At 37.0% G+C, this 236,500-nt stretch overlaps 11 protein-coding genes across 25 annotated transcripts; 6 read left to right on the top strand and 5 right to left on the bottom strand.

The window, feature by feature from the left end:
- Nucleotides 1-9,448: 9,448 nt before the first annotated feature.
- LOC26529330 lies at nt 9,449-14,621 on the bottom strand. Of its 5 annotated transcripts, XM_023181863.2 has the most exons (11): nt 13,532-14,621; nt 12,818-13,470; nt 11,975-12,172; nt 11,654-11,906; nt 11,394-11,599; nt 10,819-11,331; nt 10,592-10,753; nt 10,400-10,531; nt 10,035-10,199; nt 9,804-9,965; nt 9,449-9,742 (listed from the first exon to the last, which is right to left on the bottom strand). In XM_023181863.2, the coding sequence occupies exons 1-11, from the start codon at nt 14,384-14,386 to the stop codon at nt 9,628-9,630; spliced, it is 3,414 nt and encodes a 1,137-aa protein (XP_023037631.2). In that variant the 5' UTR covers nt 14,387-14,621; the 3' UTR covers nt 9,449-9,627. The 5 variants fall into 5 exon arrangements, with proteins under 5 accessions (XP_023037631.2, XP_023037630.2, XP_023037632.2 ...); XM_023181862.2 differs by having other exon boundaries at nt 11,394-11,906; XM_023181864.2 differs by lacking the exons at nt 10,400-10,531; nt 10,592-10,753 and having other exon boundaries at nt 10,035-10,169; nt 10,954-11,331; nt 11,394-11,906.
- A 38,205-nt stretch (nt 14,622-52,826) lies between these two features.
- On the top strand, nt 52,827-54,942 carry LOC6639897 (myosin-2 heavy chain). The gene is made up of 3 exons (XM_002062688.3): nt 52,827-53,075; nt 53,129-54,735; nt 54,795-54,942. Exon 2 carries the CDS (start codon nt 53,335-53,337, stop codon nt 54,679-54,681), a length of 1,347 nt encoding a protein of 448 aa, XP_002062724.2. The 5' UTR covers nt 52,827-53,075; nt 53,129-53,334; the 3' UTR covers nt 54,682-54,735; nt 54,795-54,942.
- Nucleotides 54,943-70,117: 15,175 nt separating this feature from the next.
- On the top strand, nt 70,118-72,487 carry LOC6639865. Its single transcript, XM_002062689.4, has 3 exons — nt 70,118-70,455; nt 71,164-71,321; nt 71,375-72,487. Exons 1-3 carry the CDS (start codon nt 70,321-70,323, stop codon nt 72,396-72,398), a joined length of 1,317 nt encoding a protein of 438 aa, XP_002062725.1. The 5' UTR covers nt 70,118-70,320; the 3' UTR covers nt 72,399-72,487.
- Nucleotides 72,488-72,620: 133 nt separating this feature from the next.
- LOC6639864 (PRADC1-like protein) lies at nt 72,621-73,671 on the bottom strand. Its single transcript, XM_002062690.3, has 2 exons — nt 73,300-73,671; nt 72,621-73,212 (listed from the first exon to the last, which is right to left on the bottom strand). The coding sequence occupies exons 1-2, from the start codon at nt 73,611-73,613 to the stop codon at nt 72,918-72,920; spliced, it is 609 nt and encodes a 202-aa protein (XP_002062726.1). The 5' UTR covers nt 73,614-73,671; the 3' UTR covers nt 72,621-72,917.
- Nucleotides 73,672-74,212: 541 nt separating this feature from the next.
- LOC26529428 (CCHC-type zinc finger nucleic acid binding protein) lies at nt 74,213-75,800 on the top strand. Its single transcript, XM_015179007.3, has one exon. The coding sequence runs from the start codon at nt 74,450-74,452 to the stop codon at nt 74,915-74,917; it is 468 nt and encodes a 155-aa protein (XP_015034493.1). The 5' UTR covers nt 74,213-74,449; the 3' UTR covers nt 74,918-75,800.
- A 2,880-nt stretch (nt 75,801-78,680) lies between these two features.
- LOC6639671 (receptor expression-enhancing protein 2) lies at nt 78,681-87,916 on the bottom strand. 6 transcript variants are annotated; one of them, XM_047010017.1, is made up of 9 exons: nt 87,446-87,915; nt 87,247-87,328; nt 83,858-83,930; nt 83,584-83,781; nt 83,406-83,519; nt 80,386-80,669; nt 80,200-80,326; nt 79,318-80,128; nt 78,875-78,955 (listed from the first exon to the last, which is right to left on the bottom strand). In XM_047010017.1, exons 2-9 carry the CDS (start codon nt 87,276-87,278, stop codon nt 78,936-78,938), a joined length of 1,659 nt encoding a protein of 552 aa, XP_046865973.1. In that variant the 5' UTR covers nt 87,279-87,328; nt 87,446-87,915; the 3' UTR covers nt 78,875-78,935. The 6 variants fall into 6 exon arrangements, with proteins under 6 accessions (XP_023037606.1, XP_046865973.1, XP_015034454.1 ...); XM_015178968.3 differs by having other exon boundaries at nt 78,888-78,955; nt 79,201-80,128; nt 87,446-87,916; XM_023181838.2 differs by lacking the exon at nt 79,318-80,128 and having other exon boundaries at nt 78,681-78,955; nt 87,446-87,910.
- A 127-nt stretch (nt 87,917-88,043) lies between these two features.
- LOC6639672 (nuclear pore complex protein Nup214) lies at nt 88,044-93,716 on the top strand. Its single transcript, XM_002062693.3, has 7 exons — nt 88,044-88,163; nt 88,220-88,358; nt 88,419-90,148; nt 90,208-90,389; nt 90,446-90,787; nt 90,848-93,517; nt 93,582-93,716. The coding sequence occupies exons 1-7, from the start codon at nt 88,128-88,130 to the stop codon at nt 93,604-93,606; spliced, it is 5,124 nt and encodes a 1,707-aa protein (XP_002062729.1). The 5' UTR covers nt 88,044-88,127; the 3' UTR covers nt 93,607-93,716.
- A 3,515-nt stretch (nt 93,717-97,231) lies between these two features.
- Nucleotides 97,232-160,285, bottom strand: LOC6639686 (protein slit). Of its 4 annotated transcripts, none has more exons than XM_047010014.1 (21): nt 160,107-160,285; nt 120,955-121,891; nt 114,259-114,330; nt 113,427-113,498; nt 112,932-113,003; nt 112,567-112,710; nt 111,373-111,608; nt 109,753-109,894; nt 109,534-109,677; nt 108,685-108,900; nt 107,532-107,689; nt 107,279-107,432; nt 106,980-107,198; nt 106,816-106,887; nt 103,379-103,747; nt 103,233-103,304; nt 101,982-102,125; nt 100,386-101,910; nt 100,200-100,326; nt 98,882-99,024; nt 97,232-98,809 (listed from the first exon to the last, which is right to left on the bottom strand). In XM_047010014.1, exons 2-21 carry the CDS (start codon nt 121,296-121,298, stop codon nt 98,723-98,725), a joined length of 4,512 nt encoding a protein of 1,503 aa, XP_046865970.1. In that variant the 5' UTR covers nt 121,299-121,891; nt 160,107-160,285; the 3' UTR covers nt 97,232-98,722. The 4 variants fall into 4 exon arrangements, with proteins under 4 accessions (XP_046865970.1, XP_002062731.3, XP_046865971.1 ...); XM_002062695.4 differs by having other exon boundaries at nt 100,167-100,326; nt 160,107-160,284; XM_047010015.1 differs by lacking the exon at nt 112,932-113,003 and having other exon boundaries at nt 100,167-100,326; nt 160,107-160,284.
- A 1,979-nt stretch (nt 160,286-162,264) lies between these two features.
- On the bottom strand, nt 162,265-175,233 carry LOC6639687 (sodium-dependent transporter bedraggled). 3 transcript variants are annotated; one of them, XM_023181808.2, is made up of 8 exons: nt 175,044-175,233; nt 166,057-167,042; nt 164,813-165,999; nt 164,580-164,747; nt 164,237-164,516; nt 163,393-164,177; nt 163,094-163,329; nt 162,265-163,027 (listed from the first exon to the last, which is right to left on the bottom strand). In XM_023181808.2, the coding sequence occupies exons 2-8, from the start codon at nt 166,883-166,885 to the stop codon at nt 162,463-162,465; spliced, it is 4,050 nt and encodes a 1,349-aa protein (XP_023037576.1). In that variant the 5' UTR covers nt 166,886-167,042; nt 175,044-175,233; the 3' UTR covers nt 162,265-162,462. The 3 variants fall into 3 exon arrangements, with proteins under 3 accessions (XP_023037576.1, XP_023037578.1, XP_023037577.1); XM_023181810.2 differs by having other exon boundaries at nt 164,580-164,744; XM_023181809.2 differs by lacking the exon at nt 175,044-175,233 and adding an exon at nt 174,926-174,944.
- Nucleotides 175,234-176,507: 1,274 nt separating this feature from the next.
- LOC6639690 (facilitated trehalose transporter Tret1) lies at nt 176,508-181,494 on the top strand. The gene is made up of 4 exons (XM_002062697.4): nt 176,508-176,603; nt 179,386-179,878; nt 179,936-180,244; nt 180,515-181,494. Exons 2-4 carry the CDS (start codon nt 179,401-179,403, stop codon nt 181,303-181,305), a joined length of 1,578 nt encoding a protein of 525 aa, XP_002062733.1. The 5' UTR covers nt 176,508-176,603; nt 179,386-179,400; the 3' UTR covers nt 181,306-181,494.
- Nucleotides 181,495-198,809: 17,315 nt separating this feature from the next.
- On the top strand, nt 198,810-205,387 carry LOC6639656 (paired box pox-neuro protein). Its single transcript, XM_047009947.1, has 4 exons — nt 198,810-198,822; nt 200,214-200,354; nt 200,421-200,500; nt 204,169-205,387. The coding sequence occupies exons 1-4, from the start codon at nt 198,810-198,812 to the stop codon at nt 205,378-205,380; spliced, it is 1,446 nt and encodes a 481-aa protein (XP_046865903.1). The 3' UTR covers nt 205,381-205,387.
- Nucleotides 205,388-236,500: the final 31,113 nt, after the last annotated feature.

Genomic DNA, 236,500 nt, shown 5'->3' with positions numbered 1-236,500 from the left:
TCGTCTTTTAACCAACATTTTGTGCTGATTGTTGCAAAATTGCAATTATTGCATATTAAGCAGGCATTAGCATGCGAGCGGAGGGGAATGTATGTTTGTTTAAAGAGGGGCAAGAGGGTCCAAAAGTTCAACAGTCAGTCTCCTGTTTCTGTCTTTGTTGTTGCTCCTCGTGTGCTTAAAATGCCATTTTTGCTGCATATCCCCAGGCGCTGTTAGAACATACTCACCCACTCTCACACCCACACACACTTACACACACACAGAAGCCGACTAAACCAAGAGAGAGAGAGAAAAAAGAGTGTTGAAAACTATCATGATGGCAGCTAAAAACAAGTCATGAAGTGTTGTAGGCGGCACTTTGCCTCTGTTTTTTCTCCTCTCTTTTCCCTTTCTCCTCTTTTTTTTCCTGTTGTTTTTTTTTGTTGGCTTTTGTGTGCGTCTTTTGTGGCTTGCCTAGGCGGCGCGTTTTTAATTGCACTGAAAACAGAAGTCTAAACACTTGTTGGCTGTTTCCACTGTTGCCCGGCTGCCTTCCAGCTAGTTTTATGCCGCATGGTGAGGTGTCAAACTACTACAAAAGTTGTCAGCAAAATTGCAATTGCAATTGCTGTTGCCGTTGCAGTTGCCGCTTTGATTGTGTGTGCCATAACTAAAGGCTGTTTTTCAATTGTACTCGAGCAAGTGTCTAAAGTTTCGCTTTGATCAGTTTTGCGACAGTTTTAGCTAAAGTCTATACAATTTATAGCAATTAAGCTAAAACATGAATTCAATTTAGCTGAACAGCAATTTCCATGACCCACTTTAAACAGCCACATTATGGAAATTATTATCATTATCTTGAGCTTTATGTTAAAAAGCCTTATTGATTGGTGAGAAAACTCTTGAATCTATCTACAAGACTTATACATAATTTATAAGATATCTGAATAAGTTCATCATTTTAAGTGGTTATCAAAAAGTTAGATTAAATGTTGCGTTTTGTATCCATAACGTAACTTTATTAATAGAAATCTGAAAACTAAAACCTTGACAACATAAAGTTCAGCTTTTTCCTAAATCTCAAATGTGTAAAAACAATATAACAATTGTTAATAACTAAAGTCATTATGCCAAGTTATTAAATCAAAAAATATGAAGAAATTTAGTTCACTTTAGTTTTATTCTAAAAATCTACTTAGGTGTTTTGTTTTGGTTTACTATTCAAGCACTTTCACTGAGGTTAAAGCAACAAGTAGCGCAATAAATCAAGGAAAATTGCTTGCTTAATTCCCTCAGTCCTTTCTCATCCATCCCACAAATGTTTTAACTTTTTTTCCATTATAGGTTATTTGAATCGCGGTAGGGCATATCTGAATTGATTAAGACTTTAAAATATTGTTTATATTATTACTATTACACATAATTTACTGGGGAAAAGGGATTGCTTTTGGTATTTCTTAAGATATAATGCCAATGCTTATATAAGTCCCTCAAAGTCTCTAGCAGGAATCTGATAACAAAGAAGAAGTTTAGCGATAAATTCAAGGATTTATTTTCAAACCAACTGAATCCAAAAAAGACTCATTAAACATTTGTTAAAACGTTTTATTCAAGTCCTGATCCTAAGAAGTTATCTAACTCATATCGTCATAATAGTAATCGAAAAGCCATTCGCCATTAAATTTCAAAGTTCGATTCATTATATACTTCTTGCTCACTTAATTTGTCGTACATGTTTAATTAATGCACACACACACACACACACACACGACTCATCCATTGCCTTACACACAATAGCAGTAGCAATAACAACAACAACACTTTGTCATAGCCAAAAATTTCTGACTCTCTGGTGACATTTGAAAAGTTTCAAATAATATAATTTTCAACGCGCTATGGCAAACTAACAAGTTCGACTTCGGTTTTGGGTCGCTTCTCGTCTTGGTAACTTTTTGGCCAAGCCGAAAAGTTTTTCAGCTGCACTGTTGCAATGCACTGAGACACCTACACACACAAATACACACACACCTACACCCATTCCAGGCCATATCTAGCCGCATTGTAAAATATAAAGAAAGTTTTCTTTAGCTCTGGCTTGAAAATGCTGCGTTTTGGCATCGTTCGCTGTCTTTGGGGAAATTAAACATTTTCTATTTGGGAAAACTTTCGGCTCGTGTGTCTGGGCAAAGAAAAGCAACAGTTGACTGTAAAGTTTTTCTACCCTCTGCCCCGCGCTTCTTGCATGCTGGTTACATTAGTTGCCTTTTGTTCGACCAAACAATTGCGGAAGTCATAATTTTTTCTAATTTTTTCCCTTCGACTTTTTGGTTCGTTTTTCTTTTCTTCTTCTTTGACAAATTTTCCAGCAAATTGCTTACAGATTCGCTGCTGCTCTCTAAGCTCTCCTTCGTCACTCCACCCAACTGCACAAAGATGGGAAGAGGTGATAACTTATTTTTTAGGAGTCAGATGGTTGAGCTTATCCTTTGCTATCGTTGTCATAGGTGTTGCATATTTAATGCGCCGACGCCAATGGCAAACAAACAGATTTCAAACCAAGTGCACCCAAAAGTGCATGCAAATATTTTTCAGTTGTTTTCTGTGTCCCTCGCCCCCGCCCCCGTCGCCATGTGCAGCAATTGTAACTGTAAACATGGCTCGGGGATCAGGAACTAGGAAACTAGGGACTAGGGAAACGGGATTCGGCATCGTTTTGGCAGTTTGTTTGCCGTCCGTTGAGTAATTGCCAACATTGTGAAAATCGGCAACGTTGAAAGCGGCCAACTGAAAGCGAACTGAGCGAGTTGGCATTATGAAATAACAATGAAATAGCAGAAGATTTTCGTTTTAGATGCACAATTCATCTGTCACCTGAAAGTGGTGACAATCTGTTGACAAATATCTCGAGAATATCCAATACAATCCATCAAAGTCGCAAAAGTACAAAAGAAATCGAAGATATAGTACAAAGTTTGAAATGAAACTTAACATGAGAACAAGCTAAATGTGTCATTTTAGTTTTGGAATGAAGTCTTTTCCATTGAAATTTTAGGAAATTTTATCTCCTGACAGAAACTTTATCTAAACATTTAGACCTCGGATTCCGATTGGTACGATATTTCATAAACCTCTCGGTCCTAATTTTGTAATTTTATGTGGGGGTCGCTTTTCAATTTGGGCCAAAATATGATTGATCCATTATAGAAAACGATAAAACCCAAAACAATTGAAAAAAATGTCGGACATGTAAACTCTCTACTTTTTAAAGTAATTAATCCCTTGGGATTGTCTTTATATTTCCGGATTTTATTTCTGAATTTATTAATTGCACATGCGGTCTTATTGACTATATTCAAGAGAGTGTGCCCGTACCCCGCCTTAGCGTATTATACCCTTTTAGTGTGCCCAAATTCGGTTATCGGGGAAATTCACTGAGACGAGGAGCGGGTTTATTTAAAATATTCCTAATGTTTACATTCGGCCAATCCTGACATTTGATCGACCTCGATCATACAATTCAACAAACATACAACATACAATATACATATATACAATACATACAATATACATATAAATACTGCTTATCAAATACATATTACAAACAGAAACTCACAGTTTTATCACACGCATGCATCCACGGCTTGAGTCGGGCTGATTCTAAGATACCTTTGTAGGGCAATTGAGTAAGTTGACAATCGTCAATATCAGTGACTTCGTAACGGTCATTTGGAAGAACTCGATTTATCTTATAAGGACCACGGTATTTAGGAGCGAACTTTTTGCACGACCCGGGAGTGACATCTACATTGCGAATGGCAACAAAATCATTGACTCTATAGGATAATGGTGCCCTATGCCTTAAGGCGTACCGCTTTTCATTGCGCTCCTGCGATAATTGAATTTTCGCACTTGCCTCTTGCCTAGTGGCCTCAAGGTTACAGGGGTTTTCTGAACTAAATTTCTCGTCAAGATACTCGGTTAATTCGTCTACTAAGGGGCCTCGCTGATCGCAACCAAACAACAACATTGACGGAGTTTTACCGGTACTACACTGCACTGAGTTATTAATAGCGAACTCGACACGATTAACTAATTTATACCAATCGGCTTGGGCTAAAGGTTCTGACAGCTTTCCCAACATTGGGGTCAACACACGGTTCACACGTTCGACCTGTCCATTGGCTTGAGGGGCAGCAGTCGCTACTTTAATGTGGTCAATATTTCGATTTTCTACAAACTCAGCAAACTCAAACGACGTAAAACACGTACCTCTGTCGGATATAACTCTTCTTGGTCGGCTATAATAATCAAAATATTTTTCTAACGCGGCGGTTACTTCTTTGGTACTAGTGGAATTTACGGGATACAACTTGACAAACTTTGTAAATGCGTCAATCACTGCCAAAAGGTGCTTTCTTTTTGATGTAACACTCGGTAAGGGACCTAAGTGGTCAACATGGATAGTATCAAATGGAATCGGACTTTTCGGAATACTATGCAAGGTTCTATTATGTATAGTTCTTGGAACACTATGTAGAATACACGGCAGACAATCTTTTATAAACGACTCAACCTTTGGATTCATTAATGGGAACCAGTACTTTTCTTTCAAATTGTTTACACATTTCTCAACGCCTAAGTGACCTAGTTTCTCGTGACACCTTCTTATTAATTCCCCTTGCATGCGAGCCGGTGCATACAAACACAGTCTTTCCTTAGCATTTCTTTTGTACACTATACCATCTATTAACTCAAATCCAACATCATTGCCTTTTTCTAAATTTTCTCTTAGTTTACGGATATCCGGATCTCTTATTTGTTCTGACTGCAATAATAAATCAACATCTTGCGGAGACGCACCCACTACACCAACCAGGTTTGCCGACTCATTTCGATCGAGCTGGTCACTTCTTTCGATTTGGTTACTCAATCTCGGATCAACAGAACTTTCATTTAAAGAAACGCAAGGTTTATTCTTAACCAGTTTTAACCGGCTTCTTTCTAAACATAGCTCACACGGTCTGAAACAACTCTTCGCTAAATGAACACACGGGTTTGTCCCAAACGGTCCTAAATAATTCTTCCCTAAAGGAGCACATGGTTCTATTTTACACGGGTTTATCTCACACGGGTCTATCTTACACGGGTTTTTCTCACACAGGTCTATCTCACACGGTTTTGTCTCAAACGGTTTTATCTCACACGGTTTTATCTCACACGGGTCTATCTTACACGGGTTTTTCTCACACAGGTCTATCTCACACGGTTTTGTCTCAAACGGTTTTATCTCACAAGGGTCTGTCTCACACGGTTTTGTCTCAAACGGTTTTATCTCACAAGGGTCTGTCTCACACGGTTTTGTCTCAAACGGTTTTATCTCACAAGGTTTTATCTCACACGGTTCGGAACAACTCTGTTCTAAAACGGCATACGGCCTAATCGAATCTCTACTAAACTCATTTTTCTCTGAGGGGACACACGGTTCTATAAAATCGCTTTCAAACTCAGGCGGTTTAACTAACTCACACGATTCAACGCAACTATCATCTTGAATAGCACACAGCTTGGTCAAATCTCTACCAGACTCACACGGTTTAACGCAACTTTCCTCAAAAGTAATATGCGGTTCACAAGGTTCAATTGGGGCATTCTGGTCTCTCTTCACTAATAAATCGCAAGGATCAAAATCACCTTCTACAATATTCTCTAACAACTCGGTTTGCCGACTTAATGCGTCTACATGGCCCATGTTTGAACCGGGTCTGTGAGCAATGGTATAATCAAAGTTTTCCAATTCCAACGACCACCGCGCAATGCGGGGATTTATTGATTTTTTACTCAAGGTTTGGACCAATGAATTACAATCGGTAACGATCAAAAATGGTCTGTGTTCTAAATAAACGCGAAATCGGCGCACGGCATATATTATGGCCAAAGTTTCAAGCTCAAAACTGTGATAACGGGACTCGGCGGCTGTCGCCTTTCGGGAATAATAAGAGACTGGATGCATTTTGCCATCAGTCTGTCTTTGCATCAAAGAGGCACCAAAGCCATTTGAACTGGCGTCAGTATGCAACTCAGTTTCGTAGTTAGGGTTAAAGATAGCTAATACGGGCGGACTGGATAAGGCGGATCTTAATGTAAGAAATACATTTTTCGCGGTTTTGTTCATCGGAAATGGACCACCTTGTTTAAGCAGCTCAGTTAACGGTTTAGCTATGCGGGAGAAATTCGGAACAAATTTGCGAAAATAAAAGAATAAGCCTAAGCACGAGTGTAACGCTTTGCTGTTAAGTGGTTCTGGGTATTCTTGAATAGCTTTTAAATGTGTATTATTTGGTAAAATTCCCTTTTCACTGACTTCATATCCTAAATAATCTATGCTCTTCTGTAGGAAAATGCTTTTCTTCAAATTGAGCTCTAAATTGTACTGAATAAAACGATCTAACAGTTTTGCTAACAACTTAAGATGCTGATCTACGGTGCGGGTGGCAAGAATAATGTCGTCCATATATACTACAAGTTCTCGATCTCTAATCATATCACTAAGTATGTTCGATATAAATCTCTGAAATACAGCTGGTCCGTTCTTTAGGCCAAAAGGCATTCTCAGATATTCGAACTGCCCATCGGGTGTAACGAATGCTGTGTATTTAATTGAATCCTCTTCCATGCCTACATGGTAAAAGCCACTTTTCAAATCTATGACGGAGAAAACGGTCTTGCTCTCCAGGTATTCTAGGCAATCTTCTATCAAAGGCAATGGAAAATTATCCCTCACAGTCTTCTTATTTAAACCTCGATAATCAACGCACATTCGTATATTGCCATCCTTTTTTCGCACTAGGACGATGGCGGACGCATAGGGAGAGTTGCTTGGTCGGATTACATTATTGGCTAACAACTCACTAACCGTTTTAGAAACGATTTCTCTTTCATAATACGATAACCTTCTAGGACTACTATGAAATGGTGTTGTATCTGTCAGACATATTCTCATCATATATTTAGGCAACCCGTAATTAATTGAAAATCGGTCAATGTAATGCTCATGCACAATGTCTCGGCACTCACGCATCGCGCCTAATCCAAATTCACTGCCAACAGTAGTATTCCCGGTATCTGACAGCGTTGCACAAACAGTTTGCAACTCTGTTAGCCATTCTCGAAACGGGGATGCATTCGTGTTTATATTAGGGTTATTACAATTATTATATAGATCAGTGGTGTTATTACTAATGGTATTATGCTTAGGATATTTAGTAAACAGGGATGCACAGAAGGATTTGTAAACAAAAGCAATGGTACTCTTTAATGATGCGGAATTCTTTTCATACTTTCTTATATTTTCAATCAATGAGAACTTAAGACCTATTTTATTCAAGGCGTCTCTACCAAGAAGTAGTTGCGTCGGCATAATATTATCGGGAATAACTAAAAATTGAATTTCATAATATTTTTTGCAAAACAGAACTAAACATTTGACTGTTCCAAAAGTCAGAATAGAGCCACCGCTCAGTCCATGAAAAGAACTTTTAACTAATTTATCGCAATCTAAATGCGGCATCAACGCTCTACTGGCAAAACTTACTGGGCTTCCGGAATCTAATAGGGCAAAAATATTATTAACATCAGTGCATCCCCCTTTACAAGATATTCTTAAACTTACTAATTGAATAAATGACTTATCATCAATTGTGTCCGGGTCTTCACTAGAGCTCATGGCGGCGATCTGGGTTCGCATTGGACAATTCCGGTACTGATGGCCCACTTTGAAGCACCGATAGCAACTTCCTTTTGGTCTCTCCGGGCGTGGACAGTCAAACATTAAGTGACCAATCTGGCGGCAATTGAAACATCTCTTATCCTTTGCAGCAGGCGTAATGGCCTGCGCACGGTCTGAAGGACGAGCCTGAGGAACGTAGTTTTTGGCTGGTGGCTGAACTGTTTGAAAACGCATCATCTTCTCTCGCAATTCGTTCAGAGAAGTACAATAATACAAAGGAGCTGACAATCCGGTTCGATCTTGTAGTCCGTCAACAATGTATTTGACCACATCGGTGTCTTCAAAATTGCCCTGCTGAGCAATATTTCGCATAATGATGAAATACTGCAAGAGTGACTCTCCTTTGCCAATTGAGCGCTTCCTCATCTGGTTAGCAATCTCGTAGTTTGTCATTTGTAGGCCAAATACCTTCACAAGGGCATCCTTCAGCTCGCTCCAGGTTGTAGTCTTTTCATATGTCATGTATGCTTTAGCAGATCCATCCAGCAGTCGGTTGCCCAACGAGCAACATTGGGCATCACTCAGTACATACACTCTTGCTGCTTTCTCCAGCTCACGAATCCATACGTGAATGGACAGATCACCATCACCAGAGAATTTAGGTACAGTAGTTTCGACATCTTTCAAGTTCATGCGGCAATTATATTCCGGTCCGCTTAAGTTCTCCTCCAGCTCCATAACACGTGTTTTTAGCTCCGCCAGGTTTTTACGTGCTGTATACAATTCGATGCTACTAAGAATCGAAGCCAATTCGTCGGTTTCGCTCGCTTGTGCGCCTTCACGAACATGCACGTTCGTGTCTGGCCCTACAGGGGTCCCACGAGACATCGTCGGCAACCGGTTAGCACCCACTTGATCCGCACTTGGCTGCTCAATGAGAGGCTCCGGACCAACATCCACAAGTTGTCCGGCAAGCACATTTGCAGACACTGCTGGGCTGACTGCCTGCTCTTCGGGTACATCACTCTCTCCAGACTGATTCTGTGCCATGACTGCTTTTACCAATGCTCGCAATTGGTAAATTGACGCTTCTCTGTCGCAAGGTACTTCCTTGGCCGCTAGCAACTCAAACAATGCTGTTTTGTTTAATTTAATGATCTCGGTGTATTTCATGAAAATACGTTCTTTAGGGCAAACTCCACACCTGATTTGTAAACTCTCTACTTTTTAAAGTAATTAATCCCTTGGGATTGTCTTTATATTTCCGGATTTTATTTCTGAATTTATTAATTGCACATGCGGTCTTATTGACTATATTCAAGAGAGTGTGCCCGTACCCCGCCTTAGCGTATTATACCCTTTTAGTGTGCCCAAATTCGGTTATCGGGGAAATTCACTGAGACGAGGAGCGGGTTTATTTAAAATATTCCTAATGTTTACAGACACATATTTTCCCCTACATCAATGCAAATTTTAAACTGTCTACTTTAGATGTTCTTATATTTCAACTAAATTGATAACTAAATTAATGTATTTTATACCCTTATAGAAGGTATGAACACGCAGATTAAATTTGGAAATATGTTTTTAATTTTATGGATTTTTAATCAAAAAGATTATTTTAAACACAACTTTGAACATAAATTTAAATACGAACTTTTTCTCGCTCATAAGTAACCTTAGAACATGCCATAAGCATTTCAGGTCAATTCCATTTTGATTGATGTAATATGTTTTTCGCCGTAATTTTCTGAATCCTTTTTTAATAATTGTTGTTGGTTAATGATACAATCGAATTTACACTCTAATAGAAAAACATAAAAAAGTTGTCTCGTCGACTTTGACTACAATGCTCTAGGAATAAAAATATTTAAGACAAAAGTGAATAAAATTAATTAATATTAACTAACAACGTTGTATGGCTAAGAACAAAAATATATTGCCATATTTTGTGAACTTTTCACATCCGACAGTGGTAATACAATTGTTGAATCTAACAAGTCCTTCAAATTGTCCGCTGTGCCTTGATGATCCTCACTTAAAAAAGATGGTGAAAGTTATTAATAAATTTGGATTGTTAATTCTAAGATTCACTCACCCAAGAACCAAAATTGTCTTCTGAGTTGAAGCCAATTTATGTGATCTTTCCATATTTTCTATGCCAACAATTTTATAATTTTTCATTTTTTTCTCACGCAAATATTCATGCAACGACTCAGGTTCTCCTAGCCGTATTCCTAGTTCACCTGCAGCTCTGATTCTGTAATATTTTTAACAAAATGTTTATTATAAATATGTATGTATAATGAAAAATATGGTAAAGACTCACTCTAAATTTGTCACCTTGCTCAATACCAAAGTTCGAACGCCAAACGCATTGCACGTTTCCTTTAAGTCATCTAAGCTGGCTTCATTATGATTGCGAGTGGATAATACAATAAGTTCGCCATCAGATTGAGATGAACTTGTTCCACGGACTAAAGGAACATCAGAACTGCAGGTAGATTATTTATCACATATTAACCAAATTGGGTAACAACTTTAGTCGTTAGGTAGATTATTTATCTTAATATCAATTATCAATTTGGTTAATATGTGATAAATAATCTACCTGCAGTTCTGATTCTGTAATATTTTATAACGAATAATTGACAATTTGTAAAAGTAAAAATTCACATAGGAAAATCTTTTTACCACATTTCAGGACCTGGCTGAGAACACAAATATATTGCCATATTTTGTAAATTTTTCACATCAGTCAGTGGTAATACAATTGTTGAATCTAACAAGTCCTTCAAATTGTCCGCTGTGCCTTGTTGATCCTCACTTAAAAAGATGCTAAAAGTTATTAATAAATTCGGATTGTTAAATCTAAGATTCACTCACCCAAGAACCAAAATAGTCTTCTGAGATGAAGCCAATTTATATGATCTTTCCATATTTTCTATGCCAACAATTTTATAATTTTTCATTTTTTTCTCACGCAAATATTCATGCAACGACTCAGGTTCTTTTAGCCATATTGTTAGTTCACCTGCAGCTCTGATTCTGTAATATTTGTAAAGAAATGTTAATTACAAATATGCATAACGAAGTAAATGGAAAAGACTAACCCTAAATTTGTCAACTTGTTCAATACCAAAGTTCGAACGCCAAACGCATTGCACGTTTCCATCAAGTCATTTAAGCTGGCTTCATTATGATTGCGAGTGGATAATACAATAAGTTCGCCATCAGATTGAGATGAACTTGTTCCACGGACTAAGGGAACAACTCCTGGCTCGGATGCAGCCGATGTATTCCAGCAGGTTAGATTGGACTTGGGATATGTATCGTTAATTTGTTTAATGCTTGGCATATCTTCATTCACTGGTGGAACTCCACCAGGATGGATGGATGTTGATTTGAAAGCTTTTCGGAATTCATGCACTATTTTTTCGTTTTCTTTATTATTATATCTTACTACACGATTTTCCATAGTAAAAGCAAACCAAAAGTTATGTTTTGTCCAGTGATTTCCAATCCATTTAGGTAACAGGAGACGAACTTTCACATGAGGTAAAACCGATTCATTTGCTATTTGATCCTTTAAAATTTTCTGTATAGATTCATTTAAATGCCCATTTCTAAAAATAAATTTAAAATATAATAAATTTATTTTCTTTAACACGAATTATTTTAAGCTTACCCCGAGCTTATATATTCTGTAAACAATTTTTGTATAATCAGTGTTGTGAATTGACGAACTTCTAAGTTTTCTGCTTCCGTAAGAGGCACCAAGCATTGTAAGAATTCATCAATGTGGTCGTTCCAATTTTCAGAATTATTATTTAATAACCAATGTGTAACGGAAAGTAAGGACATTTGTTGATTTGGCTGTAAAGTAGCTATAGACTGCAAGCGCTCAATAAGGATTTGTGGATATTCTAAATGTTTTGCTACTAATACTTCATAAAGGCATGTAATATTTAACTGCTCATGGGGTGAAAGTAATGCTGTCCATAACAAATCTAAACATTCATATTTTCCGTCGATGGACATCAAAGCAGAGGCAATGCAAAATTTAAGTGTGTGCTCCTTGGAGTTGGCTAGATAACGTGGATGGCTCTCGGATAATTCATTGTTAAACTGCATAAATTCAGAAATGATTTTGTTTCGATTCTTCACTGTGTAATAAAAATCAACTATAGCTTCAAAAATCCTGTAAATGCAATGAAGGATATTTTGATATAATATTATTATTTGTCAATTCACTTAATTTACTCTCACCATCCATCTTCAATTATTTCTAAATGAAGGATAAGTTCCTCTAGGATTTTATTGATGGAAAATTGTACATCCGATTTTAATAATTCAGTAACAACATTTCTATTGCTACGAATATGATACGAAATAATCTTCGAGGAAATGCGATTTTGTTCTTCAGGTGTCAAATGTTTCGATGCATATTTTCCAATACACTCAGCTCTACAAAATATAGAAAGAGAAGAAAATAAAGTGGACCCATTTACACAGAATATAAATAAATACTTTTCGAATGCACCAAGTGATAAACAATTTCAGATTGGGACAAATATTTCTAAGGCACTTCGTCAAGGTATTAAAAAGACATAATTAGCAAAATTTCGTCATCGGATCGGATTTTAAATGGCTTTTCCGGTATTGACTTCCCTATGATCTTCGATTAGGGCGATTTGATTTTGATTCGAAAATGTCTGCGACCGGTAAAGAAAAGTACCTGGCAAAAACAAACTTAGACTTGTGGGAGACCGTTTAGAGACTGTGTCCAGAGTTCCATTGACAGATGCGTAACCTTCAAATGTTGCAAGCTGACAGGATGAATCAGTATTGTTCCTGGGAACATGTTTAAAGTTACAGTGGCAAGTTCGACAACGTCTCAAATAAATCGGAGGAGAGGACTCAAAGTTGGTCGAAATGGACAACCGCCGCCAAAATTCCCGAAACCCCGAGTCATACAGTTTTTTGCGAAGTGTTTACCAACGTGCCGAAAAATATCAATTTAGAAGGTCCTCTTAGTTTTGGAATGCTCTTCGTATATACAAAAAATAGGTATTCATAAAAACAGATACATTATCTAAGTGAATTAATTACATTTGAGGAAATGGAAACTTTTTCAGTAAAGACACAAAAGTCGATAACACATTCGCGTCCTCCAATCGTTCATCAACTTCTTCCAAAAGATTTCCCAAGTATTGAAATGTTCGCTTTCCTCCCATTTGAAGTAGTTCCTGTGGTTTGAAGCCAAAAGATTTTATGTCCTTCCACTTTTTTATCTGATATAAAACAAACAAGTCTACAGAAGTTTTCAGCAAAATAGATTTCTCCTCTTCAGTTTGCCACATGAGCTTATCGAGCAAATGTTTTTGTATTTGCTTCAGATCTCCGTCTAGAATTAAAGAAATGTTCACTTCGTATTTGGTGGCGCAAAAATCCCTAATCTTTCCAGAGTCCGTGATCCAAACCATTATGTAATAAGGTAACAGTCCACGTTGAGCTTTTGGTACTGTTTTTAGTTTTTCAATTAGAGTAGCAATTAAAGCATTTGCCAACTGTGAGTAATATTGAGTGAGGAATATTACATCCAAGCTTATTTTGTTGAAGAAGACGATTTCCGCTCCAAAATTGTCACAATTCTTTATTTTGTCCAACAAACTATCATGGTCCCAATATTTAACCATCAAGTTTTTGTACATCGTCTCAATAAAGAACAAGTAATCCCTTAAGGACAATTTGTCAATTGTAACCTATAAGTCATAAGATAAAAGAGAATGAAGGGCACAAAATTGAAGTGAAGAAGTGACTTACGCAAAAGCGATCCATAACGAAAGATAAACTGTCTTCCAGCACTATTACGTTTGTCATTTCTTGGAATCGAAAAGCAAATTTAAGCAATATTTCCTTACTAATGCATGGCGATTGTCCTTTCTTCTCTTTCGGTATACATCTGAGCCAATTCCATAGTGAAACATTGTTCCATTTCCATGGAACGTTTACCAGGGCTTCAACAATCGATTCAACTCCACTTGAAAATACGAAGTTTTTGAAGACTTCAATATCATCATGAAAAATCGTTCCATTGGTGGCTGCTAGAAACTCATCTATCAAATTCCAATCAGTCAAATGAGATATTGTCAAATTGTTGGCTATATATTTGACTGTTTCATAAAGAACTAATTCATTCTCGGAATGGAAGAGTTTGAGGTATAAAATACGCGTCCATGGGGAAATGTCGGTGGTGGATTTCAGCTTGTCCAACAAACTGACTAAGTTATTGGGCATCTGTTGCTCCTCCAAATGTTCCAATGCAGAAATGTAATTGGGATCGACATACTCCTTCAATTTTCGCATAAGAGAGTAGCCTGTTTTACGATCCGTCTTCTCCTTTGATTGGACTAAGTGTTGAATCACTTTCTGCATTTCTGGCGAACTTCCAACTCGGTGAGCCAAATCATCAGAAAACGTGAAGATTATCTGTCCAGCGAGAGGATGCACCTGATCGCCACTCAGACAGAGTGACCACAGCTTATTCAGCAAAAGATTGGTATCCGTACTTGGGAATTTCCTTATTTGAAGCTGAAGAATGGCCAACACATTAGCGACAAACTGAAGATGTTCCATAGAGGAAGCAGCAGCCTTTTTTCCTTCAAAGGCAGACATCATTACTGAGATTAGCTTTTCAAATACATTTGGAGACAAGTTCACATTTTGAATCAGGATCAGGTTAAAAATAAATTCCAGAATTCGTTTTGTGGGCGGTTGAGTAACTTCATACTGTTTTATATCAACCACCGCTATCAATCAATTGAGGTTGAGTTTCACAATTCATTTTTATATAGTGGTTTAACTTGTTCGAAAATGGACAACCGTATTAGTCAACGGAATGACTAATTATTTACTAGTATTTCAGATAAGCTACAATTTTTGCACTCATTTTTTAAAGATAAAATAGATATTCTATGTCCTATGTTCTATGTCACGACAAATTGAGTTTTTTACAAGGAGATACTATAAACAAGTTCTTGTTTCATATATCCATATCCGTCCGTTCTTTTGAACGATTTATGTATATATCCGTTAAACTGGATCGATCAACTATGAACTTTAAACGATTAAGCTAAAAAATTATTCCTTTGTTCCATGAAATATTATCAGATAACGCTTTATCAGTTACTTATAAATGTAAGTGTTTAGAAATGATATGGCCAATTTTCCGCCGAGTCGAAATACTATCATGTGCCGTGTTGTAAATTGTACTGAAGTGAGAAACGAAATGCTAGCAGGTTTAAAAATGTTCGATTCCTACTTGAAAGGCATTCGATTACATTAAATGCCGATAATATTTGTTGCAGATAATAGCAGATAATTATACCCTTGCAAAAAGGGTATTTTAATTTTGGTCAGAATGTGCAACGCATAGAAGGAAGCAATTCCGACCATATAAAGTATATATATTCTTGATCAGCACGACGAGACGAGTTCAAATAGCCATGTCCGTCCGTCCGTCCGTCCGTTTGGATCAACGCAAACTCCTCCTAGACCGTTAAAGCTACAGAATTGAAATTTTGCATGTAGGCTTGTATATACTGCAGGGGTTGTATATCTCGGACTCAGCCCGGACTTCTCGTTTCTTTTGTTTGTTACCAATGTTGGACTTTACTCATAAGACATTCGTGGGACTTATAATTTAGACAACACTTCGGTGGTTCTGCAAAGACAAGATATAGATTTTAAGTATAAAGTTGTTCTTAGTCATAACAGTTGTGAGGTATTTCGATGCCTGAGCCAAGCATAATAAATAATTTATTGGCCTAAGTTTTTTTACTTCGTCTTCTAAATCCCACTTTACTGAGTTCAAAATGCTGACTTTCGCCATACATTTTGATTGACCCAATAAAAACTTCGATACTGCCCAATGCCAGGGCATTATCAAATAATTCAGTTGTAATCTATTTTAATCTGCCAGCGTTGCCAGATGACTGGCCCCTTTTTTTGGCTAACAAAATGTTTTGCCAAAACGGTGGACAATTTTAACCATCTCGTTCCTTATTCCACGGACTAAAGGAAGAAAGGTTAGATTGGACTTGGGATATGAATCGTTAATTGGTTTGGTGCTTGGCATCTCTTCATCCACTGGTGGATTTTGGATGGATGTTGATTTCAAAGCTCTTCGTAATTCATTCATTATTTCTTCCATATTTACTGCACAAAAATAAATAATAAAAATAAAATAACTTCGTTATTTTCCGAGCTATTATCGTGAATATATAATATTGGTAAGTTTTTTACACATATAAACGACTATCTCAAGTTTGATCAAGATCGGGTGACTATATCATATAGCTCTGATAGGAACGATCGGTGGAAAACAGTGACTTTGATTAATATCTCAGTTTTTTCATATGTTACGATTGTAGGCCGTTCTTTCGCAAACATTAGCCTTTGATGGCCATATGTAAGGAAATAGTTACCAAAAAAGGTGCAAGGGTATACAAACTTTGACGCGGTCGAAGTTATCCCCGGCCCTCTGGTTTTTATATTATTAAATCTAAATAATTTGTTGGCCTAAGTTTTTTTTTAGTCTTCTAGATCCAACTTCACTGAGTTGGAAATGCTGTCTCTGGCCATACATTTTGGCAACTTTAACATGCCATTCCAATCTTTGTTTGTTACAGTATGAAGCGCATTAATAACTTTTGATTGACCCAAAATAAACTTGAATACTGCCCAACGTTTTGAGAACTCTTTAAAAAATATACATTTTTTGCATTGATTTGTCGCCATTCCCTCATTTTCATTCGTTATTTATATTATTTTATTGTTTTTTGCTCTTTTTTAACAGAAAATTGTCAACAACAATGAAAGAGAAAATCCATTTGAAAGCGGCAAATTGCAGCGGCATCGTCGACATGGTCGATGCCAAAAATAAATCGAAAATAATTTTGCACATTGATGAGAATGAAATGCGACAACATTTTGCATTCTGTTGTTCCAATGCCAGGGCATTATCAAATAATTCAGTTGTAATCTATTTTAATCTGCCAGCGTTGCCAGATGGCTGGCCCCTTTTTTTGGCTAACAAAATGTTTTGCCAAAACGGTGGACAATTTTAACCACCTTGCCCCTCTTCGTAAAGTAAATTTTTTTCTCTCCTGCTAAACACCAAACAGATTTAAATCCTCGATACGTTATGCATATAGTATCAGTCTATATAATAATGAAAATCGAACTATCAAAAAGTGCATCCCATTTTTTTTGTTAGCATTCTTTTGCCCTCTCCTATTACGATATGTGTGAATTGATTTAATCGGCTTAGTGTAATGGACAAATCTAAATGAAACAACAATTGCAAAAAAATTACACAAAAAAATGGCAAACACACATAGAATCGGAATTTTTGCGGTGGCTTTAATTATTAAGGTTAATTTGGCAATGCACATTCAGCTGTAAATGGACAAACGACTTCAGTGAAAACTATCTTCCTATATTTAAAGAACCAAATTAAAGCACATTGAAGTGCTTGATAAGATCAGTAAAGCAACTCTCTCTCTTAATTAAACATTCGAATAATTAAAAGTTATTTGCATTACACAGACCGGTTTTGTTGAGTTCAAGTGTGAAATTTATTAAATAATACTGCTTGACAATAAGTTTTTAATGAAGGTTATTCACTTTATCAGCTTTCGGTTGACCGCAGAGGCCTTCAGAGACGATGGCAGCATTTTCAGAAATTTTCTTAAATACTAATGTTAAAATTTAACAGTAGTTTAACAGTTAAATACATCAGGAATTTCTTCATTCTATTTTGTGTACTTAAATTTTCTTAATTTATTGACAAGTGTGACAATTCGTCAGATCTGAATATAATAGATGCCATCGATCTAAAAGCTAACTTTATTGAGAAATGTGTCAGTAGAAATATAGAATAATCCTGTTGGTGTAATTTCATGGAAGGATTTTTTATCAGATAGAAAAATCTTGTGATATGATAAGCGAAACTTGTTCAAGAAAATTAATGAAAGAATTAAAGATTTTAAAATGGCTCGCACTAAATGGGGATATGAACATTAGAGTAGCCAAAATTAAATTCATTCGAATCCTAAGAAATTAACGAATACTCAAAGAAATTTTTAATATATTGTACTTTTCATAAAAAAAATATAGTTGATAATTTTCCAGAGTCTTTAAGTCCGTTTGAAAATAACAATATTTTAACTACTTCTTGGGTAAGTCTGGGCCTGAGGAGACTTCTTTGAACTTAGTAAATAATTTTTAGCTTTGTTAAAGAAATCTTTTTCTTATGGAAAGGGTAATCTTTCTGTCCATGGTTTGAAATCTCTCTTATCTATCCAAATGAAATTGATGAAAGACTTAAATGGACAAAAGCGTAAGGAGCGTAGCAGAAAAAGGATTCCTCCTGATCAAATTCCAAAGAGTTTGTGACGTTTTCCTGCAAGAAGGATCTCATCAGCTAAGCCACAACTTTCAAACAAAATGTATTAACGATGTGATGTAATATTGATCTATTTATAGAATTGCGATTGTCATATATGTACTTCAGTTGCGATATTATTATACGTAACTTATCAATACTAAATAAAATTGCCCAATCTCTTTTGTCTATCTAATCTATCTACAGTAAGTATGCTAGTAAATAATCTTATTTGATAGGTGAGAATTTGTATTAATTTGGTAGAAACCTTAAGTGTAATTGGAATAAAGTAATTACTAAGTTGCAAGATCGAAATGTATTAAAGATTTGTGTAAAAAGAATTTTGTAAAAATTTCCATTTAGCTATGATAACTACTCCAACAATGTTCTGACTGTTGTCCGTGATTTAAAGGGAAATTCATACGATGTTCTATTGCATTATCACTTCAAATAGGCAGGAATTGACTTATAAGTTTAATTGAAATTTCAACACTTAACTCGAAAAAAAGTAACTTAAAAATATTACCTTTTACATAACTTTTAACTTAAAAGCCACTAAAACTAAAATGCAAAATTTCAGAGGCTATCAAATATTAGTAAAAAAAAAACACTTGATATTTCTTCCCCACTATGGCTTCTCGTTCTTTCTCCCACTCAGTTTCTCTTTCTGAGAGTGTCAGCTTAAGTAAATGTGTTTGTTTTTGGGTCCTAGCTAAAATCACAAGCCTCTGGCTCAATGCAAACTCCCAGCATTTAAGCAAAAGAAGAAGAGGAACAAAAAGAAAGGGAAATACAAACGACAGAAAAATGCAATGCAAATGTGTCCACAATTTTCCTGGTCATGGAAGGACGCCCCTAGTCACACTTGCATTATTCATCCAACGAGAGACCAAAGGAAAAAAAAGCAAAAAAGCAGCAGCAAAAAACAGACACACATTTTGGCAGCTCGTTCGATCAAATCCCTTTGGGTCATGTACTTAACTTAATTAAAGTATATATGTATGTGTTTTTTTTTGTTGCTCTCGGCCAGAAAGACAAATCACAAAACCGCAGCTGAAAATGAAAAGCATACTCATCATGGGCAGAGGAAAACAGAGGAAGAAGGTTGATATAGAGCTGGTTGAAGGTAAGACCATTTATAAGAGAAAACCGCGACAGGTAATGAAGACACTAGGATGAGAAGTCGAGGATTTTTCCCCTTGGAAAGATGGGATTTACTTTCCAACCGAAAGCTAGCCAAACTAAAAACAAAGAAAAAAACGAAATACAGAAAGACTCTTTGCACAAATTGAAAAGTTCTGTTTTCTGTTGTTGGCACTTTCTTAGACAAATATGGGCAGCTGGTCACAGGGAGACAAAGAGACATCGACACGAGAGCCGTTTGGGCCATTTATCAGAGTGTTATTGGCCAAAAAAAAAAAGAAGGAAACCAAAACCAGAAGCCAAAGAGAGAACCAACAGCAGGACGAGGACAAGGACGAGTGCAATAAAATGCAATGTTTCTATTATAGCGATTTACGTTACATGTATGTGTGTGTGTGGGAGAGAGTGTGCAAGTGTGTGTTTTTGGGTGTTGTCCTTCATTGCCCCAACATCCTTCTCTCTCCTGATTTTAAGTTAGCCGCGTGAGCAACATTTTTATTGCTACTTTTCGATTGAAAGCAAAAATTTTTAGCAAAGTTTCATGGGTTGTTGTCCTCGCTAAATACAAGTCGTAAGATAAGCAGCCTTTTGGCTTTGTTGTTGTTGCTGCTGTTGGCCAATTGCATTTATTGCCATCTCTTTGTGTTTTTTTTTCTGTGCCAATTTTAATTGCAGTTGAACAACAATAATGACACTAGCAACAACAAAAACAATGTCTGGTCATATATTTGATTTAACTTGTTGGTTGTTTTCCAACCAACACATTTTTTTTTCCTTTTTGGGGGGTTTTTGTGTATTCTTTTTCATGTTTGTTTTTGTCGTCGCAAACAAAAATAAATTTTCGTTGCCCTTTTTAAAAACTATTGCGGGAATTTAGAGATTTGTGGCATGAGCATTGTTTTGGTCATATATTTAACAAGTTTATAAGAATTTATTGCATTGCAATACAAATCAATACGCTGAATAGGAATAGGAATGGTAAGAGACGAGGTAAATGTTTCCATTTTCATTTAGTTTTATTTTTATTAAGATCATAAGCATTTAAATATAAATTTGTATTAAAAGAGATTGGTCATAGATAGAACTATAACATAGTAGTGAAAGATTTAGACAGCTTCTATGGGGCTATTTAGATATTTCCTTGATTGTTGTCTAATCTAAGCTAATCTGCTTACCTCTTTATTTTGCCATTTTTACCATACACCCATAGGGTGAAATGGTATATTAAAGCCGCCAAAATGTATGTGAAGACAACTACATATCTTAGCTTACCACAGGACAACTGAGATGTCCTTTGCACCGGAGATAGACCTTGATGGTTGGGGTCGTTGCGATCCTTCACAGGACTCGCGAGATATTTGCCATTTTTCGTCAAACAGAAAAGTCCTTTTATCTCAGTTTCCTGAAGGACTTTCCAGGATCTGTTGTTGTTGTTGTACTGATTGTACTGATTATTGACGATAAAATATATGTGGGACTAGTTTCCGATTCCGTAGAAATAAAATAGTCCCGTGTGATTTATATTTAGTTATATGGTAATAGGTATTATTTTAGATTATAATTAGGTTTTAGTAGCTATAAAAATGGTTGAATTGAATGGTAATTGTTTCGTCTTTAGGTTTTTAATGAGAGCGTCGTTTCTCATTCGTCTTTATACGTCTTTAGTCTTTAACACTTCTTTAATACACGTCTTCTTGTCGTTGGCTAGTCTTAAAAAGATCTTCTTCGTCGTCTCGTAGCAGCATTGCCACATCGTCGTTTAACAGCTGTTCTGGGGTGGTCTGGCCATTCGGCGTTACCAACCCAACCCTCCATATATAAAATTTAATTTAAGTTTATTTTGCCCAAAAAATAAACTTGTTTTTGGATTACAAAATGGTAATGATTACACTAGAGTATAATGAGAAAATAGTAAAATTCAAAATAGTCGTAATCAAAATCAAATCCAGATAACTGATATCGGGATGGTATTTTGAGACCTTATTGTTCCCTTTCAAATCTTTTTGTTTTCGAAAAATAGGTTCATGAAACACACATATTTTATACTTTTATTGGGATTGTGCGGATTGTTTATAAATGAGTTGTAGAATGTGTAATTATATATGTAGAGTTATGGGTAGAATTCACTTATGAATTGAAGTTTTTAATCGACTAACAAATTTCAAGAACTTGGTATGTTTTAGAGCACTTGTTCAGCAAGCTTTCTAAACATCAAATGTACATAAACAATTTTAGATAAACAATTTTTAAAAATAGTTATTTGCTTTTTGAATCTGTTCATAATTTCGTTCTATTTATCTAATATATAACAAAGAGGTTATTCAAAAAGCCAAGATCATTTTTCCATTTCCATTCTTGGTAACTTTTTCTTTGTCTTTATTGTGGTAAATCTTTTTTACTTGAAATCGACTTGAAATATATTTTCTATACATTTCTTTCATGGTTAACTAAATATGAATGAAAGACAACAAAATTCAGATGATCCTCTATATGCATTAAACGTAGAGCAATTATAATTTAATCGAATTAACACAATTAACTTTAATTTTCGACATAATTAAGTTTGAAGAACTCTTTGTGTGGCAATCATATGCTAATTAAATCTGTTATGTAATTTAGACAATTTCATCAAATTTTTGTGCTAAATGTTCGTTTATTCATTGAGAGATACCACAAGCAATTATCTATTATAGGTACAAATGTACATATACATATAAATTATACCAACATATTATACTAACCGGAAAATTTAAATTTTTGCAATTATATTTAATATGTTTTTAATACACGCACTTTGCTATTTAATTGAATTTGTTATGCAAAACAATTCGCTGCTCATTCTATATTTTTTTTGAAGTTAAATATTTTTGCGCTAATTTCTTGCATAACAATTAAATATTGTATATTTTGGTTCAGTTTTAAATGGCCAGTTACCTATGTAGGTCTAAAATGGCCAACAACGAATGGCAAATGGCGAATGAAAGAGCCAAACAGAAAGCACAATGCGAACGAGTACATACATTTAAATTAGGATTAGTTGACTATGCGAATGCGCATTTAAATCAAAAAAAGCAACAAAAAAAAAAAAAAACATATGCAAAATGCAAATAGAATGCCAAAAATATGGAAAATATTATGGAGCGCGAAATGGTTGAAAAGGGATAGAAGAGTGATGGGGGGCAGTTATATTTCTTTACGCAACGGGCATATTGATTTGGCACTAACAGAAATTGCAATTGCAACTGGCATCTGGCTAAAGGGTTCTGAAACAGGGTCTGGGTCTGGGACAGGGTCACATAAATTAATCGCTAACGACATTTGTTATGGAGAGCATCAGCAGCGTATGTTCGATCCTGCCCCGAGTGAGTGCAACATGCAACATGGTGAGGCACGTCATCTCGTGCGTCCAATATGAGCGCGAATTTTAAAATTATATTATTTTGAATGGCTTTTTAGAAATTAATAATTACATATGACAGCCATGTGCGTGTCCTGTATAAGTATGTGTGTACACACATACAAACATAGATATTTGAGTGTGCCTGTGTGTGGGTGTGTGTGTACATGTGTACGTGGCATTTAATTCATATATTATGCAACTGTCAGCATGTATCTGTATCTCCCTTTTGCCCTGAAGCTTTAATGGCCATTCAAATATTTTCCGCCATCCAGCTAAATGGCCAACGAAAATTAAAGCCAAATTTTATACAGTGGCTTAAATTAAGTATTAAATTGTTCAATATACAATTTTTAGAAATGATTTTTAACAATATTTATAAGAAAACGTTCAATAAAGCTAACTTTGGCTACATTAAAATTTAGAGACCAAATTGAAAACCATCTATGTACATAAAAGCTCTTTATCTTTTCACACCTATCTTACTTACATCTAAAATAAACCATATTAATAAATTAATAATACATTATTATAACAAAACAAATGTTCGTATTCTGATGGACGCAAATCCCCACATAGATTTATATAGAATTTATCATACCTTCTTCAACACTTTAAACATCCATCTTAATTGTTAAATTGAATATCATATTGGTTTTAAATATTATGAAATTTATTTAAAATAATCTAATCCTTTGTTTATAATTTTTAAATATTTAAAAATAAATTTCTGACTAATTTACACCAAAAAACATAAAATGGGATATTTCTTTTCTAAGTTGAGAACAAAGGTTAAATAAATAAAAATTGAAACTAAATTTGATGTCTATTAGGTTTCATTGTTCAGTTTGTAGAATTCTCCCATTTCTGGTTTGGCTGTATCTTTAACCACTGTTAAATGTCAAATGTAATATGTTTGCTTGATGATAATACATGGAATGAGATTCTAAACACTCAAATAACTATATTTTGGTATTAAAATATCTGCTAAAAAGTATACTAATATTCAAGTTTCTTTTGTTAGTTTGTTTCTGTAATTGCTTTTGTGTGAGTCAAAAACTTTTTGTTTAAAAATATTTGTAAAGTCTGATTAAATATTGCTATACAAGATAGAATAGAAGTAGAATTTAAATTGAAGCATAGACTTACTGAAGATATTTATCAAGATTTGAGAACACTTTTAATTTGTAGTGATATTGCTGGAGAAGAATAGAATTTCTATATATATATATATATATTTTGCTTTGCCCTAATGAACTTTAAGAGTCTGTGACTCTGCGACCCCTTTAAGACAGGTTGCAGCTGTATTTTTGCGTCTAGCCACTTGGCATTTAACAATGTCTTCTTCGCCTTGCCATAAATTTTTCTGCCTTTGCGGCCCATATCACATTTGTATTTTTTTCTGAACTCTTTTTTTTATACTTGGTCCCTATACGCAGGCCGCCAAAAACTGAAACCTAAACGAAACCTTTCGTACTAGATTTCATTCTATACTGTTCTTTTATTTTGGGTTCCCATTATTAATTGCCAACGTGCGCTGATTTCTTTGCTAGACGTTTTTTCTTGCCATTATTTAGTTGGCTGTTAGCTGATGTTGTTGTTGGAGTTGAAAATGTTATTTGTTACTGTTTGGCCGGGCCATGTTCGAATGCCGGCTTGTTCGTTCGCTCATTCGTTTTATTTGGTTTGGTTGTCTTGTCCATTTTGTTCGGTGACATTCATGCACTGGCGCCCAAGCAGAAGAAGAAGCAGCAGCAGCAGCAGCAGGAGGAGGGAAATTCAGAGTCCTCCGGAAAAGGGTAAGGACAGAAGAAGAAAGTCCAGCCTCACTTGGGGCAATAAATCAATGCAAAACGGCGCAAGACTCTTTTGCTGCCTGTTTTTAAAGCGAGCATTCTGGCAATTTAATGCACTCTTCCGCCTGATGGTATGCAACACTATTTTTGGAGTTTTTTTTTGCTTTGCTCTCTCTTCGGTTAGTTTCAACATGTAATTACTAAAGCATGTCGTCCTGTTGGCTGTTTGCTGCGATAATGTTTGTTGCAAACAAGCTAACTAATGGGTGTTGTTAGTTGAGGTTGACTTTTGCCTTCCCTCGGGCTATTTACAATCTAATTAGGTAAAAATTTTACACTGAATTTAACGCTCTGTGTGTGGTTTTTGACATGCGAATTTCCAACTTGATTGAATGAACAAATGATTCTGTTTTATAGCTCACACTAAATACATATATATGTATATAAAACTTTTAATCAAATAACCAAGAGCTTTAATTGTGTTCACTTCGCTCTCTTTCTCTCTCTCTCTGTCTATGTCTCTTTCGCTTTCGTTCTTATTGGTTGAAATTGTAGAATTTCGGAATATTTAAAATATAAAAACCGCCAACAAAATTGTAAAATTGTTATTGAAACAGACCAGGCAACGGATACCCCCATACAAAAAATGTATACGCAAAGGAACAAAAAATGGAATCAGAGGCGGACTGCAACTTAGTTACTTACAGCGGTTTTAACGCCGCCAAAGGCATCAAAAAAGGACCAAAAGACAAAGACAAATTCTATAATAACAGGTTGGACTGATGTATACCCTGTAGGAGATAATGACTTCTTTGGAAGCAGAAGAATCAATAACTTAGGTGGGAAATGAAACCTTTTGATCTGTTTAGCTAGAGCTATTCCTGTTTGGAAGTTTTTATTTAAGTTTATAATCTATTTCACATAAAATTCCATTTCAGCTTACCCATTTCAGCCCTGGTCTAAAGGGTAACCAGCAAAGGTCCAGTCCAGATAGTCCAGAGCCAAGGCCAACAATGGGCAATCTCCGAAATATATTGAAAAACTGAAAGGCAAACACACGCACAAATAAACAAGAGCGTTGCGGGATGAGGAGATACAGGGGGAGAGCGGGACGTAGTGAAGAGACAGACAACTGTTTTCCTGCTGCAATAAATCTGCAGCATGCGGAGGACATCGAAGGGGGATAGGACATTGTCGGCCAAGCTGAAACGGAATGAAGGGTTAGTGCTAAAGGGGAGAGGAAAAATTCGTGTAGCTTACAAGTTGCCATGACATTGTCATGCATATGAAGTGTCCTGGCGGGTGTGTGTGTGTGCGTGTGTGGCAGTGTGTGAGTGTCCCTCTCACAGGCAGTCGGCCTTTTAATTGCTGTTGCTCAGTTGCCTACCTCCTCTTTTGTTTACAAGCTCCGCCAATTTCGCGCTGCTATTAAATATATTTGCAATATCCAAGCAAATAAGCCGCCCATGCCCCGCTGCGAAACCCTCCTCTGTGTTACTCCCTCTCTCTCTCAGCATGGCTTTTGGTTGCACAATTTCAGCCTTGATTGTTGTGCCTGTTAGTTAGTTAGTTACTCATTTTAATTTAATTTCTATTTAAATTCATGTCGTCATCTATGCAGCGACAAAACTTTCTCTCTTACATTTTTCTTTCGTTTTTTTTTCGTTTTAATATATTTCATTTTAGCGGAGAAATTTTACGGGCAACTCTCAGCGCTTAATTACCCTTTTGCTTATCAAAATATCTACAAGGCTCTCAGTATCTCCATCTCTCTCTCTCTCCCTCTCTGTGTATTTCTCCTAGATGGAACTTGGAAGATGTTGGATGATGAAGACGCCAACAACACCAACGACGTCCATGAAGAGGAGTAAAATGTAGAAGCTCTCACCAAAAGTTGCCTTAATGAATTATTTAATCTCCGCCTGCATCTTTAGCGTTATGTTAACGGTGAGAAGGTAACCATGGAATGGGGTGACGGGTGATGGGGGGGAGCAATGAAAATTTTTGCTCGGCTAACCGACATTTTTTTCGCTCGACTTGTCAACCCTATCATGAAATTGTATGAAAGAGCGGGCCGGGGAAAATGAAATGTTATCCAAGATGTTGAGAAGGAAAAAGTTGATTAAACGAACTTCAAGATACTCTATAATGAGCCACAAGAAGGATTAGAAAAGAAATGTGGATTAAGCTGTCTTGGTATGAGACTCTTTCTCTCTCATTTAATATATTTCACAGTCAAATTTTGACTAGACGTTCTCTATTCTGTAAATCAAGCGTTTTTTCGCTTATTTTTTATAATTCTCAACTTGTTTTTACATGTAGTTTAACGATAAAGGCTTCTTATGTTTTTTAAGACAGAATCCTCCAATAACCGAATTTGATGGATTTTTAGAATGACTATTAAGACTAACTACTCAAGAGCTACCGAAGGTTAAATTTGAGTCATTTATTTCAGTCTAAATTTTGTTTTATTTCTTTCAGCTTGGATTTTTATTGGAACACAATTTCTGGCTGTCTGGAAAAATTCATTTCATTTAAAGATTGCTTTCTAATCAAAAATAATGAAAATCCTTGAACTGCAAACCAGAAACCATTTCGTGTCCAATATTTACATAAAATATCACATTCGACGAGTACGCAACAATAATTTCTTCTGTAGTAACACATTCGTTACAAGTAAAAACTTCTATAGTTTTTTTTCTGCATACCTTTAGGCGCTGCCTTGATACCTCGCCCATGGTTTAATTACTTCTTAATCAAAATATAATAATAATGTCAACTTGCTCATTAAAATGTTGTGCTGGCATTAAGAGAGTATAGAGTATTTGCTCAACGGCAGCAACAACAAGCTAATGCAAATAGGCCAACAAAGTTGGCCAGGCTAATAAGTTAAACGACACCGTGACACAGTTACGAGGGGCATATATTAATGCCAAGGCGGCGTGCTGCCCGCCAGACAGACAAACAGACAGACAGACAGGCTGACTGACTGACAGACAAGCAAATGGGGGTGAAGAACTTTCCGCGAGTCGAACCTGAGAGCCTGAGGAATGAATGAAGATGCAAAGATGCCAAGACACTCGGCACTCGGTGCGAGAGGGTGAGCGAGTATTTGTTCACCTATTTACCACGCAAATGAAGTTGAAAATAACTGTGAAATGAAGATGAAGTGTTTTAGTCAACAGGCAACAGACTAGGGGGGAGGGGGTGAGCCAAGCGGCTGCTGTGGCGCCTAAATGGAATGTAAATATTTTATTTGAGCAGTGCCAAAAGAGTGAGGGAGGGACGCGTTACGGTTACAGGGTTACGGTTACGTTAAGTTCGGTTACGGTTCTGTGGCCACGTCGAATGCCGACTTGTTGGCAACTTAAGTGTTTGTCTGAATATGTGTGTTTGTGTGTGTGTGTGGGAGAATGTATTTAACTTGGCAAGTCGTATGTTTATTTTAGCACATGCCCCAAAAAGGCCTTAAGCGTCAAAACAATGGACAGCTCTAGCCCAAAAGTGTAAGGAATGACTGCGAAAGCGTTGAAGGAGCGGCAAATGGCAGATGAACTCAGACGTGCTTTCTGGTGTTGAAAATTAAAGGCAATTAAAAGGCCAAAGTGAGGCAGTTGGCCAAAACAAAAAATGCTTAAAAGCCGTCTACAAAACATTGCCAACAAGCATAAATCACAAGAACTCAGTCGTGTTGAAGTGCCAACCGCATGAGAAAATTATGCCATTTGTTGAAGAATGTGTGTGGATGTGGGTGTGTGTGGAAGTGTGTGTGTCTGAATAACTTAAAGTCAAGGCCAAAAGACTGACTACTTGTCTTGCATTTCTCTGACTAAATCAAAACAAAATGAAAGATGTTATGTAAAGAAGAAGAAGCTTTAAGTGCTTAAAATGTTTAATTGGATTCCAGTTTCAACATAAATGCATAAAAGAATTGCAAACCCCCTCTTTTTTCACCCCCCTCTCCACTCTTCCTTTACTCCCCTCTCCACTCTTCTTTAAATTTGAATAATAGCACTAAGTATTCAATGTTACATACATTCTACAGAGATATGGCATTTCAAACGTAACCAAAAACAGAAAGAAATATTTATCAGACTAGACAGAAAGAGATATAATTTCATTAAAAAGATATTCTCTCTCACTCTCTCAACATGAGTGGGTTTTTGTCTGTATCGGTGTGTGAGTTTGTGCCAGAGTGGAAAAATCAAAAGTTGGCTAACAACTTAAAGAATAAACGAAAATAAGTTTCAACCTTGTGCACTGTGGCACGAATCGGCAAATCTTTTGGTAATATATAATAATTTTTTCATTAATTTCATAAGAAATGTAACTAAAATTGTCAACCTCTTAGTTAAATTATGAAACAAGTACTTAAATAAAAATAGAAATGTATCAAAGGGATATAATCACTGAAGCCGGAAACGTATGATTTTCTGCCTGATTTGTTAAGAAAAGACTAAAACTCATTTGTCGGTTTGGAATTCCCTTAAAGACTACGTCGATTTTTGAACTTTCACCTGAAAGAAAATATATTTAAAAGATTATGTGTTAGAGGAAGCGCTAAGGAAGTTAGAGCTGAAATTCTTGATTATCTTTTTTCCTTGCCTACGAAATCTTACATTAAGTTTCCCAGGAATGGGATTTATTTAAGATTCCCTGGTACAGCATAGCAATTCAAATCATTGTCCTTAAATAGAAACAAACAAAATTTTGCCTGTTATCCACAGTCGTGCCTGGTCCATATAGTTCAATTCTATTTCATGTTCAGAAGCTCGTTAAATGGCTAACGAACTTTTTGGTCCTATTAAAGCATTTAAAGCATTATTTAGCTTGAACTGAATTTTAAATAACTCAAAGCAAATGAAACGTTTAGCTCAGTCTAATTGAATTTTAAAGATTTCCAAAGTCATAATCGTCTTAACAAAATAAATATGCGGAATATTATTCAACAGAAATAAAATCGCACGCTGCCTACAAGTATGCAACATATTTTTGTATATGGCAAACAATAAAATGATTTTCCCTCTCTACTGTGTTTGAGTGTGTTTGTGAGTGTGCTTTGTGTGTGTGCTTTGTTTGTGTGTATTTTTGGGCTAATACTTGGCCAACATTTAACGTCAATTGTTTTATGAGCGAAAGAGCTAAACAAAAAGCAATGCAACTAAGCCAGACAACAAAAGGCATAGAAAATTTGCAGAGAGAAACAACAGAAAAAAATGATTTATTCAGCAGTGGGAAAAAATGAAAAAGAAAACACACACACACATCAACACACCAACACGGTGAAAATTTGCTAAAGTTGCGTTTTCTTTTAGCTGTCGGTCTTCTCTTTTTTTTCTTCTTTTTTCTGTTGGGGGAGTTTATCTTGCGGTTACCTGGTAGGTGCAAGAGGAGAGCAAATGGTTGGGAGCACTGCGGCCTGTGGTCACGCTTTTCTAAGCGTTTTCTTATCAACTGCACAAGTTATAAAGCGAAGGCAACGTGACCGCATGCCGCTTTTTGAGATTGCACTAAAAGATTCACCATTTCGCCTTTTTGGTTTGGTTTCAGTTTTTCCACCTTTTGTTTTCGTTTTGCCAGCCTGCCTGCCTGCCTGCCTTTTGTGCATTTTATAGTTAAAACATTTTCTGCCTAATGGCCAACTGTGGCTTAGCCTTCTCTTAAAGATGAAGGTCTCTTTACCTACATATACATATACATGCATATATATTTTAGTTTCTTTTATACATTTCTCGTAATTAATAACACTCAATGCCTGGCCGCACATTTGCATAATTAAAAAGGACCCTGAATAAAGACCTACAGGATATCTTTAAGAACCAAACCGACTTCCATCAATTGCAATGGAACAAAGAAAATCCTTGCATTCTTGCTCGTAAAATGAATTTAATTTCATGCAACTCGAAAGTGGCAATAAACGAAGGATTGAATGCCAACACGAAGGGCCACATAACAGCCAGATGAAGGTGTACATGATGAAGCTGGAGAAGCCGACGACGACAACGGCCATCACAAAAGTCATCAAAAACGAAATCCAGGAGCGTAGTTAAAAAACTTTGTACGAAATATGTTCAATTTTTCAGTCAACAAACGGCGCCCATGTCTCGATCTCTCTCACTCTAAATGTGGCTCAAATGTAGGCAAATATTTTCCCAAATTCCCCTTTAAGCAATAGCAAAAATCTTTCAATTTGCCTTTTGCACCAAGGATAATGTTCTAAAAGCTCAAAATGAAGAGAGAAAAAAACCTAAACGAGTAATGTATATAAAGTGTCAAGTGGCAGAAGACAAAAAAGAAAAAAAAACGAAAATAAATACTCAGCGAAAGACAAAATCAAACGAGAGAGAAGAGTGGAACAAAAAGTGGATACAACTAGCCAGCTGTCAAGGAAGCAGCTCAATTGCAGGACAATCAACACAATTGATTTCCCCAAAGTGACTGAAGCCAGTCCCTTGGTCTGGCCATGGTTCTACTCTCGCCTCTCCACCTCCCCTCCAATCCCTTTCCCCTTAGCATTAAAAGGATTTAATGCCATTTAAGCCAAACAATGTGAAGATAGCAAACGTCAAAGAGTCCACGCGAAGTCGTGGAGGCGAAATAGTCGTCTTCGCCCTCATCTTTCTGCCCGCCACTCGAGCAAAAAGTTTATCAATAAAATAACTTGTCGACGGCGGCAAGAGCTGCAAGAGAACCTCGACAAGTACTCGCCAAGTCAAGTCGAAAATTGCAGCAAGTTTTTTGCTGTCTGTCAGCATCTATACATATATATGTATGTATATGTATCTTTGTGTCCTGGCATTCTCCACAATCCAGCCTTGCCAGCCTTCTTTTAACAAAGGACATTGAGTGCGGCAATCTTGAGCTGCCAGCGGAACTTCAATTGCACTCATGACTCTCGCCACACACTCACACACACATACACACAAAGAGTTATTGCACGCATATGACGCATACGCCATGTATGACAATGCACAACTCCAGTCAAACCAACCAAATTCAATCCAAGACAACTGCAGATAACTTTTCGGCATATCCTCAATTAGTGTAGCTTGTTAAAAGATGAGACACAGGTGTACACGGACACACACACACACACACCACACACACACTCACAGAGGTGAACAGCAAACGCTAGATTATCCAATGCAAATGTTTTCCACTCCAAAGGAGAATCATGTAAATTTTTATTCAATTTAAATTGAATCGAACATTTTCTCAAAGGTTATTTAAATTTAAAATTTCAATTCAAAGAATTATTGAATATTGAATGGTTAAAGTTAAATACATATAGTGGGTAAATTGAGTGTTAAAGCATTTAATACAAGCAAGTAATTACAACTATAATGTTTTAAAATGAAAGTAATAAACCCTCTTTATACCCTTTCATAAATTGCGTGTTAACTTATCTTCAAGTCTCCTAGCATTGAATTATAAATCCTTTTTTTATCTCAAATTTCTTTTCATTTTATTCTGAGCAACTTTTAAAACAGATCCATTAGTTTATAGATATTTCCACTTAATAATTTAGTCATTTTTTTTTTTTTAATTTTCAGAGAGTAAAGTTCTCTTTAACTGTAGCATACTTTTTTGGGGTAAGCCGCGCGTCAAGATCTATAAAATAGTTATTCAAGAGAACATTCAATAAAATTTTAAATATTTTGCTTGGTACTACTTGACCCCTATGAATGTAAACATTTTAAATATTTTCCCATACAGTTGACCCTTTAAATATTCTAGATTGACAAATAGATTTAAAATGTAATGTATCTTTCTCATGTTTATAAATGAATAAATAACCAAAATTAGCACAATTTATCATTCACCTTCTGAAAGCCCTTAAGGATTAAGCAATATTAAGTTGACCTTTTTGGGTCCTTAATATATAATTGTTCTCTTGTAATTTCGAAGAAATGCTCCATTTCTCTATTTTCTTGACAATCAAATTTCGTATTCACTTGTCTTGAGATGCAGTTGTTTTTTTTTATTATGTTGTTGTTTTCATTGACCTTTACTTTGCCCACTTAAATGTGTTGTGCCAAGCTGTAGAGAGCTGTCAAGGTGAGAACTCTGTCAATGCTAATGGGCAATTGAGTCAGTCGAGTCGCACGTCCAGTTGGCTGTTTGTTCCAGTTGGCCACTCGGCAAGGACTCGTTAGTCTTGACATTGTCTTTTATGAGAGACAACTCTCGAGTTGCATTTTGTATTTTAGTTCAGTTCTGTTTAGCTGTTTGTTTTCTTTACTCTCTACAAGTCGCCTTAGCCAACTTATGCAGGCCTAATTTGCAGCCTTGAACTAGACAATGGTGGAGTATGGCGGATGGAGGGAATATATGGCACTTGAGCACATAGAGCCATGTGCTTTTTGCCCAATTTGCATGTGAAATTGTTTTACTAGTGGCAATAAAATGGCTGACAAAGAGAGACAGAGAGCACGAAGCAGAGCAAAAGTAGAAGCAGAGTAAGGCAGCCAGACAGACAGACTGACAGTTGGACGGATAAATGGCTTTTGGTTGCCAGCCAGCAAGCCAGGCTGGGGGAACGGAAAGTTCTCTGACTTAAACAAATGACTTTGGGTAACGTCCTTTTGCTTGTTTATGCATAAATTCTAAATAATCCTGAAAAGTGAAATGCGCCAAAATGCGCTACATTTCCGTAATGTTTGCCGGATTAGAAGAAACCGCTCTCTCTCTCTCTCTCTCTCTCTCTCTCTGTTCGACTTCAAAAATAAAGAGGAGAGCCACACCCACTTTCTACATATGCGTAATAATGCTGCGTTATCAATTTACATTTTGGCAAGCAATTCTACTCCTTTTACTTTTGGGGTTTTGCGAATATTTGGCACAGCCTTTTATCGATGAAATTCACTTGCAAATTGAAATTACGTCAAAATATCATGTGAACCGCAATTTTCATACCATAGCCATTATCCTAAATGTTGTTTTTTTTTTTTTTTGTTTCCCCAATCTACCAGCTCATCCCTCTTGTTTTCTGTGTTTTGATGGCAGGCGGCAAGCGGCAGGCAGCTCTCTGCAAATTTTCAATCAATTGCTACTCTTTCAATTTCATGCATGAGAGCTGCCTAAAAGGTAAAATGCTAAAGTTGACCTGACACTGAATCCCATATACCCGCCCATCTCTAACTCTTGGTTTGTGCTTTTGGCAATAATGCCACCTCCACCTCCGCCGCCTACTCCTACTCCTATACCTTGTCGTGTTGCATGCAACAGCAGCGGCAACACTGGGTCAGACATCCACCCATCCATCCATCCATCCATCCATCCATTGTTGAGGCCACAATTGAGGTATTCACACAAGTTTGGACCGTCGATTTGGCATCATCATCATCATCATCATTCCAGCCAAAGTCGAAGCTGAGTTTTGAGTTTTGGTGAATCGTTTATTGTTTTAATTTTGCTCTCACTCTCTATCTCTCTCTCTTTCTCTTTTCAGCTCATTCTTTGGCAACATTTGCACATCGTTTACCATTTTGGCATTTGGCTTAGTGAGAGTTACTCACAAACACACACACACACACAATAGCCACAGCCCCCTTATAAAGGCCACAATGCGAAGGGGAGCCATAAATGAAATTGAGTGACGCCTGTATGTATGCAACACATTCAAAACTGTGTGTACTACAATGCGAAAATGCCTACAAATCCTTTTTATCTTGCTTCTGACCCATTCTTAAGGCATTGTTGTTTGGTCTCGTTTAAGAGAAATCAGATTTTGCTCAAGCCGGAAAGCTATGCAATGCATAATACAAGCCAAGTCTTAAATTAAGTACCTACTAATATCTAATACTTATTCAGAATGAATTATTAAGCATATTTAGATATGAAAATTATCTAAGGAGCATAAGCTTAGAAATAAACAAAGGCATGGCCAATCGATTTAAATCAATTTAAAATATTAATTCGTATCCTTTTGATTTTGAAAATGAGCAAACATACAAAATTTCGATCTCAAGATCTTTGTCTTTTGATTCTGACTTAGCTTACAAATTAGAATTATAAATGTTCCCATTTTGAGAAAGTTGAACATATTATAAATTTAGAAGGATTTTGAAGTTGATATCTACCTTGCCTCTGAATAGTCTTTGGTGGAATACATGAATTAGTTAATTTTCATTATGATCTTTGCATTCATCACAAAACTGCTCGATATTGTTCTGGTTAGAAAACATTTCAAATATGTAAAGGCCGCAATTCACCAGAATTTACAGAAATTGCTCTTAAAGTCTATGAAATTAAATTTATAAACTTTACTTTCTGATATTTTACTGAATTGTTATTTACTCGTTTCTGTAAAATGGAAAGTGAATTCGTGCAAATATGGAGTTCCTTATAATGAATTGTTGTGCTTTTCATTTTAATATTGCAAAAGGTGGGCGATGGTTGGGGTTTTGGCTTCTCCATTAGCAACGTTTCACCTGCAATTATATAGCAATTCAAGGTGCTGCATTTTAAAGCAATTCGGGGCAACAATGGCCGCTTGTTAAATGGACCTTGGCTGAATGTTGCCACTGCTGCCATTTGCCTTTCCCTCTCGCCCTCTCTCTCTCTCTCTCTGCCTTTCTTTGCTGTTTGGTTGAACTACAATGAAAGGCAGTTGCTTTATTTTAGAAAATTTAGTAGCTACTGCTGTTGGTTGTTTGCCACATTTACCGCCATGCCTCTCTCTCCTCGTCTGTCTCTCTCTCACTCTCTCTCTCTCTCTCTCTCTCTCTCTCTCTTAGGACTCGCCACTGATCTCACTCTATGCAACTCTTTCTCTAGCTGCAACAACAAAAAGTTGTTAATTTTTACGTAATGGGAAAAGTTTTTAATCTGAGCTTTTTGCCATGATATACACATATACACCACACACACACTCGCAAGCACACACACTTGCACACAATAAAAACAGGCTTTATGGCAACTCTGCAACAGCAAATAAAATGCTAAACCTCAAAAAACACTAAAACCAAATTCAAATACAGTTGCCACCAGCAGTTACAAAGTGCAACAGGAATACCAGAATACCAAAAAAAAATAACCAGCAACAACAATAACAATAACAACTTTAACTATTTTTCAATAATAAATATATATATATATTTAGATTAGATATGTATATATTCGATTTTTGCGGCCATTTCGGCATTTACAATTAACTCAAAGCCTCGAAACTAATTTAGTTGCAAATTGCGAACCTCATAATTTGTTATGCGCCGAAATTCGATTGACCAAACCGTAGAGAGCGAGCGAGAGGGAGTGAGTGGGATAGAGATAGAGAGAACCATTCAGGCCAGACCAGAGACCATAAATTGTGCAGATTGTGCGTAACGGCCGCATATTGTCATCAATAAGTGATCAACTTTAGACAAATTTGTCAAAATTAACTGTCACTACGTTTGCCATTTTGCGGTTGCATCGGATGGCCCACATGTTGCTAGATAAGCAGGCTTCAACTTATTGGCAACATGTTGCCAAGCAAATCAACATGTTGCTGACCAAACAAATGGGGCAAATGATGAAAATTAAACAAGAATCATTAATGATGACCTCTTTGAGGCTTTATTAATGCGGCAAAAATTAATGTGTACATAAGTGGATTGTTAATTTGATTTTATGCACTCTTTTACCTCATGAAATTTAAGCTTTTACACTTTAAAAAGAAGTAAGCATATCAAATGGGTTGAATTTGGATTCCATTTATATATATTTCATTAAAGTTGTAACTCGAGGTCACATCATTGGTAAACAAACATAAAAAAAGGTTTGTTTTCAAATAAATTTCAAGTTAGCATATTCGACGGGAAATTATATTTCGATGTCGAGCTACCAAAAGGTGACAATATTAAGAAATTATTCGAAAGATGTCTAAATTTTCTGTTTGTTTAAATATTTACCTACTAAGGTATTAGTTTTATTTCATTGCTCCAAAATTATTGAATTGCAATCAAAGGAAACAGAATTGAAAACAAGAAGAGATCTTAAGTAAGTTCAAATTGACTATTTTTTAATTTAGAATTTTCCATCATTACACATAAGTACTAAGTGGGTTGCCAGCCGTTCCCACACCTCCCTCTTCTATTAAAAATATGAAAAAAAAGGCAGCCACAAAAACTAATCAGTTCAGTTCAGTTTCAGCTTACTTCAAGTTTGAGTTTCAGTTTGAGTTTGAGTTTGAGTTTCAGTTTTCTGTTTATGACCATTTTGGTTGCTCCTGTTGTTGTTGTTGTTATTATTGTTGGCTTTAAAACTTCTCCAGAGCATAAATTTCAATCCCGCGAGATCTACGCAGAGTTACAAAGTTCAGGACATTTTATGTCGCCTGAAATTAAGCAATGACATGGGCCAATGTGGCCAAAAAAACTGACTCCAACTTTTGCTCTTCCTTTCTGTGGCCTGTCTAGAGTCATTGCCTTGGCCACTTGTTACCGCTTCGGCTTCGGCCCCGTTGCGGGCAACGAAAGTATTAAAAGTGTCCAAATGATGATTGTTTCTTGGCCAAGCACAACAAAAACACCAGCAAAAAAACCAAAGCAAAACCAGAAAGCTCGACAAGGACTTAGGAAACTGACTGGTGTAAAGCGCCATGGGAATTTTCGCGGCGTTGCTCTGACAAATGTGTCCTGTCTGCTGATGCCTTACAATCCATTTCCTTTACTTTACTCGGGGATTTATATCAATTTTCGCCTGCTGGCAAAAACTTTTTGCTTTTTTGATTGTTTAAAGCCAATGGAAAAAAAAAAGAAAGAACTGAAATACTTCATGCTTATTGTAATTATGTTTCTATATTGATTTTACATCCAGGAAGTCACAACTTAATTGCCAAAGAGTCCTGCTCGTGTTGATCCTTGTTAAGCATGCGCTATGCGGCAATAACAACATAAAAGGCGTTAATATTGTAGCTGGAGAGGGTCGTTCAAGCGGTTCTTCAATCGACAGAGGGAATCAATCAATGGAAAGCTAGCTTTGGAACTGCATTTGAAAAAAAATTATCAAGAGATATTTGCTAATCTCTTTGATTCTCGTAGTGTGCCTTTCATTCTGGTAAAGTAGAAAAGAACTGAATCAAGCTATTAGTCATGAGAAAAAGTAATTGGTTCCTAAATGATAAATACAATTATGCATATGCCCTATGTATGTACATAAGCCTCTGCTATTTCAGATATTCTTCAGTAAATCTAAATGCAACCCACGCTATGAATTGCCTGCCAGAAAATGTGCGAAAAAATAACCCACAAAAAGCAATTATGCTTAAAATTAAAACTCATTCATTTGTGCTGGAAATGTTGAAATTCATATGAGACGTTCGCTGTGTCTGGCCAAACAGCAGTCGTTTGTTATATGAACGAATACATCTATATAATATACATTTACATATATACATATATATATTTATGACTGTGTGCGTGTGTAAGAGAGAGAGAGAGAGAGAGAGAGAGAGACTCCTTCTTCTCTATGAAATGAAATGAAAATTCAATGCCAACCCAAATAAGTGAAAAATTTATGCAATTCGTTTATTTTTTTTTCGTTCATTTTTTTCGGATTCTTTGTTGTATTGTTTTGCGGTTGCTTTAATTTTTTCAAATACCTGGCATAACCCGAGAAACCGAGAATTCTCAATTCCAAATGTATTTAAATTTTGTGAGCTGAATGCTTGAACGATTTGCATGGCGTATGCTTGATTTGTCACACATTACGCATACGCAATGACTTCAATTCAACTGAAGGCGCAGCCAATTAGCCAAGTTTCTATTTCTTCATCATCTCGCTCTCTCCCCCAACTCTCTAAAAACATGTATCATACACAGAATTTTGATTTTCTTTCCTTTTTTTTTTGTATATTTTCCTTTCTATTTTTTTTTTTTTTTTTCTGTTAGCCTTCATTTTCTTTCAGCTTCTTTTGCTTTGGCTTTGGCTTTGCTTTGTGTTGCGTTGCGTTTCGTTTCTTTATTATGCAGTAAACTTTCGTAGCTCAAAAAAAAAAGTTTTTCTTTCGACAACACAAAAAAAAAAAAGAAGAAATAATTTGTGAAAAAAAGTTTTCGGCGACCATATCTGGGTGTACGTGCCGGGTACCTTACTCTAAATTCAATTTCATTGTCCTATTTCACAGTGAGACCTGTTTAAGAGGGGAGTAGAGTCTGGGGATTGGGGTATGTTACTCTTGGTTACGTGAGTTTAATACTGGCCAACAATTGTTTGGTATTGTTATATATTCTCTGGCATTCAGCTTTTTGATGGCAATGGATCAGTTAGGGCTAATGAATTCATGAAGAACTTCTCTGACCTGATCTTGAAGAAGAGTTTTTCTATGCATCTCTATATATTTATATGACCCTTTTATATTAATGTCGACAAGGACAGACAAATGTCTTTCGCTCTCTCTCTCTCTCTCTCTTGACATTTGACACTTATCACTTTCTTAACGGTCACATTATGTCTACCTTGTGATAACATAACTCAGCCAGTGCCCTGTATTCCAACTCAACTACCTTCAGCCTTAGTCTCTAGGCTGCACTTTATGAGCATTTTTTTAGTGTTTTATGGCATCAAGCATCAACCAGAACGGCAGTCAGAAGAGGCAGCGAGGCGGGGCAGGGCAGTTCCACTGTCAGAGAACTGTTTGTTGTTGTAACTGAACTATTTAATAATGTTGCAAAGCAACCACGTTATGCACTTCACGAAGGCGCGAGCATCATTTGCAAGTTGCAAGTAGCAAGTGGCAAGAGTTGGTGCAGGTAACACGAAAAAAGGCTGCACTGGGCGAGTGGCAGCAAGTTCATTTGCAAGTGTCGTTCGTTTGCCGCTTGCCATTTCTTGTTTTCCCGCTAACTCTAGGCAATAGAGGGTATGCGAAGGGTATATAAGAACACATTACTTACAAGAAGAATTTGGCAAAGACATTTTATAGCATTTTTTCCAAATAACATTTCAGACGCTGGTCAGAATATAAATAATTTTATATGTTATAAGTCTATTCTTAAAAAATTGTATTTAATGAATAGTTAAGATATAACTAGAAGCGCGTCTTTTAAATTAGTTTGCTTTAAAATAAGTTTTGCGTCTAAAACTAAAAATCTTTATTTACAGACATAATTATAAACATAAATGACAATCGAAACTATAAAACTTCGAGAATGAATTACATAAAAAACAAACATTTTCCATCTTCAGGCAATCGTTCTTATATATTTCTAGTCCTTAAATCGGAGTTAAAATATAATTTATTGATATGCATATATTTGTATGGGCAGGAAGAAAGTAAAAAGCAAATAAAAACAACTGAAAACATTTAAGCAACCTTTAAACCAATGATTTAATCCGGATATTCGAGATATGAAAAAAGTTAAAACTTTCTATTATTTCCGATCCTCCATAACCGGAATTTGGCCTGTCAAAGGAAGGGAAAATTGTTTATGTTTAATGTTTATAGACAATATCTTACAATTAGACCAAAAGTTCGGTATATCTCTAAAAATTCATAATATTTTCCCTAAAGTATGCTAAGACCCCTGACTTTACTGATCGGAAATAATACCTAGTAGTATCACATATGGACTCTAAAATCATCTTCTCAACTCTGCATCTTTATGCATTTTCTTTTCTTTTCATTGAATATCATAAATGGCTTACGAAATTGGAGAATTTATCTCCAAATGGTAAGGAAAACAAGTTTAATTTGTGCTCGTTTCTTTCAGTTGTTATCGATAAACTGTTCCTGATCTTGACTGCCAGGATCGATAAAGCCCAAAAAATCAAAGTTTATTAATCTTTCTTTTTACCAAAAGTACAAAGAATTTTCTGAATCTTTCTTGTGAAATTGTTAACTTAGACTTTAGTACTTAAATCTTTCCCAATTGAACGGTATCACGTCCTTCGCATTATTGTTAAAACGTTTACATTTTTCTGTATTTTATAGTTTGTTGTTAGCTTTCACTTCTAGCACTGGGAGCAGGCAAGAAGGCAGACGGCAAGCTAGGACTGCAATCCACTTTTGCACTTAGCTGGGGATAACGTGCGGCTTTTTGTCAAACCAACAAAAGCAGCAACTAGAAAAACAAAAGAAAAAAGGACAACACGGAAACAAGGACTATCACAGGTTGCAGCCAAATATCACACCAACTTGTCATGTCCAAACAGTTTATGGCGCCATGTCGGGCTTTTCCATGCATTGTGTCTGGCCATTGTCTGGTGAAAATTATGCAGTAAGTTGTGAGAATGTGAAATTGAATGCGAATTTCGATTGGAGCGATGGAGTTTGGGATTTGATTATTGGTTATTACTGGCATCCAGCAGCAACAGCAGCAGCATCATCATTGTCGACGGGATCGGCATCAACATTAAGTAAATTTCAATGATTTCTGTGATAGCTCGGCTCATATCACACATTTAGCTTTTGGCCATTTGCCAGTCACTTTTGGCCCTCCCTCATCCTCGCTCTCTCTCTCTCCTCTCCCTCTCCCTTTAGCCATTCTCAGGCACTAACAAGCGCTGCTAATTGCGCACACACATACATACATAGACACATACGCACATACACACACACACACACACACACATAATGAGCCGTGGCCACAAAGCAAAGCCAGCGAAACGTAGCGTGTCCTGGGAGTCCTGTGAGCTCCTGTAGCCCAGGACTAATGGCTCTTAGCTTCCGCCGCATCAGTGCAATGCACAGCACAAAAATTTCGTTCCAGCTTCTTTTGGCGTTGGCAAAAATTTAATTTAGAGCCAAAAACGTAACGCAGCCAACTTCTCCTGCTGCTGCTCCTACTCCTGGTCATCCCAGCTCCTTGCTGCACCAAGGATCAGCAATGGGTCCCAGACTAGTAGTAGCCATTGCTACTACAACTTGCTTCTCTTGCTCTCTTTGCCGACAACGTAATTTATGGCATTCCAGGGCGGCCTTTGGACACTGTAACCGCATTTCTTCTTGCTGCCACGATTTCTGCCCATACTTTTACAGCATCTCCACCACCAGCTCCTTCTCTATGACTTGGACCACTGCCCTGTTTAGAGTTGTCCTGGCCGCACCGGTCGCCCAGGTTCCACCAGTTGCCCCCATTCCCCTGCCAAAATGCATTGCCCACGATGAAATGCTGTGAAATTAAAAAAGAAAAAATTAACGAAAATGGGCTGAAGATATTTTCCGCCTAGCCTTCTCTCTCGCATTTCTCTTTCGTCGTCCCCAAGAGTGAAAATTGCTCGCAAATGAAAATTGATATTAAAGTTCTTTCGATAAGACACATTTACGTTAACTACATTTAGATGAACCAGAAATAAATTTCATTGCAAAATGATAGCAGTGAGTAAGCATTTAATATACAAATAGAAATTCATTCAAATCCTATGAAAATGGGAAAAATTTAATTGGGGAAATGTAAATTAGCTTATTTTCACTCAATTCAATTGGACATGATCGACCAATTGTTTACCCAATAAATCATTCTATATAGAGGCAATAAACAGCTGAGAAATGTAATTCTATGTAACCTTTTTTTTTGCATTCCATTTACGGATAAAGTAAAGCTTTGAAAACTTTTTCAATAATCTGACTTCGAAGCTTAAAAAATATGTTTTTCGGATAGTATTAAAGCTTAGCCCGTACCACTAAAAAAAAGAAATATTTATCGAAAATATTTCTATACTCTTCATTTATATGTCTTTTATAGTACGAAAAATATTTGACTAAATTTAAGATTATTGTTGAACCTGTTAATGAATCGACTAAACAGAAAATTAACATGTTTAAGTTGAAAGTCAATTTAACAATGAATGGAAAGTTTATGAAAACATTTGTCAATTCAAATAAATAATTTGACAAAATTATATATTGTAGAGCTCCAATTATTTGAATTCCTTTGCTTCTTCTTGGGGAAGAAGTCATTTAAAAATTGGATTCATTTTGAATTACTTCCAATTTCAATTCATTTCAAATGCAGTTTATTTCTCACATTTTTCAATTGAGTTAAATTTTTTGTTATTTCTTCTTTAGTTTCATAAGCGCAAACGTTTAAAAACTTAGAAAACATTATATAATCTAAAAGTTAGAGATGTATTTAGAAACTTATAACTTATGATTTCTAATGCGATTTTCCTATTAGGTAATTAGCAAGAGTTGTTTAAACATAAACCAAAAAAAAAGGGGAGAAAATTCCCAACAAATCCAATTTATACTTATATTTAAAATGAGTTGAAACAAATCAAAAAGTAACTTTAATTGCCACAATGCAACTTGGGAATGAACTAGACATACATATCTAAAAACCAAAAGCCCCAGAAATAGCACAAACAATTCCAATTTTCAAAATTCTCTCAAAGCAACCACTGGAAAAAACAACAACAAGAACAGCAGCAGCAAGAGATGAAGTCTGGCCAAGAGGAAGTTGGTTTTTAGGAGTTGGCCAGAATGTGAATGGAGAACGGTGGAGCGGGGGAATAAAGGGGTGAGGTAAGAGTGTAGCAATTGTATTTTGCACCTTCAAGTTCAGTTCAGTTCATAATTATGTGTTAGAGCAAATGAAAGTTTCATAACTAACTGGCAAAAATGAACAAAGGAACTTTGTGGGGCAATCATAGTAGAGGACAAATGGGCACAAAATGTTTTTGTTTCCAATTCGCTGAGTTTTTTTTCTTCTCTTCACCCATTTGTTGTGCATTTGAATGAATACATTTTGTGTGGTTTAATTTTTTGGACAGAAACTAATTTGAAAGTCAATTAGAATGAAGCCAAATGGAGATCAAAAGCAATGTTCCCTCTAGGCTAAGCTACCAAACTGACAATGAGACAGGAACACAGGTGGACCTCAAGTGAGAGGAAGAGGGGAGACACTGTTAGTAGAGTTTAGTTGGAGCTTATTTCATATTTATGTTTTCTATATCTAATGTTTATATCAACATGTGCTTCAGTCATTTCCTGCTTTTATTGTCGATTTCTTTTGCTTATTTTCCGCACCTTCCGCATCATTTCTTTATATATTTTTCTTCTATATGTATGTATGTATGTGTTTTTTTCTTCTCCTACTTCTTTTTACGATTTATGATCCAGGAGCGCATTCCCAGCCGGCAATTGCAACGGATATAAACATTTTTTGAACTCATTTCAACTTCACAATATCTCTAACATCTTTTTTTTAGCGGATGATGGGGGGATGAGTAGATGAGATGGGGTTGAAGATTGCGTTTATACCGCTGCCTTATGAAATGGCACGTGTCGTTCTATGGATTACTCATGATACCCTTGCCAAAGGGTATATTCTGTCAGCCCATGTTCTTACAACTACAGTTTCAAATTCTATTCCTACAATAAATTAGAGCAATATATCTCTATGAGTTTCTTGAGCTGATATTGAAGATGAGATATAAAAGGGCTACTTAAAAATATAAAACTAAAATTCGAACTTTTAAGGCTTTTCATTTATTTTAAGTGACCTCATGCAAACTCTCAATTATTGTTACTAAATTTCTTATAAAATGTTTCAAACTTAAAAATATTCTACTTTCTTTACAATTAACTTGCTTGTAAAGTCTAGCGGGACATTGTATTATTATCTTTTTTCAATTCTAAAACTTCCTGCTGAGCTTGAAATAGGATGAAGCAAAAGCCAAACCTAACTATTGTTTGAATTTTATGTTTCAAAGATTTGTCACTTGGCAATAAATGGTGGATTCAATTGGTTTGTTCTTTTGATGGAAATTGTGAAGCTATTAGCTATTAGTTAAATGAGTGAAATTTGAATTCAACTTGAAGGGCTTCTAGCTTAAAACGAGGAACTTCTAAGAGAAACTTGAAGGGTATGGCAATTTCAGCATAAAACTAAGTTACCCCATACCAATGGTTGTTGTTTTTTGTTTCTATATATTTTTTTCACTGCAATCCAGCATGCTTATGTTTCACTTTTCACAACATAAATCCCAACAGAAGCTAAAGCAAAAGCCACACAGCATAGGTATATGGGTTAGTCCATGTATGTATGAGTAGATACGTAGATATGGCGAGGAGGGCGATCAAGGGGACGCACTTCTTTGAGGGGGAAGAGGCAGACAAACTTCTGGTAAGAAAGAAAAAGAAACTGAAATTTACTGCTCAGCTATTTATTTAGATATCCGCGTACAGCTCACTGCTCTGCCCTGGCACTTTGAGTGAGTTTTTGAGAGGCATTGGCAAAGGCAAAGTCAATGGAAAAGGATAGAGGGAAGGGAAAAAAAAGGGGGGAGGGGTTTTTGAAGGCAACTGTAAAGAAACCTGAGCCATGCATTATGCTTATTATTTGCTTCTCGTCTGACAGGTAAAGGCTTAAGTCCTGCTGAGCTTTCAGATAAATATGAGAAGCTGTAGAAGATGACAAAATCGCAAGTTTTAAATTCTCTTTTCCTGCTGAGCTAGGCAAACAACAAAATGTAATACATATAATTTAATTTTTTTTGTTTTTGGTTTTTTGTTTTTTTCTCAGTTTTTCAATTTTTCATTTCTCTTATTTTCTTGCCAAAGTAATGGCCAAGCGGTCATATTAAAAATATATACATATTTAAGTGCAGGCCAGACAAGGCGGGAATAAATTCAAAGAGAGGGCGGTAAGGTTGTTGCCGCCGCGTCAGAACTTTGAAAATTATTACTTTGCTTTGTTTCTGTTGCCGACTCTCTCTCATTCTGACCAAGTCAAGTGAAATGCTAGGCCATGGCTAATTCTTGTAGCACCTACAGAACTTCGCTAAAAAAAATATAAACTAAACATTCGAATTGACACCAATTTATTAAAGTCTAACTCATTTATCGATTTTTATAATAAACTTTTTTTTTTTAAATCTTAAAAAATTAGAAGCTTGTTGAGATCTTAAAAGATTCTTAAAGAAATATTATTTAAAAACAGAAATATTGTCATAGTAAAAACGTTGACATTTTAAACTTCTATTCTTTAAAAATTTATACGAACTTAAATATAATTTATTTAGTAGTTTTCAAACTAAAGTTGATAACCTTCTTATACACAATTACATACATTTCTGTATATAAAATATGATTATTGCAAATTTATGAAATCTTCTTTATAACATAAGATAATCGTGATATACTTTAAGAACCTTTGACATTAAATATTTTATTGAATGTTGCATTAGGTTTAAAAAAAATAGCTTATTAAATGAAACACCAAATCTTGAGCCAGTAAAGACAATAATCCATTTTTAAGCTTAGATTTTAAGTGATGAGTGACTTGAAAAATTTTCATCCCACTTTAAAATACGTTTCAAAAATTGTATATAACATAAATACCTAAGCTTAGATTTCTCTCCTATTTTGGTAGTGTATCTCTAGTCATCTATTTGCTTTTCATTTATTTATCTATTTTAACTTTCTTTCACTCACACACAAATACAGATTCACTTGCTTTTGCTTTGCCTTGCCTTTTGCTCTATCTATCTATCCCTTGCCATCCCATCGCATCGTTGCCCGCTATGTTGCCGCCTTTCTGTGGCCTGCATTTCTACTTTTGCTCATTAATAACGTAAACTGAGTGGAAAAGAGGAAAATAAACAAGTTGCAAGCAGCAGCAAAACTACAACTTGGAACCGTTGACTGGCCACAAAAACTTCTACGAAAAACCAAGTCAAAATTGAATTATGAATATTTAAAATGCGTTTAAACATTGCGGCTTCTGATGAAATCACTTTTCCCACACACACACACACACTTTCTCCACCTCTCTCTCTCTCTCTCTCTCTGTCTTTCTCATTCTCTGGGCAATCTTGGGACCATCTTTGTTTTGGTAAGTGGTTATGAATATCCAAAGTACAGAGATATATAACAAATTTCTATATATAATTCAGTATATCCAAGAACAGGCAGCAATTAATAGTAAATGCGCAAAAAAGTATGCTATGGAAAAACGTATCAACAGTTTTTTCCTCTAGTCGAGGCCTTGCCTCTCCAAGTAAATGTCAAGTTGGCATAAATAATTCACCATTGCAACAGCATCCCCAGCGACTGTGGCAACATCATCAACATGTATACACACACAGACACACACGCACACATTTGCATTGTCCTTGCATCAGTATGCCTCATAAATTTCAACAAATGCAACCAACCCAGCCAGTCAGTCATTCAGTCACTCAGCCAGCCAGCTCGACGTCGTCACTCGGTGAGTCAGTAAGTCAGTCAGTCAGTCAGTCAGTCAGTGACTAAAACCGCTCGAGGTGAAAATCTTTGCACTAATGGCGCTGTTTTACATAATTGCCAGGACATTGTACAAATTTATTCAACTGCATGCGGACCCAGTATCCGGACCCAGGTGAGCCATATGTGTGACCTCGAAAAAAAAACACATACAACATGGTCCACAGCCACAAAACAACCAAAGATAGATGAAAATCGACAATTTTGATATCCTACAAAGTGATACAATATATTGGACAATAACACATCTTAGCTATAACTTTATAAAAGGCTTAAACTTGGGATATATATAAATGCCTACTTCATTTTATTACCTGGAGAAGTCTTTGAATGGTTGTTTTTTTTAATACCTAATTAATATTTTTAAACAAATTCTTAAATACAATATTTTGAGAAGTTTCTAAAGAAAATTTAACTAGTACAAAGTGAACTTTTAAGATGAATTGACAAATTTTAAGGATATCTGCTAAATGTCTTCCTGCATTTCATCCAAAACATGAAACTTTATAAGAAGGAAAATATATAGAAGAAAAGTATTTTAATTTAAAATTAGGTTAAGATAAGATTAGACACATTTTAAAATTGAACTAACAATTTTTAGAAGGATTCGAATTTGAATGGTTGTTAGTGTATATCAACACTTACTAGTTATAGATTTAAACAATTTTATGGCAATTAAAGAAGATATTTTTCTATATTCTCGTTAACTTTAGGACATCTTCATCTAACACTTTTTAAATTTTAAGTCTTATTAAAAGACTTTTGTGCAAAACACAATCGCAAAGTCAATAATCAATTCGTAATCTCAACTTAGCAGCTCAGTTCTTTTATTTTCCAATTTCAAGTATAAAAACTATATCAATTTTGGTCTTGTATTTGAATTATTTAAAAAAAAAATAAAACATTAAAAAATAGTATAAATAAATGAGATTGTAAATTGAAAAACTTTATAATAACCAAATGCTTTGGTCAACTCTTTGCCAATAGCTTTGGTAATCCCAAGATGCCCTCAAATTTACACAGCGACATGGGTACATCACACTGACTTAGACTAAGCGGGGCTGCGTGAGAAGGCGAGGGCGACAAAGGGTGGTGGCTGGTTAGTAAACAACCGAGTGACTGTATCAAAAATGAATAGCTTAGCTTGGGCTGTGCTCTGTGCCATTGTCCAACAATGAAAAGACAGCTGGCAAGCGTTTTGTTCTTACTAAAATATAATAAGGCAACACAAAAACAACAACAACAACAAGAAGGGCAAACAAACAAGTTGCACAAATACCCATACAAACAAAACCTTCTTCTTACCCTCTGCCCAAAAAACATCTTCATCTCTTCCGCCTCATCCCTCGCTACTTCTCCTTCGTGTTCATCATTGTCACCTTGAGCTTTGGGTTATTGGGTTTTTGCACACTCGTCCAAGCGTGCGCCTTGCACTTCAACTCTTGGCTTTTGAAGAGGCAAGACCCATAGATGGCAATGCCACTGACAAGGATATAGGGGCACAAAATAAGGACAACGTGAAAGTAAATTGCATTCTAAGTACGGCCAGAGTGACGCTGGTAATCTGCTACCAAGATGTTTATGCTTGAGATGAAATAGTTTAGTTTTCCTTTTTAAATAATTGCAAGTGATTAGTTGAAGCGAAAAGCATTATTTTCAAGGTAATTGAAGAAACTATTTGGAAAGATTTTGCAATTTGATTTTTAATTATATTTAAACTATATATAATGCTCATCGATCGCTTCTTTAGGAAGTTGTTTAGCTTGTTTTTACTTTAAAATTTCTTTTTAAGCAATTGAGGACAGCCCTTCTTTTTCCTTTGCCAACCTCTGCCCCCTTCTCTGGCTCTACTCGTCTTTCAGTCTGCTCTATTGACCCCAAAGTCACTTTGTGCTTTATCGCATGCTTAAGGTCAGAAGTCCAGAAAGTTGATAAATATTTGCTTTGTCAAAATATTTGTGCATACTTTTAGGAACAACACTTTCACGCCTCAGTATTCTCTGTTAGTTTATCACCTCCCTCATCTCCCTCACCACACCTCACTTAGTCTTCTTCTCCTTTTTGTTTTGTTTTAATTGTGCCAATGAGTAAGCTAGATAGATATACAGAGTCCTAACTTACCCTGTGGCTTATGGCTTGTCAAAGTTTTGGTATTTTTTTTTTATATTTTAAACTGACCCAACTCCCTCTCGTTTAACGCTTCTCTCTCTGTTTGGCTCTCTCTCGCTCTCTTTCATTCTGCATTGCCATAAGCCAACTCATGTTTGTTATTAATGTGCAACTGTGTGCGTGCCATGCAACCTGATCTGAACCCCGAACCTCCAGCACCATCAAACCAAATTGCAGTTTTTAGTAGAAACTACTTGACCATGCCATTTGACAGTAACCAATGGGTGCAAGTGCAGTTTCCGCCCATTTTGCGCGTATTTATTGTGCATGGCACCATGCGGAGTTTCCCATGTAACATTTTATGTTTTGGCCCGACTTATGTATGTATGTGTGTATGGAAGAGTATTTGTGTGACTATGGCTATTTATGTTTCTTAATGTACTGCAAGAAATTAGGAATTAACGCAAATAATTAAAAATATAAAGTTTAAACGTTTTCCAATGCATTTTTTTGACCTTTCTCGTAGCAAAATAGCTACAAACTTCAATATATGTATTTTTATAGCATACTTATTGGGGCACCATTGGGTTCCTTTCACTTCACTTTGCCTATTATTTTGGGAAATTTAGACACCATCTAGAAAAAAGGTTTAAGGATCTTAACTGCAACATTCGAAGCTTTTATTAAAGAATTAATTCGATAAGGCTTCTTACTTTTATAGATTCAAAAAATTCTTAACTGAATGCAGTTCAAATTCTCTGAAATTTGATTATCTTTGGTCTATAACTCACAACAATACAATAGCCATAAAGCCCTTAACCTTAATAGTTGTTATAATATACAGAATTCTTTAAGAATGAGAGTTAAGATAAGTTAAGATAAGAGAATGAAATAAATTTGAATTAAGTATTAGCCACACATTAACCAATGGGTCCATAACCCAATTAAAAGTTCAATTTTAACTAAAGAAAACAGAATTTTAATATCATTTTTAGTTAGTTTAAACAAACTTTATGCATTTTTTGAAGCTTTACTTGCTTATCGCTTGGATCTGCTGAGGAAAAAAACTTCGTTTACTTTCAGTTAAACCCATTTAATCCAATGCAGATACAATCTATGATATTTTCTCACAGTGCTGCTTCTCAGACTCGTTCACATGTGTGTGAATATGTGTGTGTGTGTGTGTGATTGTGGCTCTCTGTTTAGTTTTCGGCCACGTGCCGCGCATATTAAGTGTTAGAAGGCGCCACCACCGCCGCATACCAACCAAATGCCGCACAACTCGAACTGAAAACTGAAAGCTTAGACTCCTGCGGCTTCTTTAGGCGAACCGTTTGCCGTAGCTGCTGCAGGTTAAAAGCGCATTACAGTTGAACTTCATAAATTGCAGCCACAAGCAATGCTCTGCCTTCATCTCCGTCTCAATCTCTCGCTCTATTTCTATACATACATACATACATACAATCCTCTTAAACCCCTTGCAAATGTGAGGCTAAATGCAAATTTTTTAGCTTACAGAGAAAGCGCAAAGGATTCACAAAAGGTTCTGTAAGGGATAAGGGCTTATGTCAAAGCAAATGCCAGAAAAAGAAAGAGGCAAAGCTCATTAGCGACTAGAAAACCAAGTCAAGCGTTGAGAATAAAGGGAAAGAAATCACTGTATAATGCATTCGCTAAAGGAAAGCAAATAAAACGAAAGATAAGCATCCTAAATGATGTCAAACTAAACTTAAATTATAAAGCAGTAAACGCAAATTATATTGACTTGTATACAAAAAATATTCTATAATTTGACAAAAAAAGAAGTTTACAACAAGATGCACTTGATGTCCAAAGTAAAACCATTTTTATAGCACACTTATTTGGGCAAAATAGGTTTTTAGACTTGCTTAACTTGTAGAATAACTCACAAATGATCGTAACGTATTACCATTAAAAATTTATTAAATAAGTTCACTGAGAGTGCATTCTTAGTATACTTATTTGCCAAAGCTTTAACTTAAAAAGTAAATGATAAATGGCATAAATTAACAAAAACTAGCCAGCTTGATATTACCCAAACTAAGTTAAAAATTTGTCTTTATGTAAGCTACAATTATCTGGTTATTTTTTTACATTTATTTTAAAACTTTTTATTCTTTATTTTCTATTATCTCATTTCTTTTTCTTCTTTTATTTAAATATTTAAATTTTCTCTAAGATTAAAATAAGGTATTTTAATTTGATACCCATTTTGAGAGTCTCTTCCAAAGTGTCAAAATGTGGAATGTTATGGAAAAGTGAATAAAGTGAAATAAAATTAAGTGATTTTCAAAATTTGTATCAAACCTACAAACTTAATATATTTACTTGATATTCTTAGAGAAGATCTAAGTTTAGAAGTTTCATATTGGCTAAATGAATTAACCTATTGAACTTTACCTCTCATAGCTTTTGTTAAGGTATAAAAAGTCGGTTTAGATTAATTTTTCTCTTTCTTAGTCTATAAATTTTTGTCTGTTGACCAAAAGAAATAAATAAAAACAAAATTTGCCATAGTTGCATAAAAATGTTGTAAGCAAAAATGCAACTAACTAAACTAAATGCATTTTGCATACGTTTGCTACCAAATATTTTACATATTTTGAGAGCCCGAAAAAATTGAAACAAATATTATTTATGGGCAAAACGCATTGCTGCATTTTCTGCCAACGGGGCACAAAAGGATAACTTATTGTTGTTGTTTTTTGCTTTTTGTGTTTATTTTTTCTGCCATTTCTAGTCCTACATGACAGGGCATAATTTGAGGCATAATTTTTAAAACCAACAGGCTGGCATTTAAGCCTATAGAAGGGCGGGGCGAGTGGATGGATGGTTGGCTTAGACCACTCAACCCGTTTTTGTTTATGTTTTTCTGTTTTTTGTTTGTTAGGTATTTGTTTCTTGTTTTTGCCCATGGAAAACATGTTGAGCGTGAGAAAAAAACGCGTCGAGGTTTTTTAGTTGTCAACAAAAATATCTCTTGTTTGCAATGGAAAAAATCTGAACTAGACACAGTGGTTGGGGATGGGTGGGGGGCCTGAATTGTCAGTCAGTCAGTTAGTTACCCTACCCGTTGATAAAGCGAAACAAAGCTTGACGGCAAAAATAGCAAACGCCTGCGGAATTGAGCAATTTTTATGAATAGCGAACCAAAATGGAGGCATCTACTTCAACCCAACTGAAATGTGAGGGGGGTGAAGAGGGGCACATACATACATGTATATGGTTGTTAGTTGCGTAACCCGGCCTTTAGTTCATCTGTCAAGCGTTTTGGCTTGGGGGTGCTTGACAGTTTGACGCCCCGTAATTCATGGCATGATGAACGCCAATTCTAGCTCAAAAAAAAGAAAAAAAGAAAACAAGAAGAGAGAAAAAAGCAAACCCAACTCGCAGGTCCATTTATTGTTCGTTGAAACAGATGTTTGGCATTTAGCATGACTTCTATTTTTTGTAGTATCGTCTATTTAACATATTGCATTTAACCCCTGTCTGTCTGTCCATCATCAAATTAAGCATATTTAACAAATTTGTTTGCCTAATTTGATTTGCTGTCGCTTCGCGCAACAACATAAAATTCAATTTTCATTTTTAGCTGCAAAAAGGGTTTTGCATGGCCTTCTCATAATTTATTACCTGCAGTTGGCCAACTTAATTATCCCTTTTTTTAATGCAATTACATAGAGAGAGAGAGAGAGAGAGAGAGATAGAGAAAGCGAAAAATCGAAGCACAATTTTGTGTGCGACCAGCAAAAATGCCAAAAGCAGAATATGAGAAAAATATTAAATAAAAATGAACAAAAATAGGAAAAGAAAAAAAAAAGAATAAAGAATATCCAATTCCAGTCAAGGTAGGCGCCGTCGTTGCCGCTGCCGCATTGCAAAATTTGCTGGCCATTCATAAAAGAGCTGATAATTGAGTCTGATGGCAAAATCGACGTCGCTGTTGACGTTGACCGCAAAGCACCATTGATACCCTGCTAAAATTTCAACACAAATATGGCATATAACCCAATCATTATCCAATCATCATTTGAAAAGTCACTCAGTTTTGAGAAAATATAAAAAACACCTAAAACTTGCTCTTACTTTGATTTTTCCCCCACAAAATGGAAGAACCACGCATCCATATGGACTTGGAGAGTCGTGTTGTTGTATTCACTCAACCAAAGGACGAGAAAGTCACAAAACAAGAAGACCAAATAAGCATTTCTAATATAGAAAAGGGAAAAGCAACAACTGAAGAATTGAACAACGATTCTACTGCCATTAATGAAAGTACTTTGGTAATAAGAACCTAAACTTATTTTAAAGTCACTTTCTCATTTTAATTCCTTAGTTCTTTTCTTTGTTTCAAAACCAAAATGCGGCTGATTAATTACCGAATCCGGTTTTCAAATAGTTGAATTTTTTGTAGTTGAGAATTCCTAGCATCAATAAACTTTGTCAAACATGTCAGTCACCACATGCCAATAGCATTTACAACTAGTTTAGAACTACTTCAGATATTGAAAACAGAAAAATAAAAATAAATAATTATACAAAATGAAGAAAGTAAATATTTTTAAGGTTTTAAGAAGTCGTACTGTATTTGAATCAGGGTCAATGCAGAACAAGGTTTCTAGCGGAACTGCCTCTGGGAAAAGCACTGCCGAGAAGGTCGACCTGGACGCAATGGAAAAGAGTAACACACAGCAGATAGATACCAAGAAGAAGAAAAAAGACTTGGAGAACGATATGACCAAGGGATGTAATGCTAAAAAAAATAATACTGCGAAATACGACTCTATACAGAATGTTCTCATGGAACTTAATTCTAAGACAAGCGATGCAAAGAAAAAGGAACCCAAGAAAGTCAATCATAAAAAAATCGATGCTAAGAAAAACGATCTCAAAAAAACAGATACTGAAGAAGACCTCAGCAAGGAAAGTGAAATTGATCCGATAGAGCACTTTTATATGACAGACAACCAAAGCGTCTGTAACATTGCAAAGAAAACTCCCAAGAAAAAGGATTCTAAGAAGCTCGAGACAAAGAACAACTCCGAGATGAACAACTCCGAGATGAACAACTCCGAGATGAACAACTCCGAGATGAACAACTCAAAGATGAACAACTCAAAGATGAACAACTCAATAATGAACAACTCCAAGTTAAACGATGCTCCTAAAAAGAACGCAATAAAGAAAAGTGAATCTAAGAAAAATATACAAAAGGAATACGATTCAAAAGAGAATGAGCCCGAAAAATTAAACTCTAAGCAGAATGATCCCAAACAAAAGGGTTCTAGGATAAACGATGCTAAAAACGATCTCAAAAAAACAGATACTGAAGAAGACCTCAGCAAGGAAAGTGAAATTGATCCGATAGAACACTTTTATATGACAGACAACCAAAGCTTCTGTAACATTGCAAAGAAAACTCCCAAGAAAAAGAATTCTAAGAAGGTCGAGACAAAGAACAACTCCGAGATGAACGACGCACCTAAAAAGAACGCAATAAAGAAAAGTGAATCTAAGAAAAATATACAAAAAGAATACGATTCAAAAGAGAATGAGCCCGAAAAATTAAACTCTAAGCGGAATGATCCCAAAGAAAAGGGTTCTAAGATAAACGATGCTAAAAACAATCTAAAGGAGCTGAAAACCAAAATTAAGGACACCAAAAAGAAGGATGTCGTTAGTGATCCTAAGCAAAGCAATCCCAAAGAGATCCTATCTGAGAAAAATAAAACTAAGAACAGTCCCAACAAGAAAACCACCAAAGAGATGGATCTCAAAATAAAGGTTACCAAGAAGAACGAAAAGAAAGGGGAAGCTGAAAAGGACATTCAAAATGAAAATGATGCCAAGCAAATTAAGAAAAAACAAAGCAGAAAATCTTCTGCTTAATGCAAACCACGTCAAATGATGATTCAAATAACGATTCTGATGAACATTGAGAAGGTAACTCATAACCTTCTAGATTTGATTAATAAATTTATTAATTCCTTTCGTTTCAATAGATTCCCACAGATTAACTTATACCCCTAAATATTATTTGCATTGTGTTTCGTTAAGTTCATCTTACAAAATTTATAACTCAACTTTATAAATTTTGTATTGTATTTTGAACTTCTGTTTTATTGATTAAATTTATTGCAAAATGTTAAATGTATGATTTTAAATATTTAAAAAGGGTTTTTGGGTCGCATTTTCTGCTTAGTTTCATTGCAAAAAAAATGTTTACTTAAGGTTTTTTCCAGGATATGCCAATTGTCTACTTTGCTCACTTTTAAATAGCTGACTTGTTAGCTTGGACAAAGCCTTTTCGATTCGTAGTCCCTGAGTTCTCAGTGCCCAGTGCCAATTCCGATTGCCCAATCCGGATGATAACTACAGCAGCAAGTTGAACTAATTTAATTAATTGAATTCATTTGGCGCCAAAACTCGCCAACGCCAACTCGTGTGAATGTCCCCTCAGTCTCTCTGCGTATGTGTGTGTGTGCGACACCAAATTAACGGTGCAATTGCCGACTACCACATGCCATCACCTGCCCCTATCCATCCGCTGCCTCGTGTCCATTGCTCCTACCTACCGATTCATCAGTTCGAAAGAGTGAAAGAGTGCATTTTGGGTTTCGGTTTTTGAGGTTTTCCCCAGGACATTTTTGCCAATGACCAGGGTTGCCAAGTGCCATGTACAATGCTCATTAAGTAAGAAAAGTCTGAAATACCTTATATAATTTCTGTTAATTACAACACTTAAATGAACTACTAATTGCAATGCCCATGAGAATATTAAGTTAATGGCCCCAGCCCTGGGGCTTCTCATTGACCCTCACTTTTCTCACTCAATTTACCTGTTTTGCCTATTGACCAAAATTGAAAATAATTGCAATCAATGGCCAACAGCTCCCAGACACAGTTGCCCAGACAGTGGAAATGCGTTGCCTTTTGCGGCATTTGAAATTAGCGCATCGTTCAGCAATTGTAAATTGTAAATGGGTAGGGGTCGATCTATATCTTGCAGTTACATAGTTCGAATCAGCCCACAAAAAATGTTGCTTTTCAATTTTAAATGATGTCTATTGAAACGTAAAATGCATCTTGCACAAACAAATGTTGAAAATGTTTTTGTTTCTCTCGAACTAGAGGAGAGTATCGCATTTTAATTATCATATTCAAGCTGTCATCAGGTTGCCTCCCATATCATCATAGTCGATGTGTAGTATGTATAGTATATCACCTGCCAAAGTCAACTTGATTAAAATTCAATGGGAAAACCGTTTTGACATTGTTCTAAACATTGATGAGGATACGGCATGACGGCAATGAATAGAGAGGATAGAGAGAGGATGCAGGATGCAACGCGTCATCTCTCATTCACCGCAGGCGGCTCAATTTCAGCTGAAATCATTTCAGTAACAAAAGCCATTGGCGGAAATGTTGTCAATTATGCTTTTGGAACTGTCATATGGATGCCAGCATACACCCACACACTCACACACGCACACACACTTACCAACATATTTCTATGTAGCTGAAGCCACACCCACATCCCATTCACGCAGATTCAGTCAGTTCAATTGAGACTGCCGAAATGAAGGTGCAAAAGTCCGCCAAATTGAGCACATTGAAAAACTAATCACGTAGTACTAAAAGATAACATCGGCCTAAATACGCATTAAATCTGTAAAAAACTGGGAATAATGCAATCAATTTTGTGAACAAGTTTTTCCCCATTAAGCAAGGAATAATAATCTAATTTGAAAGATTAACTATCTACAATTTGTTGGTTTTGATTTTATTTATTCACTTAAGAGTGTATTGAAGTTAGCTCTTAATTTGTTATTAATTTTAACGAATATCCTAAACCTTTTAATTTATTTTATGCATAGATTCTTTTGTTGTGCCTGTAAAATTTGAAATATGGAGCTCAATTTTTTCAATTGGAAAGTAAGGTTCATTTACTGTTGAAATCATATTACCCATAGCCAAATATCTAAAAGAAATTGAAACAAACATATATTATGGGACTTCTTTTTATACCCTTGCAAAAGGTTATATCTATGCTTCTTGGGTAGAAAATTGGGTATATTAATTTTGGTCAAAAGTGTGCAACGCATAGAAGGAAGCATCTCCGACCATATAAAGTATATATATTCTTGATCAGCATGACGAGACGAGTTCAAATAGCCATGTCCGTCCGTCCGTCCGTCCATCCGTCCGTCTGGATCAACGCAAATTCCTCCTAGACCGTAAGAGCTACGGAGCTGAAATTTTGCATGTAGGCTTGTATATACTGCAGGCGTTGTATATCTCGGATTCAGCCGGATCGGATCACTATATCATATAGCTCCCATACAAATGACAAAGTCACGAACAGTGACTTTTCTCAATAACTTCGTTATTTTCTGAGCTATTGTCGTGAAATTTAATATTGGTGAGTTAATTACATATATAAATGACTATGCCAAATTTAATCAAGATCGGGTGACTATATCATATAGCTCCCATAGGAACGATCTTTCGAAAACAGTGACTTTTGTCAATAACTTCGTTACTTTTGGCGCGATGGCTTTCAAACTAAACATTTGTTAATTTAATGTATCTGTAAATGACTGTGCCAAATTTGATCAAGATCGGGTAACTATATCATATAGCTCCCATTGAAACGTTTGGTGGAAAACAGTGACTTTGATCAATACCTTCGTTTTTTCCTATGCTTTTTCGATAAAACGTTTTTCCACTTTGATGGCTATAGGTAAGGAAAGAGTTACCAAAAATGTTGCAAGGGTATACAAACTTTGACGCGGTCGAAGTTAGCCCCGGCCCTCTGGTTTTTCTTTGAACCTCACAAGTAAAAAAAAACATTTCTACATTTACTCATTTTAAGCTCAGAAGTAAATTGTTTTATAGAAAATGATATTAAAAATGTTTATTTTTTAATTATTTTGAATAATAACAATGAAATACTGAAGAAATCTTTAAGAAGTGCTCCTAGAAATTCGCTCAGTAACATATTTAAAGTGAACTGAAGGAAAAGGGAACTCTGAATGTTTTAATTTTATTTTACAAATTGGTCTTTGAAATTACAAAATTAAATTGTTTAATCAACTTAATTGAGTAGATAGTCTTATTATATTTAGTTGCTTACTTTTACCTGATTTAATTTTTGTATGAAATTTTAATCTCTGCCATCTCAGCAGTAAGAATATTTTCACCTTTCTTTTTAACATTTCCGTTTGATTCTTTTTTGGTAAGCAACAAGTTTATGCAACTGCACGCAAGTTGACATTTGCCGTGGCTTGTGATCTCATAAATTAAACTAAGTAGCTTTCAACCCGAAAAAAAAGACCGAAAAGCAGCCAAGTGCCACAGCAGCCGCAAACGAACAGTTTACACCGAAAAAAAAAAAGGAAAAGATAGCTGGGGTGCGTGTGTGTGAATGGGGGAGGGAGGAAGAGGTCCTGGGCACCAAAGGCAGCAGCAGCTAAGCACGTGTCAAGTGTGGCCCAAGTTTTAATTTGCACGACACATCGTGCCAAGCCCTCGTCCGGCTCTCTCCCCTCCACACCCTTTTGGCCAGAGTGGTCGTCGAAACGAGTGGCATCAGGAGGAGCAGCAGGATCTAGAGCCCAGAAGCTTTGACTGACGCTGAGTAACTGTCAGGCTTGTTAGTCCTTTTATAGCTGGGGCGCTTTGCTGTCTGACAATGTCATCAGTTGCAGCTGACGCAGCAGCACCAACAGCAGAGGAGAAGCTCAGCCAGTTGTTGTTGCTGTTGCTGTTGCTGTTGCTGTTGGTGTTGCTGTTGCTTTTGGTGTAGCAGTTGCAGTTTGCAGTTGACCGCGTCTCTCTCTTTTTTGAGTTGAGTTTTTAAATCCTTCTGTTTGATAAGAGGTAATATATGGGCATATTGATTCAGAGATCAATTGGAAATGGCCAACTGAGAAAATTATTATTTTAAAATTTTCCTTTTTTGATAATCAGTATAATGATCATTTAATATTTAGTCAAATATGGGAAGATAAAGGAGATTTAAATTTTTATAGACTGATTCATTTTATACTCTTTTGGAATATACAAATAGAATTAAGTTTCTCTATTATAGTCGATATATACTCATAGGCGGGTTATCGATTAATCGACTACATAAATTAAATATTACAAACCTTTCATCGAAGCAGTTAATATACGAGAAATAATAGTAGAAAAAGGACGAACCTTATGCCAGATTGCATCTACCACTAGTTTACACTATATTCTATACGATGTTGTTAAATATACTAAATATTAATATTATTTATCGACTAGTGGATTATACAAATTTAAAATGAAAACCTTTTTGGTTACTTTTCATGGATATATTGCCTATCTATGCCTTTTTTACAGGAGGAGCCTATTTCAGCAAACCGGATGAGGGATCACAGAGGGTGTCTATGACAAGTGGACAAGTGACCATATGTGTGTGTGTGTGTGTGTGGTGTGTTTGTGTGCGTGTGGAGAAGGCTCTCTGAGGAGGCCAGATAAAGTGAGCCTCGCTTGACTTGAACGCTGTCAGTTAGCCAACTGGCCCCTCAGTCAGCCATTCCGTCACTCAGTTGGGTCCTTTTCTCGGTCTTCCCCCCTTTCCCCCATCACTTTTTCTCTACAGTTGCTCCATCATCATGGTTCATGCGTCATTTGCGAATACTTGTCCTCCTCCTTCCTACTTCCACTTGGTGTTAAATTGTGCTCTGACTTTTGTTTTGTGATTTCCTCTTTTTTTGTTGTTGACTTTTTTGCTTTTTTTGGTTGTTGTTCTTTTTGATGATTGCCGGCACGCCTCAATGACATTTCATTTATTAAGTGGGCGTGCAGCGCTTTCTCGTCTCCATTTCAGCGAATATTCTTCTGTTTGTGCAACTCAGCGTGCCGCCAATTAACTATGCAACATGCTGACGTCATCCGCTATAGTCGCCCCCCCCTCCTGCTCTTAGTCTCCTTCCCCTCGATACACTACTCGATCAAAAATTGCGGTATCATGTTCTGGGCCTTTGATTTGTTTTGCAAGTGTTTTCTTATATCCGCTACAAAAGGCATTTGCATTTCAAATGGAATTACAAAAGAGCTATGGAAAAACAAGACCCCCCTTCATCCTCCCCTCTCTCTCTCTCTCTCTCTCTCTCTCTCTCTCTCTTTCTCTCTGGCTGTTGAAATATAAATGTTAATCCTGGCCAGCGTCAATGGCAAAAACGTTCAACGTTGTTGACAGCCATTCAGCAGAAGCAGAAACACGACCCAGGCCAAGCCAGGCCAAACCAAGCCTAGCCAACCCGGCCAGGACTTCTCTTTCTGGCCGAAAGCCTGGGCCAGTGTGTCAACGGGTTTTTAATTGATTTTCATGGCTGCAGTTTTTGATTGTGCTGATTGACGCATCAAATGAAGTGACTCCAGACCAGTATGGGGGCTAGTACGTAAACTGCCTGCTGTTGAAGCTCCTGCTGTGAGTATGAGAATGTGGCGAGGGAAGGACCATATCACTGACGAAACAAACAACAACAACAGCAGGAGGAGGAGAAGGAAGACCCAATTCTGGCATTGAGTCAGGAACCAGCAGTAATTAAATTTGTCAGCCAGACAAAACGTTTCGTCCTTTTTTCTCCATCTCCAACATCCCCCCCTCGCCAAAAAATGGAAGTGGCAAAGTGAACAACATGGCGTATGCTTGATGCAATAAGGTAAAGGACAGGGATCACATGTGTCTGATGGAGAGGAGTCGAAACCAACGAATTGTAAGTGAAGTCGAAGCTGTGAATGTGAATAATGGACAAATTATTCAATCCTGTTTTTTAATTTATTTAAACAAAAAATTTAAAATAAAAATTGCCTCCAGGAAAAGTGTTAAGAAAGTGGAATATTTAGATACAATTTCCTTTCCCCTCATCCTTAGCGAAATGCCCGAGTAAATGGCTAAAATATATAATTTATAATAGCATCTGATCTTAATTTACGTAAGGCCTGTGATTAGATAACAAATAAATTCAAATGTCTTTAGATGGTTAAAGTTGAATGGGTCTATGACTAGATTAGATTACTAGATTTTAGATTACTATTATTAAGATGTTGATTAACCCTCACGAAGCAAATGGCGATCAGAGTCGTATCTAAGTATTAATCAATAACAGTGATAACGATAAGTATTAAGTGCTAAACTTTTAAAATTATGAATAGTTTAGGATACGTTCTTTAGAAGGGATTTATTTTACCTTCGGAAGCTTTCAAAGCCTTGTTTTATCAGATGCTTGGATTAACATGGTTAAATGAACACATTTTCAGAATCAAATGGTTTATCAGCATAATGATTCAGTTTGATATCTGCTATAATCGAATGTCTACTATATCTGGTCATTCATTCCATCATATGGCTTACGATATTTCTGATAGAATCACGTTCACTTCTCTAAATGCTCAACAACAATTGCAGAATTTTTATTTTTCTTTATTTATTGTTTGCATATTGTAGTTTAATTACGAACATTCGTTTAAATATTTTGTTCATATTCATGCATTCGTTTCGTGGAATGAATGAAGTATATATATTTGTGTGCTTAAATATTGATAGTGGGCGACGCTAATGAGAGGCTTTCTTTATATTATTTCCCTTCATGACGTCACATTTGATTGTTGAAGTAAACCACACAAAAGAAAGAAACAAATAAAGAAAAAAAAGAAAAACCAAAGGAGAAAATATTTATACACTACCCCCAGGAAAATTCCTTACCCTTGCCTCTCCTCCTATCCACCCTCTCCCGCTCTGTGTGTGTGTGTGTGTGTGTGTATATTTCTCTCTATGAGATCTGTGAAATCTGAGACGCAATTTAAAAATCATTATGAAAACACATTAAGCGTAAAAATTAATGAGCAAGTTGCGTCAACAAGCCAAGAAGGAGCAAAAAGATAGGAAAAATGGAAGCGCGGAGAACCAAGGGGAATCAGCTTCTAGCAGGATATATGTATGTATATCTATATCTACCTTTGCATGAAGCATCATTTATATACATATACTCGTAGTGTGTGTGTGTGTGTGTGTCTAAGGTGCAGCTCTCTCTAGGCTGCAATGTTGTCTGAGGCCAAGTCGGCTTCTGTTTCATTACGGCGAAACAAGGAGCAAGCAAAAAAAAAAACACCTTAGAAAATAAAAAGAAAACGGAAAGCAAATTTCTAATAAACGGCAGCAGCATGGAAAATATAAAGGCAGCCAAAGGAATTGGAGGAACGCTAAGGCATTGGATTTCGTCTACCAAAACGTTAATCGGCATTAAGACAACAGAAGGACCCAACACAGTGGCGTAGCAGGGCAACCTCAAAAGGGGAGAGTTTGAAAAATTTGTTATAAAAATATACATATTGAACTTGCATCGAGAGGTTCTTTTAATTTCAATTTATCTCTAAGATAAACCTTTCAATTACACAGGCCGACATGATTTTTGGTGACGTTAACCTGAGAAGTGTTTTTAACTAATTCGAGTACGATGATTCTGACTGCATACTCAGTTTTTGTTCATCACGTCCAGATTTTGTGAAATTAGGGGATCTAGGGTTGGAAAATAGGCACCCAAAAGTATACTATATAAAGTTAACAATTGTTTTTCTACATTTTTAACGAATTGTAGAATTTCTTGTTTAAGAAAAATAGATGTTGTTTGCCAACATTACTTATAAACAATTTGTTAGATGCATAAAAATAGAATAATTCTTTAAAATTAACAAGTTGCAAATTCTTTGAATCCCTATAGCATACTTTTTGGTTCGAACTTTACTCATTTTTGGAATGATAAAAAAGATCCGCCACTTTGATTTTGTGTTAATTGGATTTAAATCATACCTAATATATTAATAGGTTCAAATAATAACGTCTTGAGTATAATAACTTGTTTATATTATACAAGAAAATATTGAAAATGAGGCCATTTTGAATAATTTCAACGCATTTTTTTCGAAATCCTGACGTGATGGGCAAAAACTAAGTACAGGGCCGTGATCTGCACCCCCAAATTACTATAAAAGACCTATTGAACTTAGAACACTTTTTCATGACCTCGAAAAATGTCGGCCTGTGTTATTAATCAATTATTCCTTAATTTCTTAATTAAGAAAAAGGAATATGCAAAAATATGTATAAAAGAATTCACAAATAACCAGTCTTAGACACTTTATAATACTATTAAATTAAAATTCATACCATTTTTCTGTTTCTTAAATACTTTTCTTCTACAAACTTTTCTGAATTGGTATATAAGGACCATAAAATGATTTGCAAGCTATGCATTTCGTTTTTCACGTCTTCCAGTTACAATTTGCAACTTGTTTAAGTTTGGAATATTTTTTTATTTAAATGCAATTTAATTATCTTACTTCTCCTAAAAATAATATTTCATTTGCTACTTCGCCCCTTCAATAAGGGGCTAGCTACACCCATGTCCCACAGACGGCGACCAATGTAGACAAAAGCCGACCGTTCGTTTACTTTGCCTAACAATATTTAGTTTGGCAACAAAAGTCGGACATCACGGCACGCCCACTTTGGCCACCAGCCACCCCCATGTTTACTCCCCTCTTTCTTTCTCTCTTTCTCTCTGTCATCTTCTATTCACGACAAGCAACAGTGTTTGGGTGAATGAATGAGAATGTCCTCAAATGCTGAAATTCCCCCCTCCCAGGGCCTTTTGGGAACAAGTCATTTGGCACTCATGAGTAGGTCAGGCCATTGTTAATGCGACATATCCTTGAAAATCCTTGCTAACGTTTAAATTGTTCCCAGCTTGCCTGTTGATTTCGTATGCTTGTCACGTTGTGCCGGGCGTTGGCAAGGGGAAAGGGGAGATGGCAAGAAGGAGGAAAACCTTTAGAAGTTTTCCTGCTCTGCGCTGCGTTGTGTTGCGTGCCCCGGCCAGGATGTGCGTCTTTTGTTGTAATTATCCTCTAGAAGAAATGATGCGCAAATCCTGATTGGAGCACCGAATCCTACAGGTGTGTGTATGCTCCTTCCGCGTGCTATCTCTCTTTCTCTCTCGTCCGTCATTCTCTATATCCTGCTAATTGCCGTTAAGTGCCATCCTGAAAATCTTTTGCTCAACGTTTTTCGGGGTTTATTTTGCCAACATAAATTATATAGCCAGTGAATCGAAAGAGGTGGTCACACAGTAGGAGGGGGGGTTGATGGATTTTGGTGACAAGCGTTGGGGAGGGGGCGGCGGGGAAAGCCTTTAAGTTTGACCATTCTGGCCTGGTCAAAGTGCTTTTGGTCAGGGCCAGTGGAACCACTTAAGTACAGCGGCTTTTGCATTGTGCCATGTCAACACCCCGCATTTCCTTGTTTTAGGGGTCCTTCTCTCGTTCTCTCTCAATGGATGAGTGTGTGTGTGTGTGTGTGTGTGGATTTTTTTTGTACATTCTGTGTGTGTGTGTGTGTTTGTGTGTGTTGGGGCTAGCACGTGCAAGGTGCATCAACTGGTTTTCGGACCTGGGACTAGCTGAAATGCAGCTAACGAACCGCAATTGCGGTCACATTTCATGAGAGCGCGTGCACGAACATGGCGAAGAGGACAACGATGAGGACCAGGATGTGGACCAGAATGAGGATGGGGACAACACTAGCCTTGGGGGCCAACACACACACACACACACACATACACACAAACCGACTGATTCAATTTGCAGCTAGCGACAGGCTTTTAGTGCAGTTCCCAGCACAAAACCCCCCACACAAAGGAGGAGAGAGGAAGTAAGGAAGGAGGGATATCACTCCACCACCAATGGATTGGGGCGGTTGAAAGGAAGGTTGGAAGACAGGTGCCCTTTTGCTACCCTCAAAACGGACACCCCCCTGTGGGTATCAACAAAAATTAGCCCGTTTGAATGCCAAAACATTTTCGGATGTTGCCACTCAGTCAAGAGCTTCCCCATCAAGCTGGTTTACTTGCATATAGAAATAAATATCTACATACTTATATGTTTGTATGTGTGTACCTCTCCTTAAAATGGCAAATAACTTCCCCTTTCCCATATACAAAATATATCAACAGGTATATGACCAATTAGCTTCGTGAGTGTCCCAACTAAAATCAATGAACAGTGACCACAAAAATGCAAAGAACCGAAAGGGTAATTTAAAGTGCACAAAATTATTTCACATTTTTATAAACTTATAAAATAAAATGCAATTTTTTAAAATTTCTCTTGGAATTTTGTAAATTATCTGTAGCATTTGATATCCTAAGTATTCTTATCACAAGCTGTTTTAGATTAATTTGATATTATCAAATGGGGCGGAGTTGACATGAACCTTAGCCTGAATCACGTCGGGGTCACCAACTTTTATCTGGATGTTATTTGATCACTATAAGCTAAATATTTTGGATTGAAAAATTTTTTTCTTTTCTTTTTGAAAGGGTATAAATCTGAATTAGTTAATCCATCAAGACTTAAGCTGAAAACGAAAAGTGCCCGACGTCATCGTCAAAAATTCGGAAAAATGTAAGAAGCGTTTATGATGAATATGTTTAGTTATTTTTAATAATGAGGTAAATAGTAAATAATATGATGATAATTTGATGAAAGATCTAAAAATAAGAGAAAGGATATAAGTTGTCAAATTTATAAGTCTATATTAAATGCATACATTCATTAATTTTCATCATTTTGTGTCAATGTAGAAGACCTCGTCCCACACTTTTTTTCCTCCCGTTTGTTGTCAATTTGTCTGATTTTTTTTGTAATAACCTCATTTTAGAAAATGTAATGTGCAATTTGGCCAAATGGACAACAAAAATAAATTTGCAACAAAAAACTAGTTGAATCTACATACATACATATATAGTTGCTTTATTAAACAGGCAAGACAGACACAGAGAGCGAGAGAGAGAGAGAGAGGGAGAGGATGTCCAAATAATTATGCAAATTTTGCTTGTATTATTTTGGCAGGTTAAGCCAAGACACGAACCAGCCAGCCGTGACACCTTTAGACAGGACATTGCCGAATGGCTAAAACGGCAATGGCAATTTTGCAGACGGTGTCTGTTACGTGCGAAAGGAGATGGAAGGTGGTGACCCCGTTCACCGTTACCCACCCCCTCTTTCCCAAACACCTGCATCCCCAAGAAACGTAAGCGCATTTTAATGATCTCATTTATGCTAATCTCCAAACGGTTAAATCTGTGCACGAACACACCCAAACACCCAGCACACACACACACCCAGCACACACACACATACACACACGCACAACCACAAGGTGACTAACCAAATTGCCAACGGCTGCTAATGCTAATGAAGTCTAATTGAATTTCGGACACTTGACACGTTCCACAATCTCTGATCTTTTTGGTCAAAAGTGCGAGCGAGAGAGAGAGAGAGTGAAAAAATAGGACCTAAACCAGAATTTGAAATAGTTTGCTAGACTTTAAAGTGAAATTTAATTAGCCCGACTCACTAATAAAGTCCTTTTTTGCATAGAGTTTACTCAACTGTTAGACAACTTTAAAACCAAACATCAATCTAACCAATCCCATGCACAATTCCCAGCTCTCTCCTGTCCAATGGTTACATTGGCCAGAACCTCAGCCGAGCCGAGCTGGAGTCAACATTTGCGTTTTTGTGGTTGCGGCCTGGCATAAAATTTCCTATGCATTTAACCACATTGAAAATTTTCTCGTAATATTTGATTTGATTTTTAAACATGGCAAAAAAAGGGGAAAAAACACAACGAGAACGAGAACGAGGACGAGCAAGACGACAACTGTCCACATTGACCAATGTGGAGGAGTGATGTGGAATGAACTAGGTTCACATTCTGTTTTATTAGCATGCCAGGCGAGTGAGCCAACAACAAATCAGCATTTTATTTGACAACGCAGCTAATTTGCATGAGTGGAGAGGAGGGCCAACGGTCCAAGAGCATGGACAGATGAGTTGCTGCTGCTGCTGCTGCTGAGGAGGGGCTGAGGAGGGTAAAGATTCCGCCTGCCCGGACAAGGGCATATCATCGCATGTCATCGTCACAGTGTCACACAAAAACTGAACGCCGATGCTGAGGTTGCGGCCAGACTGTGGCTGAAGCTCGTTCATCGTATCTGGAAGGCAGCTTCAGCTACAGCTCTCTCTCTCTCTCTCCCTCTCTTTTTTTGGCTCATTGCAAAATCGTTAAGCAACAAAATTTAAATGAAAACAATACAAAGAAAGAATATATGTAAGTACATACATGTGTATATACACAACTTAACAAACGAACAAAAAACAACGAAAAAAATGTTAAAGCAACTTGTGTCGTAATCTAATTTAATTTAATTACCTCGTAGTAAATTATTTAACTTTATTGACTTTTTGCCGCCTTGGGAGATCGCAAAACTGTTGAAATCGTATCAGCAATTGGGTGAATACCTAAAAACAAACGGCGGCTCGGCTGATCTCATTCCTCGAATAGGTAGCTGAAAACTAAATACATCTTGAGATAGTTCCGTTTTTTAGCCGTTTCAATTTATTTAAAATCCAGACGGACGAGGCTATATACCCGTGGAAGATTTATTATTGTCTTCCCTTTCCTATAGCCGTCAACGAGAAGAAAGGTTTTTATCAAATGTGTATATGTCAGCTGTAGTTAGTTTAGTTATCCGATTTTGTCGGAAAAGTGATAATTTTAATGAAAATCGCGTCAAAAGTAACAAAGCTATTGTTAAAAGTCACTGGACATGGCTGATCAAGAGTATATATACTTTATGTAGTCGGAGATGCTTCCTTCTAATCTTTGCACACTTCTGACTTATTCGCAAGGATATAAATGTATGCATGATATTTAAAGGGCGCTATAGTCCACGTGTGTTTGTAAGAGTCAGCGAAGCATGTAAGAAGAAATTAATATTTGGTTTTTAATATATAAAATATTTGTTTCATTTGGTGCACGGTATACCAAAGTCGGCTAGACGACTTTCTAACTTCATTTTGAATATTTTACTAAAGGTTCCTACCTTGGAAAATATACATCAAAATATTTTACTACTAAAGAACGCTATCGCCTTGGGGTGGATATATGTATCTACCAATTATGCTACCTATATGATAAGTGGTTACGGAAATGTGTTTGATGGCCTTTCTTAGCAACTGTGCCAAATCTTCTTGTAAATGAGGGTCTAGAGAAAATATTCCATTGTTCAACAATAATTGAAGATTTATGGTAGGAGTAACATACTATTTTTCATTCAATTAAAGATTAAGGGATTTTTATTGATTGTACAGGATTAGGAGTTACTACTCAACTGTACTTACATTTTGTAACTTATTTGTGATTGTAAGATATCGAAAAAAAATCAAACTATTGCAGATCAACAAGGAATTAACGGAGAACCATCCACCTCCATATCTTGTTGATTCCAAAGAGCACAGACATAAATTTACCATTTCCCTGGCTTTGCTCTATTTCAGTAAGCTATATGTTAGTTCAGATATGTTATGGACAGCATTACTTTCATCAAATGAACAATTAAATATTTCCAGGGATGCTTATACAGTGTTTGGAACTTAAAGCCACACTACAGCCAAATCAGCAGTTGTCCTTAATTTCCGTTGCACATTTGTTTTTAAATTTAAATTCTGAAAAATGCGGCGTTAAAATCTTACAATACGTAAGGTGTCTTAAGCAGAAAATTTTGAAGTTCGTCAATTCGCAACACTGATTGAACAGAAATTGTTTGCACAATTTGGAGATTCTCTATAAACTTTATATAAAATATTTAATTTCGAAAAAAAAATTACAATTTTCAAAAAATAATAAAATTCTAAATATTTCAAAAATTTCAAATCAGAATCTATACAGACAATCTTGGATTTCCCTATAGCAGAATCGTCGGTTCCAACACATATGAAAATTCGACTTCTTTTATACGATGTGATCATTTCTCTAATCTCAATAGACAACAGCTTTAAATTCTCGGAATTCGTATATGCTTTTAATATGGCAAATAATATACCATAGTATATGTATAGTACTAAACTAATCTATGTATTACGAAAAGCTCTCAAATCAACATCAAACTAAATTCCACCAGTGGGGGAAGAGCCTACATACTATATATATCCCAAATCCAATTTATCCTGCCAGCAAGTTGTTGAAGTTGTTTGATTCCAACGTTGTAAAGGAGGTTAAAATATGGCAATATTTTGGAATTCTATTTGACTACTTGATTTTTTTATAATCTTTATTTTTCAATATTCTATATTCCACTGGAACATGGTTAGTTTTAAGATTATACTTGCTTATAGTAATATATATCTTATACAAACATATATCTTATACAACGCTTAAAATAAATATGTAGCTATGTATAATATATGTTTGTACTCATTGAGTAGATCTTTTTTCGTGTGATAAATGAATTCGATTTGGGGATAGAAATTGAAACAAAATCCATTTAGTTAGTCGTTGTTAATAAACAGATTGCGCTTAAAATTTTTATGCATTATTTTCGGACATGATCAAGATTAGTTTTAGCTACGATAAATCAATTGTTTAACAACCTTTTCTTCCACAGGACCTTTAATTGGAAGGGTTTTAATTGAAATGATCGACCGAACTTAAACTCCCGAAAATAAACTGTAGGGTGCACATCAAGTAAGAGGAAATTCAAATTGTATTTTTGCTTGCAATTCCCTTTCAGGGTTATCAGACAGCTTCGTTTGCTGCAGCCTGTCTCTGTCTAGATAACTCTCGAGCCATCGGAATGCCCATGCAGTTGGGTGACGAAGACGTGAACAAAAACAAAATCTGAGCCGATCATGTGAAAGGTGCTGATGCTGCTGCCCATATACATATAGAAAGCATATCATAAGCATATATGCTAATTTGTATACGTATATTTTGTTTTAGTTTTACATATGTATCTATATGTATGTTTGTTTACAGATAGCGTCAAGCGATAACGAACTGATTCCTATCTAAAGTGTAACAGGTGCTCAGCACATATGAGAACGCAGCTCGCAGATAAAAATTTATTGATAAGGGGGAGGCGCAGCCCCAAAACACACACACACACATACACACAAATAGAGCGAATAGCAGACAGAGTGATAGAGTGTGAGCGGGAAGGGAGGGAGAGGCAAAGCTTGAACAGAAACTGAGAAGAGAGCTTGACATAACGCACAGGAAAGCTTCGTTTTACATTTTGCGGCTTGAGTTTCAATTTATTCAATTTACCGTTATATGTACATAAACAATTGCAATTGATGGGAACGACAACAACGACGCCAGTCGCTGCCGAGCACACACACACACCTACACACTTGTCCGCCTTCGTCCGCCGCCCATCATCTCGTTGGTCATCCTGGCGGCTAGCTAGCTATCGCCCATCGCCCAGTTATTGCTCAGCTTTCAGTCGGTAACGATCATCTATACGCGCTCTCCCATTCTCTCTGCCGATTTCCCGGGTTATGGCTCACTGTTGAGAGCAATGTGCTGTTGTTATTGTTGTTGCTGTCTGTCGCTGTTGTTGCATCTGAAATTTGTCTTTGTCTGTCATGTTTCGTCATAATGCGGAAAGTTCCTTTTGCTTCATCAATCGTCTCAATGGAAATGGAAATCTCAATGATGAACTCCAGCAGCAGGGCGAACACGAGCCAACATCAGCTATTTTGGATTATTGCAAACGCAAGGTGGGGTGGGTTGGGCGTGTCCAGTGAGAAAAAAAACAACAATAATAAAACCATATAAAGTTCTTAAAGAAAATGTATAAACCTTATACCCAGATAAAAATGTACAAGCATATTTCGACTGTAAATACAGTGAAACTGTCCTATAAAGAACTCAAATCGTACCAAAAGAAAACGTTCATTGCAGGATGCATTAGGCTTCTTTTCGTTTTGGAAATTATTGTTATTTGTTTCCCTATCAAATCGTCTTAATTAGTTAATATCATTAACTCACAAATATTATAATATTTAAGAAGTATTGCACTTAATTGTGTGTTTTTTAAATTTTTCTTATAGAAATCCAGAGGGTAGTTCGATTTTCCCATTAATTTTTAACTTTTTCCGACTTTCTTTGGTTATTTATATTCACAAGAAATAATTCTTCATACTGACAAATTGTTGATAGCAAATATAGGAACTAATAATCTTATCTAGATTAGAGCATGAGAAATATATATAATAATATAACAACTAACACGTATAATACGTAGGAAAGCTTCACTGTATATAGAAATTAGATAAAAACTTCCATTCATTTTGAGTGAATGTATGTATACAAGTTGGATAAGTAGTTGCTGTTAATCATATATGTATCTCTGAGAGTAGTTATAGTTCTATAGAATATAGTTAGATTACAAACACCAGACACCTTTTAATGACTTTAACTTGCAGTTCCTGCGTCCCTATGTGGCCATATTGAGCCTGGTGGGTCTGAACCCCATATCGACGGACATGAGTAATGTGCGTGCCTGTTGCAGCTACGTTCAGGCGTTGATGGTATTCTTTGCCCTTCTCCTGGGCTATGTTTTGCGCTACATTTGCGGTTATAGGTGAGCAGGGTGATCCTTAATAGCGTGTCAACTAATTTCATTTATTTTCTCAGGGGCGATCGTGGTTTCAACAGCTACAGGGATATTCATCCAGCTACAGCAAATAGTACAGATGGAGGCGGCGGCGCTTTCTCACCCAATACCATAGGCGAACTATTGTTTGGCTATGTGGTGCCAAGTGGTTTGAATCTTTTGGGTTTCGTATCGGCTGTCCTGGTCTGTAAAGTGATCGATCACGAGCAATTGCAGAATCTCATTGAACGTGTCTTTCTGATGTCGGCCAAGCCGAAACGCTTATGTCGCATGCTTTGGTTGTTCCTGGGATTGGCCTTGACCCTGCTGCTGTTGCTTTTTGCCTATGCCTGCTGTGTGGTGATTATGCAGCCGGAGAAAATCATTAAAATCGCTTGGTTAGCCGAGCTCCTACGTAATTGGGAGCTGTGCCTGAGAGTCGCTTTGCTTTGCACTGTACTCCTGCAGGATATGGTCGAGATTATCATCTTGAGTAGCTATTACATTGAGTGCTATTTGCTGCGAGTTCATTTGGAGAGTTTGTCACATAAATTGCTAATGCACTCCATTGATTCTTTGGACTGGATGCGTGAAGTATTGGAATTCCGCAAATTGCTGGAACGCCTCAATCAACATGTGGCCATACCCGTGTGTTTTCTAATTGTAATGAATCTGTCATACGCATTTGCCGGTTTGGTCTATCTCTTCAAGGATTTCGATTTCCATTACTGTGCCCTCAAGTTGGTCCTTTTGAATATTGCCAATGTCATGCTGTGGCTCTTTTTGGGTCTTTTGCCATTCTTTGTGGCCTCATCGGTGACCCGTGTTTGTCAGAATGCTCAGGCCAATGGCCATCAGATTAGAGTACGTCCATTTGTCTATCATAATACCTCAGCAGAAGATCTCAATTCGACGCTAATGTTTGCCTCATCGTTGGACATGTCGGCAAAACTCTTCCGTATGCCCATCCAAACAAATTATCTGTGTTTTGCCATACTTGTGATTAGCATAGTGATACTCACATTGGGCATGTGCTTAAATCTCACAGCTCTGGGAAAGATCTAAATAATGCGTACATTAGTAACATGTATTAATAAATATTTCTATATATGTAAATGAAATATTTATCTCGAATAAACAATTTTCCATAACCATTTGTCCAGAAAGTAGCTTTATACAAGGTGGAAACTCTAGGTAATCTTGAGAAATTACGATTTCCGAGAACAAATAGAAGATAATCTAGCCAATCCATCCCCCTTTGCATATAATCAAAGTGACCTCTACAAATATTTGACTAGCTTAGAAACATTTCTGCTTAGCAATTTATTTACAATTTACTTGTCACTTTTTTATTATTTGGTATTGCTTGTTTACGAATTAACTACTTAATATTATTAACACTTTAGTTTTAGTCTCAGTTTTCGTGTTTTTCTTTTCTGTTCTCATTTGATTTAAAAAATAAAACTAGCAATGCTCTGACTAACTATGCACTTTGGTTACAAAATATCCGGTGTCCCTTGCATTAATCCATTCTTCTCCCAATCCTTCTTCTTATTGGCCTCCGCCGAGTTCTTACTCTCAGCCTCACCAGCCCAACCAGGGCGGATGATTGATTTTCGATGGCGGTGTAAAGGTCAAATTGACTGGTATATTAATCAGAGCATGAACTCGCTTTAAACGCAATAATGTGGAGCGTATCATTACGCCATTTTTTCCTAATAGAAACCCAGCGGGTATGGTAGCATCCCGATTGGTTTTATCATGGACCATCTCAATGTAGTATTCAAATTCTGGGGAGTTTGTATTATACTCGCTGACAATGGCGCCCACAGCGCCAGCGGCCTCTGCCTGAAGGGTTTTGGTAACGAACGAGCATTCCCTAGAAAAATTTGCCGTGTAGATAGATAAAAAAAAAAAAAAAGGGAAGTCAAGTGAACTATTAATCTCGTGCAAATTTTTTGCTCACCCTCTGTCTATTAGGGCAATGCTCCCTTCCAGGTCTCGGGCATTTTTGATCTTTTGACAGGCTCCGGGGGGATCTGTTAGAACTAACGGTACTCCTTCCAATTTGTGCTTAGTAAATGAACCGCCAAAATCCTTAGCCGGCCTCAGTCGATACGTGTACTCCAAATCTTGGGGAGAGATAATCTCAAAGAAAACATCACCGGCTATTATGTCCTGTGTCGTAATTGGCATCGATATCGTTGTGGTGGCTTGGGCACAATTTCGGCTCAATGTCCCGGCGACAAATATTAAACATGACCAAGCAATCAAGATCATAACTTTACAGCATAAATTACAAAAACAAAAAACCAACTACATTCGGTTACACGCGTAGAAAGCCAATTCTTGACATTTACATCAAGTTGTTGAATGTCATAAATTATCTACATCTACACCAAAAATGAGCTACTTAACGACCAGAATCCGTCGAAAAATACAGCCCTACTTAAAAACATTAAATAAATATATTAATCGCATTGAACAGCGTTTTATATATACATACCTACATAAATAAATATTAACATACATTTACTATATGTACAAATTCTCCTAAAATAATGTGAATGCTAATTTCATGTGTCAACAAATAAGTTTTCCATTCTGATTGTTGCTGCTTCAGCAGGTATTGGAACCTTAGTCAATTCTTAACAAAATTATTTCAAGCTCATTCATATATTTTTCGTCTATCAAGTTATTTTCACTTTCATTTCGATTTCGTCTCTGAATTCTACAAGTTCGTGTCACTGTGCACGCATGGCGCGAATCAACCCTGTGACGCAAGCACATTTATTGAGTCATTTTTAGTATTTTTTTACGCGAACTTGGTATTTTTGTGAAAGAAAATCGAGATTTTTGGTCTTGTAGCGTGAAAAACACTAGCGGTAGCCATTTTAACTTTTGGCGTCGAAAAAACGGCGAGGAGGAAATTGTGTCGCCTGGAAGAAAAGAGTCCTTTTCGTGTCGCATTTAGCACAGCAAGCAAGCGGAGTCTCTGGAAGTGTACAGCATATATATTGGAGTGTGTGTTCCAAAAGAAGCTGAAGGAGTCGAAGTTCAGTTGAGTTAACTTTTCGTTACTAAAATCTAAAGAAAAAACCCCAAGAGAAGACAAAATGTCGATGTCTGCCACGTGCTACAAGTGCAACCGGCCGGGCCACTTTGCCCGGGACTGCAGTCTCGGCGGCGGCGGTGGAGGTGGTGGCGGCGGTATGCGTGGTGATGGCGGCGGCATGCGTCGCAATCGCGAAAAGTGTTACAAATGCAATCAATTTGGGCACTTTGCACGTGCCTGCCCCGAGGAGGCTGAGCGATGCTATCGCTGCAACGGCATTGGCCACATCTCGAAGGATTGCACTCAGGCTGATAATCCCACTTGCTACAAGTGCAACAAGCCTGGTCATTGGGTGCGCAACTGCCCAGAGGCTGTCAACGACCGTGGACCGGCCAATGTGTCCTGCTACAAATGTAATCGTACTGGACACATCTCCAAGAATTGTCCGGAGACATCGAAAACTTGCTATGGCTGTGGCAAGAGTGGACATCTAAGGCGTGAGTGCGATGAGAAGGGCGGACGGAACTAGGAGATTGCTACGAGGACGACCACCCAACTAAAGCAGAGAGGAGAAGAAATTTAAACACTGGAAAATCAATCTAAACCCCCAAGCAGCACCCAAGTCAAGATCAACCACCACACCACACTTTCACACACACACACACACATAAACGCGCATACATGCTTATACTCATACATAGACACACACACATACATACATCTAATCTCTGATTCCAAAAGCTGAGCCTGCAGCGCGGTGCCAACTAAGAAGAAAAAAAGTACACTCTAGAAGAAAACCAAGAAGAAGAAGACTTAGAGGAGTAAGAAGAAGAAGGACGACGACGCAGCTGACGACACGAACATGATGATGATGATGAAGAAAGATGATGAAACAACAAAAAACCAACAACAACAAAAACCACTTTTAATTATCGATTATATACATACATATAATGCTGCAACAACAACAACAAAGTGTTTAAATTTACTATTTGAAGAAAATAACAAGCAAGAGAAAGCAAAAAAAATAAGAAAAACCTATATAAGAATATATAAAACTACCTTAAAAATGGAAAAAAAATAAAAAAAAAAATTACAAAAAAAAAAACGCAAAGAAGCAACACAACTCCATCCAGCTGCTGCTACTGCTGCTGCCGGCGAACCCAAAACAAAGACCCATTTTAAAACTCGCCCGGCAAGATCTCGAGAACCTACGAAGATGACCAAGACTAAACAAGAAGAAAATGAAGCATTTGAACTATAATGGAGAAAAGGGAAGACTCGGAAAAACAGAGAGAGAGAGAAGTGTGAGGCAGAGAGATTATATATATATATAGATATATATAGGGGAGAAGGGGGCGCAGCAAACTATCAACATAACAGAAATAAAAAGCAGAGAGAGATTCGACGACGACACAGTAGAAATGAGAGCGAAATATGCTGAATTGATGAAGACCCCAAAAAGCAACAACAACAACGCTGGAGAGGACATCAAATTCACAACAAAAAAAGAAAAAAAAATACTAAAAGAAACGAAAAAGTAAAGAAGTACTAACCCCACACACACACACACACACAGAAAAAGAAAATCAAATACACGCGAAGAAAGGGAAAGAAAAACTATGTAATGAAAAGAAGAAAATAACACACATACATACAAAACATGAAGAAGAAGAAAATTTTCAAATATCACTGTGATTGTTTTTTAATTGTAAATTAAAATGCTGGAGCTGCTGATTTGAGACAAAAAAAAATTAAAAGTCCTCCCAATGTGTTTTCTCTTTTATTCTTTATTTCGCTCCCGCTCTCTCTTTTTCTCCTTGTCTTTTCTTTCTTTTTTTGTTCAATAACCAGTTTGCCGGCAAAAAAATGTTTTTTTTTTTGCAGCTGGAAACACATGGTGAGCCGGGCAGCTGTTGAGGGAACTCTCTTCCTTGTGCATTCACGCACACACACATAGAAACATGCAGAAGGGGGTTCGTTTGTATGTGTGTGCGTGTGTATGTTAGTCGTCGTCTTCAGAGCCAAAGTACAGTCGCTGCTGCTGATGATGAAAAGTTTGCCAATCTACAAAAAAAAACAGGAGAGAAGGCTGTGGGGAGGGAGGCTCTGTGGGAGCCACTTTCAAATGCACTTGGCAACAAGCTTTGGCTTTCGTTCTCTCCCTCTGCAGACCGCTTTGATTGAGGGTCAAGGTCAGCTCTTTGCTCTCACACACACGCGCAAACATCAGCTGCGCAGAAGCAGCGGGTACAATAAAAAAGAGAAGAAGCAAACTTGCACAACCAGAATCCGAGCGAGGATGAGGAGGATGCTGCTGACAATCTGGTTTATTTCTTTTTTTCTTTGCGCAAATGTCCCTTGCAAATGAAATTATTAAACGTGCTTGGCGAATCCATAAAAAAACGCAACTCTTTTTTATTAGGGTTATCCACGAAAACAAATTTATTGCATAGCCATTTTTCAGTTCATCTTTGTAAAAGTTTTCGTCTTAATTAAGCCATCTCTTAATTAAGAGTGTTTGCTAATTAAAACTAGTTTTAACCACATTTCTTTCAGTTTGCTTTCAATAATATATGCAAAAATGTATATTTAATAAAAAAATAATACTGGGTGTCGCAAAATAAATCAGCCTATTGGAAGACGATGGCAATTGTAACATTTTTCCCATACAAACAAAATTGAGCCACACTGTATTTTCATTAATTTTGAATAGATGAATAGCGGTTTCTATGAATTTTAATATATTCTTGTTAATTAGATGACAACTTCTGAAGAGGCTTTCTTTAATTTCTTTATAAAAATGTTCAGTGTAAGTAAAAAGGTCCTGAAGAACACCGCCTAAAATTTCAAACTTTAAAACTTTTGAATTTTATCGGCTCTCTTTACACCAAATCTTGGAAGTAGTCGTTTCTTTTAATTTTTTGCAATGACATTGTGGCAAAAAAAAATGACTTCAATTAAAAAAAAAATTTCAGCTTCCAGTTATGTTCCTGCCAGGGCAAAACGATCTCTCAATTTTGACACCGGCGCCCTTTTTAAACATCTGTTCAATCTTAAAATTAATCAGATATAAAATACTGGGTCCTGGCAATTGCCCTCCCCAAACATCCTGTAGATCTTTCTATAATTTTGACTTGCAATTTCAAATTGAAAGAAATATTTTCTTTAGTCTTCTGATTTCTTCTACGGCTGAAAATAATGGCCTTCATATACTTGGATGACTCAAAATAACGGCATAGATGGGTCGTTTCAAACCTTGACTCATTTCAATTGCAACCAATACACACACACATACATATACACATTATCTTTAAAATATCGCGTGTGCCACTTAATCATACAACAAATATCCGTCAAAGTTTAATGACTCAAATGCAACATTCATCAAAGTGATAGATGCAAAATTAATGCACTTCAGGTTCAAGTCTCTAAAACTACAGAAAAAAGATATTCTGTTCCAGTAAAGATACGAGTATAATGTATAGGAATGGTTATTCAGTTTTGAAAGAAATTAATGAGTAACAAATTAATGGAACAAAGTTTGTCTATAAAAGAAAACCGTTTTTTGAACTTGTTATAGATTGACTAAGATAATTTGAAAGTATATCAAAAGAGACAATAGAAAAATAGTATTCTATGTCTTCTATTACATAAAGATTATGCCATTGTTTAAGAAATTAGTTTTACTTCCATACAAGACAGAACAATGTTTGTATATATGAAATTAAAACAATTATTGATTGTACTGAAAAAGTCTATTTTGATAAAAACTTTGTTGTTAATTCTTATTAGTTTAAGGATCTTCTAGGAAACAAAGTAATAAACAGCTCCAAAACTTTAACAAATATTTATCAAATAATCAAGTTCAAATAGAAACAAAAAGTTAATAATTAACAGAGCGCCTAAAAAAATGTATTTATTTTTAGTCTCCATTCCACTTTAATAAAACTTCATGTTTTATTTCCAATTTGTAAGTCTCAATTTAATATCGATATACATAGGTATTGTTTTTTTTTTTCATTTAATTATTATTTATAATATTTCGAATTTATGCTACAAATTTAATATTTTCCTTTTTTCTATATATAAATATTCTCATGAGATTTCCGTTTTCGATTTGTTTTTCTTTTAGGTATTTTTCTTTTGGTTAATAGAATTGTGTTTTGTGGGAGAACCTTTGGATTTGGGGCTATATTTAAATAGGATACAACACTTTCTTTGTTCTTAATGCTAACTGAATAATCCATGCACTTGGAATCACATAAACAAAATACACAAGAAGTTATACATAAGTTTCATAGAGCTATTAATATCAATAAGAAGGAGGATTAAGTTACAATTTAAACTAAAATTTGAGGTTCTGTTTTACAATCGATTAATATTATTTAGCAACCATCTGCGTGTGTGTGTGTGTGTGTGTGTGTGTGGGTGTGTGGAACTATTTTTCCGATTTATTGCGCGTTTTGGTTTGGCCAGGATTATTATTAGTTGAGACCTGAGTTTTATCCGTCTTACGGCTGCTGGTTCTGGGCAAGGTAGTGCAACTAGCAGACATGGATTTGTCCTAGAAAATATAGAGAGACAACAACAATTTAATTAGTTTTCGTCTTCAGGAGAGTTTTCTTATGAAACAACATGCTGAAAATGCAATCATGTTCGTTTGGTTAGTAAAGGCAAACACTGTACACAAGACTGAATAAGGGCCATGGAAGTTAAGATTGAGAGAGTTTGCACGCGATGAACAGAAGGGCGGGGGGAGGAGCAGAAGAAGAAACTTTGCGGATGATCTGTAACGTAGCTGGAGCTTACTTCAGAGTTGCGTTTCTTTGCCCATTGCCAGCGGTTGGGGCTGTTCATCCGGCTCATTTGGATTAGATTTACTGCGCAGCACATTAGCTTTTATATTCTTGAAGAGTTGCCCAATACCTGACTTTCTTGGTGTTCCGGTTTCCGGTGTGCTAGCTGTTGAATTAACACTTATTGTATCCTGTTGGGATGGCGTTAGGGATTGTGCTCTAGGTGGTAATGGTGGAGGAGGAGCTCTTCCCTTGCCATGCTGAGCTAAGCGTGGACGAGGTGATGGCGTTGTCTCTGGTCTAAGTTGCTCACGAAAGCTGTGCTTAATCTCTTCCAGTGTGGCCATCAAATCTCGTGGTGTCACAGGACGTGGAGGTGGTGTGGGATCAAGTGAAGAAGTGCTTACCACCAAAACAAATGGATCAACATTTAGAGGAGTTTCTACTATGGTTGTTTTTGCTGTTTCCGTTTCTATATTCTCCAATGCTTCTTGCGAGTTGGTTGAAATATTCTCTAAAGCTTCCTCAAAACATTCTTCACCTTCTAATGATTTTTGTGAACCATTTAAGGAGTTTTCCAAAGCTTGTTTATCTACACTTTGATTGGGTTCTTTGGTTTCCTCAACTGTATCAAGGATTTCTTTGGTTTTGGGTATTTCTATTAAAGGAACTGCTAAAGAATCGTTAGTATTGACCTCTTCTTGTAGTGTCGAATCTATGTTAGATGTTTTTTCTGGCTCCTCTTCTTTGAGAACTTCCATTTGTGGTTTAGTTTCGACTAAAATGGACTCGGCCTCATAGAAATTATCCTCTTCTTCGTGGGCTATCAATTGAGGAGCCACATCCAAGTTGGTTTCTTTGTTCTTTTCTTTGGCCAATTCCTGATAGTATAATTGATTTTCCATATAGACTTCATTTCTCATCTCTTCCAGCATCAATTGCTAACCGTAGAACAGCAATATCTCTAATTATATCGGAAGAAAAAGAGATGATAATCAAATATTGAACCTACCTCATTACGTTTGGACTTCAAGCGTGCCTTGGAAGCATTTGTCATGGATGAAGTGCGGCTGAGTCCACTAAGCGGTTCGGCACTCGAATAGCCAGAGCTTATATCGTCCTGACTGCGTATGTTGTAGCTGCAAAAAAGGGTAAGTAGATTATCCTTAACTCAATTAACTCATTATCCTCAACTCACTTGTAATCTCCAGCATTTTTGGCAGTTACATCAACCTCGGTGAAATACATGCCAGTGGAGTGACGTGTACCACTTGCCGATCTGCCCACTGGCGTCTGATTTCTCGGACGCAGTAAACGTGTAGACGATGAGGAGGAGGAGGTGGATGCATGTGGACGCATCACCACTGCTGAGGAGGACATCATCACATCATCTAATTCATCCTGAGTGCGATGCATATCAGGCTCACTGAGATCACTCAAGCTATAGCTTCGCTTGATCGTCTGCACTAGATTGCCGCCACCCTTTATAGTGTATTTTTTTTTTTCGAATTTTGTTGGGGAGAGTACAAAAAATGGGGACAAATACGATATGATGGAAATGGCATTCAGATTTGTATTCTATTTTCTATTTTTTTAATTACAACTAGAGAAGAACTAAAATAAATATATGTAAATGAGGATAGCAAGACTACAACTTAGTTAGCAGGAGGACAAAATGGTGTGAGTGTCTTGTGTGTGTGTGTGTGCAAACAGTTTATAAATTAAAATTCATTTTGAGTATTAATCAAGTTAGTCTCCCTCCACATCAACATCTGGAGTAGCTTCGCGCAATTTGCGTCGTCCTCGTATGCCACCAGCTGTTCCACTGCTTGATTCTCCACGTGTGGAACGAGTCTTGGAGCCACGACGGGTAGCGGCCACAGTGGCAGTAGCTCTCTTCGATTGGGTTTTTCTGCTCGGCAAGTCACGTAAGCGTGCCGCTCCAGCATCACCCACCAGCAGCTCTTCTACTTCCATTATCTCATTATCATCATCTCCGAGCACGTCTCCATTGTACTCATACTCCGTCTCTGCATACGTATCCAAGATAGTCAATGAGCTGGAACGTGGCATCCATTGGTGGTCAGTGTCATCCCGGGACACATACAAATCATTGTCCGACTGCGACATCTGAATGCCGCGTGTCGTGGGTGCCGCAGCCATGGCGAACTGATAGGCCTAACCAGTTGTGGGGGGATTAGTAGTACAAGATGATGGTGGTAAGTAGCAGGCAGGCAAATTTGTTTTTTTTTTTGTTTTTTGTGCACAGTAATTAATAAAAAATGCAAAGTGAAAAGAACAAACAAAAAAAGAGAAACAGAAAATAAATTAGGGAAAATAAAGTTAATATATTAAGAAATAAAAATGAAGCAAATGGCAATGGTCTAAGGAGAACAAAAGGAGAGCACAACACACATCGAAAGAATGTGAAAAGCTGGGCAAAAGATTTCAACATCTATTTATATGCCCAACCCTAGAGAGGCGCAAAAAAACATATATTCAAATGGAAATTGTGCAACGCCAGCGAGGGGGGAAGACAGAGGGGAAAATTGCCTCCGTCTGCGGCATATTAATATACAAATTGGAAGAGGAGTGAAGTGAAAACTAGTCTATATGATATAGACTTAAATTAACACTTGCATAAGGCAGATAGAAAATGATATAAGAATGCAATTGCTTCACAAAGAGAAGTGAGATGATTCAAGCAAAAATTATTACTCCAGATGGCTTTTGTGTTGAGAGTAAATCGTGACTAATCATAGACCAGACTGAGACTGCTGTGGGTTGGCACACAAAAGAGTTGGCCAAGTATTTAGATGGAATCTAAAGATATCTACAAAGAGAACTAAGAACGAGAAGTATTTTGATTTTTCTAAGACTGAGAATTCAGAAAAACCTACTCAATTTCGATGCAAAGTTCTTTAAGTACTAGTATTATTGGAAATGAGTATCCACGACTTCACTTTACTTTATAGTGCCTTCATCTAGTGACTTTACCTCTTTGCTAAGTCGATCTTCAACTTAAATGGCAAACTTTTTGCAAATTAAATAATACAAGTCTATAATTGGTTTTCTGTACTAAATTGATTATAAATAATTCATTTGAAGCTACCGAAGTCTGAATCTATTCATTTCTACCTATAAAACCGCCAAAATCTTCTCTTTCTCTATTTTATAAAGAATATGACTAATTATCAAATTTAATGGGTTGTTTTAGTTCATATATCCAAATGATCTTAAATGAATTAAATTGACTTAAAAACAAGTTCGTTTAATATAAATACAAATAAACATCTTATAGATTTAGAAAGGCCAAGCTAATATATTTTAATTAATATGTATAAGCTATAAATATTAAACAAAATTAAGTTTAAAATCATAAAATCTCCTGTTGTACAAAGGATTTGAATCGAAACTATTGCAATTAATAGGCAATTTATTTAAAGTATTTAGTCAATTGATTTCTAATTCTTGCCAGTTCCAATTTACTAACTAGAGAATTAGTTTTTGTTATTGTTTTCCATTCCATCCCTGTTAGCCTAGTCTAGTTGCTCTCTTTCTGATGAACATTGGCATGAACTCAAGTGTTTACATGGCACAGATATGTGAATATATACTATATATAGAAAATGTAACTCAATTTGTTTATAAATTTCTTTTGTACTATGCCTGATGTAGTGTTTGCTTTCGATTTCTGTTTTTATTACAATATATTTTGAACACATGACACGAAAGTTGGTAGAAAGGGGACATATCATATGGATGGGGAATTTATTTTATCCTCTAATGTGGATCATTTCATTATTATTCTAGATACTAGAGACACACACAGATAGAAAAACAAAACACGCAATAAATAAACTAAATAAGAATTAAAAAGTAAATGATGCGATGCTAAATGATGATGATGATGATGATGAGAAGGCAAACTGCTTGTAGATTGTAGTTGCTGTTGGCTTGGCTTGGCTTGGCTGATGATTAAGATGAGCGAGAGAAATATTTATGTATCTATGTATATAGATGGGCGACGACGTAGACTCCCTCAACTTTGTATTGTTTTGCTGCTCATTTTATGCAACGACGCTGGAGGCAATTGAAAATGGCAAAATGAATGAAAGATATTTGTGTGTGTAGTGTTGTGTATGTGTGTGTGTGAGTGCGGGAGTGTGTTTAAGAGAAACATTTTGGTGTGTGTTTTTCTTTAGATCGAAGGCTCACCTTAATGGCCGTCTGCATGATAACATTTGTGGCATAGTTGACTCCCTTGGAGCCCAATTGTAGCACAGCCGAATAGCCGCGCTCTTTGGCCTGATTTAAATACTCATCGATTTCCTAGTGAAAGAGAAATCATACATAATAAATACATCATAGCAAGAGATACAAAGAGAAGGCGCACCTGTTCACGTCTTGTTAGCATCGGATGCACAAATTTGCGATATAATGTCGAACTGCCCTTTGTGGCTGGCGATAGTAGCCATAATACGATAACCACTTTCACTTCATAATAAAATGGAAACCAGGACAAGAAAATATCGGTGAAGGTCTCAATGCAAGTGAAAAATGCAAAAACGATCCAATACATCATCCATTTTACCTGCGAAACAAGTGGAAAAACGTTTAGAGGATTAGAGAGAATTGGATTGGATTTCATCTCCTTGACATATACTCACATATTCCTTGACATTTTTGGTACGCACCGCCTTATAGGAGGCATAGGCTGGATATAGGGTGCCAAAGAACAATCTGTAAGCGGGAAACAATAAATTCTGTGCACAAGTCCGTGGAGCTAAAAATATAACAATGAGCGAGCAAATGCAAGCCGTGTTGAAGGATAGACAGGGGAGAGGCCAACGTTGCAAGATCTCCAAAAGACGACCCAGGGCATTTAAATTCCTCACTACATTATGACCAGCTGGTGGAGCATGAGGAGGGGCAGGTGGTGTGGACTCTATGATATAGCCACCATTGTAATCAAAGTCTTCATCCAAAGAGCTCAGCGAATCACCCAATTGATACAACTGTCTTGGAGGCATCTGCTGCCTTTGTTTGGCATAGATAAATTTGGAATAAACGGGAATAGCTTCCAGATCATCGGTCACATCCTCCTCCTCTAGGGAATAACTTCTGCCATAGATGGGCAATGCTCTGCCTCCTACTCCTACTCCACCTCTGGTCTCATATTGTTGACGTAAACGTTTAACATTAGCCGGACGTTTCGGATAGTAAAACTGCGCTGAGGGGGGCAACTGCTGCTGCTCCTCCTCCTGCTGATAGAGTAGTGACGGCGGCCGGCTCATGGCATGGCATTGTCCGCCGCTTCTATGCTGGTTCCTAGCCTCTAGAATGCCCAACACAGACTGGTCCAGATAGAGGAGAAAGAGCGCATAGAGCCTCCTCTAGGCAGCTCAGGTCTCTCAGGGGGGTCTATTAATAAACGAACGCGCACGCTAAAACGTTGGCACACATTGTTCGTGTCAATTGCTCATGAGCAGAAGAGAAAAACAGATTCAATCTATAGATATACACATACATATATAGATCAATTCTATTTCGAAGGTTTATGCCGTGTTAAATGAATTTCGAGAATTTTCAACAACATGAAACGTGTAAAGAGGGAGAGATAGATGTCGAAGATAACAGATAATTTGGTTTTCAATAGGATGAGGAATGTTTTCAACGTATATCTTATGAAGTCCTTTGAATTGGGTTTATATGATATAAATAGTAGAAACTCTATAAAGACCTTTAAAAATACTGTTAAAGAGGCTATATTAACATCTTTATAGCTTAAGATCATAAGAATAATACTGAAATCTTTTTATTTCAGGCATATACATATGATAAAGATAGTAGAAAATCTTTAAGGACACTTTTAATACATATATCCTCGGAGGACACTGTTAAGTAGTCTCTCTTTACATGTGTATCTTTAGAAATCCTTACAAGGTTTCAAATGTAGTTATTAAAAACTTTAAGGACACGTTAGTTCGAACTATATCCGAACTATTGGAAGATTGTCATAATGAACAGAGATACTTTTTTTAAGACCTTAATCTTCCTTCAAGACACCTTACCCACATTTCACTCTCAATTTCAATCTTCCTTTAAGGACACTTTATCTAAACGTATCTAGCATATTAGTGGAATCTTTCTTCCTATTAAGTAGCTTTAATTAGTTTTTGTTTATAGAGTCTCGAGTCTCTTGAACTGCAAATTTTTTGGACTATATTTAGCCCGGTTAAAGATAGAAAACAAAGCGAAAATTACAGAAAATACTTTCGGCATGAACAAATGAAGTTAGCGAGCAAGTTTGTTCGAGATTTCGCTTCGGATACAGATCAGAAAATCAAAAGAGCTATAAATAATATAATATTAACAAGCATTTTTAGTGCTTTTCCATGGAGTCGTCGTTAATTTGGCCCCCAATCATTGACCATATTGAGCAAACCGATAAACGCCTGAGTGTGTGCCCCAGTGTCTTTCCCCCCTCCTCACCGTGTGAGTGTGTGTGTGTGTGGAGTGCGTCGGCCTCAGACATACACACAATTCCAAATTGGGTGCAGTTGGTGATTGCCAGCCAGTTGGCGTGTTTGGGCGGAGGGAAGTGGGGGAAAAACAAACGGTACTTCTTTTTGAGTTTTTGGATGATTAATAAACAAAACACAAATCTATATAAATTAATCTACAATTTGTGGTCTGTGCCAACCACGCTCGAGAAATCACAGTAAATTGAAAGCCACTGAAAAAACCACAGAGAAACAAAAACAGAAATTAAGAAGACCGTGACGCCCACACAATTAGGAAACAGAATTCACAAGCCAATGACAAGGCCAAGCTTGAAAGATTTTTCAAAATATTTAAGAAAAACCAATACGATTGCATGATACCCTGTAAATATTGTGAACCAATTGATGACACTGAGATTGTGATTAGGCATTAGGCGGCGTCTCAAGACTCACGAATGAACTTTAGGCAGGTAGAACTTCATTAATATTATGGAAATTGTGTGAGTCATGGTCACAAAATGGGTAAAATAAGTATATTTATTCCATGTGATAGTTCTACGTGGGATCTTTATATGTATCTTATAGAAATTGTGTATATATATGTCCGAAAGCAGTTAAAAACACTTCATTAGTATTAGTTCTACTAAACTAGGCAATTTGTTTAAAAATCAAGTGACTAAGAGAACTAACTTAGTTTAGACACGAATAGCTTCACTTAGATTCAGAGGAAAAAGTTTCAATAAGTTGCCAAAATGCATTAAAAATGTATCTTAAACTAAGATTACAATATTCTTAGTGACAAAAGCCCATAGTTTTCATGTTAGAGTTATGGATAAGATGAAAATCAAGTAGGAAAATGACTCAGTGGGTTAAACAACATCTGTGCTTGGAAACATGATAGCAATCAAACCAAACCTAATTAGGATTTCCAAATCCAGATGTTTTTCTATGAAATAATCAATTATTGAGAACTTTCGAATGGACTTCGTCGAAAGTTTTAGGGGAAATAACTCAACACCATTAAAAGACAAATTTTTATTGGGAAATATAGGTAATTAGGGTTCAAGTTTCAGGTGCAAAATGCTTCTAGAGAATTTTTCTAAAAAATGAAAACTGATATGCAGTCAAAAAGATGAGTAATATGGAACTAAACGAATATAATCACAAATAATGCATTTAGAGGAACTTATTCAAAGGCGTCAATCAATATGCAGATACAAAACTCAATTGAATATACTCATAAATACTGCCGATATGTAGTCGAAATATAAAGTAATGAGAAACTAAATGAATTTACTCATATATAGTCACTTGGACGGACATCAATTGTCTGTCCACTTAGGAGTAAAACATTTTTAAAAATCGATTAAATAAAATTAAATATACGATTGTGATAAAAATTCGTATATACCCCACCAATCATATGGCCTTTTATGTAGGGTATTATCAACTTTTTGGGGGTCAACATTGAAACTTGCTTTTTTTTGCTCGCTCTATGCCAACTTCACTTTGTTTGGTTGTTGTTGTTGTTGTTGGTTGTTAATATTACTCACATAATAAGGCGAGAGAACAAAGCGCTGATCATATTGATGATTTCCTCCTTGTCCTACACGTATCCTTTGTCCTTTGTTTTCTCTTTTTGTTGTTGTCGGAATAAGAAAGAAAATTCAATTTTTAATTAGCATACTTTGTTGGTGCTTCTTCTTGCTGCTTCATCCCAATTCCTTTACACACACTCGCACACTAACTCACCCTTCTCCTCCACCTCCTTTCGTACGTACTTTTCGTCTCACTCCTTCACCTTTTTCACCAATTTAATTTATCCGTAAATTTAACTTGGTTATTTCTAAAAATTTTGCCTGGATTTTTACTGGTTGTTTTGTATGTTGTTGTTGTTGTTGTTGTATGTAAAACAAAACTAAAACTGAACTAAAACTATTGAAATGGAAATTTCCTTGTTACAATTTTCGGATTACTTCGATTTGAAAAAGCAAGTACAACGCAATTTTTAGCACCGTGTTGCGCGTCTTTAGCTTTTAACTTATATCACTTGACTACATTTTTTGTGCATTGTTAAGTTTTTAATTCACAATTACACGGACAATTTGTGTGCACTCGAGTAAATTTTTGTTCTATTCGTTGTTCGATGCATTTGCCCGCGTTCCAGCAACAATAAACGCTTTTGTTTAACACACACAGAAAGACAGAGACGGGAGAACAACAACAAAACAGCAGTGGTTTATCTGTTCTAGAGTTGCCAGCATTCTTCCACCGATAACGCCGATAACACCGATAACAGCTGATAATCTAAAATATGGCCTGCACTGAGAAACTAGTGTGACCAGTCATATGGTTTGTGGTATTTTGTGAGTTGAACGCTGCCGGTTAAAAACGAATGTAAATCGAAAGATTTTCATAAGAAATATAACCAAAAATGGCGCAAAATGCACCTAGTTGCAAGGACACACAGGTAATCCGCGACACCTAACCAATAAGTGGTCAAACTAAACCTTTAATTGCTTGCAGGATGTCCAGTTCAAATTGCATGACAAATTTGTCACTTTCCTAAAATGTGGAGAGCCTCGCAGCAATGTGAAACTTTTGGCGGTCTCAAGCACTCGCGGATTGCTCTTTGCAGGAAATCCCACAGCACCAGAATTAAAGGGTATGATCAGTGACATGATATTAAGGGGAATTCCCCAGTTAATCTAATAATATTTTGCAGTTATTCTTCTGAAGGATTTGGTTGATAGCAAGACAAATGGCAAACAACCTCTGGCCAGATCTGTGCCATTGCCCAGTGTACCCAACTACATGTCCTGCAGCAGCGATGGCAATCTACTGGCCATCAATTTCACCCAAAATGGCACAAGTTTGTTGAACATCTACTCGGTGCCTTCAATGATGACCACTCACGTGCAGAGTGTCTACAATATACGCCTGGCACCGGAGGATTATGTCTATGCGGCGCAACTGTTGTGGAATCCAGTCATGGCAAATAGTCTGGCTGTGGTGCTAAGCAATGGTGGCCTGGGCATGTACTCCTTGAAGGACGGAGGAAACTTTGAGCTCCATTCCCTGGACAAGAGTCAGCAGGTGAAATGTGGCTGTTGGTCACCGAAGGGCAAGCAAATTGTCTTGGGTTTTCCAAACGGCAAACTGCAGCAATTCAAACCAGACTTGACGCCGGCAAAAACTTTGTTGTGTCCCCCAAATGTGCATGAGGGACCGTTCGATACGCTGGCCATTCAATGGTTATCCACCTATCAATTCGCTGTGATCTTTCTGCAGCATGGCGAGGACTGTAATCCCTCGCTGTATATAATGAATGCCCCCAAAGCGGGCACCCCAAGTTATGTGAACTACTATGACATTTGCTACAGTCTCAACGGACCGAGGAATCACCAGTTTCATTTCACACATATTGCACAATGGAATCTCCTTCTGGTCACCTCAGCCAACGGCGTGGAGGTTGGTGTCTTGGCCACCTACGAGGCGGGTGATACACCAGCTTGGCAGCAACTGACTCTGTTGGACGAGGCACGCATTGAGTTGCCATTGAGTGAGATCAATCAGGAGGAGACATTCCCGCTGGGCTTTGCCTACGACACATCTGCCACCCATCAATTGGTGATAAATGAGCAAAAGTTACCCATTATGCCAATGGTTCATGTTTTAGGCACAGATGGCCATTTGTTAAGTTTCAATTTTCTGAATCTGGTGACAGGAGCAGCTTCAGTTTGTTCACCTCCACCGCCTGTAACTGATAATTCGGGGCAATTCCTTCCATTGGATAAATCACTACCAGCCCACGAGGAGCAAGAGCAGATACAAACGAATCCGCAATCCGCTCCAGAGCCGCCAGCTTCAACTGCTGCTTCGGATATTTCCTTTGCATTCACCCCCAACACAGTGACCTCGACTCCTGCTCCGGCCAAGGATAAGCCGACTTCCTTGTTCGCTGGCTTTGGAGCTAATCTCAGCAAGGCTCCGTCTGCCTCTCAGTTGACTTTTGGTGGCCCAGCTGCTCCCCTAAGTTTTGCTGCAGCGGCACCTGCACCCGCAGCCGCTCCACCAGCCGCAGCAAGATTTGGTGGAGCTCCTGGTGGTGGGGCAATGTTTGGTGGCTTGAATTTGGTGAAACCGGCTCCAGTTCAAGTTCCAACTCCAGCACCGGCTCCAGCTCCTCCTGCAGCAGCTCCAGTTCTTGCTCCCGCACCAGTTTCTGCTCCATTGCCTGTTGCGGCACCTCCGGCAAGCGTAATTAACACCAAACCTCTCTACGAGATTCCTCCCACTTTCGCACCGACAGCGGGAAAAGCATCATCGCCTACAGAGGTCTTGCCATTGGATGATACGGAACCGATTATAAGAGAAATGATTGCCATGGAAATTGATATCTTTAACCAGGATCTACAAAACCAAAAGGCCAAGACGCGGGAATTGATGAAAAAGGTAAAGACAATTCTCCATTCTTCTCTTGGATACTAACCCCCTCTCTCTTGACTTGACAGATTGAAGCTCCTTCTGCTTTAAAGGACTATGCCAAACGTCTGGATGACTTGCAAGAGATCAATGATCAGGCCTTGGATGTCGACTTTGAATTGGATGTGCAGGCCTTGCGTCAGGGTTTAAATGAAGCCTACGCCATAGTGGCGGAATGTCGCAGCAAATTGGAGACCTATCATCAACCAGAGTAGGTCCTTTGAGCTGTCCTTCCTGTCAGTCGATCTCATTAATTCTCTTTTATAGCATAACCCGCTTGATGACCTCCAACGCCTTTGATCCCAGTAATCGTCGAACCATTGCGCGCCTCCAAAGTTATGTGTCGGCCAATGAGGCGCAGTTGCTGGTGCTTCAGGAACTGGTGGACACTCAATGGGAGCAGTTCCAAGATGTGGTCCGACGCAATTCCAAATCCCAAATGCACATACCCTGCCTGGAGGGCATCTATCAGCGATTGACACGTCTCCAGAATCAAACCTCCGATCAGAGAATCAAGCAGAACATTATAAAGGCCAAGCTAAAGGATCGCGGATTGCTTCAGGCAGCTCTTCTGGATCAGGAGAATAGTCGCAATCGCACCAATGAGGCGTTAGTAAAAGGAATTACCTCCTTAACTGAAGATATTAATAGTTTTATCTTTATTTTCAGGGTTGACAACTTGACTTCTTCCATACTTTCGTTGAATCTTAGTCAGGTGGTGGATCTAAATCGTTCCAAATTGAGTCAAACCAAATTGGAGAAAATCCGCTCTTCCATACTGAATCAAAAGGTATCAGTCATCAGTCCACAGCGTCCGGATCGCATTGGTTTGCAATCGGAAGTGATCTTGGAGACCAAACGCAAGGCCGATCTCAAGAAGAAGGCGGCTCAAGCTGCAGCAGCAGCAGCCGCTGCGGCTGCCAAAGTGCCCAGCAAGTCGAACAAGGGTGTCCAGGTGGTTCAGGCGGTGACCACACCAACAATTGCACCACAATTGCAGAAACCCACTGCATCCAAGCCTCCGCCGGTGGTGTCGATGGATAAGAAGACCGCTGTGAGTTCCTCCACGCCGGCTTCATCCGCTTCGTCGGCATTTGCCTTTAGCCAGAGCAGTCCATTTGTAAAGACTTCCGCAGTGACCACCACCACGGCAACATTGACTACCGGAAGTTCGCTCTTTGGTAGCAATTTCAGTTTTAATCAACCGGCTGCAGTTGCTCCAGTAGGAAGCGCAAAGCCTGTGCCTGCATTTGGCAATGTAACTGGCTTTGCCGGCTTTGGAGCAGGCGCCACCATTAAGGAACCAGTGAAACCCACACCATTTGCCGGCTTTGGGGCAAGTGTTGTGTCCAAGCCACCCGACACAGTTAAGCCCAAAGAGGAGGCACCTATCGAAAAGCCACCATCAACACCCAAAGTGGATAAACCTTTTAGCTTTGCTCCAGATAGTTCTTCAGGAGCAACTCAAACGCCAGCCAATCCACCAGCTGTTAGCTTGTCTACTTCCTCGGCGTCTGCTTTCAGTTTTGGAGGATTGGGCATAGCTCTAAGTGGAGGAGGAGGAGGAGCAGCAACTGCTGCTGTAAAGCCAAGTACTGGAGGTTTATCATTTGGCCAGAAGCCCACCACCAAGGAGACTGCAGCACCTAACCTTGCCCCTATCCCGACAACGTCTACTGCCACTCCCACTCCCACTCCAGTTACCAGTAGCAGCTCTTCTGATCCTGATGCTGGCCTCTTTGGCTCCATTAGTATTTGTAAGCCACAAGTCAAGGAATCCGTTGGAGAAGGAGATGTCAAGCCAGCGAATCCCTTTAGTGGCTTTGGAAACATTTCGAGCGTGCCAAGTTTTTCATTTGGTGCAACTAAGGAAGATGCCAATAAAGTGGTGACCACAAGTGCATCCACACCAGCAGCCACAACAGCACCAACTGTGACCACTACAGCTTCCGCGACTGCAGTTCCATCTGCAGGAATATTTGGTCAGGTTTCATCCACTCTCGGCTTTGGGATGCCAAAAAGCACAGCGGCTCCAACTTCCACTCCAATTGTGGCTTCCACTACGACTGCTACAACCGCGCCCACTCCGACTCCCACTCCTTCTGTGACCACAGCAGTTGCGACTCCAGCTGTGACCTCTACATCGACCTTCTCCTTCTCGAATGCGTTTAGTAGTCTTGGCACTTCATCTAATCCAACCACAACGTCAGCTCCCGTCTCTGTCTTTGGTGGCGGAGGACTCTTTGGATCGACAGCTGCAGCAGCAACAACAACAACGGCGCCCACCAGCATCTTCCAGCAGGCAGCAGCCGCAACCTCTAGCTCTACCCCGACTACAGCCAGCACTGTGACCACAAATATTTTTGGCAATGTACCCAAACCGGAGGCAAGCGTCTTTGGAGGCACCTCCGCTCCGGCAGCAGCTCCTGCTGCAGCTGCACCGCCAAGTGGCCTGTTTGCCGCGGCGGCAGCTGCGACACCTTCGCCTTTTGGTAGCACTTCGCCTGGAGGCAATGCGTCATCGGGTGGAAATATCTTTGCACAGGCCGCTAAGCCAACAGGATTTGGACAAACACCCGTTTCGCCAGCTGCTCCAGCAACTGGATCTATTTTTGGTGGTGGCACCAGCACCGGCAGTTCACCCTTTGGTAACACTTCTATATTTGGAGGAGGAAATCAGTCTGCAGCCGGTAATACCGCTGCAGGTGGACCAACTGGAGGTTCAATTTTCGGTCAATCGGTCTTTGGTCAAGCCGCTCCAGCAGCTGCCCCGGCGGTGGCCAGTGGAAACATCTTTGCCAGTCCGGTAAGCTCGTCACAGCAAACCTCTGCTTTCGGTGGCGGAGGAGGATCGATCTTTGGCACTGCCTCCAATACTGCTGCCTCTCCAACTTCGGGTGGTTCCATTTTCGGAGGCGGCACTAGCTCGGGAGGATTTGGATCCTTCTCACAGACCACACCAGCGCCTGGTGGGTTTGGCAGCGGATTTGCTCAGACGGCCGGCGCATCGGTGGCCCAGACTGGCTTTGGATCACCGCAGCAGCAACAGACACCACCACAGACAACTCCGGGCGGATTTGGAGCCAAACCCGTGTTTGGAGGGGCTCCGGCTTTTGGAACCAGTCCCACTTTCGGAGGAGCAGCCACCTTTGGCAGTCCCAAGGGATTTGGTGGCTTTGGTGTTAACCCTACAGTGGCTTCACCTCCTGCATTCGGAGCACCAGCCAAGCCAGCGGAAGGCAACATTTTTGAGACTCTCGGTGGCCAGGAATCAGGTCTATCTTTTGGTAATCTGGCCCAAACGGGCAATCCCAATGCCATGAAACCAGCCTTTGGCGGGTGAGTACCCTCCCCATTGACTATGCCTATTGATTCATTCACCTATTTCGTTTTATATTTGCAGATCGAGTTTTATGAACTATCGCTAAATGTGAAATGCGAAACGATTTTATGTCCAATTCGATTTGTTTTTGTAATGTGAGGTTAAAACGTTAACTACTACAATTAAATTCATTAAATAATAAATAGTTATATACGATTTGAACTTGTTTTATGCCAACTACCAGCAACTTATCGCGTCTGTTGACTTGCCATCTCATCAAATCGCGTCCCTTCATCCCGTGGAAGGATTCGCCTGTTTTTCTCGAAGCCAAATTCCATGGTACTTGGCCATGCGCGTTAATTGACATAACTAGATCCTAAAATGTCTTCCAAAAAGCTGAGAATGTGGATCTGTCCTGCACGCTTAGTTGAGCTTAAAACTAAAAACCCGATCATTTTCTGAAGGCCATGTATTCGCAGGACATTGATTGATGTCACTACTGCAGTCCAGGAGTCGTCCAGGATAAGGAACACCGATCTACATTCAAGCATCCATTAGTGATAGAAATGACTTGTATCTATGCCATGTATCTTGTATATGCCATTTCCAGGACGATGTAAAGGATGTCATCTTATCAGATTGTGGTCCTCAATGATTCGCTTTGATTTCTGATTCACACTTAAAGATTCTGGAATGTCTTTTGGGAAGCTAAAATAAAATCTCTTTTGTTTGAGTAAATAGGGCAAATATCTCGAAGGATATCGGTGCAAAGGGCCTTTCGATAGTCCTGCAGCTAGCTGAGATATTCAGGATTTTTTTTATTCATCCGCTTGTCTTACTGACAAGAAATGTACTTTTTGTGGCATACTTTTAGGGTGCAAATAAAAATTTTTATACAAAAATTTCTAGACTAACAAGTAACAAGCTATATTTCGGCAGGACATCTCTAACTATCAGGACTATCCACAAAAGTTGACCAAATTGTCTTAGAAATGATTAACATTTTTTTGGGTTTTGTTGTTTTTTGAACATTTCTTTTGTTGCCATTTTTATTCATATGAAATAAATATTACACGCAGAGAAATCAAAGTCACAATTCATACCAAACAATTCGTTCGATTTGAATGGTAATGCATTATCCATTATCTGATAGCGCTGAATAAACTAATAAAAACAAATTGATAATGTAAATTTTTCTTATTTTTTTTTTGTAGCAAACAGCTATTACACATTTGTTGTTGTTGTTTATAATATATAATATATATATATATATATTTGTCAATAGGTTACACATATATATAGTATATGCATATAATTAGTGCACATAATTTGTAATAATAATAATAATAAACATAAAAAATAATACATACAATTTAATATATATATATATATATTTAGACAGCGAGGATATCCTCTTCCATCGGACTCTGATTTGTTGTTAACAAAAGTTATTTTTAAATTGCAGACAAAATCAGAGGCGTCATATATATATATGGGATATATAAATAGTTGTGAAAAATAGTTAAAAAAAACATTTTACATATACAATATATAGATGATATTCCGGCAAAACGGAATCGCACCACAGAGATATAGTTATTACATACATACAGCATACATTATATAGATTAGTATAAATTATTATAATATAATAATTTATATATAAATAATATATATAAATTGTTGTTTTTAAATGCAATTCGTTTTTGTTTTATAATGTTTTCTTATTAGTTTTTGTTTTTGTTTTTAGAACTAACTTAAGTTTAGTAAATTTGTGTTAATTGTTTAGAGATTTACATGCGACTACCCAGCTTAGATGTTTTATTTTTGTTATCCGATTTACGTTTAGGTTCTGTTTCGTTTTTTGTTTTTTTTTTATCAAATACTTATTATGTTTAATGTTTAATATTAGTTACGCTTCGTTTTTGCACACATTTTTTTTCGTTTTGTTTCTTTTTTCTTTGTTAGTTACTGTTACTTAATCTAGGAAAAACACTTTTTGCAACAGTTATTTTAGGTTTTTAGTTTGTTAATCTTGAAAATTCGTTACACGTTTCTTAATTTTCTTTTTGCAAGGGGGGTGAAGGGGTTTTTGCTTTTATTTCCAAGGAGGTTGGAGAGGGGACTTCGTTTTGTTTCGTTTCTATCAGAATACTTTTGAGCAACTTAGTCTAAAGAATTGATTCGTTTTTAGTTTTACTCGTTACTCGTTGGCGTTTAAAACGCCTGTTACAAGTTGTGTGTGTGGTTTGGTGTGCGAGATTGTAACTACTGGTCATGGGAGGGGAATCAACTGTTTATCGTTTTCTATCTACAAAGAAAAGTTTCAAAAATTACTACATCCAATTCAAGGTGCGGGCAGGGATTGGATTGTTCTTTAGACGATATGAGGAGGGGAATGTTTGATGCATTTTAATTAGAGAAAAGAACATGCAATGACTTGCTTAAAGCTTGTTTATGCGGAAAATAAATAAAAGGAAGAAGGATCGGAAAAAAACGCTCTTTTGTTTAGTTTGTCTTTTGGCAGGGGCTACGCTAGTTTTGCGTTACATAGTTTTTGTGGTGTGGTCCAATTACCATTATAATTGTTTCTGTTTTTTTTTTACGTCAAGTATTATGTACATCGCCCTGGGTAGCTTGCACTAGTAAGTATATATATAATATATATAAAAGGTTATACATATATATGCCAAAAACGAGTTTCAACGAGTGGCGAGTTCTTGACTCGCTGCATTTCTCTTTTTGTTACTCAAGTAGCGAGTTGTTGCATTTCTTTCGGTTGTTACTTGAGTAACGAGTTCTCGTCTCGCTAATTTTTACTCGTTGGCTTTAACCCAAAGAAGAGTTACAGAGTATAAAGAAGCGGGAAATTCATTTTCTGTTTTGGAGGTTCAGGAAGGACCATACGAAAGGCAAAGAAAGCTCCTTTTTGATGGACATATACATACATATATATATAGGTATAGATTATATAGAGTAGATATACGAGTATATATGTGTTGAATATGGTACGATATATAGATGAGCAGGAGCTGTGTAGTAGTAGTAGATATTAAATGAAGAGTAGTAAGTATAGTCGATGACCACATGAGATGACAATGATGATGAGGACTTTTTGGATTTGGTTGTGGGTTTACAGTTAGAGAGGGAGTGGATGTGGATGTGGGAGGGGCATTCGATGTACATGGAATCGAATACCCATTGTTGTACTACCAGTGCAATATGCGCAACTGATCCAAAATGCGTTGCTTGAAGAATGTGCCCAGCATGCCAAAGACAGTGGACACAGCGGCAATGCCCATCATGATCTGCATGACGCAGTGAATCCCGGATAGCTCTTCCTCCGTCTGCTTGTGCCTGTGCCGTGCCCGATGATGGCGTCTTCCGCCGCCACTTTCATGCAGCCGCTGCAACCTCTCGAGATCTTCATCGAATTGCGGTATAATGGCCAAATTGATGACCTCCGTCTTGGACAGAAGCTGCTCATTGGCTATGGTATGGGCTTCGGTGCCACCACCTTTGCTGGTGGCCTCGTTATGTTCCCTCTCCCGCTGCTTCTCCAACTCCCGCACCCGAGATCGCTCATCCAGCATCGTATTATCGCGACTAAAATCAAAGTCACGGCTCAGTGAGGGTATCAGGGGCGGCTGTTGTTGTAGGGTACGCGACGAGGTGGGATATTCGGCCAGGTTTACTTTGGTAAGGAAATGTCCTCCGGGCTGGGCGGCCAGCAGGGAGCGTGGTGTTGCCGCCTCTCCTCCTAATCCACCACCACCCGTTGTGGGTGGCAATTGATCACGCACACGTGTCTCCTGGAACTGATTCTTCTTGATGCCCAACACCTCGGACAACGGACGATTGATCATCGGCAGCAAGGAGTCCGAGGTGGGGCGTATTATGAATGAACCACCTGGTTGGGCATGGGCCGGTGGCTCTAGGATTTCCGGCTGTGCCGGTTTTGGTGTGGTAACCACATTCGATGAACTATCCTCACCACCACCACCACCTGATGCTCCTCCGCCTCCACCTGCACCACGCTCTTCATTGTCCTCACTATCTGTGTAGATGGAATCATCCGATGATGATGAATCATCTGAAGATGCGCTATCCGCGGTCTTTGATTGCTCTGGTTTTTGTTTCCCTGTAAATTTGTGTGTCAGATTTCTAATCGGCTCGTACTTGGAACTCTCCGAATCTCCACGATAAAGCAGCGCCACCTTGCCATCGGGTGTTAAAACAGGCGTAATCTTTGGATGTGGCGATGGAAAACGATGACTGCTCTCTGGATCCGGTGACAAGGCATCGAAATCGGTTAACGTTGGCTTCTTCTGTTGTTCCGTTTGCTCCTTCTCCGAGCCCTTATCCGTTTGCTCATACACAATGCTCACTTTGCCCAAGGGCGTTGATATTATCTTGATGGCATCATTGGCATTCTTACGGAAATAATGATTCGAATTCTTACGCTGTGCGGAACTGGAGCCAAAGAAGCCAGCGTTACCTCCATCGCCAGTGTCAGCAAACTCATCATCGACACCGTCATCGTTGTCCTCCTCGCCATCCTCATCATCGTTAGCAAAATGGCCGCTGCTCTCGCGCAGATCAATCGCAGTGCTCGGCACGGCCACCGCCGGTGCGGCTTGACTTTCGGTCAGCAACTTTTTGCGTATATTCTCCAATTGGCTCTGACGATAACTGGAACTGGGTCGAAAACGAGAACGGATCGGGCCCCCAAAACCACTGCCCTCCTCATTGACAAAGTGTTCTTCATCGTGGGATTGTGGTCGTGGGGCTAGACGTGGTCGTTCCAAAGCAATTCTCTCGTCATCTTCATCATAGCCCATGTCCTCTTCCTCTTCTTCCTGCTCTTGCTTTGCTCCTTCTGCCACTAAACTCTTGGGATTGGGAAGTTGTTCAGGTTCCTCGTCATCCTCATCATCTTCTATATCATCTAACCCATCATCCTCATCATCATCATCATCATCTAATTCATCATCATCATCGTAGGTTTGTTCCATAGGATAATCTTGATCCCCATCCCCCTCTGCTAAGCTCTCTTCCTCCTCCTCCTCCTCCTCCGCCCCTTGGCTAGTATTATGCTTTAAACTAAGACTATGATTACTACTACTACTACTACTAAAAGTTAAATTTAATTGTGTTCCTAAACTAACATCTAAGCTGCTATTGCTCGTCGTTTGGAGCAATTGGGTAGTCGCATCTTTCAGTCAGTAGCATTTCTTGCTGCATCCACATTTGCGCACAATATCCAAGTTCTTGATGTACTTGCGATTATTGCTGCACACCATGCGCACCTGTGAGAATCGAGAGATTAGAGAGATTAGTTTCGCCACAGAGACGGCTACTCATAGAGATTTTTCGCTTACCTTGCGCCTTCTGACAATCTTTGCTGCACAGCATTGATTGCCACAGCCGCCCACGCATTTGGCATATTTCAGCGGCTGCCTGGAACGGCAATCGTTCTCTGTGTAATACTCACGCACCTGCTCCTTCCGACACGTGGAGGCAGCTGACAGAAAGAGAAGAGAAACCAATGCAATTAGCAATGACTGTGGTCAGATAATTGAATTTTCCCCCCATCACCCACATCTAACGAAACCAATCGTTACCCTTTCTCCCCTTCCCCTAAGTGTAAAATGAAGATGAGAATGCGGCAAATGTGTGTGTGTATGTGTGTGGGTGTGTGGGCGGGTGTGTTTGCGTGTGGGTTTTCTAATGAAAATTTATAAGGAATTCTCAAGCGAACTTTCCAACAAGTTAACAAGTAGTCAAAGGAACCAACAAGAGACTTTTTAATTTGATTCTAAATATTGCCTTGCTCTCTACTATTTACCATTTACCATTTACCAAGGACCTAACCAGGAAGGAGCCAATCGATTTGCGTGGGTCTTTTCGTGGTTATAAGCGTCAAAGGTTTTCGAATGGGTCATAAATCTTTTTTAGGTTCCCTCTCACTGATGAATGTGGCTAGTGCGTCATTTTACTCACAAATGTAGTTTTTATTACCCCTTTATATGACTTGGCTGAAATAGAAAGGGTTCTCTTTATGGCCTAAAGGATTTCTCATGCGTAGGTGAATTGTAGTTAGTGTAGCTTGGATTACAACTTTAATTAGAGTTAGTTACAGGTAACGCACCTTTAATTGAGAAAATTGTCGGAATGAAAATTAAAACTGAATACAAAATAAAGAAAAACTGCATGAATATATTCACATTGTCCTATTTAGCTTATTGTAAGATTTCGAATCATCTTTTTTGATTGAAATTGTCGTTAATGAGCTTGTTCTTTAATTATAAATGATTTTATAACGGAACAAAATGTTACCCTAGCTCAATCCTTCTAATAATCCAACTTCTAACTCCATTTAAAGTCATATTTTTAATCACAAGCTCGACTAGTTCAATCGTTCCTGGATCCTTTTGATCAAGAATGAAAATAATAATTCTTTTATCACCAAAAAGCTCAAAATTGACCCATCAGTGTAATTTCTTTTAAAGCAATCTTCCACAAATGATATAATAAATCGACTGAAAGAGGCTGAATGTTTAGTAGTTGATGGTAAAAAATCTTTCTAGTTCGCTTGAATAATTCCCATGGGTTATATAAGAATTAATGAATGTATGTATGAGAAGCATTTTATGTGATATGTACCAGTGATTGTTGGGGGCTCTGTGTTGCCCTCACCTTGATCGCAGTAGCGGCCTCTTTGGCCGTGTTTGCATTTGCATTGATAGCCATCCCTGGCATTGGCGTTGGGTACACAGCGACTGCCACGACGGCATTTGTTCTCCAGGCAGGGATCAACAGGTTCCTTAAGAGAAACTAAATGTTAGTAAAAGGAACTTTATCCTTTTAATCTCATGCCCTTACCTCTTTGATGTGCGGTGTTTCGTCCATAAAGTCCTGCTCATCGTCCTCTTCCTCGGCCTGTTCGCCCTCGAGGAGAGCACAACCTGGTGTGATCTTCTGCTGACGCTGGGCATTGCCAAAGTCCACCAGTTTGTGATTGATCCAGACCTCTTTCATGCAGCCCTTGAAACTAGTTAGATTGCGGATTTGCCAATTTTTGTAGGCCTGTTGAGCAGGATCCACAGGCAGACCGCCCAGGAACATGGGTGTAGTTAACTTGAGATAATCCATTGATCCCTCATTGATTATGGAACGTGCCAATCCGCGATCCACACGCAGGGTAAAGTTCTTTTTAATGGCAATCAACTCAACGGCATGATATTTGCCATCGGCCACCATTTCGAAGCTATACATGGTCGATACTGGATAATTGCCCACATCGTAGCTAACCCGTATCCGTCCATTGAATAGCTCCACGGCCAAATGGGCATCCTGTCCGTTGTACATCAAAATGCCATTCTGTTCGGCACTGCTAAAGACAATGGTGACATTTGCCTCGGGCCTTGTGCGCAGCGGTTCCAGTTCCACAAACGAATTGTTATGGACAAAACTAATGCTGGTCAGATACTCACACCATTTGCCCGTGTAACCGGGATGGCACTTGCACAGGTAATCCGAGCCAGCGGCATTTGGTTGAAAGCAAACGCCATGTTTGCACTCATGATTCTGGCACGGTGAGGTCTGCGGATACATCATCGAGATCATGTTGTGGCCCTCACAGTATTTGCCCGTAAAGTCATCCGGACACTTGCACACATAGTCATTGATGCCGTCGATGCAGGTGCCTCCATTTTGGCACATATGATTCTGGCAATCATCAATATTATCCGTACAATTGATGCCATGGAAACCGGCCAAGCAATCGCAACTATAATGCGTGAAGTGGTCCATACACTTGGCCCCATTGGCGCAGGGATTGAACTCTTGACTGCAGAACTGAATCTTCGTATCGCAATATTCACCCGTGAATCCTGGTTGACACTCGCAGGTGTAGGACTGGACCCCATCAATGCAGGTGGCATTGTTCTGACACTTTGTCTCGCCCAGACAATCATCAATATTGGTCTCACAACGAGCTCCAGTGTAGCCAGCGGCGCATTGGCAACTAAAACGTCCTTCCTCCAACACCGTGCAGGTGGCATTATTACGGCAAGGATTACCATAGCAGGCATCGATCATGAATTCACAGTGTTTGCCATGATAACCCGGCTGGCACAGACACTGATATTCCCTCTCGGGCAGGGCGACACATTGAGCCTTATTCTGGCACGGCTGCTCATAGCAGGCATTGCATTTGGCCAAGATCTCATTTCTCACCTTCCCCCGGCATACGAAATTCGATGAGGGGGTCGACAGAATTAACTTATCCTTCATTTGCTCCGGTTCCGCACATCTAGCAATGCCTGGCTCAACATAGTCCAACTTGATCCAGTCCGAGAACCATTTCAATGAGCAATCACAATACAAAGGATTACTGCCAAGTGCGCTAAATGAAAAAAAAGAGAGGGGACGGAAGTCAGTAACCTCCTTGAAGCATATTCCAACTGTGTTACTTACATGTGTGTCAACGATTTGAGATCCTCGAAGGAGCCTTCCGGCAGCATTGATATGCGATTGCCGTGCAGTGAGAGCACGCGCAAGTTATTCAGTCCAGACAACGCATGACGCTGCAGACACTGCAGTTTATTGTAGGAAATGATGCTGAGGAGAATAGGAAAGGAAAAGGGCACAAACCCAAGAAAAAGAAAAACGTTTACAAATTGCACACACAGTCAGATACAGATACCCAACACTCCCATTCCCATTTCGAATCCCAAACCCATTCCCATTCCCATCCCCATCCCAATACAACAATTGATGAAGAAATGAAAGTAATTGCAAAACGTTTTACCAAAAGAAACCAAAGAAAAGGAGAAAAAAAAAGCGACAGCTAAACTTTGATTTTGGATAGCGCACATATTCCTCTAAACGTCTAAAGTCAAGGTACAGTGGGCTAAATACATTATAAAAGCAAAACTAATATCAGGAAGTCTAACGATCCCGACGTGATGGTCCTGATTTGAATTCAACAATTTTGGTGACCCCAATGTGGTCTTGACAATTTAAAGTGAAACCTTCCGATCTGACTACATATTGGTGACCCCGATGTTATGATTGAAATGCAACACTTCGGTGCGTTGTTGCATGATAAGTTTCAGAAAGGAAAATTATTTTGAAGCAGATGGTTCTGAGTTGAAATTTTTTCTATCTAAGATTTTATCAGATCATAAGAATTTTTTGAAATATCGAAATATTACCTGAATAAAAATCAAATTCCTATAATTCGGAGATTTCATATATTTAGCTTCGATCTGTAGCATATGAAATCTGAGAATTATCTTATATCAATAATACCTTAAATACTATTAAAGTTAATCACCAATCATAGGCACCTTTTATTGCATTGATTTTAAATAGAATTTTTCGATTTTTTGACAACTGTGCAAGTGGTAAGCGACGATGACGACTAATGCTTAAGCACGAGTCACGACTTCGTCTTAACGTTTCGGAATGAATTTCGTGCCTGAGCCTTTTGCCCAAAAAAAAAAAAAAAAAAGAAACCCCGAACCTGCCCCCGTCTACTCAAAGACCAAACTCAAGCCCAGGTCGACAAACGTTGCAATTGCCGCAAAATTGTGTCAAGCCCTCTTGAGCTTTTCGATTTGTGGCATTTTTTTGTAGAGCTGGTCGAGCAATTAAAAAGTCATTAGGTATAAAGTCCTAGACCCCCTTCCCCCACCCTTTGTAAGAATGTTGCAAAATACTTACAGTGTGGATAGTTTGGTCAGATTGGCAAAAGTGTAATTGGATAGGATGGTGATCTGATTATTGCTGAGATCACTGCAAAGAGAGAAAAGAGTTATCATTATTAGTTAGGCATTTGCAATGGACAATTCTGTATACTAAATACTCACAGTCTGGTTAAGCTCCTCAAATGTCGGATACGCTCGTAGTGTATTTGCTCAATCTCATTCGATTCGAGATACAATTCAGATGTTTCGGCTGGAATGCCGCGTGGTATTTCCTTCAATTGATTGCGTGAGCAACGTACCACAGTGCCGGTGCACGTGCACGATGGCGGACAATAGCCATCGCCCAGGCATCCTTCGCTATTCTCGCTGCTGCATTTGAATTCGTTGTGGGGCAGATCCTTGATTTGCACATCACGTACCTTGGCTGGGGCAGCGCAACGTGCTGTCCCACCGTTCAATGATTTTTTACGTAACCAATCGGCGAACCAGGCCAAATGACAATTACAATTGAATGGATTCGATGCAAGGTTTCTATAAAAACGAAAAAAAAAACAGACGAATAAATAAATAAATAAACCACCAATCCAATAGATAGATAAATAAAGCGGGATTTTACAATTCAATTAGTTGTAAAAGAGAACGACAAACAAAACCGCGAGAGAAATTTCAGATAAGATAAATGGTTTACAACCCAAAAAGGGAGTTTTTCAAAAATGAATGACTTTGAGTTACATCACACAAAAACATTTAGTTTTCCATGACATAAATTTGTTTAAGCCGATTAAATCTGTAACAAACTAATCTAGTATAAATAACTGATAGTGATGTAAGTCAATCTAACTCTAACTTATATCAATTAAAACTCATATCTGTTGATTAAGATTAGATTAATTAAGTCATATATCAATTTTTTTATTCGAAATGATTTAATTTCCTAACATTTACTCTGTCAAATGTATCAATTTGGGAATTATTAATGGATGGTTTATGGATATAACCCATACTGTCCACTATCAGAGTTTGCCGCGTATCACTTTAACAAATTTTGACGTTTGAAAATAATTATTAACGATTTTGTGTTTAAAATTAAGGGTTCTACTTATAAGTTAAGCATACCAAATCCAGAATGTCTAAGAAGTTATTACTTTGCAACCCTTAGCAGATATCCTTCTAAATTTTATTATTATTATTAAGAAGTTAAGGCAAAATCACAATTTGCGCATATATTATGAGTGTAATTAATTATTCATAGCATACTTTAAGGAACTACAAAAGCCTATTTAAACCGTATTTAACCTAGCAAAGACTACATTTCCATTAAATGCTTTCAAGGGGGGAAGAAGAAGTCTGTGTGTACGTGACAATATTTTATATTGGTGGGATCAAGAAGCAAATGTGTCGTAAAAAACTATAAACAAGAGAGATGTGTCTTCAAGAAGTTCAAAATTTGTTTAATTTAACTTTCGTGTAGGCCCTTAGTTAGTTAACGTTAAAAGCAAAAGTTTCAGTTCAAAAAACTGTAATTATTTCAGAAAGTTTCAAGAAGTCTTTGGAAATGTTGTGCATTATATTTTCAACTTGGTTGTTAAGAGAATGGGATGATGGGATAAAGGATTTCCCACAATAGGCTTCGTTTGACCATGAACTCTTTAAAAAAAACAATTTCGCATCTAAAAAGTTACTTGGGGATGTCCTGAATGTTTCTTTCTTTTTCTAGTCCTATCGTACCTTCAATGATAAAGGATTTTGAAAATATGGCTAAGTATTCTTACATTTATACACATGAAAGGAGTTTACATAAGAATGAGGGAATTTTCGGGAACATCCTACGAATTTCTGGTTTATAGTTTTCCCTTTCACAGTGTAATTTTCAAATATTGGTTAGTGAATTTCTAAATTGCTATTGTTGATTAAGCTCTTTTGATACCTATTAAGTGTATTTTATGCCTTTCAATATTTCTTTTGTCTTTTGGTTTCGCACTTTCTCTCTGACACTTTGCCTCTGCTCCTTGCCCAAAAATCAAATCACAGCCCTTGACTGGGGGTTTTATAAATTAATTATTTCCATTGTGAGTGTTTACATATGTATATATGTATGTATATCCTATGCTAAGAAGAAAATGTATGGAGGGAGTAAGAGTTGGTTGAAGGGGTGGGGGGGCATACACATATGTTACACACTCTTTGGCTAGGGCTCCTCTTTAATTATGCGAGCGAATGCGAAACAATGGCGCACAAATTACATTGGCAATTCCAAAGTTACAACCAATCCGAGACGATAGATGGAGAGAGGGAGAGAGAGGGAGAGGGGGGTCGAAAGAGAGTCGAGAGTCCAGACTAATTTAATAAGCAATGCTGCTTTGTCATGCCATCAACGTGGCACTAGTCACTAGTGTGTGTGTGTGCGAGATGTATGTAGGCCGCAGGCTCCTAACTAACACTTTGTGTGTGGGCTTTTCACCGCCCCCGCCCACGCCCCTGCCCTGCCATTCACTTACACTTACACCTTTAGATGCCTGCTGGCTGGCTATATGGCGTTTTTGGGGGTGTCATGTGGTGTGCCTGGGCACTTAATGAATTTCATTGAAGCTATTTATTAGCTACTTAAATGAATTTTACAATAATTTTAGATGAACACCGACGACCACAACAGAAGAGCAGCAGCAGCAGCAGCACCTCATCATGGGCCACAGAGCACTTGCTCTCCTCTCTCTCTCTCTTTATTGAACTCAATTTTAATTAATTAAATCATCGAAGACAGGAGCCCAACCATACACACACATCCATCCACTGGGGGGATGATTTACAAGCAAACACACAAAACAGAACACAACAAAACAGAACAGAACAGAACAGAACAGAGTTCGCACTCGCACACACAGAGAGAGAGAGAAAGAGTGGAGAGTGGAAACGGCGGGGGAGTTGTTGGAGCATGTTGGGATCTCTTTCTTATCGCAACAGCAGGCAGGCAGGCAGTCAGGCTGGCTCGTAAATTGAAGTTCAATTGAATTATATACAATACTTGCGAGTAGTTCTGCCTGATTTCCAAGATGATGCCAGACGAAGTTCAACTAGAGAACAATCAAAACCATTAACCCCATTTTATGTGATAGATAGGAAAGTCAGATAGTGGCAGAAAGAGAGAGGGAAAGAGAGAGGGAGGTAGTGGGCAAAGCTAGGCAATTAATGCTTAAGCTAAATCATTTATCTATTAAAGTGGCCACAGAGGCGGCGCAAGTGAACAAGTAAGCCACAAAAGGGGTGAGAAGCGAAATTGATCCCCTCCATTTAAGGTTATTGCTTATCCCATCGAAACAGTAAGTAAGAATAAGCATTTCGGCAAAAACAAGACCACATTTCTTTTATGCTTCTTAGCCAAAGTCTAATCAATGCTACACTTGAAAAATTTTAGTGTAATTAATTTAATTTTAGCACAAACTATCGTTTCTTTTCTTGCAATTTCTCTTGGTGTAATCCCCCCCTTCTCACTCTCTGGATATGACTAAGCCACTGCGTAGGCACTTGGAACACTTTTAATTGCTATGCATGGGCAGCATCTGCATCTGCCGCTGCATCTGGTATCTATGGGATGTACTTACAGCGATGTCAGTGAATTGAGATGTTCAAAGGAGCCAGGCATAACGCATGAGATTTGATTGTCATACAGATTGCTGCAATTGAAAATTAGAGGGAAAGGGAAAAACAATGTTTCATATTACTCAATTAATGGTTATAAACGATGAGGAGAGTTGGGTAAACTTACAGTGTCTTTAGCTGATGGAGTCCTAGGAACATTTTATTGGAGATTTCCTTAATCTTATTCTCACCCAGTTGCAGATCCTGTATGCGTGAGGCACCCTCAAAGGCATTCGGTTCAATGCCAGTCAGTTGATTACGCTTCAATTCCAATTTAACCAAATGCGGCAGATGACCAAACAGGCCATCCGAATTGATGCGACCCAGTTCGTTATCGTTGAGCAAACTTTCGAAGGAAACGGGAATAATGTAGATCAAATGGAGGGGGGACCAACCAGCCGACCAACTGGAGGAAACAAAACTTACAGTTCAGTGGTATGCAGGGGAATGTCGCGTGGTATTTCCTTTAGGCCACGACCGGAACAGTCCACGGTGGTGCCCTCGCAATGGCACATTGAGGGGCAGTCAGAATCCATGCGGCATTCGCCGGACAACTTCATTCGCAATTCATCCCAGGAGCCTAAAAATGGGTGGGTGGGTGGTTGGTTTGGTTTAAGACATTTTCTCTCTTTTCCTTAGCCTAGAGTGTGGTGTGCTGTGGTGTTGTGTGTGTACTTACATTTAAATTTCTCTTCGCGGAGCGATTCAATGCGACGACGATGCATCCGCTTCGGTGACTCACAGCGTGCTCCACTTGTCTCTATGGGATTTTTGTGCAAATAGTCGGCCAGCCAGCGTAGATTGCAGTCACAAATGAAAGGATTCTTGGCCAAATGTCTGAAAAGACGCAAAAAAAAGGAAAAGAAAATAAAAGTAGCATTGAGCATTCAACTGAATGGAAATGGTGAAAATGTGGGGGAGGGTAAATAGAAGGGACGGTCGTCTTGAGACATCTTACAAGTGCAGTAAAGCCTTATGGCTACAACATTTCCGTTTGTCGTTGTTGTCGGTGTTTTGCAACTATTTAAAAGCAATTCTATAACCAGGGTTGACAACTTCCTAACAATTGTCGTTTGAAAAAACTACAAAATATTTGAAATTGTAATCGAAAAATCATACAAAATGAAAACTTTAGAAAAATAATAAAATCTTTCGAGTTTATTTGTCTTGCCCATAAAAATGTATAGAATAATGCTTCTTTGGATTGCTGCGACAACTCTAGGCTTATGCTTAACCCACTCAAGCATAGAGAAAGAAAGAACTTCTCTAACGCAACAAAATAGAAAAAAACCCTTGGAATATTTCCTTACTCCTTTTACTCTTCTTCATCATCATCATCTCATAGCACTTAAGGTCTGAGGTCTGAGGTTTCAGGCGTGTACATTTATCGATGCCAAAAGAAAGAATTCCCCTCCTAAAGTCCACGAGTCCACGACGACCACGACGTCTTTTGTTCGTCAACGTCTCTTTCTTTACGGTTCAGAGACGACCGATATTCCTTGGTCTTGGACCCCTTTTTTTAATGCGAATGACTCCGTCTTCGTCTTCGTCTTCGTTTGCGTCTTGGTCTTGGGCTTGGGCTTGGGCTTGCTTGTTGTGCAGCTAAACAAATGTCAACGCGAAAGCCAAGTCAAAGGCAACTACTAAATGCACTTCAGAGGTTTAACACCAAAGTGCCTGGGTGCTCCATTCAAGATGGGAGGCTCGAGAGAGTAAGGCGAGGAGGAGGCCTTCTCCATCTTGCACTCTCGAAAAAAACACACTCATGCTCAAGTTGCTGATGGGTGGGCGTTACAGAAGGAGAGAGAGGCGTAGAGACTTCATGTACTTACACCGTTTTGATGCTCTTCATGGCGTCGAATGTGCCATTAGCCAAAGACTGAATGTTGTTGTCGTACAGCGATAGAAGACTAAGGCTATGCAGGTCACGGAAGGCATCCTTGCGTATGCACGAGATCTCGTTGGCGTTCAACAGCAGCAACTGCAGTGAGCTAAGTCCTTTGAATACGCCCGAGGGTAAATCCTTTATTTTATTGCCATACAGCACACTGAAGGGAGAAGGAGCATCAGCAGCAGCAGAAACATGAAAAGGAACACAAATAGAACACAGATGAATGTTAAGAAATGAATAAAAATCCAAGAGAGTGGGGCAAAGAGGGAACTTTGGTGATGGAGGCACAAGACAAAGTGGTTAAAGGCTGTTGTTGTCGTTCTTGTTTGTGGGTAACTGGTTTTGGCATACCCACAACATAGACAAGACCTAGAGATGTGCGTGAAATGGTTAAAAGAACCTTTGAAATGCTCATTGGACACTAGGCTTAGTACTTTAGTTACCACTCGCCAATTTGCTGATCCTTTTAGGCCTTTCACGTTGCCATCTCTAGATCAAATTGCACGTGTTCACATTTAGTAGGTGAGCCATACATACATATGTGGTTGTTTTGGGGCGGGTGGAGGCGGGGGGAACCTCAGGTAAGCTGATGCCTTGCGGTGGTGTTGGCAACGCTTTAACGTAGGCCGATTAGCCTGCTCTGAGGCTACAGTAAGAGCCCCCAATAGCAGTCGGTATTCTGTCACTTCACTCCACTTCACTCAGTCAACCGACTGCACATTTTGTTGGGCAGGCTACTTGTTGCTTGGTCCCCTCCCTCCTAACCATCCCTCAATTGAAAGCTACTTACAGTGTGGTTAGCTGCTTTAGGCCACTGAGTGCATCATGGGCAATACGCGATATATTGTTGTTGGACAAATCAATGCGTCGCAAACGTCGAAAGCTTGAAAACGATTTCGGTGGCAATTCCGTGATGAAATTTTGCTCTAGGCGTCTGTTGAAGAGGAGTCATTTAGAGATATTTATTTACATACATACATGTACTTAGAGATGAATCAGTTCTACTTACAGTTCGGTGGTATCATCGGGCAGGGTAACGGGCACACTGGTCAGACTCTTCTCACGGCAATCAACAATGCCATCCGCGCATCGGCATGGGTGTGGACAACTGTTCTCCACTCCACATTCCATGGGCGCATGCTCGGTGAGGCCTGCAAAAATTGATCAAGATGATGATGATGACGATGATGAAAACCGATGGAAACAACAAGTGCACAAGAATAACACTCGGAGCAGTAGCTACCGCAACAACGAAGCATTGATTTGATCCCATCCATTCCAGCATTGCAAAGTGAAGTTGGAGTTACACTATGGCCAACCACATAATTATCAACGCTACTGCACCACGCCAAAGACGGAGATCCCCAACAACAACAACAAAAAAATATACAAGCAGCCGCTAGTCATAAATGTTTACCCACATAATTCCATAGCAATTTCATATTCCTTTTTTCTCTCCTCTTTTTTGTTTTTGGTATACAAAACGAAAGTCAAACAAGCCAGAAATTATACTATATCGATTAATGTGAACTAGGTGAAATGTTAAATACTCTATCCAACTAGGTGAAATAAATCAAAGAGTTGGTTAATTAAATGTAAAATGGGTGGAACTTGGCCCCTTTAAGTATGCAATAGGCTAGAAAAGTATTCCAAAAGTGAGCTTTACTGCTTAAAAATTGTCTATAAACGATGTTTGCTATGAGGATTATTTTTTATCCACAAAAAACAAAATTTCTTCATATTTATTAAAAATCGATTTCTTGAATTGTATATAGCATACTTTAGGGAGTAAAATTTCCCCCATTTTACAGTTTCAAAGGTTGTTTCTAAGAAATATCTCCTCTAAGTGGCCTCATTTAACTAAATTTAAAGTAATTTCATCATATTCCTTTCTATTCCTTAAAGTATTTCAGGGGTTTCCACCTTTAAACAAATATGTTTACTGTTTTGCGCTTAAAATCGTTCAGTAGCAATCATCTTCAACGTTGCCAAAATACCCCATTCGCTATAAAGTGTACAATTTTATAAGTACAACTTCGTACAGGAAAGGAAAAACTCGTTTCATGGCATCGTTTGTAGCACATTTTCCGCTTCATTGAGCGCAGATTGGCTTTGGTTTTTGGATTTGGCTTTGCTTTCCATTTACTACTTGGCCCGCAGCATTTTAGCATCTGCATCTTCGAAAACAAAATAAGAGAAAAAAAAGAATCCCCCATCGATGACGGCGTTAAACGTTTTGGCAAACACACGACGGCGTCGACGACGACGACGACGACGTCGATGCCACTCCATAGACGAGAGATGAGATGAAGCCACCACAACCACCAAATTGTTGCTTGTATATTTTGTGGGCGGTCTGCTGCTCATTGGAGCGGGGGCGTGCCATATGACGGTTTATATGATTTACAACGCTTTGTTTTCTCCATTCTACCCGATACCACCGATGACTACTTTGGCATATAAAACTAATTAATTTCTGGATACACAACACAACACACAACACGACATTTGTTGTCTATTTTTGGTGCGAATGCTGCTGGTTTAGGAGTGCTCAATGGGATGATGACGACGATGACGACGACGGCTCTTGTGGCAGGGGAGTAGAGTGGGAGGGACTTGGCATCCATACCTGAACATTTGAACTCCTGATCGTGCAGGTCCGCCACGTTTTGGCCCTTCAATTGTGATGGCGACTGGCATCTTGTGTATGGAGCTAGGCGCGGTGCACTGCGTAGGTAGCGCGACAGCCAGGATAAATGGCAATCGCAGGCGAATGGATTGTCCGATAGCCGCAACGCTCTCAATCGTCCCAATCCCCCAAAGGCATTGTGCGGCAAAGCGGTCAAGTTGTTGTTGTTCAGTGTCCTAAAAGAAACCGAAGGAAAGAAACCAATGAAGAATGAATACATGTGCATTGAGTAAAAACGACACTATCAACTGACTGTAATCTTTCTCCCCTCCCTCTCACTCCTTTTCCGTTTTGGCTAGTTATATTTTGAGGGTTGGGCGACGACACAACCTTAACTGAAACTACAATAACAACTGATCACAGATCGTTGATCAAAACCAAAAACACAAAAAAAAAAAGAAGAAACTTAATTTAAAAATTTACTCTTCTTCCTTCAACAAGTTGCGAGAGTTGTTGACTCCTTTTCTTGGGGTTCAATATATTATCTTCGAGGCAAAACATAAGTAATCTACAAATCTAACAACTAAATCTATAAACGATACGTTAAGGAAAACAAAATTATAACCTACGGGACAATATGCAAAGTATTGGCCATAAGTGGTTAAGTACGAAAAAGTATTTTGGCAGTATCGATGCATAAATACCCTTTAGCAGTAAGCGTATTAATCTTACGATATCGATATTGAATCCATTCAGAGCGACGATTTGGCGAAACAGCTTAAGAAATGAGGGACTAGTCTCCATTACAAGCTAGGACTACAGATTCAGGAGCTTCCAGTCAAGTCTAGGATGACTTTCTCTCCCATTGCTGTAGACACTAACTTAATATAAATTATCTGAAATTTTAGTTCCATTTATTTCTACGTAATTAAGTCAAATATTATGAAAATAAAGCCTTCTGGGCTTCGGTTATAAAATCTATTATCTCATTTATTTAGTATTTATATCTGCCAAAAGCCACCTCATTTCGTTTTGCCAACCATAATTTATTGTTGAATCATTTATAAAAAACTCATTTTATTCGACTAATTAGTATATAAAATATTGATAAATTGCATTTAATCTAACCATAAACTCGTGATTAATTGACTTATATTTCAGGTTAGTGATTTAAGTGCTGCTTTTGATACTCACAGTATTTCCAATTCCACTAGCCCCTTGAAGGCATGTTCATCCATACAAGTGATTTGATTATTGTCCAACTGCAAACTGCGCAAAGATTGAGCACCCTTGAAGACTCTTCGTCCCACCGTTGCAATCAGATTGTGTGAAATGTCCCTAGAAGGTTGCCATTCGAATGGATGGATGAGAGAATGGGCGAGCGAGGGTGTGGGTGTGGGTCGAGGAGGAGGTGGGTAGATAAATTAAATTAGTTTCAATATAATATTGTGTGAGTCTACTTTCTACAAGTATTGACTACTTTTGGCTACTTTGACTTGATTGATATTAATATAGTATATATAAATTTTCTTTTTCTTATTTTTTCTTGGATTACTTACAATCGCAAAAGACTCGCTGAACTTGTCACAAAGTTTTCAGGTATTGCCTTTAATCGATTGTTGTTTAGACGTCTTTGAGATTTTTGTTTATAGTGGAAGGTGTTTTGGTTTTGGTTTTTTTGTGTTTTTATTTTTGTTTTTTGTTTGGTGTACGAGCATATTATTTTTATGTAGGCACGCAAAAACGAAACGTAACGGAAAGTACAGTAGTTTGTGTAGAAGATATGCAAAAAGAAAAACGAAACGAGAAAATTGTATTTCAAAATCAAAACAAAGTAAATTGTACGATACTTTTTGTTCATTGCTAGCTATATAAGTATATAGGCATATAATATTAATATATATATATTATTATTAAGATTATTGTGAAAACAATTGATTAGCAAAAATTCTTGAGTTAGTATTAAGATGAAAAAAGATTCCATCATGCACTAGAGCTAAGGAAAAAAGCAAAATCATTGTACTTTTTTAGGGTTCTAAAACTTTTGTACTTACAATCGTTCGAGGGAGACCAAATCTTGTAGGGCATTCTTTTCAATGGTGTGAATTTGATTATCCGTTAGTTGGCTAAAGGGCAAAGAAAGTTAACAGAATTATGATTAACTTGGTTAGAAAGTGAATGGGAGATCCCAAAGGGAACTCAACTCTAATTAGGGCGTGTATATTATGCACGCCTTTTCCCATCCTCAATTTGTATCTATCCAAATGTGACCCTTTTTCTGATGTTCTTTTTTGTTTATTAGCTCTAATTTTTGTTGAAAGTTAACTTAAAGCAAAGTTTGTTAAGAAATCTTTGCGTGATTTCCTATCAAGCTAAGAATTATTAAAGAATTTTTCATGATAGAAGCCTAAAAATGTCTGTTGGACAATTTAGATTTCAATACTTTTACATGACTAAGTTTAAACGACAAAATCTACCAATAATTAGTCATAGTTTAACATTTTATAATTCTATAATACTTTTTTTCCTCTAGAATTTTACAATTTTTTTGAATTTCAACCAAAAAAGAGTGTAAGTAATGCTAAACTTGAGAAATTTATCTTCCAAAATACCTATCCTAAAATCATTAAATTCCTCTTACATAAGACTTGCTTCCCAAGCATTCTTTATATAATAAACTAAAACATTTCCCCCTTTTAAAATAACATTTGAAATGTATCCGCTATCTACTTTATGAGCTCTCTAAATTCATGTTCTCCAATCTAAAATGAGTTTTTAATATCACCCATCAATTGCTTCATCATATGCATAAATAAATACATGTCTATATATGTATGTATAAAGAGATACATATATATGCTATATAGTGTCTTTGGGTATACTCACAGCATTCGTAGCTTGGTCAAACGTTGAAAATCCGTCTCATATATCACCGTCAAATTATTGCCCTGCAAATCGCTGCAAAAGAGAAATGAGAAAAATGAGATCAAGATTATTTGGCTTGGCAGTAATTAAGTAGGATATATACATATACATACATATATGTATCTGTAGGATGTTGCAATACGAGAGAGAAGTAGTAAGGCTAATCAAAATTAGCTGGTCATACGATAATTTTTTTTAATTGCTTGTAAAACAAGAAGAACAACAAGAAAACTGAGATACAAAGATATGCAACAACAACAACGACAACTACACAGCAGGAGCAGCTGGTGGCAATCCATGATATGTGGATTGGTGGTTGCTTATTGGTGGTGGTGATGGTGCTGATGGTTGCCTTTTTGTCTGATAACAAAAATATGATATTTAATCATTTTACATGCCCCATCCCCCCAGAGTCACAGTCCCAGCTCCCAGGAGTAGTCGTGGTAGGAAGAAGAACTCGTTTTATTCAAGAGAAACAGAAAAATTTGTTACCTGTAGATGTCATAACAATGAAATGCAACCAAAATGAGATACAAAAGAGGCATGGGCAAACATACGGGAACCGAACCGAATGCGCATGCGCAACACTGCGCAGATACCGACACAGACATAGCCAGAGCCACAGCCACAGCCACAGCCTGTGCCTCAGCTGCTGCTTCTCTGTTTTGAGTAAGGTTTTGTTTTTTTTTTTTTTGGGTTACGAACAGGTAGTAAGACCTTCAGAGACCCAAACGTTAAGATATTTCTGTGTCTGTGTTTTTATTTCTGCTTCTTCTTCTTCTTTTCCGTCTTATGCCTTAATGAATCTCGCATCAAGTTGCGAGGCAACATCATGAACGGGCCAAGACTGCTCTACGTCTTCTCTCTACAAAGTGAAAGAAACAGATGCAACAGGGGCGTTTGAAGAATGAAGTTCTCCTGAGGGGTTCAGAGGTATTCATAGTGGAAGTCGGATATTCTAGATAATTCAACAAATAGACAAATATAGAAGTTGTTAAAAAACGCTATACAGACAAAACTGTTCCATAAATGAGCTCCAGCCTAAGTATCTAAAGTTGGATTTATGAAGTTACGGGCTTAAATTTCAAATATATATTTTAGATACATTAGGAATCTATTCAGAAATCTTCTTTATGTTTCATCTTGAAGTGTTGTGGATAAAAGGAAGAAAAAGAATTATAATAGTCGATGGAAATTATGTTAGTCCTTTGTAGGTCATTTGGTTTAGCTATGTTCATCTGAGTTAACTGGACATTGTATGGCGTCCTTTTTAAGTTTTATTAAACCTTTTATTTTCCACCTTGAGGTTAATATACAAATTGGAGAAAGAAGAAAGAAAAAAGAAATTTTCGTAAAGTATTTGTTATGGCATCAGTTTGATAACTGATTGAGCCTTCCAAAAATGTTTCACATTTGTATATAAGATGTTAACTTTGGTGTCTGATATTTTTATAATTTACCGATATTGAAATCAAGCCAATTCAATTATAACCTAAAGTCTTTAATGAAATTTACCTATTCCAGTAAGTCTCTATCTCTCTCTCTCTCTCTCTCATTTCTTCTAAAACTCTTTCCCCAAGTCTCAGTCTATCTTTTTCTTGGCTTTGGGCCCCTTTTTGCTGTTGGGTCTACGCCTTTTGAAATATTTGTTGTACATATTTTTTTAATGAGCTTAATATCTCTTGGCTAGATGTGGCCATCTCGTTCCCTCTATCGCGCAGTTTGGTCTTTTTTTCTGGTCTTAGATCCGACTGATTACACCAAGTCTCTCCTCAGCATCGGCATTTGATACACTGTGTCTGTGTGTAAAGATTTGAAAGATTTCTGTAAAATAAAAACAAAAGCAAAAGTCTTTGCCTTAATTGCCAGACATTTTTCAAAAGCTGACGGTTTTTTTCAATGCTGTTGTTGTTGTTGTTGTTTGTGCTGCTGCTGCTGCCTTTTGTTGTAATGGTTTAAAATATAATTTGTTAGGAGAGCTTATGCATAATTTTTGCCGTTTTGTGCCATATAATTAAACATTTAACATTTAACTTCATTATAAAAAAGCAAGAGCAAGAGGAAAAAAGAAGAAGTTGGGTTTTTTGTTGGTTTTTCGGTGGCTCCCCGCAATTAGATTTCATCTGCTGCTGCTGCTGCTGGGACTGAGACTTCTCTTTGATGTGTTTGCAGCTGTTACTTCGCCTGAAAGTTGGCAGCTATAAATTAGGCTCACCTTTTTGGCTAGAGGTTAGGGCGTGCTAAGGTGTGAAAGGGACCTGAGAATTGAACTCAACTGGGTTTAGGTTAGATTCAAGTTTGAGTTCGGTTCGCTCGCTTGGGTTTCTAAACTGAATTATATGCAAAAATGCTGTCGTGTCAATTGAATAAACTAACTCTCTGTGTGTGTGTGAGAGAGTGAGTGGCAGGTCGTTTCTATTCCATGCCTTCCATTTTTAGTCATTCCTCAGCCATGTAATTAAATGGCCATGCCAAGGTCCAGGGCATGGCTAGAGAATGAATGAAAGAGAGTGAGAGAGAGAGGGAGAGGGGGCGGAAGAGTGTGAGACTCATAGATAGAAAAACGCCTGGTTACAATTTGCTTTGGTCCCAGTTTGCATATTGCCATTGTTATTCTTTTTTTTTTACAAGTTTCATTCGTTTTTCTTTTCTGTTTTTTGCCATTGGAGCGCATATTGACAGGCCCAATGCCCGAGCCTGTTTCTCTGCTTTTGCCCCCTGCCCGTGCCCAGATCCAATAAAGTTGTGGGCATGTTCAATATTTGATGTGCACACACAGTACCTAGCTATATAAAAATACATGGTACATGTTGTGGAAAAGATAGTTAGATACTTCTGTGTGGCTTATTAGGGTGATTCATGCCATCAATTTTGCATTCTTCTTTAATCTAATGAGAAGTTTAAAGTTAAATGACTAACTAATTGACTATTCATTACAGTCATCGACATAGTAAATGTCGAATTTAATAAGCCAAGTTGCTGCAACTAGCAGATACGGGTTTTCAGAGTCTTTGTGAATCAATAAACTTGGAAATTGAATAAATTTGTCACAGAACTAGTTAGTTTTGTAAAGAGATGTTAGCTTTTGAGGGTATAATTTAAGAGATAATTAAATTGTATGGAGTAAAAATATGGAAAATATTACTTAAGAAGAACATGTTTTTACTTGACAGATTGACAAAAAGACAAAACTTAATTTCTACTCTCAGTAATAATAAAAGACATACATACATAAAGAAAGGAGAAGAGAAAGAACTTATTGCATACTTTCAGGAGTCTTCCACCTGGCAAGAAGCTTTTTCTATGCAGAAATGTACAGTGTTGAAAAAACTTTACTAGAAAAGACAATTGTGTATTGCTTTTATGTGACGTTTTCTTCAATTTTCAATCAAGTTTTCATATACTTTAAAAAAGATCAACAACTTTGTGCATACTTTTGGGGGCATATGTATCTTTTCAATTTACGAAAAAAATCGTTTGTCTTGCAAACTTATCATGTAAATCTATTAAACAATCCATCATCTTAAAAACGGGGGGAACATTTTATAGTTCATAGAAACGTGTCGAGTTATTTTGGCGATTCATATTTCACTCTTCTATGATTTAATGTCTTTGGTTCACTTTAATTTCGTTTATGGTTTCTTATATCAAATTTCCAAACATTTGACAGTTTAAATAATAAAACGCAAAAGCAAAGAAAATCCTCTCGATGTTTAATCATTTATAATCCATTGGCAGTTAATGGTGGTTCTTTTCTCCTTTTGGCCTTGCTTCTAGGTCTTCAGTTCTTCTCTTTTTTTTTTTGTAGGAGGTGAAAAGGGTAGCTGTTTTTTAAGCTGTTCTTAAGTCTTTTGACACATTCCTTTTTAAGTGACACAAAAAAATATGTCACTTGAAATGATTTGATACCCCTGAAGCACCCTGTTATTGTAGTGATCTGTGTGTGTGCCCTGTATGGAGGTACAGAGGTTCTCAGTGCATTTCAGTTTCTGGCTATTTTAAAATGCAAATATGTCGTGCATGTTGTGATATGTTTTTCATTTTCTGCCTTTTCGTTTTTGCATTTATTTGTTCATTTTTATTTCAGCTTTTATTATTATTTTTTGCCGTTTCTCAGTATATTTCAGCATTTTGCATAAAAACAAATGTGTCCCTGAGCGCTATTTGACTCAGGCGACGAGAGCAACTGAGCATTTATACCAAAGAGCCAAGCCTGGGTTCTGGGCCTGCCTGACGACTACTTATAACTGGGCTATAATGCGGCGGTTGTTGTTGCTGCCGCCGCTGATATCTGTTATTAATTTATGTAGACGGTGGGGAATATATGTATACGAAATACGAAAAATAGCTACAGCCGCCGCCGTGCGTCGTCAGTCGTGGCAACAGCTTTTTGAGGTCGCCAACGATTGGGTGGCAGCTGAAGTGGTTGGAGCATTTTGCATACACTTGCTAATTGCCGGCACGTTAATTTATGTGGCGACAATGTGAACGATGGACAGACGATACCGAGTGGGGTGCGGGGGGGTGACGAGGGAAGAGGGAGGGCCTTGAGGCAAGCTTAATGCATTTGACTTGAACCCCAAAGAGCTTCGTCTGGGCATGCATGCAACAATTGTTGGCCAATCCCCCTGATGCGCTTATGGGACTCCAACTCCAACTCCGACTCCAGCTCCGACTTCGACTCCTTCGGCGACAATTAATAAACTTAATGGCGATTTAATGTACGACTCGAGTCGACTTCGCTTGGCTTGCTTCCCTCAGCCACCCCCACCTCTCGTTTCGTCCATTTGTGCGACGATTGTCGTTATCGACACGACATGGTCATGGTCTTTTATTTATTTACCCAAGTGCCCAACTGCCCATTGCAGAGCTGGCTGCCTGCTGCCCATTCGCTGCTTTTGTTGTTTGTCTATGCTGATTTTAAAATAAATACAGATCAGGGTTGGGATGGCATCAGGAACGACCCCGGTACCCGGGATTTTGGGAACCGAGAACCGGCATGTGCGTACGTCTGGTCTTTATTATTATTTTAATAATATTTGAACAACTGAAAGGAAGAAGTAGTAGAACGAAAATACAGGGGCAGAATGGAATTTGTCATGCCAAAATAAAATGCCTTGAAATTGAAATGGGTACATGTCATAACGCCCAGTGTCATAAGGCCCATGGGCTTTATGTCGCAAAAATGTGTGTCTTAGCGCCCATGGGCGCTAAGACACTTTTAAATGTGAACTAGCGCCCACTCCAAAAACGAAATAGCGCCCGAGGGCGCTACGACACAATTGAAGAATATTCAATAAAATATTTAAAAAATGTAATTGTTTGCCCTTTAATCGTGTCATAACGCCCATAAAAAAGTGAAATAAAGTCCGGCGTGCTTTATGTCACATTTAAAAGTGTCATTGCGCCCGTGGGCTTTATGTCGCAAAATGTGTGTCATAAGGCCCAAGGGCCTTATGACACTGGGCGTTATGACATGTACCCAATTGAAATACATCAATTGGATGAAGTTTATAAGGTTTGAATCAGCATTTTCTTGTTTTCAGTTTTGTAAGCAATTTACTTATAAATATTCTATAAATCATTTGAAATGGGTCGCTCGGTCTCTTTTGGGTTTTTCTGTCAGCGAAATTTCATTTACTAAACAAACACAGGATTCTTCTTCGTTTCGGTTTACATTGTTATGATAGGTCTACACACGGAGGGTTCTATAACATTTCTCATAAATTGACAAGGCTTAAGGCAAGAAATATATAAATTTCACTTATGAAATATGAACAAGAGTTGAGTCTTTTATTTTCCTAAAGATTAGAATAATCTTACAAACAGGAAAGCAAACTAAATGAAATGTTTCTTTGGTCTAATGAATGACAAAAATTGCACAGGATACACGACTCTTGCAGAGTTCGACCAAATGAGCCTGCATTTTTAGGATTCCCTTGGGTCTTCCCATATAGAAATTTACTGGAAATTAATTATTCGGAATTGCTAGATGTTAAGGTATAATTTTCATAAAGATTCTATTAGTCTTAAGAGCAGGACAGGTTACTAAACTTAATCCCTCGTTGGTCTAAACAAAAGTTTTGCAGAAATAATTTTTAACAATTTTATGCACAATTCTGGATAACTACAGTCAGTGTTTCATTGATTCAGATTCAAATTAATAATAGTTAGTATAATTTCGGAAGCAAAAGACGGATACAATAATTAAATACATGATAAAAGAACCTAAACAATTTTACCAAAAAATGGGCAGGTAGTGCTTTGATAAGGACTAATCAGTGGAAGGCTTCTATTTTCTTAGGATTTGTAAGAGATTTGTATAAATTTTTAGGAACAAATTTGCAATTGATATTCATAAATCCAACATTGGGAAATAATTATAAATTAAAAATATTATCCCAAAAATTTTGGACTGTTATTTGATACGGTAGCATTCCACTGTCTAGACTCTAGAACACCAAAAATTGATTGCTGATTCCATTAAGTCGAGCAATCAATTTAAACAAACTACTTTACTTTGGCTTTACTTTAGTTCACTTGAAATTAAAATGGAAATGTTTTGTGTAGGTATACGAAATCCCTTAAGCTCTTCCTGAAAATGAATGCTGGGTGTTTTCTTTTTTGCATGTTGTTTGTATGGATGTATGTACTTACAGTCTCTCCACATCCGCTGATATTTTGCGCGGCACTTGGGTTAATCCTCGGTGCGAACAGTCGACGGTTAATCCACTACAGGAACAGACGCGAGGACATCTTGCTTCGGTAATTACGCCCACACCACCACCGGGTATATGTATGCCAACGGAACCAAGTCCGCCGCTGGAGACAGCGGCACTGCCGAAGCCACCGGCATAAGGTTCGGCCTTGACAAACACCGATGGCGATGTCAGCAGGAGCAGAAAGGATAGGATTAAGGCTCTAGGCATTAGCCTATAAAACGGCGTTCGATGGGGCATTGTTGGTATCGGCGGCGGCGGCGTCCTGCACGGCACTGCCATTGTGGCACATTTAAAAGGCAACGTGCCTAATTGAAAGTATCGGATGCGTATACGGACGCCACTTTGTCAAATAGCAATCACAATTGAATCAATATTTATATAAAGAAGGATTCCCCCTTTCACCGTCCTCTCCTCCTCCTTCGTTATTGAACGTTTCACTTTTGTTTCGATACGTTTAAAGCGGCGTACCGCTACGCGGTCGTTTTTCCCGTGTTTTTATTTTCGAATTTGCAGACCGTTGTGACCGCCAGATACGTTGTGACAGAACTGATACGAGCCAGCTGGTCAGAGGGCAGACAAAATGCAACGAGTAACGAGTAGCGAGTGGCGTCTCTCTCACTTGCTGTCTCTCTTTATTGTCTTTCTCTCTCTCTCTTTCTCCGTTTCTTTACGTGCTGTTTGTTAGGTAGAAAGATAGTTTCGCTTTGTTGTAGGTAGTTTTGTTTGGTAGGTAGGTAGGTAGGTAGCGGAAATGCACTTCTCCTGCACTTTGCTGTCAGCAGTTTAGCCTCGTCTCGGCAGCAGCAACTTCATCATCATCATCATTGCCACACATTGACCTGCAAGGCAGCCAGCAACATTCAGTCAAGCATCTGCAAAGGAAAGACAGAGAACGAAAGAGAGATGTAGAGTGGAAAATAAGTTGTGGAAAATCATGAAAAATTATCTATAAATTCGGCAAAAACCAAAAAAAAAGACGAACAGCAGGAAATTGTTAGTGACTGTGATATAAATATATTCCAAATGCTTTATTTCACTTAAGTGGCCCCAACGAGGGTTGCTCCTCAAGTTTTCTACTTGGCCAATTTATTACAAATATCTCAACTGTCACTTTAAAAAATTCAATGATATATTGGAAGTCTTTCTCAAATTATAGACCATTGCGAGTTTAAATTGAGGTACAAGCAGACACCTGCTACTACACTAAAGAAGACTAATCACCTGTGTGAACACATGTCTCCTCTCTCTCTATTTCTCTCTGTTTTGAGAAATGTGTAGGGCGGGATAGTTGTTCATTTAGTTGGCATAGTTTCTTGAATTCCTAATCATTCATTAAGATTAGTTAACATTCCAAATCTGCACAAATTGTGCCAGTATTTTCCCCCCTTTTTCTCAGAAACACACACACACACACACACAAATCATATTTAAGAGCTTAAGTGATCACTTTGGCCCAATTAAATTGCTCTAATGAATCCCATTCAAGTGCCTTGCCCATCTTAATTTACATAGGAAAAACGATAAACTCTAATGTCTAACCACCACTTCTGATTCCCATTTTTTCCTTCATGAAGTACAACAACATTTGTTTTCGATCTATATTTAGTTCAAGATGACTGTGTGGTCTCTTCTCACTTCCTGACAACGTCAGTTCTTCCTCTCTGGTTTCTTCTTCTTTATTTTCGGGGACCTGTCATGTTGTTATATTTACTTAATTTGCAAATTGACAAGTTAAAGAGATTGAGAGAGCGAGAGATATTTTCAGCAGAGCGGAGCGAGGGGGAGAGAGAGGGGGCAAATCAATGGTAAATAGATTGAAATTAATTGTTTAAATTAACATTTCGATTCGACTGACTGACAGATGCGATTGATTCCACAGAGGCAAAAGGCAGAAAGCTGAGAGCTGCTGGCTAACTGGAGTAATCAACAATTTTCGGCTTGTCAAATTTCTCTCAAAACTTAACTGGCAATCAACATAAATTCAATAAGCTTGGGAAAGTATTTTCCCCTGTATACATGTGAGATGAACCTATCAAAAGCATGCCTTTAATCAAAAATTTATCATTTCTCTGTGCTAGAGACACAAAAACGAAATATTTTTCGTTGGCAAAGGCATCCCTTTCACATCAAGGAAATGAATTGGGAGTGGGGGGAGGCTAGGGGTAGGTGGTAGTGGGTGGCAGTCGAGTGTTGGGTGCTTACTCAAAAGATGTAATCACTGCATTGTCACCCAACCGGAGACGGGCTGCCTGCCTTGAGGGGATTGCCTGACTGCCTGCCTGCCTGCCAGTCCATCTCTTCCTCTCTCTCTCTGTTTTCTCTGTGTTCTCATATGAAAACATAAATCAGTGAAATTCTATACATGCCACTGATTGTCTACTCTTTTTCTGACTCGGCCTGACTTTACTACTATATACTTGCCCCTCTCTTATAGATATACGACACACAAAAATTCCATAGCAAATTCAATGCATGCCAATAACTCGTTCTTGATGATGCGGATGCGGAGGGCATACAGAGAGTCTCCTCCCAATGGAGCTAAGAATGGTGGAATGATGTTGAGTGGAGTGGAATGGTTCGACATATTGAGATTTTTTTCTATGTGTGTGTGTGTGTGTGTGTGTGTGTGTGTGTGTGTGTGTGTGCGTGTTTGTGGTGGCTAATGAAGACTAACAGAAAGGTCAAAAATACATATATACGACTTGGTCTATACCTGTTTATTAGCCCCCCAAAAAGATGTTAGCTTCAAGGTGAATCAAATAATTTTTCGAATCGCAGCTAATCAAAACTTGATAATTGGAAAATTTTTAATTAAAATTTATGTAATTGCATGTAATTGAGTTGAAAATTGCTTTGTGATTGACCTAAGATATTTCTTGATTCGGTTTTCAATTAAATTTTTGGTTATAGTTTTGTAATAATGTAAACCTCAAAGTAATGGGAAACTTTAGAGTATTTTATGATCAATTTAATAAGTTAGGGAATTGCCAATGTTTAAGTGTATTATCTAATGAAATTTAAGATTCTGAATCACAATGATGTGTTTAAAAACATTCTTATTTAAGCAATTTTGATTTAAATTAATATTTTGAATGTTTTGATTGAAGATCTTGCGGGAAAGTTTAACTTGAACTAAACTAAACTAGTGTTAAAAATTGAATTATTATTAAGTTATTCAAATACTATTCCATTTTACTATTTTAAAGCAGAATTTTATGTTTCTCACCCCGGGTTGTAAATGTAGTAAATATGTAAAAGAAAAACCAGATGTTATAAATAACCAAAAGGTTTGAGTGAAATCCGAAGACAGTCACTTCTGGTCTTTATGTTACCAGATGTAGCTAAAAACTGATTGATAATAAGTAATATGAACGTTATAATCTGACTGTGTGAATTAAGTGTGAGTTGAACTCTTTCACTTTTACCTAAGTCGCATACACCCTCCATTTCTTATCTATAGTTACTCTCTCGGTACATCCATCTCTTTGCCTGGCTATTCCATTTGCCCCTCCTTGGCCACTCTTTCGCGTCCGCTGTCTGGTTGTATTAAGATAACGCGTGAAAAAGAGAGTGACATTTGGACAAACAGAAAACGCACTATTCAAATAAATGTAGTCAGAGACAAGAGATAGATAGAATGTCATCAGACGACTCTGCAGGCCACAGACTCCATCCAAGGCATAGAGTTGTCTGCAGATTAATGACGCGATGCCAGAACTCAACCCACAAACTAGCCATAAGCATTCCTAGAAACAATAGATTTATGGAATTAAATAAAGAAGAAGCGAAAAGCAAAAGTAGAACCCACTGGCGCTTACAAGAGCTAGAGAGTAGTTAGTTAGGAGGAGATGGCTCCTCCACCTCCGCAATCTGTTCTCTTGGCCCCTAAGGCCTGTGGATTTTCCAATAAATTACGCTTAAGTATGCACTTAATTCAAATAATGCCAACTTGCGAGCCTCCTTTTGAGATTGGGGGAATGGGAATATAGGGGGAGCCCTCAAGTGATTTGTTTTTTTGCGGCTTATAAAGGAAGCGTTCAGAGTTTGGTTCGTTGGCTTGTTCGGAGTGTTGTTTGTGTTTGCTTGTTTGCCCATTGCCTCTATGACATGTGTCAAAATTGTGGACAGATAAGCAATACTATAGACTAGTTATATCAAAGCTCATACATCTCAGAGGATAAAAGAAAAGAGTCGGTGGGGTGGGATTAAGCCAAAGTCAGCAAAAAGGCAGTCAAAAGATGTCAACACAAAAAAAGAAAAGAAGATATGTAGGTATAATCCATTGCTGACTGTGAAAGAATTGTCGTCACTCAATGTAAGAGAACGGAAATTAGAGGTCATTGATTCGAAATGGAATAAAAGTTACCAAGAAAACACATAAAGGAAGCTAATATCATATCGAAATTTATTTACCCTTTAACTACCTTTGCAATGATCTCAAAAAATCCAGTCTATTTCTTTCAAGTACATGTGACTCCTCTTAGAGCTAATGAATATGGTGTTTCGATTTGACTAGCTTAGACTAAGACATTATTTCCATTAGAAATTTAAAAATCTGGCTAATCAAATCGGCATTGATATCAAAAAAGTTAGTTCTTAACATTTTCTTGACTTCGATAAACTCTTTCCGCCTTAGGGTAAGGTGCAAGATAATCTCAAAATACAAACAACCTAAAGATAATAAACTGATAATTATATAGGGGGAGAAGCAACCAACAACCAATTCGATTCCAATTTTGAAACGGCAATTATGTGTGTTTCCATCTTTTTTTAAATTTAAACAAACATATCGATTACAAGCAATTATGTACACTATGAAAAATATCTTGAGTAAAGAGGAAACAGCTGTCAAATTTATAAAAACGAATTTATAATTATATTTTGTCTATCAGTCAGTTCGTTGAAAAAGGAAACACATCATAAATAAAACAGTTACAAAATGGACTAATATAACCAATTAGCTATTAAATTTCAATAGCCCACGCACACACAAAGGTTAAAAAGAGAAGAAAAAATCAACCTGTAGCGATTAATTTTACTGAAAAGGTAACACAAATTGATATCTCCTTCTCCTCCTCCGCTTGATTATCGAACTTGGACTATCTCTAACTAATTTATCTTTAAACTTCCCTAACCGCCGCACATTGAGTTTAGATAACCATCAAACCATTTGCTCTTGTTCAGCTGTTCGGTTCGTGCCTTGGCATTTCCGCAGCTTCTTTGGCCACCCGCCTCCTCCCAGCTCTTGGTTCCCCTTCCCCATGGGACCATTACAAAAGTCACATAAAAGGAAGGACAGAAAAAATGAACCCCTTTTTCTTTCTTTTCTTCACGTTTACTTTACTTTTCAAAAGCGTGGTCAACTCTCAATGAATTGTATTACGGGACTACTTCGTGTTCAGCTTGGTCTTCATTTCATTCCATTCGCAAGCCGGAAGTGTCGCATACTTTCGACGGATACACCGGCTTAATTATGTGCATAAAATGTAAGAACAGACAGGACGGACAAAGCGACATACAAACAAACAAACAAACAAACGAACATATGACGGGCAGCATCAGGACCGTCATTGAAAGAATGACAGAAAGAAAGAAAGCAGCCAACGGATTGACTGCCAAGTCGAAGCTTGGGCATGAAATGACAAAACACAAACATTAATTGCTCCACATTCAACATACATACGCGAGGGCGTGTGGAATGAATGGACTTCCCTCAGGAGTTCCGTAAGAGAAAGCCAAGTGCAGAGTAGCTAGACGTATGGGAAAGGGTTTACACTGCAAGAAAAAGTAGAAGAAAGTAGTAAAAGGTAATTACAAATCAAATGCTTTTGATGAAGAAGCAATCTTTATCCCGCAATTTGTAAGATGATTCACATAAACGATTAACTAATCATAATAAATTTCGTTTAACTTAAAAATGTTGGGAAGGTTGTGTTTCTAAAGACCGAAGAATATTGTCTATATATTAAACAAAACTTAAGCAATATTTTGCCACCCACACGGTGATTATATAGTAAAATATTTGTGAAAAGAAGGTAGAAACTGATTAAACATTTTGACTGCCAGCTTGAAGTCGAAAAACAAGAATCTAGAAACAAAAAGACATTGCAATTAAGATCACATTATAAACATTTCCATTCGACAAAGTTCCAACTTGAAAGAAATCAAATGTTTTAAATTGTTTAAACTCTTGATTTGAAATTTATGAAGACATTAAATTGTTTTATTGGAATAATTCTAGCATAAACCTTTGTTCTGAATGTCAAAGGGGGGAATAGAAATGTTCTGTTTTTGATTAAGAGTTTATGAAAGCATTAAATTTTTTAATGGCATAATTAGAATATTAAAGTTAGATTGGAAATCAAGACGGAAATGTATTTGGTGTTCCATAAAAATTTCTCATTTCATTTTCAAGAAATGTGGAAAGACGTTTTAAAGTTCTAATCAATTAATGCAACACCTTATATACATATATATTTTGTGGCAGTGTAATCAAAAAGAGAGCAGAGAGACGTACATTCATTTCATTTCAAGGAGCTTATAATTTATTAATCTATGCATAGACAACAACAACAACAACAACAAAAGCAACAAGACCCTAAGTCGGGCAGGGCAAATATAAAATACTCGTAATTCCACAATTCCCATGCCCCCAAAGTTTTCACATCGCCCGCAACTTTCTCAACGGGCAACGGACAAATGAGAGAAGGTGTCGTCGCCAGTCGGAGTCAGAGTCAGAGTCGGAGTTGCTGTCTCCAGATCTCTCTAAAGGATGGGGTACAACACAGGCCACTACATGTCACTTTAATCTCTCAGAAGTGTCACTTTTGCAGCCTCTCCAAGTGTTGTTTGTGTTTTGTTTGCTGCTGTTGCTGCTGCTGCTTCTGCTCCTCCTCCGGTAGCAGAGGCGGCAGAGGGTAAGGTCGGGGGCGGTGTAAACAATTTGAATTTTCAGTTTGATAATAACACATCAAATTGCATATATGAGAGGGGAGAGTGGAGAGGGGAGATGAGGTCGGACCTTATGGTAATGAAGTGTAGCAGCTGTTTTTGAGTTGGATTTGAATACGTCCTCTGATTTACATTAGATACAGAGACAGAGAGGAGACAGACGGACAAATGGATATACAGATGGACAGATAGATATACATACATATAACTTGACTACTTGAACAATCAAATTCAATTTATGCCACACATTTTTTTCCATATTTCCACAAGTGACGATGACGATGAAGATTACGATGATGTTGTTGATGACGATGATGATGATGATGATCAAGTGCCCCTCGCTCACCTAACCACAACAGATTACTATTATAATCTGCCCCCACCATCACTCGGAGTCTTTGCTGTCTTTGCTCTATTTGATTTAGACTTGATTTGGGGGCTTTATTATTACAATGGCGCCTCAAGTGCCTTATCTTTATCTCTTTTTTGGTGTGTGGGTTCCACAAATATCTCCAAAAATATGAAAAGAGCGCTGAGGCATTATTTAATTTGTCGCTGCTTGAGGTCCAAGATATTAACTTGGTTTCGCTTTTCGAGGTTAAAAAAATAAAAAATACGAAATCATTGTCAACACACACACACAAACACACAGAGAGAAAGAGACTCAGTATTAGTTTTAGTCTTATTTCCATGTAAAGTTATAAAAAAATGTTTCACAAAAACGTTTCATAGGGCCAACCCATCATCAAGTCAGCATCTCTAGCCATCTCTTTGTGGACCAGGTGCAATGTGTGAGTGTGTTGCAGTTTACCTTTTGTTTTCGTTTGGTATTTCGGGTCAGGTAGTTTCGCCTGAAAGCCAGTCCATTGTTCTCATCGGCTTCAGCTACGCAGGGTAGGGGAGGGGTAAGAGATGCCATGGGAGCAGTTGCACGCTCAGGTTACGACGACGACACTATGCGCTGCATGCGTCACAGGGATTAGGACTACGATGCCTCGTCTAGGCTGCAGAGGTTGTAAATTTTATATACCTATCCACGTACACCCGCCCAGCCACGAGAGTCGCTTTAAAAGTCAGAGGGACACAACCAGCAGGACCTCTCACTCAAATTGAGGGACCAATAAATGGACAAACCATTAGATCAATTTACATGTGAATAAAAGGGTTTTCCTTTTAAAGTTTTACTATCCTTAGGAATTTTTTGACTAAACATTTATACAAAAAATTTCGACTACACGTTGATAATATGCAAGAGGTAGTTTAAGTTGTAAAAAGTTATCTATGTATATCAAAGATAATCAACAAACCTAAAGAAAAATACTTAAGAATTGTAAAAAATTCATAACAAACATACTTTCGATTTAGTCAAAAGTACAAAGAAAATTGAATACCAAAAATAAAATAAAAACATTTTCGATGTGAAAAAGTCTTAATTTTCACGAAGAGAATATAGAGTATATTCCTCTGTGATATATTATAAGTTAATTAAACAGGATACACCAATGTTTCCCGTTACTCAAAATTAGTTGCAGGAAGTGAAATTGAGAACCATTTCCATTTCCAAATGTTTTTCATTTGACATGGTTCTTAAGCAAATAAAGATAAAAACAAATTCGAAAATAAAGTAAAATAATCTTTTGAAAACGGTACTAAACCCAATATTTGGTCAGGCGGACCTACAACTTTTGGTAATCCCACATACACCGAGAACCAACTTACTTTTAAAAGAGATTTTACTTCAAATAAAAGCAGATCGATAAGTCTCAATATCCTTCAACTTTTGAAGAATCCTCTCTCCTTTAGCTTTTTAAAGACAAGTTCCAGTCTGGTCAAAAAAAGAAACAGGGAAACAAGAATTTTGTCGGAACATCACTTAGCTCAGCCTTTGTGGGTCCATTCATCAAGCCAAACCAGCACATTGCGCACTTGGTTGACAGGTTCACATAGGATGAACAATAGCCCAGTCTTTGGCTAGACAAAGGTATGAGAGAAGGCCGACCGGCCCTAATGACATGCCTTTAGAAATTGTGAGCTAGGCACATACCTAGACCACCCTTAGCACCGCAGGAAACTATCAAAAACGAAGATGAAATTTTAAAATTGACATAAAATATTAGTAACATATTAAATGTTAAAATACATGTTAGAATTTCGTGGAAAACACATTTAGTTGCCAAACAAAATGTTCTTCAAGCCTGAAGAAGTGTATAAATATTTCATAGTTGGTTCTCAAGTATTGACTTATTTAGAATGTTAGAAAAGCTTTTCATTCTAGACCTAAACAATAATATAACTATCTATTATTTACATGGCCTTCGTTTCTCTGAAAACAAACTTCTTTTTGTAACAAACTAGAAAACTTACCAACTTCTGTTAAGTTTTTCATTAAATTTTCTTTATAATTTTAGTGTCAAAAACTTGAAAAAGTAACTTTTATGAGTAAATATTTTTATCTAAAGTAAGTTCCTCTTTAAAAATCATTTAGCTTGCGGATCAACAAACATATTTAGTACATTTTATTTAGTATTTATACTAGATGAACATTTTTTATGTGCCTCGAGGCTAGTCTATCAAAAGGACTTTAAGTACCTTACGTTTAGAAGCTCTTGTCAAAACAAAAAGTCAACAAAAATGTCTTTATGAGTTATATGTGAGAGTAGGTACTATACGTATTTCCGATCATTAAACATGAAGGACTTTATATGAAATACATAAATATTTGTCGCCTAGACGAAGGAAAAACGAAAAACAAATAAAAATATGACCCATCTATTAATTTTTGCTCATAAAATAAGCTGCGCTCCATAACTTTCATCATAAACCCATCAAAACACATTACATGACCATATTGATAGGGATGGACACACACTTCCCTTTCTACTGCTCTTTTACGGATCAATACTATTGATATGTATTTTGGGTTTGGGGGTTCTATTTTTTTGGAAGTTTGAAATTTAAAAATACTTTTAGACCTTCTCATAATGGACACTAAAAAAGCAATGATGATGATAGGGAGAGAGAGAGAGGGAGAATACGATGGAAATTGCTTTCGTTTTGTCTGTGCCGTACGTAGGACCACAATGGCACTCCGGCACTTTTTGATACTCCGGCACCTTCCTTGACGCACACGCATCGTATCAAATTTCATGGCTCCTCACAATAGTCCCACAGTTGAGTGCGTTCTACCCTCAGCCCCCTCCTCCTCCTCCTCCTCATCCCTCTCCCATTTGTCTCTTTTTATTTTTTGTAGCGTGTTGATGACAGATTTTTGCTGTCGTCGTTTCGTCGTTTCATTTTCGTTTCGTTGAAAGTCATTTTTACTCATTTATTGTCACCGTCAATGTGTGTGTGTGTGTGTGTGTGTATCCTTACAAGTACTTCAACATTGGCAGCACTGCAGGCAGTCCACAACATACATATACATATAGATTCAGAGTCGGCCTGGTATTGATTCCACTTCCATTGCCACAGCGGGAATACACTCTGGAGAGCCCAATTGACATGACTCAACAACAGGCAAACGTATGAATTTCCTCCATTTCCCCTCCCGGTCCCGCTCTCTCTTTCTCATTCTCTTGTCGATTTTTGTTGTTTTTTGTGTACTTATTAAATATTTAAAAGCTTTGCCCTTTGTTCCAAGCTGCCACAGTCCATGGCAAATACTTAATAATAATTTTTGAACAACACCGCAGGTTGCCCCGCCAGTTGCCAGTTGCCCGTTTTGCTTTGGCTTTGGCTTTTGCTGGTTCCTGGTGCATGTAATTTCTTTACGGTTTCCTCTTTTTGTGATAAACTGCACGCATAAAACGTGTCCCAAAGACGCTAAGACATTTAAATTATGGTTTCTGGTTGCGTTTAAAAAATACAAAATTATATGGAATATTCTTACAATTGTGACTCATATAAAAAGAGGGATAGAGAGCGGGATAGAGGGGAGGGGGGGCCTACTGTAACAAGTGGGTCAGGTAAGACAATGAACGGTTATTAAACGCTTATTGTATATGATTCCTAGGTAAGGCAAACTCTTCGTGGTGGCCCTTCCACACACACGCACACTCAAACACACAGGTGCCGACAGGTGAATCGCTCTGAGGCACTCAATGCACTGCACTAGGAGTGCCTGATAAACATATATACAATATATTGTATAAAGACTGCGAAACTAAAGTGTAAGATGACATGATGTAGTACTAGGTTAACGCCCCATTTATAAATGCGGATCGTAAAAGGCAACAACTTTGTTTTACCATATAGATAACCAACTACTGAAGCTTAATAAACGATAACTAAAAGTTAAAGACACTTTGGATTGGAGTTACTTCTTACTAACGAAAATGGACTTATGGCTGAAAGAAGCCTTTTGCGAGTGACGCACAATGACACAAATGTCATTGCATCACGACAATTTTCGACATCCTTTAAGTGCTTTTGCGTCACTCAGCCTGCAAAATAGACGAATTAAGAATTGATGCTTAAGTAATCAAATCACACGCCTTTATGCAACGATTCGATACAGAATTGCACTCAGAAACTTTAACTTTAACTTGTAGTAGCTGCAATACACCGATGGTCAACAATTTGGATCTTTTTCCCTAACTGTTACAATAGTATTTAACTGTATTTAACATTTTAGATTTCTACAAAATTCGGAATTATTTGTAAGGATTTTAGGATCCAAAATTTAGAAATAATCAAACGGTTTTCTGTTGATTTGATGCGAAGAACCTTTAATTTTTATTTATTCATATTTTTCTTCACTAATTTTACGACTTTTAAAAGCAGCAAACCATATATGATAGATTTAATATCATAAAATTGGAGTTTCATTTTCAAAAACCAACAAAAAACAGTATTAAACAATCAACCAAAACCAAATTGTGTGAGCTTGTCTTATTGTTTCTATTAAGAATATAGAGAAGTAATTTATACAATCAAAGACGATTTCATCCATATGCGTGCATTTCATCAAAAGTAATTTACCTTTCTGGCAAGCATTTAAAAAATATTTAATATTATGTAGTTTTGAATTATAAATAAATGAGAATAAGTTTTAAAGACAACTCCTTTTTTCTGTAATAAAACTTTCTAAGTTTCCTTCAAGTAGATGAAACTAAACGTATGACCTGCGGTGTACATAGTTCAATCGATAACCAAAGCCCAATAATTGCCTTAAAACGTGAAGCATTGGAATTTCATGTTTTCCAATGCACGAGGCACACTAAAATTGTATATTCAGTTTATCTCGACATTCAGATTGTTTAAATGAAAACATGTGAAACAGGTTTCTGTTTTAGGCCTTCTACAAATCGATAAGCATAATTTTTGAATCGAAAAATATTCCGTTTGATTTTCAATAATGAAAACTCTAACAAATCAAATTAGTTTCGCTTGCGTTTCGATCCTTTAAACAGTTGGGAAAATGTGTTTTCATTATCTTTCCCCGTTTAAGTTGGCTGCCATGAGATTATTCAGCTGTAAAAGATTAATTTGTTGTTGCGAGTTCTTCTTTTATCGATGTTTTTTCATAATTATAAATTACAATTTTTGTAAAGTTGCAAGTAACTTTTCTACTTTAAGTTGCTCCCTCCCCCTCCCCATCTCCATTTCAAGTCATTCTCAACTAGTCTTGACTCCGTCTTTGTTGCCCCTTTCGGTTTGGCTTGTTTAACCTTTTCGCGCTACTTATGTTGCATCGTCTAGTGTTAAATCTATTTGCAGTGCTGCTTCTCATTTTGTGGGAAAGTATTCACTCATTCAGCTAACACTTATTTAAGTTGCACAATCCTTCTTGAAACCCTTTGCCACTCCCCTACCTTCACCTCCCCGTCTCTTTTCAGAATTATAACTCCACTAACTTGCTGCATAGTCCGAAAAACAAACTCAGCTGCTATTCCAGGAATGCCGACTCTCTGGACTCCACAACTTCCAACTCGAAAACCAAAATGCTACACATGCAATTGCCGCAGTTGTCATCCCCTTCTCTCAGTTCCCGCTTCGTTTTTGTCTGATTTCAGCAAATATTTGCAAATTTACGTTGGCTCTTCTTCGCTCCCTCCCATGTGATGATGGTGTAACCCCAGCGCGAACCATGACGACGACCCCGGGCCATGCCACAAAGAGAGGGAGAGAGAGAGAGAGAGAGATAGAAAAGAGACAGGAGCAGCATTAGCGACAACTGTCGTAGAGTGGCACTTAATGAGCAACGGCTGCTGGAGCATAGCTACTGCAACTACATTTCGTTGCTGCTGCTGCTGCTTCTGCTGCAGTGTTGCCCGCATGCCTGGCTAGAGAGCGAGAACAACAATCAAGTTGAAGTTATGCACGATGGCCATGCAATTGGCGAGGCTGCAGCAAAATGTATCTTACGGATGCGCCATTGTGGCTGGTACGACGATGGTCACCAGTCACCAGTATGGTCACCAGCAACCACCAGTCCGCCGCCGGTCTGTCTGTCGGTCGGTCAGTCTGACGACAGTCGTTAGTTCGTCGGATTTTGTTGTGCTACAGATTCTTCTTTTAGCATTGCAGTAATTTGACTTGATTTGTTTAAGCTGCCACACAGACTCTCACACACACTCTCCCTATATACATATAGGGATAGATTTGGCACTTGCAAAAATTAAGTAAAAATTTAATATTAACTTAAACTTTTGAATCGAATATTATATTTATATTTAAGGATTCTTAGGCTTGAGGAATTAATTATAAAGAAAGTTGATAAACTCTATCTAGATTCTAGAACATCACATATTAAATAGTTGTCTCCAGCTTTCTGATTTCTCTCAGTGTATAGCCACACTCTGATACTTTTTACTAGGCTTGTGTATCCCCTTCTAATGACAAATGTGCCGCTGCCATGTAATCGCATTAAACTGCAGTAATCGCTGCTGCCGCCGTTGTTGTTGCTGCTGCCACCGACAGAGTTGCATTCACCGTGTTTTGCCCCGTTGCATATGTTGCGCTCATTAAATTTGTATTTATAATAGCCCCAGCTAAATCGCCTTACATTTGGCTACGCCCAATGCTTAGTTGACTGGGCACGAAGTTGACTGCTGGCATGAGGATGAGGATGATGATGATGATGGTAATCATCATAATTTTTTTTGGCAGAGCGCGAAGAGATAGGAAAATGTTCGACAAGCCTGCAATTGACAATCAGGCAACAGCAGCAGCAGCGGCAGTTCGGGTTAGGCAAATTGCAAAATTAATTAAATTTTAGCACAACTTTCGAACGGTACAACAACAATTTGGTCAACTTGTGTTATTGTTGTTGCTGCTGCTGTTGCTGCTGCTGATGGTGGTGTTCGGTAACTCTCGGTGCGTTGATTGCCGCGTTGTGGTTACACTGCGGTTGCTTGTTCCTGCTGCTGCCCGGCGGTTTTGCTGGTCTACAACAATATAGAAAACGACACAACACAAACCGAAGAAGAAAAAATGGCAAATGGCGAAAAACCCGATGAAACCCAAGCCGCGCGCTATGTTTTAACATTTCTCGTACATGCAAGTGACAAGGCAATATCCGTCACGCAAACAGCAACAGCAGCAGCAACAGAAACAGCAGCAGAGGAGCCAAAAGGAGGCGACCGCAACAGCAATAACAATAGCGAAAGACCAGCAGGAACAACACCAAAACCAACACCAAAGCACCAAAGCGCCAAATCGCCAAAGTCACCATGGTCAACACTTCAATGGGAAAGTCATGAAAAACAATTAAAACCGATTTTAATCGTTAATCAATTAAATGCACAAGATTTTCATTTAAACAGAAAAACCTCTTTGGAATTGGTAACTAAAAAATAATTTAACGATGTGAAAATTTTAAGTAAGAGAAATTTGGCAATGTTAAAGTAATTAAAAGTTTGTCTATCTAAAAAAGTAATTCACAAGTTATTAAGAGAACTATAGAAATATTAATTACATATTTATATCTGAAGAAATTTATTAATTTTTATAACTAAAAGTTATCTATAAGTTATTAACATAAACAAGATGCTGATAGGAAATAGTCATAACCAATGGGTTATTATTAAAAAATTATTAATAACTATATAAAGATTTAATGCGAAAGTTAACAAACACTTTAAACTTGGCATTTTGACTTTTCATAGAGCAATAAAACAAGGTTATGTCTTTTTTTATTTACCTAAAGATTGAAGTGTCTTGCTAAAAAATAAACAATTTAAGTATCAGATCCCTTTTTTTTGTTTGTATAGCTATAATTTCTAATCCATTCAGAAAATTTTAAAATATAGTTAGGAAATTGCTGAGTGAATAATCTCAAGCATATTTCTTTTGAGGACAATTTAGAGTTAAAAACAATCTAAAGTAATAATCCGTTGAACCTAGTGATATAAAGTAATAAATACATGACTAACATTTGGAGTTCCAAAGGCTTGAAAAGATCTAAGATCATAATCAGTCTAAAATGTATATGAATTCACCTCTTTGTAAACTGTGTATTATGATACTCAAAGTTCTTATATTTTTAGTTTATACAGATAACCCCATAACTGTATTAGATAAGAATATTTAAACTCAACTCAAAGCCTTTTTAATATATTACCCAAATCTCCGTATAAATATTAATAAACAATGACTTTCTTTATTATATAATAAACAAAAATCCAGAAAACTCTTCAGTAAAGCAATGGAGTGACAATATCATAAAAATGATTCCTATATATGTTCATCCTACATGACATAATCATTAAGTATGATTTCTTATCACATCGTTTCATTCCAAGTATATAATATAAAATCACATCATTATAATCCAAACTACAAACGAAATGATCTAAAAAAGTTTTCTTTTCATTTTCTTTGGGCAAAATTTTGTGCAAATAATCAAATAATAAGCCCCATTTGATATCACACGCTCTCATATACATATGTATTTAGCATTTCTTTATGGCTAATATAATGCAACTAATGAGGTAATTTCCGACATCTGGACAATCTATTGCCGAATATATTCGCATTTTATCGCTTGCGATGATAGAGTGAGAGAGAGAAACATAAAGATTGGCGAAGCATATGTAAATGTCATGTAAATTTCATTGACTAACTCATAGGTTATTGGGCCATTAAATGAGGCAATTGCAACCACTGTGCCACAAGCGGATCCTGGCCGAGTGTGTGTGTATGTGTGCGTATGTGTGTGTGAGCCGCTTTAGCAAAAAATTATTATTCATCGCTTGTACAACGAACGACGCTGCTGCTGCTGCTTGTGTCGCTGTTTCTGTTTCTGTTGCTGCTGTCGCCGTCGCTGTTGCTGTTGACGTTGCTGTTGCTGCTGCTGCCTCTGCTGGCGTACGAGTTAATTACGGTCCATTAGACTGCACAAGGGGGTGTTTATTACCACATCACTGGACGCCGACGCCACCAACAGCAACAGCAACAACACTAAAAACACCCAGTAACAACAACATGGACAATCAGGACAAGAGTTTATTTTTTTTTCCATTTTCCTACCGAGATTGCAAACTAGAAATTGGACATGAAATCAGTTAGAAAATCTGCTTTGACATGGAAATTGGAAGTTTGCTGTGAGCAGCAGCAGCAAATATCAAGTGGAAAATGGCTTTAACCTGATCCAAAATTCAGTCCCCAATCTGAATGGATGGCTGGATGGCTAGATGGATGGTTCGACAGGTTCGACGCACTTTCTAATTAGAACGCAGGCGCAAAAACGGACGTTTTTGCTTGGCGACAAAAATTTATTAAAATATTACGCAAGAGTGGGCAGCAGCCAGCCAGTCCATGGGATTGTTTTCAACTTTTCTAGTAGAAGAACGGAAATTGCAAAGCATTCAGAGAACAAACTTTTCCTTTAGCTAGGATTGTTAGAATAGAGAGACGTGGCGGGGGGGTGGGAGGTGGATTGCAGCGTCAACAGAAAAAAAAACAAGCAACGAAGAAAAAGTAAAGTTGGCGTTGTTTACATAACAAAAGCTAAAGCTGGACTGAACTGAGTGAATGGAAATGGAAAATGCTGAAAAAGATGGGTGAAAATGTGGGGTGGCCTGTCAATTTTTCGTGCATTGGAATTTAACAACAACAATAACAACAACTCAAGAGAAAATCTACAGTAGCAGCAAACGAATAGTGAAGTGGGAGAAGGCGAGGTGAGGTGGGGTTTGGGGTTGGGGTGTGTGTAGAAAGAACATAAATTGAAGTTTTATTGTTGCTGCTGGGGGCCATAAACAAAGTAATTAAATGCAGTCCAGACCAAACCAACCAACCAACCAGTAGCAATGCCATTAAAGAGTTGAGAAAATGATTTTTATTTTTTCCCCCACTCCTCATTTAAGCATTTTTTTTCTTCGTTTTTTGGGATCTCTGCTTTATATCACATATGCCCAAACGATCTTGCCTCTGCCCAGAAAAGGCACACAGAATGAATGAAAGACTGAGAAGAAAACGAAATCTGCAAATAAACAGAATGTCGAGAGTCGACGTTGGCGCTAATTGAAGCATTTTGCGAACGTTGAACTAAGCTGAAGAGCAAAGTGAAGTAACCAGGATGACAACGATGCCTAACAATGTCTGCGATATACACTAACACTGTCATGTCCATTAAGACCATTGAGTCATCGTATTTGCCCATGAGAGGCTAATATAGAATACTGTCTTTTATAATAAGCCTCATTACCTATCTACATTTTAGCTAGATCCAAGATATAAGCTCATCTTCAAAGCGAAATGATGTTCCATTATCTGTTTCATGTCTGAGCATATTCAAAACCTTAAACTTGAACGACTATTTTTCATACATATTTGGATTCAGCTTATTCTGAAATAGATATACAGTCAACAGGACATCTAATATCGATTCTCCCCATAATGGTCATGCCGAATATAAATAATGTCATCGTAAGTTATTCTCTTCACAAGTTAAAAACATCTTTCTATACCCTTACAATCAAAGAGTATGAGAAAAAGATTTGAGAAGATGATTGGACGAGCAGCAACATCAGCGACAGCATAAGTTCGAGTCAGAGAAACCGAGTTCCATTTGATGTATGATCTGACAACATCTGCTTAGGTGGTTAGAAGGGCGAAGAACCAAAACGGGGGACGACTGGCGCAAAAGTCTTAATTGGCAACAAGTGACAAGATTTTTTGCAATTTATTTAAATGTTTTGCAAGAAAAACAAAAAAAGAAACAAAACGAAGAACTCGGAGTATCTCATGTACTACTATTCGATGTGGGCAGGTGTGAGGAATACCTAAATAGAGTAAGAATGCTAAATGACCAAACCAAATGGAAATGGCCTCTAATTGCCTGTTGCCCGTTGCCCGGTGCCCGTTTTTTGCCTGTTGCTCGTTTCTTGTCTTGTTGTTTTTCGCCTAAGTGCTTCTACCATAGTCTTAAGTGTGGGCGAGGGAAACATCATGGCATGTATTTAGCATATTTGCCTGATGGTGCTAACCAATGCCATCAACTGCTCCACCATCACCTAGCACCACCTAGCCACCTCCACCTCCACTTCCACCACCTCCACCACCAACTGCGGTTGCCATGCATCATCATTAACCAAAGTTGGCATTTGGGGCTAATTGTGAAATGTAAAAGTTAATTGAGTGGAGGCAAAAAACGACCAACAGAGAAAACTCAAACAAAACTTTTTTTCCTCTCCAACTATTAATCAGACTCTCAACTCAAATGGCGAGGAGCATTTTTCTAGTGTGCCATCAATGTGAAAGTATATTTTAGTTATCTACTAAAACTAAATTTTATACCAAATTGTTTAATTACTGAGCACTGTTTGAAGTTTTGTAAAAACAATAAATAAAAGCGTTAACTGAACTGAAAAATGTCTGAAATATTTTATGATTTCCGTAAACATTATTACGCAAAAAATCCAAATTCAGGTGAGGTATACAAAAATCAAGCATCTATAATGAAATTTTAATGGTTAAGTCTGGTTAAATGTTTATAATTCTGATTTTAACTGGAAAATATATTGCCAAGGATGTTAATTGCAAACTTTTTGCCTTTTTACTTGGTCGAACAATTATTTTTCTCTTAAAATAAAAATCACTCATCGTATATGAATTGGTTCTTAATGGTAAGCTCTGTTAAGCTCCAGATAAACAACAGAATCAAGAATATATACTTATGTGTACGTCTCTGATTTTTATGCTTATTCCAAAATAGAGTAAATATTTAGTATCCATAGTCAATTACAGCCAATTTTGTTTGCTCTAGTTAAAGTAAACGTTATTATTAACTTGAATTTGTTAAGCTATATCTTAAATAAGTCTAAAAAAATAGACAAACTAACTATCTTTAGTTGCTAAATAAGAACAATAATGAGTTTGTGAATTGGCAAAGATCAACTCCAATTTAGTTTAAACTCCTCTTTGTAACAATTAGTCACTAACTATGCTAAATGCATTCCAAAAATTGAGACAAACCTCTAAAGATTAAACGATACATAAAATTTTGTTGCTAATTTTCGCGCCTTATATACAATAATTGCTCAATTTTTTCACATTTACTCGAGAAAATCATCATTACAAATGGTAAACATGTATGCAAGTATTACTAATAAAGAAGAGTCACTAAAAAAATGAAGGAGTGCCAAGAAGAATCCGAAAATAAACCTCTTAAACATTCATTTTATGGAACATTACTTTTATAGCTTGTACATAAAAATTTCTAATAGTGCTCATCTTTTGACTCTCATTGTCCATCCTTAACCCATTGAACATCATCTGAGAGAATATTCTTCCCATGATTGAAAAGAATTAGCATAGCCAATGGATCAGCTAAACCATTAAGTTCAATACTAAAATGGTAATTGCATTCGTCTTACCATTCTTTCAATCGAATTGGATGCCATTCCCAAAGGGCTATAACTTGTTATTTCTTAGTTGAATGAATTAAGTTGCTGCTTACCTGTAAAGAGAAGAGAGAAAGAAAGAATTCATTAAGTGCCGAAATTTAGTTAAATTAGCTTAGACATTAAATTAAATTTATTTTCCTTTTGGGGCAATTAAATCAAATTCTCACTACAAACTCATTTACACTAAACCCATTTAGAACATAATTAAGTCTAACCAACAAAAAACAAACCAACAATTAACTAAAATAGTGAAAGAAAGAAAGAACAAATGGAAGAAGACTTGGTTTTCGGGTTAACCTGTTTGCTTCATCTAATTATTTGCTATAGTTTATCTGGCATTTTTAGTGCCCAATCTAGCAACACCTTCTCTCTGGGACTCTCTTGGTCTTTCTGGCTCCCAGCACAAAAGATTCTACGAATCCAGGCTACAAAAAAGAAAAAGGGAAAACTGCTTAGCTTTTCAATTTGCTTATTTCATGTGCCTGCTGATTGAGTTCAGTTCCCTAATGCAAAAGAGCCAAAGAAGGCAAGGAGGAGCAGCTACAGGGATGGAATACTGCTCCTACAGCTGGTCCAAAGATGAGATGAGAGAAGAGGAGTAAGGTGCATATAATGGCAACAGATAAATATAACGAACGAACCAACTTCCCGGAATGATTTAAATGCCAAAGTGTACATTTTAACACGCCTGCCTCTCGCCGACATCTCCTTCATATTCACCTCCCCTTTTGATGCTGATGTTGCTGCTGGTGCTGGTTGCTCCTTCTTCTCCTCATCCCAAGACATTGCCGCAAATGAAGCAATTGCACACACAACCAGCCGGCAACAACAACAACTACAGCAACACCAACAACTATAAAAATGAAGTAATATAGGCAAGCGGCAACCAAAAGGAAAAGAATTTCTCATACTAACAAGGGAGAGTCACCTAAGAGATACCCTGTGAAAGTTAAAAGATAATAAAATGCAACTTTTAAAGCAAGAATTCAGCTTTCTGGTGTTTGAAGAAGGGTTTAAAGAACTTTTCATCATAATTCGTTCGGTTTCCAATAACAAAATCTTTAAATTACAATCCTAAACATAAAACAAATGGCTGTATCAAGTAAAATTTTCCCCTTAAACATTTCTATTTGCAAATATCCTGAATTCTTAACTATTTTCCAAAGTTTTATTTATTTAAGGCTTGATTTTAAAGGATCGACCATTCCATAGACAGTTTCGGGTCAGCAAAACGTATTTTTAATGATTTTTGGAGGTTTTAAAACGACAAAATTGGCAAACCTTGGAAAATACGAAACTGATAGGAAATATGCCAAATCCAATTGGCCCAGGTGGCCTCGTTCAGGGGCGAGACAGTAAATATATAGACAAACAATGGCCTTAACGACCAGGAACATATATGCATATATCCATTTTATATGGTTTACCTGTTGTAAATATTTGTTTTGACTTTAATGTGCACATTTACCCTTAAAGGGTACAGGGTATAAAAATGAAACTACTTCACTTGGTTGCCATTCGGTTTTGGAGTGTAGAATCCACATAGTGGAGGAGGAGGCGGCTGTTGGTGGGGTTAGTGAATGTGGCGTCAGTTCTGGGCGACGCGACGCCACAACAACAAAACATAAATTCCAATGAAATAAGTTGATTTATGCTGCTGCGCGCGCCGTGAGCTGACAGTCGCAGCAAACCCAGGAGAAGGCCAGGCCGGGCCGGGCCAGGCCAGACCAGGCCAAACCAACTGGCAAGCCAGGAGAAGAAGTACACACACACATCATCATCTGGTGCCGCTCTCTCTCTTTCTCTCCCTACTCCCTACTCATATGCCATATTTTTCATATGTACCAACGATATATACTATCTTGAGGAACGTTCCTCATCTTTTCCTACTTCTTCTTCTTGTTGTGTGTTGACGTGCGGCATGCAAGTCAAAAATAACTAAAAAAAAAACACCTAAATGAAAAAAAAACTATGAATATATTCACTACTACTCAACTTCCACTAGGTGAGTCGTGTTGCAAATAGAGGCGTGGCACTTGGCGTTGATTGAATTATATTTTGTGCACCGGATAGCATAAAACCAAATGTGCGCCTCCATAGGGCTATATATACGGATATATATATGTATATGCATTGCCTCTGCATAATCAAAAAATGAAAAGCTTAAAAGTTTTCCTCCTGCTTGGAGATGGACGTGTGTGATGGAAATGTAATTAGTAATACGATGACATACACATAGACCAAGACCAACAACAACAACAACAACAACTGACACTGAGTAATTTAGTCATAAAGTTGGAAACTGTCTTTCAAGAATGGTAAATCCTATATTAGTTACTGATTTTTTTAGTTGACTGCCTTAAGAAATGTTAGAAAATCGTAATACAAAGTTATCCAAGGCGAACAGTACTAAAACAGGAACTAAACTCGATAAATTTGTATTATTTATGAAAGGGCTTTTCCTTTTAGTTAAGAATTTTTTCATACTAAACATGCTTAAATCAAGAACCGATTAAGCATACCAATTTATTTTCTAATACCCTAATTAATGCTTTTCTTTTGTTTAGGTCGAAATATTTTCGATTATTCACGCTTCCATCTCTAGTTACTACATATGCATGAGGTATTTTATTTTCTTTTCTGTTTTTTTGTGTTTTCGGGCCTTTAATTTTATGAGCCTTTTGAACCAAAATAAAACAACATTCACGAACATGGCGTATGAGGAATGGGAAAGGAAAACCATCTCGCAAGTGTAAATCATGAAAATTATAAGCCATTTAATTAGCTGGCTTCTTTTCCTTTTGGGCCATCATCAAAAACACATTTCCCTCCCCCCAACCAACCTCACCTCTCGGCCCGTTCGGTCAGTGAGTGAAAGATGTTGAAATATGTTGATAAATTCTTTGACTGTTGAAAGCAATTTCCCTTCGCCTGAATACTTTGGCACAGATGTTCTAGAGACCAGAGAGAGAGAGAGAGAGAGAGAGACCAGGGGCCAGAAGTGCACGGGGCCAGGGGTCAAATAATGCATTTTACTCATTAGACTTGGAAGCTTTTGATGTTTTCGACTCCCCTCCATTAATAATAGAAATGCGAGGGAGAGCAATTTCATTTTCATTTTTTATTTCAAGTGATTTGCATATGCCTTTGTCGGGACTTCTCCTTCCACTCCCACTCCCACTGCCAACAACTCCCATTACCAACTGGAACTCGGACAAGGTGTTGTAAACAAGAATTACCAGCTGGCCAACAGCAGCAGGTCGCTTTGGTTCGGTTCGGTTCGGTATTCGGTGTCATAAATTTCAATTGGACTTGCCATGCATGTCGCGTACTGTACAACAATGCGCATGGGCAGCAGGTTGACTGTTTGGGGGTCCAATCCCCCCCTGATTATTCTTTTATGGACGCGACTGTCAGAAGTTGTCGTCCATTTCTTGGCTGACTTTGAGCCGTGTGGCGTGCACCTGCGCGATAAGATAAGATGTATTTTCCCCCAAGGGATGGGGAAGGGGAGGGCAACGGGGCAGGGAAACAAGCAACTCTTGCGGCATGTAAGTAGCTTGCCTTTGTCTATGTTACTGTTGCTGCGGCGGAGGCCCGAAAAAGATTGTGGGGAGTGGGTGGTTGGGGTAAGGGTAGAGGGTGCGCTTCTTAGAAATTATGTTCAACAAGGGAATTGTAAAGAATAGCAAGAATGTTTTGTGGAATTGACTAAAAGGATGAGTAACAAAACGAGACGAGAGCAAAGGCAAATGCAGGATGTTTGATAAAATTTACAGAATTCACACAAAAGAAAAGGAAATTGCTAACGAAATTGAGAATCCAGAGAGAGAGAGAGAGGGAGAGAGAGAGAGAGATAAAGAAAGCCAAGGGCGAGAAATGAGGTGAATTGAAATGTTTGTGTATACCTGTAGAATCGTGTATATGAAAACAAGCCAAAGAACTTGTATAAGAAAAAAGAAATAAAGGCTTAAATTTCTTTACTAAGCTACTAATCAAAATTTTGTAGCAGTTTTCCAAACTTGACAATTAACAAAGGGAACAAAATTTCACATCAACTGCTGTTAAATTTGAAATGTGAGTCGAAACTTAGATTTCCTTTATTAATAATATAATTGTTTGGAGAACTGTAAGTCAAATTAACTTAAACCAGTTAGTAGTACTCCTTATTAAAAGGAATATTTTGATTTATTATGGCGATTTTAGATTAATCGTTTCTATAAAAGCTTTACCAAAGAGCCAATCGACTGTTTTAGTGCTTCGACTTCAGGCTTTCTGCAAGGAATGTGCAAGGATAATACGAGTATAGAGAATAAAACCAATCATATTGTCTTAGATTGTAATTTTTTCTGGATTAAGTTTAAGGGGAGTCAAAAAAGTCATATTATTTCACGTTTACTCCTCAATTTAGTTGCTCTATTCAACTTTAGTGTCACAATATGCCACACCCATAGTTATTAATAGAGCATATATACCAACGTTTAAATATTATCTGATGTCGCAAAAGGTAACTGAACTTTCACCAGGCACACCACAAATATGATGGGGGAAAAACCTAATGGAGGTTTTTGCCTGTCATGACTACAATTAGTGTTGAACTTGGACCTACTTCAATTACCATATTTTTTTTTTCTCATGCTCACAATTAAGCTGACCCACAAAACGAAAAAACCCTTTCGACGGATAACCCAAAAAAAAAAAGAAGAAATAATAATAAAACGAAACGAAACGAACAACAAAAACAAAAAACAAAAAGGTATGCCATATAATTATAAGTAGCCTCCCACCAACTTCCTCCCGCTCACTATTTCTCCACGCCGATAAAGTACATCTACACGTACTCATATTGTCAGTATACAGTAGTTTTATCTGACCAACAAAATCTCATCATGCAAGGTGCACTTTTCATATTACTCAGCAATAAAAGTCAAATGTGTGAGGCGGGCGGACAGACTGCCTGGGGGTGGTGGCAAAGCTCTTTACTGGAGTCGGAGAAGGAGGATGGCAACCCATTTTCAATCAAAGTCGAGTTGACAATGATGACTACGCCTTAATGTTTTAATTTTGTGCCATTAACAGCTGCACCGTAGAAGAGTCGAATTGGAGGAGAAGAAGGATGAGGAGGGGATTGCATATGGGAAGTGGGTGGGTGGTGGCTGAGCTACAAGTGAAGGCAAGTACATCATTTTAACATTTTCCCAACATGCATTAAAACAGCAGCGGGAACAACACGGAAACAATGCCATTAGATCTATATGGCGTCAAAGCAACGCCCATTTTTTGCACATTTTTCGGTGTATTTCGAAAAGATGCACACACACACACAAACACACACACCCTCAATCTCTATATACCCACATAGTAGTAGACATTTCATTTGCCACCCCTAAACAGCAGACGACATCACGTTGAAAGTACTACACAACACGAATTTCTTACCCCCGAAATATACATACATACATATAAAAACCTTTTCGTTTCTTTTTTTTCTTCTCCCCGGTTTTTGGGCTTTTACTCGACGGCGCAGCAAAAATTAAAAGCATTAAAAATGCCCATGGAACAGGAAGTTGACGGCGTCGGCATTGGATTTTGGATTAGGACCAGAGTTTGTGTGTGTGTGTTTGGGATGGTCTACTACTACTACGACGCAACGTTTTGTTGCTGTTGCTGTCGGACTAAGGTGTTGCGATTGCAAAACAGAAAAAAAAGCCACAAGCGAATAGGTTAGCCCATAAACATAAGCTACAGTGGTCATTAGTAGCGTGAACTTTCATTGAATTTCATGGTGGTAGCTGCAGTTCATAGGTGAATTTATTGTTGCGTAAAAATGTTGGTCGTTTTACGGTTGAAAAAGTTTATTGGTGACCCCGACGTGCTTCAACCTAACCTATTATACAACCAAGGAGGAAAATAACTTGAGAAGCAAAAATTTATTGGAACATACACCTTATTAAGTTTCGCTGTTCATTGTTAAGTGAGCCTTTACCCTTGAAAATGCATTTTGGTGACCCCGACGTGCTGTAGAAATGTTACATACTTACAGACTTCCAGTGACCCCAACGTTTTGATATATTCTAGCAAAAATACTTCTAACATTAACAGTGCATGTTAAAATTTAAAGTTAGTTTGAACATATCACGATTGACTAGATATTTTTTATGTGACCCCGAAAAAGTCAAAAGTTGTGTAGAGTCAAAGATTTCTCATAGAATATCGTACATGTTTTTATCATAACCTATCAATCATTTTCATCTAACACGTCAAATAGAAGCATAAAATACTACATATACAGATAGTTTGATATTCATGACAGCTTTTACAGTTTTAAAGCTCGAAGAGCCATTTTGGTGACCCCGACGTGCTAAAAAATAAAGTCATTTCGCAGAATCACCTGCATCTAACATATGCTATCAATCATTTTTATCTAATATATTTGTTAGATGGCTGAGAAACTGTCATAAAATTGCAGTCTGCTCGTAAACTGTCGTAATGGTAAGAGATGCTTTATAGCTACCAAATGCATAAAATAAAATCGATTAATGGTTCATAAAAGCACACTTATGTATGTTGTAGATGGTAAGTTTTCTCAACTATTACGCCAAAAATAGAAGAACCAATTCAATTAGAGGTTACCCTTTTACAACAGGAAAAGCATTAATAAAACTTTAGCTATCGAAATGTAAAGTTTCTCATTATAAATATTACTTTCACATAAATTTAAATAAGCCTCTCTTGCAGTGCTCATAAATTAATTAGAAAAATTTATTACAATTTTTTTTTCCTCTCTCTTTCTCTAGCTCTATTGGAGGAATTATAGAAACCACTGTGGTTAAGCTGCACCGCATAACGGTCTTCTCACTCCATTAAGGGAGCAACACAACAACAAATCGTTGTGGATTTTTATGAGTTTCCTTCGTCTCCTGCCTGTCCCTGTGCCTGTCATTGCCCCTGCCCCCGAACGGTGTTGTGCCCTTTCTTTTCCTACGCAATGAAATGATGTTTGTCTTCTGACAGGCAGCAAACAGATTGTTTCCAAAGAGAAAGACCGTAGCAGGCAAATTGGGATGGGGTTGCCAACCTTAAGCCAGGGGTGGTTACGGTCGATGAGGAGATTGCTTTTGCTTCTGCTGCATGCAGCATGCGGTTGCAATCCATTTCATTCATTTTCCAGGTCTAGTCAACTGGCTTTAATTTAATTTAAACGACAATTCGTGGCACGCACTTCAAAAATTTATAAATTCAAACTGCGGGCTGCATGCCACGCCCCCCTTTGGAATTGTCATTCGCCTGCGAACCTAATGAGAGACATTTAACGAGTATCCTTCTTGGGCGAACGAACAATTTCTTTTTGTAATAAGCATTGCAACAAAGCGAAGCGGAAACGAATTCATTCAACTATTTATTTGCTCATGGTCACACATGTGTAGATACACACATACATACACATACATATATGTATGTTGTGTTTATAACGGTATAGATATAACCTACGACCTATTTGCTTTAGACTTTTATTGCACTGGGAGTTCCGTGGCCCAGTGCAGGGGAGAGAAACAGAAAAAACCACCACCAAACGATGATATTATTGCGATCATTCAACTGTTGAGGTCTCAAAACTCTAAATAAACGTAAACGTAAAGTAAGTTGAAAACGAAAGGGGAAAATATTTTTCCGTAACATTATCACTGAGAATTTTCCGAACCAAAAAAAAAAAAAGACACTGATAAGCTGAAAGCTTTTTATTTTTGGTTTAGTTTAGTTCAATGTTTATTCTATTAAAGCAACCAGCTCATAGACATAAATAATTGATTTGGGGTTATGATAAAAGTGCAATAGAGACAGCGAGATGGAGAGAGCGTGAGAGACAGAGAGGGACATAGTGATTACCCACGTTTCCGGTGTTTGTTTATTGGGGACAATATTAAAGTTCTTATTGCTTGGGAAAGTTTTTTTTTCATATATTTTCATATGATAAGCCATGCACATATAGATACACTCTAATGATTAGATATAAAGCCATATTTATCACATTTAATGGGAAAAACTGCTAAATAGCTTAACTAAAGCGTAAATTAGTGGGAAAAATGTTATCAAATCAGCAAAGAGGAAAATTTTTTGCATTTAGTCTACAAAAAAAAATCGTTTGATGATAACTTTTGTGATAACTTTGAATCCATTTAGATATATCAACTTGAAAATTTCAATTTACTATTCTATTTGTCGTTCAGTTTTCTTTATTGATAATATTTTCATTCTTTTACCTTTGCAAATATATATTTAATGAAGAAAAGATCAAAAATTTATTGGAAATATTGTCTTATATGGTATAAAGAAAAAATGATATATGTAATAGCATTGTTCAAATGAGCAGACATAATGGATGCCGGAAAAGTAAATAGTCTCGACAAAGTGTCGACATTAAAGTAAATAGAACAATTTCCTACAACATTTTTTTAATGGCGTTTTCAAATTTTACTTTTAATCGATCATTTCAGACATTTTTGTCGCCGTCTAAGAAAAAAAATTATTACATCAGAAGGTGTCAGAAATTACTTTGTTGATTTCTCAGTAGCTATCAATGGGTTCTCGACTTACTCAAGTCTAGTTTCTAAAAATCTGAATAATCTGTTGAATAATTATAAAATTAAAGATAATTGACAAGCTTTTGTTTACTTTTTTATCACAGTTCTGAATTCAAAGGATTTGGATGACTTGACCTTATCGTTGTGTCCAGAGAAATCATATGCATTTAAGTGATGAGAAAAAACTAATCTAATCCCAAGTTGTAAGTTTATTTTAATCTTCTTAATCTCTATACAAAAATATTATGAAAACAGTTCTTAATCCCATTAATCCTCATGTATAATATGTCAAATTTTGTATAAATATTTTTGATAATCATTTGAAAGTTTCATACAATTGAAATCAATTTAGAGCTACACAAAAGAAAAACTGCATAGAAGTCCCCTAAAATATATATTTTTCTTCCAATCACTTTTAAATTCCCATTTAAATATCACAAACAAAATTCTAAGCTATTATGATGATCATTCTCATCGAGCGAGCGAGAACTTTCACTGTCCAACAAAAGATGCAGCTTCTTTCTATATATAAGATATAGATATGCATGTATTTGTTAAATTTATGTGAGCTTTCAATTTCTAATTGTATAAATAAACAACTATTAGCGGCTCCAAAATGCGACATAATTGTCCAGTAATCCTAACTAATGAACCAAAACGAAGACGAGGAAAATTTTAGAAAAATGGAAATGTTTGTTTAAAATGCAGAGACCCTAGAAACCCAAAAGCATGGGCTAGACCACCAGGTGTCAGTGTCTCACGGTCTTCCGACTTGGTCATGGACTTGGACTCGCTTTTTTGTTGTTTTGGAGCTCGGAAAATCAAACAAGAAAATAAATAGAAACATTTTGTGGGCCGCCAACCGAATTAAAATGCAAATGCAAACAAGCCTATAAAATTGAAAATATTTAATTAAAACGCTGCAACACACACACAATAGACACACACACACACACACTGACAATGAGGCAGGTTTTTCTATTGGCCAGATATGCTTTCCACACTTTCTCGTAAGCTGCTGCCCAAAGAATTAGAGGGGGAGTGGGAATTAGGGGGGTCTTAATGTTTGTTGTGGTTGTTCGTTAACTGTTTGTAGCTTAAATATTTGGCCAAAAGAAATACGGACAAAAACTAAATACAACCACTGACGACACGACGACTGCGCCTTTTATTGTTAAGAGAGAGGGAGAGAGAGAGAGAGAGAGGGGGGGAGGAAGGGAATTCAACGGGGGGGACAGTTACTGTGTGTGTGTTTGTGTGTAGGCTTCAAAATGAGATGAAATCAGATGAGATGAGATGAAACGAGATGAGGGCGGAGAGCAGATCGGTCGGGTACGGGGTAGAAAGACAGACGGGCGACAATGTGACAACAACAACACCAATGAACGAACAAACAACAACAACGACAGAAAAAATCTTTTGAAAGAAATGTCTAACCATAATATTAGAAATACAAAGTGTCAGATACTCTACCAAAATAAACATAGTCCTGAAATCGACTGGAAAAGTGTCGCTAAAAGGGAACAAATGTTTTAGAAATATCAACCTAACTTATTTGATTTTTGAAATGCATTGAAAAAGCTACATAGAATTGTTCTTGTTTTGTAATATTTTGGAATTTTATTTCTTATATCATCGATAAGCTGTATGCAAAGTTTCAGATACATTGATCAATAACTTTTTAAGTTATCAGCCAATTTTATAAAGTAGTTGACTGTAGAAAAGTTCACATTAGATTTAGAAAACTGCCTAAAAACATGCATTTATTATATTTTCACACTAAGATTTAGATAGTTCTTACAACTAGCTTGAATTAGTTTAAGACATTTTAATTAAATTGAGATGCCTCTACCATCTTCTCATAGTATACCAAACCCACTTTGATCTATTTGGTTGTATTTTTAAATTAACTTCTCAATACTTTATAATAGATATTAGTGGATATTTTTAATTGGTATCTACATATATCTAATGAAGTTACTTAGGTTTCTTCAGTTTCATTCTATATCTATTCCATGATCTAATATCCTCCATAATCAGGCCTTAATTATCCTGCGGCAAACTCTTTAATATAGTCCGCACATCCCTCAAGGAATAAAAGTGTATATTGCTCATTTTATAGCAGCATCACGTCGGTGTTTGTGTGCAACTACCGGATGCCTGCAATATATCAAATGGGTGAGTCCGAGTCGGAGTCGGAGCCACTGGCCAATCGTCCAATTGTCCAAATGTCCGCGTCGGTGGTTCTCTGTTTGCCAGGCTTATTTTTAATAATTCAACTGAGAATGGGACAGACAGACAGACGGACGGACGGATGGATGGATGGATGATGTGATGGTCGGTCACCTACACACAAAACAACTACAACAACAACAACAATAACAAGAGTAACGAATGACAACTATAACAATAGGGCCAACGGCAGGCAAAGCAAAGCAAACCAAACCAATTGCAATGTCTGGAGATGCCTTCTTGTCTCGTCTCGTCTCTTGTCGTCATTTGTGTGCAGCGAGGCATAGAAATTCCAAGTTCCATCCAAATCCCATGCCCCGCCCCCCTCTCCGTCCTCGCTCCATTCAGCTACTCATCCCTCCCCTCGAATAGCCGTTAATTATGGGAAGATTTTTCTTCTTTTTTTGTAGCTGTTGTTATTCCAACTTTTACAAATGAGTTGGAAGAACTTTTGTCAGGCCTAATGATGGGCAGCAGTGGACATCACCGGCTCAATGCTTGGTTAGCTACCAAAATTCATAGACAGGCCACTGAGTAGCGTAGAGTGAGAAGAAGAAGACGACGATGAAGGAAGAGGTAAAGGGGCGTGGGCTCGTCAAGCCGGAAGAATGCAAATGGACAAAAGAGAGAGAGAGAGAACTCTAAATTGGTTTATTACATTTTATTTTTCATTAGGCAAAAATGGAAGGGGGCATCAGTTCCATCATCTCTCCATCTCTCACCCTAAATAGGATAGAGAGGAAGCAGAGTGGGGGGGAGGAAAAAGCAAAGACCGTAACGCTGTCGCCCAAATCAACGACAATCAAATAAAGTTTAAATACATATTTTTATTTCATTACACACTTGAAAGTCCAACAGTCCCCGACGATAGTCCCGAGACGGCGACGTCTTGAGAGATTTTTCAACAGGCAACCAACTGACAATGACTACGATGACGACGACGCCGACTTCGATGATGATGATGACGATAATGATGCTGATGCGTTGTGGTGGCTCTGTGACTCTGTCAGTGCTCCGTGCCAAGTGCTAACGATTTGGCAATGGCCAACAAGACAATGTCCAAAGTAAAGTAAAAAGAAACAGAAAACCAAAAGAGATCCCTAGCCCATTCAGCGAATCAGCGAAGCAATGCTAAATGTTTTTACAGCTTGTCATCCCCCATCTGAGGATGGGGACGTGATTCCCCAAGAAGCAAAAGCTTTTAACTACTTGCCGCACTCTTAAAACAGAATTCATTAATTTGTTTAACTATTTCCACAAACAAATTAAAAATAACTATAATAAAAGAATCGACAAAAACGAGAAGGAATTCAAAGAATTTACAGCTTATTTTTTTAAAAAGATGGACGTGACAATTTTATTGGCAATTTTATGAAAACTATATTAAAATTATTAAAAGTTTATCTTAGGAACGACTAGTTTAACCAATCTGGCTTCTAACACTTCAATCTTTAAGATTGACAACGATTCGCAAATGAAAATAGGTGCTAATAATTTCATCTATTTTGTGATTGTTATCTGTTATTAATCTTAGTACCCTGTAATTCGATATACTAATTTCAAATCTGAAACAAAATCATCTGTTTAGTCAGCTTTTTAGACAAAAAGAGGAACCTATGAATGTTTTCATTTTTGTTTTTTTTTTCCCGTTTAAAGGTCAACCAAACTATAACCAAATTTAGAGGTACTAAAAAGATCACACCTAGAAAGATCATCTAGAACAAGGCAATCCCCGGAACGGAATGTTAAATCCTAGTTTTTTTTTAAAAAAATAATTCCTAAAGTAAAACTTGTTGACTCCTCTGCTCTGAATATTACCTTCTTTACTATATAATCAGCTTAGAGCCCTCTCTTTCATTACTATGAAGAAACTCTAGCCTTTTCCTCTTAGTCTCTTTTTAAATAACTGTTGTCTGGTTTTCTATACTTATTCAATTGATTTTCAAAAAGTTGTTCCCCTAAATACAAAATTTTAAAAAAACATTCCAAGGCAATTGTTTAAGTTCATTTAAAGAACTTTTCAATTACCATTCCGGCAAGTCCTGTGACAAGATTTCCATTAAAAATCATAAAATTTCTTAACAAGAAATTCCCTCCTAAGAGTCCAATAGTTCGAAACCTCATTATTTCTTCAGTTTTCAAAAACATTTAAGATGTCTTACATAACAATACGTTTTACCTACACATTTTTTTAGTTATCCTCCCTATAATACCATTAAAATGAACAAGCTGTCTAACTAAGTGTATGGCCTGCTGATTCTCACCTCAAGTTCATAACCATATAAATATCATCATTGATTTGAGCCTGTTAACACATTCATTGCCTGCCACGCCTCCTTCCCCCTTCCTCTCCTGCTACACATTCAGTGTGTGTGTGTGTGTGTGTGTGTGTATCCCAGCAGCACTCCACTTGAACAGGTAGATATATCTTTTACTTTTGCCACATAATCCAATAAGAAATGTAAATGTTTTCATATCTTTCAACCTGTAAACCACCTGTAAATAAGAATTTACTGGCAAAGACTAAATAAATAATAAATATCAATTCCGTTGAGTTGAGAATTCGGATTTTGTATGATTAAGTCACGTGCCCATCTCTAGTAAATGGAATGGACTAAGTGTGGCTGACTGGTTACCTACAGGTTTTATTTTTTTTTTTTTTTGGTCGAGACTTGGCTTGGCTCTTTTTTTCTGTTTTGCTTTTCGGGGTGCTGACCAAACCAAACCAAACCAAAGAGACCAACTTCTCGCGTAGAGACGAATGTCGAATATTGAATGCTGCAGAGGCAGAGACTAGCCTCTGACACCGCACAGCTCCAACTACATTGTAACAACAGCAACAACAACAACGTGCCGTGCCTCGTCTCGTATATATGCTGTTAGTATAAATTCTCGCCTTTCATTTTGGCGAGTAGTCACGATTTATGCGAAATCATTATAGGCAAGTTTTATTTTTTTGCCTTCCTCTTCTCTTTTTCTTTTTTTTTTCCTCTTGTATTTACGACGCGACGTTTTATCTGCAGGAAGAAGACACTACAACAATAACTACAACAACAATATACAATATATATATATATACATATATATACTATATAGGTATATACACTATAATTGCAGTCGAGTCAATTAAATACATAGATTGCGGCATGTCGATAAGACATTAACCTTCCCTCGCTTCCAACTGGCATCTTTTTCCTATACAAAATGGCAGGTCATTTCACTTAGAGAGAGTGAGAGAGAGAAAGGCGAGGGTGATGTAGTGGGAGCCCGGGGAAGTCGGGAGACACGGCCGGACATGGTTGCCTCTTCACAAGGTTTGGGCTAAGTAGCGCAACAATTTATGAAGACATGAAATGACTTTGATGTTTTTTAACTGCATTTACTTCTTCACCCAAAAAGAAGACCAAGACGAAGCCAAAGACGAGGCCCAGCGATGACTTGCATAAGAATCATTCCATTTTTGAAGGCAGAAAATTTAGCAATTTGTAATTGACAAAACGGTCATGTGAATGTCTCGAATGGATAACGGAAGGGGCAGCGGGGACAGTGTAAAAACGATTAAATTAAGCAGAGAGTATGCAACCGGAACGATTCCTTCTTAAAAGGCATTTTGTTTCCCCTTATGAATTTGGATTCGAGAACTAGAAAAGGAAAAAGTGTTTTTTGGTGATCTTTAATCTCGTAAAGAACCCACCGAAGCAACTTAGGCTTGAAAACCTTTGTATCTTGTTCTACTTAAGACAAAATACATTTAGGAACTGGCAAATAGGGTGAAATTTGTGTGTAAGTCCTTAAAATATATAAGAGTTAGAAACGATTTCACATTGTAGCTCGTATTCAAAGCAAATTATATTGAAATGTTGATTCAACAAATCAAACATAGATTCCTAATAAAAATCTACATCCTAAAGGTATGCGCAATATATTTTCGCCTCATTTAGTTGCAATTCCCAATTAGTTTTAGCGTTGAAAATATGTTATGGGCATTACAATTCTGCAGTTCTATAGTAAAGTCTGCTGATGATGGAACTTGATGTTTCCTGAAATAGCTATTAAAGCAATCTGCTCAACTTTTTGTGCTGCCTTTCAAATAATCTTCTTTTGCATACAAAGCTATCTGAAAATACGGCGGAAGATAAGATGTTTGAGCTATTTCCAGAAGCGAATCCAGACCTTAACCCTACTTCCTTGTTTAAAAACCCCCCTTAGTTCCTTGTTAGGGTCAAAAATGATACTTTTTAATTTAATTAACAAAAATTGGTATATACTCAGATTTTAGTTGTGTTTTTATTATGTTTTAGATATTGCTTTCACAATCAGTGCACAAATTGTAGCGTTTGTGATGTAGTAGTCTCTTTTTGATTGCGAATTGGTCTAATCTTCTTTACTTTTTAACATCAATCTCCATTTAACACCCATGGGCACATGCAAATGGTCATATTCTGCTTGGTTGATCGCAAAATCGATTAAACAAACGTTGACACTTACAAAACACTTGCTGCTGCATTCACATTCATGTAATTAAGCTCACATTTCAGCATGACCAAGTTTCAACACCTGCCATCAGGAATTAGTAAGACTTTCACTACGCAATGGGCTAGCCCTAATACCACCCAACAGGAACAGCAAGAAATCGAAACACTTTGCACTTACTTAATCAAAATACAGAGATGCCCCCTTCCGACCCCAACCCCCCAATCATCATCATCATCATCATCATCATCGTCATCATCATCATCAGCATGGCCATCATCAGTGTGTGTAATCAACACTTTTATGTGATCCAAATCCAATTCACAACTAATTACCAGGCACAACCAATCGTTGAATCGATGGGGAATTGGTGTGTGTGTGTGTGTGTGTTTTGACCCTTCGGTCTAGGCAATTAACAGCGCGTTGAAAAAGCAAACGATGCGTTCGATTCGAAAAACTGCCATGTTTATTTACCTACAAAAAACGAAAACTTGATACTTTCTTGACTTGAAAATTGCTGCCGTGTGCAGTTTTGTTTAAACACAAAATCAATCTAATCGATTGCACTCCTCCTCCACCCCCCCACTGCACATATATTTCATTTCAGACTTCCTCTACTCTCTTTTCTTTATAGAGACGTAAATCAGCAGCAGTCGATGGCAGCAGGAGGAAAAGATTAGAAGCGAGCGAAGAACCAGCAGAATAAGAACAGAAATCGAACCAAAGCAAAAGACGATAACAAAAAGTTGGTCGTTTGGAAAATTAAAGCAAACTATGGGAATATGCCGACGACGATGCCATCAAAATTGAAAATAGCAGGAACCCAAATGACTAAGTACCTACTGAAATATCTATTAAATGGGAATGGAATTTCCATGGGGTATACTCGAAGTGAAAGACAAAGATTGAGTCCTCAAAAAAGTGAACTTTAATATAGGAACTTACTCGTAGAGAGGCCACAAGGATATTAACCAGAAAAATGTTTGATACAGACTAAGGATTTGGAATTGCAATACTTTAAGAGTAAACAGATTCTCATGGACGGAAACTGACAGTGGGGAATCCAAAACGTTGGAGTGTTGTCTCGAAAATATAATGAGATTCGCTTGTTTTCATCAGAGATATCGAGATACTTTATCTTATATAGTGTGTCGCCTTAAACGTAGAACTGGGTAATAATATTTTGCTATATCGAGAAGCATTTCCAATCACTATGAAATCTTATGTTTAAAAGAAATTTCTTACTTGGTAAATAAGTTTCTTCCTTGGCATAATATAACAAAGATTTACTGAATGACAAGATTGAAATTGGATATCTTTTTTCACACCAAGACAAACAAATTAAAGACAAATTTTCTTCAATGAAGTGCATACCCCAATTTCCTACCCTACAATTTTCCATCATACTTTTTGTTTATTTACACACTTGTCTTATGTCTTGTTTGGGTCTTTCTTAGGGGTCTCTCTTACTCGGTCTCACTCTCTTTTTATTCTTTTTTTGTTTTGTTGTTTTGTTTTAAGTAAGCGATTAGTATGTAGTACTCACTCATTGAGAGGGAGGGGATGGGGGAGAAGCAAGAAAGAAGGCAATGAAAATTTGTCACTTGACAAAACAAAACGATTTCCATTTGCCGAGACAAATAAGACATGAAGAGGAGAGTTGGAGCAAAGACGCACATGTGGAGATAAGTGAGGGGCGGCCAAGTAGGGCCAAAGTAGGCTTCAAATGTATTGGAAATAACAGGTCCCAAAATCAACAGAAACAATCATCCAACACACACGCACACACACACACACACACACACACAGGGAAACACTCAATGATTGTTATTAGTACATTTGCTATTGGGAGTATATATCTAATTTGCCATTGATGTGTGCATTAAGTTTTCGATAGAGACAGAGAGCGATAGAGAGAGAAAGAGATAGAGAAAGGGCAAGCGAAAGAGTGCTAGAAAAAGTCGGCATAGAAATTGTCGTAAAACATTAGTGTCCCCTGAGATTAGAGCCAAAAGGCTGACTATTGCGTCTGATTGTCTCGTCCTGTGGATGTCCTATGTCCTTTGTGTGTGTCTGTATCCTGACTGCTGCCTCATCGCCCTTTTATTTGACATGGGCAATATTTATTGCGAATTCATTTTAATGTGGCGTAGGGATGGGAACGGGAACGCACTTCACTGACAAAGCGGAATAGCAAAATACGCCATCAAAATAAATAAAAACACACACACACAAACACACTCATCTAAACAGGGGCGGTTTTAGTTCGTGTCCTATGTCCTGCTTAGCTCAACAATTTCTCCAAAAAGAAATTCCATAATTACTGAAGCAATTGGAATGTGTCTAATTTAAGCCTTCCTCCCTGTAGACTTTATCCTTGACATCATCTTATTCAAAGTATTGAGGTCTATACCATAAATTCATTTGAAGATAACATTATCGGCAATATGTTTGCTTTCTGAGAGAATATATCCCATATATGTATGTACATATGGATGTTTCCAAGTTAAAAACTTTATAAAAGCAAAACCAATTTTTAACCAAGCTTTATCTTCTTTGATTCTAATAGTAGAGTTAGTTCTATCCCCGATTCTTTTAGCTAACAGAGTAAATATTATCGTAATGTTTCTAATTCTGATATATGTTATATGTCTGCTGTTGCCTATGAATTATAGATAATCTAAAACTTATTCCTTGGATATTACCTAAATGAATTGCTACTCAAAAAGTACTCAATAGTTGTCCTTAAGTCCTTTAAGGAGTCTTCTTAAATATCATAACTTTGTGAGCTGACAAATTTAAAATGTCTTCTTCTAAAATTTAAAATGTAAAATTTAGATTGATTGACTTATTTTTTTTTAAAATTATATTTTTACCCATTTTTCGTCTCTGTATACTGTTAAAAGCTAAAACTCTTGAGTGCTAGAAACTTTCTAGCTCATAAAAATGTTAGTTAGTTGGTTATAGGGGAAATACAAGGATATCTAGCAACCTAAATTTCCAAAGGATTTCGTCTAGATGTTTTTTAAAATCCTTTTTTCTATATCTGTAGTTCGATTTCAGCTAAATATTACCACAATACCTGTAAACCCTTAGATGCCATTCGGAAGGACCTACAAAAATTTCTGATATGTCGTTTTTCTAAATATCCATCTCCATTTGGAATATCTTTAGGGTATGGTCCATAATTAGATTTTACTAAAGATGTCAATTAGAGTATAGTTAAAGTGTGGTAATCCCTATTAATATATGCTTTTATGTGAATATCATCTGGTGTCACTTAGAATATTTACCTTTTCCTATAACTAATTCACATTTATAATTAATATAAAAGAAAGTCCTGAAAGGAATCGACCCCACGATGGCTACATCTTTAGTGCATATTTGTTATACCTTAGATGATCCTAAATGAATAGACAGTTCCTTAGTCTTTCCTGTTTATATATACACGTAACCTGGCGAGATTTCCATTAAATTCTAATTCTTATGGCTTAATTTTAGCATAGACATTTTTGACCACCAAAAATGGCATCTTTATTATGCGACGGGCCCTTTTTTGTTGTGCTTTTGCCATTATAAGGTCCTGCACGCACTCACCCACACATACATATACACACGCAGACACCAAAAATTTCAGTAGCACAGCATTCGGCGCTCGGGCGAGAGAGCATACCAAAATAACAATGCGAATGAGAGAGAAACACCAAAAAAGAGAGAGTGAGAGAGAGAGAGAGTGAGGGTGGGTGTAAAAAGTTATGCGTCCCACCCAGAGAAAATGTAATGAAATCCTTTGTGTATTTCGCGTCAGTATTGGTGTGTATGTGTGTGTGTTGGTGTGAGTTTTGTTTGTCAACTTTAGTCATCCAACGAGTGGGACATAAAAATGCTAATACAAAACGCACAAACAAACAAACAACCGAAAGAAGAAAAAAACTACTACAAATTGCCCACAAGCAAATTTTGTTACTCCCTTATCTTCCTCTTCATCGGAAACTTACCGTTCTTAATCAAGATTCAATTCAACTGGCAAATCGGCTAATCCACAAAAAAGTTACCAAATTTTTGTCCTCCTTGGTCGACCAGTCCAACCAGGCCAACAAATTCTTTCACTCTTTTCGCACACTGAGAGACACTGTGTGGCAACACTTTTGATAAACTTAACAATTTCCTTTTCGTATTTATTTATTTATTTGTATTGCTCTTTTACCTCTTCAATTTTTTTTTTATATTTTTTTTCTGACGAAACGAAATTCAGGAATTTCAAGTGGAAATCTTGTTTGAGCACTTTTTGTTGGCGGCGTCGGCGGCGGCGGGGGAGACTGCGGAAAAACTTCTTTTTCGCTGTTGTTGTTGCCGTCGTCGGTCGTTGTCGTCGTAGTAGTTGTTGTTGTTAAAAACTTAGTTAGAGTGCTTAGTTAAATTGCTTTGAAAAAACGCGCGCGAGTTCTCTTCTCTTAATTACACACACACAAGCACTTGCAAAGTATTTTCATTTTTTTTTCACGTCTTCAGGATAAAGTTTTTCTTATTGAATGTGTGTGTTTTAATATTATTTAAAAAGGACTTTCGGCAAAAGCGGTCGTATGTATGTGTATCCTGTTCGATGGTTAACAAAAGGTTATTTAATTTGTTTTGCACCCACGTTCGTACTCAGGATTATTTCGAAAATAAACAATTTCTTAATTTTTCGAGTTTCCGACATTAAATGGCGCACGTCCGCTCGGTTTGAAATAAACAACAACACAAAAACAACAAAAAAACTTCGCCGCCAGAATTGAATATTCGCCTTAAAATTTGAATGTTCGCCTTAAAAAATTTAACATTTGCCTTTAGTGATTATTCGCTGTAACACCCGAAGCCACATCGAACCTCCCGAAACCACATTAAGCCACCCGAAACCTCATCGAACCACCCGAACCACATGGAACCTCGTCGAACATCGAGCAGCATGTTCGCCGCGACTCTCTTCAATTCGCGCTCTCTCTTAAGTTAATATTCGCCGAACCATGGAAGGGCAAAAATAGAGATGACAGCGTGTACAAATGCAAGCTCTAAGTTCATTTCGTTTTGGATTTATTTAGTCCAGAATTAATTTATTTTAATAAATTTGGATTTTATTACACATACTTGATTTCTATTAGAAAGCTGCATGAATGAGAGAAAAACGATATATACATAATGAGTGACAGCTATACACTGAATTGAATGCGTGTGAATGTTTAATAAAAGGTGTCGAAGCATTGTAATTTACGAATCATTTGAATTGAAATCTGAGTAATCTGAATCCCACTGAGCCACAGACCATACTAGTTTTGTCGTATAGTAATTACATGTAGTTCAAAAATATACAATACAAATAAATACTAAATACCAAAATCAGAATTGGGATTTGAATGCATTCCAGTCATAGCAACTCATTATCTTACTTTCTAACTCATTCAATTCGTTTTCTTCGTTTGAATGTTTATTCACTTGAAGTCTATTTTCAAGGTCATTCAATTCATTCATTTGGTTTTCAATGTTGTTAACTCGAATTGCGTTAAATTTTTAGGCAATAGATAATCGCATAATATTAGTTACGGTTAAAAAATTAACATTTTATTGTTGTTTTTCTTAAAGTTCATATGCGCCACTATTGTCATCACTAATTACCCTGTCACTGAAAAGAGTTGCCACCGCGATCAAGTTGGCGATGCTTTTCCAACACTATTTGTACGTGACTATTTGAATATTGAGCGGCCTAATTCTTTCTTTCTTTTTTTTTTGTTATATTTTTTTGCAATTCAACTCTGAGAAATGTAGACAAACACATTTCACTTGAACTTTAAATGGAAATGTATAAGAATATGCTCAGATTTTGTTCCCCTTCCTGTCGTCTGGTGGTTGGCTGGCTCGTTACGATGCCTTTTGATCCTCTCTATTTATTTTTTTTTGACTGGTCACGTTTATTAATCGGCTTAAGTTGAAGGCTGCAAATACGTAAATACGCATTGGTTAAGTGCTGGGCACGTAGACCGACCTACCTAGCCATTGTTGGGTTAATTTCATATAATCATGAATTATGGGGTAGATCCTGATCGTCATCGTGTGGAGGGATGACGGGGGGAAGTGACCTAGACCGGTTGTGAATCATCGCAAAAAAAATATCAGTAGAGATTTTAGTCGATATTATAATTAATCGTTTAATTACTATATATATATAATTGATATATAACTACAAAATAGTTTCTGCATATTCGTAATTGTATATAACTACGAGCTAATCAAGTCTACATAAAAAGCAAGCAAAGATATGTTGGATTTCTCATAAGAGCTTTCTGTTTCTGTTTTTTTAGGTCTACGATTATTAGTCAATTAAATCACAGATGTATTATTTTCATCCACATCCACTCCGGGCGTCCGATCCGGTGGCTCGGCATTGAGCACAAGATTCTCGATGGACCGAAACGATGCATCCTCCAGATGCGTCGACATGGAGGCACCAGCGGGAGGCGGACGCGGCAATGTCGTGGCACCACTAACACCACCACCTTGTCGCGATGAAGGCGGTTGACGATGACGTGCCGAAGAGCGCAAAATGGTCACCACATCCTCGGCCGTATAGGGACGTCGTTCTAGTGTAGCCCTAGCCGAATGACTGGTCGCTGGTCGTTGTAGTTTTCTACCTAGAGATTGGGAGCGTTGTGCATAGCCAGCCATTGGTCGTTGATCAATCTCTATGGACTCGGGACTACTGCTACTGGCAGCTCCTGCTGGAGAAGATGGCTGGGAACTATTGGCACTGTTGCCCATTGCCTCACCATTTGGATTCGTCAATATGGTTAAATAATCGGGCGGCGCAATTGTTGGCATTGCTGGTGATTCAGCATCTAGCGAAAGTATGGGGCGTGTGCGGCTAGAGGAGTCACCACCAAGAACTCTATAAGCAAAAACCACAAATTAACAGGTTATATTATCTAATAGGGAGATCAGATTTCACTCCCACCTCCGCACACTGCGGCGTATGCTCTGACGCAATAGCTTGGCCAAACGGGCACCCGTGGCTGTGGTATACGAGGGCGGCGGTGTATACTTGGGCGGGGCATCATTCTGAGCCTCCAGATGACTCTGCTCTTGTTGCTGTCCATTGGCATTGCGTCGGCTATCGGCTGAACTCTGACGAGCAGCTGGACGTCGTGGTTCATCTCCCTCTTCTGGTGGACGATACAGCAATTGAATGCGCTGTAAAAGATTAGGAAATAGTTTTCAGTCTAAGTTAGAGAAACCAATCCAGAGCAATCTCACCTCAAGTATATCAGCTGGTCCGTTGGTCAAATAGCGATAGATCTGTATAATGGCCGTCACGGGAATAACCAAAACAATGCCAATCTGGATAAGGCTGCCCATTTTTCGCGACCAATAGCTAAAGTAGGATTTGCCACGCCAATAATAGAACTGATTCGATAGCGATGCCTTATAATCAATGACCGATAAGGTGATCAAACCAATGGGCAGCAGAACATTCCATGAAAGGGCTAAAAATGCGGACATGGAGCCACACATGCGCAGATCATTGACCAAATCATCACCATTGTAGGGCCGACCGCGTATAAGGAATACCCCAAAGATCTGAGCTGTCCAGATGATGGGTATAAACCAAGAGCCACCAAGCAGAAAGTCCACATAATATAGAATCGATATGCCCATTTCAGTGGCAAAGGGGATACTCAGCAGGAGTCCAGTGACGCAGCTCAAGAGCACCGAACTAGTTGAATTACCCAAGGCACTTGATATCGGTTTCCACATCACACACAACTGGGCCAGGCCAAAGCCAGCAAAGAGACTGAAGGCAACAGCAGCCCATATCCAAGAGATGCTATCACTGGCAAGTGAGAGCACAGCCGGAAATAGTTCCGTAATGAAACGTAAAGCCTGAAAACCACTTTCAATATGCAGCATGGTGCGATTCCTGCGATACGTTTCACCCATAAAAGAGGAGTAATGAGGCATTAGCGGCGTTGGATAGGACAACAACTGAGGATTCGGATGAGCCGCCAGGGAATACACAGAGGTATAGCAATCCGGGTTTTCTAGAAAGAGAGAGAAACGAATCAGGATCAACATATTCAATATTTTTCTATGGACTCACCATAAGATCCAGGCACATAGACATAACCATTTTGATGTAGAATCTGAGCACAGCAAAGTGCCAATAAGGCCATCAAACCAAGACCCCACAGAGTAAACAACACCAGGAGTATGGCATCTCGTCTTAGAGTGGTCTTACTGACCTGAGCATGACTCCTACTCGTAATGGCTATGGCCGAAGCTCCCAAGAGACCCCAGGTGAGAAATGTTTCCTGTGTGGCCGCTGTCCAGCTGTTCGCATTCACCAGAAAGTCATCAAAATCACTTTGGTTAAAGATATTCTACAAAAAAAAGAGAGAAATTAGAATTAGAATCCTTATTTATTTTTCCTTTGGTCGACCTACCTCTAATTTCTTGGGATCCACGACATAGGCAAACTTAATGGTCACCACCATGAGGGCTATCAGAGGCAAAGTATTGATGAGATAGGCAAATTTGCCAAGAGATTTTAATCCTTTGCAGAGTATAATAAAGACTCCAGCCCAAATCAGAGCCAAATAGAAAGCCAGCTGCTGAAGGAAAAGAGAGAAACTGGTTAAAGCATCTGTTCCATAGCCCCAGACTTCTTCCGACCTACCCGATCATTTACATGGAAACGTACGCCACTCGAATCCGAATGCTTCGCCAAGTGGAGGCGCTGCAGCACAACAATATTGAAATACTCTGCCACTGTTTGGGTGAGATTCCCTGTGGCATTGGCTGCATCATAGCGATAGGGAAAGGCCAGTTCCTGCCAGCGGTAAACACTGCGTGTGGCCGTGGGAAAGACATCCCTCAGATAGACCAGAATCCAGGCAATGGAAACAGTGGAGTAAATGGCCAAGAAACATTGGACCATGACCAGGGCAATGCCCACACCACAGCAAATGGGACTGATTTTCCACATTGAGACGGGACCGGCACGTATTTTCGATCCCAGGCACATTTGAAGCCACAACAATGGAATGCCAAAGACCACGGAGAGCAGAAGGAACTGCAGCAGAAAATTGCCACCAAAAGTGATGGTTAGGACGGCAAAGCGACACAGATTGAAGACACCCAGAGTACAGGCAATCAAGGCTAAAGGACGACTGGCCGAATGTGGCCATTGACTATTAAATCCACGTTTCTCTCGCTGCAAGTTCGCAGGCGGTAGGGAATCCAAGGGATTGGAACTGTCACTGCTGCACATAGTTGTCGTCGTTTGGGTTGCTGCCTGCAATTCCACGCGATCTGCATCCTGGTGAGTCGACGAGGAGGAGGAGCTGTCACTACTACTACTATCAGAGACCAAGGATACCGGACTGGGCATGCGGGAAGAACGCACCGAGCTTAATTCCGAGCATGTGGACATAATGTGCTGTGTTGGCGGAGGAGCAGCACTTTCGCTGGAACTAAATTGTACCCTTGTGGGAGCACTCTGTGGACGGCTTGTGATGGCCGCTATGCCACGCACCGGAGTGGGATGGCCCTCAAGACGACGTCCATATTGACGTGGTCGCTCTTCGCTAGAAGCTCGCTGCTCATTCTGCAGAAGATTATCGAAAATATGCTCATCCGTTAGCATCTGGGAGCCTTGTGCTGACTGTGTCTGTGCCTGATTCTCAACGGGAAATTGTTCTGGCGTGGAAAAGCAACGTCTTGGCGGTGGTAAATCCACCAGCAATGTGGGTAACTCCTCCACCACATCCTCTATGACTTTGGTATCCTCTAAATCCTGTTCCTGTTCCATGGCGCGACGCATCGATTGCCTACGCCAGATATCGCCACCATTTGCTAAGAGTGCTAAAAGTAAGGCAATAGATTAACAAGGATTCTAGCAAGACAGATTCAATAGCTTACCTGGCGTCAGACCACAACTAAAGGTCTTTCTCATGGGCTGACCCACTTGGAACGCACCCGGTGATGCTTCAAGGTGTTCCACTCCTCCATCCTCTACAGATTTCGCATGTGGCAGTTGCTTCCTCTTCTTGCTCAATGGCAAAGTTCTAGTTCTTGGCTCTCGTTTTAAGCTCGTCGACTCTCCCAAACCCAATTGGACCAATGAATCCTCTCGACTGAGGGCATTATCCATTTCCTCCAAATAGTTATCCAAATCCATGAGATAGTCCTCAACACAAGAGTTGTCCGTAGAGGATAAAGAGGAACAGCCATTATGCTCATGTCCATCTAAAATGGCATCCAGCTCATTGAGCACACTGAGGGCCACCTCCTCGTCGGCAGGGGCCATCTGTTTGATGGGCGTGCTCAGGGGCGGTAAATTGGACATATCTTGACTGCCGCCACAGAAAGCCTCCCTGTCCTCATCATGCTCCATCTTAAAGATTATGGGCTTCAAGGGATGCGATTTCTGCTGATGGAATCCCTGCGGCGTCTGTTGTATCTCTATGAGATCCTCGTCGCTTAGCTCATCGTCGAAACAGTCGCAGACTTGTTTTATCGATTCGCTGGACAAACTGTGCGAGAGACCAAAACATTCGGCTGCTGTCTCTTTATTTCGATTTCTGTTTGCTGTCGTTCCCGTTGCCATGGCCATTGGCAGGCTGCCATAGGCACTTGAATTGCGTTTAAAGTTTTCCCGGCTTCCGATTGCTAATCCTCCTCTAGATGCTCCATCTCCACCATTGTCGCCATCTCCATTTGCAGCTCCTGTTTGTTCCTTATTACTCATACTTCTTCTGGCCTTTTCTTTTTTATTTTTGCATTGCCGTTCTCTCTGCGCGCCCTTCACGCAGCTGTTTGCAACAGTGTTGGTTAGCGCGAGGTCCTTGCCAGGCTGTTGTCAGTGCTGCCGGATAGACACAAATTTAGTGTTGCTTAATGAACGTCTGAAAAGGAAACAATTCAAAATAAAACCGTTAGTCTTTTTTTTTTACACTTTGCAATTAATTAGATTTTGTATAATAAATTAATTATCTGTCAAAGCGAACGGGTAATAGATTTAATTAGAATGACTCAGTAGAGCTGGCTTTCATTTATTATTCACACCAGCCTGCTAATTCCGTTAATGCTTTTTTCAGCAGTTTTGTCGACATCAATCAGGAAATGTATTCAATAAAACTTTAAAAGTTGAGGTAGCTACAGCCCAGTAAATCTATGCGGAATGTTTTTAACATTAAATACTTAATGATTTTGGCATTAAATATCTTGTGAAAAGACTTTTCCGTTTTTTAAGTGCCGATGTTAAGAAGTGTAAGGACCCTTTCGAAAGATTTGAACTTGGTTTATACTTAATCTAATCCTAAAAGGATATGTTTCTTAACGAGTGGTAAAAAACAACATTTCTGTACATATTTCAAGAAAGAGTTATTGTTTAGTAATTAGGAGGAACTAAAGAATTTGAAGGACTTTGCGTTGATGTATCCCATGTTTTCCGTCTAGGAATTGGTTTGGAAGGATACTCTTTAAATGCGCAGTCTTTTTTTGGTCAACTTACACACTATCGTCCTATATCGATTCCAACCTCACAATTTATTTGCTTCCCTAACCTAATTTGCCTTTTAGATTTCCCACACAATCTCAGACAGATTTCTCAACTTTAAGTGGACGGCATTTAATTTTCCGTTACTAGATTTTCTTCGCAATTTGTCAATTTTCCACACAATTTAATTTCCCTCACATTTGCTGCGGCTTGAATACGAATTGCCGCAATTCATCAGGTGTGATGTGTGGTGTGTGTCTTAGGTCAGTGTTGCATCCAGTCCATCAGTTTGCGTTTAAATGCAAAGTGCAATCAAATGCAAACAAGCGCGTGCTTTCGACTTTTTTCTTAATTTTTTTTTTTCATTTTTATATTATTTTTTTACTGTTTTTTCTTGGTTTTGTTTTTCGTCGAGATTATTATTTGCACGTGAATGCGTTTGTGTTGGCAAACAAAACAGCTGTCCATGTTTGTGACAGCTCTACAAAAGCAAATGGATGGAATAAAAAATACATATATAAACAATAATAAATATGATTGCAAAATAAACGGTAGGAGATATACAACTTCATGGTGTGTATTTTAAAAATACCCTGTAGAAAGTTACTTTTTAAGGAATTTAGTCGAATTCCTGAAGATTTTTGTGAGAAAGGGTTTATTTTTGGATCAATAGATTTCCATGCAATCAATTGATTGTTTAATTTAAGTTAATCAATTTCGAGTATGTTTATAGACTTAAGCCTCATTTATATTTCCATTTGTTTTAAATTTTGACGACAGGTATTGGCGTATTAGTTAGTAGAACTGTTTTTTACCAAGTTTTCTTCGCATACTGCGTCACTTAATGTTCCACTCATCGAATTTCGCTATATTTTACCCCTAATTTGACGTAGTTTTAAATAAAAAACGTCAAGAGGAATGACAGATATTGGCAGTATATAAAATCGTGTCTTAACCAAGTTCAAATATTGCGTTTCAACATTTTTTTGTATTCACTTCGCAAGCTCATTGACGGGGGCGTATGAAAACTTTGCCACAATCTGTTCAGGTGACAAGATTATTAACCAAATTTGGTTGTTGAACGAAAGACGTGATCTAGATGGAATTCATCATGCCCTAGTTGAACCTACAATGCAATGGGTGTATAGGGTAGAGTACTGAGGAGGTGGAGTTGAGGAGGAGGGAATGAAACATTTCAACGTAGCTCATGTTCATTCAACTGATCAGGTGAATGTACTTCCGTTAATATGCTGCTCATTTTGATTATTATTATATAGTATATTTTTGTTTTCGCTGACAAAAAGGGAGTGGTTCGGGGTTTTTGAGCTTGGGATTGGGCTAGGCATTAATAAAAATGGTCGTTGCCATGTTACCTCGATTAAAAATAAAATAAAATAAAAGTGTGTAACTAAAAGAAACCAAAGACTAAATATCTTAAGAGACAAGTCTTTGAGTTGGTCTACACTCAGCTATGTGTCTGTGTGTGTGACTAAGTCTGGTTTTCTTGTCATTTCTTGTGTCTTGTCTTTGACTGTGGCTGTTGCTTGTTTTATTTTTTTATGGTTGTGGTTTATTATTTTGCATACTACATATAACCGTGACCTTCTACCAAAAAATCTTAACTTGGTCTTGTGGCTGCTGCTGTTGGCTGGTTATACAAAGAAAAACTGAAACTGAACCTGTTGCAGGCAGCCGCAACAAAACAAAAAAAAGTTAACATTTTTAGCTAATAGAATAAAGCATCATCTGGGCAAGTTGTTGTAGTTGACTTCGAGAGGTCAAATTATTTAGCGAAAAAATGCCATTGATCGACAGCAAAACTCACATAGATCGACTGAGAGTGTGTGTGAGAGGGAGCGAGAGGAATAGAGATGGAGGGGGGCAGGGGGTAGAGATAGAGTGCTGATAAATTTCGCTTCTACGTGTTCATGCATGCTTTTTTTTCTCGCATAAAATGTCAAAGAGGCAAAGCGAATGAAAGAAGGGGAGAGAGATAAAGATAGAGAGAGCGGCAAGCGGGCGGTCGGTAAACGGTAAAAGTAAACAAAACAATTAGTGTAATACGAAAAATTGCAATTTGCCAACTTGTGAATTGACCTTGACAACAAAAGCAATTGCAATTATCTTGTGCTCGAAGTTGTGAATTAAAATTGACATTCACCCAAAACACACAGCAAATCAAACTAGTTAATGTTTATAATAATGTTAATACCAGCAGCACACGCACACTAACATGGCCAACACACACACACACATGCACATGCACATTTATCCACGCATCAACTTTGTGTGAGTGTGTGTGGGAGAGTAAGAGAGAGGGAGAGAGAGAGAGATCTGGAGATTACATTGATGCTGTTTGCTAGTGGGCGAAGTGGTTGAACAAGAGAGAGAAGGAGAGACAGCTGACTCAGAAATAGAGAGAGGGAGAGAGAAAGAGAGTTGTTTGATACGTTTACCATTACACCTGCAGGACAGAAGATAAAAGATCATCGACAATTCACAGAAAAAATAGTCAGCTAGAAAAGTATCTTACGCTTAGAAGATTCAAAGATGGAGATGGAAATTGTTGAGAAAACCAGATTTTCGGGGTTGGAAAAGTACACGGCCAAAGCAATTAAAATTAATATTTCCAGTATTTAAGATATAGAGTAGAAACTTTTACTTCTTGCTGGCATTCTTTGACGTGAAAATGTCAAAAAGATCTAAATTTATATTTAAAGTAACAATTAACAGGCAGAAATAAAACAAAGAGACGAGCTAAAGTTAATGAGAGAGGAGAAAGTACCAGAGTTGAATAATTTGCTGAAAACTAAAGAAGAAAGAGACAACAGCAACAAAGTTCTTTATCCATTGATTATGTTTATAACAAAGTTATCCTGCATTAGGCTATACAAATATCCCGATCCAAAATCGATAATAACGGAGTCCTATGTATATCGGCAAATCAGGAATCAAATAAAAACTTTGCAAATGATCTGTTACCTTTTTTTGCATTCAAAACTTTCGCTTCAATCGACTAACTCTTATAATATAGAACTTCTGTATAAAAAAATCAAGTATTTATAGAAAAAGTGATTGAATTTCTTCATTAGGTTTAAAAGAGGTGTTCAAATCAAAAGCTTTCATCTTTAAAAATTATTACTATAACCGATTACGTCTATAAAATGGTTTTCCTGTATCCTAACCTAAGATAATTCTTTGGTTATATACATTACATACATTACTATGACTTAGCCTTGGTCGATTTCGAAAACAACTCTCAAAACTGGATTTTGTTTGTAGATAAAAACAGTTTAATCCTAGAGCAGGTGCAGAATTTTTAAAGTTTATAAATTGTCAAGTTGTTTCTGTTGAAAAAAGGGTTCAGACTTGACATGTTGTCTCTGTCTTTCCATGTAAGAACACATCCCTTTTCTGATAAATACAGTTTTCCTTCCATATTAATGAATTCTACAAACTTGTCAGAGTTTATTAACCTAAGTGTTTACAATTGGATCAATGAACAGTTTAGTTTCTCTAATTTAACCCCCCGGGGTATCACATCATAAATTGCATAGTTAAGACAGGGCAAGGTCTTAACAATAGTATGAATTTCTGACTAATTCTCGTTAAATAGAAGATAACTCATTTTGCAACAACTTTGTTCTACATTTAACACATATCTGATAAAAATATAAATATTTGGCTTTGCGAGAAACTTTCATTATCCCTAATTCCTCAGTCTATATGCGAGTATGATACAATCTGTTTGATTCTGCAAAAGATAAAATAGCTACAAAAATCTCTCCAAAGTTCGCAATGAGTTTAGTCCCAGAGTCAAGCCAAGAGATAAGTGAATAAAGATACAAATTCTCGCACGTGGTTACGATTCACTTATCTCTCCTCCATATGCTGATGAAGAGAAAATGAACAAATAAACATATGTACAACAGTATAAGTAAACATATATCGTATATATTTCCTGCTGTGCAAATACATTTATTTTTTATCACGAGTGAAATATCAAAATGCAGACTTTACTTTATTATTAAAGGGCAAACTTGCAAAGTCGTTAGAACGGTTTGTTGGTATTTTGCAATGAGTAAAGGTAAAAAACAGAACGCAAAGGGAAATAAAGTTTTTTCCATTCTATTAAGATTACTCTAATTGGTTTTTTTTTCGATTTTTTTTTTGGTACTAGTTTTGCTTCGTTAACTCACACAAGTTTGAAAACGTGATTTCATTGGTCTTCAATGATGTCATAGAGTAGATCACAATTTGGACTAAGAATTCTCAAGAGACTTTTGAGACTTTCAATTCCTACAAATAGCCTAAAGAGAGAGGGAGAGAGAGAGGGAGAGACTGTGGACTTTCCAAGTTCAAGCTATTACTAAAACAACCCTCGCGGCATTATTTTTTCTGTTGATTATGAGCTCTCACCATGTGTGTGTGTGTGTGTATATTGTTATAAACTAACTAATAATACAAAAAGAAAACAGAAAATAAGCGAAATGCGGCATATGGTTATTTTTTTTTCTCTCTCTTTTTTTAGGCAATTTCCACTTCCATTTACTGTTTATTTTTCCTTTTTAATGGCCAACAAAAAGTGGCGAAAACAACTTGCAACAAAAGTGCATTTCATTTCAATTAAGTTCAATATTAGACCAAAATGCAGCGGGTCAATTGCGAAACAAAGGCGCCACTCAGACAGACTAAAGGAGAGGAGAGGAGAGGAAAGGGAAGGGGAAACTCTTTCGTCAAGTGCCTCAATCTTTTGTTTGAAATCTCTCTTTTATAAAGTCATTTGATTTTATTAGACAGCTAAAAACGGCAGTAAACTAGTGATTAATAGTTATTTTTAAAAAGGTTTTTAACTAATCCAAAAGAAACTAGCTAAAACTCATTTGGCCAATATGTGTTCATTTGCTTTGGGAATTCTTATTCTGAATGTTGATTAAATAATGAGAGATAAAAAAACACACAGTTTCAAATGAATCATTGCCTTATGAGTCGTACTCAGTTGATTGACAATAAATGTTTTTGTATTTAGATTTGTTTGAAGCACGAAAAGTAAGCCTTTTAATCAATATATAGAGAAAGTAATGCTTAAATCTATTTTAAAGTAACTTTTACTTTATACATAAAACTAAATAGATAATGGTAACAATCAATAACTTAAAATTAGTTGCCATATTGCAAGTTAAATGCAGTTAAAATGAGTTAAATGAATTACTCTTACTTTTTTACGTTTAGAAGGCAAAGATTCAATAATCTAAGCTGATAAAATTTAGCATGAAATGATCAATTTCACGGACAAAAAGGTTGATTTTTGAATTCGACCTTTGAAAATGTTGCCAACTAGAGTTAAAGGTAGATCCAAGTGATTCTTAATGACGCCCAAGCATTTCTAGGATCTATGGTTCAACTTCCTACACTTGTTTTTTATGACTTTCTTTTGAAGTCGAGATCAAGACCCTTTTTAAAAAGAAATTTTGAAGTTAAACATTCCAGAACGAGAACAGGATTATGCAACTATAACTTGGTTAAACCTTTGCCATTTCGCTTCAAAAAAAGTAGAACAGAAGGGAGAGAAAGTTGTGAAATTAACCATTATGTATGGGGAATATTCCCAAATGGGAAGAGGTTATTAGAACAGGAGAGTGCTATATAAGTGTATGTATGGGGAATATTCCCAAATGGGAAGAGGTTATTAGAACAGGAGAGTGCTATATAAGTGTATATGTTATTAGCCACGATTCTCCTAAAAAAAAACGTTTGGATACCTGTTTAGGTTTTAAATAAAACGACGATTCTATAATAAAAGAACAAAAGAAAAGAATTCAGTGTAAAACCTTTGGAAATCCTTTCAAACTTTTACGATCAAGTGGGTGAGGTGAGAATAAAGAATCTCATATTTGAATTTTTATAGGTGAGAGTGTAATAAAAGTTGAAGAGAACAAATAAAGTAGTTAGATAAGTTAAAGATCTCTCTTAGTTAAGTGGGCATTCCTCTGCCCACAAAGTTGTATTTCGATGACCTCTGCCAAAGTTATATTCAGGCTTACATGAGTCATCAAGTGTCGCCCCATCCTTGGATCAAAAGTCAAAAAATATAATTCTGAAGAAATTCTGATGAGTGTAATTTGAATGAATTGAAGAGCTGTGATTAGCAATAAATACTTGTGTCTATGTATGTGTAAACAGTCTCGATCTCGAGGCAAACAAGTCATCGTTGATTATTTTGACAATATTTTAAATGACAATCAATTGGGAAATAATTTAATTTAGATGATAAGCCAAACGAGATTCGTAGTTAACGGAAGTTTCATTCATTGCCAAAAAGAAGAAGAGAACTAAGCCACCTGCGGCTTGTGGTTAAAGAGAAAGGGGTGTAGAAGGGGACTTGTAATAAAGAAAAGAGAAAAGAAGAAACGTAAATTGGATATAGATAGCGGGAATTTTTGCTTCGTAGTTGTTTTTTTTTTATTGTTTATTATTTGCATACGCGCAAGAATGAGAACGCCCTGTAAATCGGAGAAGAGATACAGAGAGAGAGAGAGAGAGAGCGAAAAGAACTTTATAAAACAAACAGCACACACATAGATACAAACACACTCACACAAAGAGACAGTCAAGATATGTGGGATATTGAGAATTCAGCAGAAAAAAACGAGTGAATTGCTGATTTTGCGTCGAAATAAAAGTGGGGGAATACCTTACAGGCAAGGCTTAATCATAAACGGGCAACAAAAATAAAAAGTTTTACACATTCGTCAGCTGTTTGACCCAAAATATCAATTAAACGGGGCCAAAGTGAAATGGGGAGAACAAGTGGGAGAAGAAGAGGGGGAAATAACTGTCGAGTATGCGCAATAGCACGCAATGGGAGATCCTCAGAGAGAAAGAGAGAGAGCAAGTCAGACGACACGTAGAGCGTGGTCGCTCTCTCTCTCTTTCTGGCTCTTACTCGCGCGCTATCTTAATTATGTTGTGTGCCACATACATACACACATACATATGCATGTAACTGTGTACATGTGCATGTCGAAATGAAAGAAGATTCCAATTTCAAACTTACAAAATTTACCTCACAAACAAAAACCAAACAAACAACAATAAAAAAGTGGAAAAAAGAATGGTGAAGGGGTGTATGTGTGTGTGTGTTTAGCGATTGCTACTTCTTGCCACACAATCACAATGTTGCATTTGCTTTCTCGCTCTCTCTACCTGGGGCTTGATCGTTAGTGCTAGCTGCTAGCATAATGCACTCACTCACACATTGAAAATTTAGATTTTAGATGCAATACTCACACACGCAAACACAAAATACACAACAACGCACACACACGCACACGTGCTCAATTTTCAATAAATTTCCTTTTTCTATTTGATTTTCAATTTTCGCTCGTTTCTACTATTTTTTATTTACAATTCTGTTTTGCACTCGATTCTTTAGCTGCTGCTGCGTCGACGTCTGCTCGGCTATATTTGTTTAAACATTCTCGCTTTTGGGATTTGAAAAGATTTCTTCTCCTTTGATTTTAATTTCAATAAATCACAACACAGCGCGTTATATTTTATTCTTATTTCACGCGTTTATTCTTTTAGATTAATTAATTAATTTACAAAATTTTCAAATTGGTTAAACTTTTTATTATTTGTAAAATTTTTTTGGGATTTCTTTCAAAACGAAATTATAAAGACAACGAGCGACAGCACAACCGCTTGCTTAGAAAAATAACAACAATATAAAAAAACATTATTTCTGTTTTTTTGATTTTGCCGATAGATATGTTTTTATCGACAAGCGAATTGTCGATTGTCTTTTAACAATTATCGATTTTCGACTCAGCCCTTAGCACTTCGACGACCTTAGGACTGCGGGGAACCACCAACCCACACCGAACTCCTTGCAACCACCACGAACTCGAGCCATTAAGTCAAACATGCAACAAAAGTGTCGAACAGTAAGCAATTGATACCAACTCGCATGTTCGCACGTGTTTTTGATTTTATTGATATCGATAGTTTTTTGACAACTATCGATTTTTGAGACTGCCCGCTATTTTTAGCCCTTAGCAGTTCGACTCAGACCTTAGCTCTTTTTACTCAGACCCTTAGCACTTTTTACTCAGCCCTTAGCACTAATCCACATGAGCGGGAGATTTAAATTTTATTAGAGTTTTTACTGAGATTGCGCTTTTTGACAAAATCTTATCTAATCGAGCATTAATAACCAACTAATTGACAGCGTGGGACAGGCAAAAAATGTTTTAGCAAAGTTAATTAACACCACAAGCAGTTCGGAGAGACATATATTTTTCTGCGTTCGATAAGATAGGCAATGTTTATTTTAATTTCATTTAACACAAAACGAAACAAAATCGTGCATCTTGGTAACTAAAACGGACTGATATGACATTGTGTACTACGACTAACTTAAAGAGAGATAACGGTGCACACATAATATTTTCAGAGTCTATTTAATATTTACAAGCATATAATTTGCCTGGCCCAGGCACATTGAGGGTCGTCGCGCCTTTGTTTTTTATTCTTATTGATGATAAGCCCTCAATTGCGTATAGTAAACTAATATAAGAAACTATATGCACGCATACATATATGCTTATAGAACAATTGTTCTTCTTTGATCAGTGGCCTTCGCTTCCTTTTTAACTATTGGAAATCACTCTCGATCAAAACGATCATGACATATATGTTTATAATCTATTGGAAGATGACGTTGCCCAGGGCCTTATCGGATCCATCAGAGAACACAAACACACTCAGAGATTCCATGTGTGAGTGTGTGCCTCTGGCATACACTTAAATCCACTGAGTTTGGGACACATTTAACGTGGCAAATGGGAAACAATTCAGTTCATTCTGGTAGTTCGTTGACGACGGATTAGCACGCGCCATCGTCTCCGATTTCTTGTTTTCCTCGTGTCTGCAAAAAACACCTAAAAGCCTTTACGCCTGCGCCCAGGTAAACAGCCAAAAACAACTCACCTGTCTTGAGTGTTTTTTCTCTTTTGGTTTTGAGTGATTTTTGTTGTCCGTTTGTTTTAGCCTCAACCTTTTGGTTAGTTAGCAGAACCCGTTTTTACATTTTATAGCCCCCAAAAATAATTTTCGGTGTTTAGAAATTTGTGAACCAAAAAAAAAAAAAATATTCTACTATATTAAACTCTTCCTCGTGTTTGTACATTATTAATTAAGCGAAAGAATGGAAATGCATAAAAACAGTTTAAGTGAGATTAATTGAACTGAATTGATCAAAAAGCTGCCCAGCTATCAGTTTCAATTTGTATTTTTTACAATTTGAGTGAAATTAAATGTCATGTGGAAGTTTTCTTTTTGAGTGAAATGAAGAGGAAAGGCTTAATAGAAAAACCTGTTTTCAAAAATATTCCAAATCATGCGAATATGACATAAAAAACTTAACTATAGAAGGTTATTTAATGCCCGTTGACAATTTAATTGTATATTTTGTTTGTTTATTACTTAATAATTTCAACTTCAATATTTTAATTCTACGCTAGAGTTCACCTTGAGTTGACCCACATTCGTTTTAGTTAGTTAGTTAGTTGCTACGACAAGAAATTGTTAATAATAATTGTTTTTGCAGTTATCTAATAATAATAATAATAGCAGCGAGTTATTTACTTTGATTACCGGTGGTAAATTTCCGTGTGAGAATTTCAACCAACTGCTGTCCAAAAAAAATGTTAAGATCTTCAATGTCTACGAGGTTTGTTTGATAAGTTTTAGGTTGTGTAAATATTTATACAGTTTTTTTATGTTTTTGTGATTTATCAGTGATCACCTCATTAGCTATAATTTAATTTTTGCTAACTCATGAAACATGAGTTGGAAATTTTGGATAATAATAATTTGTTTATCACAATGTGCAATAAATATTCTAATGTTAAAAATCGTTTACTTATTTATGATAAATAAAGTGTTCAGGAGAAGAAAAAAATGCTGGAATTAGAATGATTTAAATGATTAGTAATCCGGATCGATATTTGAGCTCTTTTTGTTGTGTTTTGAAAAGGTTTATCAACTGATAGAGAGTGTTTAATCAGTAAATGAGGTGACTTTTGCTTACTTTAAACAGAAACAATACAATTTAAGGTTCTTCATTATGATCTTGCAAATTAAACTTGGAAAAAAGTAGAAAACAAATTGCTTAGATCCTATGATTTTATATCCATTTTAGCCTTTTTTAAAGAAATTTATAAAAGCTTTTAAATTTCATATACTTCAGTTTTAAATCTTGTACTATTCTACTTACGATTTTCACTACTTTTACTCGTTGTTTTATTCACAATCTGCTGACAAGGGATCATAAGTAAATTTTATCATCGATTTACATGATGTGAATTGAATCTATTTTAAACTGATCATACAGATATTGGGGAAATTATTTAAGATTCTATTAGATGATATTCACAAAACAAAGTAATAAACAAACAAAAGTATTAAGCAAATTTTAGGTAAAGTAACCACTCTTACTTTTTTATATCTACATATACATATATGTACTTATGTACCTCTACCAACTCTTTGAAACAGGAATATTATTTGTTTCTCTTAGTCATATATTTAGATATTTATATTTCAAATTAGATCGAACTTAGCCGGCTCGAGGTCAATCTTACAAATGAAGATTATTTCAAAGGCAACACACAAAAAGGTGAGCAGGTTGTCTGTATAGCTATTTCAAGAACTACCAAGTTCTATCATCAGCAGACTTTGCTAAAGAATTTAAAATTAGTTTCATATTTATACCTTCAACCTTCGTTTTTCTTTATTTGAAGTCTCTAAAAAATCGATCAAATGGATAACTATTCAAAAAGTATTCAAACTTTTTCAAACAGAAAAATTGATTTTTTATATCATAGCAAATGAAATTTTTCATTCAATCGATTTAAATCCAATATGGTCTTCCCTGGTACGAAATAGACTATTGTATACTTTTTTTTGGGGGTTTTTATTTATAATTTATTTGCTTTATTTAGTTATGTACATATATGGAATGTAGTAAAAAGACGGTTCAATAGAGAGGCAAAATTTTAAATTCTTTAAACTACATAAAAGTTAGTTTTAATGACTAAAAATGTTTCTATAGGTTTACTTTTTTGTATAACATTCAACGAAAATGAAATCCCAAATTTAAATCTAAATTTTTAGGATGAATAATTTTGTCCAAAAACTATTTATTTAATAGGTTTTATCTCATAAGAGTTATATTTTCGAGATTCATTTGATTTTTACCTGAAACTTTTTTTATAAATATAATTTATGAATGATAAAATGCCTACTAAGACAAGAAAAGTTTTTTTAGTTTATTTTTTGGTGGAATGTGGAAAATTTCTGCTGTAGTTTTTCTCTTACCACAATTCGATATAGTTCAATTCTTAAAGATTGTTTCATTTATTTACTTCTCTTCTGAAGATGCTATGTGCCTCTTTTTTAAGCCCCTGACACAAAGAATCAACTATAAAAGCTCATCATCTTAATCCAAGTAAAGAAAATATAATCGTGGCATAGACCAGAATAAAGAGGCTGGAATTTAATCAGCAGCTGATGAGTCAACACATGACTAAGACAAAGAATATATACTTAGTACAAGTACAAATCATGTATTCTATATATATAAATTAGACTTAAAGAATCAAGTGTATAAAAACAACAATTTGTTTTATATTATGACATATTTAATTGCCCCCAATAAGCAGAGACAAAAAATCTTCCCATTACAGATAAGACAAGTTACAATGGGTGACGCAAGGGATACGGAAGATGATCAGCAGCAGCAGCAAAATTTGGACAATGGCAACTCCCGAAAGGCACAAATAGTCTCGGGTCTGAATAGACCTTTTACGACAAAACCTTTGGGTGAACAACCCCGGGCAGTGCGTCGTCAGGCTGTGATGTGTATATTGGCCAACATTGGAGTATTATCCACGGGCATGGTCCTAGCCATTCCCACAGTGACCATGAGCCAATTGACGGATGCGGAGGAAACAGTTCATTTGACGCGGCAGCAGGCCTCATGGTTTGCCTCGATTAATACACTTTCATGTCCTTTGGGCGGACTTTTATCGGGATTCCTGCTGGACAGTGTTGGTCGTAAGAGAACTTTGTATGTTCTCAATATCTTGGCCATTACAGCTTGGACTCTCCTTGCGACAGCCAGTCAAACAAATATCGAGACCTTCCATTGGCAATTGATGATATCGCGATTTATTTCAGGTGAGTGAGAAGGAGATTCTCTCAAAGCAACCACTGACTCAAAGTTAATTCTTCCAGGCATTGGCATGGGCTTGGCAAGTGCTCCGACTGGAGTCTATGCAGCTGAGATTAGTTTGCCCAAAATACGAGGAAGTCTTATCCTGGGCACTTCCATTTCAGTGGCTGTTGGCATTACCATTCTCTATACAATTGGTTACTTCATTAGGGATGATTATCGTTTAATAGCCATGATCTGTTGCGGTTATCAAATAGTCGCCCTGCTCTGTGTTCTACCCTTGCCGGAAACACCGAGTTGGTTGCTGTCCAAGAAGCGTGTGGCTGAGGCTAAAAAGTCCTTGAACTATTTCAGGGGTTTGGATAAATCAAGTGGGTCAAAGAGACAGTTATCCCCAAAGGCGGTGCTGGTTGAGAGACTATGGCCCCTTAAAGTATGCAACAGACAATCAAAGATTAGTTAAATAATGTCTTAAAGCTAAAACATGAGTTAAAGACAAATTTTAGAAGATAAGAACACTTTAATATTTAAATATGCATGTTTTGACAAACTGTTGCATACTTTGAGGGGCAAATTTTCTTGATGTCATCTCCTCGATACGTTATTTTTGCTTTCCTAACGAATTTTTCTTTAATTTTCAGCTCACATAACACATCCTCAGGTGCTGGAAGAGTATAATATACTCCAAAAGTCTCTCCAGTTGCGTGATGGCGAGAAGAAACCCTCGTTTATCAAGTGCCTACGCCTGCCCGAGGTTCATAAGCCTCTGCTCATTCTAATGGGTCTGTTTGCCTTCCAGCAATTGACTGGCATTTTCGTGGTCATTGTTTATGCCGTGCAAATCTCCACCGAAGCTGGCGTCTCAATTGATCCCTTTATGTGTGCCGTATTGATAGGAGCCGCCCGTGTTGCGGCCACTTGCCCCATGGGTTATATCCTGGAGCTTTGGGGCAGGCGACGAGCTGGCATTATCTCGACTGTGGGCATGGGCATTTGCATGTTCCTTCTGGCTGGACAGGGTTGGAGTGAATTCCTGCACAATGTACCCTATCTCCCAGTGATTTCCATTGTTGGCTTCATTATACTCAGCACTTTGGGTCTCTATACGCTGCCGTTCTTCATGATCTCCGAACTCTTTCCGCAAAAGGTGCGTGGTCCGGCATCAGGTTTGACTGTAGCTGTTGGAATGTTCTTTGCCTTTCTCTGCATCAAAACGTATCCGGATCTCAAGTCCGGCATTGGCATGACAAATTGTTTTGTCTTCTTTGGCATCATGTCCATATTGGCAATGTTATTCATCTATTGGGCTCTCCCAGAGACACGTGGACGCACACTACTCGAAATCGAAGAACAATTCCGTACGGGCAAACGTACAAGAAGTCCGGCAGATGTCGAACTACAAGAGGTCTTCATGAAGAGGGAGGAACAGTGAGAGAGAGAGCGAGATAATTTATTAGCTAACACGAGTGCTTAGTGCTGTGATAAAAACAATATCAAATATAACAAATTTTTAATAGGTTCACCCGCCCCCCAATCTAATTCTAATTCAAAGTCACACCTCAAAAAGTGACAAAAAGTATAAAAACTAGGCAAATAAAATAAATTCTTTCAATTGTGCTCATATCTCTTATCTATTGTCTAGTGCGGTAATTGAAAACCAAGTGGGCTAAGAAGTTTTCACACACTTCGAGCCATTTAGATAGATCGTCGAATCATCATTGTGTGCATCTGAACAGGAAGCCATAAACATTTTCGTTTTGAAAAGACCTTTTTTGCTGGCTTAAACGTTTCATATTAGGCATTGTGCCAACTAAATGGCCATTAAAGTTTTAACTTTACTATTGCATAACTCGTTTCCATTCAACAACAACAAAAAAAGGCTTAGTTTGGGAAAAGTCAAGAAGCATCTTCTTGGTATCAGCTACAATCCTTCTATATCTGACTGTTGACATTAGAATAAAGGGCTTTGGCTTTGGTTGAGAGTGCTTTACAATTTGAAGATTACCATTTCAAAAGGGGAAGTACCTTACTTCTCATTGAAAGGGCATCAAATGGGTGCTATGCCGACTTTCATCAAACTAACTCTTCTATAGTTGTGGATAAAATTATTGATGTTCATATTTGTTTGATCTATAACTGGCTTTGCTATGATATTGTAATTGCATTTCAAATGGTTCCAGGTTATCTACAATGATAAGAAAACTATAGACCAAGCTATTTTATATAGATCAACAACTAAGGGCTGAGATTCCCTAGAATCAGACAAATATAATAGATGACTTAATTCGCTTTTGTTATTAATAAATGCAGTTTGTCCGTATAAATATATACTTTATAACTTTATAAGCACAAACAAAAACTTTCTTATCTGCACCATAAAGATCGGATCAGTGTTTATTATGAGTAAGATTACATTTGCCTTTTATAGTTGCTGAGAAAGTGAATTTTACTTAATGGGTGCGGTGGAAATTCCACAAAATATAAACTAAATATAGTATAAACTTGTGCATATACATATTAAGTGTAGATATTGAGATATAATCTGATTCCACTTTTGAATACCAATTGAGCGTGACAAATAATCGTGTAGTTGACGTTCCAAGCGAATGCCGTCAAGAAGTGAAATCAATACTAAATTGAGTTAATCAAATGGAATAAGTTGTTGGGCACTCGATACACAACGCATCCACTTAGAAAGGAAAAGGGTTTTCAATCACTTTCATTATCGATAAATTTCAATTTTATTAGAAATTAGAAGTAGCTATATAAATGAAAATGATTTCAAGAAGTTTGTGTTTGTTTTAGGAAAGGAAAATTTAACATTCCTATTACAAATGCTTTGTATTCCAGTGGTAAATTATCTCAGTAACACATTTCCAACAAAGGGATTCGATTTTTATTCAAAATATTGATATTTTCATTACCATTACCACTGAGATTCTGTAGAATCTTTTCAAGCTTATTCAGTTAAACGTTTTAAAAAGAAAACTCAAACCGATAATTAAAACATTTTTCAAAAGTACAAAACATTTTTTTAATTAAAATTAAAAAATTTTAAAATATTTACTATGTGAAGGCTTATAAAAAATGTAGTGGATTTTTCTTAAAAATTTGGAATCGATTAATGCATTTTTGTGGGTTTTACAGCCACTCAAATTCACAGTATCAAAACATGTATCCACATGTGCTCGCCACTGTATAAGGTGAGGAAGTAAAAACTAAGTTTAATCTAATTTTAATCAAAATCGTGTAAAACAAGTATGTACAACAAGTTGATTGAGAATGGAAAAGCCCTACAAAAAAGTTTTTGAAATTTCATTTTATTAAAAAACTGATTTATTTCCTTTATACTTTGACGTTTCTACATAGCCCTTTAAATATCTGCATGTTTTTTAGAAGGAGAAACCAAATATTTTGACTAAAAAACGTATTCAAAATATAAGTTTCCCTGGGATCACAAACTTTAGAAAAACGAAAAAATCTGTTTAATAAAATTATATATAAAATTAATAAAAACGTCATTTAAATATAAAGTTTTCTTAGAAAAATAAAATCCTTTATGTTCGAAAAAAGAAGAAGCGTAACGCAATTTTGCTGATATTTATTGATATTGACCATTAAGTTAAATGAAAATATTTCGGTAATTTCGTAATGGTTATGAGCAATACTGATGATGATAATACACAGATGAAAGACAGAGAGAGTGAGAGGGGGAGGAGGAGGGAGAGACCCCAGATCGGATGGTCATTCATTATGCCGCCACAGGCAGAGAGCCACCAACCAAGTTTTTGGGCCGAAAAACCCCAAAAAGAGGATGACGATGAGAAGGGAGACCAAGTCAAAAGCCCAAAAAAATTATTAACTGGCCGCTGCACATTTTGCTCTGGTCATTAAATTGTAACGAGCCTGAAAGCTGAGGCCGTGGCTGGGACGCAGAATGCATCCAGATGAATGGAGGATGGATGGTCGGATGGATGGATGGATGCGTGTGCCCCATCAAAAAATCAGAGCTGTGCGTTGCGTTGCGTTGCCCAGAGGCGTTTAGGCGTATGTTTATGTAATTATAATAAGTTTTCAATTTTATGGCTTAATAATGCGGTGGGCAGCGTGGTCAGAGTGGTCAGAGTGGTCCCAGTGGTCGAGAGGGGGTGGGGAGACGTGCTCCATTATTTTGGGGCGACAAGCGTTTAGGCATAAGCAAAGGGCAAACAAATTGGTTGCGATTAAGTCAACAACACGGCGCTAACATCGAGCCCAAGCCAAGCATCCAAACGCATCCAGACGCAGTCAAAAGGTTGAATGAACTTCCATGATGTGATGCCTCCGACAGGATAAACGCAAAATTGATGAGCTGCAAATGTGTGAACATTTAAGTTTCCGCTGGCGTTTTTGCGCTCTCGACATAATCTCGACACCTGCCGTTAAAATTTTTGACTTTCGTGTCTCATCTCCTCTTCTCCGCTCTGCTCTGCTCTGCCCTTCTCCTCATTGACACCTCAATGGAAATGTCAACAGATCGACCAAAAGTTAATGACACGTAACGTTTGCTGTGTCAACAAGAATATGACAATTGAATTTTTGGTAATTCAAGTAACCACAGTTTATGGCCAGGGGACAAAGATGATGATGAGTCGAGGGATGTTCAAGTTGATACTGCGTTGTGCACTGGTGTACCTGAGAGGGTTCTAAGAGGCTGCAGACACTCAACTACCTAACTGTGAAAGAGATGTAACTTAGAAGAGGGAAAAATTGAGGCTACCTTATTTCTATACAATTGTTTATTTCCGATAATGGACAAACGTTGATAAAGATGAGCTCAGACATTTTCCATGCCTAAAACTGATTAGAAAATGACACATATGTGAAGATATTTGCTTATTTAGTTGTAGTTCGCAACCAGTTTAGGCGCTGCGGCTCTATGCCGTATCGGAAACGCTAGGTGCTGTTAGCAAAGTCTGAAATAGAGAAAACTTGGTCATTTTCTAAGTGCTAACACTTTGTTATCTTTAAGAATGGTATTTGAGATAATTTAGTCTAAAATCTCATTTTTATTTTAAATGCTCCTCATGAAGGAAAGTGTTTTGTTCCATGAAGTGGCTTCAAGTCTGGTAATTCGACTGTGGTGTTAAGTGGTCCAGAGCTCCTTTGATTAGTTCGATGTTTACACTTTGACTTAAGGACATTATGGAGGACATTATTTGACTTTAAATATGGCCATCTATTCAAGAAATGGAATTATTTCATCAAATTATCTAATGAAAGTTTCTAAAATAGTTAAATCAATGAAAGTTTTAACATATCAGCAAAAATGTTGATTAAGTTTCGGTTCTTTCGACTATTTTAATGTAATTTAACTGACTCTTGCTCTTTATCATAGGAGTTGGCTATATACAAACATACATCTGATCTAAATGCCATTTTCCTTCTTTAAGCTGTTGATGAAATTGAATGAACTTATACTTATTTTTCTATCTCAAGGAAACCCCTCTTCAATTCGAAACCCTTAATGTCCCACCATGGATTGCCATATGTGCATTCTGAAAATCAAAACAATCTGCGCCGTTTTGGCGAGTGGCAAACGAAGCGTAAAACGTTAACCGCATCGGGGTTGGTGGCACGATCCCAGATTCTAGTTGTACCAGATCTATCCTTTTGTTCACAGCTTGATGTCTATTGTTTTGATGTGAATTTGATTATGTGTTGCCAAATCACATAAATTTCAGCTCCATTGTCGAGACCGAGTGACTCTATTAAATGGTTAATTTATTACCATTATTGAAGTGGTCAAATGAAGATACACCAACGCTTGACTAACCCTTCGAAACCAAAGAGGATCCTGCTTCTCTCCGATCCCTTTTGGTTGCTAAAAATGATCGCCCTTAAGGTTCGATGGAACAATTAGTATGTGCACTTAATGTAGTTATAATTTTTAAATATCCCTCTTAAGCTAACCCTTTTTGTTGAAAGCTAATTTTAACAGATCGTCCAAGCTGATTGCACACCTTGAAGTACCTACTAAGTGCAAATACACACAGAGAGTGAGAGAGAGAGACAGAGAGAGAAGGAAGGAAGCCTGGGACAGGGGATGACCAACAACGGGCAATTACATTGCATTGCAGCTGCCTTTTGGCTGGACTAAAGAACTTGGACACACGTCGATGCATTTCTTCGACTGATCGATCGATGGATGGATGTCTGGCAAAATAAAAAGAACACCAGAAGTGATTTTCGGTGGGTACACCAAAAAAAAAAGAAAAAAACCTAAAGCTGAAACTAAAGTTAAACCTGTGTTTAAGCTACATGGAACCTGGACGATTATCTTTGAGTACTCAATGAGAAAGGAAGAGAGATGGGAGATGAAGGCCAAGGGCAGGGCGAAGTAAACATAATCATGATTCTTAACGTGTCTGAAAAGGTGCAAAGAATGGCACATTAGGGACGAAACGCGCGCTCGTAAAACGAAGAAGCCAAAAAAAAAAAACATCAACCTTTCATGGGAGATGAAACTTACATGAAGGTGGCTTCCATTTTTATGCCTACGGTTATCAACTGAAAAGGAAAGAAAACTCTTAACTCTCAACTTATAAAGGTCACACTATCTCTGTGGGAAACACAAGACTAGCCAATATTGAGTACTTACTTTAATTGGGCTTTATATACTGGATAATTGGTTATAAAGAATCGAGTTCTTTAAGCCAAGAGCATTTGCAGTTCGTCATGCGATTTAATCAATGTGGTCCTATTCTGGTCAACTTATTTCTCTAGGAATGTCGGAAGATTTATGCATGAACTGAACACAAAAATAGGCCGACTGACTGACTGACTGACTAGTAGTTAGTTTTGATGCTCACACTAAGCCAACTGCTGCTGCTGCAGGCCTTTTTAATTTTTCAATTAGTTGAGCTACTGTATTTGACTTTTGGCTTCTGCACAACAACCACAACAACAACAATAACAACAACAACAACAGTCAAAAGAAGAAGGCCATCGAACTACTGGGAGGCCAAGTTCTAAATGGTTAAATTTCTACAGCTTCCATCAGCAGCATTTGCACTTCTCTCCGGTTTCGCGGTGCGGTGGCTCGATCGTTAAATATTGCATTTAGCTAAGGCCTTATGGCCAGAAAGAAGCCAAAGTTCTGAGCCATAGGGAATGCCATTGGCATGGCCAAAGCCCATCCAAGTGGAGCTTATGCCGCATTTTTGTCTTCTCTTTTTACGATTACTCCTGGGCCACAACCAAACAAAAAATATACATACATATATAAGTTTTTTACGATTATTTTAACACATTTGGGACTTTGGAATCGCAGGAGGGACAGGGGCGGACGATGGCGGTAGGCTGGAAGTTGGAAAGGCTCTCTCGGTGGCTCTATGGACAAGCGTATAATTGATTTGAATTCTATGATATATCCAGAGGCGTTGCGAGCCATAAAAATGCAATTACAGATAGCAGAAGATCTTGCAAAAAAAAAACCCAAGAGAAAAAAGAAAACCAAAGGAAAACCAATCACTTCAGACTCTTTGTGGCCACCCTGTATATGGCTTTGAAGCTTAATCGGTCAGGAATGATATATGCATGGCAATACTTCTACAATAATGGAGAATCTAGTTGGAATTTGTGAATTGTGCAAAGGAAAATCCATCCCAAAATAGAAGAAAAGGTGTCAGATCAGGTAAGAGATCGGGGAAATGGATGGGAAAATATTTCTTACATTACTTGGATATGTTTAGAGATGATTTTTATCAAAAATTGGAATTTTGAATAAATTAAGCTATGACTTTTCGAAATCGATTACAAATTGGTCAAAGTACACACTAGAGAATCTAAGCATTGAAAGAATGTTTATTGAAAAATGTTTTTAAACTTTTGTAAAAAATCCTTAATCTTCGGAATCTGTAACTCTAATGAGTTTTCACATCCAAAAGTTGGCTTAAGATTGCTAATAAAAAGGGATCCACCAATTCGAGACAAGATAATTAATGTGACAAACCAAAGAAAACTTCAATTGTTTCCATTTCGTTGTGTTCAAACATTAAGGTTCAGAGGATTTACGTTCTCAAGTACTATAATAAAAGATTATTGAAATGAATACACGAAACAGGACAATAATATTTGGAATTGTAAACGGAATATCTTTTCTCCTTTCTTTAGTTGTGATTTCCAACTGGTTAAGGCCTTGAAATTCTTAATTTTTTAAGGACTTTGCAAATTCTGCTTATGATGATCGAAACTTGGTGGTCCTATAAATAGATACCTATAAACTCTGCAAACCTAAGATTGATTTTAAGCAGTCTAAACCTGAAAGATTGTTAAAAAACTCTCTTAGCTCCTCTTAGCTAGAAAGCCCATCTCCTTAGACTTTTCTTGTCATGTTAGAAGCTTAATTGGTCTGGAATGTAAGATAATTCCCTCTATATATATAGACATATATGTATGTGTATAACTGTTAACTGTATTATTAAGCTGTCAGCAATACAATCTTTATCTTCCTCGCCCTTTTGCTTGCCTTAACTTCTCTCTACATTGTCATGTTTATAGTGTTTGATCAAATAATTTGCAGTTTTATGAGCCGACATCTTCCGTTCTTGCCTTCCTTTTTGGGTCTTTGTCTCTGTGCTCAAAAGGACCTTTCTTTCGCTTCTTCCTTTCTTTGCTTGTTGTTGTCGTTGCCGTTTTTTTCAATTTAACCATAATTATGTCAGGACATTTAATTTATCGCACACGCAAACTTCCCTGTACCTCTCTTTGTGTCTCTGTCTACCTCTCTCTCTCTCTCTCTCTCTCTGTCTCTTTTTCTGCCGTTTTGGAGATGTCCTGCCAGCCATTTTGTTTCAAGTCAGGGTTCAGTGAAGCGAGAGCGAGTTGATGTCCTCGGCCCAGTTCGGTTTGTCCTTTTAATGTGAGAAAATGTTACAATTTCCAAGTCCTTTGGACCGTAATTGTGTTTTAGTTTTATTTTTTGCTTATCTTAGATTGGGACTCACTCAGTGGACTGTGGGCAGGTGGACACATAAAATTCGATTTGTGGAAATTGCGTTTTTATTAATTGGCTATGACATGCGTCTATCTGTCTGTCTGTCCGATTGTCTGTTTCTCTGCTCCTCTCTCTCTGTCTGCCTGTCTGTGAGTTGTTTTATGGCAGTTTAGAAAATCGCGTGCCAGCCGCCTACAATTTCTAGGTCTATCCCAGTGTCATCCTCCTCCTTTTTCACTCGCTCTGTGTGTATCTTATCTTTTGTGTGTTTGCTTGTAGTCGGCAAACTGTTTACAAAATTGCCCGATTGTCCTTTTTTGTTTTCTTGTGATTGCCTGACGCGTGTCCCTCCCGCTCCTGAACGCAAGGTGCACTTGGTGCAACTTGATGCCTGCATCCATCAAGCAAACATCATGCGTAACCTGCGCCAATTTTGTGGCCCGCACAAAATATTTTCAAAGATATTTTTTTCCTCTCTCTTCGTGGTCCTTTTTTTCGTTTTTCTTCTTGGGTTGCATCTGCTGATTGCAAACGCAAGCGCAGAGACCCCTCAATTAGACCGCCCCTGCAATTAGAAATTATATTTTTACTGTCTGCTGCCAATAAACCAGAGACAAAAAGGGGGGAAATGCCAAAACTAAAACAAAAAAAAACTGATAGCCAAGTTAATTTCAGGCTTCATACTGTCTATACTCACCCACATAATTTCCAAACTTGACTTTTTTGCTCTGTTCCCAGGCTAAAATTCTTGCCCAGTAGCCAGTTTCAAGTTTTTTTTGCTCATTAATGGACCCAGGCACGAGCCCCCAAAAATAACTAAATGAAGGTTTGGTTTTCACCTTTGGCGCATCATCTAATTAGATGAAGGCACGCATCCTTCTAGAGGAATGCAAAATCTTTGCAAAAAACTATAAAATTAAACTAATTTGTCTAAGGCCGAAAGGAAAAAGTTGATGTGGGTGTCAGAATGCCAAGTTGGTTTACACTGACAAAAATATGCAAGAACATTAAGTTGAATGGCAAGAAGGCGAACTACCAGCAGTCCTTTTGGAAGGCCGGTAGTTTCTTAGGAATAGGAATAGTACTTATGTATCGGCTATATACAGAAAAATAAACAAAAATAAAGATAGATCTCTTAAAAGAAATAAAGTAAATAAAGTTCTTAAAAATTGGAGTTTACAGATTTTTAAGATACTTACATTGCGATTTCTTTTAATATATTTTCTGAAGTATCCTATAAGAATTCCTAATGTGACATCAAGTGTATACACAGCTTTATGTTCAATATCGGTCAAAGAACGGGCTATATATATAATTTGTTTTTTGGACAGATCTATGATGTAGATCCAAATTGAGTCAAATTTTGCAATTAATAACATACGAAACAAGGTATTTTTAGTTAGAAACTTTATATGGGAGGTACAGTGGATCACATTAATATTCGGTTTTTTTTTTCAACTTTTAAACTAATAAATCTGCCTATAATTTACCATTTTTAGTTTTTTATTTTACCTAATTTTAAGAAAGTTACTTGGGTTAAAAGTTGAAAAAAGAAAAAACCGAATATTAATGTGATCCACTGTATATAGTCGCCCGATCTTAATAAAAATTTGTCAGTTTTTATATTAATTTTTAACAAACGCTTGGAAAATAACAAATTGTATTAAATATAAATATTATGATATTTTTATTAAGTCCTAGACCTTAATATTGAGAAAACTGCACAATAATAAAACAAAGAGAATTTGATCTATAGAATATAAAGTTTCATGTATAGCTGTTTCCTTCTATGCGTTGCATATTTCTGACAAAAAGTTTACCTCTTTTGCAAGGATATAAATTAAGAAGGGATAACTCCCACACCTCGGAAAATATCAGACTATTTAATATTCTAGACATTTATAAAAGTAAAACTATTCTGAAAAACTTTCCAAATTGAAAAACCCATTCTGAGCTATAATTTTATAGTTTTAAGATTGCCTCAAAGTTCTTTAGGTCTCGAACTACTTTTGGAAAATTAGCTAAAAATGGTTACAAAGCGACTAAAAATGTTTATTCTCGTAGAAACTATTTTCTTGAATTTATTATAATTATTGTAGGCGACGTAGATGAAGTTATATTACACTTATCTACTCGATTCGGAACTATGAAAATTTTTTATTGATTCGTTTGTAAATGTAGTAAAAAGAAAGTTCAATTTAATTGGTCATCTTATTTTTATTTCTTTATGCTTTTATTGGTTTGTATATTTTCCAAGTTAATCCACCAATTTAAGCATGATAAAATATTGAAATAGTAAATGGATTTTTAAAAGTATGACCTGCTACAAAAACTACAAACATTTCGCTTATAGTAAATGTATTTGATTTTTCATAAAGCCAGAATTATGGTCTGCCTTTTAATTTCAATTACAATTTAAGCGTTTGGTAATGCAAAAGATAGAGATCGCAAAACGTATGGAAAATGAAGTCAATTGGAAGAAGTTAAGCCGATTTCCTCCTACCAACCTTCCTTGCTTCCTTCCTTCCTTTGGTTGGGTGCAACCCCTCACAGAGTTTCATTTGCTCACTTTTTCACTCGCTGGTATTTTTTTGTCCTTTTTTTTTGGGTTATTGTTCAGGCACTTCCCACACAGATTTGCTTTAATTGGGGCGTGTTCCGGGGAAGTTTTTTTCGTTGGGCGGTGAAGTGGAGGGCGAGGAGGGGTTTGGGTAATTGCCGACACTTGAAAAGCCCTTTTGGTCGGTCACATAATCGCCTTGTCAGAGAGGAAACAAGCTACATAACATTGGGCGTTGGGTGGTCCCAAATACAAAGACAGACACCCGGACAGATTCCGGATGGGCAGCATTGGGCGTGTTGGGCGTGTTGATGCCACACGCACACGGCTGGCTGTCTGGCTGGCTGAGTGGATGGCTGGTTGGATAGTTGGCTTGATCTTATTATGCTCCGCTTGGCTGCATGAGAAAAGTCAGCCAGGCAGCTGCTTTAGCTGGTGTTAAGCACGAGCCAACGAGTCATTCTCGCATTCATTGTGTGAAGAGGTTTTATCTCTGGCTAACAGAAGAACTTATGCCAAGAGCGAGGGAGACACTGAGGGGGCGGCAGGGGGACAGGTGGGGTGTACCTTAGTACATTTTGTGGCTAAAAAGTGGATTTGCATATGCCACGCGGACTACAAGAACGACGAAACGCAACGCTAAATCCAGTCTCCTTCAGTCCTTCTCGTTCCCACTTGAAAGAAACTTTGGTCGATTAATCGATTTTCTAGTCATGCCATTTCATTTGAGAGGAGAAACTAATTTGCCTCTCCCCCTACGGACGGTCCCTAGCAATCCCTCTTCTATGTCTTTTTTATCTTTCAGCGTCAGCCATCGTCAGTGGAATATATATGTATGTACATATATATGTTTTCAATTGACAATTGTCAAATTCAATTAACGTATATTCATTCTCCTCCTACTGCCTGCTCACCCCGTGGCAAGCCCGTTTCGCAGGCGTTACTTAACGCCACCCACAACCCACGGCAATTTTCATCACTTCACTGGCAAGGGTCGAGAGGTAGAGAGAGAGGGAGAGGGAGGATGAGACACCGTAGCTGTGGCTGTTTCGCCCCAGTGTCACAATGTAACTTTCTCTCTCTCTGTATCTGTGTGTGTGTGTGTTTCCAACTGTCTCTGTGTTTGTGTGGGAGTCGTACTGACTCTAGCACAGCCGATTGGCCGGAACGTGGCTGCAACGGCCACGGCCACGGCTACGCTGCCGCAACGCAACGCAACGCAACACCAAGGCGAAAAGGCAAAAAGGAAGTCCCATCATCATACGTACATACATATTGAGTGGAAGAACTTGCGGGCAACCCCTGAAAATCATCAATTCTGCCTTCAGTAGACTTCACGTTACAGTGGTTAGAAGGCAAACAAAAATTGCTGCAATTTCAAGACTTCAATCAACTTTATATATTTTCAAAATGGAAAGTGATTGTTCCTTAGTACGACAAACAAGAACGAAGCAGAATCGTAACAAGTAGTTAGTTAATTTAGCTAGTTAGTTGTTTTAGTAATTCCCAGTTAATTCTTTTTTTAACATTGTTAAATTGAATGAAAATTAAAACTTAGATAAATGAGGAAACAATTTCAAGTATTTTATCCTGATTGCTCTGTCAAATGAGAACCAATTTTATTATGATTAAGATCCAATAAACAAATAAAAGGAATCAGTACTATTTTCTATTCGATAAGCAGTACAAAAGATAAGCAGGTTGTCTGTATAGCTATTTCAAGACTCACCAAGTTCTATTATCAGCAGACTTTGCTAAAGAAACCAAACCTGTAATGACCACATCATATCTTCAACGCTTAAAGTAGTTGGGAATTCAAACTGCATGGAGCGAAAAAAGAACGAAAAAGCTTATACTGCAAATTCCACCTTAGAATTAGTGTAAAGGTCTTCGACTTAAACAACTTACTGTCAACTACATTTAAATAGAGGGCAATAAAGGAGAGTTTGAGTAAATACAAACCACCAAATGAGACATTTAAATCTTTGAAAAATTGAAGACAGAAACAAACTATGTATTTCAGTCTCTTTGAGTGTCGTTGACTTTGACTATATCCTTTTCTTACTTCTCATTTCCTCAAACTTATTTTCAATAATGTCAGAAAGTATCAAACATTTTTTAATCGTATTCTTACAGGTTAATTTAACTATCTTAAATATATGAATATACATTCTTGGCATGTTGAAGATGTTTATACTAGCCTCAACTTAGTAATATTTCTACTAAAAAAGTTCTTTATTTCGTCGTGAAAGCCACATCTAAGATAAAACAGCCTATATACTATAGGATCTATCTATAGGAAAAGCTTCTTAGAATGAAATGTCTAAATGAATATGCGAATCCTAATTAGGTCACAACAAAATCTGAACTTCTCTTTTTCATAGATTGACTGTGGAAAATTTAGATATTAAGTTTCTGAATAGTCAACATGGATACTTATCTTTTGACAGTCTACAAAACTTGTAGGTTTTTCCTAACCATTTGTAAGTTTTATTAAATTTTTAGATTCACTGAGTAAATTGAATGACTTAATTTCTCACCACTGTGCCACCTTTTGGTTGAACTGTGTGTAAATTGCCCTTATACATATGCTTTCGGTGGTAACATCGAAACACCGTGGCCCCCTCTTCTTCTCTTCTTGGTTGTTGTTTATGGTGCGAGGATGTCGGCCAATCAGAGAAGATGCGGTGTGACAGCGCAACGCATGCGCAATCCGAACTCTATGCTCATTGGTCCCCGGGATGGTTATGGGGGGCTGGTCATGATGTTGTTGTTGTTGCTCTTGCTTGGCCAGGTTGCTCAGTTTTTGTTTTTGTTGTTCTTTTTTTTTTGGTGTGCCGTGAAAACCGAAAACCGGTTACACCAGAAAAACGTTTCGTCCGCCCGTGAAAGATTGTGTGTGAGTGTGTGTAACAACTAAGCGTGTGCGTGTGTGTGTGTGTGTTTGTTGGGTGTTTTTTTTTTTTTTTCAGTCTGACAGGGAATTCAACAGTAGCAATAGTAGATGACGACGACGACGACGACGACGGCGACTTCGACGGCGAGGAAGGTGATCGATGCGTTGTGCGTTGCCGGAGCGTTTCGCATGCATTAGTCGAAATTTTGACGGTGTCCAGTGACAAGGTGCGCGACGCGACCAACCACAAGAGAAAGAAGCTAAATTAAACGCCGTCGCTGCAAACAAATAAAAGTTAAATCCACATTGCGTATACGCAATCAAAGTTAAAGGATAACGATCAAATCGAGTCATTAAAGTCACAGCTAAAAGAAAACAAGTTGAGTGCTTAACTCTTAGGCAAAAAAGTGAACAAGTGAAGTGAATTTCAACAACAATTACAGCAACAAAAATAGGAAACTTTGGGAATATTCATAAAACCAAATCAGGTGAGTGGGGGGAAAAAGACAAAAGTCAATGGGCCTAACTGCCCATTATAATCGTAAATGTGGCTAATCAATTTGTTTGTGCATAATTTGAAACTCTTCTCGACTCTGACTCAATCAGGTAGCGGCATAATTTAATAAAAAGTCACTAATAATGATATTTGCTTATCTTGTTCAACACATCGTCCAAGAGACCTCAGACCCAAAGACCTGAGACCGGGGCCGATTGTCGGCTTATTTCCCTTAATGAACGACAATCTAACGGAACGAAACGGAACGATCTGAACTATTCATTGTGAATGAATGAATATCCAAGTCGCTGTATCGGATATTGATTTAATTTTTAGTCTTTTTCGAAATCTTTTGTCAACCGTAATTTGCATGGCAAAAGAAGAAGAAGAAGAAGTTTTTCGCAAATTAGTTAGCTTAGAAGTTTAATTTCCGCCGCTCGATCATCTCGTAACTCATCGTTGCTTTTTTTCAAGTTTTTCCCACGAATACGAACAAAAAAAATCTCAAAATTCGTATGCTAATTAATTCCAAAATGTTATATCTAACTTGACTCGGCTCGGGCTCATTGATTATTTGTTCAAGAGCTTTCTTTCGATAGGAAAACAAGCCGCCAAACAACTTATTTAAGCGTGGCGACTCAGCTACTTATATGTTATAGGTGGATATTGATTTTTTTTCGAACGGGAGCGGCAGAAGCTGCACCAAAAAGACCATCATCAAAGTCTAATCATATTCAAATGGGTGGAAGCGTACGTTTTATTATAATTTTTTATTTTAATTAACAGAATCAAAAGGGGAGCCCAACAGCTTTAGATTGGAGCGAGCTATTGCCATGGGCGTGAACAAAAGGATAGCATCGGAGGGGAGATAGATGGACTTGCTTTATTTTTATTTTTATGGTTTTTAAAATGCTTTAAATGCTCTTTTTATAATAAAATAGGTACTTATAAAGTAGCTATCTGGGAGTTTATGTTTTCAATTTCTTAAAAATTACATATGTATTGGAATAGTTTTTGAAGAAATTTCCAACTCGAACTAACTTTTATTGACAGAAAATAGAATATACAGTTTTTGTAGGTAACAAGTTATTGAAGTTACAATTTGGAAACTTGAAACAAGTGACATAAAAGAGAAAAAGATCATTTGAAGTTAAATTGAATTAAAATAAAAAGATTAGATATATTAAAAAGATATGTATAAACTATTTTTTAAACTTTAGAACTTGATTTATGGAACATTGCATTTGTTACAATTTTGTGCATCTTTGTTTGAAGAAAAATAAAAAACAGATAAATATATTTGAGTAAAACACAAATAGGGTTAAAAATATTAATACTATAAATGTAAGGTTTTTGTTTTTTAAAATATTTCTTTGGAAAACTCAGTAAAATAGTTTAAATTAACAGTTCTTGAAGATTCCCAATTTAAAGAACATTTAAGGTGTTATATAGAAATTAAGATGAAATGCTTATTGGAATATTATTAACCTTATTTTTAGTTTTAATAATCTTTGTTATAAAAGTCAAGTTTTTAAGTGAATGGTTGAACTAACTTCAGAATTTTTATTATAATGAGCTATAGTAGATTTTTCTAGCAAGTTTTTGAAACTTTATAAGATCTTTATTCATAACTAAATTTTTGAGCTTTTTACAAAAGGATTAAACAAACCAATTCGATATTTAAAAACATATTCTTTAATAATCTGCATGTATTTCCGAATTGTTTTTAGTGTAAAAAGTGATTAATTTCCTATTCTCTGTAAAGCAAAAAACTAACTTGACTTATTTATGGATTAAACATTGACTGAAAAGCTGATAAATTTAAAGCGAATTATACGTTAAATTTTGTGAGAGTATTGCAGTTAGTTAAAGTGTTCAGATAAATTTAGTTGGCTATAACTTTAGTTGAAGTATGTCTTAGGAAAAATAGTTACCCATTGTTAGGTAATTATATTGATTAAATTCTTTATGATGTGTACCAGTTTTTTCATTGAAGTGGGCGGTGTATTTTCTTATTAATAACTTACTAAGAGCTGGAGCTTGCAATTAGAGGGTCCTTATTCGTCCAGGTGCGACTCTCCGAGAGAATGCTGGTCTCTGATCCTGAATCAAGTTTCTAGAAGGTTGGCTAAAAGTTTTTGTTATTATCTTACAAGGGATTTATCTTATTTATTTAAGCTAACAAGAATTATTTACTAATTTGATTCTTCGACATGCACTTAGTTTCGGTTGTTATGTGACTAACTCTTTCAAGCCCCTACTTAAAAAAGAGGGGCCACTGCATTTGTGTTACGTCCATGACTGGTGCTTCACTCCATCTCTCTTTCTCTTCAACTTAAGCTAAAGGTTGATATTAAGTTTTCAGTTTGAATTGGAAACAGAAGCTCGGCGAACCTGTCGGTTCCACTTTTCAGCAACGCACGAATTTAAATTATTGATATGTTTAACTAATTTCTATTGGACTTTATGGGGAATGATACGCCTTGACAGGTGCATGGGGCTAATTGAGAGTTAGCTCGGGTTCGACAAAGAAATTCAAATGACTAGTTCCAGAGTGCAATAAATATGCTAGAATCTCGGCTCATTAGCCTCAATTTCAGGTGGAATTGAAAAGAATATGAACGAGAATCACGCTAGCTAATTGTGTTTAACCCTTTTTGGAAATTTGGCACAAAACTCGACAATTTCTTCGTCACTTTCTATTGAGTTTATGTTTGGAGAGAGAGAGAGAGGGAAAGAGTAACTAAATCCTTATCGTTGGCCAAAAATGTTTGTTGTTGTGTGATTTTGTTTTGTTTTGGCCTAAGGCCAAACTGACGAAACTTTATGGCCCTAACGGCTAGCACGAGTTTCCCGTTTCAGTTTCAGCTTTTTTTTTTTTTTTTGGGTGAGTGGCAACAACTTAATTTCGAGTTTTTTCGGGGTTTTTGTGGAATGTAAAGTCTGCGTGTGTGTGTGTGAGAGTGTGTGCGGCTTGCCACATGCTTTTTTTACGAGCTGAAAAGTATCCCAAAAAAAAAAAAAACAAAGCTAAAGGGACTCTCTGCAATTAAATCTAATGTGAATTCCATAATAACATGGCCATGACAAAAGCGAGTGAGTGGTGAGGGGAGACGGGGGGATGGGGGGCTGGGTAGTTACACTTTTGATTTATACGGTTTTAGTCCAAGGTTTAGCGGAGTTTTCATGCCTTCTGACAGGCTGGCGACAGGCCAGAATCCTGTGTGTGTGCGCCCGCATTCATTCTAATGACAGGAAACGGAAACCGTCCAAGTTGGGGCCTTTAAGCATTTGCATATTATTGTTACGAAATGAGCAATTGGCCAAAATTCATTTTAATTGTCGGCCAAACCAAAAAAAAAAAAAACAAAACATTTGCATATCCTTTTTCACCCCACCGCGCCCCGCACCATAACTTCCCTTGCCTTCTTTGGACTACCTGCCCTAACTAACTCTGGTAACATGCAATGGATAATGGGCCACCAGTTCACGCTGCGCTTAGAATGTGGCCGATAAGCAGCTAATTTGAGATACTGTGGCGTCGTCAAGAGTAGTATTATTTTGGACATGGCCATTGAGCACATAAAAACATATACACACACACACACATAAGAGTCGAGGAGAGAAGAAGTCGACTTCGAGTCGAGTATCTTGGTAGTTTTATAAAATAATTAAGTTTTATGTATTTTCCTTACTAGTTTTTCACTGTTCTGGCCCAGGCCTGGCCGGCGATTTCGTGGAAGCCGTAAAATCAAAACCATCGTCAGCGTCATCATCCGCCAGCCAGCCAGTCAGCCAGCCATCCATCAGAAGCAGCATCCATCCATCCATCCATCCAACGCAGGAGAGGGAGACAGAGCTCGATTTGAAGTTCATTTTATGGCGTTCTTGCTTGAAATTTGATTAAAATTCAACGATTAACTATTAAACAAAAACAAAAAAAGAAGAAATACTTTGGATTGAATTGTTGACCAAAAAGCATTTTTGTCGGTGGCTTCGATTTCAACATGCCACATACAGGTGAGTTAGCCCTAAACCAACTGGCCTAATGAACATACCGACTGATTGTAAGATAAACCCCAAGACAAAAGGCACTTCATTGAGAGGGGGGAGGGCGCCAAAAATACCTAAATACCTACCCAAAATACATTCAAATGGAGCAACCGACATGGCAGCCATCATAAAATTCGCACTTCATTAATTGCAAAATGCTTCAACCCAAATAAAAAGCGTTGAGTTGGGCACGGTTATTACTCCAAAAACGAAAAACGAGAAAAAAAAAACGCCCCACCCGAGAGGCAGGCCCAGTTTATGAGCGTGTGATGATGATGGCTAAATGATGCTCTGGCACGGGTTTAAGATTAGCCAAGTCAACATGCTCGAGCACTTGACAAAATATTCTCGAGTTAGTAAATCTTTTCGCCTCATTCCGATTGTTAAAATGTAGGAACTAACACTAGACTTTACGAGCTCTAATTATACTCTGTCTGCTTGCCGACAATTAAATAATGTTTTAAGTGAGAAATTTACACTAGGGGGAACAATTTAGAAAAGTTTTTCCTAGACACAAACTGGGTTAATCCAGAATGACAGCATTTTCTAGTTGACTAATAGATCTGGTGACAGATGGACTCTAGCAGAGATGACTATCTTTGGGTCGATAAATTGAACCATAAATTATAGAAAAGAATTGCCAATTTAGATGGATTTCAAATAGATCTGTTTCTCTCAAAGCATTATTATAATGAAAGATTTAAAATTATAAGAATTATTTTATAGAAAAACTTCTAGATTTTTTTTGGGAAAACTTTCATTCGAATCAGATTCAAAGAAAAACGTCAAAATCTGCGTTATTGAAATTTATGATTCTTCAAAAAGTCATTTGAGTATCGACAAAATTAGATCTAAAGTGCGCTATGTATAGGGTGTAATCCTTTAAATAGGATATAGGTTTCGCAATTCGAATTCTGGTTTTTTAAAACGTTAGCTATCTAAATTCCTATCTGAAGTATATATGTATATATTTCAACTATTCTTAGAGTTAGTCAATACTTTTGAAGTTATTTTATATCCATTTATTTTACATGTCAAATCATTTTGAGGATCAATATTTAAATGAGTTTCCTTGTTGATAATGAATAAATTCAAGTGAATTCAATGAATTTCTTAAAATCAAAACTGCTTTAGTTAAGTTGTTCAACCTAAGGGAATAATTCGAATAGAATTGAATATTTATCGATTTGTAGCTATATGCAAAACTTAATAGAAGGAAGGATGTGTTTTTGTTTTGATAACGTGAGCTAAGCTAACACAACCGACTAAGATTTTATGTCAATATCTATAAACTGATTTATTTTGCCTTGGCTTTCCACTTATTCCTCTGCTATTTTTTTTGACATCTCCGATTGCAGGTCAAGCCGGTGTCAATCAATTGGGTGGCGTCTTTGTGAATGGACGTCCTTTGCCGGATTGTGTACGTCGTCGCATAGTTGATCTTGCCCTCTGCGGTGTCCGACCCTGTGATATATCCCGCCAGCTATTGGTCTCGCATGGTGAGTTGCCTTAAAAGACTAAGAGATGAGAAGGGGAAAAACTAATATTGAAAACTTTTTAATTAGGCTGCGTTTCGAAGATTCTAACACGCTTCTATGAGACTGGCTCCATACGTCCTGGTTCTATAGGCGGTAGCAAGACCAAGGTAAGTGAAACGAATGGGTGAAACGAATGGGTGGGCGGGAAACCACATGTGGTTATGTGTTCATGTGGGCATGAAATCAACAAACGATTATATAAAAATCAAACGCAGAGCAGTAAATCCATAAAGTATCACAAATACAGAAGACACACAGAGATAGAAAGAGATAAGCTCAGTCAGCTAGTTTACATGTTGTTTAGAATGGTCTCCGGTGACGGTGACAACGACAACTTTTATGGCTGATTGAGGGTCTCGTGGGCGTGGGCGTTAGGGCCAGAGCCCAAAGTCAGTTGGAGCGCAACAAATCAATCTCATTTGCTGCCAAAAGCAGCAGCACGCTTTCGCTCGCTCCACTGGGTCACCTGTTCAGTTCGCACGCTCAATCAGGGCACAGACTAGGCTACCGCCAGCTACCGTATAAAAGAGGAGTTTAGCTACCTTCACGGCTAGCCATGGTTAGGCAGTAGCGGACTTAACCCAAGCACACAGAAGGGGGGCCCATAATGACAAAATATTTCATTTCATGTCTAAATTTCTGATGGGAATAATATTACATTTAAATTTGTAACATGCAGTTTTATAATGTGGTTAACAAAATGTTGATTAATGAACAGTTTTGATTTGATGATTTATGGCTTTGAGTTGGTCATTGCATAAAAATGATATAATGGAAATTCGGCCGATTTATTTTAGCCCTTCTTTCTCAGTTAGGTGCATCGGAAAGCCCTAATTTGGAACTGTACTAGACCGACACTATCCAAAATTCTTAAACATTACCAACGGTATTAGATTCTAAGAAACTATACGAAATAAAACTGAAAACAAGCTGCACACAAATTTCAGACAAAGAATTCCTTTTAAGATTAATTGAAACTTTGCTCTTATTATTTTGCTCCTTTGATTTGGCGTAGATTTTTGATATTTACTTTTCTTTTTAATACAAAATGTTAGTTTGTTTCAAGTCTCTTTTGAAAGAGATGGAAAATACAAAATTTAAGACCCAACTGAAATGGGGAGAAATTATTTTGACAGTCAAATTTTAGGAGAAACTTTAAAGATTATGTTAAAAATGGACAAGTTCTTTAAAAGCAATAAAAAGATTACTATAAAGAATTCATTTGGTTGTGAGTTTTGTTACCAGCTAAGAACCTATATGTATAGTGGAAGATTTAAATCAATAATTACCCATAAATATATGAATGCATGGCCAGCAAATCCGCCTCTGACCTTACACATTCAGTGCACATGAACCATGATGACGACAACAATAAAAGTCTCAATGATGATAGTTGGCCACAGAAGTGATAAGGGAACGAATCACGCCGGTTCATGGCTAGTAGCAGACCCTTGAGGCGAGGGTGGTGGAGGTGGCAAATGCGGTGGAGGAAGACGAGTAAATGTAAATGTTCCATACGTTGTTTTTTAGGGGTAACCAACAATGGCTCAGGTGCCTTATTTACCGACGGCTTTTGACGCCAATGTCTAATTAACAGTAGTTGCAGCCACACCCCCCTCCCCCCATCCCGCCACACAAATTTTCAATAACTGCCTGCACTCGTTCAAACAAAACGCGCATTTAACACCTACGCTGGGTCAATAAAGAGGTTTCACCCCAAGCGGGGAGGGGGCAAGGGCTGAACGAGAAGGGTTCAGGACATTTGGAGTACTTATTTACCTTACATTGGTATTACCTTTAGTTGTTGTGGTTTCCTTCCTACCTGTTTTCTTTTCTGTCCGGTCATGACAAAAGCGAGCGCGTGTAGTTCATCGATAAGATCAGCGTTATAAGTGTGCTGAAGGGGGGCGGAGAAACAGAGAGAGAGAGAGAGAACCCCCACAGCCTTTCCTTCCTTTCAGTGGCAAACATATTTATGCATTTTATGAATTTTTAATGAATTGCCCCGTCACACGTCAGAGAGAGAGCAAAAAAAAAGAAGGGCGCCTTCTTGGCCCTACAAAAGGAAATTAACATATAACCGACCCCAACGACGAGCTAAGCAAAAAATAAATATGTAACCAAAAATGCTGCTCCGATGCAAATCTCGAAACATGACAGCCACCAAAAAGGGGCGTGGCCTGGCTACCGGCATGAGTCTGGTTGCATTGCATGTCGTGAGTTGCATTTGGGTGCAACATTTTAAAGCAATTGTTCGAGCGTTGGCACAATTGAATTTCACGGCAATTAATCAGGTCACAAAGTGTCATACGAGGGTTGGATCAAATCAAGGTTAAACAGATTGCCATTTTGGGTCTAGTGTGAAGAAAAGTTGTTAACTTTAGTTGGTGAAAATTATATTTCACAACTGGAAAGTGTTTGGAGTTCAAATTTGTCACTAAAATGACAACTTGATTTTTATGGGGAACATAATTTTGAAACCTGCTGCTCCTTCCCCTTACAAAGAGAAGCCCTTCGAGACGGACTATAGTCCAAGTAAATTATTAGGAGAGATTTTTTTTGTCCATGTTATATCTATAAGGTCTAGTCTTTTGTTTTGCTTTATTATTTAACGTTATTCTATTTCCATAGTTTCTTATAATAGATTATTGAGAACTCTTTAAGTTTGTGTAAACTTTTAATTAAGATCTTTCAAACAATATTTCTGTTGTTCACGAGTTTGAGCCAAGACGTAGGTACTTCCGTCGGGGATAAGGAAAAAGGATTGCGGTTAATGAAGCGGTACTAGGCATTCATTTTGGGCACTTAAAATCAGTTTAAAAGTATTCCAAACAAACTTCCAATTTCAAATAAAAGTCAGCAAAAACGTCAAGGAGATTTACAGTGACTTTGTTATAGACATAGAAGGCTAGGTGAGCTAGGTAAGAAAGAAAAAGTTGTTAAAGGAATCATAAAGAACCTGAAAGTGTTCGAGTAAGTACAGTAGCAAGTGATACATCTGTTAAGGCAAATAAAATATATAGTTAGGACATGATTAACTAATCGATCGAATGAAATAACTTAAACATTGATACATGGAGAAAAAGGATGCCAGAGTCAAGACTTTGATTGTGTAATATACATATATATAATATTTAAAGAGGAATGAACGGTTTACTTTTGGCATTTATATTCTCATCAGCTACTTAAAAGTTAAGTTTATTTGTAATTGAGAAAATGGTTATGAAAAAATATAAAAGTTTTTTTAAGACTGAGAAATTCTTTCTTCTACATGGGCAATTATTAAATTAGTTAATTTCCTTGACAGTTGGGTAATAATGGAATAGTAGCTAAGAAATATTAATATTAAGCTTGAAAGATATTCCAAACGGAAATCCCAAACGGATTACACAGATTTTATTCCAAATTCCTTTGACCAAAAACCCGTTGCCAATTTCTTTTGCTAATAATTGTTTACTTTGGTTTATGATCGAAAAGATTTATTGTGATGTCAAAACTGAAGATTGTGTATGGTTTAATAACCGATACAAATAATAAAACATGGAGAATACCGCCAATAGTTATTGGTAGCGGGTTAACCGTTACTTGACAATTCTCACAGAGACAATCAATTTGGGCATAACGAGAATGGGAAATATTATACAACAAGAGGAAGGAGGTAGTAAAAATGTTATTGAGATTCGATTTGGATGAATAATTTGAATAATAAACATGAGTAAATATAAATTTTTAATCGAACATCTCTCTCTCTCTCTTTCTCTCTGTGTCGTTGCAGCAAGTGGCCACGCCCACAGTGGTAAAGAAGATTATACGCCTAAAGGAGGAGAACAGCGGCATGTTTGCCTGGGAGATACGTGAGCAGCTGCAACAGCAACGTGTCTGCGATCCCAGCTCGGTGCCTTCAATCAGTTCCATCAATCGCATCTTACGTAACAGTGGTCTCTGGACGGATGAGATGACATCGAGTCAACAGAATGCAGCAGCAGCAGCCGCGGCGGCAGCAGCAGCAGCAGCCGCCGCCGCTGCCGGCGTTGGCGTTGATGGAAGATCATCGAATCATGGCAGGGGTGTTGGCGAGGGGAGGGGAGATTCTTCGGGCTATGCTTCATCAGCGGCTGGACAATTATATGGAAATAATTTGACAACGAAAACCAACTCAATGCCAACGATACCCAATGCGCCGGGTGTTAGTCGACCTGCTCCGCCGGGCCTAATGGGTGATTTGTTGCCCATTAAACCAGCTCCCAAGATGCCAGCGACTCATCCACATGCCCACACACATCCTCATGGCTTGGCCAGTGCCGTGTCCAGCCAAGTGGGTGGCTTAGATCTCAGCTACTCCGCCCTGCATAAGCATTGGTTATGGAATCCCTCGATACTCTACTATACCCAGGCCCATATGCAGGCTCAGGCAGCTCAGGCCAGCGGAGGAGGAGGAGCAACAGGTCCTTCCTCTGGCTCTCAATTCCTATCCTACGGCAGTGGCTATTTGCCCCACAATATGGCAGCAGCAGCAGCAGCCGCCGCCGCTGTGGCAGCAACCACAACAGTTGGCGGTGGCTTGGGCGTTGGAGCCATTGGAGGCGGCGGTTTCACCAAATCGGAGAGCTCCATTGACTTGACCACACCGGGAGCCACCGGTGATGCATTGAGTGATTGTGATTCCGGCAAATCCTCACCAGCCGCCCTCTCCCTCAGCCGCAAACGCAATCCCTACTCCATAGAGGAACTCTTGAAGAAACCCGAGAAACGTTTGCGTTTGAGTTGTGAGTCCCAGGTCAGTTTGCTGGAGGTCAAACCCGATAATCTGGAGTGCATATCAAGCTCTAGTTCGTGTGAGAGTAGAGGCAGCAACGATAGCTCCGAGGAGCAGCAGCAGGAACAGGTCGAAGTGGAAATCGCTGTAGAAGATGCCCAAGAAGCAAATCTGAAGGAGCATGAGGATGCGGAAGAAGGTGATGAATGCAGTGTGGAGGTGGTTAACTAAGTGTGTTTCCCAGTGTTCTAACTAAATAGTTGTGTATATATATCTATATCTAATCTATCCTATATCTGTGTAGTATTCAATCAATGTTAATCCTTAGATTATTATTATTTAAATAAATATGAAAAGATGAAAAAACTTCAAGTAATTTTTGCTCCCATCTCTCTCTTTAGCTCTCTCTCTCTCTCACTCTATGGTACACCGGGTGGTCTTCTTCTTCTTTTTAGCCAGGCACTTTAATTAACTTGCGCTTCAATGAAGTGTCAACAAGTTGCCAACATCGCGTAGCATCGCATCGCTTCGAACAATGCAAGTGCAAAATTACAGGATGTCTGACACGACCATAACTATCGATCGCCCGCAGAGTGACAATGGCTGCAACGCACTGCAACTTCCACTTCCACTTCACTCCACCTCGGCGGCTCCCCGCCCCACACATTATCCCCACTCCACTTCATTGCAACCACTGCACAGTGGCTCGGAGGAAGCTGCAAATTCAAAGTGGAAGTTTCCAATGCTCTCTAAAACGAAACAGGAATACAGGTGAAAAGGTATCCTTGGGTGTCCATTAACCTGGTGGATTAACTCTCCACATGTCTGTCTATAAAAGTTAATCGGGAAAACTACGTTTAAATAACACTTGCTAATAGCATTGTATTTATGATTGAAGTTGGATTGGATCAAGAAGATGGGTGGTTTTTCAACTGCGTGGCATATATAGGACTAGAAAGGGAGAAGTTTTACCAGCAATCCCTGGAGATTTGGAAGATGTTGAAACTTTCTTTGGTGCATGGTAGCCAGGCTGCATGTTTTCAGGATATTTGAATGGTTATGGACTTACACTCGAATATACTTCTTCTCAAAAGCTAAAGGAAGACCTTTTGAGTGGAGACCTAGGAAGTGAATCTAATTGACCTTTTCTCGATGTTATTCTTGATATTAAAGACTTCAAGAAGTGGTTGGACCCGCTGTTTTGGATTGATATATAAAAAGCCAAGCTTTTGGGCCTAGTTTATTTTTGAGAATTGCAATCTTCAGAGTTTTTTTTCTGGTTGTTTGATCCTATTTGATGATCCTATATGGATCCCTTCAAGATTTCAGGACTTCAAGGCTTATAAGTTATTCTTTAACGTAGATATAAATAAACTCTTTGGAATGTTTAATAACTTAAGATTTCGGCTTAATAATAGTTTATCGTCTTATAAAAAATATAGCAAAGTTTTTCAGTATATGTAAAAGTTTTGTGCAATAAAAAGTTTTAAAAACTAGTCAGAAAAATTGTTAAAAATTTATCGCTGTGGCTAATTGAAAGAATTTAAAAAATGTTGGCCAAAAAAGTCTGAAAACATTTGCCAAAGTGTGACCCACTGTGCAGGCGAGGCGAGAATGGGCAATGCAGTCTTGGAATTGGCATGGTGTGGCAATATTGTGAGCGGAATTCATAATCAGTCAAGTGCCATTGGGGAGTAGGTAAGGTAAGGTAAGCGAAGGTAGTGTCGATCTTCTTTCTCACTCTCCCCCTCTCACTCTCTCTGGCTGCTTGTGGTGTGAAGTTCCTTGCAGTTTTCCCAGCTGCTGGTACTCTGAATATGCCAACAATAAATCAGGGTAACAAAAGTAAAGAAGCTAAAAATAATTGCCGCAACAATTTCGCTACTTAAATTATGCAGCTCATCCCATGGACGCAACGGGCAAAAACTCTAGCAGCTAAAGAACAGGAGGTGGAGGAGGAGAAGGAGGAAGACGAGATGGAAGAGAGGGGGGTTTTTTTTTTAAGAAATGCTGGCGAAATTAGCAAAAAAGCTGCCATAATTGTATCACGAGCGAACCGAACCGTACCGCAGCTTGCAATGATTCGAAATGTCGATTCCGAATCCGATGCCTCTGCCCACTTCCACTTCATAAACAATGCTAAAAGGCGTTGAGGATGCTTTTGGAACGGAATGCAGCCCCCAGCCCAGCCGAAGAGGTAGGAATACATATGACTGTCAGTCAGTCAGTCTCTCTCCGCGTCTGCAAAAAGCACGAAACATTGTACATGAGATCGATCCGACGACGATGACGACCACGTTTTGAGGTGATCTTCAATCTACTGTCTGCTCCCAACCTGGGGGCGACACTTTCAGGCCACATCCAACCATCCATCCATCCATCCATCCAGCCAGCCATCCACATGGCCAACAGGAATATTTTTATACGCTCGCGCTCGAAATATCAATGAGCAGATCGACATCCCATCCCATCCCATCCGATCGATCCCATCGTTTCGTTTGGGGCGTTTTTGCTGGTCATTTGGTGACAGTTGCCAATGATCACGGCAAAAACAATAACAACAAAAAACGCTCTCGCATCGCTCTTGAGCATTTGGATTTCGCGCTCGTTTGGACGTTTATGTTTTTTGTTGTGTTTGTTTTGCTCTGTTGCAGCTCCGGCTCCAAAGGCTCTGGAATGGATTGTTGCAATGTTTCGTCGCGCTGTTTGCGTTTGATTTGTGTTTTTGGTTTTTTTGTGTTTGCGTTTACTCCTGACTTTTTTGCCTTTTGCCTTGTGTTTTGCGTTTTTGGCATAAATCAAAATCCTGTTCGGCATTGGAATTGGAATTGGCCACAAGATGTCGTCGACGTTGTCAATGTTGTTGCACAAGTTGTTGCCTCTGATGTAGACGCATAGACGTAGGACGTAGGATGCTCCACAAAAAGGATCATTATGGACATTACTTTCCCTAAAGTAATTTGGTACTGAGAGCATTTGAATTCTACTTAAAGTAGAAAGTTTAATTCAAAGTAGGTAGGTTTTTATTGTCCTTCTATAACTACTTAAACCAAGAAGTTCTTACTTTGTAAATATAATTTTTTTATATTTTATTAAATGCAAAATTAAATTCACTTAACTTAGTTGTTTCAAAGGGAAAAGGAATTCGGAATCAAAGAGTTTTAAAAAACGGTTTTTAAGTGACAGAATTGAAAAGATATTGAAACTTTTAATAAGCTTCATTGCTTATCAGAAGAAATCATTTTAAATATAACATTTTCTTCGTGTACGAATATAAATACATGAAAGATTTAAATTATTATTCACAAAAAACTACTTCAAAATGAATATTAAAAGGATATTTTGAAATATTTATATAACTTTCACTGGTTTAAATATTTAGACCTGAACTTTTAAAACTTGAAACTCATAAAAACCCGATAAATCTACTAAGTCAAAATTGTAAATAAATGTATTCCTACCATTAGATAGATAATGCTCGCACGATATTTACGACTGTTCCTTAGACACTTTCATTCATGGCAATCATTTGAAATGTGTTAATGTTTTGAAACCTAATAAGAGTTTTCTTTACATGGGCAGTCGCTGTTTAAGTATAAATATAACCAGGTAGAATATCGGTCGATCTATTTCCCATCTTTATATTTTATTCTTTCTGACAAAAATGACTGAGTCGGCAATCGATTAAATTAATATTGTAGTTTGTATACTTCTTTAAAAGTCGAAAGTCTTCATATTTTTCAGCCTGTGAATTTGGGATAAAATTAAGTTACTTAGCATAATAATAATAATTCAAATTTTTTAGATAAGAAAGATTCAATCTATGTTTACTTTGGCAAAATAACTTAAACAAATATAAATCATAGTGAGGAATTTATTTAAACAATCCACAAAAATTCTCTTTAAAATATATGTACATATATATATTTATTATGTTAGAAGAACTTTTTCAAGAAGCACTATGTTAAAGATCACTGTTTTTTTTTATTGTTTTAACTAAAAATGTAAGTAAATTTATTAATCCTTTTTTTTTTTTTTGAAAATCTCATCAGGTTTATCAAGAAGTTATTATGTCAATTTAGTATTGATCTCAAAGCTATAATTTTAAACTAAACTGTAATGTATTTTATTTTATTTTATCAATTCATGGGTTCATATAAGATAAATAGATCGCTTATCCCTTAAAAATCCTATTAATCAGCTTATCCTGCCATTATACACATTATAAACAAATGGCCATCTAGAACTTGACTTCTATCCTACTTAGCATCAAATATTCACCATAGATTGAACCAATTCCATTTTACATCATTTAACTTAAAAATGAATTATATTTTTGAATCGTTTAAGCCCCCTTCTGAAAGTCCTTTTAACTGTTTCCACAACCATGATCAATGTGGCATATTTGTGTGGGTTTGGGGCCCTTACTCAAGGCACATTGCGACAGATATTATGGCAGAAAATTTATTTTATGGCGGTAATGGTGTTATGTTTTACGCGATTAGCCAAGCCAAATGTTTGACATTCTGTGTATGAGATGGGCTGTTCGAGCAAGAGAAGAAGTAGATTGTTTGACATTCAATTAAGCCGAGTTACGTACTCACTCTTAAATATGATCATCATGATGATGATGATGATGATGATGAGTGAGTTGAAGACACTGAGGTAAATCTAATTGGGGCACAAAAGGCGAAAAGGCGATAAGGCAAAGGCAAAGGCAGCGCTTCCGCTTTCTAAGTCATGGCCTGTAAAACTCTCTCTCTAGAAGTCAAATGTCTTGTTAAGATGAGGCAATTTTTTATGGTTTTTGTAAATAAACGAAAGAAAAAAAAGGTGCACTTAAATGCAATCGCCGACGGACCAAAAGGTTAACCTGCCGTCTCTGACTTGTCAAGGCATATTACGAGATTGATTTCTTTGTTTCAGTTTCTTGTTCGTTTTCCACCGTAAAAAAAAAAGGTGAAATGGAAGGGGGTTAATTGGTCTGGCCGGGCCGGGGCTGGGCCGGGTCTCACTTGGCTTGGCTAAGGAGAATCCAGAAGCAGTTATGTTCTCAATGTGAACTAATAAAATGTTGAAAATGTTGAGCAATCGTGGCAATTCGATCAATCGGACAGTAGCACTCCCAAAAAGACGAATCGAAATAAATAAAATAAAAATTAAAAAGAAACCTGTGTGACATTTACATAATTAGGTTTTATTGTTTTGATTATTTCGAGAGAGCGGAAATTGATTCAAAGTCAAAGGCTGATGTGAACAAGCACTCAAAAAACATGAATCGAAATCGAACCTTTTGTGTGCGAAAATGTGTCGGAAATTGACCAGAGAGAGAGAGGGGAATGACCCTGTGTGGCTAAGCATCATCAAGTCATCAATCCATCCATCAATCCATTCAGTCATTCATCCATTCAACCATCTATCTCTCCCTTGCCTTGGTTGTGGGGCTCATAAAACGAAGAGTTAACAACTTACAGGAGCCAAAACACGACACGTTTTTCGGTAAGAGGGGCGGGGGCTAGAGGCAAGTATATCTTGGCAACGGCATCACGTTGCATCGCCTGTGGTGATGGATGCAAATGAGATGCCCCCAGCTAGAGCGAGAGAGACGGATAGCTATTTCAATCACTCCTTCGCTAGTTAATTGGACTCTTTTGTTTGTTATGACATCATTCCGCAGAGTGACCTGTCCGATCCCACCCGGTGTGCCTTGGCCGGTTCGATCGAACGATCATAAAAAATCGCGGTTAAATCATCAGTGGGCAGCTGCTCCCCGCGCCTGCCATTCATTTCCTAATTTGTGGAAAGGAAGGCGGAACGAACTCACCAAACGGCACGGGGTGGAAACTATGTCCATGCACATTTCGACATCATTCCATCAAAGTTCCTTCCAAAATGCGCATACTTCCGCATTGGTGAGGCAAAAAACACTAAAAACTGATTCACCTGCTCGCTCGGTCGCTCGGTCGCTCAGGCGGCCTCTCTATTTCGACCCGCATTAATACATCCTGGACATCATCCTGGCAATCATTAGTCGAACGCGAGACGATGCGCGCATTTGGCAATTATGCTTCACTTCAACTGCAAGACAAGTGTCCTTTTGGCAGGATCTTCAGTTTTCGCTGCACCTTTCCTTCCGAGTTCTTTTTATGAGTTTTACTTGGGTAATGGTAATGGAATTATAATTATAGACTCGCTCCCTCGCGCCCATTCGAAGTAGTTGTGTGACTGAGGCTAATGTTGTCAGCGAAACCTGCGGCGGTTTTTTCTTGTTTGAGGTTGCAGGTTGATTGTTGCCACACATTAAATTGTCAAATTGTTTGCGCCTGTTATCATGATGTTCACTTTTCTGAACGAACGAATGAACGGGGCACGTGCTCATCCTTCACTTGTCGTTTTGTTTTTTCTTTTGTCCACCTTTCCTCCTTTCGTTCTACCTTCGATTTGTTCTTAAATTACGACCCATATACTCGACTTATTAGTTTGGCAAGTATAAAAAGGATAACGGTATGAGAGGTTTGTTCCTTGGCCTTGATAATTGTTAAAAAAATCGGGTCAATGATTTTGGTAAAAGGTGAAGGTAGTCAAAATCTGAAAGGAATTGTAATAAGAAGCTGAAACTAATAAGAAGTTATGGAAACTATAAATTAATCTATCTCAAATGCTTAAAGAGTGTATTATTAAATCAATTTCCTCATACAAATAGAACTTCGTTTCCTTTGGCACTTATTCCTCGTTGTTGGGTGCTAATGTCCTTGTGAAGTTCTACATAGAAATCAATACAATAAATAAGTTGCTTAAAATAGAAATCAGCCAAACTTATATAAATGTGAAAATCGATTTTTCAAGCGGTAAAATTATTTGTTACCCATTTTCGGCCGTTTAAATTTATACATTAGAGTTAGCAAGTTTTGTTTTATTAGCATTAATTTTAGCTTTTAGTTTTTAGCATTTTGTCTCGGAAAAAATGGGTTAATGCAGATTACAAGTTATCAAACACATAATTCATAATACCAGATAATAATTCATAAAATAAATCATAGTTACATTTTATTTGATTAACTATATCATGGCAAGAGATTTAGATTTAAAGCATTTTTAAGGTATCAAAGAGACTTATTCCCTTTACTTGGGTAACAATTCGCAATCTTTTTATTGGGGTTAATGAGCCAATTTTATGAAGAAGTATACAAAGAGCGACATACATTCAAAGATACATTCAAAGACACATTCAAAAGACAAAGAAAACAAAAACAAAATCAATAGATGATATAATTTGAAAATATTAAACTTATTGTTAAAATGAAGCACAATGATTTAGTTAAATTTTATAAACATCCATATTATATCAGCTTAGATTCCAACAACAACATCCTATTTGAAATTTAATTTAAGTCAAACCTTAATATTCCCAAAGAAGATTATTTCAAAGATATCCAAATTATACAAATATTTACTAATATAGTAGTTGTAAATGTTGTTCGTAAGTTAATTAAAAGGGTTATTGCTACAACTTTTCTTCCTTTTAATTTTTTATAATTGTTTTTGGATTTTGTAATAAAACAATGGAAAACTTAACTAATAGAAATTGTGAAATTTATTCAAAAGTCAACTGAGTTTTGACCAGGAGCTAGCTTTTGAAATTTTAATTTATAAATTGTTTAAGAAACGAAATAAAAATATGTAAATAAAATGGATTGCCAACTTCCCGATAAATTAAACTATTGAAGTTGGCGATGATTGGCTATACCCAGACAAAAAAAATAATTTATAGCCAACAGACGCCGACATAATAAAAAGAATCGAATTGTTGAAATTTTCTATTGCACAAAGATTTCAAAAGTTTGAAATTTGGGCGCTTAGTTTACTAAAATCTGGTAACCTTAAATTTAACAGCATCATTTGCGAGTCGAATACTGTTAACTCAGTGCTGCGTCTGTAAGCTCTTTCTGAGTCTGTAGTTTTACAGCGTTCTTACATTCTGTTAATTTTACATTACCCGCTTGGCAACAAAATTTGAAAAAGAAAATGGTAAATGTTAATCAAAAAACTTAAAATAAAATTTTAATTTAAAGTAAAACACAGTCTAGAGAAGTAAAGTAAAACATTTTGTCGCAGTTTCAAAAAGCAGCTGAATCGCAGCACTATATCATTTAGGTTGCCCTAATTAGAATAAAAATTTGTAAGTGGTTAGTTAGTTTTGGTCGATCTACAAAGTGACACCTCAATATTTCTTGTCCTGCCAAGCTCTTACATAAACTATTATTAAATTTTAAAACTTGTAAAGACCAATTGCGTTTTTTTTTGTTGTTTTGTTTCGCTATGCGTCACATAATTGAAATAGTTGTCGTTGGGATGATGTTTATGGCGGAACCTTTTCGTTAAATGATTTACGGCTGCTTTTGTTGGCATTAGCCAGGAGATGGCCAAGAAGTCTTTGCCTCGCCTGTTGGTCAATATCATTTGCAAAAAAAAGGGCTGGCACTGAACCGGTTTCCATTTGCGCAGTTTCGAGTGTTTTCTGTTTCGTTCGCATTTTAAAGCCAACTGGGCGCAGAAAAGGGTATATTGAAAAAGTCCTATTAAATCAGTGACAAGGATTGGGATTGAAACTCTATATAGTGTTTATGTATGATTTTTAATCATGTTCATCCACTACCCAAATTGTTACACTTAGAGGATATGTGCTTTAAGCCTTAAAGACTTTAAAAGAAGTCTTCTAATTAATGTTTCCTTAAAGAAGCAACTATAGCAAAGGAAACATCTAAATTTGTCAAACGAACTAATCTGGCAGTCTATATTTCTGAGTCATATATTAAATTTGTTTAAAAGAGTGTTAATATAAAAGATTCCTTAGATTATTCTATAATAACTCAAAGGATCTCTAAGACATCAACAAGTAAAATTAGTCTCCTTTATAAATATTGCCATTTAGCATACATTTTTTCGCTTAATCTCATATTAAATGGTAATTAACAGATATATTATGAGTATTATTAAAACATCCAATTTCTAGTTGGATAGAATCTAGAAAAGAATAAAGATCAATCAGGAACAATCTATCATAAAAGATAAAGATCAATCGAAAAACACAGATCGGTGGGTCGAATTTATCGATAACATGGATCATCCTTTCAATAGATTGCTGATCTCAATGTGAAACTGTCTCGGAAATACATTTCGGTTGAAGGATTCACTAGAATCGTTTGGTTGGGACATAGAACCTCACTAACAGAGACTCCTTCAGAAGCTAGTGTAGAGTATTCTAAAGTCGTTGCAACGCTAACCAACTGGTCAGTTGGTGCTCCAAAAAGTTTTCATTTTATTTCTGTTGTATTATTTTGGCGCTAAAAAGGAAAATCAGCCCAGAGTTACATTTGCCACAGCCCAGAAGAATCGGAGCTCTTGTTTTTGTTAATGTTATTGTTGTTGTTGTTTGGGTTATAGCCGTCACCCAGATTATCAACTGGAGTAACCAGTTTGGCCTGATGTGGCATGCCACACAACCTAAATATAGAATATCTCCCGCTCGCTCTCGCGAATCGAAAGCAAAAATTTTTAGCAAAGCCCAAAAAAAGGGAGCCAAAAAAAGGGCTAACCAAGTGAAAAGGTTTTTCCAAAGTCAAGTGTAAGTCTCTCGGGGATTACTTCATGGAACGACAATAAGTCTAATAATTTTTGTTGGTCTTTGTTTTTGTTTTGATATTTTTATCTTATCAGCAGAACGCAACTCATAGATACATTTTGTATCTTGCACACCTTTTCGGTTTACCTGTTGATTGCCCTGTGTCTCTGTGTGGGTGTTGCTCTCTCTCTCTCTCTCTTTCTCTGAGTGTGTGTGTGTGTGTCTCTGCCGCTGTCGCAGTCGCTGCTACGCTTGGCACTGACTTCAACGGGGCGATCTTTGCCTTCGCCTTCATTTCATTTCATTTCATTTCAGTTGATTCGGTCGAACGCAACGCAAAAGATCGTGTGCGCGGAGCAAAAAGCAACAAAACAAAAAACCTTTTTGAGAACTTTAAAATTTCGTTTATTCTTTTTTCGCCAAAAGAAGATAGTGTTCGTGTATATCTCTCTCTCGCCCTCTGTTTATGTGTGTGTAAGTGTTTTTAGTGTGTGAGTTTCTTTAAAACAATAAAACCGGCTTTTATGCCATGCCAAAGGGATTGCCTGAGACTTTAAAATTCCATGATTCATATTGAGACCATTGGTCAGCCAGATCGATCGATCGATCGACCGATCGCTTGGCTTAGGCGGAGGCTGCGGAGTTGGTTGACTCATTCCGCCAAGCAGCCTTACCCTATATAATAATGCCTATCAAAAAGATATATAAACACGCGGAGTTACCTAACTGAAAAGCAAAAGTGTTGAAATCCATAAAAAACAGAGACAAACAAAACCGAAAACCGAAAAAACCGCAAAAATTGTCGTTGGCAATTAAATATCGTGTTTAAGTTTAATTATATACTTACTAACATATATATATATGCTTATCTCGGCTGATTTTGTTGGTCGAAATTTACTTGCCATACGGCAGATTGCCTCTGTGTCTGTGTCTGTGTGTGTGTGTGTGTGTTTAATTTTTTGTTAACAATTTTCTTTCATTGTTGTTGTGATTTGATTGAATTACGCAGCAACAGCAAACATGATTTAATTAAAAATGCCAATACCAAAAATATCGCAAAAATGTATGAGTTTATTAGTTGTTGTTCATATTACCATTTCCCCCGCCCCCGCGCCCTCTCCCTCTCTACCCACTCGCCTCCTTTTTGGCCATGGGTTTTTTCTCTATAGATTTTTCATATCATATAACAGTTTGTTTGTATAAAAATGGCAAAAAATATTTTCATATTTTCTGCATTGCCAAAAAAGAGAAAAAAAAAAAACAATTCTTTATATATTTATGTATAAAACTTTTTGCATATTTCTCTTTCTCTCTGTTGGCTTGGCAAAAATTTTTACATCAACAACAACAAAAAAAATATATTTATATGTAGAAATCTATAAATTTCATTTAGGCTTTCCTATTTGTTTTTTTCTCTTTTGAAATGCAACCAAAACGTTGCTACATAAAATAGTCTCTAAGAATTAATTGCTTTCAGACTGTGTTTTTTTTCGACTTTTAATTACACAAATGTTAAATGAAGCTCGACAAAAGATATAGCCCCCATATGATCTGACCATGAAGTTCCTTAGAGCGAGATGCCCCAATGCAAATTTCCACACCCGCCTCAAAGCACTTTAGGCCGATTGGTTCACATCTAATGGAATTATTAATACCCAAATGATAAATGTTTATGATGGTCATTTACAAGAAGGCCAATAGCAGATTTTCCATAATTAAATTTGATATTTTCATCTGTCCAAATGGTTTAAATGGTGCACAAGATACATACCACAAATATTTTGAAAAAGAATATTTCAAAAAACTAAAATTTTGCCCTGTAGGTCGGAAATTAATGATGTAAGAGGAAATGAGGAATTAGTCATAGATATATCGATATCAATTTCAATACCCTAATTTGAGTTACATGAAGCAGAAAACATTGATATGAAGCTAAAGCCTTAAATTGAGCGTGATTTTTCGTTCATTTAGATATTTTAATAATACATTTTTGCGATTGAAAGAGTTAAATTACACAAATTAATTAAAGTATTTTGGTATTTTTTTGAATAGGAAACTAAACGATAGATTTTTTATTAAAACAGAAAAAAGAATTTAGAAAAAGTTCTAAAAAAATTAATGAAATTTTTTCTAGTTTTAGATTTAAGCGACACTATAAATCTTTTATATATTTAAAAGACAATTGGATTAGTGCTTAAATTTATTTTGGATTAATAAAGTAATATCAATGTTTTGGCAAAATTTATCAATTATTATTTTTTACATCTGCTTAAGGTCCAAAAATTAAAGTTCCATCTCTAGAAATTACTTACTTATCGTTTTTGTAATTCATCACATTAAAATTTGAAAAGAGCTTTAAAAGTTAAAAAAAGTAATATCTGGCAAGAAACAGTAAAGTTTATTAAGAATGATAAAGAAGATATTAATAGAATATTTATAAATATTCAATCAAAAACTCACTTAATTAGGATAAGATTAAGATTACATTGAAATAGGTAAGACATGGCATGAATGTCATCAAAAAAATCAAAGAAAAAAGGAAAATCGAAATACAATGAAATTTCACCTAAAATATTAACAAAGTCAAAGGGTAAATTTTGAAATATTTATGTATTTAATACCATGTAAATAGTAATTTTGACTTAAGATTAATTCCAAACATAAAAGCCTTTTGCATTCCAAGTTTTATTGCAAAATTGAATGCACAACAAAATCGTAAAAGTGATAAAAACAATTGTTACACATTTATCATTCTCTATAGCCTCTTCTTGTTGGCTTCCTCTCTGTCTCTCCCCCCCTCTCTGACTCACATACGTTGAGAATATTAACACTTGTGCTGATACCACGTGAATGAAATTTCAATATGGATCATATATCTCTGAAAACAAATGTCATACCATACACTTGCGAAAGGTATATAAGTTTTTACGAACTGTTCAATAACCCTTTTTTCCGAAAGTTAATTCCATTGAATTTTATATTGTGTGAATTTTGGAGTTTTATGTTCTTTATATGATGCATTTAATTGAGGATGATATCCTGCCTTCTATAACAACAATCAATCATAAACAAAAGGTTATGAGGCAATAATTTTTAACATTTATTTACCAATTAATTCTTATCATATTTTTGGCATTTATGCGTTTTTTGACACTTTCAAATTATATGGCCAAAAGTGAGATATAAATATAAACTGAACGACATGGAGTAATCGATCAGACTTAAATATAAAGCAGAATCGAAATGTTTCAGGATCAAATAAATGTGAAATGAATTAATGTTCGTCGTTATAACTAAAGTAGTTAGTAAAGTTTCGTTAGTACCGATAGGGAATCAATAGATTTAATAAAGAATTTTGTGAGTCCTTTCAGATTTAATATATTGAGGTTTCACTGTATTATCTTAATTGTTTTTAAACCAAAGTTGCTGAAAAATTTAGTTTTTTATGTAAGATCGATAACTAGAATTGTTTTCAAATGAATAAAATATTATGAGAGAATGATAATTTGTATTTAATTTTCATAAAAAATTTTAATTCATTTTTTTAATGGTCAAGTCGTAAAACGAAGCCAAACCGAAAGACTCAAGAAATATAGATATAGGATGTTCGGAGTGAAGAGACGATAGAGAAACGCTTAGATTGAACTTATAAAAAATATTTAATAAATGTTGTAAAGAATAGTATAAGTCATAGGTTTAATATTGAAAATATTAAGATACAGAGAATTTCTCAGTGAAAATAATTAAGTTTCTTAAATGCCAAACCAAACTCTTGAGGCAATTCTACAATTAACTTGCACTTATTTCATTTTTATATCCGCTAATTAAAAAATTATGAAAATTGTAATTTCCATTTCCACCCACAAACATTTGTTATTGAAAGAAAACAGAAGCAGAAAAACTAGAAAGGGGAAAAGATAAAGTATTTTGAAAATAGTTTGAAAAAAAAGAAAGAAAATGCGGCCCTAATAGATGTTTCTAAACATTAAATACAAATAGAGAACCAGCAACAACAAAAATACAAACAATTAGCAAATATATGTACATACATACATATATACGATACTATACGATACGATATGTTACGATATATATGCATATATAATTTGAACAACAACAAGATTCAAATGCCAGACAGATAGACATTGGCAGCCGCCGTTTTCGCTGTCTGTCTGATGTAGTTTTTGTAGCTTTTCGAGAACGAGAACAAACCGCCGATGTCTGTACTATATAGCCAGGCCAACAAGCCAGCAGAGCTGCCAGCAGCGACGTAAACCGCGCTGCCGACGTCAACGTCAGCGGCAACGTCAATGTGGTTGAAAAGATTCTTTCCCATTCGAACAAAATAGACAAAAAAAAAAAGAAAAATAGAAAAGCAAAAAGAAGAAAAAAAAAATTCACATAAAAATTTTTCATTTCGGTTTTCGGTTTTTTGCTTTAGTTGAGAGAAAATCGTCGCTTAGTTAACGTCGCCCAAGAACTGGCCCAAAACTTTGACATTATCTAGAATATATATTGATAGATATAAATCAATATATTAATTAACGAGTAAAGCAAAAACAAAAAATTAGTGAAAATCAATCAATCAAACAACAACAACAATAACAGAAATTGTTATACAATAGAAAAAAGAAATCTATAAATTTTTGTGCAAAATATAAGAATAATAAAATCAAAAATTAACCCCCTCTTTCGCACTCACAATCAATCTCATTTATCTAACTCTTTCTCTTGTCTCTTTCTTATTTTAGCCCCCCTTTTTCCCTTGTACAATCGAAACGAAGTGTTATCCGTGTGTTTAAAGAAAATATATATATTTTTGATCTATATATGACAAGTAAAATAATTTGTGCATAAATTTGTGAAGGTCAACGAAACAAAATTTTGCAGTGTAAAAACGAAAATTTCTGGAAATTCGTAACGAGAGCAAAAAAAAAAAATATACAACAAACAATTTTTTTTTTGCATATATATTCAACAATTTTTAGAAACTTTTCAAGGTGAGTTTATTTTTAGTCTCGACAAAAATCTCGACGAAATGCCTGCCAGTTTCCGAAATTTTTGTATTTTTTTGTTGTATCTTAGAATCTAATATCTCTAAGAGTGAGAGAGATCTCTAACTGTGTGTGTGTGTGTGTGTGTATCTGGCAGATACTTTTGAGAAATTGCGAAAGCCAAAAACCCCAGCCAGAATTATTGTTGGTTATTGTTGTATCCCATTGTTGTTGTTTCTAACCAACAACAGGCGCCATAATTTTTGTCAAAAAACAGAAACGAACGACATGTATTCTATATAGAAATCAGATATATTAATGTATCTCTAGGTCGTGCCATATGAGATGTATCTATCAGTTGGCAAACTGTACTCTTTTTTTTTTTTTTGTGATTTTATTTTGTTGGCAATTGCGCTTGTTTTTTTTTCTGCTTGATCTATTTTCGGCGCCTTCTAGACACTCTCTCTTGATCGTGCTCTCTCGCTCTGTCTCTCTAATACGTAATGCGTTTTCCATTTTCCAATTTGCCAGCAACAAATACAAGATACATAGAAGAAACGACGTCGACGACGACGACGACGACCACCAGCATCATCAGCATTAGTTTATATGATGTAATGCCAAAATGCTTCCAAAAAAACAAAATTCTTCAAAATTTGTATATTTATTTATTTTTTTTTTTGCCACAAAAAATCTGTTCTTGCGTCAATTTTTGAATATTTGTTGTTGTGGTTCTTTTTTCTCACACTCTTTCTCCATACACTTTCTGTTCTGGTTCCATTTGGGTTTAATGAACTTGTCTACAGTTCTCAATTTGTATATGTTTTCTATATGTAGATATATGTAGATAACATCCATCAATCATTTTCACCTTTTATCAATAAGTTTTGAACTTTCTTTATCATGGACAAGAACAAATTTGACTTTTGTCATAGAACCGTTTAACCCATTCAATATGATGTCATTAAGGTGTAAAAACTCATTGCTGCAGTTTAATTTAATACACTGAGAAAAATGGAACAATAAATATTAGGAAATATATCAAAAGTTAAGCCAATGAAATGTTTTTATTATAACTACAAGTAAAAGCAAGTGTATACTCGAATATTCTGAAACAATTTTAAGTTGTGACAGGTCTATAAATAAGCTGCTCTATCTTTGGTTTGCTTCAAAAAGGATCGAAATTCTCAATCCTTCTCAATTGAAAGTTTAATGAAAATTGTTTATATCAATCATTGTGTAGATTGTCCTAAAACAATCCCTTAACTACTTAGAATTTTATTGGTTTATTAAATTTTATTTCAGTTTTTAGTTCAGGTAGTTGATGGGCGAATTGCCAACACTATGGTGAATCCATTTCAATAATATTATAAAACTGCATCCAAAACTGGCCTCTTGTACTTTCTTTGTCGTTAGATGTCTTCAAATATTCCTTGGAACCGACATTTTCTTCTTTCTCCTAACACGCTATATTTCTAATGGAAATATGTATGATTCCAATATGAATTCTTTGTACTTCTAATATTTAAAATATTAGAAATTCGACTATTTTCTTCAGTTATAGAGAATCAGATTTTAAAAGAATGGCAAATTTTATAAAATAGAAGACAATTGTTAATAATCCAGCCTTGGTTTATATGTTAATATTCATTTTTCTTAGAAGGAATGTTAATTCCTATAAAATTGGTCAAAGATTAAAAGCATTTGATCGAATCGTTTTCAATTAGAACTCTTCCTCCTAATGTAATATCATTTTATTGTAAGCACTTTTCAATATAATGCAAGATTTTCTTAGATCTAAATCATATCTGGTTTAGGTATGAAATATAGCTAAATCAGTTGGAGAACATTGAAATAATATATGAAGAGTAATATTTTCCACTCTCTTTACTGACATTTCCATACGTTTCTTTCAGTGCATTTCTATAGATTGATCAATAAATAAATATAAACTTAATCATGTTGATAATTTTCAAATTGCCTTCCGTTTTTATGGACACACTCACTGAGGCAGTCATTCAGTCAGTCAGTCATTGGGCTCGTCATTCGGTTCAAGTGAATGAGTTGATTTATATTATTAGATACTCAGTCTCTTGGGTGAATGTATTTTTATCAGGGGCTCATGGGGGGAGGTGTGGGAGCCAATTCATTATCACTGACTGACGACTGATAGGCCAAAGTGATGTCAGTTTCTGTTTCGAGTCACAGATTCGGTTTTATTTTTGCAATAAAAGAGGAAACTATTTGCCAGACAAAGTGGAGTCATAAATTAGGCAAGAATTTTCTACTTTTCACGCTTAAGTAAGGCTGAGTATGTAAATAGGTACAGTGCGTGACAATATTTTATGGCCAACAGGAGGAGAGAAATGGCAAAAGTGGATGGTTTCGTTCTGGTCTTTTTTTTCTGAGCATTTCATTTTAATTAGTGCTAAATGCAAAAAAATGGCAAATGTTCTTTTTTCGCTCTCGTACAAGAAACAAAAGCAAACAGAATGTAAAAATCATTTCGCAAGAATTTAACCTTCATGAACTGTCATGGTAGATTGCCTCAAACGCCCCTCGTTTGCTGTCTCTGGGTACCCCTCTCTCCCCGCTCTCCCCCTCCGTGTCACCACTTCATTGCAATGGCAAGTAAAAATATTTCGCATTTTGCAGTCTGTTTCACTATGTTCTCAGGGTTCGTATGTCATTCACAAGCTCAAAACAAGACCAAAGACAACAATTAACAAGAAATCTGTTTTTATATAGTATGCAGATATGTTGGGGCATACCCAACCCACATATCCATATAAATATACAAGTATATACATATATACATATATACATATATGTATGTATATATTGGCGACCTTAAATTGTTTTCACTTTCGCAACACTTGAAACAAGACTCCAATCCAAATCCAATCTCCATCGCCATCGTCATCTCCCCCATTCATTCATCAGTCTCTGACCTCCACCTCCCCGCCTCTCTTCCCCACACTCTTACACAATCTACTCAGACACAGGAGAAACCAATTTGACTAAAAAGTCATCACCACATCACGTCTCTTTGGCAATTACATAACCCAACAATGCGTTTAAAAATAAGTACAAACCAAGAAATACAAAAAAAAGTTTAAATAAAAATTTCGCCCACTGAAAAAAAAAGAAGTGCAGATAAAAAATAAACTTCGTCTTCGCCCCCCCGTCCCGCCTTTTTGACTTATTCGTCTTCATCTCCATGGGCTCTTCCGCTGTTGCTGCTGCTGCTGTTGCTGCTGTTGCCTTCTGTCTTAAATGCTGACCAGCCTGTTTGGTTTTGCACCACAAACGTGACTGGCAAACAATTTTATATACCCTGTAATTGGTAAGCAAAGGGCATAACCCCCACACGAGAAATCTAAAAGATACAATTTGGTCTATAAACACCCAAATGAATCGAGTGAACGAAACTGAAAACTGAAATGTACTGAATATATTCAAGTGCCACTCGGTCATTCTTTGAATGCTTTTCTGAGCTAAGTGAATAGAGAATGAATAGAGATTTTCCGAAAAGAATAAAGATTCATTCAAACAAATAAACAAAGTAAATAGAGAATCGAATTAAGCGAATGAGTTATATGAGTATTCATACATACAATTGACCCCTAACTGAAATGAATCTTCAAATTATTCTTTCATTTATTCATTCGTAAATTCTTTCATAAAAGTAGTAATATTTGAGTACCCACTCACAGTAGGTTTTGAATGTATTAATACAATCTTCTACATACATACAGGGATCTACATAGAGTTTTATTTTGTGTAATTAAAGATATTCGCAAAGGTTTTTTATTCTTCAAAGTTTTAAAGCTTTATGCTAAATCTTGATAAGATGAATGCAAAAGGACTTCCCAAATGAGTATTAAATAATAAGAACCAGTGTTTCTATAAGTGGAATATAATAAAATTGCCTTACAAATTACAAAAAAATAAATCGAACAAAAAGGTGTATATATGTCTTAGATTGAATAATCCTATATATTCCAAAAACACAAAAATGTATGTATATATAAATAAGAATGTTTGTTGCTAAGCAAAATCATTGAAACTAGAATTTTTTTTTGGAACGTAGGCGAATAATTACATATATTTGGTTTATTATAAATATGAAAATTATATATAGATTTATATTTATGCAGATAGATAAAATATTTTGTCTGTTTATTAAATATTAAGGTTAAGCTTATTTTTAACTGAAGGTGTGAGACTTGGAGAAGGTTAATTCTTCTGAGTCCTTCAATTTTATTGGCCTTCTTTGGCCCAAGAGTTCAGTTCTTTTAACTTTTCTAAACAACAATTTACGTACATGTGTATATTTATTGAATATTATTCAATAATTTAACTTCTTTGGATCTTAATGATTCACATGATAATTTTACTACATTATTCAAATGTTTAATTTAAAATATAAGGAATTTAAATTATAAATGAAAGGACAAAAAGTCTTAAATATAATTAAATGGAATGATGGTTAAAAGTTTCCTAAAAGTAATCTTAAAAAAGTTTCAAAATTAATGTTTAATTTATAGATAAATCAAGGAAAATACATAATGGCAACAAACCTCATTCGAATATTTATTCATACTTCTAGAAAAGTTTCACTGATTGTGAGTATGAGTCATTCAGATTAAAGGAAGTGAATCAACATTGTCATTAAAGTAACAAACTGCCAAAAAAAATCAAAAATTTAAAAACAAATTCAATTTGTTCAAATTTATTTAATAAACTTGTAGATTACCCTAACTTCAATCTGGGGTAACATTTAGTCGACCCTTATCTGTCTATTATCTATTTCTTTGGTTTTCATCGCCTTCAAAAAGAAGCCACAAAAAAATAAAATCTTCCTCACCCTATCCCGCTTCCACTACTCCCCTCATTCCCCCCGACAGCAATCTCTTTTGAGATTGAGATTGATTCAAGTGGTTTGTCTTTTCCGCAACACGAAAAAAAAGTGCAAAATAGATATGAACGAACAGAGAGAAAAAATTGATGTATTTTTATCAAATTCCTTTGAAATTTTCTATCATCCGTTTTATTTTTTTCCGTTTTTTCTGTGACCTTATTTGATTTTCCCATTTAGTTCTGCTCGACCTTCCGCAGCGCCAACAAAAAGGAAAAAAAATTATATTATAAATATTTATTTAAACATCGACAACAACAAAAAAGAAAAAGATCAAAAATCTATTTCAATCAACAAAAGTCGTTTGGCTCAGACGTCAATGCCAAAGTCAATGAAAATATCAAATTTACTCAATGAACAGAATTTTTTTCTTAACTTAACTTACCCTTGCCAAGGAAAATTGTTGTTGAAGACAAAACCGAAACAGAAAACACATTATGCATATGATGGGTGTGTGTGGTAATTTGCACACGACTTGCCAGAGACCAAAAACGAGAGCGGCGATATAGTTAGAAAATGTTTTTTAAGCGTAGGCGAAAGTTGTCAAACGAAAGTGAAACAAATATGCCAGCTGCAAATACCAAAAATATCTAAATACTAAAATTATTTCAAATATATTTCAAATGTATCTGAATAATTACCATTAAATAATCCCGCAGAGAAACTCATTAATTATTTCATTTATCTTTTAGTTCTTAAAATGCATTCAGCATTTGCAGTCAGCTTCTCCGATTTCCAAGTGACATAGAGAACAGCCGCACTTGACATGAGAAAATTGGGAGAAAATAGTTTTCCGATTGTCTTCTGTCATTGTAAAACATTTGAAAATGTTTCAACAAATTACAGAAAACAAAAGCTTATGGAAAATGTTTAAAAGGGGGCAAGTGATGAGTTTTCCAAATGGGGGAGGGAAATGGGCATAAATTTGGGTGACAAGTTGCACAGTGGAACCCAATGGGAATTTGGAGTTGAAAACAACTAACACTAACTAAAAGTAAGGGAAAGAGTAGCCAATACTTAACTCTGTCTAGACATGGAATCAATCATCTTAAATATAGTTTCAATGAGAAACCAAACCTATTTCTCTTTGGAAAATGATAAATATCGAATGCTCTCCCAATTCAGAACCACTGTGCAGCAATGGCGGCGGCTTTTTGAGCATTTTGTCAACCTAATTGAAAGCACTTTGTAAAATGTCAGCAGAAAAGAATTGAGAATCAACAAGTGAACTAAAGTGAAGTGAAATGAAATAGCAGTCGAAATATTTCCCTTACATTTGATAGAGAGTTATGGCAAACCATTAGCCAGCCAGAAAGAAGCTGCCAGTCCTTGGCCTCTTTGGAAAAATGCCCACTGTCTCCTGTCCTGGGGGTCTCCTGTCGATTCCCCATGCCCCATATCGTTAGGGCCTGTCTTTCTGTTGACTTTATCTATGTTATCCCATCTGGCTGGAATTGGTTGGCTGTCATTTTGTTGCGACATTAACTAGGGACTAAATAGTTAAGCTTTTACCAATTAGCCAGGCAATTGCATTTCGGGGTTAATCGCATTGGCCAAAAAGGTAATTAAAAATAGTTTTCAATTAATTCAATTGAATCACTGTCTCTCTCTCCCTCTCTCTCCAAATAACCAAATCAAACTGGCAAACTGCAAAATGGCAAAAGATAATCTCGGCATAAAAATGAATGCATAAATGAGATTTACTTACAGTGGTTAAAAGTGCAGTAAAAAAGTCAAATGCTAATGATAGTTGCAAGGGCTTTTTTGTTCATTTTTAATTGATGATTTCTCTAGAGTTTTCATAGCATAAAAATCAGTGTCCTTCAGGAAAGGACCTAGAAATAAATTTAGGGGTTGTTTTAATTAAAAAATGTGTTCTAAACAAAACCAATATTTGACCATATTATAAAGCTTTGGCGTTAGGAGTAGTCCAAAATTGCTATTTAAGAAGAATCTGTAAAAATCCTTCATATTTTCTACTATTCTACTAATAATTACGGGAGTTTTTAACTTTGACTTTGTTTATTTGTTACGTTTTTTGAACTATTTCAAATAAAGAGAGAAAAGAATGTCAAGTCGACACTAGACCCGATCTGACATTCAATGCAAACCGAGTCATAAGTTAAAGCTCATTAAATCTCTCTTATAAGTCCTCTTTCGAATCTATTTCTATATAATTTTGGCTAAAAATTTATAAAAAGGTAGAGTGATGGAAAGAAAAAGAATGCAGGATTAGATAATATTTAGACTAGGCGGATAAATATTTCAAAAGAAACTTCCATTTTTAAAATATTTTATGTTTTGTAAATTTTCCCAAATTATACACCCGCATGAAATATTTTCTTTATATCTTTTGATACAAAATATGAAATGTAAAAAAACTTGACTTGAGAAAAATGTTTTGGCAGTTTTTTGAAAACACTTTCGTATTCAATGTTTGTGGGACTACCATATGATAAGTATAGTAATAAAATTTTCATCAAATTAGCTGTAATTATTCATTGGTGGTCATCATTTGTGACAAATTTTCATAAACTTGAAAGAGTGCTTAATGTTTCTTGGGCCTTCTGAAATCGTCTTCATCTTTTTCCATCAAAGAGCTTATATTTTCATTAGAAAAAACTCTGCACAGTTTACGAAATCTTTGTGAGCTCCAAGCATCGAAACTTTTATAGATCTTCATTTTATTCCCACTTATTCCATATCCATGATATTTCATACTCAAATGTTGAGATTTTCCACATTGTCGATAGTCGATAAACTAAAAATAAAGCTTAATTACCATTAAAGTCGTTTAATGGCTTATATATATATTTGTTTTTTCACTGTTCAGATTACTTTTACTAAAATCCCTGTGTTTGTATTTCTTTTGTTTTTTTTAAACAGCTTGTCTACAATTTATTGAGTTTTAAATTTGAGTTTCGGTTAAGCATATTAAATTACCATTATACATATATATATCTGATGTGTGTGTGTGTGTGTGTGAGTGTGTGTGTGTGTGTGTACTTTTGTGCGGCTAATTAAATAAATGCTCTGATAATTACGCTTTATTAGATCAAACAACTAATATGACATTAACTATGCCATTTTTCACTGCCCCCTCTTATCCCCTTTCCTTTCGCCACACTGACAGATTTAAAATCAGAGAATTTTTTTTTGTTATTCATTCTCGCTAAAGTTTAATTTATGGGATTTGGTTTTTTGATTGTTTTATATTATATTTAATTACATATTTCGTTTATGCAATTTTTTGTTTTGGTATTTTCATTCTCCATCGATGGGCAAATAATGAGTTATTGTTTTTATATATTTATTATGGGTGACAACAATAGCAACAACAAGAATATAAAAATGCAACTCACTTAAAACACACAAAAACAGACAAGCAGAAAAAAATAGTTCATACAAGATATATGTGATATACGAGGGCGGTTTGATGAGTATTTGGCCTAGTAAAGAAAATGGGAAACTCTTGACACCATCAGCCAGTGAGACTAAATACTTATCGCACCACCCTCGCAATATATAGATATCGTATTCCTATATCTACTATAAATTTCACGACTCTTTGCTCAATTTCAGTTTTAGGCAGCTGTATTAAACAATTTCTTTTGTTGTTTATCAATATTTGCTCTTGCTGATGCCAGTGACCATATTATACGATATGTACTACACACATACACATACATATACATATATATGTATGTATCCAATGTATATATATATGTATCTTGTTATTGTTTGCTCAGCTCATGCGAAAAAATTCTTTAAAATGAAAATGAAAAAACAAAGCGTGAATAAAATAAATATATTCTTTAAATGAGCTAAGGCAAAAAGAATTGCAAAATAAATGGCCGAGTTGACTTTGTGAATTCTTAGCTCTTGGTACACATTTATATAATCCATTATCAATGCATCAGATGAATAGCCAGAGTCATCTAGATAATCTAATGAAATGATATAATCTACTGGAAGACCAAATGCTTCTAACAATCAAGCCTCTTGACCTTTTTTTCCTCTTAGAGAATATTTATTATTATCTCTTTGGATCAATATTGTCCATGAACTCTATTAGAAGGTTCACTTGTATTCTCAGGCTAATTGATAAAATTGTTCAATATATAAGTCAATTTGGTTTGTTTACGCAGAATCTCTAATCTTATCTAATCTTTAATTAGCTAGAAAATAGTATGTTGTTTAGTTAATCATAGATACTTTTACCTATATTAGATGGAATTGCCCGAATTGTTTTTTATTTTCCTCTATATATTTGTGAGTCATCTGTGTACATATGAATTTCTATTTACACTTAATTTCTCCAATATTTCGTACACTCATCTCAGTTTATTTTCTAGTCATCGATTTTAGGTAGGTTATCTCCTATTTTAGTATTTAATATTGGTAATGTTTCATAAGTATTGATATTTCATAATATTGTTACGAAAGTAAGTTGACTTACTGATTGATAATGACCAAGTTAGTACAGCAAACTCATCAGCAGTTCTAGGAATACATTTTTTATGGAAAACCTGTCAATTTAGTAAGAAAATTTGGTCTGGGAAATTCAAAATTATTGTTTTTAAACAGAAAGGACATAAAATAAGTGATAATACATTGATATTTTGCAGAACAAATTGTACAAATTTTACCCCTTGTAAATCCGAATCTGGTTACACACATTTTAATGCTCTTAATATACATGAAATAAAGATTAGATGATAAAAAATGAATCTCCAAAGATCTCAAATCAACTTTTTTTAGTTATTGACCCTATTTCTATTTATAAAAATACTTTGCATCTGTATTTTTATTATTAAAGAATACGTATAAAAAAATTATTCTCTTAGGAATAGTCATTAATAAGGCAATTTGATAAATTTACTGAGAATTTTTAGCAGTTATAGTTAAATTAATATATCGAATGTTATAAAAATTGCTCCCCTGAGATAAATTTTTCATTAAACTGAAAAAATTTGGTTAAATTTTGCAATTTAGATTAAACTAAACCAGCAACTTAATCACTCTCCGGTTTTAATATGAGAGATAATAATTAAAATTTCACCTCTATATGAAAGTTTATATCGATGGCAATCCAAATTGTGCATAAACTAATGCTTTCCCCCTGGGAGGATCTCATGGGGAGGTTTGGGTGGATGAGAATGGCAAAGTCAATTTACATATTTTAAATTATATGCAAAATATAATTTAGTTTTTTTTTCATCGATGGGTAAATTTGCAAACCAGGGCGAAAATCATAACAATTTTTTTTGTGTATGTTTACATATAGCAAAATATTTATAGAAAATAAATTGGACAAATTGGTTAAAATGTATTACATGGGAGGGTGGCTGTGTGTATATGTGAGTGTGTGTGTTTGTGTGGTAATGAACTTATACTACAAAGTCAACCCTATGTAATGCAATATAGTTTTTCGATGTCTTTGACATTTTCCATGTGTTTGTCATTTTGCTAAATTGCCACATTCAATGTCATTTCTTTCACTTTGACGACGTTGACAGAGCACTTGAACAGAAAGAGTGAGAGAGTGAGTGAATGAGTGAGTGAGAGGGGTGAGAAGGTGGGGTAACAACAACAATGACAACTTTTGTTGTTGTTGTTTGTTTGTTTACGCCGACAACGACAACGACGACGACGACGAGTAAAAATATTAAAAAAATATTACGTATACGCAGTGGGAACGAAACTTTTTCCTTTTCTACTTCTGTGCTGAGTTCGTTCTTCATTTTTTGCTTCTCTCAAGTGTTTTGATGCACTGACAGTTGCAGGCAGATGAAAAAAACTTTACTAAAAAGTCGTCGAGCCGTTGAGTTACGCCCATTTAGCACGCGCATTGCATTAGACAGACTGAAGAGCAACAGGGGGGCAATGTTGGCAATGGCAGGCGGGCGGGGGACGGGGGGACGTGCTGTGTGGTGGGATGAAAGTGCCATATCCTGGCGGCCACCACAAGCACGAGTGCACACTCACATACACACTCACACTCACACACACACATGACGTCACGTCACATAACCAGGCTTCAAAGTTGAGTTTTTTGGCTAAACGCGTTGAGAGAAGAAGAAAAAAAAAACACACACACAAACACAGAAAAAAGAGAGTCAGTCAGAAGGGAAGGCAAAAAAACGCAGCAGCAGTTTGAAGTGTACGTGAAATTTGCATAAATGCGAAATCAACGCGTTCGCTACTTGGCGCTGCCCCCCAAGGGAGTCAAATCTAGAGCCACATCCCGAGACAGAGCCAGAGAGTCAGAAATCCAGCGAGCCAGAGCCCAAAGCACTTTGCCACACATTTCTACAGACACATGTTGAAACTTACATACATATATACAAACATATGTACAAATGTATGTGTGTATGTATTTATTTAGACTGGTTTCTGGTTTTGGGCCATAAAGAGAAAACAATTATTATAGTCTTACGATTATTATTGTGGCAAGGCAACTGAAGGCATAAAGATGATTGCAAATAATGGCTAATTGATGACAACTTAAAACGAAAAAGTAGTTATCTAAAGAATTTATAATTTAAAATAAAATTGTGGAAAGATTATATTTAATTAAAATTTAGTAATAACATTGCACAACATAAAGACAAGTATTTAATGGGTCCAAGAACTTCTTCTAGAAACTTTCTTTAAGATATTTCTTAGCCCTTCTATAACATATCCCAAGGAATTGAGGCAAAATTTAACTATTTACTTTGAAAAATAGACCACTCTAATGCATATGCTTAGATGTTTTTATATACCTACATATTTACATATAATAACATATGTCTAGATATATGTAATGGTTGTGTCTGCGGCTGCTGCTTTTGGCTTGTTATTGCTCGTCAGGCTGCTATTTGCCCCTCTTTCCCCATCCTAATTTCTTCTTGGCTCTGCTTCTGTTAGTGGGTGAATGTCGCTTCACTTTTGTTTGGCCCAAAAAGAGCCAGCAACAACAGCAACAACAGAAGAAGAAAAAAATGCAACAACAACAACAACAACAACAGCGTCTTTTCAAGTAGTAGTTTTTGCTTCTTAAGGTTTGCCCACTTGACATCATGGCGAGCTGGAGGAGATTCAAAGTTGTTGGACTCCAACTTGCTTGGTTGCTGGAAGTTGAAGTTCGTGTTTTTTTCTGCCCTGCTCGAGTGCCTTTTTAATGAGCTGTTGCATATGCAGTTTTATTAATGTGTTGAAATGCTCCTCCATCAACAACAACAACAACAAAATGAACAGTCGCCAAGTAGTTGATGTTTGTTTAGGTTCTATAAATAATTCAATTTTTAATTAGTTGGCTCATTGAAGATGGGAATTCAAGCTGTGGCACTGACTTGAAATGCAAATTTTAATTTAATATACTTGCATTCATTTCTTTAAGTCATTATCAGTCTAAACTAAGAGAGAAAAAGCAGATTTCTCAGATTTGCTTTAATGCATTTTATGCGTTTGCCTTAAAATGTTTTAAATTTTAATTAACTAATTACCCAATTATGAATGGTTTGCCTTTGATTCCTTTTTATACATAAACTGAACTTGTATACAAAATAGAAACAAATTTTTCAAATGTTGCAAAATTAGGTTAACTATATTGTGCTCTATATATTGCTTATTCTATTCATTATTTAGACAAAAAAAAACTTTTTTCAGTGCTGGGTTCACATTTATTTGAGATATTACTTATTAAAAAGTAGTAAATTATCGAGTTTTCGCCCTTTGACCTTTTTTTCTTTTCTTCTGTTTTCATCTATAGGCAAAATAGTTTAAATATAAACTAAATTATTATTTTCCTTAAGTTTAATTTTTCACAACTTTAAACAATATTTAGCTATCAATAGATTGAATTTAGGTCATGCCACTAATGTTTATGCATAAATTTAATGAAAAATTTTTAACTAAAGAGTGGCAAATATTTTATGCTTATTATTTATCCAAATCAAAAACCGAAATTCCTAAATAAAATGTGGAAAAATGCAAAAATGTGTGACTAATATAATTTATTTTTAAAAAATCATGAAAAATGTATTTGATGCAACCTATTATAATAATAATTATTAAATAATTATTTAGATAAGAAACACAGTCGGTTGTGTTTTGGGGAAATTTAATAATATTTTGTTATATTTAGATATATATATCTTAGTGGGTGGGTGGTTTTAAGAACTTATTTATGTCGCGCTTTCTTCTAAAGGTCTTCTTCACTGATATCTATAACTCTATCTGTTCAATGTGTAATCAATGTATGTACATGTGTTCCTTATGTTCTATGAATTAAATTATGTAAGAGAGATGCCAAGTATACAAATATTACTGAGCTTCCTAGGTATTATATTTCTTAAGACCCTGACCTAATTTTCTACATCATTTGCCTTTCATTCAAAAACTAGACAAACTGTCGCTTCTATGAATAAATGGAAATGAAATTGAACTCCATTAGCTAGAGAATACCTTTTCATTTGGAGTAGCGTGCAAAATTGACCAGGCCAAGAAGCGGTGGAAAGATTTAAAAATACTTTACAGTTGCCTTGGCATGACATCATCTCGAACATCATCATCAAATTTAGGCCGCTTCTCTTCATCTCTTTGGCCCTTTGTTGGAGGTCTTTTTAACTGCTAATGATTATGAACGATGTATGCCGTATGTATGTGTGTGTGTGTGTGCTTTACCGAAAATATCAATTTGATGCTACTTTGCCCAGCAAATCGGCTTAAAGAAAATTATATATACATATGTATGTATGTCTGTGTGTCTGTAGATTCCCAGCCAAAAATGCTTTACAGAAAATTGAAATTTTGCCTGCATGCAAATTGATTTATTGCCACATGAAACTGCTCAACTGCATGGGTCACATCATGACGAATGTTGGTATAAATAAATTGCAATTTGCCAATCGTACAAATATACATATGTACACATATATATGTATATTCCATATATACTACTTACTATACTACTACTTTTGTTCATTTGTTTTTGTTTTTTGGGGTGTATCAGGAAACGAAACGAGTGCTCTGTGCATGTCCGCTTGGCATAAGCTGACATTCGATTATTAGTCATAAGTCTGATTTCAAATGCCAAAACGGGGACAAGTTGATTATAAATAAACTAGACATATGTAGAGTATGATCAGGGTGGGAATGCAAAAGAAAACTGCCAAGGGGGCTACAAAAATGAAGAAAACGTTGAAACGTTAGAACGAAAACTGACTAGCTGACAATCTTCGTAGATTTGAGATCTTAGGATCTTTAAAAAATTATATAAAACAATCTTGGATTGATTCTAAAAGATGATTCGAATGCTTAACTAAAGGCATGAAACATATTATTTTCTTTCATTCCTCCAAGAAATCATTTAAATATGTAAAAAAAGACAAGAGACTTTAACAACCATTAATTTCCCATATTTATATATATAGATTACCATAGTTTAAACATTTATAAGAAATTACATACAAGATCCTTAAAATTATCATTCAAAATTAGTCGCTTTCTAACATAGTTTTATCCTTAAGATGATCAGAATTAGTCGCTTTCTAACACTATAATTTTTAATCTATGGGAATTTGAGGTAGTGGCTTATTGTTTTAATTTGTTGCCTGTCCCAATTAGCGCCTTGGTCTCCTCTATTCCGCTCCCCTTGATAATCTACTTGACAAATTGAATGTCGGAATTGCAATATGGTTGGTTGTATGATTAGTTGCCTTTTGTTTGCTATTTTGTAATCCATATATATATTTAGTGCCTTTCTACTCTCATTTACTCTACCTTTGTGTTTCTAGTAATTAGACAATTTGAAAAGCTTTTTAGCCATTTCACTTTGAGGTCTGCCCCTTAGCCTGTTATTGTTTGTACTTGTCCTTTCTGTAAGCTCTTTTTGGCTTTTCGCATTTATTTAATATTTTAATTAAATTATTTCTGTGCATGTGCATGTTACTTGGACTCCGCCTTCACGTCTACCTTTACCCAGGTACCAACCTTTTTATCCGGAGGCATACATACGGTATTCAGTTTCGTTTTTTTTTTTTTTCGCCTGGTGTCTAATGGGCCAACTTCATGGCGTACAAAGTATTTACATGCAAATGCCGAGGACGATGCCGACAACGTGTTACGGCCCAGCAGTTGGCCCCAAGACCAAGGCTAGTACAGGATTGAGCTTTAGCTCGAGTTGGAACTGGCTCCAGAGTTTCAGCTCTGGCTCGAGCCATTACCACCCGCACTTAACGTTAATTAAACTGCTGTGTGTGCTAAAATGTCTCTCTCTCTCTCTCTACTATACCATCTCATCGGTGTGTGAGTGTGTATGTTGCCGTGTCCTGATGCCTGTTTTGCTGAAGGAGTTTTGCTGCCAGCTGCTGTCGTTTTAATAGCTTAATGTAGTTACTTCCACTTTGAGTGTCTTCCATGGTACCGAGCACCAGCTAGTGAATGTGTCTTTGCTAATAAAAAACACAACACTCAGCAAAAATTGTTATGCAGCAAACTAAATCAACAGACACGACTCTCACACACACCACACACACACACATACTCTCACACACAGAGACACGCACATAGCGTTGTACAAATTACAAAGCTATGACGACTATAACCGGCAAAAAAATAGGAAAATATATATAGAACGAACCCATGTAAGCCACACTTACAACAGATCCAACACAGAGACAGACCCATGTGCACTGTGGCCAAGGCTAAAGTAGGTGGGTAACCCCTCACCATCCCTCAATCTCCACTCACTCACTGTCCCTATGTGTGTGTGTGAAAAAAAGGCGATATCTAACAAAGTTTAACTCGTTTTATGTTGCTACCCTGTAAAAGAATTAAGTTGTAACCAGGATACATTTGGATTAATAGAACAAATGGTTACTCTAACTTTTTACTCCATTTATAATCTACAGAATTTGGAAAAAATACAGCAATATGTTTATATCCTTTTCGTTGGAAGATTTTTCCAATTCTAACTCTATAAATATAATTTTAAATAATTAAAATAGTTCTCAAGTTTAATAAGGAACAAAACACCATTTATAGATTTAATTATTATGCTTTAATTAATTGAAAACAATACGTAATACATATATGGAAGACAGTTTTGAAATTCACAATTCTGATCCCTTAAATAAATTACAGATTTAAAACAAATTAACGGAAAGCTAAAAGTTTTCAATCGATAACTCTTATCGGCTTCAAGATTATTTGCAGTATATTTAGTATTTTTTGGTATTATTTAGTGCTAAAGTGAAGTAAGCGGCAATTCTCAAAGCTTAAAGTGAAAATTAATTAAACATGTTTGTTCTTTGATAAAATTAATAAAAAAATGTTTAATTATATAAACTGGTAAAGCGCATAAAGTATAAAATAAAAAAAAAACACTTAAATTATCCATTTACAGAAGGCAGAACAAGAATTTCTAGTAGGCCAAATCTTGGGCGCCCAAAAGGTAAACAAAAAACAGCTGATTTGCCAAAGTTGTCACGATCCAAGGCCAGAGGAGCCCCAAAATGTTACTTAAGGGGTATTCCCTAAGCTGCTATCATTGTTTTTGGACCCTTTTTGCTGGTTTGTGCTGAGGCAGTGTTAACGTTGCCTTTGCCTGCGTGTAACTGCAGTTAGCCCAGAAAGAGGCAGCCAAATATGTTGGCAGTTTGGCACTCGACAGAGCGTTTTTGCATGCGAAAATGCACAGGGACTCGCAGCTGCCGCAGAGATCAAGGCACACTCGGATAGAGATAGGACTAGGACTAGGACTAGCATAGAGGAATGTGTGTGGATGTGTGTGTGTGGAAAGTGGGTGTAAGCTGCATGTGCAGAGTC

Source organism: Drosophila willistoni, assembly GCF_018902025.1.
Source record: "Drosophila willistoni isolate 14030-0811.24 chromosome 2L unlocalized genomic scaffold, UCI_dwil_1.1 Seg196, whole genome shotgun sequence".
NCBI classification, from domain to species: domain Eukaryota; kingdom Metazoa; phylum Arthropoda; class Insecta; order Diptera; family Drosophilidae; genus Drosophila; species Drosophila willistoni.
Note: the sequence above shows the minus strand (reverse complement) of the source record. Positions and strands in the feature narration are given on the sequence as shown.

Bases quoted from the DNA above. Each gene is read 5' to 3' on its own strand.
- LOC26529330 (XM_023181862.2), bottom strand. From the start codon at position 14,386: ATGATGTCTGCCTTTGAAGGAAAAAAGGCTGCTGCTTCCTCTATGGAA. The intron at 12,173-12,817 runs GTAATTAATTCA...TATATTTTGTAG, and splicing joins AAGTTTCCATTTCCTCAAAT to AGCTGAGTGTATTGGAAAAT. The intron at 11,332-11,393 runs GTAAGCTTAAAA...ATTTATTTTTAG, and splicing joins ACAGAATATATAAGCTCGGG to AAATGGGCATTTAAATGAAT.
- LOC6639897 (XM_002062688.3), top strand. From the start codon at position 53,335: ATGAAGAAAGTAAATATTTTTAAGGTTTTAAGAAGTCGTACTGTATTT.
- LOC6639865 (XM_002062689.4), top strand. From the start codon at position 70,321: ATGTTTCGTCATAATGCGGAAAGTTCCTTTTGCTTCATCAATCGTCTC. The intron at 70,456-71,163 runs GTGGGGTGGGTT...TTTAACTTGCAG, and splicing joins TGGATTATTGCAAACGCAAG to TTCCTGCGTCCCTATGTGGC. The intron at 71,322-71,374 runs GTGAGCAGGGTG...TTATTTTCTCAG, and splicing joins CGCTACATTTGCGGTTATAG to GGGCGATCGTGGTTTCAACA.
- LOC6639864 (XM_002062690.3), bottom strand. From the start codon at position 73,613: ATGATCTTGATTGCTTGGTCATGTTTAATATTTGTCGCCGGGACATTG. The intron at 73,213-73,299 runs GTGAGCAAAAAA...AAATTTTTCTAG, and splicing joins ATTGCCCTAATAGACAGAGG to GGAATGCTCGTTCGTTACCA.
- LOC26529428 (XM_015179007.3), top strand. From the start codon at position 74,450: ATGTCGATGTCTGCCACGTGCTACAAGTGCAACCGGCCGGGCCACTTT.
- LOC6639671 (XM_015178968.3), bottom strand. From the start codon at position 87,278: ATGATCAGCGCTTTGTTCTCTCGCCTTATTAT. The intron at 83,931-87,246 runs GTGAGTAATATT...TCCCGCTTACAG, and splicing joins TTGTTCTCTCGCCTTATTAT to ATTGTTCTTTGGCACCCTAT. The intron at 83,782-83,857 runs GTGAGTATATGT...CTTGTTTCGCAG, and splicing joins CCAAAAATGTCAAGGAATAT to GTAAAATGGATGATGTATTG.
- LOC6639672 (XM_002062693.3), top strand. From the start codon at position 88,128: ATGGCGCAAAATGCACCTAGTTGCAAGGACACACAG. The intron at 90,149-90,207 runs GTAAAGACAATT...TTGACTTGACAG, and splicing joins CGCGGGAATTGATGAAAAAG to ATTGAAGCTCCTTCTGCTTT. The intron at 90,788-90,847 runs GTTAGTAAAAGG...CTTTATTTTCAG, and splicing joins CGCAATCGCACCAATGAGGC to GGTTGACAACTTGACTTCTT.
- LOC6639686 (XM_002062695.4), bottom strand. From the start codon at position 121,298: ATGGCAGTGCCGTGCAGGACGCCGCCGCCGCCGATACCAACAATGCCC. The intron at 113,499-114,258 runs GTGAGTATACCC...TTTGCCCTTTAG, and splicing joins TTGACCAAGCTACGAATGCT to CCAACTAACGGATAATCAAA. The intron at 112,711-112,931 runs GTAAGTAATCCA...GCAACCTTCTAG, and splicing joins TCAGCGAGTCTTTTGCGATT to GGACATTTCACACAATCTGA.
- LOC6639687 (XM_023181808.2), bottom strand. From the start codon at position 166,885: ATGAGTAATAAGGAACAAACAGGAGCTGCAAATGGAGATGGCGACAAT. The intron at 163,330-163,392 runs GTGAGATTGCTC...AATCTTTTACAG, and splicing joins GACCAGCTGATATACTTGAG to CGCATTCAATTGCTGTATCG. The intron at 163,028-163,093 runs GTGGGAGTGAAA...TTTTGCTTATAG, and splicing joins ATACGCCGCAGTGTGCGGAG to AGTTCTTGGTGGTGACTCCT.
- LOC6639690 (XM_002062697.4), top strand. From the start codon at position 179,401: ATGGGTGACGCAAGGGATACGGAAGATGATCAGCAGCAGCAGCAAAAT. The intron at 179,879-179,935 runs GTGAGTGAGAAG...TAATTCTTCCAG, and splicing joins GATATCGCGATTTATTTCAG to GCATTGGCATGGGCTTGGCA. The intron at 180,245-180,514 runs GTGGGTCAAAGA...TTTAATTTTCAG, and splicing joins CAGGGGTTTGGATAAATCAA to CTCACATAACACATCCTCAG.
- LOC6639656 (XM_047009947.1), top strand. The intron at 200,355-200,420 runs GTGAGTTGCCTT...CTTTTTAATTAG, and splicing joins CCAGCTATTGGTCTCGCATG to GCTGCGTTTCGAAGATTCTA. The intron at 200,501-204,168 runs GTAAGTGAAACG...GTGTCGTTGCAG, and splicing joins TAGGCGGTAGCAAGACCAAG to CAAGTGGCCACGCCCACAGT.